Source organism: Candoia aspera, chromosome 7 (genome assembly GCF_035149785.1).
Source record: "Candoia aspera isolate rCanAsp1 chromosome 7, rCanAsp1.hap2, whole genome shotgun sequence".
NCBI classification, from domain to species: domain Eukaryota; kingdom Metazoa; phylum Chordata; class Lepidosauria; order Squamata; family Boidae; genus Candoia; species Candoia aspera.
The window spans coordinates 77,382,588-77,670,945 of NC_086159.1; the positions used below are offsets into that span (position 1 = coordinate 77,382,588).

The following is a 288,358-nucleotide window of genomic DNA, read 5'->3' on the forward strand; positions in this document are numbered from 1 at the left end:
TAAAGTTTTAAAGTATAGTTTAATGGTGTTTTAAAGGTAGTGTCAAGTCAAGCTCAACTCTTGGTGTCATTGAATACACATCAATGTAGTTTTTGTGGTGGTCTTCCATGGAAGTACTAGCCACGCCCACTTAAGTGAGTAATTAAAACTCAGAGCAACAGAATAGAAAGGTGAATAGAAATAGATGAAATAAAAATAAATACATCCTTCTATTTGAAAGGCTGATAGAGAATGGCTCATATGAAGACCACCTATCAAGTTTGAGATTTAAGTCTCTTATGAATTGGAGTCTTCCTGTACACAATTGAACCACTATAAGTTCAGGTTATCACCAACAGTTTTTGCAAAAGTTGAAAACATATGGTAATCTTAGTTGGCATGCATGTCATATGTTCCAAATTTCACAGCGACTCAATTCATGGCTGATTCAGTGTGAATTTTATAAGACAGACAGACATTATATGTGGCTTCTAAATGACTATTCAATCTAAATTCTAATTCCTTTTTTAAGGAATTAAATGCTGGGAAGTGTTTTCACACAGTTGTAGAGAACTGGAGCCTGTTGAATTATAATCCCAGGGGAGGAAATCCCTACAAATTTGAGTAAATGTTCTCCATGTAAAAATAATCATTTTGAGCAGCTAAGTACCATTCATTAAATATTCAGAAGAATGTACAGCCAGGTATTTTCTAGTAACAGATGAAAGGGGGATAAGAGCTAATATATCATAAGCAATTCCACATTTCATATTTAATCTTTGTCATTATATAAAGGCAGCACATTTGGCAGTGTTAATGGAGATCTTAATAAAATAACTACTTTAGATTGACAACTAATATTTCTTTGCTGAAATCTTATGGTCTGCAATGAATTAAAGACTGGGATTTCAGCATTTCTCTTCAAAAATAGATAATCTCAGTTTCAAGATGAATTGGAGGTACCCCTTATAGAGGATTACAAAGATATCATTCCTGTACTATTCCTGTGATCAAAATCCATTCAGGTTGAAATACTGTATTATTTGCAGTTCTGGGGGAAGGAACCCAACTTTTTTATGCAGTCCTCTTACAACTTGAGTGTAGCATGAATGTGAACATACTGGATTTATTTGAACAGCCAACACTTACAGCCAGCAAGGGCCCATCTGCTGAGTTGCTCCTGTCTCTTGCCTTGATTTTCAAACTTGGTTTCTTGACTATGACTTGGATTAAGGCCCAGTAAATCTCAATTTTCTAATCTGCCACTCTATTTAATTAATGCCAACCGCAGAGCTGTGGCAGTAGCACACCCATCCCCTACATATTTTTTTTAAAATGTTTCCATGTAATATCTGAGAGAAAAGCAAGAACAGTCGGGCTGTTTGTTAGCTAGCCTTCCCTAACTTTGATCCAAGAATTTCTGATTGCCAGCTCCCTCTACTAGCATTTGCCAGTCCTCCTCCAGCAGCACACTCTTTAGAAACATGCAGCATTGTGTAGAAGGGGGGAAATGCCAGCTTGGCAAAGGTCAGCTTTTAATCATTATTTCAGTGCACATAATCTTCTAAAAACATTTCCATCATTTGCATTTTGGAAATCAGGATTCTGATCTGAAAGAAAGCAGCTGGTGCATTGAAAAGTTCTACCCTGGAAAGAGACCTTTATTAACCTGGCATCAAACAGAACACAAATGTAATAGGCATAGGTTGAGGGATAGATTAACTTCACTCAAGAGACAATCCTGTTTCCATCTCTGTTTCCACCCCTTGCCCTCCCACTCCCGGCCACTGCAAGCTCTCCCAGTGTGTTCCCCATCCTGAAAATTGTGGGATGGAGAACTGCAAAGGGAGAGAAGAATTCAGCAAAATCATATATGCAAAGTTAGTATACAAAGATGGTTTAGAGATGGAGCCATTCTAGTTATGAGAAGGGAATGCCTTGGGAAAGGGTTCTAGCAATCTTGGCCTTGGCAATTGCAATAAGTTAACTCTTGGGCTGTAATTTTCCTCCATTATTCCCATAAATTTATCTAGCTCCATGAGGCCCTGATGCTTCTGTTATCAGAAAAGTGTGCCAGAAAGGACGAAAGGCATGTGCGCAGGATCAGTAAAGCTTCTGTACACTATTTCTCAAACATGTCCACTGAACAGGGAAATGGCACATGGCTCATACTTAATTTTTTTTTTTAAAACTGTCATGGTCTGTTAGATCATTATTCACTTCTGAGTCAAAAATACATTTTTCTTATCTGATAGAGCTCAGTAGTTCTTCTTATATGACTGTAATTACCATACACCAGAAGATGAATTTGACTCCTGTTTGGTCATGAACAAAACCGTAATTCTGTACCTCCCGAGGCTAAAAGAGAGTTGGTTTGAAATGGAATCTCAGAATGTTGTGTTTACTGGTAAATACAGGAGATAAGAAAACACTTGGGAAGGAGAATGAGAAATGTGAAGTTTCGTTTCCTTTTTCCGGAAGGCAACTTAGCTTAACCAGCTGCAAAGGCAACAACAAACAGAAAATAGGATATTTGCAGGGCATTCCTGCAAGTTGAATTAATTACGGCTTCCTCACATGGTACTAGGGCTGTATCCTTAAACCAGGACTACTCTGTGATTTTATAAAGCAGAGAACTATAAGAGCTACTGTGTTGGGCTTTTAATGGAATATCATGGAATAAAACGTTACTGCAGTCCTGTGAACAGAAATCTCATGGACAAGAACAGTATGCTGAGTTTATTCAGAGTAGCATGTTGCTTTATAAGTTGTAATATTCTAAATTTAAGGATGCAAATCTTTCTAAGGTGACTTAGAAGAGAAATAAAAATATATCAGTAACTGTGTATATTTTAAAAGGAATCAATACATAAACACCCTTTTCCAGGAATCCCTAATAAAGAAATTGAGAGGGAAAGTACTGTACATCTCAGGTAGAGTAACATTCACACTTGTTTTCATTTGCCTCTGCTCTTCATTCTTAAAAGCAGCAGGTGGTAGCATTCCTATATGAGCACTCCTATATTTTCTGGGGCCATAGGAAGTCCCCTTTCCACTAGGGACAGGATTCCTGCAACTCCTTGGCTATAATGGTCTGTGGGAATGACCCTGGGAGACAGGAGAAAGAACCACTGACTTGACAACCAGCATGTAAAAGGTATCTCAGCCCACAGAAGGAAAAGGGGCATGGGAAGTGTTTCAGAAGGGACTCTCCCTAGTTTTCCAGAAAGTAAAAAGGAGGGGAGAGATACTTTCAGTCTTGCAAAATTCTGTTAATGTAACCTTACCATAAGGATAGAGATAGTGCTCATAGCTGTGCTTCTTGTCTGGATTTACCTTGAAGGGCTGATGTTAACTGCAGTTCTAAATGGCAGCATCTACATGATCTTATCTGGGCTGAGAAGCTAAGCAGAGTCAGGTGTGGTTAATGTTTGTATGGGAGAGGTCTGGGAAACACCAGAGCTGTAGGTTCTTGAAGATCCAGGAGATGACCATGGCTCACCACTTCTGGGGCTTTGCTTAAAAAAAAAAAAAAAACCTCTATGAGCATGTCTAGAAGTCACCAGCAGTCAAGCCTGACTCAATGGACTTTATGCAAAAACTATGGTGAGTGATAAGAATTATTATTTATTATTTATTTAAACAATTTCCACGGCTGCCTATTGTGCAGCGTACAAGAGGTTAAAGCCAAAGAGCGATAAAGCTGAACGACCAGTAAAGAGATATGAATCAATGAGCTGCTAAGAGAGTCAAAAACTGTGCTACAAAAGAGGAAAGAAGGTAGGTCCTGGGGAGTCCAGATTATCTGCTTCTTCCTTCTTCTCACATGTAAAACAAGCTTTACATGGCATTTTGAGGGCCACACTACACTTGAAGTTGCACAAGGCCGGAATATATTGTGGGAGGCCCTGAGAGTTGTGAAGGGTAAAACAGGCGGCCCACAGCTCTACAAACCTGAAGGCATTTTTAAGTTATCCTGTTTTCTAACTCCCCAACTCGCCCAAAAGGAGGGGGCAGTGAAATTAATTGCCCTCATTTCAGCCATATGGAAATAAGGAGCATATCTTTCAGCTTTGCTTGGTTCAAAACATGTTAAAATTAGTCGCTGATCACAATAAAGGGGTTTTCTTAACATACACTGAATCTTAGAACTGGAAAGGCCATTGTAAGAATCCAGACTTAAAAAGCATCCCTGACAGATAGATGTCAAGATTCTGCCTGAACATATCCAGCAAAGGGGAGACCACCACCCCCAGGGCATTGGAAACACTGTTGAACCGTTCTTCCTATCAAGAAGTTTTCTCTAACATTGAGATGATATCCGGGTTCCTGTAACGTAAACCGATTATTCTGTGCCCTGCACTCTGCCATGATAAAAGTGTGCAATTCTTCACTGTTACAGTCATTCAGGTATTTGAGGAATGCTGTCATATACCCACCCACCCAGTCTTTTAATAGCTAAACATTTCCGTCTCTTTCAACCTGTGTTGATAAGAAGTTGATTCTAATTCCTGGACATTCTCATTTCCCTTCTTTTAACTTGTTACTAGTTGGTCTAAATTCTTCCTAAAGCATGGTGCCCATGACAGGATATATTAGTTGAGGTGGGACCTGGCCAACACACAATAAAATGCAACTATTGCTTCCTGTGATTTGGAAACTACATTTCTTTTAACTCAGACAAAACTTGCCTTGACCTTTTTTGCAGTCACATCTCACTGCTAATTCATAATCAATTTGCAACCAACTGTAGTTTGTACTTTCAGCACAATCAGCTCATAAGTCTATCTCGTGACTTCTTGGAAATGAGAAAACATATAATTCAATGTCATATTTAGAACACTGAAATCGCTACTCTGGATTAAACCAAGGTTTCTCTAGACCTGAATTTCATTTCCAGAAGAGGTAAAAAAAAAAAAGTTTTTGGCAGCTCACAAACTTTGATATCAGTATACAAAGTCATGGCCCCTCTAGATATGGTAGTTCTGTTCAACAATCATGGATAATTCCCATTTTCCTCTCCTCTCCTCCACCAATCTTCCTACTCTTTTACAAAACCAGTATTAGTGGTTCTCACAGCAGCAGCAGCAGCAGCATTTTATGGAATTTACAAGTTACATCTATTTTTAACTGAAGGCATGGAATTAATTTGGAATGCCTATACTTACCAAGCCAAGAAATTGTCTTGCTTTCATTGTGCAGACGCTTAATGAATTTCTAGAGTTCTCAACCCTGATCTTAACGAACAAGGCAGGGAATTAGTTGGCCAAGTAAGGAACTGGATCAGGGTCACCTAAAGGCTAAAATGATCTGAGAATCAATGAAGTTTTGGAGATGCTGGTTTTCAGGATCATGTTGTTTATTCGTTTAGTCGCTTCCAACTCTTCATGACTTCATGGATCAGCCCACACCAGAGCTTCCTGTTGGTCGTCAACACCCCCAGCTCCCCCAGGGATGAGTCCGTCACCTCTAGAATATCATCCATCCATCTTGCCCTTGGTCGGCCCCTCTTCCTTTTGCCTTCCACTCTCCCTAGCATCAGCATCTTCTCCAGGGTGTCCTGTCTTCTCATTATGTGGCCAAAGTATTTCAGTTTTGCCTTTAATATCATTCCCTCAAGTGAGCAGTCTGGCTTTATTTCCTGGAGGATGGACTGGTTGGATCTTCTTGCAGTCCAAGGCACTCTCAGAATTTTCCTCCAACACCACAGTTCAAAAGCATCGATCTTCCTTCTCTCAGCCTTCCTTATGGTCCAGCTCTCGCAGCCATATGTTACTATGGGGAACACCATTGCTTTAACTATGCGGACCTTTGTTGTCAGTGTGATGTCTCTGCTCTTAACTATTTTATTGAGATTTGTCATTGCTCTTCTCCCAAGGATTAAGCGTCTTCTGATTTCCTGACTGCAGTCAGCATCAGCAGTAATCTTCGCACCTAGAAATACAAAGTCTTTCACTGCTTCTACATTTTCTCCCTCTATTTGCCAGTTATAAATCAAGCTGGTTGCCATAATCTTGGTTTTTTTGAGGTTTAGCTGCAAGCCAGCTTTTGCACTTTCTTCTTTCACCTTCATCATAAGGCTCCTCAGTTCCTCTTCGCTTTCAGCCATCAAAGTGGTATCATCTGCATATCTGAGATTGTTAATGTTTCTTCCAGCGATTTTAACTCCAGCCTTGGATTCCTCAAGCCCAGCATGTCGCATGATGTGTTCTGCGTACAAGTTGAATAGGTAGGGTGAGAGTATACAGCCCTGCCATACTCCTTTCCCAATCTTAAACCTGCCCGTTGTTCCGTGGTCTGTTCTTATTGTTGCTACTTGGTCGTTATAGAGATTCTTCAGGAGGCATACAAGATGACTTGGTATCCCCATACCACTAAGAACTTGCCACTATTTGTTATGGTCCACACAGTCAAAGGCTTTAGAATAGTCAATAAAACAGAAATAGATGTTTTTCTGAAACTCCCTGGCTCTTTCCATTATCCAGCGGATATTGGCAATTTGGTCCCTAGTTCCTCTGCCTTTTCTAAACCCAGCTTGTGCATCTGGCAATTCTCACTCCATGAATTGCTGAAGTCTACCTTGCAGGACCTTGAGCCAGTGGCATGTGAAATGAGTGCCACTGTTTGATAGTTTGAACATTCTTTAGTGTTTCCCTTTTTTGGTATGGGGATATAAGTTGATTTTTTCCAACCTGATGGCCATTCTTGTGTTTTCCAAATTTGCTGGCATATAGCATGCATTACCATGACATCATCATTATCTTGACAGCATTCAGGATCATGGATGATGTTTTTTGAAATCTGTCTCTCAGTATAAATGCAAAATAATCCACATGCCAGCTCCCCAACACTAATTCAACTCATTCTGAGTCAACTGGAATAAATAAATACATACATACATAAAATGTGCTTTGCCAAGTTTATTAGTAGTCAGCAGATTGGAAATTTATTCATTTTATATCGCACAGCAACAGGTGCACTTAAGCGCGGCGTGCACACACACAGGTCCATGCAGAACAAAAATACAAGGCTGTTATTACCCTCCTCTGAGACTATAAATTTGGAGCTGAGTACATTCTTTGTATGTTGAAAGTCCAATATTTTATGTAGCAGATATTCTACCTCCCCTTATAACATGAAATATGGCTAAGTAAAAATAACAATTCTTTCAGTGCTGGTATTAGCATTTAAAGTTGCATGTGGTTTGGGAGTCTGATATCTGAAGGAATGCCTTTCTGTATCATCTTACCTGATCCCTGAAGTTCTTATCAGGGATTTTTCTGCCCTTTTGCTGCTACATGGCTAAAGTAGGAGGGTGTGTTGCATTTGACTGAGCCCCTAAGGCAGAGAAAGACAGCTCAGAATTTATTTTTATTTCTCTAGAAACGATCCATTTGGGTGTGAACCAAGCCCACCAAGCCCACTCCAGTTCGGAGCCTCCACAAAGCTCAAGGTCTGATTTATTTTCTGGAGCTTGGGTGTTAGTTACAAGGGTAACAATGCAACACCAATGGGAGAAAATGGAAAGCTGGTGGGAAGGAAAGGGAGGAGGAATATGAGATTCAATAATCAACAGGTCTGCCCTGAAACTAGAGTGAACTTTGCTATCAAACCAGAGTTGGCTTTTTGATTCCACTGGGTTATACATGATCTCATCTTCAGAATTTACATGTTGGCTTTTTTGTTTGTTTGTTTGTTTGTTTAGCTTTATTAGTGAGCTTGTCAAGTAATTCATTTATTTTTTCAAAAAAGACCACCCCATCCCTTATACTTCTGCCACAACCCCAGGCACAACCCCTGCTGCACCACAATCAGGAAGGGTCCATGTTAATATTTCTGAAAACCTTTTGCTCATGCATAGAGACACCTTGACTTCTATGTCTGAAATTCTGCAGAACTCTTATTGAAGTATGGAACATCACACTACTGTTTCAAATCGAATCTACAGGTACAAAAATAGGTCTTAATTGAGTGTGATTGTACCATCTGTTTATCATGTTACATTTGCTGGAATCCATCTCCTCGTCAATATCTAGCCTATCACAAATTTCATTCCTTTCTCTCTTTTTCTTGCTTAATTATTGGGGAATATATTGGATGTTGAGTCTGACTGGACTACCTCAGGAACAACCCATTGGATTGGATAATTTCTGGAATTATAGATTGGGTATTCTCTGTACAGGTAAAGACAGGTTCAAATACGTCCACAGTTTCAATGCTTCTATGTAATTTCCTTGGCAAACATGCAGATGCGTTTTGTCAGTGCTTTCTTCTGTGAAGTTCCTTTTTCAAATTCCCAATCTATTTTATAGCCCTGAAATTTCCTGGTGGTCTCCCATTCAAACAACAATCATATCCAATCCTGCTCAGCCTCTTCAAAATTAGCCAAGCTTGAAAGAGTTTTACTTCTGCTGTTTTCAATCTCTATTGCTTTTACTGACTGTTACAGTGGACCGATATTTGTTTTGTTTTTAACTATGATTTTACCTGGTACTAAAGCAGTATCAGAAGATGGAAAGAACAGTCTTCACCTCTGAACCCTTCATTATCCAAAACACTTTGCAAAGCAGACCCATGAAAGTGTCTGATTCATTTTTGCAAAAGGGAGGTTTTCCAGTGTAGGGGTTCCATCAGTAGGAGAATCCAACTTCATCTCAGAATACTTACAGTAGCCTGGGGTACCTTGAAGGGAGGAATTCTAGCCAATAGAAGCCACCCTGCCTTGAAGCTCCAGAGAAAGCAAAACTGTCATTGCAGCCTGTTCTCTAGAATGAAAGCTGAGCTGATAAAATTCCAGTTAGTTGGCTCATCTTTCATTTAGGTCTTGGAGTCACATGGCATTGTAAGCAAACTCAGGAGTGAGACTGATCACTTGTCTGTGGAAAGGCCCAATGTGCACATATCCTGTCACATTCCCTGATTGCCCAACCTCAGGAATCCCCATGGTTCTTTTGGAGATGGAGCTTCAATCTCTTCCAGGCATTTGGCAGCCACTCAAAATTAAGAATGGAAGAAAATCTCTTTTCAGTCTGCATCACTTTCATCACATATACATATATTCTGTCTGCTTTCCAGATTACTTTGTGGGATGGATGGATGGATGGATGGACAGACAGACAGACAGATTTCAACATTTTGTATGCTGCACTTCAAAATGCATTTTGATGTTTTTTTAAAGCCAAGAATCACCTTGCAAAATTCAAGAGCTGTGTGAAATCCCGCAAAAAGCTACGTTCCAATCAGCACTTTAGTCCACATGATCAGCACCATTTTCATTCAGAATTCATAAAGATCAAACCCCTGAAGGATCCCTACATGAAGATGTTCAGAGGAGTGACCCAGCCTTGGGATTCTTTCAGAACTTTTGTACAGCCAACAAGCCACCCAATACATTTCTATCAAACACACCCAACTGTTTTTGCCTTGCTTCGATATGCCACTGATATTTCATCTAAGCAGGACCTAGCAAATGTGGTTTAGTTTTCATGTGCTGCGTTGCTAGAAACCATGAGTGTTCCTTGGGGAACTTTTGCTAATATTATTGACATGCTTCAAAATTCTTTGAAATTGCCACCAACCCGCGCCGAGCTCTCCACATTCCTTTCAACTGTTGCTTTAGGCAAGCAGGCAATGACTGTTGTGAGGATATTTGCCTGGTATGATTGGCAAGTGCCCCAAACGTGTGTAGGTGTGTGCATGCTCACACATGTGATTGCAGCACACAGGAAAGCAAGCTTGCCAAACTGCAGCATTAGGCGGAACCCTCCTCAGAATTTCACCTGCAGTGCCAAGGAATGTGGGTGCCTGAGCTGGGCTGATTGTTGTATGCCAGGTCATCTGAAGAGATGGATTTGCTTGGAAATGGTCCTTTTTTAAAACCTTCCCCTGCCTTAGTCTCACATGGCATTCCCTCCTAGTACCAAGTCCAAAATCCTGTCTTAAAGCCAGACAATGTGCATCAGTGTTAATTCAAATACTCCAAACCAGATTACTTTTGAATTGTTGCTATTGGTATTTTTGCAATAAGAACATCTAATCCAAACTTCAGAATCCTTCAGGGGTAATAATCGTTTGCACTATAAAACAGTTAATGCACACACATACAAAACCTATATGGAGATAGCTTAATAGAAAACAGAGAGGAGGGTTGTGTATAACTCTGCATTTGAATAACTAGATTAAGAAAGGAATATGTTCAGATAGTCATATGGTACTGAAAGCCAATGGTAGTAAGTTTGACTTAGCTCTACTGTCATGGAGGAAAGGATACTGAGGTCCACCAGCTGATGTTCTCAGCTAAACTGTGATTTGCAAGTCCTACAATGGAGGCTGCAAGGTATGGTCAAAAAAGTCAAGATGGTGGCCATGATTGGGCAATGGAAGCTCCACCTGGAACTTCAACCACATGATTGTGGCTGCCAACTTTTTTTTACCATATCCTATAGCCACCACTGAAGTCCTGCAAAGCAGAACTACCTACATTTCTTAAGAGAAAACATAGGTTGTTTTAGAATAATACAAATGCTTTCTCTAACTGTGGACATAAAAAATTACTTGATATTTACCCATAATCAGATGCATAACCATGATGTTGATAGTTAATTTTGGAACTGTATAGATAGTTACACTGTATCTTGATTATTTCCTGAATCTTTCTCTGGGAAGTGTTCCTTTTTGATAACTATTAGATACTTGCTTCTGAAGGAATGCTTGATACTAAACAGGCTTTGTTGGGTGGTGCTGATCAGAATGAAGCTGGATAGTCTGTGCTTGTTCAAGAAAGATTGACAGAGAGGACTGTATTCCCTTGGAATTTACTGCTACCTGGAGAAGAGGTTGGCATTATTACCCAGGATTTCTCTCCCCTCTGAAATATTGGATTCCCCCCTTCATTTTATTAGATATTTAAACCATTGCAATTGATACTGCAAGAATCCCAATCTTTGGCGGGGGGGGGGGAGAGGGGGTAAGTAATTACAGAATTTGGAAAACGTATTTTTGGCACTCTCACCAAATGGCCACTATGGCGGGCAATCACAGATCATTGATTTTCCATGTGAATACATTGCAAACATAGTAGTGGGCTGAAGCCTCCATCATTTTTATTTTCAAAAAATGCCTTTGGTGTATACATGGAGGTCCAGAAGCATTTTGGAAATAAAAACAACTTTTGAGGCAGGTGCATAGTTTTGCTAACTTCGCATCAAGGGGAAATAATAATAATAATAATAATAGTAATAGTAATAATAATAATAATAATAGATGGAATAGGAGCAGAAGGAGACTTAGAATATATTGGCAATCTGTTTTCTACTTGAAAAGAAAAACTCTACCATCACTAATACAGTTGCAAATTTTCTATCTGCAGTGGTTTTCATAATTTTATGGGAATTGTTCCATAGAGTCCTAATCTTGGAGAGATGACAGAATGAAGTTCTTTCGTTTTTCTTTTCCCTTTTCTGTATTTCTATTTTATCTTACGTTTTATACCATTTTATTGTATTTTGTTCAATCTTCCCCCTTTCTCCAGTTTTTTAAGGCTTAATGTTTGAGGTTTCATGTGACTGTTATATTGTCTTTGGCCATTGTTTCTGATTCTTCTTATTCTTATTTGATTTGACTATATGGGCATCCACAGAAGCTGAGCTGCAATACACGGACTACTCCAAAGAATTCTGTATGTGGCTTCCTTGAAGGAGACTCAGAAGCTTCTACTACTACAATGTTTTCTTGGGCCATCTGATGGATGGAGACAGTTTTTCCCCTTTTTTTCAGCTGTTGCATTAGCTACCAGTCACTGATAGGTTCAGTTGAAAATGCTGTTCATAATCTCAGACCTTCAAATTACTGGGATTTCCTTTCACATATGTTCTCATACCTGCCAATTAGTATTCAGTTGATAAGAGACTTCAGCGGGGAACAAGCCTTGTGCTGATTATGTTCATCAGTGTATACTCTGACAACCTTTAGAAAGGGGAAGGAAGGAACCAACCAACCAACCAACCTATTGATTCAGGAGGACCTGAATTGTATGCTGTGTTTAAACCCCACTCCTCTAAGATGCTTTTGGGACATTTTTTTTTAATTTGCCAAAATTAAGCTTCTCCATACATAAATTGAGGAGGTGCCTGAACATTTTTAATCAGCTAAATAAATCAACCAAGTTAGCCAACCAAGTTACTTTTAAAAGTATGCTTTGATACTTTATACAGATGTTATTAAAATTCCACCTTGGGCTTAGGTCTTGACAGTCTGTAGTAGCTTTCTTCATAAACTTTAACTCCAAATTTACACATGAATAAGTCCTACCTTAGTCAGTATGATTTCCTTCCAAGTAAGCAGGCATGAGGCCACAGATATAAGCTGCTGTGTTGTTCTGCAGAAAGACAAGTTAGTTTTTGCAATATGTAACCACCACAGACTCTGGAAGTAAATTGACCAGAAACCAGTTGGATACTTTACAAACCTTTTTTTTTTCCTTTATAGGTTATGGCATTGGCATTAGTTAATTTGTTCTGAAGCTGGACCATAAAAGTTCATCAAGCGAACAGGGACCTTGTAATTTGCAATCAGAACATATAACTAGTTTGACAACTATAAAGATGCTGTTCTCTGGCTTGAAATTAGACAACCACAAGTTCTGATAGTTTGCACCTGCAAAATAAATGTACTGGATTTTTCAAACCTTGAAATGCTGTGTTAGTGCCCAAATGGATGGAAACTTCAAAATTCATTTATTTTTTAAGACTGGTCCAAAACAAGATTGCCAAAAGAAGCAAATGTAACTATGACATTTGGTGGTGACTTTACCAAATAAAGAAAGGAAGAAACAAAACAAACCATAATGTCCAAATAGTAAGGCTCATGTTCCAAAATGTTGCCAAGTGTTGCATACTGGTGAATTCATGGACAAATGCACACCATCTCATAGCTCTTCCAAGGAGACTTCAGCAATCTTTTTGATCCTGTCTTTCCACCTTATTTACTGTCCTCTCATTTTACCTCCCTCAGTTTCATCAAACAGAATAGTTTTTTCTAGTCCATCTTCAGCCCATATTTCCAAGTTTATGAACTTCTGTTTGTTGATAATTACCTCAACTGAGCTGTCAGCCTTCATAGGGTCCATGATTGATTGATTTGTTCTTCTTGCAGTCCATAACTGTTGCTACATCTATAATTCAAAGGGACCTACAGTATTTTATTTTGTCCATGATATGAGAGAACTATGAAGGAAAGGTATGCTGATACTTGATTTCCCTATTTGATTTGCAAAGTCAGCAACCAATGGTCTATCTGTGAGTCCTCTTCTGATCCATTGGTCAGATAACCATCTCAACATATCGCTGACCACACTATTTGGAGGGAGAGATGGAATTAGATTTCATTATCTCCCTGACCACCCACCCATGCCAAGCCATGGGCTGGATGGGTTTTCGCTTTTGACAGTTGGACTATATGGCCACAGGCATGGCTACTTCGCTGAAGCTGAATAATCTTCAGTGCCTTAAGACACAATGGCCTTTGTTTCCTATCCAACGAGTCCTCATTCTCAAGTAATACTATACCTCATGTTTTTCTAAACAGCTAGGCTATAAATCGGCAGTCCTGTCAGCTCTGCTTGGCAAGGAGGAGACATTTTATTGCCTGATGTTTGCCAAAACACAGAGAAATCAATATGTCTTTGCTTAGATAAGTGACATTACACTACATCTAATAAAAGAATCAAAGGGCATCTGACATTCCGTTACAATGAGCAGAGCTATGTGTTCACTTAAAAAATTCACAGTGGTGTGTTCAGATAGCTTTCAGCTGAGACAATATTCTGCAACTGAATTGCCAGAATATATGGTTTTAACAAACTTTAAATTTATCCAGAATAACTTCCCTTAATCAGTTTGGTGGGAGCCCATGTTGGTCATGTGGAAGGAGACATGCGCCAGCTCTTTAATTCTATAGAGGCAGGAATTATTCTTTTTATAAACAGTTGTACAGACCTGAATACTATGTGAAGATAAATGGGAAAGCATACATCCATTGTTTTCACTTTAAATAAACGGAAGGAAAAGAGAAGGATAACACAGTCACTGACCTTTCTGCAAGACACTGCTATAGTTATTTCTACAGCATAAAATCTAACCACAGCTTCCACCACAACAGAAATGAACTCAACTCCTCTACCCCAGGCAATGTCATCTTGAACATAATCAAACACAGGCCTTTAAATTTTGCTGAGAAGCATACCACAACTTAATGTGAAATCTAGCATGGCACCCTGATAGCATCCTCCTTCTCTTGCCTTGGGTGTCCATCCTAGAACTCACAAGGATGACAAATCAAGCTGAATTTTGAGATTTGTCTTTGCAAAAAACAAACTGATGTGGAATTCTGAAGGAAACGTGGGACCTTTTGATAAGACTAATGACATTCTTTTACCTGCATTCTTGATGGGATAAAACAGGCTGCATTTTGATCCTCAGTTGATAAATGGGAAAGTAGTTTAGACCGAGCCCAAGCTTTCACTGAAAACTGCAACAGATCAGACTCAAGGCAATACATGACTGGATATTCTTCCCTAGAAAATTAGCATGTGAAAGGGTGCTCAATTCTTCATCCTTCAAAGTTAGTTCTCCTTCTCTCTGTATGTGCATGTGCCTCTGTCTTCAATCAGTGAAACTGACTGTATGGAAGAAATGGCTTTCATAGCATCATAGAGTTGGAAGGGACCTTACAGGTCATTTAGTCAAATCTCAGTGCAGGATCCACTTGACATTCTAGCCTCTGCTTGACCACCTCTGATTAAGGAGAATTCAGTGCTTCATATGGCTGACCTAGATAATGGGCTTAATGGGCTGCTTATCAAAGTTGCAGATGACACCAATATGGGAGGTCTGGTCAGCACCCAGGTTGAGATAATGAGATTTCAGTCTAATCTGGACAGGTCTTCCTTCAACAAGCAGAAATGTAAAGCATTAAAGTTATAGTGAAAAAAATTAGGACACACATTACAAGATGGGGGAGTTTTGGCTTGGAAAATCTGAGAAGGACCTGGGTGAGGTCACTGACAACAAGCTGAACATGAGCCAGCTGTAGAAGGCAGCTGCTAAAAGGACAAAGAAGAAGCACGGTGTCAGACACGCGAAGTCATTACTCTCTCTACTCAGCATTACTGAGACCACACCTAGAGTACTGCGTTAAGATTCTAGGCGCTACATTTCCAGAAAGATATTGACAGATTAGACTGGGTTGAGTGTAGGACAATGGAGATGATACAGGGAGCTGAGGGAATGCCCTCTGAGGCTGGAGGAACTTGGGACATCCAGTTAGGACAAAAGAAGACTGAGGACAAACATCATACCAGTATTATTTATTTATTTATTTATTTTTCAAATTTCTATCACCACCCATCTCCCCCCAAAAGGGGGACTCTGGGCAGTTTACAATAAAATCAGTAATTAATACCATAAAAAAATATAAATTACAATATAAACAACCTGTCCTAACAGTCAGGGAACCACGCTGAGACAAGGAATAGGTCTCTAGTGTTTTATTACTGCTACATTAGACAGAAAATCCTAACAAACTGAAGAAGCGTGGGAAAAACCCAGGCGGATAAACCCCAAAAGTCAAGGCGGGTCTGATCTGTGTCTCTTTGAATGGCTGCTTAACTCCTCAGTACTACGCATGCATTTTCCCCCCTGGATAGGGGCCCCCTCCTGCTCACCATCAGTGCTCATGACACAACCAATAAATAAGAATAAAATAGATATAAAATCCAAGAAGCGAAGATCTAATTCATTGGGGAGGGATCTATGGTGCCAGCCACCCCCAGGAAAAACTATTGCCCCTCCCACCCCAGGCGAGGCGGCAGAACCAGGTCTTCAAATTCTTCTGGAATTTGAAAGGGGCCTGCCTGACCTCCGGTGGCAGGATGTTCCAGAGGGCAGGTGCCACTGCACAGAAGGCCTGCCTCCTGGACCCTGCCAAGTGGAATTCCCTTACCAGTGGGGTCCGTAGCATGCCCTCTCTGCATGACTGGGTGGGACGGGTCAATGTTATGGGGGTGAGATGGTCCCTCAGATAGCCTGGCCCCATGCCATGTAGGGCTTTAAAGGTGATAACCAACACCTTGAATTGTACCCAGAAGCAAACTGGAACCCAGTGCAGCTCACGCAGCAGTGGTGTCAGATGTGCCAATCGTGGGGCACCCATAACTGCCCGAGTGGCTGCATTCTGGACCAGCTGAAGCTTCCGGATACTCTTCAAGGATAGGCCCATGTACCGCGCATTGCAGTAGTCTATATGAGTGACTGTCCGGGTCTGAATGGGGCAAGGAAAGCCCATCCAGAACTAAAGATGATAACTTCCTGGATACAGAGGAGCCATTAACCCACAGCCGCTCCATCTTACCAAGGTTCAGCTGAAGCCTGTTGTTCCACATCCAGACCCACAGAGCCCCTGGGCATCAAGAGAAGGCTGTTGGCAGATTCTGGGAAAGCCTTTAGCCCAGGAGAGGTCAAAAAAGTCACACACCAAGCATTTCTATAAAAATAATTTATTTACAGAAAGCAAAAACAAAAGCAAAACATATTTTAAAGGACTTAGCTCCCTTTGGAGCAAGCCTTGCTTGGCTACATTGCCGGCAGAGAAAAAAAAAAGTAAGTAAGAACAAGTCCGGGCAGGTTTCCTCCCCCCAGGCTATTTTGCATGTAGCACGTGAGAGGAGACAATCTAATACAACCTTTTAACCCGGCCAAAATGACTAGGCACAATAGCAGTCTTAATCGTTAGTAGGAAAACCTCAACACTCCCCTTTTTATACTATAGATTAAGATGCAAACTAATCTTCTCTGACAACTCTTTGTGTCTTGGTACAGGAAGAGATTTGGTTAAAATATCAGCAATCATGTCTTTTGATTCACAATATTTTAACATTATTTCTCCTTTGCTTATCATATCTTTGATATATTGATATCTAATATCGATATGTTTTGTTCTATTTCTGCAGGCTTCAGATTTTGCCATAGCAATGCAAGCTTGATTATCCTCATAAACAGTTATAGGCTGGTTCACTTCCATGCCTATGTCTTTTAACAAATGTTTAAACCATGTAACTTCATTACAGGTTTGTGTTAGAGAATAAAACTCTGCTTCTGCAGTGGAAAGAGCAACAAGTGTTTGTTTTCTAGAATGCCAGCCTAAGCTAGATCCAGCAAATTGAATTAAAATCCCAGAAGTGGATTTTCTGTCACTGACATCTGCTCCCCAGTCAGAATCGGCAAAAGCCTGCAATTTCTCAGTTCCAGAGGCATTTAGCTTCAGGCAATAATTCTTTGTTCCTTGCAAATACCTCATTAACCTCTTCAATGCTGCTTTTCCAGTAGATGTAGGCTTCTCTACCTGTCTACTTAAAATGGCCACAGAATTTGAGATATCTGGGCGAGAATGATTTGCAATGTACAGTAAACTTCCAATTGCAGATCTATAGTTCTCTGCCTCAGTTAATTGAGTTTCTCCTATATCTTTCTGAAAATCTATTATCATCGGAGTAGAGACTGGTTTACAGTCTTGCATATTAAAATCGTCTAGGAGCTTTTGAATTTTACTACGTTGGTTTAACAGAAAGCTACCATCCTTGTCTCTGTGTACTTCCAAACCTAGGTAATTGGTCACAACTCCAAGGCTTTTTAATATGAAATGGCTTTTCATGCAGGCTTCAAAATCAAGCCTTTGTTTTTCTGTTGATGTGAACAGCAGCAAATCATCAACATAAATGCACAGATACATACAGCCTTGTTTGTCCTTCTTCATATATACACAGGGATCTGCTTTTCCTTTTTCAAAACCAAAATTCTGCAGTTTTTCATCTACGTTTTGGTTCCAGGATCTAGCAGCCTGTTTTAACCCATAGATTGACTTCTGCAGTTCACAGACTAGATTCTCCCCTTTTTCATAGCCAGGGGGTTGCTGCATGTATAATCTGTGGTCTAAATCACCATAGAGAAATGCAGTTTGAATGTCATAGTGGTTAACTGACATTCCCTTGAGTGCAGCAACTTTTAACAGTAATCTAATTGATTCACCTTTAGTAACTGGTGCAAAAGTCTTGTCAAAGTCTAAATCTTTCCTTTGAGTGAACCCTTTTGCAACCAACCTTGCTTTATATTTTTGGATTTTGCCATCAGCATCCCTTTTCAGTTTGAAAACCCACCTACAACCCAGACAGCGTTCATTGGGAGGTAGATTTACCAGTTTCCATGTTTTATTTTCTTTCAAGGATGCTAATTCCTGTTCCATGGCAGAATGCCAATTTTGTGCAATCTCAGGTGGTAAAGCATTCACTTGTTCTAAAGACTCAGGTTCTGTGAATATGTGAAAAGCCTTCACTGTTTCAGCCTGAAAACGCGATGGAGGAATGCCTTTATTACTCCTCTGAGATCTGCGAGGTAATAGAGGGCTTAAATTTTGACTATCACTTTCCTGAGAAGCATCTGTCTCATCAGACAGATCTTCAGTTTGCTTTTCTGGTTTAATGTCCTCATCAGGCAAAAGATCACCATCAGCAAGTCCTTGCTGTTCTCTTGTGGTGGTCAGATCAACTGGAGAGCTAGAATTTAATCTCCCCCAGTTTTGTTCAGCAAAATAAGCGCTTTTGCTAATTATTAATTTCTCTCCCACTATGAACCTGTAGCTCCTCTGGCTTTGTTCATAGCCAACAAAGATGGCTTTCTTTGTTGTGGGGCCTCCTTTCCTTCTCTGCTGTTTTGGAATGTGAACCCATGCAGTGCTACCAAACACTCTAAGATGGCTTACCTTTGGTTTCACACCATAAAACAAATGGAATGGAGTGTCCTGAATCACAGAGTTATACAACCTGTTCTGTACATAAGTGGCAGTAGATATGGCCTCTCCCCAGTACTTAAAACATAATCGTGAATCTTTTAACATGCATTCCATCGCATTTTGCAAGGTTCTGCCCTTTCTTTCAGCAACACCATTTTGCTGAGGGGTGTAAGGGTTAGAAAGAATTTGTTCTATCCCCTTTTCCACTAGGAACCTTCTGAATTTGTGAGAAAGGTATTCTCCTCCTCTATCACATTGGAGTGCAGATACAGGCCTAGGGAATTTTCCATTTGCCCATGTCACAAAACTTTTAAATTTCTCAAATGCCTCATCTTTATGTTTTAAGATGTAGATAAATGTGTATCTTGAGAAATCATCAATGATTGTCATTGCATACCTTGCTTGTCCAAGACTTGGAGCAAAAGGACCAATAATGTCAGAGTGTACAATTTCCAAAGGTCTAGTTGTAACTCTGTCACTGTGCTTACTCACAGGAGCTTTTAGTGTTTTGCATTCTTTGCAAACTACACAGTCTAAGTATTTATCACAGGGTTTTATCTTTAGGTCAGCACACAGCTGTGGCATTTGTGCTATATACTTGAAATTAGCATGACCAAATCTCCTGTGCATCAGGTGTACACATTGGTCATGATATGGTGTGTTGCCAACTGCAGCCTTGCAGCTTGGCTTCCTTGCATTTTGCACAATGTACAAGGAGTCTTTTAACATACCAGTAGCACACAATTTCCCATTTTTACGTATCTCACAACCATTTTTCTTAAATGTTATGATATACCCTGTTGCAGTCAATTGTGCCACAGATAAAAGGTTTGATTGTAAATTTGGCACATACAACACACCTTTTACAGTTTCTCCTAAGCAGGATAAATACAAGTCACCTTGTCCCATAATTTTGGTTACAGACCCATCAGCCAAAGATACACTTTGTCTTTCAGTTTTAGACAGTGACACAAAAGAGCTTTTACAATTACATAAATGACAACTGGCCCCAGAATCTAACACCCATACGTCAGAATTACCCTTCTCAGCAACCTGTGCAATTTGGGTTGTCTGAAGAGCCTTCTTCTGTGTTGCCCTTGTGTTCTTCTGCTCTGTCTTTCTACTCTTGGGTCTCATGGCACAGTCTCTTTGCAAATGTCCAGCTGAACCACAAGTGAAGCATCGCTGGCTGGCTAGTGCTGTGGCCTCAGCTTCCTTTCCCTTCTTTTCCCTCATTTTCTGGTCTTGCAGCTTTCCAGAAGAGATGGGGGGGGGATCTTTCCTTTCTCTTCTCCCATTCAGCGAATAAGCGCTGTGTAACATACGATGGGGTGAGGTCTGCTTCAGGGATAGCCTCCAGGATACAGATCAGCGTGTCCCACGTTGCATTTAGTGAGGACAGGAGGATATATGATGTTGTGAGAGGTGTAAATTCCATTCCTCTCTCCTGCAACTCAACAAACAGCTGCTGAATATAATGCAGGTGCTCAGGAAGGCTATCTCCTTCTGCAAGGTAGGCTCTGTACAGCTTTTTCATCAGAGTAACTTTACTCCCTGCTGTTGCCTTTATATATAAGTCTCTCAAAGCGTCCCAAAGTTGCTTTGCAGACTGCATGCCTCACATGTGGACTAGCTGATTGTCCTCAACTCCCAAGATAATGGTAGCTCTAGCCCGCTCATCCTGTCTCAGCCATTCAGCACTGGGATTTGGGGGGTTTTGCTCACCAATTGGCAGCCAAAGATTCTCTCTGCGAAGATACATTTCCATCTTCAGGGCCCAATTCAAATAGTTGGTCTCTGATAGGCGCTCCAGAGGCATCGCTGAGGGCTGGGAGGTAGCCATGGCTTCTTCCTTCTTTTGCAAGTCACCTCAGCTAGCTTCTTTGTCCTGTAGACCGGCAGTTGCTGGAAAATCTCCAGGTGGCTCCAAAGAAAATCTTCACAGGTCTTTGCTACCTGCCTTTAAATTGTGCATGAGGTGTGGAACTGATCTCTCTTTTCTCTCTGGGTTTTACTGGGCACATAACCTGTTGGCAGATGCTGGGAAAGCCTTTAGCCCAGGAGAGGTCAAAAAAGTCACACACCAAGCATTTCTATAAAAATAATTTATTTACAGAAAGCAAAAACAAAAGGAAAACATATTTTAAAGGACTTAGCTCCCTTTGGAGCAAGCCTTGCTTGGCTACATTGCCGGCAGAGAAAAAAAAAAGTAAGTAAGAACAAGTCCGGGCAGGTTTCCTCCCCCCAGGCTATTTTGCATGAAGCACGTGAGAGGAGACAATCTAATACAACCTTTTAACCTGGCCAAAATGACTAGGCACAATAGCAGTCTTAATCGTTAGTAGGAAAACCTCAACAAGGGCAGTCACAGCATCACTTACCTCACCTGGGATGGAGATGTACAATTGAGTATCATCAGCATACTGATGATACCTCATCCTGTGGTGACGGATGACCTCATCCAGTGGTTTTGTGTACAAATAGGAGAGGGGAGAGAATGAAACCCTGTGGCACCCCACACAGGAGGGTTTGAGGGTTGGATCTCTCATCTCCTCTCACCACTGACTGGAACAGGCCCTGGAGGAAAGAGCTGAACCAGCGCAAATCCACACCACCCATCCCCAACTCTCTGAGCCGTCCCAAAAGGATGCCATGGTCGATGCTATCGAAAGCCACTGAGAGGTTAAGAAGAGCCAGGATGGATGCACTGCCTCCATCCCGCTCCTGCCAGAGATCATCCATAAGTGCGACCAATGTAGTCTCCATCCCATATCTTGGCCTGAAACCTGACTGGAAGGGGTCTAGATAATCCGTTTCCTCCAGAATCCTCTGGAGTTGTAATGCCACCACTTTCTCAACCACCTTCCCCCAAAAAGGGAGGTGGAAGACTAGGTGAAAGTTGCCCAGCACAGTAGGGTCCAGTGATGGTTTCTTGAGGACGGGGTATATTAGCACCTCCTTGAAGGCGCTAATACATCCTTGAGAGAGACCCCCTCTCTCAAGGATGTATTAACCATCTCCTGGACCCAACCACATGTAACCTCCTGGGCTGTCTTCACCAGCCAGGAAGGGCATGGGTCTAGATGACATGTGGTGGCATTTATAGTCTGGAGGATCCTGTCCACTTCCTTAGGTCCAACAGGTTCAAAGTTATCTGTTCCCAGATAACTGGGTAAGTACGTTCCCTTGATTAAGGTACAAAAAAGGGTGCCGTAGGGAATTATTTTCCATTGCCACAGAAACTAGGACCAGAAATAATGGGCATATGTTGCAACTACCAAGATACTGTTTAAATATAATTTAAGATTTGTACAGTAGTGGAACAATCTACCTCTGGAGGTTGTGGCTTCTCCATCACTGGAGGTTTATAAGAAGAGGCTGGACAGCCACCACTCAAGGATGGTTTTCCTGAAATTTGCAGAGGGTTGGGCTAGATGATCCTCAACTTCCAACTCCACAGTTCTATGATACTAAGCTTTAAAAAAAAATTAAGATTTTTTTTGCTGAGAAAAATCTTATTTTTATGGATGAAATCTTCTTGCAACTGGTTCTCTCTGTCTTCAGAACCAAGTTTATTTGGTTTATAATGGAATGTGACTGGCAGGAAGACCTGACTACTATACAAATCAGGTCTGGGGTTGGCTTATAGAAAGAAGTCCTGGGTGTCCTAAAAGAGAATTAATTTCTTCTCTAATTTTGAAACACACAGCCTTACCAGGAAAAATAAAACTCAATACTTAAAGACAATAATCCAATAGTCCAAAGAGACCTTGACAATGAATAGGCCAAGTTCTATCCACAGGGCCTCTCCAGGATGTTCTGCAACACACAGGTTTTCCAATAATGTGTTCTCATGAAAATAAAACACAGCTTGCTCATCTAGTACCATTACACAGAATGAGTAGCTAAAGGAGCATATTGGTTTGGAATCAATATCAAAAACTTCAGCTTGCCATAGATGTACAATGTCAATGGATAGGAATAACAGGAATGCATATGGTTTCTATGAGGCTGAACCCAATAAATTGTGCATTTTTAAACTATATTGCGAAAGACTGAAAGGCAGCCAAACATTAGCTAGATTCTGGACATGCTGCTGAAGTAAAACTCTATTAAAGTGAGCATACAACCTTTTGTGCTGCAAAAAGCAATTAAAAAAGAAAGCATTACAAGGCTCCTCTGTGTAATTGGCGTCTGGAAGGTTTGTTTTCAGATGACTGATTAATCTTAGAGGGTGAGACCAACTCAGTAGGTAAAGGACTGTGTAGTGCTGTGTACAATGAGGACTTTCTGTGGGTAAATTACCTAGCAGGTCTGTTTACAAGTTATGATCCTTCTCCTTCAAATGCCTAGGTGAAAGATAAAGAGTTGACATTCCAATCTAGTAAAACTTAGCAGCAAGTGTATTTGGCAATCGTCCATCTACTCCTGGAAAGAAGGCCCACTGAAATCAATGCCACTTACTTCTGTGAATATGCATTCCCCATAAATATGGTAGACATTGTAAATGTGACTTTTTAATTGTGGTTGCCAAAAGGCAATTGCTTCTGTAAAAGTGAATTAAAACCACCTGAATTAAAACCACATGAACTGCAGGGGAGTCAAAGGGGAAATTAATGACATTAATTAAAGCCAAGGTAATGTTGGCTGGATGTTGAAAGGCAAGACATATCAAGGATCAGCAGGCTTTGTTAGGAAGATTTTCAGCAGTGTAGAAAAGATGGGCCATATGACTCACCAATCTCACTTCTGGTCCCAGACTAGACAGGATCAATTTTTTTCTTTGCATTTTGGGGAGTGGGCTACTTTCTTTAGTTATGAAGTGGGTGTGGAGTGTGTATGGGACCTGTCTTTCCTTGTGCATTCAGTTCTCCAGCCCTCTGCTCTCTGGATTTCTCATCATTTACTAAAACCCATATCGTAAGTGAACTCTTCTCATAGGACTACAAAGATGATAGAGCAGTGTTTCTCAACCTTGGGGACTTGAACATGTGTGGACCTCAAGTCCCCAAGGTTGAGAAACACTGTGAAAGAGAGGTGCATAATGAAACAAAGCCATATAGTCTGTTTCACCTCTCAGCAGTGGTAGGTTCAAAGCCACCAGGCAAATTCAAATTGTGAGCACCTTATGAGCACCTCTCTCCTTTCTACAAAATGCCCTCAGGGTGTTTGTTCTGCACTGTAGGGGTTACCAGCACTGCAAATGTCTTTATATTCTATCCTCATACTGCAACATTATAGGCACATTTTCTCATCTAGAACATTCTTGCAAATTTCATCTCATTATGGAGAAAGACACAAGTTATGGCTGATTGTGCGTTTCCTATATTAGATGATAGGACAATAGATCCTTCCTTCCTTCCTTCCTTCCTTCCTTCCTTCCTTCCTTCCTTCCTTCCCCAAGATCTGGGCCATGAATAACCTTGGAGTGATCCATAACCCTGGATAAAGCTCCTGAAAACTGAATTAGATATTCCTAATAGACTCGTAATCCTATGTATAGCAAGGATGATCGGCATCCCCTATATACTAGACAATCTTTTGTGTGGCTCTTTTTCACCATCTTGTAAGACAGATTATTTAAACTAGAGGGATTAATCTATTTTTTAAAACATTTAATGATTCAGGGCACTTAAAAAAATCACCAGCAGATATAAACTGACTCTCCTATTTTAGGAAAGTTTGTTAATCTCAACCTCATCCTTAGACCAATAAACCATCCCTGCCACTTTCTATTTTTAAACCAACTTTTTAGAATGCCCCGAGTGCTCCCCCATAACTTAATAAGAAATGTTTCACTTAGTAAACTTGTGGAGTGTAGGCAGACAGATCAGTTGGTATACAAACCAATATAAATTAATATAAATAAATCTGTGGCACAATGACATATTTAACTAACTTTTTTTTTAATTTACTTAATCAACATTGACTCAAAGGGACCAAAAATTGCTAAATTAATAAATTCTACAATACACTTTAAGAAACAAACTCACAGCTATTTTTTCATTCTTTAATAACTAGATATACAACATTGTGGTCTAACATGAAAGACAGACAGACAGACAGAGTCATTACTATTATTGCACAAAAAATAGCTGTGAAATGTTTTGGAGCATCCCAAGGAGACTGAGATTTGAGTGCAGATTCTTTTGCTAAGGCTACAATCTACCAAATGCAGTGGTTTAAATGGTTATGGTTACCACATGTGTTTTCATTTATCAGATACTGAACAGTGACCAAGTAATATGTCACTGGTATATCCATATGCTGTGAATCAAGATGGGAGGTTCACACATTTAAAGAAATAAATAAAGGAATTACTGAAAAATTAGTAATTATAATTGTGATTATTAGTAATCATAAATAGGGTAGCAAACTGTGTTTGGAAGCCACAAAGAGTGTTTCACTCTGTTTCCTCCAGTTACTTAGGTGTTTATTTGACTTAGCAATGGCTACATATTTTTATTATGAAACAACAGAAAGGAGATTTTGTTTAAAAAAACGTTCTGCTTTAGGACTGAAGGAAAACAATTTGTGTCTTTCTACGGCTTTTAATGCGGCCAATGTTTATAATAATTACTTTTCAACACTCTGCGGGAATTGCACGGTATTTATGTTGTCTTGAAGATCAACATTTGGATTGTATCAAAGTTTTCTCTCTTTTAATTGCCAGCTTTGAAGAGCTGCAGGAGACAAAATGTTTCACAATTTTCTCCTGTATTGTTTTCTAGATCAAAATTTCTATCCTTCTATTGGGCTTTTCTTCCACAATGCAAACAGAAGCAGATGTGAGGCAGGTTTGATGGAGAGAATTACAGGGGGTATAAATGTAAAGATTATCACTCCCTCTGTCATGCTGTTCCAATCAAATTAACCATGCCCTCTCATACAGCATTACATTAAATGAAAAACACTGGCCTAGATCTCCATAAACCATGTGTATTAACCCTAAATCAAATGTGCTGATGACTCATTATCTGAGCATCACTGAGAAGACATATCTAGCTTTGTTGGTATGCATGCCTGTATACAAAGCCAGAATTATATGCCTTCAAATTCTTCTCAATCTTAAATTAAAATGCAGTGCAAGGAAGAAATTAAGGTTCTTCCTTGAACCTTTGTTTCCAGTCATCTCTTTCACTTACCCATAGTTCTGTCCATTCCTTGACTTCAAGCCTTGCCCATCTCCTTCTTTCCCAAACCCCCAATGATGACTACATTAGAAAAATCAAAGCCAACCAATTAAGTATGGTGCAGTGCTTAATGTCAGGCTTACTTCCAGGCACAGTGAGATATTTTGACTGTCCAGAAACTTAACTCCTATTTCAGGAACTGACTTGGCAGAAGGCTGACAGATACAGCTTGGCTAGATTAGATATTTTATTGCATAAATAATAAATATATTGTGTACTGCAACATACAGAAGTCAAGGCCTATGTATGTTCCAGACTTTAACATCATCTTCTTTCTCCTACCTTTCTGAGACAATGGATATTCACTGCTGTGTTCAAGAACTAAGGAGGGGTGGGAGGTAGCTGCACCTGAGATTTGCTGGTGTAATAGTTCTTTTGACACTTAGAAATGATGGTTCTGTATTACCAGCTTCACTCCTAACAGTTAAGATGTTGAGTAAGCTTGAGAGATCAAATCTGTTCCCAACCATGCAAATCCACTGGGTATCTTGAAACTATTTATTCTTTCTCAGCCCAACCTCTCTCACCACAATGTTCTTCTAAAATGTGGGGAGATTCCACTGTAAGCCTTGTTGAATACCTAGAGTCCTTTCATCAACCACAGAACCATAATAAGAGCAGAAGGGTTGAGATAATCTTCCACCCTCCTCCTGTGGAGCAGAAACAGCAATTGCAAAGGGAGAGGATGGGTCTGATGTGGAAGAAAACCCTAAGAAGTGATATTCTCTGAGGTGCAGCAAGAGTGGAGAAAGTTCATAAACTTCTGACCGACTGAATTTTTTGTCAGAGTTGTTTAGGGGAAGGCATAAAGTTTGGTTTTATGCCTGTGCATGTGGGAAGGCAGCCGTTTTGACTGGGGGCAAGAGAAAAGCAGCCAGATGCCTCCTGTGTGGACACCTGCAAATGCTGGTGACAATGATCACGGGTAACGTACAGCCAGTAAGAGGGGAAGAACAACACTGAGGCAGAAGTGGATGGAATGGCTTGATTGTATGTTTGATGTGTTTGAATGATTTTTTTTTCTTTTCTTTTCTTTTCTTGCCGAACCCATTCGAATTCTTGTGGAAACCAGGATTCTGCAGAATTCAGTTTGAAAACTTCACACCAGATGGTTGTCAAACTATAAAGTCAGAATCAAAGGCAATTAGGGAAGTTCTGGGGTATGTGACTTTTGCATGATGGGCTTCAGAAATAAGGTTTGGATTTAGATCATGCTCTCTCCATGTGCTCTAATATGAAGCTACCTGAAAATGACCTGTTTTACAAGAGACTTAGTCACCGTATTTTTTATGGAAGAGATCTGCTCACTGTGCATCCACGTGAACAGAAAACGTTCTATTAAGAATCCTTAAACACAGCACCAGCATCCATTTGTGATGAGAGAATCCAAGGCTGAAACAGGTAAGGTCAGCAGACATGGAAACAGGTTCTAAATACAGTTATCTCTAGGTAACCCCCTGTGATGGGATGTGAGACCTGCCTTGACCACACAAGTGATAAAGAGGGAGGGCGGGAGATTTGGACTTTCAGACTTGCAAGATTGTTGTCAGTCCTTCCAGGTAAACCAGACGGGAAACATAATGAGATGAACTAATTCTACTTTATTGTAAGGCTACATTAACAGAATCTTGCAAGTCTGAAAGTCCAAATCTCCCACCCTCCCTCTTTATTGCTTGAGTGGTCAAGGCAGGTCTTTCCTAAGTTTCTTCTTTAGACCATACCATCTCTCAGACTCCCTTTCCTTTTATCTCAGCGTTCCCTAGGCAACATCTCTTCCCTCTGTTCTCCGAGGTTCCCCTCCATTCCATCACAGCCCCTAACTTGCCCAAATGAAGAGTCGCCTTCCCTTCAGAATGAAGGAGAAGAGCATTTACTTCTATACATATCATTTTTCTAGAATGTAAGCATTGTGAGTGGAGACACAGTGATAATGGCATCTTCAGGGACCAGTCCACCATGCAAAGCAGGTCCTTACAGCTCCACAGTAAACCATGCTATATGTATATGTATATGTATTTAGAATTGCAATTTCTAAGCCCACCCACTTGCCAGAAATTCTGGGCAGCTTACAGAAGGTAAAAACAAATAACAGAAATCAATTAGAGTAATTTTTTTTTAAAAAAGTGGGATAGATTAACATTTAAAGAAAGACATATGCAGTTTGGGAGGGAGATTCCCTACCTGCCAAGTGGATAACCAATCATAGCTTTAAAATATCAGAATGAAAAGGTGACCAGTGCAAGGCCATCTCATAATGATTGCCTCCATAGGGGTGGGGTAGTAGGCAACATGACATGGCCTTATTTTTTGCATGCCCTTCTCATGCCCTCATTCCTTGAGGTTATAGATAGCCCCAGTGTTTTGGTGATGATGCTCCCAACATCAGAGGAAATACAACATTCATTATTTCAAAGGTGAATTTGCAAGTCCTTATCTACTGCTGTTCTCCACAGCTTAGTAGTTTTAGAAACCTACATTTCCAACACTCATACACTGTTAAGGCATGGACAGAGATGAAACATGAGTGTTTCCCTCATGTAAAAATAGACAGAAAGATGTATAATGCAGAGGCAAAAGTCAGTGAAATAAACAGAAATTAAGAATCATTATGAGAACAGACTGTAACTTTAATAACATTGCAGCCTGTAGTTCAACCCATTTGCCATATCTTGTGTCTTCATTCCTGACAACAAGAACAAGATCTGGATATAATCTGTCCAAATCAGAAGTCACACCCTATTTGCTTACTTCTGATTACATTTCCTCCCAGTAGGAGGAACTAAGGGTTGCAATCCATTGTAGTCAAGCCAAGGGGAATTGTAGTGAAATGTCGTGATCAACAGTGATTTAAAACACCATATTAAACATGGCAGAACATTTTGTCCAGCTTGGACATAAAGGCATTCATGTGAACAGGCAATGGATATGCCTTTTTATCTTGATTCCAATGCCTAGCCTGCTGTAACCTTTTGGTGGTTATACAGCCATTTCTAATTTATGGATTAAATGGTGGATTTTTTACTTTTTACCTAGAATTTTATAAGCCATTCTGCACTTTTATGGCTCACCCAAATAACCTAACAGCCATCCAGCAGAGGGCATCTTTTTTCTTGGATTCATACTTCATAGAATTACCTGGATTAATTTTAGCATCACCAGGTTGCACTGTCTTTAAAACTCGAAGCTTTGCTTTGGGTTTTATTCTATTTTAATTAGTTATATTTTAAGGAAGGCAAAACTGGGTGTGAAAGTTGAGAAATTCTTCTTCCAGAACATGTCAGATTCTGGCAGTGTGATGTGGATTTGGGGGATGTTATATTGCTTGCTATCTGAGTAGCCACTTTAGACAGAAATTGTTCTGCAGATGTGCATGCACTCAGAGGGAATTGTTCCTTCAAAGTTTCAGAAATTATTATCCAGAGCTTAAAAGGGATGGAAACTGAGAGATGAAGATGATTAGAGGAGCTGTGTTTCATAGTTCCCTTCTTAAAATGGACATGCCCATTTCCTTAAAACAAGCAAAAAACTCCCAGGCCCATACTGATACAAATTCAGATTCAGAATCTCCATTTGATTCACATGATCAATTCTTTGCTTGAAACAGGAGTGGACAACTTTTTAAAGTTTGAGGGCTACATTTAGTCTTTAAGTGATGCACTTAAAGAGGAGTCCTCCTGCATTCCATCTGATACCAATTTAATTGTATGGAGTTAGTATCACTCACAGTTTTTTTTAACTTCAGTAACAACAGCATTTAGTAAGAATGTGTAATGGGAAGAAGGAATGGCCTTGAGGAACAGGAGAAAGATCTTCAACCAAAACAGTCAAATACAAGGAACTGCAATTTGAGAAAACGCATCAGACAGGACCCTCCCTAGTTCTCACAAACATAAAGGGCGGTAGGGGAGTGCATGCAGATGTGCAAGATTCTGTTACAGTAACCTTATAATAAAAGTAGCATTAGCATTCATAACTTTTGTTTCCTAGTCTGGTTTACCTTTAATTTTAGAGGAATTCTAAGGGCTGCACACAAAGCCTTTGGGATCCTTGTGGACTTCCATAAGTGTGATGCAAAGAAGGGAGGTACTGTATTGTTTTCTCATAAAATCAGAATATAGACTACTTCATACAGCACATAGTTAAAATATAGAACTTACTACCACAAAATTTAGTGGTGACCACCAGCTTGGATAGATTTAAAAGGTGTTTGACAAATTCAAGGCTTTCATTAAGGCTATCAACAGCTATGGTCAAACTGGACTATAGAGTTTTTTCCAGTTTCAGAAACAATGTGCTTTTCAAAATCATTTGCTAGACAATATGAGCAGAAGAGAATCATTATAGCCAACTGGCTCTTTCCATAAGCATCTGCCTGACCACTGAGGACCAAAAAGCTGGATTAGGTAATCTTTGGCCTGATTCAACAGGTATGTTATGTTGTTATGGGTATTTGCCTACTGTCCTAGTCATGGTGCTGTTTTTAGGGATGTGTAAGGCTGAATCATATATGAGCATCCCAGTGAATTTTTTGAAGAGGATTGAAAATTTTTGCTCAGACCTCAGTTCAGTTCAGTGTTATGCCTTTGAGTCACAAGTGCACTTTTGATTTAATATTTACAGAAATGATAAGGCTATGCAAAGCTATAAAGTGCTTATTCACCACGATGGAGGTTTTAAAGCTATAAAGCTACTTGGCCAAGCAACGTGCAATGTTGTGTTCTCTCCTGCCTGCTGGGCCCTTCCTCTGGCAGATTTATCAGGGCCTAGCCAGACATGGCACCTTCTTCAGAGGAGGACAGAGCTCAGGTATATGGCAACCCAGAAATAATAGAACTATTTTCAAATACTAGTAAGGACAAACCATCTGAGGGCCCTACTGCTCAGCGGCATCCATAGGGTGGAAGGTGAGATCAAAATAAGCAACACAGTGGATGCAGTATTATAATCTGGATTCAGAGAATCTAGAAATGAAGACCCTACAGCTCTTGGGAACAGCAATGACAACCACTGAAAAACCAGAAGGGAGTCGAGTGGAGGGGCCACTGGTGCCCTAGCACAACTAGCATTTCAGATCCCTGCAAATCAAAGATGCTTAGCTTCAGTTGCACCTGGGTAGACACCTGGGTATGAAATACTTGGGTATTTAAGGCTGTCTCCGAAAGAAGATTCCTGGTTGGAATAACTTTGGTGACAGCCTTACACTGAAGACATGGGTTCCTCAACTGCCAATTTGCCTTAGTAAATTGCTTGCTGGAACCTTCATCCTCATCTACTTGAGTACAACCGCTGCTTGGCCCTTTGCAACTCTTGTGGAAGGCCAAGGACTGATGTATGGCTGTACAACCCAGCATAGTAGTAAGAGCATTAGATTTATGGCCTTACGTTTCTTTCCTGCCAGAACCTTGTTGGTAGCTGGAAAAAGCTTTTGCAGCTGCCCAACACATGCACAGAACCCCCTTCCAGTTGCTGGGCTCTGTGGGACTTGGAGTGATACGAACATCATCAGTGAGAAGAATTTCAGGGTCTCTGGGGCGTGAAGTGTTCCACTGAGGCAAAGGATTTATCACTAATGCTCGACTGGGAAGAAACAATTTGGAGGGAAATATTCCTGGGCCATATTCATATGCTTCCTTCCCCCAACATCTGCTCTTCTGAAATCCTCATTGTCTTCAGCGTTGCCTCTTCTCCAGAGAGAAAAAGTCACTGTGCAGCATGTTAATTAATTGCTGCTGCTAATACTTGCGTCCTCATTCATAATATAATTAGCTGCTCTCGCCAAGCAGCACTGACATGCAAGAAATCGGCCAGGCTACCAACAGTTCTTTAATACGAAATAAAGTGTGTTTGTATGTGGGAGAAAGTGTAATTCAGCCTTCTCCATGGATACAGAACACACAGAGACAGTGAAATGTACAACCAAGAAAAAAAATCCCCGCTTTTCCTCCATTGTTCTAGCACCAAGATTTATCTTTTAAAAGAGAGAGCTCCTGTGAGTTTCTTTTGGAGAGGGTGAGTGAGCAACAGAAAGGAATACCACTTCCTTAATTTGAGCTCTGTAAGGCTAACCAATGTGCTGCTCTGTATTTTGGCCCCCGAGCCGTATAGCCATTCCTGACTGGCACCTTCACGCAAAGAGCATTCACTGCCTTGCTGCGTAATTTAAATGAAAACTTTATTCAATTCCCAATGTATATAGTTAAAATACAATGTAAAAAATATAGGAGAGCAAGAAAGTAGATCTATAGAACAAAGAAGAAACTATAAGAGTGAAGAAAAGACAGATGGTTTCCGGTTTCTCCAATTCAGATATAAATACGGCTGGAGATAGGATTTCTTGCTTCTAGACTGCCTTGCTGCGTAACTGAGAATCTGATAAGCGAGTACAACTCCCCATCACCAGCATGTCCTTGGATCAGTAAAAAGGGTCTGGGTGTTTTCTCCCCTCTGTGGGCACAGAGAAGGAACTGCTTGTGGATGGATCAGAGAGTGTGATCTGACTGTGCATCAGCCACTCACTCACCCTTTTGCCTTTGGCAAGAACGCAAGGAAGTTAGCAGTGTCAAAGAAGTTCTCGTTTGCTTGCTTTGGAAGACCGATCTTAGTGACCCACCATAACTGCCTTGACAACAAGGAAAGGGTTCTCACTCTCTCGCCCTCCCACTCCTGCTTGCCTACCCGCCTCCCTCGCTGCTTTTATGACCCCTTCCATCCTCAGTCTGAAGATCGCATGGGGCTTGCGTGAATTGGTGATATCTTCTCTTAGCATGTGCTCCAGAAGAAAGACTGCAAAGACGCGATGGGACTGCGGGGGAGGAAGATTTCCTACTGGCTTCATCCCATCTCTTGGGATTCCCCCTTATGCCGGGTGGCAAGAGGCCCCCGTGCCTTGTCACCTTGCCCTCCCATTCTGTGCAAGCAATCCGAAGGGGGTGGGTTATACTGTACATGCTCACACCCCCCACCCCCACTCATAAACAGTCAGGGTAGCTGGTGGAAGGGCTGATTCACCTTCACCCCATGAACTGGCACTGGCCGCCCTCCAGCTACTCAGGAAATAGGAAAAGCAGAGGATCCCAATCACTTCTCCCAGTTCTCATCCTCTCTGCAGCTGATATACTGCCACGGCACGAAAAGGCGTTTCTCCACTATTTCCCTGAATTACTCCATAAATCAGCATTCTGCTGGTGGCCCTTAATTCAAAATCTCCCCCGCTGAGCCTTTTCAGTGATGAAATGCAAAATATGATGCTGCTTGTAGCGACTGCTGTGGTATGTTTCTCTTTATGTCTGCAGAGATTCCTGCAGCAGTCCCAAAGTGTGGGATGTCCAAACTCCATGGAATACTTTGGATGCCTGCAGAGTTTCCAAATCATTTTTGCATGGGCAGGCTTATGCTCGTCTGCCTGTAATCTAATTTTCTCTCTGCTTCCTTCTGCAACAGTCTCTGAATTCCTGATGCTGTTGGAAAGTTCAGGGATAATTCAGTCATCTCTTCCTGCCTGACATGAAGATAGCAAAAAACAGCTACAAACCAGGCAATCCTTCTTTTTGCCATGAATTCGGAGCGCACATGAAAATGACAAGGACCCATGATTAAAGTTGGAAGCTTTTACATGACATTGGTTTACTTATTTACAATTGCCAGAATGTTCTAAAGTGGATAAAAAGAATTTCATGTTTGTGAATGAAACAACTCAATTTGAAATGGAACTTCGTATAAATGATGAACATGTTGTTAAAAAGATGTATACAATGTTGTTACAGATGAATTTAGAAGATGAACAAGGTAAAGAATATGTGATCAAATGGGCTAAGAATTTTGGATATAATATTATGGGAGCAATGGGAGGACATGTGGAACACAGGTTTGAAATTTACTTTGAATTATAACTTAAAAGAGATTTTTTATGAAACAATGTATCGTTGGTATTTAACTCCTGATAAGTTGTCAAAAATGTATAATGGGATAACAAATGTTTGTTGGAAACGTTCTCTTGGTGAAGGAACTTTTTATCATCTTTGGTGGACTTGTGAAAAGGCCAAAAATGTTTGGGACCAAATAAGTGCAAATATTCAGAAGTTCCTTAAAGTGGACTTACAAAAAAACCCAAAACTGTTTCTCTTGGGCCTGATGGAGAAGCAGCTTGAGAAACAACATGGGACTTTGCTTTTATAGATGATTACAGCAGCAAGACTTTTATACGCACAGAGATGGAAAGATCCACAAGAACCTACAGCGGGAGACTGGATTGTCAAACCGTTGGAGCTGGCCCACATGGCCAAGTTAACAGCGCTGATAAGAGAAAATACTGTTTCTGGATTTGTCTCTACTTGGCAACCACTTTTAGAGTACTTGCTTGTGTCAGAGAAAAATGAAGTTTTGATTTTCAGTTTTAATGATTAAATGGTTTGATTTGATAGAAGTAATGTTACTAAGTTTTAACTAATAGTAAGAGATTATATTTGTCAATGTATTCATATCTGTCTTCAGCAAAGGATCGTTACCTTGTTGTGGTGCTGGAGCTTGAGCACCTCAATGACGCCATGAGCTAAACCGTGAAGGGCCACCCAAGACGGGAAGGTCATGACAGAGAGGTCAGACTAAATGCAATCCCTGGGGAAGGTAATGGCAACCCACCCCAGTATTCTTGCCATGAAAACTAGATGGATCAGTACAATCAGAGATATGTCAGTATACCATCGGAAGATGAGACCCCCAGGTCGGAAGGTGGTCAAAACGCTACTGGGGAGGAACAAAGGATGAGTTCAACTAGCCCCAGACGTGATGACGCAGCTAGCTCAAAGCCGAAAGGACGGCTAGCGGCCGACGGTGCTGGTGGTGAACGGCGAATCCGATGTTCTAAGGATCAACACACCATTGGAACCTGGAATGTAAGATCTATGAGCCAGGGCAAATTGGATGTGGTTATTGGTGAGATGTCAAGATTAAAGATAGACATTTTGGGCATCAGTGAACTGAAATGGACTGGAATGGGCCACTTCACATCAAATGACCACCAGATCTACTACTGTGGACAAGAGGACCACAGAAGAAATGGAGTAGCCTTCATAATTAATAGTAAAGTGGCAAAAGCAGTGCTTGGATACAATCCAAAAAACGACAGAATGATCTCATTTCGAATTCAGGGCAAGCCATCTAACATCACAGTGATCCAAATATACGCCCCAACCACAAATGCTGAAGAAACTGAAGTAGAGCAGTTCTATGAGGATCTGCAGCACCTACTGGACGACACGCCTAAAAGAGATGTTATTTTCATCACAGGAGACTGGAATGCTAAGGTGGGCAGTCAAATGACACCTGGAATTACAGGTAAGTATGGCCTGGGATAACAAAACAAAGCAGGACATAGGCTGATAGAATTTTGCCAAGACAATTCACTCTACATAACAAACACTCTCTTCCAACAACCTAAGAGTCGGCTTTATACATGGACTTCACCAGATGGACAACACCGAAATCAGATTGACTACATCCTTTGCAGCCAAAGGTGGCGGACATCTGTACAGTCGGTAAAAACAAGACCTGGAGCTGACTGTAGTTCAGATCACAAACTTCTTCTTGCACAATTTAGGATCAGACTAAAGAGCTTAGGGAAGACCCACAGATCAGCTAGATATGAGCTCACTAATATTCCTAAGGAATATGCAGTGGAGGTGAAGAATAGATTTAAGGGACTGGACTTAGTAGATAGGGTCCTGGAAGAACTCTGGACAGAAGTTCGCAGCATTGTTCAGGAGGCGGCAACAAAATACATCCCAAAGAAAGAGACAACCAAGAAGGCAAAATGGCTGTCTGCTGAGACACTAGAAGTAGCCCAAGAAAGAAGGAAAGCAAAAGGCAACAGTGATAGGGGGAGATATGCCCAATTAAATGCAAAATTCCAGAGGTTAGCCAGAAGAGATAAGGAATTATTTTTAAACAAGCAATGCACGGAAGTGGAAGAAGACAATAGAATAGCAAGAACAAGAGACCTCTTCCAGAAAATTAGAAACATCGGAGGTAAATTCCAGGCAAAAATGGGTATGATCAAAAACAAAGATGGCAAGGACCTAACAGAAGAAGAAGAGGTCAAGAAAAGGTGGCAAGAATATACATAAGACCTGTATAGGAAGGATAACAATATCGGGAATAGCTTTGACGGTGTGGTCAGTGAGCTAGAGCCAGACATCCTGAAGAGTGAGGTTGAATGGCCCTTAAGAAGCATTGCTAATAACAAGGCAGCAGGAGACGACGGCATCCCAGCTGAACTGTTCAAAATCTTGCAAGATGATGCTGTCAAGGTAATGCATGCTATATGCCAGCAAATTTGGAAGACACAAGAATGGCCATCAGATTGGAAAAAATCAACTTATATCCCCATACCAAAAAAGGGAAACACTAAAGAATGTTCAAACTATCGAACAGTGGCACTCATTTCACATGCCAGTAAGGTAATGCTCAAGATCCTGCAAGGTAGACTTCAGCAGTTCATGGAGCGAGAATTGCCAGATGTACAAGCTGAGTTTAGAAAAGGCAGAGGAACTAGAGACCAAATTGCCAATATCCGCTGGATAATGGAAAAAGCCAGGGAGTTTCAGAAAAACATCCATTTCTGTTTTATTGACTATTCTAAAGCCTTTGACTGTGTGGACCATAACAAATTGTGGCAAGTTCTTAGTGGTATGGGGATACCAAGTCATCTTATATGCCTCCTGAAGAATCTGTATAACGACCAAGTAGCAGCAGTAAGAACCGACCACGGAACAACAGACTGGTTTAAGATTGGGAAAGGAGTACGGCAGGGCTGTATACTCTCACCCTACCTATTCAACTTGTACTCAGAACACATCATGCGACATGCTGGGCTTGAGGAATCCAAGGCTGGAGTTAAAATCTCTGGAAGAAACATTAACAATCTCAGATATGCAGATGATACCACTTTGATGGCTGAAAGTGAAGAGGAACTGAGGAGCCTTATGATGGTGAAAGAAGAAAGTGCAAAAGCTGGCTTGCAGCTCAACCTCAAAAAAACCAAGATTATGGCAACCAGCTTAATTGATAACTGGCAAATAGAGGGAGAAAATGTAGAGGCAGTGAAAGACTTTGTATTTCTAGGTGCAAAGATTACTGCAGATGCTGACTGCAGTCAGGAAATCAGAAGACGCTTAATCCTTGGGAGAAGAGCAATGACAAATCTTGATAAAATAGTTAAGAGCAGAGACATCACACTGACAACAAAGGCCCGCATAGTTAAAGCAATGGTGTTCCCCGTAGTAACATATGGCTGCGAGAGCTGGACCATAAGGAAGGCTGAGAGAAGGAAGATAGATGCTTTTGAACGGTGGTGTTGGAGGACAATTCTGAGAGTGCCTTGGACTGCAAGAAGATCAAACCAGTCCATCCTCCAGGAAATTAAGCCAGACTGCTCACTTGAGGGAATGATATTAAAGGCAAAACTGAAATACTTTGGCCACATAATGAGAAGACAGGACAGCCTGGAGAAGATGTTGATGCTAGGAAGAGTGGAAGGCAAAAGGAAGAGGGGCCGACCAAGGGCAAGATGGATGGATGATATTCTAGAGGTGACGGACTCGTCCCTGGGGGAGCTGGGGGTGTTGACGACCGACAGGAAGCTCTGGCGTGGGCTGGTCCATGAAGTCACGAAGAGTCGGAAGTGACTAAACGAATAAACAACAACAATTCATATCTGTATTGGAGATGGTCAAAGTCACTTTCTGTTCTCTGTTCTGCACTTTTAGAGTTTTTATTTGTTCTTTAGTTCTGTACTTTCTATATTCTATATTTTGTATTTTAACTATATTCTGAAAATTAATAAAGTTCTTTATATAAAAAAAATGAAATTGACAGGGACCTCTAGGGCAATTGTCAGTTTCATCTTGCAAGACTTCCCTTCAGGAACTGGAAAAAAGAAGTTTTGTCAATTTTACTATACAGAATTCTGCATTTTCCAACAGGCTGCTAAGCTGGCAACGCTCACTCATAGTCATAGCATTTTGCTGACTTTAGATACAGTTCTCTAAGCTAGCTTGTGTAGAATTTGCATATCCAAACCCATCTCGTGTGTTTCTTTGAACAAATATGCATGAGATGTTGTACTGCCAGCTGCCAATTCATCTCTTTCCTCTTCTAAGATAACAGTCACTGTCACTTGATTATTTTACTTGCTGCTGAAAATAGTATCATTACAACTAGCTGAAAAAAAAATCATGTACTTGATGCATATGACAAAGAAGAAAAACTAAAGCAGCAAATGTCAAAACTTTTCTCCTTTTATAACTGAACTGAGATGAACAGCTGGAGAGAGAGATGTCCCAGGGGTGCATGCCAACTACCATTCAGATGTTCCAAAATCATTCTTGGTCCCTTGAGAAAATGGGGTGAAATTAGATGAGTTTTTAAAATTGGAATTATGGAAAACTGAATTGTCATAGCTCTTGCTTTCCAAAATGTCAGGGTTGTATTTAATTCACCATGGTACACTTTGTGTTTTTCTGTCTCTTGTCTAAATATGGATGGAAGGTTGGATACCTATTTGAGCTACAGATATTATGCAGATATTATATTTCACTGGGAGTTCCCAAGGTGAACCTCAGGTATTACATTGCTTAGATGACACATACTTTTATATCATTTTTCTTTAACCTTGGCTTATAAACTTCTTTGTATTTGTTTTATCTCTGTGGATTACAGTATTTTTATGATATATGATGTAATGCTTTGTAGTGACTTTGTAAGCCACTGTATGAATGTCTGTGTAGAGTGGGAAAAAGATTATTTGCTTAGCAATCTAATTTCCCCTTTCAGATCAGAACACAACTAAACACTGAGTTAACTTCAGAAACACACACTTCTATTTTGCATCTGCTCAGGAAAGCAGTAAACATAATATGTATATTTTAGAAAATATGAACAATCATCTGCAGCACAAAAATTTTGGCATGAACTTTCTACAAAGATTAAACTGTGTAGAAATGAAATATCAAAAGCACAGGCTAAGTCTCTATGAATAAATAACTTTTCTGAACTTTGGTGTCTAGCTTTAAAATGGATGCAGAGGTGAGATATCTATTGCTTTGAAAACATAATTGACTTTGGTTTCTGAAGCTCCATTGTTCAAGAGATTCACACTGGGCTGAATTTTGCACTTTCTTCTTCTTTTGAAAACTAGCGTAGGGATTCAGTTGCAGTTTTAACCTGAAATGAAAAATGCAGTGTTTTTCTCTGAATGTGTACAATCTTTTTTTCCTCTTTTCTGTTCTTATTGGGTTTACAGTTGGAAAAGTGATGGGTACGATTATAAATCTTACTAGTGGTTTAAACTGGATCCAGGCACATGGCTTTCTATTCCCACTTCAAAGTGCCAGTTAACACACACCTAGGATTCAGGATATTTTAGAAATATATTTAACATAGTTGTGGCAGCGTATGTGGAAATTCTTCAGCAAAGGATCGTTACCTTGTCGTGGTGCTGGAGCTTGAGCACCTCAATGATGCCATGAGCTAAACCGTGAAGGGCCACCCAAGACGGAAAGCTCGTGACAGAGAGGTAAGACTAAATGCGATCCCTGGGGAAGGTAATGGCAACCCACCCCAGTATTCTTGCCATGAAAACTAAATGGATCAGTACAACCAGAGATATGCTGGTATACCATCGGAAGATGAGACCCCCAGGTCGGAAGATGGTCAAAATGCTACTGGGGAGGAACAGAGGATGAGTTCAACTAGCCCCAGACGTGATGACGCAGCTAGCTCAAAGCCGAAAGGACGGCTAGCGGCCGACGGTGCTGGTGGTGAATGGCGAATCCGATGTTCTAAGGATCAACACACCATTGGAACCTGGAATGTAAGATCTATGAGCCAGGGCAAATTGGATGTGGTTATTGGTGAGATGTCAAGGTTAAAGATAGACATTTTGGGCGTCAGTGAACTGAAATGGACTGGAATGGGCCACTTCATATCAGATGACCACCAGATCCACTACTGTGGACAAGAGGACCACAGAACAAATGGAGTAGCCTTCATAATTAATAGTAAAGTGGCTAAAGCAGTGCTTGGAAACAATCCAAAAAACGACAGAATGATTTCAGTTTGAATTCAGGTCAAGCCATCTAACATCACAGTGATCCAAATATACGCCCCAACCACAGATGCTGAAGAAGCTGAAGTAGAGCAGTTCTATGAGGATCTGCAGCACCTGCTGGACAACATGCCTAAAATAGATGCTATTTTCATCACAGGAAACTGGAATGCTAAGGTGGGCAGTCAAACGACACCTGGAATTACAGGTAAGCATGGCATGTGAGAAGAAAACGAAGCAGGACATAGGCTGATAGAATTTTGCCAAGACAACTCACTCTGCATAACAAATACTCTCTTCCAACAACCTAAGAGACGGCTTTATACATGGACTTCACCAGATGGACAACACCGAAATCAGATTGACTACATCCCTTGCAGCCAAAGGTGGAGGACATCTATACAGTCAGTAAAAACAAGACCTGGAGCTGACTGTAGTTCAGATCACGAACTTCTTATTGAGCAATTTCGGATCAGACTAAAGAGATTAGGGAAGACCCACAGATCAGATAGATATGAGCTCATTAATATTCCTAAGGAATATGCAGTGGAGGTGAAGAATAGATTTAAGGGACTAGATTTAGTAGATAGGGTCCCGGAAGAACTATGGACAGAAGTTTGCAACATTGTCCAGGAGGCAGCAACAAAATACATCCCAAAGAAAGAGAAAACCAAGAAGGCAACATGGCTGTCTGCTGAGACACTAGAAGTAGCCCAAGAAAGAAGGAAAGCAAAAGGCAACAGTGATAGGGGGAGATATGCCCAATTAAATGCAAAATTCCAGAGGTTAGCCAGAAGAGATAAGGAATTATTTTTAAACAAGCAATCCGCAGAAGTGGAAGAAGACAATAGAATAGGAAGGACAAGAGACCTCTTCCAGAAAATTAGAAACATCGGAGGTAAATTCCAGGCCAAAATGGGTATGATCAAAAACAAAGATGGCAAGGACCTAACAGAAGATGAAGAGATCAAGAAAAGGTGGCAAGAATATACAGAAGAACTGTATAGGAAGTATAACAATATCGGGGATAGCTTTGACGGTGTGGTCAGTGAGCTAGAACCAGACATCCTGAAGAGTGAGGTTGAATGGGCCTTACGAAGCATTGCTAATAACAAGGCAGCAGGAGACGATGGCATCCCAGCTGAACTGTTCAAAATCTTGCAAGATGATGCTGTCAAGGTAATGCATGCTATATGCCAGCAAATTTGGAAGACACAAGAATGGCCATCAGATTGGAAAAAATCAACTTATATCCCCATCCCAAAAAAGGGAAACACTAAAGAATGTTCAAACTATCGAACAGTGGCACTCATTTCACATGCCAGTAAGGTAGTGCTCAAGATCCTGCAAGGTAGACTTCAGCAATTCATGGAGCGAGAATTGCCAGATGTACAAGCTGGGTTTAGAAAAGGCAGAGGAACTAGGGACCAAATTGCCAATATCTGCTGGATAATGGAAAAAGCCAGGGAGTTTCAGAAAAACATGCATTTCTGTTTTATTGACTATTCTAAAGCCTTTGACTGTGTGGACCATAACAAATTGTGGCAAGTTCTTAGTGGTATGGGGATACCAAGTCATCTTGTCTGCCTCCTGAAGAATCTGTGTAACAACCAAGTAGCGACGGTAAGTACAGACCACGGAACAACGGCCTGGTTTAAGATTGGGAAAGGAGTATGGCAGGGCTGTATACTCTCACCCTACCTATTCAACTTGTACGCAGAACACAACATGTGACAAGCTGGGCTTGAGGAACCCAAGGCTGGAGTTAAAATCACTGGAAGAAACATTAACAGTCTCAGATATGCAGTTGATGCCACTTTGATGGCTGAAAGCAAAGAGGAACTGAGGAATGAAGGTGAAAGAAGAAAGTGCAAAAGCTGGCTTGCAGCTCAACCTCAAAAAAACCAAGATTATGGCAACCAGCTTGATTGATAACTGGCAAATAGAGGGAGAAAATGTAGAAGCAGTGAAAGACTTTGTATTTCTAGGTGCAAAGATTACTGCAGATGCTGACTGCAGTCAGGAAATCAGAAGACGCTTAATCCTTGGGAGAAGAGCAATGACAAATCTCGATAAAATAGTTAAGAGCAGAGACATCACACCGACAACAAAGGCCCGCATAGTTAAAGCAATGGTGTTCCCCGTAGTAACATATGGCTGCGAGAGCTGGACCATAAGGAAGGCTGAGAGAAGGAAGATAGATGCTTTTGAACTGTGGTGTTGGAGGTAAATTCTGAGGGTCCCTTGGACTGCCAGAAGATCAAACCAGTCCATCCTCCAGGAAATCAAGCTGGACTGCTCACTTGAGGGAATGATATTAAAGGCAAAACTGAAATACTTTGGCCACATAATGAGAAGACAGGACACCCTGGAGAAGATGCTGATGCTAGGGAGAGTGGAAGGCAAAAGGAAGAGGAGGGGCCGACCAAGGGCAAGGTGGATGGATGATATTCTAGAGGTGACGGACTCGTCCCTGGGGGAGCTGGGGGTGTTGACGACCGCCAGGAAGCTCTGGCGTGGGCTGGTCCATGAAGTCACGAAGAGTCGGAAGCAACTAAACGAATAAACAACATGTGGAAATTATTGTTCTTTTATTTTTAAAGGAGAGTAAGAATGTCCAAACAAAGCCTGATGTGGTTAATCAGAAGGACATTTCAGTGATAAATTAGACATACTACATGTTGAGCCAAAGAACTAGTTGGATATTCCTCTCTGACCAACAGATAGCACTCCTGTCGGAACATGTTCTTGCTGTTTTAGAATCAGTGAAACAAGAGGTAATGCACAATTGTTCTCTTCACTGAAAAGACTTTAAAGTGTTATTTCAGAGTATTACCAAGGAATTTATAATGAAGGTTCTTATTGCTCTGCAGAGAGTCATTTAAACATCAATAGGTGCTCACCAACTGTCATCCTGTAACGGAAAACTTGATAGTTGCCTTTTTTTTTCCTGGCTAAAAAGTTATGAAGATCACAGAAGCCTTCATTAGATCATAATCTGGCAAGTCATAAAATGTAATCCTCTCCCACCCCCCGAGTATATTCTGAATTATGCTGTGCTTGGTCTTAAGCTGAGCAGTGCTGGGCCCCATTTACTGTGTCTGTATTATTCATAGAATCATAGGGTTAGAAGGGACATTGGTGATCTTCTAGGTCAGCCCCTGCACAAATCCTCAGACCATTTCAGACAAATGTCTGTCCAACCTTTGCTGGAAAACCTCCAGTGATGGGAGCACCCACGACTTCAGGAGGCAGGCTCTTCCACTGCTAATAGTTCTCATGGTCAGGAAATATAAGGTTGAATCTCCTTCCGTAAAGCTTCCATCTACTTGTTCTTGTCCTGTCCTTGAGAACTGTGAAGAATAAATCCACCTCATCTTCTCTATAGCAGCTCTTATAATGTTATCATGTCTTCCCTCAGCCTTTGTGTCTTTAGACAAAACACCAGTTCCTTTATCCACTGTTCATAGGATTTGGTTTTCAAAGCCCTCAGTATCTTTGTCCCTCTGGTTCTGAGTCTTTCTTGTCTTTCTATTGTAGTGACCAGACAGGACTCAGCTTTCCAGTTGTGGTCTGACCAGTGCAACCTAGAGTGGAACTATAACCCCCCGTGTTCTTGACATTGATACCCATTAATTCAGCCCAAGATGCAGCAGAATCACTTTTCTGGGAGTATCAGAATAAGGCTGCAGATGAAAATCTGCATATTAGAAAACTCCAGTGTAAAAAGTTTTTTTCCCCGTGTAGAATTAATTGCCTCTCAGAGAAAAAATGTGGCTGAATCCTTCTCCTTTGTATGCCAATTTCTTACTTCCATTTTTCTTCCAAGTAAAAATTGGCAACTTGATTTTTCTAAAAACTTGATTTTTCTGCCTGAACTTTTAGTTCTTAGCTCTCTTTTTCCAGAGAGCATTGTTTTGACTTAGATTTGGTTGTGTTAAAAAAAAAAACCCTCAAAACAAATATGGGACAGGATCTGTGCTAGGAACAAAATGAATTTGGTTTGCGAGATCTATCATAATCACACAAAGGTTCTTGCAGGAAGACCATGTTACCAATTTGACATAGTCAGTACGTCTTGCATCCTTTTCACTGCTTTCAATTATCCCTTCCAGCCACATGTTGATGTACCAGCCAACAGAGGATGATCTATTCTGCCTTTGAACTCGACTGTAGCATACTTGTTCTTTGATCTCCCCCCATCCCATAAAGATTAGAAAGAAGAGAAAAACGTGTGCTTATAAAATGTGCACCAAAGGACATGCTTGTTCTCCACTCCATTTCCTTATCCAGACTGTGATGCATCCAGGATCAGAGGCAGGCAGCAGGCCTCCTACTTTCAGCTGCTGGCCTTCTCCATATGTTCTTCTGTAAGCTTCCCAGTGGCATCAAGTTGTCACTGAGTGGAAACAGCATGTTGGATTAAATTGGCTTGTAGTCTAATCCATTACCATTCTTCTGTTCTTATTCCTTTGGGTGTGGGTGTGCACCTTCGAATCAGTCTTGATTCCTGGCAACTATAGGAACAAGTCCCTGCAGTTTTCTTGGCAAGATTTTCGGAAGTGGTTTGCCCTTACCTCCTTCCCAGGTCAGAGAGAGGGACTGGGCCAAGGTCACCCAGCTGGCTTTGTGCCCAAGGCGGGACTAGAACTCATGATTTCCTGGTTTCTATCCAGCACTTTTAATCACTACCCCAACCTGGTTCTCTCTTATCCATCCAATAATGGACAGAGGCAGCTTCCATCTTATTATTTCATTATATCAAACTAAGGGATAGAGAATGGGCACACAGTGAGGGAGAATCTCTCTCTCTCTCTCTCTCTTTTTCTCCATTTCCATCACTTGTAAGTCTTCTTCCTTACCTTGCAAGGTAGACAAAAAAGTGTAATATGAATGGTGCCAAGCAAGATGAATCAGCAACCCACTGGTGCAAATCAAGAAAAGATTTCTTCTTCCAGGGCTTATAATAATTTGCTTTGCCCCTTTCATGCATGAAGAGTCCACAGCTTTTGATGTTAAGATAAATTACAAATACAGGGAATATAACCTAAGCAAATCTCTGCCTCTTTCATAAGAGTGACCGATTTAATGTTAGTAATCCTGTGCCATCCCAGACTGTGTGAGTTAATATTCCAACTACTGAATTTACTTATTTACTTAACTGTATCTGTAACCCACCCCAGGCCCAAAGGACTCTGGGTGGTGCACAACAGAATCAGAAGCTGGAAAGTTAACAACAAAAGCAATAAAAGAGTTCATATAATCAAAAATACTAATAATAGTCCTGCTCACACTCAAGTCAAGGCTCACTGAGGTAAAAAAGACTTTTCTGACTTGTAAAATTTTAGAATAGGGGAGTGTTCTAGACTGTGAAGGCTACCGGGGTCTGATCTACCCCACTCCCCTGTGCTTCTCATGAATGGGGATTATCTACATGTCCTTAACAACTACTGCTTTCTTAGCCCTTCCTTAAAAGGACGGGGAGAGGAAACTGGCCTTGGGTTTGAAATGAAGCCAAAGTATTTCCTGAACTTGATCACCTTCTTAACTTCTTCAGAAAAGGCTTTTTCTATGTTTCCCTAATTATTTTCATCTTATATGGTACAATGTGGGATAGATGGTCCCACTACCTGATGGTTTTGCAGTTGGTTGAACAACCATACTTTAAAGCATGGAAGGAGGTAACCATGGTTGGGTATCTCAGGATGCTTCCCTGGGCCCAGTGCTCTTTAACATTTTCATAAATGATGTAGTTGAGGGTCCCAATGAGAAGGCATTCTCGTTGAATTTGCAAAGAGGAGGATTGTTAACACTTTAGAAGACAGGCTCAGGGTTCAAAAGGATCTTCATAGGTTTGAATATTGGGCCCTATCCAACAAAAAGCAGTTGGATGGCAAGAAATGTAAGGTTCTGCACTTAGACAGAAAAAACCAAGTGCACAGGTACAAGACAGGTGGTACCTGGCTTGGCAGTAGTACTTGTGAGAAGGATCTGGGAGTCCTGGTAGACCACAGATTAAGCATGAGGCAGCAGTGTGCTGCAGCTGCCAAGAGTCAATGCAATCTTGGTTGCATCAGCAGAGGCACAGCATCAAGATCACTGGTCAGACCACACCTTAACTATTGTGTCCAGATTTGGTCACCACAGTATAAGAAGGATGCTGAAGAACCAGAAAGAGTGCAGAGAAGAATCACAAAGATGGTGAAGGGCTTGGAAGTTAAATCCTATGAAGACCAGTTAAGAGCTGGGCAAGTTTAACCTAAAGAACAGAAGGCTAAAAGAGGTAAGACAACAATCTTCCAGTACCTGAAGGGATGTCATAGGGTAGAGGATATGGTTTTATTCTCCATAGTGGCCGAGTGTAGGTATCAGCCCTTCGAGGTAGGACTAGGAGAGACTAGGAGAGAAAAGTTATGAATGCTAATATTACTTTTACTGAAGGTAAGCCAGTTTGGTCGAGTGGTCAAGGCAACAGGCTAGAAGCCAGGAGGCTGCGAGTTTGTGTCCTGCCTTAGGCACGAAAGCCAGCTGGGTGACCTTGGGCCAGTCCCTCTCTCTCAGCCCAAGAGCCAATCAGGCGTGGTATGAAAGTTCTAGTCCCGCCTTAGGCATGAAAGCCGGCTGGGTGACCTTGGGCCAGTCTCTCTTTCTCAGCCCACTCACCTCACAGGGTTGTTGTGGAGAAAATAGGAGGAGGAAGGAGTATGAGGTATGTTATTTATAAAAATAATAATGGCGGGATAAAAATAAAAAAAATAAAATAACAATAATTGAATCTTTCAAGTCTGAACACACTTCCCCCCTCCCCCCTCTATCTTCATGAGAACTAGGGAGGGTCTTGCCTGAGACTCTTACTCAGATTACAGTTCTGCCCCAAACTCAGATTTCTTTCAACCAACTGTTGTCTTGGCAGTGGCTCTTCCTCCTGTCCCTCAGGCTAATTCTTTCTTCCCATTACTGTAGGACCACTACGAAGTAGAAGCCTTACACAGAGAGATAAGACTTGGAACAAGGAGGGATGTCTTGATCCTGAGAACACTTCAGCTGTGGATCTGCCAGCCATCTGCAATCATAGGTGCTCCTGAGCCAGAGGTTGTCAAGAAAGGGCTAGCAGCCATTTGCCTGGGCTGGTGTGAAGGTTCCTGCCCAGGGCAGGGAGTTGAATAGAAGACGTCCAAAGTCCATGACGTCCTCTTTCATCTTAGACCTAAGAAACACAGGAAGAATGGAGGTCATTTGGGATGTTTTGCAGGAGACCCTTTTTGGGGAACAAAAGGTCAGTTCCATTTGTTCAGGCCAATTTATCATCTGTAATTTTTATGTATGTATGTATGTATTTATTTGATTTCTATAGCTGCCCATCTCACCAAATGACTCTGAGCGGCTTACAACAATAAAAACTATAAAACAGTTAAAACAATTTCAATTAAAACAATTAAAACACAGAATAAATATACATGGCCAGGTGGTAAGCTAGGCATGGATGTTAATATAAGCAAGAAACGGGACCATTCACACATTCGGGGCCCCAGACCCAGGCACACAGCTGGGTCTTCACGGCCTTACAAAAGGCCAGCAGGGTCGGGGACATCCTAATCTTTGGAAGGAGGATGTTCCAGAGGGCAGGCACTACGGCTGAGAAGACACACCTTCTAGTCCCCACCAACCAACATTCCTTGGCCGATGGGACCCACAGCATATCCAACCTAGTAGATCGAATTGGACGGGCAGAAACAACTGGGAGAAGGCGGTCCCTTAGGTAACCCGGCGCCAAGCCATGAAGGGCTTCAAAGGTGACAACCAGCACCTTGAATTGCACCCGGAAGCACGCCGGGAACTAATGCAGCTCACGTAGCAGTGGTGTTACGTGCATCAGCGAAAGCTTCCAAATGCTCTTCAAGGGCAGCCCCACGTATAGCGCATTGCAGTAGTCCAGACGGGAATTCACGAGGGCATGAGTGACTGTGAACAAGGCCTCTTGGTCCAGGAAAGGGTGTAACTGGTGCACAACATGAAGTTGCACAAAGGCCCTCCTGGCCACAACTGTCCCCTGCTCTTCCAGCAGGAGCTGTGAGTCTACAAGGACCCCCAGGTTATAGTCCAACCTATTAGGAAGACTCCAAGTTGAGGGACAGTGGCTTATGCCACACAAGTTGTAGTTGGCTTTTAAGCCAGGCCTTTTGAAAGATCTTTTCCTCAGCCCCACCCCTCCTCCTTCAGGGACAGAAAGCAATACTGGCTTAATTTTTTGCCCACTTCCTGATCCTTCTCCTGATGCCAGTCTCCTTAATTTCCTCCAAGGTGGCAACATCTGATTTTGCACATGTGAGGCTGGGGTCGGGGGTGGGGAATGGCGAAAATGCAAGCCGGTTGCCACGGCATCTCTGTGCCTTGGGTGGGCACAAGAGGAGAAGGGGCCTTGGCCGGCTGAGAGGAAGCGCAGAAATCAAATCTCAGTGTCTGCTAGGAAGGAATCCCCATTGATCCCTCGAGGAGCAGCAGCAGCAGCAGCAGCAGCAGCAGCAGCAGCAGCAGCAGAGATCCACTTTGACGGAGCTGAGATTTCCCGGGAAAAACAGCAGCAAAAGACCCTCCCTTCCCTCCGGCTCCACCTTTGCAACGGGGAGATTTAGGGAAGGCGGAGGGAGGGGGGCTCGCACTCTCCCTCCCGTTTCTTCGGAGACGATTCAAACTAATTCAGCCTGCTGGGAAGACCCCGAGGCCGCGTCCCTCTCACCCTCGGGAAGGTAAAGGCCGGCGCGCGCTCCGCGGCTTTCGCAACCTGGCGGGCGTCGGGCTGCACGGCTGCCAACTTCGCGCCGCGCTTGCGAAGGCGGCTTCGGAGCGCCGGCGGCGCCGGGGCCGGAGGGGAGAGCCAGCGGCCGGAAAGGGAGCGAGGAAGCCCAGCCGGGACGCTCGCCTTCAGCCCAGCGGCCGGGGAGCCGCCCAGGACGGCCCCTTGGGCAGGGCGTGCCTGGAGCCGGCCGCCGCCGCCGCCGCGGCACACGTGGCTGCCCGGTGCCGTCGGGGGTGGGCGCCGGCAAGTGGCGGGGCGCGCGCGCGCCGGGCGCCGTGGAGAGCCGACCCTGTGCAGGAGCGCGGCTGGCAGCCCTGAGGCGGAGCGCCGCCGGGAGGAGGCGAGGCGCTACCCGTCGCGCTTCGGCGAGGGCGGGCGAACGGCGGGCGAACAAGTGGATTCTTCGGTCGGAAGTTTTCCCAACTCGCGGAACCGGCCCGGCTTGCCAGACTCAGCGGCGGGACGCGCCCTCTCCGCCCCGGCGGTCGCCGGCTTCCATTCCGCCGCCCCGCAGATGCCAGGAGCGGCTGCTCTCGTCGGGAGGCGCGGCGGCGCGGCGCAGCGCAGGGCGCGCCCGTCGCTCCCCGGCCTCGCCCCGCCGGCCCGGGAGGTACAGTGCGCTCGCTTTCCGAGGACCCAAGGTGCACGGGGGAGGGGGGCGCTTGCTACATCTTCGCTCTCCCCCCCCGGCCTTTCCCCGCGCACGGTGCCCCACAAAGGGCAGCGCTCGGTGAACTCGACTCGTGGAAGAGTTGCGTGGGGATGCGCGGACGCGTGTGGGTGCCCCCGCGGGGAAACCTTTTCAGAACTCAGCGGGCTTCTGCCCGAGCAGCCCTCCGTGGGATTGCACTTGCTTGCGGGTGACCTCGGAATAAACCTAGGGAAGCGTTGTGGTTCTCTCATTTGGGCTGGAACGCTGCGGTCTTGCGGGAATGAAAAAGGAGTTATATATAACCCGCGGGAATGGCCATCGCGTAGGTAAACTGGGGCAGCCCACCCCCCGCAGTAGCTGTGGGATTAATGGGGGAGCGAAAATAGTTTGTGACTAAATGGGGCATATTAACCAAGGAGAGATTGTTTTCTGCTTCTCATGCCTTTAACCCGTCTGGTTTGGCTCCTGCGACTTTGTTTTGGGGTGACTCTAACTCTGAATAATATGTTCTCAATAATAATTATAATCACCTTGCGTTGATGCTCATCAAAATGAGGGGAGAATAATTTGTCCCTTAATTTAAGGACTCCACCCAGGAAACCTGTGAATGCAACCTTGAGCCTAAATTCTGGCCTCTGAACTCTGCTTCTGTGGCTTGTCCCACCCTTTCAGCAGGTTCATTTCCAGCTGGGTTGGTCCCTTGACCCATTTATTTAAGATCAAGCTCCTCTGAATGCCCTGAGTTTTACTTTTGGGCTTGAGATCACTGCCAAGCATGTATGCCTGCCTGTGCCAGAGTTCCCACATTTAGAGTGGATTGCGAGTGATTCTCATTGTGGGTGGAATGTGGGTGTGGGTGACCTATTTTATTCTTGGACACCTGAGCCCCTAGGCGGCTCCTACAGTGAGATCACAGCGTAGGAAGAAGTATCCTAAGTAGGAAGATGTGGTGTGATGTAGAGAGGAAGAAAGGAAACGTGTGGCTTCTTCCCTACGGGCCCGTCACCATAGCACAGCTATGCCCTGGCAGATCCACAGGACACTGCCTTCATATCAGGCTTCACTTGTCCATAGCTATATCAATGTTTGTGTAGTTTCTCCTCTTATTCTGGGACTGTCCACAGAGGCCTCAAGTGCTGACCCAGAGTCAGCTGGGGAGAACTTCAACCCAGCAGTGGGGAAAGGCCCTGATTCTCCTCAACAGTGTTGCTCCCAGTTTTGAGGGCCAGGACTAAGTGTCTATTGCAGTGTTTCTCAACCTTAGCAACTTTTAGATGTATGGACTCCAACCCCCAGAATTCCCCAGCCAGGGAGTTGGAGTCCACACATCTTAAAGTTGCAAAGGTTGAGAAATACTAGTCTATCCGGTGGCTGAAGTCAGCTCAGGTGGAATTATTGCACAGTATATTCTGTAAATCTCACACCTAGCTAGGTGGCAGCACCTCCCCAACTCTGCTTGATCTCTAAAAGTGAGGAAGGATGAAACGGGGTTAATACTTGGGTGGGAAAATCCCAGAGTTAGGAAGAAAGAGAAACATCTTTGAAGAAGGTGGTGACCAACCAGTTCCATGCTGTTCCTGGAAAACTACATCAGCAAATCCCAGAAGATACTAGGAAATGTAAGAGACTTTTTTTTTTAATGTTCTGTAAACTCATGGGAATAAGCACCTTTGACCACAGTAGTATTTATTTCTGAGTAAAGAAAAATTGCATCTGTCTAGGAAGCTGGACTATTAAGTCCACTTAAATTTGGGTAGAACAGAAATACAGACTGAGTGCTAAGGTTTTTAAAAGGTGTTTTCTTAATATTATTTTCAAATGATACCCACTTTTCCCCAACCTGACCTCTCCAAATAGTTGTCATTTTTAGGCATTTGTTAGTTGTATAGATGACTTTTCTTCCAGGAGCTCAAGTTTTCCCATCATTTTATCCTCCCAACAAGTTTGTAAGGTAGGAGAGAGAATGATTGGACCAAAGTCACCCAGACAAATTCCATGGCTCAAAGAGTCCTGGATCTGGTCTCCCCCATCCTGGTCTAGCTCTTTCACCACTATGCCATGCTGCCTCTCAATGGAGAGCTTAATGGGAATTGTGTCCATTATATCTGGAGGGAGCCCACCCTGGGAAGACTAGGCTATTGCAACTAATGTTTCATATTTCTAGTATTATTTTTCTTCTTTATGCTATCATACATCACTCTTTCTCTTGAATCAACCTGGAGTAGCATAACACAAAAGAAAAGTCCAGCTTCATTATATGCAGTTCTAAAACAACATTCAGTAGGTAAGAAAACAGAAAGAAAAATATGGGTCATAGAGTCAAGATGGTGGCTGAAACAGTGTGGTCAAAGCTCCGTCTCGTTTTTATGTGCCTCATGAACCTAAAAACCAGGTAGAGCTTTGACTGCACCATTGCCATCTTGAGTTTTTTGACCGTACTCTGAGGGCCCCCTGCACTGCTGGAGCATGGGAGGCAAGGTTCGGAGTGCAAAGGCTGTAGGTATAGCGATACATGCATGCTCAAATGAGGTGCACAAAGAATGCCACATCCCTGCCTGAGCTGTGCTGTTATTGGCTCTACTTGGTGACATTTGTGAGGTTCTTCCATTGCAAAAGCCATTCTCAGCCACTGGCCTCTGAACAGTGAGTTTCCTTAAGGTCGCATCTCTTGCGGACTGATTCATTAAGGCAATAAATAAAGATTGCGTCAGGGCTAGGAGCCTCCACAAGTAGGAAACTTTGCGAAGTTCTCTTCCTCTGGCTGCATTTACACCACTTGCTGCACCTAGAAACTGCAGTCTGAGAATAAGCCAAGCTTTACTAGCACTAGCCTAACTTTTGCTGTCCCCCACCCCATTTTTTTTTTTTTTAATGTGTGTGGCTCAGTATGTTGATCAAACCCTGCCTGCCTGCCTGTCTGGTTGGTTGGTTTATGGGTCAGCGCATTATGTGTAACAAAAATATCCTGAAAATCAGCAGGGGCAAAATCACTTCCAAAACATGGTTGTGGGCAGAGTAGAGCTTCACATTGTGTGTGTAAATCCAGAAAACGGGTTAATTTACGCTGAGGATCAGTTTCTAGGACATCCCAGGGGCTGCATCCTGTCACTTCAAGATGTGGACAGGCAGCTTGCTGGTTTAATCAGCAAACATACTCTCCAGCCTGTTTTTTTTTACTAGGTGGCTAGGAAGATATCTGGCAGGGTTTCATTAAAAGCAGCCTGTCATCAGCAACCCAATAATAATAATAATAATAATAATAATAATAATAATAATAATAATAAGCAAACTGGGTTCTGGCTTCCTACAGGGATGCAAGAGAAATCTGTCCTGGATTTCTATGGGGAGAAATTGCTACAATCCACCAAGGCATCACATATGGCAGCAAAGCCCCTTTTACTAGTGGTTGCTATTCTCTGATTAAAAAAATCTGAATGTACAGCTGGACATATTATGCATAGCAGAGATACAATGTGGGGTACACTTTGGGGGAATTTATGTCTGAAAGAATGTGTGCCAGGAAAATGTAGGCTAACCAAGTGTATGCATCACAAACATTTTTTCCCCCTTAACATAAAATTCAAATGACAAAGAAATGCAGAATTTCCTGTGAGGTTGATCTGGTCTGTGTTTGCGTTTCAGCTTTTCAGGTATTAATCCAGCATTTGAAAGTGATCTTAAACTTGCAAACCTCAAACCAACCTACTTTTATTCTGATTTGCAAGTATGTGCTTTGCACTGCAACTTTCATCTTCCTTCCACCTGCATCTTAATTAATCAATTAATTGCTTTTCAAGAAAGGCTAACTCATTGCTAGCTATTTATAACTTTTCCATGTTGCATTTACTTCCGATGCCTGTCTGTGTGTCTATCATATTTGCCAGTTTTGTTCATTCGTTTTATTATGTACCTCTGTTAAAATTATACCACTCCAAAAAGCCCTGTGTGTGGATCCCATCATACAGATGACAGAGTTAGTGGTCCAGATAAAAACAGAGCTTTGCTGTATTTCCCTTGGAAAAAGGGTGAATACAAGTCCTTGTGAAAGGGAGCCAGACCAAGGCTGGAAATGTGTTTCCCATTTACCACCTTCCTTGCATGGAACTGTCTGGGTTATGGATAAGCCACACAGAAACAAGTTTTGGAATACAGGTCCCCACCAAAGTGGATACAGAGGTTTCTTTTAATTCATGCTGAGTAGCCTATAACTCCTCATCTGAACTATTTATAACTTCCCCCACCCCCAAAAAAACCTGATATCTTTGTCTGGATTTTATATACTGTAAACTTAACAATGATAATTCTTAAAATAGCCTAGGAATAACCCACTTCGTTTTCTCTTGGCTCTTCTTCATTCGTTTTCCCCCTCTCTTTTTAACCAAATCAGTGACTTTGTTGAAAGCATTCAGTCTGGGTGACTCTTGTTCACAAATTGGTGAGGCTGGTGGCAGCAGCTTTCACCAATTGGGCACTCTCTAGGTGTGTTGGACTACAACGCCCATCATTCCCACCAACTGTGTTGATGTAGTTATGAGGATGGAAATTATATCCCATGGCATCTGGATGATGGGAAGTGATGGGAACAATGATTGGATTAAGTGGGAATCATAGAAATTTAATCTAACACATCTGGAAGGCACCAGGTTGGTCATATAGGCTGTGGATAATGGGCACAGTGGTTCATCTGGAGGGCAACAAGTGAGAGACACATAAGTTATGTGGATTAAACTCTTTGTGCACACAAAACCTTTCTTTCCCCTAGTTTTAGCAAAAATCTTGGACCACCTTCTGTTCTTCAGAGACTTTTGTTTTGTTTGGAGATGATTGAAGAATTTAATCTTTATAAATGACCTGACTTGCATCTCTTTGGACTCATATTCAGATTTGAACATAACCATCCTCTGACATCTCTGCTTTTCTGGATGTCACAGTCCAGTTATTTATAATTTAAATGTTTCTGAGTGCATGTTTAAACCTCATTTTTTTTAGATAGAATACCCATTTATTTGAAATATGGAATGTAAAACTATAAACTGGCATAGGAAAAACATGTAAAAATTACATGGACAAAAGATTTATGCATTCCTAGTTTCTACCAATAAAATAATGTTCAGGTTCAATTGAAATTTAATTTTGATAATACATTTGGGATTAGGAAGGAATCCCTTAACACAAGATTTTTTTCCTTTTTTATCAAAGCTCTCTTGGCTTCTTTTAACAGTCTGATATCTTATTTTGGGGAGGGGATGAACTTTTTATATTCACTCTGAATTTCTATGTAGGTAACACTTGGTAGCACTTCTTATCAGTGTTGTTTGGGGTAAGCAGGGTGACAGAGATTGTGCTATGAAACCAAGATTCTCATCTGAGTTTGCGGCTGTTTACAGGAAAGTATGGAAGTCCCTGTTCACGGAGGGTGGTTTAGTATGACAGTGTCCAGGTTTCATTCCAGTCTGACTGGTTGGCTGGATCCAGTGGATTTAGGGGACTTAGTCATGAAATCAAGACAGGTGTGGCTTTTCTTTTACCTTACCTACTGGCAGACCAATTGCATTGTGAATTAACTAAGCCAATGTCCCTTGAAATGGAAGAGCTCAAGGATGCCCATTTTTGCATCATCTGACAAGAGGTTGAATGGTACAATCATAAGGTTGGAAGGGACCTTGGCGGCCTTCTGATTCATTCCCCTTGCCCAGGACAAGAATCCTCAGAACATCCCAGACAAAATGCTGTCCCACCTTTGCTGGAAACCCCCTGCAGATGGAGCACCCATGACTTCAGGAGGTTGGCTCTTCCACTGCTTAATGGCTCAGGGTGAGGAAATTCGTCTTCATTTCAAGTCTGGATCTCCCTCAGTAAAAGCTTCCACCCGTTGCTCCTTGTCTTACGCTGGACCATTATGGAGAATGAATCCACACCCTCCTCCCTGTGACAGCTCTTCAGTACCTGAAGACTGCTCTCATGTCTCTCCTCTGCCTCCTCTTCTTCAGGCAGAGCATACCCAGTTCCTTTAACTGCTCTTCATAGGATTTAGCCTCCAAGCTCCTTGACATCCGTGTCACTTTAAAGATAGGTCTTTTCCCAACAGCAGCCACTGTGCAATCTTCATGCATCTTCTGGTTCAGAAAATGCATCCATCTTGTTTCAAATCCCAAGCTTTCCTCAACCTCCACCAACATTCTGGGTGTTATTTTGAAAGCCAAAAGCCCTTACATTTGATAGATTGGTTTTCTGGATCCAAAGATGTACAGCAACTGAGCCACATGATTCTGCTTTTTAATGCCACTGCTCTAAAACCTTTCCCTTGGTGGTTTTGACACGTTCCACCTTCAAGGAACCCTTTTTCGCATTAACTGGTGTGCTGAGCAAAGCACATCTGCTACTCTGGGAAATGTTCAATGTCTTATTTGTCAGACTGCATCTCTTCAAGTGAACTAAGGGTGCATCCTAAAATATTCTTAAAAGCTCCCTTTCAATAATCCATGCTATGGATGCTTGGCTGGTAAATTCCCCGTCAAGAAATCTTAACTTGATTTTCCTGGGCTTCAAATGCTGAATTCCATGCCTCTAGCCTTTTCTGTAAAGAAGCACCGTTTCTGTCCAAATGCAGGCATGTATAGCTAGGCTTTAAAATAACAAGCAGTAAAATGGTTTCCAAGTCACTTGGTAAATACATGAGTATGACTTCAGGAAGCAGATGTTTTGCCAGAACTGACCAGGACTTTACAAGTTTTATTTGTCATTTGCTAAGGGTGGAGGAGAATAGAGAGGTTATGATTTATACCAAAGAGGGGAAATTGTTGGATTTCCAAGGATATTTTAAGTTCACTGTTTTGTTTTTGTTTCAGACTCTGCAAACTATATTGATTGCTTCAAGTAAAAAAAGAAAAGGCTGTAGCTAAAAGGACATAAGCAATATGGTTTTACTCTGTCCCTGAATAACATTCCTGAGTCATTACCACAAACTTGTGCTGATAAATATATATAAATGCATGGAGAAGAGGCCACTCTCTGGAATGGAAACATTGCACGTTTTCTATTATTTTACACTCCTACGTATCTCACTTTAGTTTACTTCCTTCGATGACTGATAGCAAGATGGGTAAAAAAAGTAAAATAGAATTTGGCTCGTGGTGATTTCATGGAGTCTGCTATGACTACACAGTTACATAGCTACACAGAAATGGTTTGCCACCGCCTCCTTCTGATTTATTTATTTATTTATTTATTTATTTATCCCCAGTCTGTAGCCCTGACATTTCCTGGTGGTCTACCATCTGACCACTGACCAAGCTCTGATCCTGCTTAGCTTTTTCAAGATCAACCAGGGTCCTCTATAGGCTGCCACCTGCTGGTGGTGGTATTAGTAACTAAGCCCTAAGCAACTCTGGACAGTTACTGTAAAGAAAAAGTAACTCTTCCCCTGAAGTCGAGCTCAACTTCTGATGAATTCAGGGGTTGTGGATTTCTTTGGGGATTCCCTCACCACCACTTCCCAGTATAACCCTACAGCATTGGGATTTCCTCATGGTCTCCCATCTAAGTCTTAACCAGTCAGACCCTGTTTAGCTTTCTGAGATCAGCCAAGGTCTGCTGGGGCCGTCACCTGCTATGGTGTAGCAATGTGCTCATTTTAAAGGTGCAGGTGGGAAGCTGAGGTTTCATCCAGAACTACACTTGAAAGCACAAGCCGTGTTTGTGATGGCACATTCACATATGGGAGCCATGGCTGATCCTGCCAAGAGGAGAACATTCTTTTTCTTCCTCTCTGCTGCATGCTCTCACGCATTCATGACCCAGCTCTAAAGTAGGATATGTCCAAATTCAGGTTGCAATAAAATCGCATCTGATGGAATAACACATTAGGTTGCCAACGATGTACCCTTGCTTGTTTTAGTTTAGGGCCAGTTTTTTTTTTTTTAAACAACCTGATAAAGTTTTAATTTTAGTTTTCCTGGCTTGTCTATGCCGACTTGAGGCAATTATTGGGCATCCCTTTCCCAAGATGCAAAGAATTTGAATTCAGGACATTTTATTTGCTAAGCAGATGAGGTAGAACTGAGTTCTAGGTTAGGAAGATAGAACCATTGGGGGGAATGATGATGGTAATGATGGAAATGATGGTGGTGGTGATGATGTCGTAATCGGCAAGGGTGTCCTTCTGATCTGGGCAATGTACCTGTCTTAGTGCAGAGCCTTGTTGGATTCGTTTTGATTCAATTTAATTTCTCTCAGAAAACACCCAAAGAAAATCAGAGTAATTTCTGTCTCAGTGAGCAGACTTTCATCTCCTGGTTAATAATGCATGGGAGAAAAGGAATGAAGAAACAGCAAGAAGGAAAAAAAAAGGAAAGCTGACAGAGTAATCAGCTGAAAAGCCTGTGGCTTTTAGAAGGAAGAACGCATGGTCTGGGGGAGTTTTTGGCATGCGAGCAATGAACAATGGAAATTGCTTTGTTAACACTCTTTTTAGGATTAACATGCCTGTTTTATGTTATCCTCCCTCCATTCTGCCAGAAAAAGTCCACCAAAACCTGGCGATCATTTGCTGAAATCTGTTATCAACTGTGGCCTCCTGATTCTTAGAGGCTGTCATCATTGCTGCTGTTGTGACAATTGTAGTAAAGTGAAATAAAGAATAAGAAAGGTTCCCCTGGAAACAAAGAAGGTTGCTCAAAAGTTAGTTTCAAACATAACAGCATTGCTGTATGCTCAGATCGGTAAAATTTGAATAACCACCCTAAACTGACCTCCTACAAATAGGGCTGCACATTGGTGTGTATATGTTGTCTCACTTTGGAACAATTTTCATGCACATTTCCTGTACTTGGTCACAGAATAATCTACTCATTAAAGGAGGACTCATAATACAGGATCTTGTGTTCAGTTTATGATGAACTGAATTTTCAGGAATTTTAAGGCATATTAGTATGACATCCTCACCAGGACTCATAGCTATGCATGTAACATGTACCTTCAAATGGACTCCAGTGGGTTGCTTTGATTTTAGTTGGTGTGAAAAAGGTAAACCTGGTCTGAAGTTGAGTTTTTTTTTTACTGATTTTATCCAGTTTATGTGGCTCCCATCTTCTTATAGGCGACTCTGGATGGTGAATACAGTTCAAAACATCAGTATAATATGAAATTAAAAAAAACAGGAGTTTGATTCCTGATGGTTGCATCCATGCAGTTTTCCTTGTAATACTATGAAAATAGTTTGCTATTGTTATCTGGTGGGATTTTTTGGGGTTTCCATGCCTAGCTAGCAGCCTTAAAATTCCCAGGTGGTTACCTAATGAAATACTAACCAGGGCTGGCCGTGCTTAATTTCTAAGGTGTGCAGAATTGTTCAAGGACTTACTATTCTGATCCCGCCAAATCCGATTTCAGTTTCACCAGAACTTTTCTCTAATGGTATGTGAGAAAGACCTTGAGAGATGAGCGAAGAGATGCTGCCTAGGGAAGGGTCAGATAAGAGAGGGCACAGCCCACAGCTGCAAAATGGGTGGAGCAAGAGGCTGAGAAGGGACCCTCCTTAAGTTCTCAGGCTGTAAAGAAAAGGGTTTTATGTTCGTTCTGAAGAGCAGAAAAGCTGGGTGGAAGGGGTTCCATCTTCCTGCCAGTTTTGTATGTGGTTCAGAAACCTGTGTGGGAACAGGATGAATAACCGTAAAAAATAAAAAGGAGGGGAGGGAAGGGTGCTTTCTACATGGATGTAAATTCAGTTCAAAATGGATTGCATCTACCATGGTGTACACTTTGGGGTGGCATTTCCTTGTAGTTTGTGCAATGATTAACAGGGTTTAATCTCCTATTAAATCTACCCTGAGGGGAGATTTCTGAATCTCTGTCTAGCATGTCCCTGATGATATGGGCCATAATTTTTGTTAACATTTTCATAGTAGATAGGGATAAATATTCCAAATTAGGTTTTGGCAAGCATTCCACATGTCGGTATAGAGCACCGTACTTTCCTTACATGGAATATTAGTGAAACATTCATTAGCTAGCATAGTATTGTGGATTTTTTTGTTGGCAATCCATGGATAAATGTCTCTCTTTGGCAGCACACTAACATTTGGTAAAAAAAATTATGGAATTGTGCAAAAATGCTACAGACTGTTGATTTTTCTTCCTTTTCCAACATCTATGGGTGTGTTTTACAAAGTTATTAAAGGCATATCAAAGGCTCATAATAATATAATGAAAACCTTTTATTGCTCCTATAGATCTTTATCTACAGTATGTTTTACTTCTCATAGGTTTTCTTATAAATGACTTTATGGAATACGGCATAAATGAGGGCATGGAAAAATTGCTTTATCTTTGATCTAAAAGGAGATAATTGGCTATACCTCAGCAATTCCAAGGAAATGTTCTGGTTATATGTTTGATGGGTGCGTTTTTCTCAGATCCTAAACAATCCTAAACAAAAAACTGGAGTTCATCCACTTTTCATGTGTGCCTGGGGTTGGGGAAAAGGGGAGCGGGGGGACACATGTCCTATGTCCTTCTTAACTGCAGGAGTGGCATTAAGATAAACCAAACCAAGAAATTCTCATTCCAAGGTCTGGCTATGATTGTTGTTGTTTATTCGTTTAGTCGCTTCCGACTCTTTGTGACTTCATGGACCAGCCCACCCAAGAGCTTCCTGTCAGTTGTCAACACCCCCAGCTCCCCCAGGGAAGAGTCCGTCACCTCTAGAATATCATCCATCCACCTTGCCCTTTCTTCCAGAAAATTAGAAACATTGGAGGTAAATTCCAGGCCAAAATGGGTATGATCAAAAACAAAGATGGCAAGGACCTAACAGAAGAAGAAGAGATCAAGAAAAAGTGGCAAGAATATACAGAAGACCTCTATAGGAAGGATAACAATATCGGGGATAGCTTTGACGGTGTGGTCAGTGAGCTAGAGCCAGACATCCTGAAGAGTGAGGTTGAGTGGGCCTTAAGAAGCATTGCTAATAACAAGGCAGCAGGAGACAACGGCATCCCAGCTGAACTGTTCAAAATCTTGCAAGATGATGCTGTCAAGGTAATGCATGCTATATGCCAGCAAATTTGGAAAACACAAGAATGGCCATCAGATTGGAAAAAATCAACTTATATCCCCATCCCAAAAAAGGGAAACACTAAAGAATGTTCAAACTATCGAACATTGGCACTCATTTCACATGCCAGTAAGGTAATGCTCAAGATCCTGCAAGGTAGACTTCAGCAGTTCATGGAGCAAGAATTGCCAGATGTACAAGCTGGGTTTAGAAAAGGCAGAGGAACTAGGGACCAAATTGCCAATATCCGCTGGATAATGGAAAGAGCCAGGGAGTTTCAGAAAAACATCTATTTCTGTTTTATTGACTATTCTAAAGCCTTTGACTGTGTGGACCATAACAAATTGTGGCAAGTTCTTAGTGGTATGGGGATACCAAGTCATCTTGTCTGCCTCCTGAAGAATCTGTATAACGACCAAGTAGCAACAGTAAGAACAGACCACGGAACAACGGACTGGTTTAAGATTGGGAAAGGAGTATGGCAGGGCTGTATACTCTCACCCTACCTATTCAACTTGTACGCAGAACACAACATGCGACAAGCTGGGCTTGAGGAATCCAAGGCTGGAGTTAAAATCCCTGGAAGAAACATTAACAATCTCAGATATGCAGATGATACCACTTTGATGGCTGAAAGTGAAGAGGAACTGAGGAGCCTTGTGATGAAGGTGAAAGAAGAAAGTGCAAAAGCTGGTTTGTAGCTCAACCTCAAAAAAACCAAGATTATGGCAACCAGCTTGATTGATAACTGGCAAATAGAGGGAGAAAATGTAGAAGCAGTGAAAGACTTTGTATTCCTAGGTGCAAAGATTACTGCAGATGCTGACTGCAGTCAGGAAATCAGAAGATGCTTAATCCTTGGGAGAAGAGCAATGACAAATCTCAGTAAAATAGTTAAGAGCAGAGACATCACACTGACAACAAAGGCCCGCATAGTTAAAGCAATGGTGTTCCCTGTAGTAACATATGGCTGCGAGAGCTGGACCATAAGGAAGGCTGAGAGAAGGAAGATCGATGCTTTTGAACGGTGGTGTTGGAGGAAAATTCTGAGAGTACCTTGGACTGCAAGAAGATCCAACCAGTCCATCCTCCAGGAAATAAAGCCAGACTGCTCACTTGAGTGAATGATATTAAAGGCAAAACTGAAATACTTTGGCCACATAATGAGAAGACAGGACACCCTGGAGAAGATGCTGATGCTAGGGAGAGTGGAAGGCAAAAGGAAGAGGGGCCGACCAAGGGCAAGATGGATGGATGATATTCTAGAGGTGACGGACTCGTCCCTGGGGGAGCTGGGGGTGTTGACGACCGCCAGGAAGCTCTGGCGTGGGCTGGTCCATGAAGTCACGAAGAGTCGGAAGCGACTAAACGAATAAAGAACAACAAACCTTGCCCTTGGTCGGCCCCTCTTTCTTTTGCCCTGACCACACCGTCAAAGCTATCCCCAATATTGTTATCCTTCCTATACAGGTCTTCTGTATATTCTTGCCACCTTTTCTTGATCTCTTCATCTTCTGTTAGGTCCTTGCCATCTTTGTTTTTGATCATACCCATTTTGGCCTGGAATTCACCTCTGATGTTTCTAATTTTCTGGAAGAGGTCTCTTGTCCTTCCTATTCTATTGTCTTCTTCCACTTCCATGCATTGTTTGTTTAAAAATAATTCCTTATCTCTTCTGGCTAACCTCTGGAATTTTGCATTTAATTGGGCATATCTCCCCCTATCACTGTTGCCTTTTGCTTTCCTTCTTTCTTGGGCTACTTCTAGTGTCTCAGCAGACAGCCACTTTGCCTTCTTGGTTTTCTCTTTCTTTGGGATGTATTTTGTTGCCGCCTCCTGAACAATGTTGCGAACTTCTGTCCATAGTTCTTCCAGGACCCTATCTACTAAGTCCAGTCCCTTAAATCGATTCTTCATCTCCACTGCATATTCCTTAGGAATATTAGTGAGCTCATATCTAGCTGATCTGTGGGTCTTCCCTAATCTCTTTAGTCTGATCCTAAATTGCTCAATAAGAATTCGTGATCTGAACTACAGTCAGCTCCAGGTCTTGTTTTTACTGACTGTATAGATGTCCACCACCTTTGGCTGCAAAGGATGTAGTCAGTCTGATTTCGGTGTTGTCCATCTGGGGAAGTCCATGTATAAAGCCGTCTCTTAGGTTGTTGGAAAAGAGTGTTTGTTATGCAGAGTGAGTTTTTTTGGCAAAATTCTATCAGCCTATGTCCTGCTTCATTTTGTTCTCCCAGGCCATGCTTACCTGTAATTCCAGGTGTCATTTGACTGCCCACCTTAGCATTCCAGTCTCCCGTGATGAAAATAACATCTCTTTTATGCGTGTTGTCCAGTAGGTGCTGCAGATCCTCATAGAACTGCTCTACTTCAGCTTCTTCAGCATCTGTGGTTGGGGCGTATATTTGGATCACTGTGATGTTAGATGGCTTGCCCTGAATTCAAATTGAGATCATTCTATTGTTTTTTGGATTGTATCCAAGCACTGCATTAGCCACTTTACTATTAATTATGAAGGCTACTCCATTTCTTCTGTGGTCCTCTTGTCCACAGTAGTAGATCTGGTGGTCCTTTGATGTGAAGTGGTCCATTCCAGTCCATTTCAGTTCACTGACACCCAAAATGTCTATCTTTAATCTTGACATCTCACCAATAACCACATCCAATTTGCCCTGGCTCATAGATCTTACATTCCAGGTTCCAATGGTGTGTTGATCCTTAGAACATCGGATTCGCCGTTCACCACCAGCACCGTCGGCTGCTAGCCGTCCTTTCGGCTTTGAGCTAGCTGCGTCATCATGTCTGGGGCTAGTTGAACTCATCCTCTGGTCCTCCCCAGTAGCATTTTGACCATCTTCCAACCTGGGGGTCTCATCTTCCGATGGTATACCGACATATCTCGGGTTATACTGATCCATCTAGTTTTCACGGCAAGAATACTGGGGTGGGTTGCCATTACCTTCCCCAGGGATCGCATTTAGTCTGACCTCTCTGTCATGACCTTCCCGTCTTGGGTGGCCCTTCACGGTTTAGCTCATGGTGTCATTGAGGTGCTCAAGCTCCAGCACCACGACAAGGTAACGATCATTTGCTGAAGCTGGGTATGATAGCAAGCCTAAATAAATTGGCCCACCCTCTTTTAAATAGGAAATCTCTTTCTTTAGGGCTTCACCCTCATGATTTTTTCCATCCGTACTCTAAACACATGCCTACCAAGACACACATGATACATGCAGCCAGATATTTGCTGAATGATGGCATTTCACATGTTAATGCCAACCATCTCAGGTCTTTCTGTGAAGGCTGGCTGATATTTGAGCTTTCACCAATATAATCCCTTAATTTACTGTAAATTCCAGAAAAAGCTATTAGAGTGATTCATTGTAATAGAAGGGAATTCCTTAAAATATCTTATAGTGATGGATGGTCAAACCCTGAATTCCTGTTTGAGGACCTGAATAATTTCACTGAATGACCTACATAAGTTTTGGGAAAAAAATAGTAGGCTTTTAGCCATACTATCATATGGGAGATATGGCATGCCTTCTTCCAAGGTATATTTTAAAAACTGAAGGACTGTAAAAACAAAACATATTCGTTTGGGATTGGGTGAGATGCTGGACGTCCTTGAGTGCAGCTTAAATTAGTTTTAAATGGGAGGTTTTCCCTCCCCGCATTATATGATTGGCTGTATTGATTTGTTTCACTGAACTTTTTCTTTCTTTAACTTGCACCTCTGGCATGGTATTTCATAGTTCCTTCTTTTTTGGAACTACAGTACACTGAAAATTGCAAATAAAATCTAGAATAGTGTTCTGCATGTGGCTGGTAGGCAGTTTTGTAATTAGTAACAGTTCCCTATAATTGAGAAAAATTCCACTGGACCTTTGTGCAATCCTTTTCTCCCAGAAATATGTTTTCTATCATCATTTCTGTTACATAATGTGTATCCCTCAAGGCAGTTGCAAGACAAAAGCTGTACACCAAAGAGATATGAAGTTGGATCCCATTGATTATAATCTAGATAGGATTATCCTATCAAGAAATATGAGCTCTTTGGTCAGCGCAGGAGGTGAACATGTCTCAAGGACATGAGGTGGTTCTTGGTTTTCCTTTCACAACTTAAAGATTGTGTTCAATATCAAAAATCTAGAGAGGAGATATATGAGAAAGGACCAGAGAAGCTCAACATATGAAAAACATTTCCTTTCTGTATTTGTCTTTTATTGTGTTAAGTGTTTCATGCAAGATGTCCATATTCTACTCCTGGTTTGCTCCTAGGTGGTTTGAAAGATCTGGCCCATCAGTTGGTTCACGGGGTTACTACCTTGTAAATAAAAATAAAATCCGTTGTATGTTGAAGATTTGTGCTTCTGGACACCTTGGCTTTAGAATAAAGATGAAGGAAGCTTTAAGTACACATTCTTCAGTGTCATCAGGCTAATTTGCAATGAATCTTCCCATGAACTTAATATTATTTTTGGGTCATGGTTTTTTTTTTAATGTAGTCAATGTTGGAGGTTTGTTGGCTTTGGTGATAATTTTTAAATTCAATGGCGCTTAGGATAGGTTGTTTTCCAGGTGGCTTTATTAATATGGTTAGAATAAATGGGAAATTTCATCATTTGTAGAAGGAAGGAAGGAAGGAAGGAAGGAAGGAAGGAAGGAAGGAAGGAAGGAAGGAAGGAAGGAAGGAAGGAGTACTTAATAGCTAAAATTATAAATACTATAAAAGGATGAGTATTTAACATGATAAATCATCATGCAGGTTAGGATGAATAGGCAACTTAGATTTGGAAAAAGTACAGAGAAAAAGGAAAGATGAATAACTCATTTCACAATATGTTCAAACTTGGAACTCAATTTTTGCTACTGGATAACACAGCAATTCTTGATCAGTGCAGAAGATATCATATGTTGATCATTGGGCTGTTCCTTTCTAAATTTCATCATTTTAGGATGTCAGGATAAGGAGGCTTTAGGGATCAGATCTTTAAAACTTGATCCATGCTTCCTGGGCTTTGGGAACTTTTTCTCCCCCCTAGGGCAGGGGTGTTCATTTGTGTGTTTTTGCATTTTTCTAAATATTTTGATCAAGCTCTTGGCTCAAAAACAACTTTTAATGAAAAAATATGTTTTAAAATAATATTCTGACTGTGATGGATTTAAATACAATGCTCCCTCTCTCCTCCCTTTTCTCTATATTTAAGAATGTAGATTATGAAGAACTGGGTGGAATTGTGGGTGAACACATGTGAAAGCAATATAGAAATAGACAGATTCTATATGACTAGGATATCAAGGGCCAAGAGGGATTAGGAAATGCAAGTTGGCTGGCCCTCAATCTGTTATCCTGTATGCATTTGAAAGATTTAAATCTTTTCCACGCTTCTGTTATGCTTTAGTCTGTTTAGCACTACTGTTTCTGTGCTACATAAAATTCTGTTTGCTATTTTATTTGTCTGTATTTTGCAGCCCAGACACAGTAGTCTTACTCATTTCACTTTCCATCTGTAGGTGATGTCAGATTACAAATTGTCTGCATTCAGAAGGATCGGTATAACTTACTAACTTCAATATGTCACCTGATTGGGAAGAGCTGTGGCCCCTCTAACAGCAAGGAGATGCATTTGCTGGTTCTTTGTGGTGCAAATTGTTGAATGATCTGGATATCCCTTGCAGAGTCTTGGAAGAAAGGGAAACGGCCAAAGCAGATGATTTGTACAAAGACAGTTTTTACCAACCACTATGATGCACCCTTTGGATTCATAAATTCTTTAAATACTTAGTCTGTTTCTTACAACATATGAGGTATGCCACTGTGTGAAGTTTGGGCATTACTATAAACCTTTGGAGTACGTACTTGCTGCTGGGTTCATCACTGGGCAATTATAGATGTTCTGAAGGAGCAGAAATAGAAGCAGGAACTTGGGTTGAAACAAGTTTTCTTAATGAGGGAATGTTCTACGAAACTTATTTTCTGAAATGATTCTTCTGTCAAAGTGTGGGAGAGCAGTTCCTCTCTCAGATGTCTCTGTCTTTGCAACTTTTCTTTTGTATTTGACCTTGAATCTTTCATGTGCTTAGTTTTCTTTCATTACCAATGTTAGCAAGACAGTGATGCTCAGCGCTGACTTAGAATGATTAATTCCATGAAGGACATCACTTTTTTTTATGGTGCTGTTGACAAAAGAAAAAAAAGATTGAAATTTATGTGAATTGCCAGGTCTTCTCAGTATCTGGGAGGTCCATGTGCATAACAGCTGTAGGGACTGGACTCTTTTAAAAGAATGAGTAGTGAAGAAGACTTCATAATAACAATGCAGAGGACCATGGATGACCTGGTAGAAATTTCCCTCTTTAAGTTCTCCATAGGAGTCATTTAATTCTTCAGAAATAATAGAACCTAATTGGTCCAACCTGCTAACAATGTGTGATGCCGTTACTTGCTTTTTCATATAAATTATTGGACAATGGAAATAATGTTCTTTAGTTATTTTTAGTTTTTCTGCCCTGCAAACTATTTTTATGGGTAACACGTTGTCTTGGTTGCAGTGGTAATCCCCAGACCCTACTTCTGAAACCTCTAATTTTCCCAAGATGGTTTTATATTCCCTTGTCTCCTTATCAAAATCTATTCTGGAGTTGCTATATGTATAGACAAAGTCCCTCCCTCCCTCCCTCCCTCCCTCCCTCCCTCCCTCCTTCCTTCCTTCCTTCCTTCCTTCCTTCCTTCCTTCCTTCCTTCCTTCCTTCCTACCTACCTACCTACCTACCTACCTACCTACCTACCTACCTACAGATGTATAGTAACTACTTACAGCATTCTTCTTACCAGCAATCAATATTTTTATGGCAAGTAAGTTTAGGGAGGACATAAGTGAATCATCATCGTTATAGCATGAAGATGTTTAGGCTAGTTAGAGGGCAGATGATTGGCATTGTGTCTCATGGGATACTTGGATACTTAGAAGAAATGTTTATTTGTTTGTCATACCTCAAACGTTCTAGAGCTCTATAGAATTATTATTTTTTAATCCTGATACAGAGAATAAAAATATCTAAATGTAACCATGGTTTTTTAACCTGTTAATTTATGGTTATAATTCCAAAGAATGATGGTAAGATCTAAGATTTGGAAACCATTATGAATAAACTTCTTGTTGTTGTTTATTCGTTTAGTCGCTTCCGACTCTTCGTGACTTCATGGACCAGCCCACGCCAGAGCTTCCTGTCGTTCGTCAACACCCCCAGCTCCCCCAGGGACGAGTCCGTCACCTCTAGAATATCATCCATCCATCTTGCCCTTGGTCGGCCCCTCTTCCTTTTGCCTTCCACTCTCCCTAGCATCAGCATCTTCTCCAGGCTGTCCTGTCTTCTCATTATGTGGCCAAAGTATTTCAGTTTTGCCTTTAATATCATTCCCTCAAGTGAGCAGTCTGGCTTTATTTCCTGGAGGATGGACTGGTTGGATCTTCTTGCAGTCCAAGGCACTCTCAGAATTTTCCTCCAACACCACAGTTCAAAAGCATCGATCTTCCTTCGCTCAGCCTTCCTTATGGTCCAGCTCTCGCAGCCGTATGTTACTACAGGGAACACCATTGTTTTAACTATGCGGGCCTTTGTTGTCAGTGTGATGTCTCTGCTCTTAACTATTTTATCGAGATTTGTCATTGCTCTTCTCCCAAGGATTAAGCGTCTTCTGATTTCCTGACTGCAGTCAGCATCTGCAGTAATCTTTGCACCTAGGAATACAAAGTCTTTCACTGCTTCTACATTTTCTCCCTCTATTTGCCAGTTATCAATCAAGCTGGTTGCCATAATCTTGGTTTTTTTGAGGTTTAGCTGCAAACCAGCTTTTGCACTTTCTTCTTTCACCTTCATCATAAGACTCCTCAGTTCCTCTTCACTTTCAGCCATCAAAGTGGTATCATCTGCATATCTGAGATTGTTAATGTTTCTTCCAGAGATTTTAACTCCAGCCTTGGATTCCTCAAGCCCAGCTTGTCGCATGATGTGTTCTGCATACAAGTTGAATAGGTAGGGTGAGAGTATACAGCCCTGCCGTACTCCTTTCCCAATCTTAAACCAGTCCGTTGTTCCGTGGTCTGTTCTTACTGTTGCTACTTGGTCGTTATACAGATTCTTCAGGAGGCATACAAGGTGACTTGGTATCCCCATACCACTAAGAACTTGCCACAATTTGTTATGGTCCACACAGTCAAAGGCTTTAGAATAGTCAATAAAACAGAAATAGATGTTTTTCTGAAACTCCCTGGCTTTTTCCATTATCCAGCGGATATTGGCAATTTGGTCTCTAGTTCCTCTGCCTTTTCTAAACCCAGCTTGTACATCTGGCAATTCTCGCTCCATGAACTGCTAAAGTCTACCTTGCAGGATCTTGAGCATTACCTTACTGGCATGTGAAATGAGTGCCACTGTTCGATAGTTTGAACATTCTTTAGTGTTTCCGTTTTTGGTATGGGGATATAAGTTGATTTTTTCCAATCTGATGGCCATTCTTGTGTTTTCCAAATTTGCTGGCATATAGCATGCATTACCTTGACAGCATCATCTTGCAAGATTTTGAACAGTTCAGCTGGGATGCCGTCATCTCCTGCTGCCTTGTTATTAGCAATGCTTCTTAAGGCCCACTCAACCTCACTCTTCAGGATGTCTGGCTCTAGCTCACTGACCACACCGTCAAAGCTATCCCCGATATTGTTATCCTTCCTATACAGGTCTTCTGTATATTCTTGCCACCTTTTCTTGATCTCTTCTGCTTCTGTTAGGTCCTTGCCATCTTTGTTTTTGATCATACCCATTTTGGCCTGGAATTTACCTCCAATGTTTCTAATTTTCTGGAAGAGGTCTCTTGTCCTTCCTATTCTATTGTCTTCTTCCACTTCCGTGCATTGCTTGTTTAAAAATAATTCCTTGTCTCTTCTGGCTAACCTCTGGAATTTTGCATTTAATTGGGCATATCTCCCCCTGTCACTGTTGCCTTTTGCTTGCCTTCTTTCTTGGGCTACTTCTAGTGTCTCAGCAGACAGCCATTTTGCCTTCTTGGTTTTCTCTTTCTTTGGGATGTATTTTGTTGCCGCCTCCTGAACAATGCTGCCAACTTCTGTCCAGAGTTCTTCCGGGACCCTATCTACTAAGTCCAGTCCCTTAAATCTATTCTTCACCTCCACTGCATATTCCTTCTAGATGTGTTGATATTTATGTTTGAGATTTCTCACTTCTATGAGTATATATCCCATTTGATTAGTTGATCAAATTTTATCATCGATCAAAGGATTAGGCCAAAGTTTCATCTTGTGCAACAATAAGTCATCTAAGGGCAGCTTTGCTAAAGGAACACCATTAATGCTATTTTTTCTGGAGCTTCAGAGCTGGCTTCTTCTACTTGCCACTGAGCTGGTAGACAAACTAATATTCATGGTCTGTGCTCCAGTTCTTTGAATAGCTTCTCCTGACTCTTGCTGTGGGTGCCAGTTTGTCTTGTCTGTGTAAGTTGGGATGTATATTTTAAAAGAGATGGGTTGATTCTATTCCACTGCTCACTATACAGGTAATCCTCACTTAATGACCACAGTTGTGACTGGACTTTCAGTCGCTAAGCAATGTGGCCATTAAGCAAATCCGACCCGATTTTACAACCATTTTTGTGGCAGTTGTTAAGCGAATCACACAGTTCCCCACTTATTTTGTTTGCCGGAAGCCAGCTGGGAAGGTCAAAAATGGCAATCACATGATCGTGAGATGCTACGATGGTTGTAAATGTGAACTGGTTGCCATGTGCCCAACTCACGATCTCGTGACTGCGGGGATGCTGTGATGATCATAAATGTGACGACTGGCCATAAGTCAGTTTTTTCCGTGCCATCGTAAGTCCAGACTGTTGTAAGTCTGAACTGTTGTTAGCCGAGAACTACCTGTATGTTGCAAATAAGGGATGTAGGGTCAGCAGCTAGGATAATTAACAAAAGCTTCTTTGTAGCTGCCTACTTCTGTCTCTTTATGAACCAACCCTTTGGTAGGCAGAGCATACTTCTTGACCTATGGATTATTGTGCATGTATTTTGGATGGAGTTATGTAGTCCTGCTTGGGTATGGGTTTTTTGCTACTTTCAGGTAAGCTAAGTCTGCATGGAATTGTCATAGATGACTTTCATAGCCTGCAAAAAGCAATGCAAAGTTCATTAAAATACTTTCAACTGAGCTTAAATTATACATAATTTATCTTTGACTATCTTTGATGGAGAAATCTGCATTGGACAGAGAAGAAATATTCCTCCAATTTGTTTTTTTTTAGTTCACTGCTTCCCTTCTTTAATTCTAATGTGTTCCTCTTTAGTTGTGAGACCCTATAACAGTGGTGCTGATGTATTGTCATAAGGTTGAGGTTATCACCACCTTGTTTAAAAAGTGTGCTTAAGAGTTAAGTCAGACTAACAGCAAACCATTTAAAACACATTATTGGGAATGTCTCAGAACAGTGTGAATAGGTTGCTTCTGTACCATATTTGAAGGATTGGGCCATTCCTTGTAATATAATACCACTTATGAAAAGGCATCACAAGCAGTGTTTGGCATTATGCATTTCTAAGTGAGGAACTTTCTAGCTTCAGTTATGCACCTACCTCAGCTGGAGCTGGTTTTGTAGTTTCATGATCCAAGAATCATATTATTGTCAGCCATTTTTACCTGACAGAGCTGGATGCTGTCTGCTAAGATATAACAAAAAAAGCTGAACAGTCTTTCTAAACTTATAAAAGGTTCAGTTAATAATAAAGATTGAAGTTCAAGGCAAGTTCAGATAAGAAATACTTTCTAAAGAGCACTGCTGGCTCTTGAAAAGTAAGACTGAGAGGAAATCACAGGTTTTTGACTTCACTGCCTAAGACTGACAGATACTTTATGAGCACCGTTTCATCAATTCAGTAACCACATCTTCTTCCTCTCTCTTTCATCCACTGTATGTAATTTATAACTTGTTTCATACAGTAATTTATTCCAGTGGTTCTGAATCTTTTTGCAGCAATGCTCTATTTCAGTGAAACTGCACTCTTTGGGGGGAAAAAAATCGTTGAGCATGAATTGTGACAGAACCCATCACATGGGTAAATCATGCCTTAGCACACAGGGTAAAAAAGAGAAACCAAATTCCAAGTATTCATTTGAATGCTGCTGGCACTTCATTTTCACTCTCAGTGTGATTTATATATTATCTGGGGAAAAACTTGCATCAGATCATGTATAATATATGCATGGGTGGCTGGATGTAGCAAAGTTGTTTTAAAGTTTATTTTACTTCTTAAACATAAATTTCTAACCATTCTAAGTTTAAACTATACAGTAATTGTAAATAATTTAACTTAGATACAAAAAGAAAATGGAGGAATAAATGTATTATCAAATCTTCTCACCTTCTGGTTAAAGCAATTATTACAAGGACTCAGCACTTAAGTGGTATCTTTCCAATATCTTGTAAGTTTTACAATCTCTACTATCATAATCAAGTTTCCAATTTATAAATGAAGTATGAATAAAGTGACTGGAATCTTTAGGAAAGGGTACTTGTGGAACCTGAACATCAAAGGTGATCCGGTACTGTTCAGCCTCCCGCTGCTTTTATTATTTATATATTTTATTTATTACCTTTCTTAACTTCAAAATCCCCCTCCCTGGGCATGGTGCTGCAACAAAAGCAATGAGATAATAAAATTGGTTAGGCATGACACTTTTTATTTCTTCTTCTTCTTCCCTGAAAAACAGTTTCCACAAAATGCAAAACAAAACAAAATCCAATACGCTTTTGGATGGTTTCTTTATGCCTTGGATATATTTCACTCAATTTAGGAGACATAAATAATTTGCAAATAATTTGGAGGCTAGACTGGGAAGTCAAAAAAGCATTCCATAAAAAGGCAATGACAAAGCACTTAAGTTACTGTTATTGCCAAGAAAACTGTTTGAACGTGTCCGTGTAATAAGTTCTTCTTTGCATTTAAGGGCCAACATCCACGTTGCTCAACTTGGCATCTTTAACTTTGAACTCAGAATGTATCTGCAGTGGATACCCTTGATGCAGAAACACTTCTGAATCACTTGTTAGGAACGATGGTAAAGTCCGTCCCGACAGCAAAGGGATCCTTCTTTCCAGATGCTAGATTACAAGTGGAATCTGACAATAATGTAATATCTGATAACAGTGAACTGGTCACCCTTGGGCACCAAGAATGTAAAATGCAGGGTGGATCAAGAAAAGTAGAAGTGCTTATGTAGGTTGATAGCACTGCTTTGATACAGTGGGATGTTCTAAGAAGTAACTATTTTTTTCCAGAAGACTCGGGATGTTTTTATTTTTTAAGAGTTTGTAATAGTCTGTAAACTATTCAAAGTATACCAATATTTTTTTCCCCCTGTCACACATTTCTTTTTCTTTTCTAAACAAATATTTGTACTATTTTGAAAACTACATGTGAGATATATGTTCCTTTTTGTCCACTAAGAGTTTTTTTTGTGGTCTTGAAAAGCAATGACGTGCCATAAGTAATACTTTTTTTTTTTAAATGCCTTTGAGTCAGTCTTGACTCCTGGCAACTGCCTGGACTAGTCCCTGCAGTTTTCTTTGCAAGACTTTCAGAAGTGGTTTCATCTTGCCTTCTTCTTAGGACTAAGAGAGAGGAACTGGCCCAAGGTCACCCAGCTGGCTTCATGCCTAAAATGGGACTAGAACTCACGGTCTCCCGGTTTCTAGCCTGATGCCTTAACCGCTACACCAGACTGGCTCTCAAATAATACATCAGTGCAATATTATTTTCAACATGATGTTCATTTTATTTTTGTCCAAGATCAGTGCAATAAAGTATTGATTCCATGGACCATTCATTAATCAGTTGTTTGGAGATTTATTATTGATTGGTTATGTGCCATCGAATTGTTTTTGACTTCTAGTGACCACATAGATAGATTTTCTCCAATATAATCTACGTCTGACTTGTTCTCTCTTGTCTCCCAACGGTGCCCTCATCGCCACTGTAACTGAGTCCATCCACCTTGCTGCTGGTCATCCTCTTCTTCTCTGTCCTTCCACCTTTCCCAGCATTACAGCCTTCTACAAAGAGTTGAGTCTTCATATAATATGTCCAAAGTAGGCTAATTTAAGCCTGGTCATTTGTGCCTTGATTTGTTTGATGATCTATTGATCTGTTTCCTTGGCTGTCCACAGTATTCTCAAGAGTCTTCTCCACCACCAAAGTTCAAAGGCATCAATAGTCTTCCTATCCTGCTTCTTTAAAGTCCAACCTTTGCTTTCATACAATGTTATAGGGAATCCCATGGCTTGCACAATTCTGATCTTTGTACGTATTGACACATTGTGGCATTGGTATATCTTTTCCAAGACCTTCATGGTTGCTCTACCAAGTGCTAGCCTGTTTGGAAATACCACACATGTGCACAGATAGGATTTGGTAGAAGAGAATATCCGTAGTGCAGGGTTGAACTGTGGAGTCCTTGGTGCTCTCTGAGCTTGGTTGTTGGCTTGCAGACATTTCACGCAACTAATTTTGTTACCTAGTTGGGTAATGAAATGTCTGCAAGCCAATAACCAAGCTCAGAGAGCACCAAGGACTCCACAGATAGGATTGATATAGCAGCAACTCACTGGTTCCTAAGGAATAGTGAAATCCCATGGTATATGTCATTCACTCACTAATGTATTCTGTGACTATTCTAGCCACACTGTAATGTTTTTGTTGGTTGGTTGGTTGTTTTGCTCCATTTTTGTAAGAATTATTTTTGTAAGGATTAAGAGTGTCTTATTTTGTCACTCTTCTTCCTATAGACATGGTTTGTGCTAGGATGGATTCTTGGGGGGGAGGACTTTACTTTCTCTCTTTTCTGTTCGTCATCTACACTGTATAAAATTTTGAGCATTTGTATTAAGCATATAAATTTCATTTTGTGGGGACTATCTAGAGTTGAGGATTCTGTTTTCCCCATTCCCCCAAAATCTTTGCCGCATTATTAACATTTGTGGAAATATTTTGAGGTACTTCCTTGATAGTGTCTCACCCTTCAGCTAGAAAACTTCCTTCTAAACCAATTTCAGTGGACATCATTCCTCTTTCCCATCCACACTCGCTTTAGGGTTGATTAGTTCAGTGGTTTGCAAGGAAATGCTTGTGGTATGCACTGAGCAGATTTAGGAAACTACTTTACAATCATTTGGAAACAAAATCTAAACAGGTAGTAGAATTTTGAGGTTATTCTGTCCCTCAGCATATCAGTGCTAGTTTGAGAGGCTTATGTTTGAATACCTTTAGACATCTCTCCTAAGTCTGGACTTGCATCCCCTGTTGGAATGTTGCAGTTCTACAGTAGACAGGGAGCTGGATTTGATGGCCTGAGCAATGATGCTTTCGAACTCGATGAGAGCCATTCATCAAAGTGTTGAGTAGGAAGTTTTCAGTGCCTCTTCATTGGCTTAGCTACTTTAGACTTGTTCATAACTGATACGGGCCACCGAGAGGTAAGTAAGTAAAAGGTAAAGGCACTGGAAAAGGTAACTTTATTTATTTATTTATTTTTCTATCCTGCCTTTATTATTTTTATAAATAACTCAAGGTGGTGAACATACCAAATAGTCCTTCCTCCTCCTATTTTCCCCACAACAACCCTGTGAGGTGGGTTGGGCTGAGAGAGAGGGACTGGCCCAAGGTCACCCAGCCGGCTTTCAGGCCTAAGGTGGGACTAGAACTCACAGACTCCTGGTTTCTAGCCCAGCACCTTAACCACTAGCACAAACTGGCTAAAAGTAAGTCAACTTTATAAATAAGTCAACTTTCCACTGATTACCACCTATCTCATGCATTTGAAGGAAGGTAACTGCTCTCAGATCAGGGAATTGGGCTGAAACAATCAGGGGACCTCCAGGTAGGTTTCCATCTGAAAATGTCCAAGGTCAAGAACATAGTGTAGCATTTTAACAAAATGACATTTCGTTTCTTTGTTTATAGAATTTTAAAACTTTTTTGTTTGTTTGTTTTTGTTGCTTGTTTAAATAATCCCAAAGTGGGAACATTGTTTTCATTGTACTTTTGGTTACGAACTGTTACAATAAAAACTGTTTTAAAATAAGGCATATTTCTCAACAAATCAATAACAAAAACAAGCACAGTAGCACAAAACTAACCAGAGACCATGTTGTGTCTTTAGCTAACTCCAAAAATTTGTAAGGGAACCCAATTTAGCAGGGAACAAATTTCACAGTGGGGATATTTTTACTGAGTGTTTTTGAGATGGGTGGCAGAAAAATATAACAAACAAACCACTAAAATGCCCTCTTTTGGGTCACAAAGAAGGAATCTTTAGCAAATGCACACTCTCACAATGATGCCCTCATTTATTAGATCTTTATCCCTGGCTTATAAGTGATGGAGAACATGTTGTTTCAGACACTTAAATCCTAGGTTTGTAGGCATTTTATGCCATGGCAATCAACTTGAACTTAACTTGGTAGCAAACTGGAGGAGAACATGGGTAATATGTTTCTAATAGCTTGCCTCTGTTAGCAAATAAAAATTAGTGTCCTATTTACAAGGCCTTAAAGACTTGGCTATTTCCCCAGGCATTTGGGCCAGGAGGTTAATACAGCTCTGTCAGATGATGTTGTTTATTATAAACTGGAATTGCTGTTTGCAATCTTGGACATTTAATTGGGTTGTTTGGATTGTTTTAATTGTTTAAAAGTTGTAGACTATCCAGAATCCCTGTTGTGAACTGGCCGGCAATATATACCCATTTATATGCACATAACAGTAATATAGGTTGGAGCCTACCAGTGACTGAATTACTGTGGCTGGGCTAGCCCTGTTCGGGATTGACCTTAGCTCATGAACCAGCCAGAGCACAAACAACACAGTGCTTGCCATGGAAACTGTTTGTGTCTCCACTGATGTTGATAGGCTTAGGCAGACCTCCAAGTTGTGCACCTTCTCATTCAAAGGAAGTGCATCCCTTTGCAGCCCAGATCAGCTTCTTGATCCTCATCCAGCCTCCAGCTACATCCAGATGCTGATTCACAGCTTGCAAAACTTCCCCTGACACAGGTGATTAAAAAAAAACCAAGTTGGGAGTCTCAGTATATGTAGACAAATGAAAGATATGGATTGGTGACCTGGTTGATTGGATGCTTCATTTGAAGATTGTATTATTCATGGCCATAGAATGGAATGAGAAACTTCCTGAAGTTAAGCAGTATTTAGATATATTACAATACCTTCCTGAAAATCTCTTTTACAAGATTTGTTTGGTGTTTCCATTTTGATGTGTATGTTTTATGTCTGGGTGAATGTGGGACAAAGTTTCTTTCCTCCCCTCCCCAAAATTTGTTATCCATAGGGTTGGTGAATTAGACAGGTTATGTTAGAATTGTTTTCTATTACACATTAAAACTTCTATATTCATGGAAGGAAGCCTTTTAACCTTTTTTTTTTAAGAGGGAGATACTACTTGATTGTAATTTCTTCAATCTGAACAACGAATGTTATCATACAATAAACATATTTTTCTGGATATACAAATTAGTATTTATTTGAATTATCAACTTTTAGCTATTATGGATACATCTTGTCCATATTAATCTCGTATAAAAGGATTACCCTCTTGGATTTTACAGAATCAGTGGAAAATCAGTGAAAATCTCCTGCCTGTTAAGCCAAAGTCAGCAATACAATGTTGACAGTTTTTTCAGCTGTTTTGGGATCTTGCTGGGTTCTTTTACTCATACCTGAGTCCAGTTCAGTATGTTCAAAATGTGCATCGAGCAAAAATACTTGTTTGGTTGATTTGCCACAGCCAGGCTCAAAGCCAGCTCTGTATTTTCTTGCATTATTATGAGGTGCCAAGATTGGGTAGACTTAGCTGTGTTAGGGCACACTTATAAACAACTTTGCCATTTGTCTAATGCCTTGCTAATCCATTTAAGCCATGCTCTCAACATTCCAGGTTTGAGGACTTCTTAAAAAAAAAAAAAGTTTTGAAGTGGCTGTTTACACAGCAATAAACACAAATTTGCCATTAAGTATGTGTTTGATAGGAAGGTATAGTTAAACCTGCTTTTCTGGTGAATGCATACATACAAAACCCATTTATTACAATTGCTCTCTATGTGTTCTAGGTTCCAAACACTCCTATATATGCATTTGTAGGCTATTCTTTTTACTTATTATGTTTAAACCTATTGACAAAAGAAAAAATACACATCATGGAACATTAAATATAATAGTTTCAAGTTTAATTAAAAGGGAACAAAAGAAATAAAAAGAGGAATGGGGTCTGGAGAATTACAGTGTAAACAAAACAGTTGCACGATTTCATTGTATGCATGTAACTGTTATATGGGAAGAGGCCCTCTGTCTTTTCAAAGCATCCAGTGAAAATCATTCTGCACATATGCTAAACATACCATCTGTTGCATGAATCAAGTGTTCCAGTTTATACAGATGGGATCTTACATTCTTACTGCAGAAATCTCACTTGTGGAGCAAAATAACATCCTTACTGGTAAGGTAAAGTCTGTGGATGTGGAGGATACACATGGTTTGTTAACGCCGTTTTCATACAGTGCCATCTAATTGCAAGGAACTGTTCTTACCAGCTGTTAAAGATAAACTGTGCGCTAAGACATTCTAGACTGCATTGGAGTTCAAATGTGCGGAAGCGATTTTAAAATGTGACAGTTGGCAAAAGGGCTATCAAGATAAGCATCAAGTTCTTATGGCCAAAGAATTCTTGATGAAAAGGTTTAAGAAAATCTTTCTAGAGTTGGAGCTACCATGTAGCAGTGCTCACCCACTGAAAAGCTTGCCAACTCACGCACTGAATGATGAGACAGCTTTTATTTCCCTCAAACCCATCCCTGTGGCCCAGTCAGCCCAATTTTGTGTTTTATACCTTATGGTTGAGCCACGTCTCTTGAGCTTGCTCATTTCTTTAAAGACAAAGATCTGACAAATACTGAAGATAGCCCAAATGTTTTGAAAATGACACTCAGCTGTCCCTGGTCAATTTGATTGGCTGGCTCTCGAGATGATTGGCTGACTGAAGCACAAATGGGATTTTCACCCGCCCCATAAATCCCACTGTAAAAGGTCCTGTCACTACCTTTGTTATCTGTGTGGAACTTCCTGAAGCAGATCGTGTCTAGCTCCTGGGGCACATGGACTCTCCCAATGACTCTTTTCAGGCAGATGGATCTATCTGTCTTTACACCTTCAATCTGATATAACAGAGAGGATGCTGAAGGGATAAATGATTTTATTGGCAAATACTCATGCCATTTAATGTATTACAAGGGAAGATTTATTTTAAATTAAGGATATCAGCCAAATTGCATGCATTTTTACTGTGAAGTCAGCCTAATGGATGTTGGCCTGGGGAAATGTTAATTCCCCTTTGCATTATCCAGATGTAAGAGCATTACCTAGATAGATTCCTTGGGAGTACCCAGGCCAAGTTAGTAAATTTTGAACTAGTTGGGAGTGGGATGGAAATCACTTTCTGAGAAGTGTGCTTAAATAGATGCACATTTTTGACCGAAATAGAAAGAAGATGTAAAGAGCAGTTGCTCTGAGACCCAGTATATTAATGGATCTTAAACCAAATGTTTGTATGGGAATAATTAAAATACTGAGAGTATATACTGAATAGTTGAACAAAGATACTTCCTGTTGAGCAAGAAGTATCTTTTTATTGAAGTCTACTTGGATTACTTGCAAAGCAGTTATATTCTGATATCCTCAGAGATAAATGCTATTAAGTTCAATCTGACTTATTCTCAGGTAAATGTGCATAGAATTGCAGGTGTATACAAGAAGAAGAACGCATGCTCAACACTTGAAAAAATATTCTAATAATATATTTGGTGAAATATAAAACAGTGAAGAATTATTCTGTTACAGTCAGGACCAGAAATATTGGAACAAGGATAACTGTTTTGGCATTTGGCCTCTCTACACCACCACATTGAAGTTGACAGGAAACACACCTAGGTGGGAGTGAAGTCAGGACTTTCAGCTGTAATTCAAGGGGTTTGACAAAAGTGGGACACTTGTCATGAGTACTGATGGTGAGCAGGAGGGGGCCCCTATCCAGGGGGGAAAACGCATGCGTAGTACTGAGGAGTTAAGCAGCCATTCAAAGAAACACAGATCAGACCCGCCTTAACTTTTGGGGTTTATCTGTCTGAGTTTTCCCATGCTTCTTCAGTTTGTTAGGATTTTCTGTCTTATGTAGCAGTAATAAACACTAGAGACCTACTCCTCATCTCAGCGTGGTTCCTGACTGTTAGGACAGCACTAATCATTCAGGAAGTACAGCCAGTGGCATATACACACCCCAATCGTTGGTGGTTCATAAGTGATGGAACAAATGGCTGACAAGCAGCTGCATGTCCAGGTGTGGCCTGTTTCCTGGGTACCCAATCAAGCAGATAAAAGGCCTAGAGGTGGTTCTGAGTGTTACATTTGCATTTGGTAGCTGTTCAGTGGAACTCTCAACATGAGGTCCAGAGAGGTGTCCATGCAAGTGAAGGAGGCCATCATTAGGCTGAGAAAACAAAATAAACCCATCAGAGAGAGAGCAAAAAGATTGGGAGTGGCCAATACAGCAGTTTGGAACATCCTGAAAAAGAAGGAATTAACTGGCAAGCTCAGCAACAGCAAAAGGCCTGGAAGACCATGGAAGACAACTAAAGTGGATGACCGACCACAGAATTCTGCTCATGGTGAAGAGGAACCCTTTCACAACATCTAGCCAGGTCAAGAACACTCTTGAGGAGGTAGGCATGTCACTGTCAACATCTGCAGTCAACAGTGAGCTTTATGAATGTACATACAGAGGCTTCACAACAAGGTGCAAACCACTGGTAACGCTCAAGAACAGAAAGGCCAGATTAGACTTTGCCAGCAAACACCTAAAAAAGCCTGCCCAGTTCTGGAATAAGATTCTTTGGACTGATGAAACCAAGATTAACTTGCACCAGAATGATGGGAAGAGAAAAGTATGGCAAAGGAAAGGAACAGCTCATGATCCAAAGCATACCACATCATCTGTCAAACATGGTGGAGGCAGTGTTCTGGCATGGGCATGTATGGCTGCCAATGGAACCGGGTCACTGGTGTTTATTGATGACCTGACTGCTGATAAAAGCAGCAGGATGAATTCTGAAGGGTATAGGGCTATACTTTCTGCTCAAATTCAGCCACATGCTGCCATGCTGATAGGACGTTGCTTCATCTTGCAGATGGATAATGACCCAAAACATACAGCAAAAGCTACCCAAGAGTTTCTCAAGGCAAAGAAGTGGGATGTTCTTCAATGGCCAAGTCAGTCACCTGATCTTAACCCAATAGAGCATGCTTTTCACAGACAAGACTGAAGGCAGAAAGACCCACAAACAAGCAGCAGCTGAAGGCAGCTTCAGTAAAGGCCTGGCAAAGCATCCCGAGGGAGGAAACTTAGCATTTGGTCATGTCCATGGGTTCCTGACTTCAGGCAGTCATTGGCTGCAAAGGATTTTCATCCAGGTATTAAAGGCGATCCTTATGTTTGTAATGATGTTGGTTTGTTCCATGACTTATGAGCCGCCAACGATGGGGGTGTGTGTATGCCACTGACTGTACTTCCTGAATGGTTAGTGCCCCACTTTTGTCAAACCCCTTGAATTACAGCTGAAAGTCCTGAGTTCGCTCCCACTTGCATGTGTTTCCTTTCAACTTCAGTGTGGTGGTGTACAGAGGCCAAATGCCAAAACAGTTATCCTTGTTTCAATATTTCTGGTCCTGACTGTATATGAGGATGGGTATTTAGAAAAAGGCAAAAAAGGCATCATGGTGTTGTTAAGTAATGTTGATAATATTGGTTTTCATTTTGATTTTAATTGCAATTTTATTGTTATGTTTTCTACTTCGCATTTTTAAAAATTACTGTAAGCCTCCTTGAGTGTTTATACAAACAGAAGGTCAATGTATAATAACAGCAACAAGGATGATGATGATTGATGATGCTAGTCAACCAGAATACAGTATGTACTGTTATTAAGTCACCTCTGATCCTTAAACTTGTGCCTTCTGGATATGCTGGATTGCAGATCTCATGATTCCCAGATGCTGGTTAGGAATTATGGGATTTGCAGTCCAACACCTCTGGAGGACACCAAGTAAAGAACAGTTGTGTCAGTCCTTACTAGTCAATTTGGGGGAGGTGAGCTAGATAATAATAAAGAAAATCTTCAGTGAAGACTTCTTATTTATTAAATTTTTTCCAATAAATAATATATTGTCAGAGTTCCTTTATTTATAAACTGCCTTTTCCAAAGTGCATGCATGACAATAATAAAGAGCATAATTTAACTCAGATTGATTCCCCACTTAAAATAGGAAACCAAAAAATATTGACCATCTGCTTCTGTGTTTGTTAAAAGAGAAAGCTCAGCCTGTTTGAAAGGGACGTGGCATTTCTTGTCTTTGACTATCAGTACTGGAATACCAAAAAATGATTGGAAAAGGCAGGCTGTTCTTTTAGACTGTGTGCTTTCAGCCTGAGACAGATGGAAGAGGACAGCTTGAAAATATGCTCTGATTTTTAGCAACACTCCTATCTCTTGTTTGATATTTGTGTTCTCACCAGTCCAGGCATTCTTGAAACTAGAAAGTTGGAGCTGATATCATTCTTAGCATATTTTGGACAAAGAGTGAGTAGGCAGGGAAAGGAATCCGCGTACATGGAAGGAGGAAGTATTCTAGAGATGATTTATAATCTGAGACAGAATGCTTCTGTTTTGATGGGATGACTAGAGTTTTATCAAAGTTTGTTTTGGAAGTTGTCCAGGATTGATGCTTAAGAACAGCAAAGTGTTTTCCCATACGTCCAAATCTGAGGTAGCTATTTTTATGCTCCTCTTTTTGTTTTTTTACAGATTATCCAGGCAGGTGGAATCTGAGAAAGTAATTTAAGCTGCAATCCTGTATTCAGGTCTCTGGAAGTAAGTCCCACTGAATCAGTGGGACTCATTTCTAAGCAGGCATGCCAAGGATTGTGCTGTTTGGTTGTTGACTATGCATTTGGATATGACTGTTATTTTCATCTGTACTGTAATACATAGCATTAGTGATTGTTTATACTGGTAATAATAGTATTCTGTACTCTCTTTTTAGCTTGTGTTTTATATCCAGACTTCTTTTTTTTTTCTTTTAAAGAGTTTGTTAATTGTTTTGCTCTATATGGGTCTTTGACCGAAATAAACATTGAACTGGACTGAACAGCACTAATGACCAATATTTTTCAATGTAACTTTTCACTTACTCCATGGTGTAAGTGAATTGTGGGGTTGGCAGATTCCTTTTTCCAATGTGAATAATATAGTTGGACTGGTTTGGACAATTAACTCAGACTTTATTTATGCTTAACTGTATCTTATTTTACTTTCTGTGGAAGAAAAGCTATCATTATTGCGACTTTCTGGTGGGAAGTCTGTTGGTGGTAGTGGTCCGTTTATTTCCTTTACCTTTTTCATATTTGGTGGTTTTCATAGTGCTGATAAATTTTCCATTCCATTTTGTTGGACGTATTTCCTGGCACTAAATATTAAGGATCATAGGTAATAGAGATTCAAGGTCTGCAACTCCCAAAGGATTTCCAGTATTCCTCGAACTTGCAATTTAATACTCTCTTCTTGCCTAATTGTGACAAGACAGTTGTACAGGCGTACCGAATATTCTAAAATATATCTTTTACTTGCTTGTATGAGGAAGCTGGCCTGAATTTTGTTGAAAATGCTTGTCAACAAATACAAGTGTCTTTCTTTAACTGGTTATGTATTCATAATTGAGCATTACAGGAACTCCATCCAAATAAGTAATATTATCATGCATGTCATCTGTTTATTTTATCTTTTTTGCCAATATGGGGGGGGAGGGATTAACCATGATTAGGTCAGTTATTTGGATTACTGGCAAAATGATTTGCATCTACAAACATGCTGAATGATGAGGCTGGTGTGACTTTGTCTTAACCATCATAGTTAATGCATGATACATAAATGGTTAATGAACAATGATTTCATTTTTATATTTCAGAACTTGGGCAATTACTTCTGAAGTTTAGGCCATATATATATATATTTTATTCATTTATTTTGCCAGAATTCATTGGGTTTGGCACACTTGAACAATTCTAATGAATTATGAGCAACATTCCTTTTTTAATCAACTTGTTTTACAAAATAGGCAACAACAATCAGTGATTGACCAATGGTTGATGGACATTTTAAAAAGTAATACCTGTGTTGGTTAGGCAGATAACTGGAAGCTGAGTATCAGAACAACAAAATGTGATTCCAACAAGAGATTACAATAGTCTCCCCTGGCTCCTTTGTAAAAACCACAATAGTAAGAAATGTATTCTATGAACATATGTATGTTATGATAAACACTCCATCTTTTTTATCTGCCAGGATTTGAGCAAGTTATTTGAAACAAAAGGGGATTTGCATAGTGGCATCATTCTGCTACCCTGGAATACTAGATATCAGCTATTCAGAAATCAAGGTGGTTACTTTCCCAAAAGGTTGTTCTAGTTTGCCTAACCCATGGAAAATTAATAACAACTCGATTGAGCAGGTGAAAACCTAAAAATATTTTGTTCCGTATCTTCAATCTAACACTTCTGGAAACCACGGTCTTTAAGTTTCTTGCTACAGGTGCGAAAGTCTCCCAATATAATAACCAACAAAGGAAAACAACCGTCTGCCTGCTGCAGTTCTTTAAGGCCAAAGTCTTAAGCCCTCTCCTGTTCTGTTACATAAGGAAATCCCTGTAGGTGTAAAGACATCACTAGAGCCAATACAAACTGGTTAAAATACCGACTCAAGCAAATTTATGGAGGAAAACCTCTGGCCCGACTCATACTCCTAGTGTTCTTCATAGAAGAACCAAATCTCATCTGATCAGGCTTATTGTGGATCTCCTTACGAAGGAATATGCATGTTGGGCATGGAAAGAGCTTGTGGTGAAGCTGAACAAAGAATTCAAGATCTTGACATACAAAGGTACCATTTCCTACCACTTCTATTTCAGTCTCATCCATCCACCTTTTTACTGACCCGAAATATATATTCCAAACTCCTGGCATGCCAAAAGGCATTCACTTCACAGTGGTGTTAACAGAGAGATATAACAACCTTCTCTTCCAAGATCAACTGTGTCCCTGGAAAGAAGAGTTAATTGCTGCTCCAATAACAAAATATTCAAGTTGGCAGTCATAAGTGAATGAAGTTTTCTGGCAAGTGGCTACATTTTGTGCTATAGCTATTTTTTGTCAGAAGCCACTAGACTCCATTGGAATTTGCATACTGTAAAATTAGTAATTTATTGTCTTCAGTTATTGCACTCCCATCTTTTTTTTCCTTTTGAACTTACATCAATGAGTGTTTTTTATTTTGTACTATATTATTATTAGGACACTTTGTCCCTATAGATCATTTTCAGTTGCTGGCCTTTGGCTGTGAAAAAGCCAGTCTATCTAAAACAAAATGGGTGGACAGAGAAACCTTGAGAATAAAATCTGATTTTAGCATTGTGTAGAAATAAAGAGTCCCCTAAGTCAATGTTTACTTCTAATGCCCTCACAAACATGTCTCTGTAATTCTTCATACAAATAATGTGGGAGGAGATTATTGTCTTCTTTTGGGACACAGACACAAACAGATGTATGCATCTATAGATCTATATTATTTCCCAGTCTACTTTGAGTGAAAGGGAACCATTTCGTAGCACTGAGTATGCTCACGTGTTTTTGGTGGATAGTGTATGTTAAAGAAATCTGATTAGATACATCAAGGGTGGGCAAACTGGGGATCTCAAAATGTTGCTGCATCACAACTTCCCACTGCTGTGCTGATGGATGCTTGGGATTATGTGACCAGTCTATTTTCCCAAGGGTGGGCATAAAAAGGTAACAAGGTCATCTTGGAAACCATACTTATTTGGGTGGGAGAAAAAGAAAAAAATTAAACATAAGTCATTACCTGTTCAGCTGAGTGTGTGGCCAAAGGATTCAGTTATATTCCCCAGTCATGTTGCCTCCCCAGAACATAAACTACTTAAAAGTCACAAAAAATATATAGATGGTTTATAGATTGTATTGAATTTGATAGGATATGCAGGGTTAATGTAGGTGATAAAGAATGTGAGAAGAGTATAAGAACAGTCCTGGCACAGAATAAAGCCAGTCTGAAGTGAATTTGTATGCAGAGTTATCCATGAAAAAGGCTTTAATTGAGATTAAAAAATGTTTTTTAAATCAAAGGAAACTTTGGAGATGCACCTCAAGACTGAATATTTTCTACATTGATTGTTACTCAGTGGGTGATCATCCCAAAATTTTCTAGTTAGAATTAATACACTTTTTAACAGTATGAAGTTTCTAGTACAGGGAAGTCTATAAATATGAATATTTTGAAGTATTATAGGAAAGGAAAGAAGAAAGAAAAAACATGTGTTTCTGACCTTCCGTGCAGAGGGATTTCCTGAACAGGCAATGGGAAATGAAGATGAAGATTTTTCCAGAATACTAGAGACCAAGAGAAATACTTCAGTTGTAATGCCTTCATAAATAAAAGCTGGACAGTAACAGTGCTTCCCTGCACCAGCCTAAATTCCTTGAGGCCCTTTATTTTAAACTTTTAAAGTTTAAGGGAATGATAAATGGGAACCTTTTAGTGAAAGGTTAAAAAAATAATAAGTTTATCACATCTCAAGCCAGATATATATCAACCTGAGCCCTGATCTATTGCCACTGAAGTCAGCACAAGTTTCCTTCCTGATTTGCTGGACCTAACACAGCCCGTGATCAAGTAGCCGTCTTTGTCCAAATAACTCCTAATGATGGGCTCCATCTTGAACTCGACAGATCCGTTGTTGCCTTGGCTGATGTAGACACACACAGAGATTAAAGGTGTTCAATGGCATTCGTTTGCAGTGTGCCACCTGTCAGTTGAACTGTGTTTAAAAATCTGTCACCACATCCTGAGGTTGCAAGATCTCATTATGTGGAAGGGCAGTGATAGTCCACTACAGGGTTTTAGCCTTGGTGTGACCTTTCTACAAAATGAAACAGGACTGGAGACTCGGGGGGCTCTATCAATGCTTTCTGAAGTGGTGCGTGAGATTATGTATGATATTTTTCCACTTTTTCCCTAATTAGTTTGGCTTCAATTTTATATGGTTCTGCTAATATTACAATTATCGTTATTTCTCCCCTTTTTTGACACCTAGTCCAGTTTGGCTGATCATAAAAAGCTAAGCAGGTTGGACCAGGCAAGTACCTGGATGGGAGACTGTAGGGAAGATTGAGAAGTACACAAACAAACAAACAACAAAAAAAGGCATTGGCACACCATTTCTCTGTTGTGGCTAAAAAATATGGGGGTGTCCTCAGAAGGTAAGGTCATGGTCACTAGCTTAATTGCCCTTAAAAGACAGCTAAAATCTTGAAAGTTGGTCTACCAGCGGTACTCGTTATTCTGGCTACCTCATTTTGGGATCAGAAACAGCATACCACCCATTACAGTTTCTTGGGAACAACAGAGAGAATAGATTTAATGTTGGTTATTTGGAGACATCCTACCTTGGTGCTCTGGGGTAGATTATATAGGTCTTTGGCTTGACATGACAGGGCAGTTTTCATTGAATTTCAGTGATATATAAGCTACTGCTACAAACTGCTTCCCAATTCTATTAAGCTTTATCTATGCCATGCTTCCTTGCATATGTAAGCCAAGCTTTAATTTACATAACATAGAAAAGTGGTACTCCTCTATATTGGGGTGATCTATGGTAGACAGATAAAGCAATATGGGATGTCTTACACTTCACACCTCTTCTGTCTCTCTTTTTCCTGTTCTCAGCTCAGAGAGAGGTTTTCTTAAGCTTCTGTGAGGCTGCAGGGAAGAGGTGAGGGGTATAAAAGAAGCCAATGAAAAGGGCAAGAATCAAAATCCTCCTTTTCTGCCCAAATGTCCTCTCCCCCCCCCCCCTTTGTGAAATGTAATGTAGGACTACCAGATCTGGGTTGCAAAACCCAGAATGACCACAAGATGGCAACAAAGAGAGTTTTCTGCATCTGTAACAAACCATATAATCCTTCATCAGAGCATCTTTCATCCCATTGGTCTTTCAAGGACTACATCTTGTTGTGATCATGAATACTTGCCTCACCATGTTCTCTTATCTCTCCGTGTACCTTCTGCCATTATAATGGAAACGTCATATTATTAATAGACAGGAAGGGAGGTGGAAATTGTGCATTCAGTTTACATATATAATATATAAAATTCAATGGTTGGTGATGATGTTTCTTGTTTTGACTGATAGTGTTTGCAACATTATCACAACACCTTCTGGAAGTTACAACAGAAATAATCTTGGGCCAGAGCTGCTGTTATACAGAGTTGGGCCAGAGCCTTAGACAGTTGATTTCGGTGCCATGGAAGAAGAATAAATTGCTGTAGGATTATTATTTCACATACTCAAGTTGATCCCCTGGTTTAATGGGGAACCAAGATTAATGAAACGAAGGGGGAGCAGCTTGAGCAAAAGTGGGTATTAGAATAAATCAGATCAAGTGTTGACTAAATTGTATTTAGAGCCATATTTCATGGTGGCAGAGGCGGTGCATCTGCCCAGAGCAGCATTTCATGTCATTTGTTGCTTTGGAGTGGGAGGCCATCACTGGCTGAGGACATCCAGTGCTGCTGCTACTTCTTACCATTGCTACATTCTTCCTCTAATCCTTTTTAGTTTGAATTGGATAATAGTAGGTTTTAATACTTTTAATCTACTATTAATAGTCAGTCAGATTTTAACTGCTTCACATTTTATTTTTGTGCTCTGTATAATTAGCTGCTTTAATCTCCTTAGATCAAGCTGCTTTGATTTCTTGGGTGACCTCCAAGGTGCTTTCCAACTCTATGATTCTCTGATCCCTCTGGTTGGAAAGGCAAAATAAGTTAATGATTTTCTGCTCCAAATAACTTAGGATAACCCTAAAGAAATGGAAAAAAATATTGGTTCTGTTGGATTCTTGATTATCTCTGAGCTTGATTGTTTGGTTCTACCAAGGAGGAAGCCACAGCCCCACCAAGACTCACAGGCAAGCTGTTATATATAAACAGCCAGCAAGCCCCACTCTCTCCTCACTGATGATGTAATGAAATGTCTGAAGGAAAGCAACCAAACAAAGAGAGCACCAAGAACTCAATAGTTCAACCCTGAGCTACAGATACTCTCTTCTGTTGGAACAGATTCTGTTAATTTACATTGCAGATGAAGGATTGCATTTCTGAATATTCCGTCTATAAAAAGCATACACAAAAAGGAAACAAGACTATCCTAGATGATAGAAAGCCAACTTTATTTTCTGATTTACTTGTTATTTTACTTGGGAGTATTTGATTTTGTCTCCTATCTAACAATTTACTGTAATCACTCCAGCTGTATGTAACTATTTCAGGATTCGATTGTCTCACTTGGTGAGATGTAATCCAGAGTGTGAATGTGTGACAAAGAAAGTGGGAGAGTGCTGTTGAAATCAATTTAAATATACTTTTATCAGTATAGCTTTTTGATCTGAGTTATGAAAAGTGGGAAATGAAATGCCAGACGTCTATTCTTGGAAGCAGATCCTACTGAGTTCTTTGAGTCTTGTGCTTGGGAATGGTTGAATCATCAATGTTGGCCTGTCGATAATTTGTTTCCCCACGAAATATAATTGTACTCAGTATTGTGTTCATACAAGAGCTTCTGATTTAAACACACACACACACACACACTCCACACACATAATTTACTTTACTGTCAACATTTTTAACAATCCCTTTGTCCTGCGCCATACTTTGCAATGCAGACGACTCTGAAAACTGAAGGATAAAATCATTTGAGTTCAAGTGTTAGTTGGGAAAGTATGAATCAAGTTGCTTTGCAGCAAAATGTGAACAAAAAGAGTTTGTCCCATCCAGATTAATTGCCAAGACTATGCATGAGACTGCATATTAAGAAATATTGCAGGGAGGAGATAAAAAGTATTTCAACTCATCCTCTTCATGGCAGGTCTTTTTTTTAGACAAGCCTGTACAAGAAAAAGGCTATTCATTTGGAAACAAGTCTATTAACTGGTCTGGGGTCTGTCTGCTAAATCCTTTCTCCAGTTATAGTGTTCATATGTTTGATTTTGTCTGTGTTTTTTTTTTTCTTGAGCAAAGTTTAAACAGTTCCTGAATCAATAATTTGGACTGGTGATGAATAGGGCTCTGTAATCTGTATCTTGTGGAGGCTCAGATGTGAATGTTGATGAGCCTTTGTTAAACAGGTCAAAACTGCCACAGTTTAGTTTAGAGAGGTACTCTGACCCCATTAAATGATGAACTGTTGATGGAATGACAACAAGGTGCCCAGAATATTTGTTCTGGAGATGAGGAGGAATGGGGAGGAATGCATATTGTTGCTAATCTGAATTGAAAGGTACCATAGATTGCATGCTGAAAAGTTCTACTTAATAAATTTGCTCTACCCAGTCTAAATAATTGTACCCTGAGTGGTACAATTCTGGGCCAACATTAACACTTTCCAAATGTCATTGTGGCAAGTATTCAATAGTGTATTCAATATTCCTCAAAAGATGTTAGGGAGTAAGACTACAGAGGTTAGATTTTCTTCACTATTAATCTGTGTTGATGTTTTCCCCCTGTGCTTCCCAATTTGGGTAGATTCCACAGTTGACATATTAGCTTTTAGAAGGGAAGGGCAATGATGTGCTGATTTGACAAAGACAACACAACAATAGTGAGAACAAATATTACTGATGCAAGTAAGGAACATGTAGACCGCAGGAGATGTTAGCATTTATTTTTCCTACACTGAGTTCTATCTCTTCTATTTCTTTTGTAAGAGTACTGCTTTCTAGTCCTGGAAAAGCTGGATTGCATTTCAGGAAAGGAGGCACTATAGTCAACCACCGTGATTATCACTAAATGTAAACATTAATTTAGGTCAATCAGTGGCCAAGATTGGGTGGAGTTGTGGAAGCTCAACTTTAAATCCCTGGTAGGTCAATAAACCTTGTCCTTCAACCAGTCTTTAATTCTCAATCTAGGTTTGGTCAAGGCCCACTATTTTTACTCACATTTCATTGAGAAAAGGTACCCAAGAGCTGTTCAAAGGGCAGTTGTAAGAATAAGGCCAAACATGCCAACATGAGTCTTCCCTTTTAAAAAAAATACATACATACATATATTTATTTCTATCTTCAGCAATGATCTCTGCTTTAGGAGATTGGAATAGTGCTGAATTGAGAATGCAACTTCCATAAAAATGTAAATCAGAATTAAAAGAATAATCCCATCAGCAGTTTTCAGAATTACTTCAAAGGGAGGATGTTCCTTAGAATGATTTCTGCAGTGACCCATGTTGATCAGTCAAGAAACATTGCCATCTTTTAATCATGGGGATCCACGGGAGGCCAAGAGGGCAGGAGATGTCACATGAATCAGGCCACTTAGAGATGGGCAGTCATATACATTTGCTTAATAAATAAATAAAAATAAATTTCATCATACACAATTGTGACACATGTGATACCATCGTAAGTTCTAACAGATGCCTATGGTTCTAATTAACTTCCTTCTCCTTTAGTGATGTCAGCACATAACTGCATTTGTGCTGTGCTGTGGCACAATCATGTTTGATCACTGACTGGCTAAGAGGATTTGAGGTGGAATAAATCAGAAAAAAATAGGAAAAATAGAGCTAAGGGAGTAAATTGTGGTTAGAGAAGTTACAAATCACCAGATCAAGGGAGGTTGAAAAGGTTTAGGAATGGAGTTTGCTTCAACTCCCCATTTTTATTGCTCAGAAGAGATTCAAGAATGTTGAAGTCTAGCAACTGTTGTTGGAAGTTTTCTAATAATGGGATCAGTAGGTGAAGGTGTATGTAGGGAGGGTAAAGAAAAGTCAACATTGAAGCCCTCCCCTTTTACATGTTTACACTTAAAAGTGGCTTGGCCTTTGAGTGCATGGTTGCAGCCAACATCTGGACTATGCAAATAGGTCCTCCAATCCCTTCCTTGGCCTGATCTATCTTCTGTGTCTTTTTAGCACTGGAAATGCTACCTAAAAGGAAAGAACACAAGTCCCCATTAGAGCTACCAGTCTGGCCTATCATTTAGGTAAAGGTGAAGGTTTCCCTTGACATTAAGTCCAGTCGTGTCCGACTCTAGGGGGCGGTGCTCATCTCCGTTTCAAAGCCGAAGAGCCGGCGTTTGTCCGTAGACACTTCCTCTGTGGTCATGTGGCTGGCATGACTAAACGGAATGCCATTACCTGCCCGCCGAAGCGGTGCCTATTAATCTACTCACATTGGCATGTTTTCGAACTGCTAGGCTGGCAGGAGCTGGGCCTAGCAACGGGAGTGTACCCCGTCACGCGGATTCAAACCGCCGACCTTCCGATCAGCAAGCTCAGCAGCTCAGCGGTTTAACCCGCAGCGCCACCACATCCCTTGGCCTATCATTTACTTCACGTTATAAAACAGAGACGAACTGTCATTTGACTATTCATTACATGATTTGTATCCTCCCGAGTTCAAAATAGCTCTCAGTGGTTTACATATCTTCACACAGTTGTTAGGAGGAGGCTTATGAATAAAGGTCACTTTAGCTATGTTTGGTGGGCACTTCTGCAGATAGGTGGGAGGGGGTTGCTAAGAGGCAGCAGAGGGATGGATCTTTTAAAAAGAAATGATTTTTTTTTCTCCGAGAAGAAAAAAGAGAGTGATGAAGAAGGTTGGCGAGGAGAAGGGGGGGGAAAGAAGTTTGTCTGTTTGTCTGAAATGAAGGCTGCTGATGTGGGAACTGTAACACATTCCTCTGTGTTCTGTTTCTCAGGACAAAATAGAGTTCTTGAAAGGAAGCCCTGCGTTCAGTGAGGCTTATCACAAGCAAAAAGGATTTTTAAAAGCAAACATGCTCCTGTCCTTTTAAAAATTACAGTCATGAACATGTGAACACACCGATGACATTTTCAAGACCTGAAGGCCTGATCACACCCTCCCACATGGCTAGCATTTGTTTCCCTGAAACTTGGCAAAGCAGCTTTATGTGTTCTCTGGAAATTTCCTAGTGCAAAAGACATTCACCATCTTCACAGCATTAACCATGAACAAGTTCCACCCAAATAACATTCCAGATAACAGGAACTTCCACCGAAGAAGAGTTTGAAGATAAGGGGAAATGTTTATGCCTCTGTGATTCTGCTGTGCTCACCACAGAAGCATGGAAGACATTAACCTGTTTCCCTACATTCTTGCCAAGTTAGGAAGAAAACAAGAAAAGTTATCATTTGAGGCATTTGGCCAAGGTTCCTGAAAAACACAGATGGACCTATAAAGTTGTGAGCAATAATTTATTGATGTTTATTTGCTGGGCGTTTATTAATAATCTGAATGAAAACTCAGTAGAAGAAAAATGGTTTAATATTCCACTACCCTACCAGTGTTATTCCTCTTCTCTCCCCACAGTTTCTACACTAGTTGTAATATCCCAGCCAGTATGCATGAAATTTCTGCATGACAAATGAGGTACTACAGTTAGTCCTAGCTGTAGCGACCACAGTTGGGACTAGCAACTCAGTCATTAAGTGAAGCAGTTGCTAAGTGAAACCACGACTGTGCTTATGATCTTACTTCAGCTTTCTTTTGCTTTATGGACCTGAAAAGGTTGTAAATGCAAGGATTGGTTGCAAAGTTACTTTTTCATCACTGTCATAACTGCAAACAGTTGCTAAATGAGTCAGCACTAAATGAGGACTACCTGTACTGTTGTCTTCCAAGCAGAGGTCATCAACCAAGTTGTCTAGCAGATGGACATTTGTCAATCATCTCCTTCACTTTATCAAAATCCTAGGCAGAAGCATGGTTTTCTGGAATTGCTGATAGGTCACTGTATTTGGCTGGGAGAGATTGTACTTGACCTTTATTTGTTACAAGGAAAAATTAAAAAAGAAAAAAAAACAGAAAAATAGGTGGAAGCATGTTACATGCTTTTCATGTAACATGCTAAGGAACAAAGTGACTGGTATGTTCCAGATCTGAACCACTTCCAGACAACCAAACCAAATCACATCCTACTTGATTTATTATATTCTCACTTTACTGCTATGGGAGCCCCCACTGATGGCAAATGATATTCATCTTCAGGGATGAGCGTGAACCTGCAGTGGCCAAACACTTTTTGCACAGATGTTTGCAGTGGAAGATAAATAATCACTTCCTGATTTCTTCATCTTCAGTAATGAAATAACAACTAGATTTTCAGTCAAGCTGTCTTGCAAACAGTTCTTCGATTGCTTGGGCAATTGTCTACACTGAATTAAATTAATGCCCAGGTTCTAAAGCCCCTTCAGTTAGTCTGATTATGGTTCACAGCATCATGAGGTATAAAACAACTGGAAAAATTTCCAGAATCTACCCTCCAGCACCTTCCAAATGCAAGTAATAATTTTTCCATGGCTTAAAAGGATTATCTTTTTATTTCTGACCTGTGGAGATTTGTGTTTGTGTGCATAGCTACAGATAGTACGGCAATCGGCTTTTCTAGAAAGTGGCTGTGAATAGATTTATTTTTGAGATTTTGACACAGCAGTTGTGCTTTGCCATCCAATTGTCTCTGGTGAGAAGGATCACCATTTTGCCACAAGAAATACAGCTCCCTATTATTTGAAGTTAATTGTTCACCAGCTCTCCTTGAGTGTCATTTTTGCCAGCTATATTAGCTTTCCTAACTAATATCTACCAGAATGTTTGTGTTGCTATGTATAGAACAGAAAGGCTGACAGGGAATTCTGGGAGATGAAGTCCCAACTGGAAAGATACCAGTTTAAGGAAGGCTGCATTGATTCTAGTATTCTGGAAGCCAAGAGCAAAAGGATTCTACCATTTTTAAGAGCTCCATATACTTCTGCAATAGGCTCATTTGTCTTTTTTCGCTTGTACTAAAACATCCAGATTATTGAACATATAATCAGAACTTTCCCTTAACCATTCTAATTGCTTTGCTGTCCCATTTCCAGAATTGCAGTATTCTGTCTGGAAGATGGTAGCCAAGCCAAAATTAATAAGGACGAGAACTTAGAAAAACTGCCAGAATAAGATCGGAATTTCCTATCCAGTTTGTGAAATGGTATGTTGCACTGCTATTGAATTAATCACCACAAGTAACCCGACAAAGTCACAAGGGGTTTGAATGTAACTATCAGTTCACCACAGAGTGTAATAAATGGAACATGAGAATCCTGCAGAAAAGAAATACAACATCTTTGAAGATAATTTTGATTAGTGAAAGTGCAAGTATAGTATGAAAACAAGATGTCTTTTTTATATCTAGATCTCTTAAACCCAACTTATGCTTAGAGCAATGAGGCTGGTTTCTTGAAAAATGAAGCTTTATAGAGGCTTCTAATGGAATTTCAACATCATCCCTAACAAAACCCAAGGAAATCTATTCCACTACAATGATAATTCTCCCAATTATGTTAGGAAATGTTCCCCATGAAAAGTTGGGCTATTCTATAGTGCTCTCAATTCATGTAAAAACATGGCTGAACAAACCAATTATGGAAGATTGGAGAATACTTCTCCATCCCTCCACAGTTACACTCCTGAATTTAGGAGCCAGACTGCCAGGAAAAAAGTGGCTAGTTTTTGTAACCAATCAACTTTTGTAAGCTTTGTATATCAAGACACCAAGGAGCAAAATCCACTTCTGGTGTTGTCACTCTTCCATTGTCCTACTTCCCATAGCTTCCAATTCCCTCAAGTGTTTTTGAGGAAGCACAGTACTTAAATGCAGAAGAATTGCCTTGTAGAGCAATGTTGAAGTCCATTTGGCTTGAGCATTAAGGTAGAACAATTTTCCTGTAATTCCTCATAAAATGGAATGGTTCATTATTTCTGTTTGATTATCAGTGACTGAAATCTACTGGATCAGGGCAGTATACAGATATTTTAAATATTTTTTAAAAAAAATGTCAGGCAGGCCTGTAGCATTTTTTCCTCAGGCATTGTGTAGTAGAAGGAGTTTCCTGAAAATGGAAAGTTTGTAAACCACTATATTTTTCAAACTTGTCATGTTTGGATTTTGCAAGTGTGGTAAATGCTGATTTATACAACATGTCACAGTTTGCAAACTTTGAAATAAACAATTTTCCATTTGACATAATGTAACTTATTCGTGAATAAAGTATACCAGCTTCCAATTCCAATTATGTTTGTTTTGTCCACCATTTCATATGAATATTTGAAAATCAAAGTGCATTAAAACTGGCTTGTAGAAGGCACTAACCTATGAATGAAATGTATTCTGTAGGTTTACCCCTTTCTATACATTGTTTGGTTTGGATGACTTTGAAGTTTTTGAAGTATTTAATCTGCTGTCAACTTTATTCAAAAGTTTTGCTTGGACAGGAATTCTGTGGTGATATTTTATGGTGGTTTAGTTGTACATTATTTATACTAACAAAACATTCAGTTCATTTGTTTGGAAGGTAGCTGCATTTTAAAAATGACATTCTTTGAGTTCCGTATATTATTTTGACATGATTCCTTTTGTGCACCTTTTTTCTGGATCAAGATTTAGGAATTTAATTTGAGATTGTATGTTTTATAATAAACTAAAGTGTAGGGGGGAAGAGGAATTAGCATAAGGGTAGAATAACTTTGGATTTATTTCTCATTCAAACATAAAAATATGTCAGTAAAAAAGTTAATAACCTAGATTTATTTATTGTTTTAAGAAAGAGGAGTAAAAAATAATTAAGTGTTGCTTATGGATCAGACCAAAGACTGCCCCAATAGTTGTAAGAAACAAACTGTAGAAAGGTTGTACGTGTTAACACAACTCTGATAGGAATGCAAAGTGGGAATGCACCAGAATCCCACCCCGCACAAATGATGCCTCATTTAGGCATCTGCCTTAAATGGACTGGGGAGCAGACTCCTGGGAAGCTTGCTGGCTGTGCCCAGAGTTATTAAGAGATGGCCAGCATACACATTTAGATGATGATGATGATGATGTTGATGGTGAGTGCCTCTCCCACTTAGGTCCTGTTTGGCTTGTATTCTAACCTAACCATGGTTGTGCATCCTTCACAATGCCCTGGAGTAGGCATCATTGTACAACAATGCTGGTAGAACTGGATGGAATAGTGGAGAACATTTGGAGACTGGGCTGCAAAGCATCCCAGCATAGCCTTTGTGGTAGGTGAGGAAAAGGAAAAGAAAAATCTCTTAAATGGATGTGTTGAGAGGTGCCAGCCTGTTTCATGATCCTCAAATTTGGGTTTCCAATTCTCTTCTCTTTGGCTGAAAAGAATCTGCCTCTTGTTCACTATTTGCTTGGGATGGTCTTAAATGTGTAATCAACTGCTTGTGCTGGAAAACCTGGGCGAGCTGGCAGTATTGAGGATTGGTCTACTCCACTGCAACTTTCTATGCTCTATGAAAGCCTGTTGTTAGGCCTTGGGGGACCTCTGGAATGACCTGGGTGGTGGCCTTGCAGTGGGAAGAAGATAATTTATTTTCTGCAATGGAAAGCTTCTTCTAATCTTGGAAACCTCAGTTGGATGCAGTAACATACCAGGATAAAAGCTGTTCTTATTAAAATGTGCAATGTTCATGGCGCTTCCCATAGTTATCAGTCTTCAAGATTTTTTCATTAGGTTAATATCAAGTTTTTCTTCTACTGTGTCTGTTTCTGTTCATTTGCTTGTTCATTAAATAGTTTCTCCACAGTGCAGAGAGATGTGCCATACATGAAACAAGTTTTCTGGATCAAAATAAATAAATAAGTGATATCAATATCCAGACTTTAAATTATTTTCAGTAGGATGTGTGTCCTAACCACATTCTGATGTACATAAGGACATTTACACATGACAAGAGCTGAATTGAATATTTGCAAGCTGTTGTTTTTATGAGAAAATACAGCTGTACACGGATATATGTACACATTAACAAACGTATAGGGCTGACTCTGATAGTGAAAATTACCTGTTGTTATTGGCATTTTTTTTAAAAGAAAGCCTTTTTATGCATACAAGAGATAGGCTAGGTACATGGTTTATATTTATTTGCTTTTCATCTGTTTCTGTACCTGCCCATACCCCCTCCATGTTTGTCATGAGCACTGATGGTGAGCAGGAGGGGGCCCCTATCCAGGGGGGAAAACGCATGCGTAGTACTGAGGAGTTAAGCAGCCATTCAAAGAGACACAGATCAGACCCGCCTTGACTTTTGGGGTTTATCTGTCTGGGGTTTTTCCACGCTTCTTCAGTTCGTTAGGATTTTCTGTCTAATGTAGCAGTAATAAAACACTAGAGACCTATTCCTCGTCTCAGCATGGTTCCTGGCTGTTAGGACAATGCTGTGCATAAGTAATTTGTTCTAATGGCTGGATATTGCTTCCAAAGATGGATACTGATATATTCTGGATATGCTGTATCCATAGCGATACATGGATAGTGATGGATAGTGATTATTGTTGCGAGAGTGGCCTTTTGTATGTTCTAGAACAGTCTTGGCACTTACACTTTTGACTCGGCCACTTGTTTTTTGTGTGTAATAGGTTTGGCCATTTTCTTTTCTGTTCATCTCATGTATTTTATAGAGCTTTTATAGAACATTTAAGTGACCACATTTCAACAAACTTGCACAGTAATATTAAAAGCTAGCTAACCATTCTGACCTCCAGAGGGTTGGTTGATCATTGAAAGCTCAGCAAAGGACCCTGAGTCTAATAGAACCATCAGATCACGGACCAGTTCCTTCTAGGGGAATGCAGCACCATCCAAGGCGAAAGTTGGATTTGGCCTGATCTCAGATTTCTGTACGAACAACCACTCTGTCCTGCTTGGATTTAATCTGAGCCTGTTTCACCCTACCCAGTCCCTTGTAGCCTCCAGATATCATGTCAGGACTTTCACAGCATCTCCTATTCAGGGTGGAGAAATATAGCTGGGTATCATCTGCCTGCTGATGCTATCTCATTCTGAACTGAGGGATGATCTCTCCCAGCTGTTTCATGTAGATGTTAAATAGGTACGGGGAGAAGGCCAAGACCTGGGTCATCCCACACAGGAAGGGCCAAGGGCTTGACCACTCATCCCCGTGACTACTCACAACTAGACCCATTTGCTCATGATGGAGTGAAAAGGCTGTAATATTTTTTTATTATTATTCAGCTCTTGGTTATCTTAAGCAGTCTTCCTTCCATGCAAATCTAGAGTATGATTTGTTGATCACAAAATCTAGTGATAATCTGAATTCTTAGGCTAGATGAAAGTTAATATAAATGACCAGTGCAAGATTATTCTGGTTGGGTATAAGCATATTGCCTCTGCAGTTCCTATAAATAACATTCAGGCACTCTTGAAAAGAACACATCATGCGACAAGCTGGCCTTGAGGAATCCAAGGCTGGAGTTAAAATCGCTGGAAGAAACATTAACAATCTCAGATATGCAGATGATACCACTTTGATGGCTGAAAGTGAAGAGGAACTGAGGGGCCTTATGATGAAGGTGAAAGAAGAAAGTGCAAAAGCTGGTTTGCAGCTAAACCTCAAAAAAACCAAGATTATGGCAACCAGCTTGATTGATAACTGGCAAATAGAGGGAGAAAATGTAGAAGCAGTGAAAGACTTTGTATTCCTAGGTGCAAAGATTACTGCAGATGCTGACTGCAGTCAGGAAATCAGAAGACGCTTAATCCTTGGAAGAAGAGCAATGACAAATCTCGATAAAATAGTTAAGAGCAGAGACATCACACTGACAACAAAGGCCCGCATAGTTAAAGCAATGGTGTTCCCTGTAGTAACATATGGCTGCGAGAGCTGGACCATAAGGAAGGCTGAGCGAAGGAAGATCGATGCTTTTGAACTGTGGTGTTGGAGGAAAATTCTGAGAGTGCCTTGGACTGCAAGAAGATCCAACCAGTCCATCCTCCAGGAAATAAAGCCAGACTGCTCACTTGAGGGAATGATATTAAAGGCAAAACTGAAATACTTTGGCCACATAATGAGAAGACAGGACACCCTGGAGAAGATGCTGATGCTAGGGAGAGTGGAAGGCAAAAGGAAGAGGGGCCGACCAAGGGCAAGGTGGATGGATGATATTCTAGAGGTGACGGACTCGTCCCTGGGGGAGCTGGTGGTGTTGACGACCGACAGGAAGCTCTGGCGTGGGCTGGTCCATGAAGTCACGAAGAGTCGGAAGCGACTAAACGAATAAACAACAAACTCTTGAAAAAGAATGAATTCCAGTTGGGAATTTGCTTGAGTGCATGCAGAAATTGCTGTACCACAGTGCATTCTTGCTTCATATATCCTTTTACTTCCTAGTCACATTCCTGCTACTCTTGAAGTTCAAGATATCAAGTTAACTTGGGACTGTCTGCATCTATTGCCTATGCCCTAACATTGACCTAGAGTTCTTACCTGACCAAATGAATGCCAGGCAGAAAAAGAAAAGATAATTGCAATTGCTACAGTTTTGTTCATAACTCTGGTAGAGATCAAAGTATATGACCACATTTTGCATATGATGCCTAACACCTTAACATGACTCTTACTGTAATAGGGAGCACTGCTGTCATTCCACAACCTACAGCTTTAGTCTGCAAAAAACCAACATGAGCGTTGTGAGTCACTTTCCAGCATCAATGTTTTGTTCTGAAAGAAATTCTATTCCACTAAAGTGCATTGTACGCAATGTCTGTCTTTAAATTTCCCTGGAATTAAAATTTTAAAGCTTGTCATTTCAGTACTTTAAAACTCTCTGGATCCAATAAATGAAGTTTAATGAATGAGTCTTCCTGCCATACCAAAATTTATGGGTGAGTTGCAGCTCTTCTGCATTTAGGTTCCTGAGAAGATGGGAAAACCACCAAGCTTACCTAAAGCTTCCACTGAGAGATCAGATTTAACCAAGTAAAACCAAACTCTAATGTAGCTATGCAACCCTCTATTTAGTAGAATGGTAGAAATGATGACAGATTGATCGTTATTTCCATGATAGCCTTAAATAAGTAACCACTGGTTAACACTAGGTATGCTTTTCTAAAATAGCATTGAGTAACCATGTCTTTAAAGAAACTGACTTCTTTTATGGATGTAATCCTAAATCTTATTAGAAAGGAAACCATCTTGAATTAAGGTAAACATAAGTTCCAGAAAATGTGCAGTGCCGGGCTACTGTAAAACTGCAATTCAAAACAGACTTATTAAGGAGGAGGCTTTATATCTAAGTAATGCAGTACATCTGGCTACTGTTAAATAAGCATAGGGTTTTCTTTTCAGAAAGTTGTCAAGACAAATGGTTGGTGTTGTTAGATGCTCAAATTCCAGATATTTGCAAATTGGGGAGGGGAGTGGCAGACATTCCAAACTCAGAAAATTTGGATTGCAGAGTTTACCTTAATGAGAATTCCAGGAGTACATCAAATACTTGAAGTTGAGGTGTCAGGTTAAAAGGGACCAAGTGTTCTGAGCAGATGCTCAGGAGCCACGCCTGGAAAATCATAAATTCCTTCTGAATGAGACAGCAGACCTCAGTGAAAGGGCAGCATGGTGCTTGTTTATTCAGAACCCTGACTGAACTCTGAAGTAGGTCTGACTGTGCCCCTGGTTTATTCACAGTGCTCTCCTGTATGGGAACCAGGTACATCAGCTGGGCCAGTTAAAACAGTTGTCAGAAGAACAGCCTTACTGGGACAACCCAGGCTCCATCTTAGACTAGCCTCTGTGTGTATCTATTGATTTATGCTTTGATATGATTCTTTATGTGCCACCAAGGTAATATATATATGTATGTACATACACATATACAGTACATACATATATATATACATGCATACTGTATATACACACACACACACACACACATACGCATATGCACATACACACACAAAGACTGAAAAAAGGACAGAAAACATAAAAAACAGAAGAAGGTGGAAAAAATAAATTACATATGCACAGAAAAGAATGGCTTTAATATAGGGTCTTGACAGACTCGTCCTCCATGGATTTATCCAGTCCCCTTTTTAAAACCATTGAAGTTCACGGCTACTATCATATCTTGTGGCAATGAATTTGACAGGTTGGTTGTGCTTCCGCCTGATTATGTTTCCTCCACTTTCAAAATTCAGGCTAGAAACCAGGAGGCCGTGAGTTCTAGTTCCGCCTTAGGCACGAAGCCGGCTGGGTGACCCTGGGCCAGTCCCTCTCTCAGCCCTAGGAAGAAGAAGGCCAGGGCAAACCACTTCTGAAATCTTGCCAAGCAAACTGCGGGGTCAACACTGACTTGAAGGCACCAAAACAAACAAATTTAAAAATAGCCTACAAGTGACTTTGGACAGATTCTGGGCAAACAAATCGTTTCAAACTTCTGATTTAGAGGAACTGATTACAGGTTGACGAACCTCTTCGTGTACTTTGTCTCTTTCCCCCATTTTTTGTTCTATGGACTATCTTAATGAGTTCCCGAGACAGTTATACTATGATAGCTTATATTTTATTTACTTGATAGTAAGTAAACAAAGAGGCCATTTTGGTGTGGTTGTTAAGGCACCAGGCTAGAAACCGGAAGAGCGTGAGTTCTAGTCCCGCCTTAAGCCTGAATACAGCTGGGCGACCTTGGGCCAGTCACTCTCCCTCAGCCCTAGGAAGAAGAAGGCAAGGGAAAACCACTTCTGAAAATCTTGCCAGACAATTGCACGGACTAGTCCAGGCAGTCACTAGGATTCCACACTGATTTCTGGTGGAAGGAAGGAAGGAAGGACGGACGGACGGACAATCTGGAATGTAGTACCAGGCACAGGGAAGGTATTGGCTACACTGGAGCTCCTTGTGGAGGAAGGGTGATTAGAGTTCTCCTTTCCTGCACATGGTGGTTCTCCAGAATGAGGCACTATAGGCTTGCAATTGAGATGATACAATCAAGAAGATAACAAAATTTGCCTATTGTCTTATTTGTCCCTTAATAGAACTGAAAGAGTTAAAAGTAAAGCAGAACCTTTTTCAAAGTGAGCTGGCCTATGAGAGAATCAGATATTTTTCCCCAGCCAAGTGCCCCCCAGATGTGTTGCTTCAATTTCCATTGTTCCCAGACAGTGTGGGATTTCATTCAACATCAGTTTTTTCATGGCTTCTTCATGTTTTGGGCCCTTTAATTTCTAATCTGTAGGACATTCTCTTTATGAACCGGAGCTTTTTGGTTATATGGGTGTTCCAAATACCTCCTGTTTACAACTCCCGTTTTTCAGTTTCAACCCCAATGCCAGGCTTTGCTGTAGAGAAGATAGCCCTTCTTTTAAGCCCCTGCCAGTCCTTTCAGCAATTCACTGAGATGGAATGCATGGTGGCCTGAACTTAACTCTGGTGTTGATGCACCTGGGAGGGAGGGATGGCGAAGTAGAGAAGGGATGAAGATTGTGGGAAGGGAACAAATGCTGAATAGGTAGGAATAGAGCAAGAAATGACGCTGCCAAATAGACAGTGAGCAAAGTTTGGGCCGAGGGTGAAAAAACCACACGTATCCTGCCCGGTAACCTATTTGTGGCCTGCCTCCTCCTCCTCCTCTCTCTCTCTGTCTCTCTCTCTCACTCTCTCTCACACACACACTCTAGATTGGACCCAAAACATCAGCCCTTTATATATTTGATGGTTTGGTGGTTTTAAGGAGCAAACTGAGTTGCTCCTTAAAACCTTGCAGATGCTTCCGTCACCAACTGCAACTCTTAAAACTCCTAAAGCTGCTCCTAAAACAGGCCGTGGCCACACCCGCTCTTTGAATTTGGCTTTTGACATATCCCACAAAGCCGGAGGCAGACCTCAAATTGGAAATTGGAAACGATGCCTGATCTGGTTTAAGTGAAAGGAGAAAAGCCAGTGAATGGGTAGATGAAAAAGAGTGAAAGGTAGATGGTTGAAGGTAGTTTTGTGACTGATAGCTCTAATTGTGAATCACGGTTTCATCAGAGCTTTCCAATCACAATACTTAGCAGGGAGAGTTTACAGTAATATAAATTACTATAAGCTAGTTTGGTGTAGTGGTTAAGGCACTAGGCTAGAAACCAGGAGACCATGAGTTCTAGTCCTGCCTTTGGTATGAAGCCAGCTGGGTGACCTTGGGCCAGCCTCTTTTGCTCAGCCCTAGGAAGGAGACAATGGCAAACCACTTCTGAAATCTTGCCAAGAAAACTGCAGGGACTCATCCAGGCAGTGTCCAGGAGTCAACACTGACTTGAAGGAACCTCCCCCACCAAAAAAAGTCCTCTTCAGCTCTTAGAGTGTGGGAGTATTTGAAAGTGGGTAGAAGATGGCGTGAAGTGCTGATCCTGGCCCTACTGTCTGCAGCCTCCATAGGCTCATTGAGGAGGTCTGAAACGGTATTTAAATTTGTCTGAAAGTGAATGCACTTCTTCTCAAGATCTAAGATCCTATTTTATGAGAATCCCAGGTTGTATGTAAAACTGTCCTCCTTTTACTAGGAAGTATAGATGCCAACATATGGAAGTCAGAGAGAGTAGGGAAGTTTCTGGGTGCACAGCCCCATCTTCTTTCCACTTTCAAGTCCCTTTGGGTTCATCAAAATGACTAAAAATATCTGCAGAGAAGGACTGTTCCAGGGTTCAAAGCTCTGTACTAGTTTTCTTTCCAAGAAGCATGAATCTTAAAGAGAATTTTTGATGAAGACTGCAGGATGTCACATTAGGAGCTTGCTTGGAAAATACCAGATGTTCGAGTCCTTCAACCTCTGCATGCTTTATATCCATCATCAGTCCCTATCATATCTCACTTTCTCTGACTTTCATGCTAATTGAGCAGAAAATAATCAAACCCTCTTAAGCTGTTTTCCATTTATCACAATTCCCTAGCCTGTGTATCTATTCTTCTGAAATGTGACACATTTCTTGCTCAGATACACCTCAACAGACATGGCTTTTTCATAGAAACTACCTAACACGAACGAAATGACTGCAGCAATGTAAAAGGGAAGGGAAGCAAAGAACTTTTCACAAAATTTGAAGTTCTGATTCTTAATCTAAAACTTGCCAAATTTAATATTGTCTGAAGAAGCTATTTTTATAAATTCCATCAAACTCTGACAAAAAAACCCATCCATGTTTCTATTGTCTCTCTCTCTCTCTGTGTGTGTGTGTATTTAAAAGCATTTAACACAATCCCGCCACCACCTCCTTTGTGTGAAATTAGCAGAGTTTTATGCTTCATAAGAAGCTGTAGCATCTACAAATTGTGTTTAAGTTTTGGTGAACAAAATATATTTGTTGATTACCAGCAACAGCTAATTGTAGGCATAAGACCTAGATTTCTTCTGTATAGTTAAACTGTGTGGCTCCAGATCAGTCAAATGGAAACTAGGATGTTTTATGAATTTTCCAATTTGGATCTGAACTGAATATTTGGGGTTAGTGCATGCCCAACCAATTAAACTATTTTTTTCTGTCTTCTATTTTTATATACAGTATAAAATCAACTAATGGTAACCATAATAAGCATGCTCCAGGAGTGTGCTGCAGGGACTAAATTTCACAAGCCTGTTTTTGCGGCCATAAGAACATAAGCTGTGCCCTGCTGAATTGGACCCCTGGCCCATCTAGTCCAGCAGTCTGTCCTCCCAGTGGCCAACCAACTGCCCAAGGAAGCCCACTAGTTTCCCAGCAGATGGCCTTCAGAGGCAGTCCCACTGCCATCAGGCTAATAGCCATCGATCCCCATGACTTCCAGCACCACATCTCCTGGCAGTGAACTCCAAAATTTAATCATGTGCTGTGTAAAAAAAAAAAAAAAAAGCCTTTTGTCTGTCCTGATTATTCCAGGATTTGGTTTCATTGGGTGACCTCTGGTTTTAGTATTTTGGGAAGGGGGAAATAGCTTCTTTGTCCATCTTATCCAGAACATGCATAATTTTGTACACCTCAGTCTTGTTGCTTCTCATTCAGTTCCTTTCTAGACTAAAAAGCCCCAAATGTCACAACTTTTCCTCCTTGGGAAGCTGCTCCTGCCCCTGGACCTTCTTAGCTGCCCTCCTGTGCACCTTCTCCAGCTCCACGATATCCTTTTGGAGGTGTGGTGACCAGAGCTGCACACAAATATGCGGGTGGGGTCACACCATTGATTTATGTAAAGGCCTTTTGATATTGGCATCTCTATTTTCAGTATGGTTTCTTCTTACCCCAGACATGCTGTGTGCCTTTTTTACAGCAGATGCACACTTCATTGAACTGTTTACCATTACTCCAAGATCTCTTTCCCTATCAGTCACTGTTTATATGAGTAGTTATGATTTTTGGCACCAATAGGCATCATTGCTCCTGTTGAATGAATCTGCCATTTTGACACCAACTCCCATAAAGTGCAGAGATCCCTTTGGAGCTCTTCAGGGTCTCTTACTTTTTTTATCACTCTGAACAATTTAGAGTCATCAGCAAACTTGGCTACTTCACTAGTCATGCCTGATTCCAGATCACTTATAAATGTGTCAAAGATAAGCACCTTTAGCACAGAACCACTGGATACATGCCTTCATTGTGAGAAATGTCCCATTTCCTCTTAATCTTTGTTTTCTATTCTTTAGCCAGTGCTTATCCACAAGAAGACCTGCCATTTTATCCCACTCATTTCTTGTGGGACAATACTCACAAAGAACATCTCTGCAGTCCTGATTTGGTTTTGTTTTTAAAGCCACAAAATGCCAAGCTTTCTTTTCACATTCCCAGAATTGGCAGTGCCATATCTTCTCTTCTTTGTAACATTTGATTTCTTTAATATGATAACATATTTTAAGATTGCAGTATTTTTTAAATAATCTTTTAAAGTACAGGGATCTGAGCAAGGATTATATACTATTCCTGCTACAACATCTCCCAGGAAGATATATTACACTAATCTTCTTCTTTCAGACTCCAGCCATGCTACCACCAACACAGCAGCCAAATTTTTGTGGCTGCAGTGAAAACATGGCAACAACTGGCACAAATAAGACAAATTTGTCAGTCTGGACTCACCACTATTTTTATTAATTTATCCTTTTGGCCGGGGGGTGTTATATGCTGATCTTTGATCATCATAAGAAATTTGATCTTTCAAAATATAATGCATAGCCACTGAACATTTACATTTCAGCCAAAATGTTTTCAAAACTCTGTTTGCTAAAGATGACCTGTTATTTCTCTTTACAGATCTCTGTTGGATTAACTAAGCAAAGAGAAGTTTTGTGCAATATGAATAGAAGACAAAATTCTGGAGGCATAAACAGGACGAGAGTGTCCAAGCCAAAAGTTATATGTTTTCTTTTATTTTGGGGAATGCTGCTTTTATCAGTTGAGGGGACATCAAAGCACAATGTTCCAAGACTTAAACTATCTTACAAAGGTAAGCATTTTACGGTCTCTGTTTACTCTTCCTATGCTTTTCAATGTAATGTATAGTTACTTTAATCTGATTAGGTAGTATTTTAGGGTTAAGCTTAGAGGTAGGTAAAGGTAAAGGTTTCCCTTGACATTAAGTCCAGTCGTGTCCAACTCTAGGGGGCGGTGCTCATCTCCGTTTCAAAGCCGAAGAGCCAGTGTTTGTCCGTAGACACTTCCGTGGTCATGTGGCCAGCATGACTAAACGGAACGCCGTTACCTGCCCGCCGAAGCGGTACCTATTAATCTACTCACATTTACATGTTTTCAAACTGCTAGGTTGGCAGGAGCTGGGACTAGCAACGGGAGCTCACCCTGTCATGCGGATTCGAACTGCCGACCTTCCGATCGGCAAGCTCAGCGGTTTATCCCGCAGCGCCACCGCGTCCCCTTTAAGCTTAGACGTAGGGTTAGTTTATTTTAAATTAGGTTAGTTCAATCAATACTAAAAAGTTCAATCAATTTTATACTAAAAAGATTTTAGATTTATAGCTCTATAAATATAGAATTCTATAGTTTTTAGATTCATTGCTATGTTACAGTAGAAATTAGAAATAATTAGAGAGCCAGTTTGGTTTAGTGATTAAGGCATCAGGCTAGAAACCTGTGAGTTTCTATGAGTTTCTGTGACTGGGAGTTCTAGTCCTGCCTTAGGCATGAAGCCAGCTGGGTGACCCTGGGCCAGTCACTCTGTCTCAGCCCTGGGAAGCAGGCAATGGCAAACCACTTCTGAAAAACCTTGCCAAGAAAACTGCAGGGACAGGAGTCAAAAACTGACTCAAAGACCCCCCCACAAAAAAGATAATAGATACAGTTAGATGAATAGACATTCACTTGATCTTAAAATTATTAAGATTAGTAAATATTATTCACTTGATCTTAAAATCATCAATTATTAAATATTAAGGAGATATTTTATGTATCTCCTTTGAATAGAAATGTCTGGCAATAGAAATGAAGATTTTTGAAACTGGTTTTATGAGCCCTTAGATGATAATGTCATAGTAAAATTTCATTAAAAATCAATGCTGCTTTAGCCAATAACTTGGAAAGTTGCATAAAAATGGCTTAATATAAAAGTCACAATATACAAAAGGATATGAAATGCTTCCTTGTGGATGATATGAAAGGATCTCAATTTCTTTAAACCCCTTTATAGTTTTGGCACTGAATAAAGAGACTTTAAAATATTGGCTTTCTCTTGAGGATTGCCTGTAGCCCTGATGCATTTCTGAAGCTATCCAGTGAGTTCCGTGGCTGAATTAATAAAGCCCTTTCGGTTTTCAGCCAACGTTATTACCCATTGCTGTTATCCTCACTGGACTTCATTGTGGGGTAAGTATGCAGTTCTTCCTAGTCAAGACAGCATTGGTATTTCCTCTCAGTTGAGACATCTGAACTATTCTGAAGGAAGCCAAAGGGTTTTGATGAAAGAAGTCTCCACAAATACAGCTTCCCAGAAGCTGGGAGTCAAGGACCCAGCTGTGAGCAAGGCAAAACTGATGGGAGAGGGACATAGTGTGATGCTTTTTGTGATGCTTTCCCTCCCAATTTTAGATGCTATATATGGAGGCCATGATGCTGGTGACTTCTGCATTTCCTTTCAGTTAATTATCCCTTCCACTGTGTCCTGCAGACCAGCCTTCAGTCAGTGACATCAGTAGTTTATGTAGCGGCTGAACTAAGAATAACCTTTGAGAACTGACCCCTGTCAGCTTGTAACAGTGTAAACAGTTATGAACTTACCCGGTTTTTGCCTAAAGTGCAAAAGGGTCTCAGCTGGAAGTGGGAGGGGAGGGGAAACAAATATTTCTCCATAAGATACGGTACAGTAATTCTTGAGTTTACTTGGCTGGGTCCCAGGAGATGAGATAGGACATGGCTTGGCCTGGAATGGACACAGGGAGGGAGAAAGGAAGGTGGCAGAGACAGTGGAACAGCTGTGGCTAGGCCTGAACCTATGAGGTTTGTTTCTCTCCAAGGACCTCCAGGGGTCTTTGGCTACAGTTGACCCACTTCTTTCCTGTACATCTTGGCAAGGATGACCAGGAAACAACATGCATGATATGATATTATGCATAGAATTTCCTGTCCTATTGAAAGGGAGAACAGAGAAATACTGAACACAATGGTAAGGTGGCAAGATGGACTCTGGCCAGGGGCAACTTGCAAACCACTGGAGAGTCCAGTTAGTAAAATATATTCTGGCCTGGGCTAGTAGCTAGCTATTGGTCCAGTACTTTATATTTCAGGGATGCTCTTGTTTGCCTGAGAAGAATTGGCTATTTCTAAATGCCACCTTGAGGTGCCATTGGGGGAACAGATTTAATATAGCCAGTAGGGCTATAGGGTGCCTCATATTGAAAGGCAAAATAATGCCTCGGAGCCCAGGGGCAGTGCCATAATACCTGCCTGCCCACTATATTTTCCTGGGGTAGTGCTGTAGCTGGGAACAGCACAGCCACTTTCAGGGGCTGCAGACAAACGACTGTAAATAAATAAATTAAAATGTGAGCCCTCCTCTGTGCTCTGAAGCATCTTTTTGCTTTCAGTCTGGAAGGCTGCACAGCGCTGATCTGATGAGAACATTGTTTGGTCTCTAACTTCTTCCTCAGCTCTCATTTGATCCCGTGTCACTTGGCTTCTGTATCCTGCTTGACTTTTCTTGCCATGAATTTAGAATAGGTGTGCACACCTTAACCCCCCTCCCACCCCTGGGTATCAACTCCATAGCATCTTACAAATTGCAACCAAATTTAATTTAAATGTAAATTTATAGAGAGTATAGAGCAGGGTTCTCTAAAGTGGTCAATATTGACCCCCAAGGGTCGATGCGACTATACATTGTTGTTGTTGTTGTTATTATTGATAGTACTATTAGTAAAAGTGGTATTTATTAAACTATTTTCATATAATAAATGTTTGGGGGTCAATGAACAATCTGAAACCTTCTTGAAAGGATCAATGAACTGAAGGGTTTGGGAACCCCTGGTATAGAGAATGACCTTGATGGAGAGAGGGAAGAACTGTTTCCAAAGCAACAAACAGATAAATATGGCTTGAGCCCATACAAAGAGGTAAATGTATGAAAACATCTCAGACAGACACCCCCCCCCTAATTCTCAAGAAGTTAAAAGGGGGAGGAAGGGAGGCACATTCAGAGTTGCAAGATTCTGTTAATATACTGTAGCTGTTTTAGTAAAAGTAGCTTTAGGACTACATGGCATTAGTTTCTTGACCTGGTCTACCTTCTTGGGCTGACAAAATGAAACTAAATCAAACATAATTTTTAATTTGTTTCTGGAATTTGGCTCTTGGCATGCCATCAAGATTCAAGTGCACCCTTCAAATGTGCACTCACATTTAAATGCTAGCTTATCTCTTACCATGGTCTATTTCTACTATTTCTCTCCTGATTAGCTCCTGATTAGCATGATGGATTCTTCTTCCTTTCTGTTCCATTAGCAAAGCGTGCTTTGGACTGATCCGTAGCATTAGTTAAGAGCCCAGCTTTGAATTAAGTTATCCAGACACACAGTATCTTTTAAGCATCTCTGCCATTCTTTCTCTTTCTGGCAGCTGATGAATTGTAGGGTCATCAGTTCTCAGGTAAATTTGAAATCCAGGCTTATTTTTTTTTTTTAAAAAAACTGTGTGAGTGAAAGAGAAAGAGAGAATTATGCAGGCATATGGGGCAAATCTCTACTAATTTCTAAGTTTGACTCTTTGCACTGTAAGAAACTCAAAAGACCTCCAGGGTATTCCCGACAGCATTAAATGTAATTTGCCAGGGGGAAAAAGGGATTTTATTTCTTCTTCTAGTAGAATCACACAGCTTCCATTCAAAATAACTTTTGCATATTTCTCCCATGGGCTCAACGTGCTGATTGCTTTAGCACTGAAGCTATAAAGCTAACAAAGTTGTTAAAGATGGGGAATATAGATTTAAATAACCGTTATGAATTAAAACCTCTTTGTCTCATTTCCAGTTAAGAGAGATAACAAAAACTCACTTATCACTGAATGTCTTCCCCTCTGCTTCTCTGTCCCCATTTAAGGCAAGGGGCAGGATTTGACAGACTTTACCAAACATAGTGGTATTTAAATGTTTTCTGCTTTATTTGTTCTTTTGCACAGTTTGAAGTCGTGGTGGGAGTGACATTTGGCTCTTGGGAATGTTCATTCTCTTCTGTCCTTTGGACACTGAGAGTGTATGAAGAGAAACAACTGGCATGCTCCAAGTGACCTTTCTGACATGGCAGTCTTTGTTTTTGGCACATAACTCCAAAAATTGCTGTTGCGTTTCGGAATGAACTCGGGGATGTCTTTCAATAAAGCCTTCTTTCCTCTCTGGAAGTTACATAATAGACCAACACAAAGCAAAGCTTTCTTCCAAGCATCGAGGGCCACACAGTCAGCCTTGGCACTGGGAGCCAAGTGTCAGAAGTGATGTGCTGCACCCAGCTGGGGCTAAACTGCCTTGCCTGGCTGCTTTGCACAGGTACCTGGCTTCCGGCATGTGCTGCAGAGAGGCAGAGGACTACTCTGAGGGGCCAGAGAAGCAATCAGAGCAAAGCCACCTGGATGCTCTGTGCTGGGAAGAAAGAGCTTTGCTTCACCCAACAAAACTTCTCCATCCACTCACTGGTGAAAGTTTTGCTAAACAACAGAATGAGAGTGCAGTCTTATAAACGCTTGTGCATTTTATTTATTTATTAAATTTATATCATCGCCCATCTCCTCCAGTGGGGGACTCTGGGCAGTTTACAATAAATAGCATTAAAACATAGCCAGATAAAAATTACATTAAAATATACATAAAAACAAACGTAAAATCCAAGTGGAGATGGATCACTAAGTGGTGCTATGGCGCCAGCCATCCCCAGGTGGAGCTGTCACTCTCCCCCTCCCAAGCAAGGCGGCAGAACCAGGTCTTAAGTTTCTTCCGGAAGTCCAAGAGTGAGGAAATCTGTCTCAACTCCAGGGGCAAGATGTTCCAAGATGTTTCTTTTCTTTGTTCAATGTCTATCCTGCCTTTCTTTCAGAAGCTCCAGGCAACTTGGATAGAATCTCCCTTCATTTTACCCCAACAACTACTCTGTGAAATAGGTTGATCTGAGAAACTGGGGCTGGCTCAAAGTCCCCCAGTGAGCTTCTGTGGTTGAGAGTGGAGTTGAACTTGGTCCTAATCATTTGCTTTATCCATTATGCCATGCCAGCTCTCTGTAGCTGCAATCTTGCTTCCTTTTCTCCTACCCCCAATATCCTCAAACCTACTTCCTAGTTAGTGCTGCAAATACTATATAAAAAACAGGCTGTACTTTTTAAAATATTCTTAATGTAATAGTCTCCTTTCCAACCCATTAAAGTAGGGTTCACTTTCCTCCAAATTTCCATTGTGAATCCTACTTTATTGGAAGGGCTTCCTCTTCATTAAGCCTGAGGTGCATAAGGCAATGTTGCACATGCAAGAATCATATTCTGTACTCTTTAGGGACAGTTCTGCAGAATCTGGCTCTATAGAACATGCCAGTCCTGCAACTTCATGTTGCAACAAGGATAAATTCTCAGCAAAAGGGGTTTGCTGGGACAATCCTCATCTCCCCGTTTCTGCTACTATGAGTTTGCAGCTAGAAGGAAATAGAAGAGAGATGGCTGAGAGGAGCAATCAATGAAGCCATTGTTGCTGTGGAATAAATACTCTGTTGCTCTCTCCCCTGAGCTGGCCACAACACCACATGGAAGTGGAGTTGGTCTGAATTTAGTTACTGGGAGAGTGGGCTCATGGAAAGCAAGCCAGACTCCTCAGTCCATATTGTTTCAGCACATGCAGCACTTAGCCCAGCACTAGAATCTGTTGTGATAAAACATGTCACAGCCACAGCGACACCATTTAAAAAAAAAGGTTATACTAGTTAACCCACCTCTGTCAATCATGATCAGTGTTTCTCAACCTCAGCAGTTTTAAGATGTATGGATTTCAACTCCCAGAATTGAAATCCACACATCTTAGAGTTGCTGAGCTGAGAAACACTGATCTAGATAATAACTACCCTGGTGCCATTTTGGTAGATTATGCCTGACACATCAGTTGGGTTAATACATTACCTAAGCTAGTGTTTGTTTAAGCATGGCTTGCTATGCAAATGCATTTGGTTAGGTATACCCAACTCATGTATCCAAACACAAACCTGGATTCTGACTTAACACTTCCTGCAAATCCAGTTAAACTTCACAGAGTTGTCTTCCTGCAATGCTTGATGTTGATGACATTAATAAGTTGGTGTAATTAGAGAAGTACCAAAAGTTAATTTCATTCTTCACTTTTATTTTAAGATTAGGTATGTGAAACATGGGGTCTTTTTCATGCATCTGATCAGGAGCTAAACATGTAAACAATTTCCATTTTTTAAAAAAAACTCTACATTTGTAGCTGCCTGAGTAACAAGCTGACTTTGCTTTACTTGGCAGTAGCAGCAAGTAAGATAAGCCGCTTTATAACAAGGGAACCTGTGCAAACGCACAGCCCAAGGTCTTCTTTGTAATGACAACTATTTCAGATGGGATACGTTTTCATTTACAGTGTTCATAAGCTACGTAATTATTTGAACTGGCTTCACTCTGTGAACTGGGCCTATTGCTCTGACACCAATAATATGAAGGCACAAAACAGCATTTCATCATCTCACTAATAACAATTATAATAACATCAATACTTTTAACGGAGCTATTTATGCAGCTGTGCCTTCAGTCAAACTTTATTTGAGAATATTATGTACAATTATGTGTTCAAAGTTCTAATGGAGCTGTTTTGTACTTGAATAACCCATGCTGCCTTTCATGATTATGACATTTGTGGCAGAGTCGGTCCTATAACAGAGAATGAGGTATTTCAAGGAACTGTATTTATTTATTCAATATATATGGCTTCCCACTTGCCAGGCAACTCCTCGTACAGTATAATGCATAATTTTCTCTTTTGGAGAAGTCTAAAGCCATTAGAATCAGTTCTGTTTGGCTTCAGTCAAAGGATTCATTATTGAATTCATAGCAAAAACAAGGAGGACAGATGAGTGTGGCAAAACCACTGTTCTCTGCCTTGAGAGGGGCTGTTAGAGCTGGGCAGGGCGTCAGATGAGATTCTGAAAAGTTGCTTTGGACAAAATGGAGATGCAAATTTAGCTCTTACCATAAAGCAGTGGTGTCTTTTTCTGGGATCACATGGAACCTGTGAATGATGCTTTGAAGCACCTTTCTGGAATCAAGTATGAAGCTCTGTACAAGCTTAAATACAGGATCTCTAAAGCACTTTGGCCAAATGGTTACCCAGCCTATTTGAGGACCTCAGTGAAGGGGAGCGTACCATTTTTCAAGGCAACCTCTTCTACTAGTTGATAGCTCTTACTAGCAGGAAATTCTTCCTAACATCTAATATCTGATTCTATTTCCCTGTAGTTTCAACCCATTGTTTCTGGTCCTGCCTGCTGGGCTAACAGAACAGGTCCACTCCTTCTCCTTTTGATATCGAAAGACTACTATACTGTCACCCCATGTTCTCTTCTGCAGGCTCAGCATACCCAGCTCCTTCCTGCCATTTCTTGTAAGATTTGTTTTTCAGATCTTCTGAACTTCTTCCAGTTTATCAATGTCCATTTTAGACTGCAGTGTCCAGAATTGGGCATAGTAATACTAATGGGGCAGAGTAGAGTGGGACAATTTGTTTCAGTTATCTAGATCTTATGCTTCTATTGATATATTGAAAAATAGGTTTTGCCCTTTTAACAGCTTCATCATACAGTTGGCTGATGTTCATCTTTTCAAATCCTTTTCATATGTCAAGCTCCCATCTCATACTTGGACCTTTCATTTTTTTTCCTTTTTCCAGATGCAAGACATTACATTTCTATCTGTTAAATTTCATCCTGTTCATTTTGGTCCACTGTTGAAGTATGTCTAGATCCTTCCAAATCTTCTCTTTCTCTTTTAAAGTTAGCTAGTCCTCCTAATTTTGTGTTCTCTGCAACTCTAATAATCATCCCCTCAACCCCTTCATCCAGGTAATTAATAAATATGTTGAACAGCATAGGGGCCAGGATGTATGTGTGAGAGAGACGACTTTATTTTATTTATTTATCAATTTTTTTTATTACCACCCATCTCCTCCCAAAAGGAGGGACTCTGGGCGGTTTACAAAAATTAAGTACGGTATCAGTATAAATACAGGATCAATATAAATATCATAATAAATATACAATAAGAGTAACATATAATAAAATATAGTAAAATCCCAATGGCTAAAAGTTGTATTTCAGTTTGAGAGTAAAAGTCATCCTTATGTTTGAAGAGTTCTTGGACAACCTAACTTTTCGTCGGTTTTGTGTTATACTCTTGGTTTTCTACTTAACACTCCAGAGTTAAGTGGGATATACTGGTTTAATTTCCTACAGTCTTTTGTGACAAATTAAAAAAGAGGCTGGAGTAACACTTGGCACTGTCAGGACTTACAAATTGCTATAAGATGATGCCATTGTGTCTTTCTCGCTGTGTGTCTCCTCTCCTAATTCTCATTTTGATTTTCATGCCTAGGATGGCTACTGAGGTTAGAGTGATATAAGCAAATGCATGTGTCACTGTATTTATTTAATTCTCCCTTATTTTAATAGAAGTAATGACTAAAAAACTGCTGAGACTGCAAAGTTATGGAGAGGAATAAAAACAGTAAGGCAGTGGTTTTTTTTTTTTTTTAAATGAAGAATGTCAATAGGACAGGGCAGAATAAAATGTGGTGTGGAATTCTGGACTTTGCAGGTCAAGGGCTAAGAGATCTAGAAGACATTGAGTTGGTGATGTAATAGTACTTCTGTCTTCCTCCCTCCCTGGATTTTTCTATTTTGCCTATATTTATCTGGTGACTTGCCAAAAAATTGTGTTGTTTTATCTATGCCATTCAAATGTTACTCTCATTTAATAATGCTATTGCCCATAGAATTAGAAGGGACGAAGTTGCTATCTGTAAGGTCACCTCTAGCTTTGCCAGATTTTCATTTGTCACCAAATGACAAATTAGGTTAGTGATTTTGGATAGTGGTGCTCAAATATTTCTTCTTTGAATAACATCATGGTTTTTTCATGATGGAGATTAGAATATGAAGGGAAAAAATAGGCGGGGGAGAGAATTGGAATGGAGCATTTACTGAATAGGAAAAAAAAAACATACCCACTGCAGTATAATATATGTTATTTTTATCACAATTGTGTGACATTACTGTATCATCCCAGATCATTTTGCAGCATCAGGCCTGGTTAGTGTTTTGAATAGGAAAGCATCAGACTAGACTGAAAGATTGAAAAACTATCCTGAAAGAAGACAGGGACACATTGCACCCATATTTTTGCCAAGAAAATGGAATGGATATGTCCAGGAAGTCTGCTCAGAATCCCTCCTTGTGGGGAGATGGGCGGTAGTACAAATTCGAGATATAAATAAATAAATAAATAAATAAGTAAGTAAGTAAGTCATCAGGAGACACTATCTTTTGCAGTTTTCTATTTAAATACATTATTGTGTTGTCTATATCAGCGATTTCTAATCTTTTCTTTCATGGTGCCTAATCACCACTGCATAGCTGTGGGATCAGTGATGTGGCCCCTAAGTAAACAAAAACCCAACATTAAATAAAGATTAATTCTTTTGAAATCTGGAGATCACCAAATCTTATGTTTGCTATTTCCACTTGAAACCTTGTAAAATTGGGGTGAAAACCATTCAAAGATTATGAATAAGAACCTGTAAAATTTGGCCAACTTCCAGAATTTTTGTTCTACCAGAGATCACCTGCAATATTCCCCTGATCACATTGTGCCTTTGCCACAGAATGGGAATCGGTATGAACAGAAGTTCCTGACATCAAGGTAGAGTTTCCCCAGGGCTTTTAGGCCCACTTGGGACTGGGCAGACTCTGGAGAGTTAAGATGCCAAGAAAGACCACAACGTCTTTCTACAACTTGACCCTATTTTCTAAAATTAAGGAACAAGGTTTCCTGTCTTTGCTTGGGAAGGAAGAAAAGAGAACCTAGAAAGAGTGTATGATTGATGACTGGGAAGGGGTGAGGGTGGGTGATAGAAAAGAAAGAGAACAAATTCATTTGAGGGTGCCAAAGAAGGTACAAGAAGTTGAGGATGCCCACTATGAAGCAAGGCTGAAGGAGCATTTAATCCTTTAGGACAAAACAAAAACAAAACAAAACCCTGAGGAAAGACAGGATACCAGTGTTCAGGTACATAAAAGGGTATCATAGGGAGGATGGTCTAGAACTATTTTCCTTGGCCATATAAACTAGGACCAGAAATAATGGTTATATTGTTGCAACTACCTAGATTTCATTTAAATATAAGCAAAAGTTTCCTGACAGTAGGATCTGTACAAGAGTGAAACAGCATACCTACAGAGTAGGTGGAGATTTTCAAGAAGAACATGGTTCTTCTTGAAAAGATTCACTGGAGATTTTCAAGAAGAACCTGGACAGCCACCTCTCAAGGATGGTTTTATTAGTTTTCCTGCACTTTGCAGGGGGTTGGCCTTGTTGATTCTTGTGGGCCCTTCCAATTCCACAGTTCTGTACTTCTTGGTTCAAAGCAGAGGCAGTTCTATCACAACTGGGAATTATGGGAATTCCATCTAGCAGGGTCCAGGAGGCAGGCCTTCTCTGCAGTGGCACCCGCCCTTTGAAATAGTCTGACCCCGGAGGTGAGGCAGGCACCTTTGCTCCCGGCCTTCCGGAAGAATTTGAAAACCTGGTTCTGCCGCCTCGCCTGGGATGGGAAGGGCAACAGCTCTTCCTGGGGGTGGTTGGTACTGTAGTGCCCTCCCCATTGAATGAGAGCTTTTTGCCACAATGGATCTTATATCTATCTATTTGTAATGATAGTTTGCATTGTAAATTAGGTATTATGGTTTTAAATTGTTTATTTTGTTGTAAACTGCCCAGAGTCCTCCTTTGGGGGGAGATGGGTGGTGACAGAAATTTGAATTATTTATAACTAATTAACTAACTAACTAACTAACTAGCTAACCAACCCTTGCTTCAGACAGCCAAAGTCTGTGCAGTAGCCTAGAGTTGGGTATCTTATACCAGACTTGTGAATATTTATTTTCTGCAAGCTAGAAAGTTCTAAATGCTTAGGGAGATCTCAGTTTTGATAAATGTGAACTTATGAAAAAAATCTACTGTGCTAACCTTCCTCTGCCCCTGTTCTGTAGAAAGAGGTCTTTGCTAACTCCACTAAGTTATCTTAACCAACAAAGGTCCTGCTGGGAGCATATATTTATAGAAGACACCAATGAGCCGTGTTTGTAGATTCTCTGTTACAAGGATTTTCTTCATTCTCTCACAGACTTGCTGCTTTCTAACAGCTGCATCCCGTTCCTGGGCTCCATGGAGGGACTGGATTTTCGGACCCTGCTGCTTGATGAAGAAAGGGGTCAGCTCCTACTTGGTGCTAAGGACCACATATTTCTGCTCAGCTTAGTTGACCTAAACAAAAATGGAAAAAAGGTCAGTTTATAATGTGTATATACATATTTTCACAATCAATACGTCTGTCTCTTAATGCATCTGTTTCCCCTCATTGGCTGTGTGAAAAGCTCTCGTCATTTGTCCTGCATCATCAGATGGGTTTAATAATCTAACCTCCCATGGTTACATAGCTTGCTTTTAATAAACTGAGTTGGTCAGCCTGCAGACCCCTTGGAGTAGGAAAGCAATATAATATGATAAATATCAGCTGGACTTTTGCCCTCAATCTAGCTAGAATGTGAACAGTTGGTAACATCTTTCTCTATTTTTCCCCATGTATTATGACAGCTACATGCAAACACGGTCAATCTTCATTTAGACACAATCATATTTCACTTCACTTCTATCTATTGATACAAGAGAAGGGCTGTGAAAAGCGCCATAGGTTTCTTATTGTTAGAAGTCATCAAAAAGACACCTGGACTTTATAGTGAATAGGGGTCAATGCACCACATTTGAATTAGCTTAATTTCTACTTTTTTCCCCCAGAATTAATTCTAGTTCCATTCTGTTCCTTGTTTGAAAGTTCTTTAAAAGAAAAAAGGATTAGCACAAAAGTGTATATACACAGTGGTGCTTAATGCACACAGACATGCATTTTCCCTTAATATATGCATTTTAGTTACTTAATGTATGTCTTTCTGTCCAAGTAACTTTTTAAATACATTTGCCTCACAATATCTTTTTCTGAATATACTATGTCCTTTTTTAAGTTACGAACTGTACTGTGAGCAAGTGTTCATGATTCATATTTTAGTGAAAATGCCAGGCAGCTGCAGTGAATTATTATCAGATACATATCAATCAATCTGTGATAGCTGGCTAAATCTCACGCTTTTGCTTCTTTAACATGATATATCAGCTCCTGTCAGTCTGGTAGTTGAATGCAAGATTGTATTGTATATATTATACTTATTCCCTAACATTGTTTTTCCTTGTGTTGGTCAAAGTCCATGATAAAGATTTATTCAGAAAAGTGAGCATGTATAGTTTAGGAAGTATGAACTGGAAAGGTCATCAGTAAAATGGGCCCAAATAATAGTTTCCACTTCCTTACTTTCACTGAATAATTGTCTCCAAGATTAGGAAGTGATAACTTAAGTGAATGGTCTATATCTGAGGCTAAGTTTCTAAATTAGAATTCATTGTTCCTCTTCCAAATTGATTCCCCCCAACACACACCTAAAGCAAAGTTATTAGCAGAAGTAGGGTTCGTCAGTAACTAAAATATTCACACAAAACTTTCCCATTAACCTTCCACTTAATGGCATTTGTCACAACAGTAATTTCAAATTTTCTTGAGAAGACATTAAATCTTAAGGTTGTGTCCCCCAGTCTTGAAATAACTTTTATATAAAAAAATACACACATAAACGCACAGACCAAACCCTGTAGGAGACTAAATTTCCTAAATTATGCATAACAGAAAGTTGTCTCTATAGACTTTATTTGTTCTGGTGAAAATGGCTTTGGGTTTGTTGTCAAGAGTTCAAAACATGTTGTATGGGAAGCAGTTGGGATGCATGATAATCTCTCCAAATAAAAATTTAATATACATTTGGTATAATTAAAAGTGGCTTTAATATAATCAAATAATTGTTCAACATTTCATAGATTTAATGGAAGAATACATATCAATACATCTGAGAAAAACAAAACTTTTTGCTGGCTATTCTAAGAAGTATGTTTCAAAGAGGGAAGAGAACACATGCACTTAAATCACACACAGACTAGAATTTCAGAGAAATTCATTTATAATGAATCATCCTTTTCAGAGCACAATCACTTCTTTACTGGTGTGCTTTTGATTACTTCTTATGATTTATGAGTGTGCAGTTCTCATCCAGCATGTTCTTTGTCATATTTTGCAACAACTTTATTAGATGAATAGCGGTAGCTCAACATCCCCCTACTGTAGTATAGCAAACCCAGAGAGTGACCAGTGATCCCACAAGGCAAAATCCTACAGACATTAGACTGTAATGAAGTGAGGTAGATCCACTTCAGGGAAGCAGTTCAGGCCATGGAGACAAGATGGCCCTTTGTGGAAGCACAGAAGCTATGCTTTTCACCTCAGCAAAGCAGTTTGGGTGGACTGGATTGCTTTGGGCACATGCTGCAAGAGAAATCTCCTGTCAGCCTTCTTCTCCTAGAAACATGATGGAGAGCTTTCAGGCTGGATGGCTTTGAGGTGGACCATATTCATGCTGGAGCTGCCCAGCCTGGAAGACTTGTAAGGTCCATAGCAGTCACCCAGAATTCTGATCATGGAGAATGTGCTGCTCATCTCTGTCCCTGACAAAATATCCTGGGGGGCGGGGGGGCGCTACAGATTGGATATCTTCAGGGCATGCTGTGGGATGATCCTTGGATGATCTCTGGTACCTGATAAGGAGACCTGAGCTTCCAGGAAGCAATTTATTACCTCCTTCACAAAGGAGATCTTCACAAATGAGCTTCCAGGAAGTAATTTATTAGATGCTTCATTGAAGTGGAGCAAATCTCCAGCACTTTGCATAGCCCTAATAATGTGCCTATTGCCCAAACTAGCTCTCTTCATACATTACCCAAAATAATGCTCATAAAGAGCACTGAGCAACTTATCTTAAGCATTAATTGAATGTATTTGAACTACCTGGATTGTTTTAAATTCCATCATGAATTTATCTAAACAGTACTTTGCAAATTGCTGTTTAGGTCAAAGCTTTGCTGTTGTTTGACTTCAGACTACTCCAAATACTGCAATACAGTGGTTGACATTGGAAGGATTGTGGAAATTCAGAGTGCAATGAAACAATGGTGGGCATTATCCATCACAGACCTTACTGCAGAGAAAAATATGCAATACTGACATTTTCAACAGTGGTCTGCTAGTGAGATATGAACAGAAGCAATTTAACCTGCCTTCTCCAACCTGGGGGCTGTCAAGATGTGATGGAAATGCAACTCTCTGTAGTCCTTGATGGCTAGGAACTCATAGAGCTGCAGTCCCCAATACATCTGAAGAATGGCTGGTTGGAGAAATTGGGTTTATCCTTTGTAAAATCTATACTCCAGTTGAAATACTGAGGGGTTAAAATTGGTTATTTGCTTCACAGTTCAACCCTTCCTACAAATACAAGTTGAGGAACACACACATTTCATTCCTGTGGATTCTCAGACTGCAAAAAGGCTTGCAACATTTTCAGGCAAATTGAACTTCTGCAGGTCTTGCATTCCCTTCGATGTGGTTAGTCAGGGAGAAATGTGGCTTCTGTTTACAGTTTTGCAGCTGGGTCTGTCTGTTTCTGATAAGTTTCTCCCTGAGCTTTATCATGAGCCATTAGTACAAAGCAGCATATTTTAAGGTGAGCTGCTGTTCAAAATTATTTTGCCCAAATAGTGGTCCCAGAGGGATCTGTAGGTGCTCGAGTCTTTTGGCATCCAGCCTACCTCCATGTAGATTTATATTTCCAGCTTTCAGGACATTGTTTCTGAAAATTTTTCTCCCTGTACACTGTATATATCTCTTTCTATTTCGTCCCTCTAATCACAATACCCACACCATTTTTATGTCTGTCAGACTCACGTGAAAGACACCATGCTTGAAAGATACTTCCTGGTAGCAAAGCAGTGTCAAAATATAGAGTTTGTGTTGTACTGTGTTCACACAGACTGGTTTATGTTGGCTAGATGCCACCTGGTTGCGCCAGACCTTCCTGTATGTGAGGAAACCACATCCTTTGGGAGAAGCAGGTCCTTCACATACCTTGAAATTCTTTCATCTGACAAAATCCACTCCATTATGGGTACCCACTGGGGAGAGATGCCATAAATTAGAACCCAGTATTAAATACTTTCCTGCAGAGATAGTACAATAAATGAATCCAAAGAATGAGCACAGGAAAATCCTGGCCGTTGACATACATGGGAAAAGGAGTGCTCTAACGAGAGATTTGGGGCTGTTGAATAAATACAGTCATTTTTTATTGGTTAGGATGACTTCACATACATACACAGATAAATAAATAATGTTGAACCTTATAAATCTCCAGAAAATAGGTTCTGACTCAAAAAGAACTAGTCAACTTGAGTGATTCCCTGGGGAAGCACTGAGCTGCTCACTAGCTAAATGATGCAATACTGATATTTTGAGCTTTTTTTGTATATTCTGAACATATGGACATACATTTGGTCACAACAGTGTGCCCATGGTATGTTCTTCATAGTTCCCAGTTTGTCCACAAAATGACTCTCCAACTCAATTATTTTTCCACAATGATAGAGTACAGTTTGGTAAGAGTTCTCCCTAAATACAGTGTGGAAAATGTATTTAAAATATTTATTTATCCTGACATATTACTTGTTGCAAGTTTTTTAAAGATGTTTTGTTACTCAGGAGCGTAAATAGGGATTCAGCACAAACAAGTGATATTGAAATCCACCCATGTCTGCTGTAATGTGTGTGCTATCAAGGAACAACAAAATGTTGACAAGCTGCCAACACTTCTTTATATCACTTTGATTAACTGTGTTGACCAATCATGGAAAGTCAGCTGGCATTATTATCTTCAGCAGGGGCTCGGGGAGGGGGGTGTCAAAAAATCAAGATGACAATGCTAGATGTAGTTGAACTACATCTGGACAAAGAGATAAATAGATGGGGTTCCCAGGAACCTTATTTTGAACAAACTGGTTTGGTCCCCCATTCTATACATAGTGATATTCTTGTTTGGGGACAGGAAATTTTGTCCTTTTTTTTAAGAAAAAAGAATGTTGTGTAAATTATTATTGTGCTTATATTGCTGATAAGGGACTGTTTCATAAGAAAAGAACTGGTCCCAACACCAAAATACATATTTTCTTGAGATCATGCTTAGCTGCAGAAGGCAACAACAGTATGTGATCCCAGGAAAAGAGATATTAAGAGATAGTTTAAGAAGGTGCCCAAAGGTGGTACATAAGCACTTCTGCAGTCTCCAAAACTCCAAAACACTTTTCCCCTTAGAATCCAGATTGCTTCACAGCCCTATTGTATAATCTGTGTAACTCTGCAATCCCCTATCTATCTAATCGGTACCCTTATTTCAAGTTAGTTGTGCATTGGACTGCATTCATGGACAGCTACAGGAGCTTGTTTTTGTCAAAATGACAAAAAGTGTTGTGTTGCAAACTCCACCGCTTTTGCACATGCATGCAATGTCACAATGCATGTGTGAAAAGAATGAGGCTTGCATCATAACACTGAGTTTCTGCTTTTGTTATTTGGTCCCCCCTGCACCCTCCACAGAAGTGGCTGACTACAGATTGAAAGGGTGAAACTAGAGCAGAGGGACTTCTAAATAACAAGCAGGTTTTCCAGTTCCCGGGTGTTTGAGGTTTTGAAAGACAGGTGAAGCTTTGGTCAGAAGTTGGTTTGTACAGCCATGCTCATCAATTGATAATATCAATGTATTTCTTGCATTTGTGAGGCATCACAGATTAAACATGACAGTTGTTAGATCATCTTACATCATATTGACTGCAATATTTTCCATTGGAGTCATCCATGGATAGCCATGGAGACTATCCAGAAGTCAGAAAACATCTGGTAGCACCTTTTCTAACTAGCAATTTGATTAAAAAGCATAAACTTGTGAGCTGCAGTCCATGAACCCTTATGCCTCTTAATAAAATTTATCGGTCAGAAAAGGTACTAACCTTCCGATTTCTGGCTATCATAGACTAACATGGCTTTTCTTCTACAAGAATATGCAAGAGTTTGACAAATGAGTGCACGCCAAGAACAAATATATTTCAGGGTATTCAGTTCCATTGCTAGAATCCTTCTTCACCATGTGTTTTCTTGGGAAAAAAAATCCCATACATTCTGCAATAAGTCCAGGAAAATTCATGTCACTTTGGTTTATATTTTTCCCCAATCTTTAATAATGTTTTGCCACTACCAGTAATGAAAGGAACTGCTTTTTGTGCCTATTCCCGGGTTGGCTGTGTGATTTTCCATAATAAGGTCTCAGACAATGCATTGTTCTGATATCATTAGCCATTCTCTTCATTCTTCCTGAATACATTTGGTAGCATTCTGAGAAAATAAAATGATGGCTGCCAGGAACATCTGAAGGAATGTCCCACTCTTCTGTTAGTACAAATGGGAAAAAAAGATCCTTGGGAGCCTTTATCCTATTTATGCTTCAGCATAAATTTGAACTGAGGCCCTTTGGGTGGTTTCCATTTGTCCCCAAACAATGCAAACATCTTTTTGGCAAATATCACAGGATGGAACAGTGTGCAGTTCAACCCTGGATCTGACTGCAGGTGTATTTACTACCCCTCACCCCCCAAGGTTTGTTGCACTTTTGTTCCAAACAGGTAACTACAGGTGTGTAGTGCTTTGGAGTTGAAGGCAAAAAGGGGCACACAAGGTGCTTCACATAGTACCTGCCTGCAGCTCTTTAAACCATCATGTCTTTTTCTGCGATCATCCAGCAGCAGTACGGTTGGAGAGAAGCGCCCAGTGGGCACATGCTTGTAGCACCCCTTTGCCTTTGCATGAAAGGCACTGCATGCACAGCCCTACAATATGCATAACATTAAGAGAGAGCAAAGTCACCAGGCATGAAATATAAAAACAACAGATCTCCTGCCAAAACAGGAGTAAATTAAGATAGTCAAGAGACATTCAATCTCAAGAAGTCAAAGCATGAGGGCAGTTCCTTTAAATGTTTTGACCCTTGGCACTTGCTCTACATCCAACTCAGAGAGCCAGATCAGCATGATAGCTAAATGCCAGCTTTTCATCCTGACTTCCTCTTTGCCCAGATAATTACAGTATCAAGTTGGGAATGGAAAGATGGAGATCTCTCATCCCATATCTCAATGGGCTGCTTCATCTCCTGGAAAGGTGGTTACCCCAGGGAGTCCCTGTGTGTGCCTGCTTTTTTCTGTGGGAATCCTATCACTGCTTAAAATTGGCATGGAAAAAAATGGAGCCATTCTGCCTGGAAATTCCTTGCCAATAGAGTGAACAACACAAGTGACACAGTAACTTAATTTTTCAAGCGCATTTCAGACCCAAAATATAGCTGGAGAATCTCAGCACTAAGGGAAGAAAGTCAAGCTTGATCTCTGGCTTGCTCTTTAAAACAAAACAAAAAAGCCACATCTGATTTCCATTCCCCTCTTACTGAGCCATCTGACATTTTCATCCCACCTTCTACTTCAATCCCATGTGGATGGTGTTAAATCTATCACTATTTAGACAAGCTACCAGTTTTCTGTTGGGGGGGGAAGTTGGGAAAATACATTGTGCATTGCAATCTCACTTTTTAATTAATATTTTAAATTATTGAAATAGTAGTAACTTTTTTTTAACACAACAGGAGCATTATGAACCATCCTTCACATTCTCTGCTTTCCTTTTGAAAAGTAGTCGTAAATCAATACAATGAAAATATTCAGCTCTCTGATCACATGTTGCTCATTAGCTTTAGATTTATTGAATGCCTGGTGTTTTTCCTTCCATCTGGAGGATTCTGTTCATCCGGGATCTGAATCCCATAGAGAAAAGGCTTATCAATGGCCATTGATCATGAGGGCTTATTTTATTTATCTATCAAATTTTGTCACTGCCTATCTCCCCCAAAGGAGAGGGAGGGAGATTTATTTATTTTTCTTCGTTTCTGTAATTTTTTAGGCTATCACTCATTTCATTCTATGAAACCATGATTTATCAATTGTTTTAATATAAGTAAGGTCTTTAGATTTAATTGTCCTTTTGAGTAGTTAAGTATAGGACTGCACTGTGATGAACTGATTAATGTAGTAAGTCTCACTGGAAGAGAATTGAGTTTTACAGTTACATTCTGGGGTACATTTACTTGGCACCCTGGGATAAGTCCTGTTAAATTCAGTTAGACTTATTTTTAGTGCCTTTCATACTGAATTTTTACCCTGCCTTTCTGTTAATACCAGCTTTCGAGGTAGTTTACAACAATCTAAAAAAAAAAAACAGAACACACAGAACACACATCATAACAATAAAATAGATGCAGTTAAATCAAAGCCAAAATGTAAAATTCATGTCATTGAAATAATAGACAATTAAAAATTTGGCAAGGTATGATTTTTCACTACTTTTCTATTGACAGCAAAATGTACCTCCTTAGGGAGCAGGTTCCATTCTTACTTCTGAGTAGGCCGATGTAGGGATTACGCTATACAGCTGTATATGAGTATTGCTCTAAGTGAATGTCATTAATAACAGATCTCAGAGTTTATTCCAAGTGTTTATTATCTTTATCTTTACAATGGTTAATTCTCAAGGCATGCTTTTGTGCAGATAAATTTTATGTATGAACTGTCTGTATGTTTAGATCTAGCCCTCCTCAAAAATAAAACCTTAAACAACAAAGAAAATAAAACCCAAAATAAAGATGAAGAAGGAAAAAAAATAATAATCCAAGGCAGTTGGGTCTGAGTGGAGAATGGGAAGGGGACATTGAACTAAACTAGGAAGACAACATGTAATTTATTTTTTTTTAGGTATTCAGGTATTTTATTTTATTTACCCCCAATTATCTATTTTGAGATAGAGATATAGATAGAACTTCTCCATCGGGCAAATACATTTTTAATGCTTTCAGGGCTTTTAATATATCAGAATTTTAATTTTAAATGTAGCTGCTGATTTTATATTTTATTTTATTGAACATGCTTAACACTTACGTTAAGTAATCTCCCTTCTTTAACATTGGATTTTAGCATATTGAAAGCCAGGAAAATCTTGGTATTTGAAAGGTGACGATCAGCATTTAAAAACAAATGCATCATTCATACAGTTCTTGTCCAGGTCTGCAATTATTGCAAAATTACTATTTATTTATGGGATTCAGAACCTGCTGTGGGGGCAAATGACACCTTTCAATTGAGGAGGGAAAACAGGAATCCTGTCAAGTTTGATGCCAGCTCCGTCCTCAATGTAGATCTGTGTCTACACAGAGGGTGGTAGAAGTTCAATGATGTATCATGCTTGCATTGAGGCCCTGGGATGCTGATGTAATAGAGAAGTGAATATATAAATATAATTTAAGTCAAGAATAACAAAATCATCTGATCCTAAGACCTGTTTCTAAATGAATTGCAGATATTTTGGCCCGCAGCAAAGGAAAAAGTGGATTTATGTAAACTAGCCGGGAAAGATGCCCATGTAAGTATAATTCTTTTTTTCAGTTTTACGATTAAAATCTGTACATTGCTGGAATCAGGTGACTTTAAATGAGTTTGAGTTGTTACTTCTATTTTATTTTATCTAGCAAAGTATCTGCTGTTGAACTCATGGTGGTGTTTGCATAAGATCGTCTCTAGGGGTTCACTGACTCATAGTTTACTCAGCCCAGTTTGCACCACACCAAATCATGAAACAGAAGTGCTTGCTGGCTGTACTTAATATCAGGGCTGTGTATCCTTTGCCACAAAAGGGAGAAACATTAATTGGTACTGCAGCAATAAATAAAATGATTAGTCAAAAGTGTTGCCATTGTCAAAGTAAGAGCCGTTTTTTGTTTGGATTCCAAAGATTTATTCTGCATTTTTCAACCTTTTCTAATCTCTTTGCTCCTGACACCAACAGGGCCTATAAAAAGATTCAGGTGTTGTTCATCTGGAGGTCTGGCCAAGAGTGGTTAGCCCACTCCGCCATCTCATGGCAGATCAGTCACTGCAAAGGAAAATCAGATAAAAAAGCATTATTGTCATTTGCCACAGGAAACCCACCAACCTATGTTCTTTGATCCCACAAAGATTTATTATTTCATGGAATCAAAGTGGAGGACTTAAAAGGAATCTTGGAGATCATCTAGTCCAATCCCCAGGCAGATAAAAAAATAATCATCCAGCCTCTCTTTTAATGCCTTCAACAAGAAGCCATCATCTCCTGAAGAAATCTGTCTTACTGTTGAACAGGTTTTACCATAGGATTTTTTTCTTGATTTCCAACCAGAATCAAATAGTTTAAACCCATGTTGCTGTTGCTGTTGCTGTTGTAGTTGTTCTGTCTTCTGGAAAAATTCTGAATACTTCTGTCCTACCTTCTACGTGCCAGACCTCCAGACATTTGAAGAAAGTGATCAGGGCTCCCTGCAGCCTCCTCTTTGTCATAGCCTGAATATACCCAACAATTCCATTCCTTTCATCATGAGACCTCTAACAAGCTCCAGGTCATCAGTGTCCTTCCTAAAATCGTGTCCTTCCCAAAATTGGACACAATGTTTTGGGTGCAGTCTGACCAATGCATAGGAAAGCGAAATCAAAACTTTTTTTTTAACTTCATTTCTTTGATTTCATTCTCTCTTTTATGTCTCCTTCTGGTTTTCTGAAAATTTGTTTCTTTTTGCTAAAAAATCTTGTTTCATTGTTAATCTCCTGATGACATTACAGTATAGTGGAATGTTGTAAAGGGAATGTTATGATGTGACTTGCTGCAAAAGGCCACTTCAGGATGACCAAGAGGGGAGAGAGAGAGAGAGAGAGAGAGAGAGAGAGAGAGATGAAAATGCTGCAACCTGCTTGTTCTCATACCTCACCTGCACGTGGGTTTTTTCCAGTGTATGATGTCCCTGTTCAAAGGCAATTGCAAAACAACTTCAGTAGCATCAACCACCAGTTATCTACCCAGACTCCTGCACCATAAATGACTTAAAATGGTTTTCCAGCAGAATGTCCTGCCTTTATGGGCATTCTAGCTGTCAAGAGTACATTGTAGAGAAATCTTCATTATGATGTATTTGTTCGATATAGTTTCCAGAATGCCGCTCTCTTCCTGTTCTGTCTGAAGTACGCCCACCTCTTCTCTTGTTTTTTCTCTCTCCATCACTTCCCAATAGCGTGGCAGATGGTTGAGATGAACCTTCCCTGACATCTGCAGGTGCCATTTTATTCTTGACTGCCGGAAACTTCAGATCATCTCAAGATCCAGGAACAGCTGTGGAGCAAGCCTCCTCTTTCCCCTTTCCTGTTGGGACATTGTTTTAGTTCACCCTTGCAGACCCAGCCAGATAACTGCTGCAGCAATCTTTCCTTGTTGTGCTTCAGCATCCCTTCTAGACCACATCCTTTGGGACAAGCAGGCTGCCAGCCAAATAGCACCGTGCATTTCACAGAGACTCCCTAAGCTGTGAAGCTGTGCTGATATGGCCCATCCTGCTAGGCTGATCATGGGATTTTTGTCTTGCTGATAAAACACTATCCAAACAATTCCAACCACACCACTCACACCCCTTACAAGGACACATCTTCCTGGACTTTCTTCCAAGGCTCCATGTGCCCAGCTTTTACGTGACTCCTTTGCAGGTTTGGCTCACTATTTTTAAAGCCACACTTTTGAAATACATTGATTTCTATTGAGACCAGTGACACTTAAAACGCTGTTCAGAGCCATTTCCTTTTGCATGCAACTCTAAAAGGAATGTGGATAAAATGTGCTGGAAAATGAATTCAGGCTGGCTGGCTGGTACTTTTACTCTGGCTTGTACCTATGGCTCTACTATTTTTGACCCACTTCGCCATACTGAAGAAAGGAAAAGGAAAAGGGACTGGGGATGGTCAACAACAATAAAGAAGAAGAGCTTTGCTGTTTCAAAAAATCCTGGTATCTGGATTTTATATAGTTCTTACAGAACATGGGAGTTGTTGCACAACAGTCTGGGAAATACATGCAAAATTCAAATGAAAGTTATTAAAAGCAAAACTATGAGATGGTACGATAGAGTTGGCTGCTCTGCCTGGAAATGTTCATAATGTGATTATTATACAGGAGTCAAGCCTCTGATAAGGCAGGCTTCCCTTTTATTCTTCTTCTAACAAATATTTTTAATAAGTGCTCTGACCCAGCAGACATTGGAGAGGCTACATGATGAATCCTGAGGACAATAATTGTGCAGAAATGCTCAGATGCTGGAGTGTGACAAACATTTTTGTAGGGGGAAAAGAGCAGCCTTTACTACAGAGTGCAGCAGGCAGATTTCCAGTTTTCACCACCAGTCCTTTGAAGTCAACAGGAGTTGGAACTAACACAGACAAACTCTTCCTCAACCCTTTTGATTTCTGTTGGAATTGAGCAAGTCTTGAGCACAGTACATTAACTTCCGAATTAATGTGATAGCAAAGAGCCAATGTTTGCAGGCTGACTAAAACAGAGTGGCTGTGAAGATGACTTGAAGACAGTGTTGAGTTCTCACAGGGCAATCAAAAACCTTCTACTCCTGACATCTTTTAATTTGAGAGGGCAGGAAATAAAAAAATGGTCTCCTAAACTGATGAGCTATATTTTTGTAACACTTCTTAGATAAAGCTGCTTAATATTCTTTTTTTCTCCACCTCTGGCATTGTCTGTCCCTATCACACCACTGCTACATATGGCCATCTTACGCACACAATGGCCCCCTGAAGGCATTGTGCCAGTCCAGTTTGACCTTGTTATAATTCACAAACGAGTCCATTGTTTAAGCTTTCATGTGTACAATAAGCAAGTAGTTGTTCAGAGAGGTTCATCGACTTTTATCATCCTCTCCATCACCTTCTAGGCCTCCTTTTTGCAGAATGTTTTGGAAAACAGCAGTGCTTTATTGATTCAGGCAACACAAAAACTCAAAGAACAGTGTGAAAGCAATGAGTATTTTTAAATAATGAACTCTGTTCACAGGCTGGCCATCTGAAAGGACAAATGCTATTCCTCAGATTCTTTGTATCTTCCCTTGGTATTGTGTAGCATATTGAACTACCCACTGAATGTTAATAATAATTGATATTGTCTGTCCTTCTTTTGACAATAGACAGAATGTGCCAACTTCATCAGAGTCCTTCAGCCTTACAACAAGACTCATGTTTACATCTGCGGTACAGGAGCTTTCCACCCAATCTGTGGTTACATAGAACTAGGAGCTCACAAAGAGGTAATTTAATCCTTTCCCAAATGGGGCATGACTTTCCCTAGCATCCATCATTCCCATGGAAAAGAAAGAGAGAGAGAGTCTACAGCCTTATAAAAATGATCTGACAGCCCTTTCTACAAACAACTGGACAGTGTGAAGTTTTTACCAAATTATGTAAGAACTCATGTTCTCACATTTTTGGATGTGTGCATATTGGTATGTTGGCAAACCTCTGGGCTCAGAGGTGATTAATGTGGTTCAGTACAGGCTTGCTTTTATCAGATGATTAATGGTGTCAAAAGCACATTTTAGCCTAGATGCCTTACAGGACCTTTCACCAGCAGGGGTGGTAGTAAGTAAAAGGAACCAAACTAATCCTTTTGAATAGGCAATGGGTAGAGTCTTAGATCTGAAACTTGATCATTCTACTTCAGATGCCTGCTGAGCAAAGATTCTCCTTGAAGCACATGCTGTGTATTTTGTCCATCTCTCAGCATTATGGATGAGAGGTGAAATCAGAATTACAAAGTACATATACAATAGTTATAGAAGAGGAGGAGGAGGAGGAGGAGACGACTAAGCATCTGCCCTGAAACTGTAGCATATAGTCATCATCTTACTAAAACAAAATGGAGAGCAAAGTAGAAATACTTCATTGTGTTAAACTTGATTTTTCCCCCTCTGCATAAATAGAGAACAGTATAACAGTAGCATCACTTTTTTTTTTTTTTGCGTCTAGACTCTAATCTCAATATGTTCTTCCATCCATATCTGCTGGTCAACCTTGGAGCTACCTGCAGATAACATTCTGTAGAAAAAATAAATGTCTGGCTGGGCAGCAGATTCCTTTCAACCTGATTTTAAGCTTTGTAAATCCTTTTCCAAGAAGTTCACATAGTTCTGCCCAATGAGATTACAAGTCTAGGCCAGCTGCCACTAAAGTTCATGCCAAATTTAATGTAAATTCCATAGAAGTCTGTTGGCCATACCTATAATAAACACAGAGATGTAAGTGCAGAAGGATTGGAAGCTGTCACCATCCTATTCAGTTTAAGTTTCCCAGAGAGATCTTGGTAGCTGATAGTCCTCTAAGAGGGCATAATTCTATGAGATGTAGTAATCCAAGTATGAAGGTTCTCCCCTGTTATTTGTTCTTAACAGCATTAAAGAGATGCTGTCTTAGAACATGCAGATTCCAGATGTTCACAGGTTCCAGATGTTAGCCATTGATTCTTTTCCCTCCAAATTCCGTTTTATGCTCTGGCTTTGTAAGGATACCATTTAAAATTATTAATTAGGACCAAATACATCATAAATGGGTTGGGCTAATTGGAAATTCTGTGAAGCTTTTGAAAGCCTGTTTTCTTTTGCAGTATTTCATTTACTCCATCACTGCTGGACAGGTAGGTTATATTCAAGACAGTCTGTCTGTGTATAGCCAGGAAATAGGTAGGGGACATGCTAGCTAGCCAACCTTTGGTCTAAAATACATATAATTATGTATATGGTTAAAATTATATCAGTGTAGTCAGTTGGTGTGTGTGCTAACCAAATTAGTCATGTCCCCACTTGCACCCAATTGGCAACTTCTTCTTTTTTTGGCCATATTTCTAGAATATTGCATTCATCTCTTTCCTGGCACATCCTCAGCAGTACCAGCATTAAAACAGAATATTATTTTTTTCTGACAGTTTCCAAGGGCAGCCTCAAGATATACAAAATCACCCTTGGAGGTAAGGCTGGTGACTGCAGTGAGTTTCAGGATAGAGAGGCCAGAGAGGTGGAGAGGAATCAGCAGTGGGGCAGCAAATGTCCTATCTGTAGAGCTTTCTGCCAAATCAAGGAAGGATGAAGAGCATTTTAATAAGGGCTCTTAGGAGTTGAGCTTCCACAAATACAGCCCTGCGTGTAAACTATACATTAGCTATAGAACTCATAACTACTCTATCTCTGCTTCACTTCTTTATCCTGCCTTTCGTCCAAGAGGAAGTACATAACAACAAATACATATAACTCTTCTCCCAACAAAAAAGAAGACAGGGCCTGAATCAGCTCAAGAACCTCCATGGCGGAGGCTCTCCTCAGTCCTGGTCTCCTCAGTCTCTGGGTCTTCTCAGTCCTAGTCCAACAATTTAACAATTACACTATCATGACTCCTTTTGAATCCAGACAACCTCCTACCTGCAGCATTGGACTAATGGATATATATCCTTTATGTGCAGGAAGTTATGTTCAGATTTAATGCTCAGAACTTGGAGTCTGGCAGACTGAAATGTCCTTTTGACCCTCAGCAGCCTTTTGCATCTGTCATGGCAGGTAAGAACTCATGTTCCAGGGATGATTTTTCACTCATCTTTGCTTAATATTATTTAATTGCTGGTACAGCATGCTGGTTGGGAGGCCTGAACTATGAAGACTCACTATGCTCCAGATCTCTCTTCTGTTATCATCTTGACGGTATTCAATATACCACTACCTTCTATTCAACTTGGGGGTTAGTGACCTTGGGGGTCCGTGTCCCAAAAGGCAAGGTGGTAGTTGTGAGTGCACTGTCGAAGCCCCACCTCCTTTTATGTGTGAACATAAGACGCATGTAAATAAAAGGGTGGACCTTTGATTGCTCGGCCATGGCTGTCATCTTGATTTTTTTGACACCCCTCTCCCCAAGCCCCTGCTGAAGATAATAATGCCAGCTGATTTTCCATGATTGGTCATCACAATTAATCAAAGTGATATAAAGAAGCATAGCAACATGAGTGCAACATGAATATCTCAAAAAATCAATAGTTTAGGCCACCCAAATAATGTAATTTAAAGGAATATGGCATAGTTTGACTACTATGTGCTGTCTTGGTTAACCAGGAACTTAGTTAGTCTGTTCTCTGTTCAGAGGTGTTCAGTTAATGCTCACAACAGCTTGGGCTCACTGTGAATAATCAGTGCCAAGAAAAAGTTCAGATGGTGCTTGCAAAGTGCCACCAATGTTATCTCACTCATGTCCAGAACTTTGCCTTGGACCAAAGGTCAGCCAGCAACGGGAATGAGCATTCTCCTGAAAACTGGACTGGAGCTGGTAGGAAAAGGCAGTTAAAGGAATTCTCTAACTGGACTATTGAACTAAATGTTTCTTCTGTGGTTTGATTTCGTGACAGATCCAGATTCTCTCCCCTTCTTGTAGACGAAGGATATGCCCAGGCCAAGGTGTTTCTGAATCTACATCCCAGGCTGATGTTCTTATGACCTAGAGTTCTGCTAAATAGGAACTATAGGATTCACCTTGAAAGCCACCTGATCAGATCATCTAAACACTGATTGATCAGTCTGAGTATCCCTCCTTGGAAGCTATTCTCATTCTCCTGCTTGGAGTAATGAGCAGATTCTGCTGTGGGTCACCCTGTAATATATTAACAGATTGAGATCGTGACAGCTTTGGCTAAATCTGATACAGTTTAGTTAGTCTAGTTTTTCTTTTCTTTTAAAATGTGATGATTTCTGACTCTCTTCTGCTGGATTTGTTAATAAATACACTGAACTGGTCACCGTTGGTCTTTGCTAGACTGCTCAGCATACAAGTTTCTTAGGGAGAAGAAAGCAAGCAAGTTCTGGAACACAGGTCTGTTGTTCTCTAGAACCTCATCCCTTAGATCAGGATCCTTACCTGTTTGGACTGAGGATTATTAATCATTGTAAATTATGTGAGTGGTAGCAGGTTATCTTCCCTGGAAATATATTGGAGGGGCAGATGGGGGGAGGTTCTGGAAGCATGTCCTACCTTGCAGGGCTGGAATCCTGAAAGCCTTTCCCCTTGGTTGAAACATTGAAATCATTTCATTACAGTAAAATCATACTGTTTAGTTATGATTAAGTGAAAACTTTGATAAGGCAAATAAGTCCAATTTGGAGTAAGGGCAGTGTTTCTTGGTACATCCTCACAGATGTGTTTAGTAATTCATATCCCTGAGAAACTTCATGAGTGAGCAATATACTCCTTTCATTGTTTGTAAAAATAATCAGAAGAGCAGATGCTTCTCATAGCTAGAAAATATTTGCAAGCTCAGTTAATTTTCTAGTTTCCAGGGCAGCTTGCAAAAACACCTGCTTGGCAGATCTCTTGGACTCAATAAAATAGATTTGCTATGCTCTGCCTACCCATTTCTATCACTGAAGCCATCTTGAGCCCCTGAAAAAAACAGGGTATAAGCCTAACCAATAAACAAATAAATAATCCTGCATGGCATAGAAAGTAGGAAGCAGTGTGTGCTTATCTGTAAGGACTTGCGGGGAGAGAGAGAGAGAGAGAGTCTTAGCTCCTGTTGAAAATGTTGAGATTTTAAAAATTATTGGCACCTGACAATCTAGGCTGTATATAAGCAAGTATTAATTGTTTTAAAATAAACTCTGTTTTTAAGGAGATTATTACAAATGGTTGATTAAGATTCTACATATGCATATACTTTCTATATGTGTATGAAAAGTGCACCATTCAAATTCAGGAATTAATGCAATTGAAGTAGATGAAAATCATTTATTTAAGTATAGCGGTGGAAGTGCAAATGATGTTTCATGATCTGCAAGAACGTATTGTTAAGAATTGGATTGTGAGGGCGTAGCTACTAAAACTGACCTTCATTCTAGCCTTAAAATCACATTCTGAAGAACAGCATCTAAGACTATTGATCAATGATGGAGCAAAACTTTTTCAAACCCAATATTGTAGATTAGCTCCTGAGCAACTCCAGTCAGTGGGATCTCAGGCTACAACACAACACTAGGAAAGAACCAAAATTCAGAGATCTGCTTGTGAATTCATTGTGCTTAAATGATACAAGATGAATTAACCCAGCCCTTCAGTTAGGGATAGCTGGATCTTTCCACTTCACATGATTCATTAGCTTTGCCTCATTTTTTGTGTCTGTTTAATTTTTTAAAAGCCTGTGTCTGTGACTCAGGTTTCAACACCAATTTGTCTATATTTATACATCTGTACAATTTTGTCTGTGCTGTTCCCCATGTATGAATATTGATGTGCTTGTTTTTTAATCAGAGAACTACACGGCAAAATTCAGAGAAGTGCAGATAGCCAAAGGGCGATCTACATTTTGGGTTGGGAAACGCAAATCAGGAAGGTTTGCAGAAAAATGCAAGTCTTTGACCGAATCCTAGCTTTGATGTGTGCTGTATTTGTACATGACTTCTCAAGAAGTGACCTCTGATGTCTCTGTACTAAGTGCATTCATGTGGAACAAAATCCGGTGCATTACGCCCTTATTGTATTGTTAAAATCCTAGCCTAAAGCACTGTGTCAAAGTACAATATCACTCTGCCTTCTTCTTGCCCTTGAATCATATTGGTGGAGTCAGCTATCTGCCATCCTGGAATGCTAGACTAATCTCTTCACTTCAGTGCTGCTAAGAATTACCTTTGACATTGTTCTTCTTTTCTGTTTTTTGCCCAGTTTCATTTAACTTGTCCATCAAGTTATAATGTCTTGTTGTAAGATAAGAAGAATGTACCTGACATTTTTTCCCCGTTTAATTTATGGCAGAAGATATGTTATATTCTGTTTCTTTGAAGGATTGGTCACAGTTCAAAAAAAGAATGTGATAAATATTCAGCCTTTATTCTCAGATAATGAGGTGGATAATTCCTAATCCTGACCCTGCTAAGGTCTAAGCCATCCATTATTATTTTTTTTTAAAAAAAGAACCAAAGGTAGTAGGGACTGTCTTTTCAAAGTGGTGGTCAAAGGTTTTTTAAATGATCATTGGAAGAATCCCTAGTCGTCTTTTCTTGAAGACAGAGATTCCAGTATATAGTAAATTTCTCAAGTTATCTTGTCACCCTTAGAACTGTCACAGGGCGGGTGACATTTTAATAGCTGAATTAGTGGAAGCTTAAGATAACTAAAGCAGAATCTGCTCTATCACTCTGATTCACTTACATCCTCAAGTATGGTTCTAATACTAGAGATTCTGAAAATTGAACTGAAAATCCCATTATCTGAGAATGAGTCTTCGCCAATTAAAGGTAATCACTTCTGTCTGTTCTTAAAACTCTTAGAAATCTACTAATCAAGCTGGATGTGCATACGGCAGTATATCTTGTCACAACAGAACAGATTATAGCAGCATCTGGTAAACAGAATTACATAAAAAGCTCGTCAGAAGCAACCAGTTATATATTGCAAATTAACTTGTACTGTGGAGGACTAGCTATATACAATTAATCCAAAGCCAGCCAGCCAGATAGTTAGATAGCTGTTTAAGCAAAAATAGATTGCATGAGCAGTCTTAAGGTTGATTTTGCAGTTAGGACACCATGTTTCTTAGAGATACATGAATTGCCCATTGAGTCACTAACCATTGGGCTCTAGCTTCTTGTTGACACTGGCCACAATGCTGATGATTTGCAAATCATCAAGGGTGAGCATGAAATCAGGATTTATTGATATGATTTGCAAATCATATCAATAAATCCTGATTTCCCGCTCACCCTCTGCAAGGACCCCAATTTCCTTTTCAGAATGGGCTACAGATGTAACTTTAGTCCCTTTTTCCATATTTGGGAGACAGTTGGCGCCTTTGGATTGTCTGGCCAGAGCAAGGAATCTGAATTTGTGGTACAGTGTTAGATCAGGTTTACAAAGAGATTTATGTCTTCAGAATGCTCTGTTTCTCCAATTCAGGGCTGAATTCTAACTCCAGTTGAAATCTCTGGTTTTGATTCAAGAAGCAGTGGAGAGCTGGATTGGAAAGTACTATATTCTATATTTTCTATATTTTAATTTAGATGTAGGTTGCTTATGACTTTAGCCTGACCCTGACACCCACTTATTCAGGGCCAACTCAAATTAAAGGCCTCAACATGCCGTCATATAATAAGCTGTTTTAAGATGGTACAGTGGCTCCTATTATGGTTTTGCACAGCTTTCTGTACATCACCACAAACATCTGGATTGGGAAGCTCTCATGCTTTCCATGAAAGCTGTAGAACAACTTTCCACCACAGTCAGAGCCAGTACAGCTTAAAGTAGATTCCATGCAGCAGTGGTAAAATATAAACCAAGCCCTTAATCTTCAGCTTTTTATATGTGGACAGACAGACCACAGAAGTGTCAGGAAAAAACCAAGCGCACTAGTGAATATATGACTTAGAGGCACTGTCTAGAATGAATAATCTTCAAAGGGGCTTGTTTTAAAGCATGCAGCATGCCTATTCTTTTATGCCAGCTCTTCTTAAAACAGGTATGTGCATGGACAAATGCCATTGTAAACCAGGTTAAATATAGATATAGCCAGCATTGTTATTGCAAGATGCAAATGGGCAGAGAATTGGGCTCTAATTAACCAGGAGATGCAAAGGGGGAGAGAGTTGAAAGATGGGGAGATTGGACTGGAGGAAACCTGGAAGATAGCCAGGAACGGACTATGGGAAATAAGGAAAATCAGGGGACAATGATGTGTCTTTCATTGCTCCCTCTGTGCCTGCTCCCCAGAAGTCCAGTGGAGTTGCTAGGAACTGTAGGAAACTTCCTAAAAGATATGCCTATCTTCATTAAATATGGATCTTTACATTCCAATTGCATAGTTTGTCAGGATATTAGAATGCCATGGGAAGCTGAAAAACTAAATAAAATAAAATAAAACAAAGCAAAATAAAATAAAATAAAATAAAATAAAATAAAATACTATCCCAGCAGCTGAGCCAAATTTAGTCTGTCACTGCTCAAAGAGATTCACCCCCAAATCTTTTTGATTGGTACTGAAGATACCTGGGACTGTTCTGAAGCTGTAGTTTGTGTATGTATGTGTGTTTAACATTTCCAGGGATCGAGGAATTCATTGGGGATTAGGAGTTTCTAGAGAGAGGAATTCACTGCCCAACAGAGATGCTTTCTGAAAAAAAGGGAACGAGAACACTCACTTTCATGCCCTCTATGAACAAAAACCTTTCCCAAATAAATCTGGAAACACTCTCTCACACTAACTCTGCATAACTAGAAATTTTCTCAAACATATGAGTGTGCTGCAGAGGTATAGAACTCATAGAGATCAACCAGGATCCTGATCCACCCTTCCGCAGTATACTTCTGCAAGATTGCCCATGCTGTAAAAGAGTTTCTTTCGTTGCTCATTCAGTTCAGTCTTTGGAAGAGATTCTGAAATAAGCAGATCAATTAGGATTAAATTTAAACATTTTAACACAGGGGTCTGTGTTAGGAGTCTAAATGGAAGTTCAACTCATTCTTCATTTATGAAACTAAATGTAATCAATCCTCACTACATGTCATTGGCCAAAATCCCATTTTCGATATTTATTCTAGAACAACCTTTTCTACCTTTATTATTCCTGCAGTGGACAAAATATCAAGATTCCAGCTTATACCAAACATACCAAATTATTTCTTCTGTCCCTGCTCAATATGTGCCATAGAAATTCCTATTTCAAAAGCTTTCCACTTTTCTGGAGAACTTTCCCAATTTGCTCATTGTACTTGTTCGGAATTTTACTGCGAGAACTAGTCATGGAAAACGAAGAACAATAATTGAATGATGCCAAATTAAACCATATCCTATGAATACTTACTTGAACTAATTCTCTTTTTTAAGAGCCTACTCTTACATGTCAGGCACACCACTTTTAATGGTGATGCTTTTTCCCTATTTGAAGTTTACTTTTTAATAACAAGCTTTTCCCAAGTGCTTCACACAAAATAACAGATGTGCAGGAGAACAAAGAACAAGGCTAGTGTTGAAAGGACCTTGTCATCAAAAGTTAAAGCAGGGTTGGGTTGCTTCTTTTAGCCCTGCTGATTTATCCATCGTTTAGTGTGTCTGTCAATAGGCAAACTTTCATTATACCATTCATTCTTCATTATGGATTTTTACCTGCCAGAATGTGTTTTGATTGCTACATAAAAGAATACTGGGAGAAAGAAAGAGAGAGAGAGAGAGAGAGGGAGGGAGGGAGGGAGGGAGGGAGGGAGGGAGGGAGAAGCCTGTTTGAGCACTATGGACAGGAAGAAAACCATTCTTGTGTGTCTGTGGGATATATATATTTACTGAAACCACTAGATTTGACAACAGCTCCCTGTTGTCAAACCTAGTTTTAATCTGTATGAGGACCCTGAGAAAAATTAATATTCATATAGCAACGGGCCCAGATAATATCCCAGGTTGGGTACTGAAGGACTGTGCTGAATAGCTGGCCAGTGTCCTCACAGACATATTTAATATTTCTTTGCATCAGGCTGTGGTCCCAGTATGCTTTAAGACTGCAACCATTATACCTGTGCCTAAAAAATCTACAATCAGGTGTCTCAACGATTGTCCTCAGATAGCACTCACTCCCATTGTGATGAAATGTTTTGAGAGGCTGATAAAGGACTATATTGTTTCCAGACTCCCTCCATTGTTTGATCCACTTCAGTTTGCTTATCGGCAGAATCGCTCTGCAGGGATGCAGTCTCCTTTGGTCTTCATTCGAGCTTGGTACATCTGGAGGAGAAGAGCAGCTGTGTGTGATTGCTGTTTGTTGATTTCAGCTCAGCATTCAATACGATTGTTCCCCAGCATTTGGTAGACAAGCTGGGTTCTCTGGGCTTCAGTACTCCTTTGTGTAATTGGCTACTTGACTTCCTTCTTGAGAGGTCTCAGTCAGTACAAGTTGAAAATAATAACTCTAGCGCTATAGCTCTATATCTTTGAGCATGACTGTTGTGCCAGGTTGACCACCAATTCCGTTGTGAAATATGCAGATGACACAACGGTGGTGGGTCTTATCAAGGATGACAATGATTGGGCTTACAGGGAGAAGGTGAAAGGTTTGGTGGATCGGTGTAATAGAAACAGCCTGGTTCTAAACGTGGAAAAAACTAAGGAGATGATTATTGGCTTTAGGAGGAACCGGCTTAGCCACACCCCACTCTTTATTAATGGCACAGCTGTGGAGTCAGTTAGTAGCATTAGATTCCTGGGAGTGCAGATAACGAATAGTCTGACTTGGTCTCTTAACACTCCATTTTTGGTAAAACGAGCACAGCAGTGTCTGCAGTTTTTGCACTGGATGAGGAAAGCACATCTTCCACCTCCCATCCTCCTTACTTTCTATAGAGGAACTACAGAGAGTGTATTGACCAATTGTATTTCCATCTGGTTTGGAGGCTGTAGTGCCTCGGATAGGAAGTCTGTGCAGAGGGTGGTGAGGGCAGCAGAGAGGATAATTGGGATCTCACTGCCTCCCATCCAGGATATAGCATATGGACGCTGTCGGTCCAGATCTTGAAATATCGTCAGTGACTGCTCCCATCCTCATCATGGCCTGTTTTCTTTGTTGCCCTCTGGGAAAAGGTTCCTCTGCATCCAATGTAGAACAGCCAGATTGGGTAATAGCTTTGTCCCCCAGGCTATTAGACTCCTGAATACTTAATAAGTTTTTTAAGTGGAATGTGGAATGTGCAAAGAGTATATATTTTATAGTTATTATGGTATTTTTATTTTAGTGTCTGATTGTGTTTGTGAGCCAACTGCAAGGAAATTTCATTTTATTATGCATTTGGTGTATAGTGCATAGTGGAATGACAATAAAGTTATTCTATTTCTGTTCTTTTCTATTATCTTGCTGTTACTTATTTCTTCTGGATCCTGATGTCCTACCTTCCTTCTTCCTTCCTATCTTCCTTCCTATCATCCACAGCCACTGATAGGGAAAGATACAGCATGATATTAAAATCTGGGAAACTAAAACTCATTCTTGATGCTTCAAATATAAATTGCATGTATGCCTCTGAACAGCTTGACCTGATGCCCTCCAGGTATTTTGGTTGGTAATATCCTTCATCTCCACACTGTCATCCAAAAATCCAGGGGACATCAAGTTGGAGAAGGCTGATATAAAAGCATCAACAATGCCCATGGATAGATACATACCCATAGTATTGTTTCCCTTAGCGAAGTAAGTGATAATATGCAAAGCAGAGAAAAAAGAGCAGGAAGTAATACGTAGAAAATGTGTGTAAAAACAGCAGAGAAAATTTTGATGCTTAAGTGGATAATTTTCTTCATAAAACTCTTAAAATGTATGAAATTTCAATAGGTATAGAATTGATAGTGGCTTTCTGAGTCCCTTTCTCACAATGACTCTGTCTGGACATGAAGATCAGAAAGAAATCCCTTTTAATGATGCTGCCAGACATCCAAAGTCTTCTTTTGCAGTACTAGAGAGATATAATACATTTCTCCATCCTGGCCTCTTGCTGATTTTAGTGTGTGTGTGTGTGTGTGTGTGCGCGCACGCATGTGCGTGCGCCTTGAAGTCATTGCTGACTCCTTACAACTGCCTGGACATGTCTCTGCAAGATTTCAGAAGCGATTTCGCTATTGCATCCTTCCTAGGGCTGAGAGAGAGTGACTGGTCCAAAGTCATCCAGCTGGTTTTGTGCCTAAGGCAGGACTAGAACTCTCAGTCTCCTAGTTTCTACCCTGATGTTCTACCCTGAAATACAGTGTTTCCAAGCCTTGACAACTTGAATAGGTGTGGACTTCAACTCCCAGAATTCCCCAGCCAGCTTTGGGGGTTGAGAAACACTGCCTTAATCACCACACCAAACTGGCTCTCTATACATCTTAGTATTTTTATCTTACTATTTGATGCTAGTGTGAGAGCTGTTAACTGCCTTGACTGTGCTAATTAGTTGGGAAGGTTGGATAGGTATATAATAACTTCCCAAAACTTGACATAAAAATTTGGAGTTATTTTCAAGTGTTCTTCATAAACACCTAGATATATGTGCCATGCGTTCCCATCAGAATAAACAATGTTCTGCAAAGTATGAAAGAAGTGGAAGATTAATCATCCATGTATCAATTCATACATTTCATTTTACTCTTTAAACTTCTCAGGTATTACTGTTTTTAATCTTTTTGATCTTCTGAAAGTTGGCCTCTTCGTTTAGTTCTGATTTTCAGCAACAGCTGATTTAGAGAAAAATATTGCCACGGCTAATTACGTTGTAGCAAAAAAAAACAACCACCTTATAATGATATAAAATTTATCATATTGCATTATGGTGTAAGTAAGTACCTATGGACTAAGGATCTCTTCCTTGCTCGTTTTTGATTTTACAACTTTTATTTTTATTTGTTTGTTTGTTTGTTTTTATTTAAATTTATTAGCTGCCCAGCTCCAGTGGAGTCTGCTAAACTTCAGCTAAATGAGGCACCACCAGAGGTTTCTGCCCAGTGTTTGTGGGTTTTTTTTAAAAAGCAGAACCGAACCCAAGATGGTGGCCACAACCTACAATCTGGGTGGGGGCACAGCTGTGTGGTCATGGGCACCATCCTGACCTTATTTTACCCATACCTGCAGATGCCTCTGTTCTTCATGTTGACTGAAAATAGCAGATACAAATTCCAAATACGGAGCTGTTCTGCTTCTGAATCCTTAAGTTGCAAGCTGTGAACTTTCCAGAAACAGTTGGCTACCCTGCATTTTCTGAATCCCAAATGCTGAAACAGTTTTTCCAGTGTTCATGAATTAAGAAATTTATGTATATTTGAGCTGTATTATCATTATTCATGAACAAAGAATGTTAGGTTACTATGTATAGCAATATAAAAAGACAAATGCCGTATTATCCCAATGATAAAGTTATGAGCAGCACAGAGACTATTTATTCAGCAAAATACTCAGTTACAGTAGATGATTAATTGCTTAGGCAAAACCACACAATTTGATTTTGCCCTGAAAAGAAAGCAAAGTCATATCTCCCCTGGGAAATAATGAGAAGGCCATCTGTTTTGGAAATGCACAAAGCACTTCTCCCATTGATGATTACAAATAAGGAGCAAGATGTCCTACTTTGGGAATCAGTTTTCAAGGTCGGTATCTATGCTCCATGGTCTTAAGTAATGTTTTTCTATTTGCTGCCTGTTTGCAGATGAATATCTTTATTCTGGAACAGCCTCTGATTTCCTTGGCAAAGATACTGCATTAACACGTTCTCTAGGCTCATCACAAGACCAACATTGCATCAGGACTGATATTTCTGAACACTACTGGTTAAATGGTAAGAAGCTAAACATGCTACTGTAGAATGTATTATTTCAGAACTTGTTTTACTTAATGTTGTCATGAATAGATCTGCAGACAGAGGAATCTTTATGAAATATCCTAAGTGAATTCTGTAGATATCTTGACAGATCCCAACATTTCCCATTCAGTTCCATGTTAAGAGCATATATGGGTTTTAGATGTTAGGTCTCTTATTTCTGCTATGGATGCAGTTATTATTATGAGCAGCAAGATTAGATTCTGCTTTATTGGATTAGTGTGCTGTTAAATCAGTAGCATTTAAAAATGCAAGAAATTGCTTTGGCCAAGAACTTAATACAAAGAAGCTCAGACAATTGGTACAACAAATGGGAATCAAATTTGTTCACTGCTTATTAACTATATTCACTAATGTATGTTTATTTATTACCAGCATTTCTATTCTGCTCCTGACCTTGAATGGTCATACAGTATAAACAAAAAATTAAGAACAACCAAGAGAAACTATAGTGATAACATCCTCCAGGTTAAGGCCAACCTCAAATACCCTGATGGAAAAACTCATCTGGGAGGTGGCAATCTATGTATCCAAGAGGATGCCATTCCACAGAAGGGGAGCTGCCACTCAGAAGACCTCAGTGTGTGTTCCTCCAGGTTGAATTCCCTTGGGATAGGACCTTCAACAGGCCTTATTTCCCTGATCCATTGGACAGGCAGATAAATTCTGGGGCAAGCAATCTTGAAGATATCCAGGTTCTGTGCCATTAACAATTTTTTACTTAGTCCTCCATTCATGGTGCATTCCTGCAGTTTCTTTGGCAATCTTATGAAGAAGTGGCTTCCCATGGTCTCCTTCCAAGAAAATTTTTAAGCTTTCCAGTTAAGCTGACTATTCTGGAATTCCCAAATGCTTTTCCATGTGACTCTGCGTAGTTGGCCAAACCTGGTTGGCCTTGTCTGGGCTTAGAAACTGAGCAGGATTGGGCTTGGCTAGTGCTTGGACAGGAGAGATGTTCCAAATCCATGCAAGAAATTAATGGCAAGAAGTCTCTTGCCCACATAAGAGCAGGAGAAAGAGAAATACGATCTAGAGCCTGAGTCTAATATTAATATGGCTTAATTCCTAGATCCTGCAGTAGCTGATCTGCTTGTCAGGTTTTTTTTATTAAAGTTGTTTCCTTGGCATCTGTAATAAAAAACAACTGTCCAAGCATTGAGCTTGACTCTTCTGCCACAACTTTCTAGAGTGATTTATTGCCATGCCATGGGTGAAGCTTTAACAGCAAGGGCAAATCACTTTTGCATTGCTGTCAAGAAAACTAGACTGATCTGTCCATGAAAGGAGCATTTACTTTTACTTACTGTAAAGATTGTCTGTGTCTGTGCAAATCTTGTGTTGGACAGAAATATTGAATATAGATGTTTAAAACTGTTGTATTTCTCTCCAAACTTACAGTTATGTTCAACTATAAATAATTCTGAAAAAATATGTAATCACTAGGAAATAATAATTTAGGATTGGAAATTTCTTAGTTGTTGCTGATCTAAAAGTTGATTTCAGTGTTGAGATATGACTACCCAACCAATTCTACATTTATTGATATTTTTAGATAGAAATTCATATTTATGTTTATTGAAATATATGTTTTATTTCTATTTTAAGCAAAATAGACTCTATGGTATGTTTCATGATAATATGGGATATTATATTACTTAATATAATATCAGCAATGGGCCTGTGTATTTGGTTAACATTGGCTGGTTTTGAGAGCTGAATCATGTTTTTTCCCAGAATCTGCTGTGGTCTGCTTGAAACCAGAGCCAAGCAGGAGTTTTCTTTGCAGTGTTATCATTCTGCAGAAGTTGTGAGCAATATTTTTCATGTTGTTGGGAACTTGGAATTTACCACACCTCCTGGCTCTTAGATGGTGTTTCCTATGCCAATATTCTGTCAATTCACCTTTGGAGGCAACGTGGCTTGGATTATTACAATTTACCTTTGTGGCAGCAGGGGATAGTCGTATAACGTGGATGGGGGAAGATTTACGAATTAATTCTGTTTCCTTTCTGGGTGGGTGGGGTATGAGGATCTTTATTGCTTCAAGACCTTCAGTGGCTCAGGATGGGCATCAGTTGACACACAGTTTTCACTCTTTATTGGTTAGCTGGAACAGTTTGATATTCTCAGCATTTCTCAGTGTTTTGAGGCTGGCAGATGTGAATGCAATGGCTGACTGTCTTCAAAATGATTTAGAGAAATAATAGTGGGAAAGTGTGTGGAAACACCAGTAGAATCACAGATCTCGAAAGGGCCATTTAGGTGAAGCAGAGGGGAATAAGCAAAGCTATAATGACGTGTTGGAGGGCAAATAATTATGCTCTGGGTCCCATGCTGTATCTTCTACCATCCTGATAGGCTGCAGGGGTGCCGAGCATCCTGCCTGGTTTTCAGTATAAAAGTAAGGTTCAGGTGCTGGCACGGTCAGTTGCCGTCCCTGTGTGCTATTTTAACGTTTAAGACATTATTAATATGCTCTTTCTTGCGAACATTGCAAATACGGATGAGTAAATGAGTTTTCTGTTTAATCCTATTAAATATTACTTGCCTTTCCATTGCTTTCATTGTATTAGCATCTTCAATACGAGTATAGTACTGAATTCGAGAGAAAAAATCAGTTAGGAGAAAGAGGAGGTGGAGAAATATATCAATTTAAATCTCTTTTGCCAATGCCTCGCTGTGTTTAAAGGTCATCTGGTCTGAGAAAATACAATTAAGTGGCATGACACTTGTTCCTATTGTTTTTTATGTCTTTTAGGGGCAAAGTTTATTGGAATCTTTCCTGTCCCAGACACGTATAATCCAGACGATGACAAAATCTATTTCTTTTTCCGAGAAGTTTCTCAAGAGAGTAGCACCTCCGACAGAGCCATTCTTTCCCGTGTAGGCCGCGTCTGCAAGGTGAGCAATATGGATTTTGTAAAATGAACTCCATCGCATTGTTTCCTCAGTAAATACGAATCGCCCCAGGGAGGAAATAATTTCCCCTAAAGTACTGTCTAGTCTACACATAATAATATGGATTAATAATGAAGTCTAGAATTCACTCGGCTTGTCTTGCACTCTTAGTTTGATAAGCCAGTTGTATTTGGGCACTGGGATATTTTCATAGTTGATAATGAAGTTAAGTAGTAGCCAGTTTAATTACCAGCCACTGAACAGAGAGCGTCCTTTCTACATTCACAAACGAATTAACCGAAGCAATCCAATTTTCCTGCAGTTCAGTTCCCCAGATTTTTTTTTTCACTATTGCTTTTTCATAGCAATTGGGCTATACTCTTCATCCATTTAACTTCGTCTATATTTCATTTCCCAGAATTTTAAGGACTGCAGGCTACTTTGCTTTGCCAGCCAGCAACTTGCCATGTGGGATTTTTGCAATGCTTCCCCACTTTTCATTACATTCACAATATTTATTATGACTAAGATCCCAAGAATTACATAATTAGTTCTACATTCCCCTGAGTGTCTGCAGCTAATGCAGTTGCTATCCCTCAGACAGCAGGCAGCCCATGAATGTGACAAATTGTTTTTTAAAATTGAGGGGAATTCCAAAGCATTATGTGATACAACATGATGTCCAACTACTAAATTAATCCACTGGATGTGCCCAAGTTCTTGGATGTGCATAAAGGAGTGCTTTGGATCCCACCCATTACTGGTACACTGCATACTCTACTTGAAGTCAGAATGAAATCAAATTTCTTGTTTTTTTTGTTTTTTTTTAGAAGTTTCATTTACTCAGTTTCCTAGAATAAGAGATTGTTTTTGTAAAATTTTCTGTGATATTCTGACATTTTGTTTGTCATGCCCTGCATTTCTCCACAATGCCTCAGAATAACAGTGCGCTCAGGGCTTTATAGAAAAGGCTAATTGGAGACTTGGCTGCCAGCTTCAGTGTGTTAATCATATAGCACCTTAGAAAAGAAGGTAGGGAAAAAAGATTTATACTAGTTTCACCCATTGCTTAAGACTCATGCCCAAGAAAATACTGGAGAAATATTGTCAGTGTAATTTTTCAGCAAATAGGATGGAAAACACTGAATGAGAAGCAATATAGACTACTGCAATGCGCTCTACATGAGGCTACCCTTGAAGAGTATCCAGAAGCTTCAGCTGGTCCAGAATGCAGCCGCGTGGGTTATTTTTGGTGCCCCTAGATCGGCACCTATATCACCTTTACTGCGCAAGCTGCACTGGGTGCTAGTTCGCTTCCGGGTGTTGGTTATGACCTTTAAAGCCCTACATGGCGTGGGGCCAGGCTACCTGAGGGACCGTCTCATCCACATCACATCAGCCCACCCCACCTGATCATCCAGAGAGGGCATGTTACGGACCCTGTCTGTAAGAGAATTCCATATGGTGGTGTCCAGGAAGCAGGCCTTCTCTGCAGTAGCCCCCACCCTTTGGAATATCTTGCCCCTGGAGGTGAGGCAGGCCCCTTCACTTCTGACCTTCAGGAGGGCCCTGAAAACTTGGTTCTGCCGTCTCGCATGGGGTGGGAAGGTGGGCAGCCATTCATGGGGTTGGCTCGCGCCTTAGAGCCCCTCCCACCTGATTAGAATTTTCTAGCCTCTTGGATTTTACACTTGTATTCTATATTTGCAAATTGTTTTATTTTTATAGGATTTTAATTGTTTATTATTATAGTTTTAATTTTATTGTAAACCGCCCAGAGTCCCTCTTTTGGGGGAGATGGGTGGTAGCAAAATTTGAATAATAAATAAAATAAATAAATAAATTCTATATATAGTTCTTGAAAGGACCCAAATCAAGGTTGAAGCTTAAAAAGAACACACACACAAACACACACACACATGTGTGTGTGTGCACACACGCACCTTCAAGTTATTGTTGACTCCTGGTGACTGCCAGGACAAGTCACTGCATTTTTCTTGGCAAGTTTTTTGGAAGAAGCCTTTGCCTGCTTCTTCCTAGGGCTGAGAGAGAGGGACTAGGCTGAGATCACCCAGCTGGCTTTATGCCTAAGGGGACTAGAACTCACAGTCTCCTGGTTTCTAGCTTGGTGCCCTAACCACTACACCAATCTGACTCTCTATACAAACATACTATCCTTTTAAAATAATGAAGTGATAAAATGCAAACCTAACAAACATAGTAAAAAATAGTAGTTAGTGATAATGTCACTGCAATATCCATTAACGCTCAGAGATAGGTTGATATTTTGATGGGAGACCATCAGGAGAAATTCCAAGGCTGTAAGTTAAACTGGGAAGTCAAAAGAGGCATTTCAGGCAATAACAAACTATTTCTAAATTGTTTCCAAGAAAACAAACAAACAATGTAGACATATCTATGTAATCACTCACAGCTGAGCTCACCTCAGAGGAGACTTCACTGTACATGAACAAGAAGATTGTTGAATTGAGTAACACAGATTCAATATTAGACACGGCAAGTTAAATTTAACATTATTTGAGAGAAGTATAACTCTACATATCACATGAAAAAATAACTAATAGCTTCTTTCTCGCTGAGTATTGCTTCATCCACTGAATGTATGTATGTATTATGTTTTAAAATTTGCTATATATTTTAGATGTAAGAATCCTGTCCCCTCCACCACCATCCATCACAAAGAGAGAATGAATAGCTTAGTCAGAATGAAAGGATGAAACAATATTTATTTACCTATTAACTGTGCATGTCATACCTTCATCCCTATGATTTTAAGCCACTGATATGATTGTAGAGAATCTAATGCGCAAGGTGTAATTTAGTTAAAAACACTTATTTCAATAGAAGATCATAACCAGTGATAAGCCATTGTTTAAGTACAGACTTGGAGAATGAATATTTTGCATATATATTCTGTCTGCTTCAGTCTTTGGCATCCCTAGCTAAAGAAATTCTAGTTTCTGAGAATACCTGACATCAGAAACTCTCATTTTCATTTTAAATAACTGCAGTGTAGTGTATTGTCCAGTTCCTAAATAGTTATTAAACTTAATTATTATTAATCAGGCCATCTTTATAAATTACAGTTTGAGATAAGCTTGTCTTAAATAATCAGAGCTAACAGGCATGACAGTTGGTCCCTATTCTGATGATACATTGAGCTGTGGTTGATCAAAGATGGAAGCAAATTTATGCTGCCAGGTAAATATTAGTCTGATTTTTGCAAGCCTCACCAATGGTAAACATAATGTCAAAATTGCCCAGTATTAGACAGTTTAATTGCAATATTCTTTGTTAGTTGTTTCCTCCCTGTGGCCTGTTAGGGCTGTTCAGATTTTCAAGACAAGCTTCTGCTTTCTTGAGGCTTTGATCAAAAGATCTGTTTGAAGCAAAACCACAAAGCAGTACCCTACTGCTGTCCTCCAAAGTGGAGCAACCGCTAAAGGGTGTGAATGATCCACATGCTCCTTCTGGCTCTACCCTCTTTTTCTCCAACCATTTTTGGTCTCATCAAACCCAGCACATATGCATGGATGACTCGGTGGGACAAGTGTTGATATTATCACCCAAGTAATATGAATTAATGTATTTTGCATCAATCACATCATTCACATGATTTGTGCAATGACAGCATGACATGCATGGCATCATTGCCACTTATGTGAAATGCTGGTGTACCACCAGTATAACGGCCATATTTTTGGCTATGACGTCTCCCTCCTCAGCCTCAGAGAGATGCCTCCTGCAACCAACAGGCTGGGTAATGACTTGCAGTTGTGTGGGCGGGAGGCGGTTTATTCATCTGAGAAGAAGCAGAGCCCAAACTTTGAAAGTTCAGGAGAAACAGTTAAACAGTTTAACCAATTTACCGTCAGGGCTCAAGGGATTCTGCTTTTTCAGATAAAACCTTTGCCTATATGTTCATCCTCCCCAACCAGTCTCAGGTTGCAAATTTCTGGTTCTGCTTTCTTGCATTTTCTTCATTTGACGTTTCTAAGTTTAATATTTTTTTCATTACTGTATTAATGCATATTCCATCCCCCACCCACCCCACACCCATGCACAAGCCCTAATTTGGCTTTACGTCATTTTTCATTGCGTATCACCAAGGGGATAGAGTTATAAATTGAGAGGAAGTGCTTTCAGTGTTCACAATCAGGCCGAAATGCATAATATGTCATGACAAATGGCATTTTTGATATTTTGCTTTTAAAAAAAAAAAAGTAGTAGTAATCAGCAGCTTATCTGCAGTAGCTGACATTTCTTATTTTGCTTGGGAAAAACTAGAATGTTCCCACTAATATCAAGTGAAATGCAGTTCAAACCTTTGTTTTTGCATTTTATTTAAAAATACCTTAGAGGAATAGGCATACAGAATAGAAAACTAAAGGAGTTTTCTACGCAAAGGGCTCAGTCTTAAAGGGCAAATATGCATGCGTGGTAACATAAAGTATCACTGAGTTGTGAATGTCTAAAATCATTAAATATTACATTTCTAGTTCATGACACATTTCCATTTCATTATTCTGAACTCCATTAGGCCCAATGTCTATATAAATTGGTGTGTTTTTTTTAAAGTAACAATTCTGCTTAAATATTCTCATTTTAAATTCTACTTCAAACATGTATTTTTTTCTAAATACTCATTTCTAGAATACTACTTCAAAAATGTGTATGTGTGCATGTATGTGTGTGTGTATACATACAGATACATACACATACACACACATAAACACACACATATATATATGCCTCTGTGTGTATGTGTATGTATGCTTAGGAAGTAAGTGTCTTCTAACATCAGGAAACAAAACTTAGTGGACTATTAATTACTTTCCATTTGTTGCATTAATCCAGGGGTTCCACATCAAATTAGATCAGACCAAATTTCCATATTTTAATTAGTTTCCAGAGAATCAAGCACCTTCCTTCCTGCCTGCCTTATGCCTGCTATTGCACACAGAAATTTCCGTATGCAGAAAAAAAGGTGGAGCTTTGGGCATGTGACCACCATCTTGACTCTTTTGACTCCCCCCCTGCTGATGTACCTGGATCCCGAAATCCCCTTTTCATGGCCTTTAGAATCTTAAAACCCTCCAACCTTTATTCCTGGAAACCAGCAGTACTGATTCTGAGTTGGAGAACAGATGAGAACTGCCGTGCATTAGCACAGGCATAACTTAGTTAAACAAAACCAAGAAATGCTAAGTTTGGTCTTTTGGCTGTCCATCCCTGGTTTAGCTGCTTGCTCCCATGTCCAAGGCAAAGCCCAAGAAAAGCAGAGGAAAGTTTCTGCCAAAAGATCTGCTGCGCTTCTCAGTGAGCGTAGAAATAAACACATTATTTCTCTTCCGGCTTTGCGTGCCTTCGAATGTGGTGAGTCCTGTTTAATATTGCTGAGCAAGGCTTGCTAAATGCCAAAAGAGCTGTTGCTTTGGTCATGTTCTTTGCAGAAGGGGCTGTCTTATCAAATGAGTCTGACATGAAGCACAGCACTCAATACCAGAGTTGGATCTTGGTCCCGTGAAAGATAACTCGATATCCTTGTGTGTCATTGTGCATTTACAAAGACATCTCAAGTTCTTCCAGCCTTGTAATGCTAAATCCTAATATATTGAAAAAATGCTATTTCCAAACAGCAGGATTTATTCCATTTAATGTATCCAAGGAAATGCAGGATCTTCAGTATTTTTGATTCAGTGGTTCTTTTCTTCTCTTAAAAAGAAAGGTGACCTTAATGGGAGCCGAGATTCTCTTTTCCTTTTAATCTAACCCTGAGATGTCCTCTTCACTGCCCCTATAATGATAATGGCCTTGATAATAAAATCACAAACAACGTGAAAATACTTTGTTTTGTCTCTCATATTGCACTGATAAGTTCTTACTTAGCTTGTAGTTTCTCGACTGAGATTTAGACCCACCTTCTTCAATTTGGTGTCCTCCAGAAGTGCCGAGGTTATTTCTGCCCAAATTCCCAGCAAGAATGCTCTCTGTACTTCGGAGTGGAAATATCCAGTGCCTGGGTTGTGAGGCCTCTTCTGATATCATCAGATTACATAGGGGCTTTGTGTTATATTTCAGAGACAACACTGATTTTTGAGGGGACAATAATCATAGGAATAAATATTCCTTACCAGGGGTATGACTACCAAGATGGTGGGGAAGGTCAGTTGAACTGGGTATATTTAGCCTGCAGGGGAGAAAATAGAGGGCAGAAAAAATGGCAATTTTCAGACATTTAAAGAGTTGCCATTTAGAGGAGGGAATGGACTTCTCTGACATCCCAGAGGGCAGGACCAGAATCAAGGCTTGATATTAAAGGGAAGTAGATTCAGGTTAGATATTAGAAGGAACATCCAGATGGTAGGCGCTATGAACACAATGTAGCAGGTTGTCTCATGAAGTGGTGTGTCACCCTTCACTGAGGGTCTTCAAACAGAGGGCCGGATAGCCATCTGCTCAAAGTATGATAGCAGTTCCTTTAACTGAACATGGGGTTGGACTAGGTGTCCTTTGAGGTATATCCCAACGGTATGATTCTATGGTGATATGAATGATACATATATATGCATGCATGCATGCATGCACACACACACACACACACACACACCTACAGTATAATTGAAATTATTCAACCCACATTGAAAATCAGGTTGATTGTCAGAATGTACAGACTTTCAGCTGTTTGCAATGAACAAATCAAACAAAAGCAATTGAAATAGCTCAACACAATGAATGCTTCAAGTGGTGTCCCCAAATTCAACTGAAAATGCAACTTATGACTTCTCCAGTCTCAAAATTATTCAACCCCTTCATGGCAAGCATTTTCAGTACTTAGTAGAGCACCCTTTTGCTGTTGTGACCTGCTGCAAACAAGATGCATAGCCAGACACCAGCTTCTGGCAGTGTTCCTGAGGAATCGTAGCCCATTCCTCATGAGCAATGGCCTCCAGTTCAGTCATATTCTTGGGTTTGCGTGCTGCAACCGCCTTCTTCAAATCCCACCAGAGATTTTCTATGGGGTTCAAGTCAGGTGACTGTGATGGCCACTGTAGAATCTTCCAGGACTTCTTCTGCATCCAAGCCTTAGTGGAATTTGAGGTATGCTTGGGATCATTGTCCTGTTGGAAGGTCCAACGACACCCAAGCTTCAGCTTCCATACAGATGGCATGATGTTTTCTCCTAGGATTTCCTGATACTTCAATGAATCCAACTTGTCCACACACTGCAGGTTTCCAGTGCCAGAGGATGCAAAGCAGCCCCAGAGCATCACTGAGCCACCACCATGCTTAACTGTAGGTAGAGTGTTCTTTTCAGCATACTAAACACAGAAGGTTTCCATACTCCAAGACGTACACCACTACTGACCCAAAAGCACAAGAAAAGTTGGCTCCAGTATGCTCAAAATCATATAAATAAGCCACAAGTTTTGGGATTCTGTTCTGTGGAGCAATGAAACAAAACTGGAACTTTTCGGCCTGATGGATCAGTGGTATGTCTGGAGGAAGAAGGATGAAGCATATGCTGAAAAGAACACTCTGCCTACAGTTAAGCATGGTGGTGGCTCGGTGACACTTTTGTAATGTGTAATTGAAGAAAATATTATAAAATTATTAGCAATATTCCACTTTGGGGAAATGATTCACAGGAATCACGGTGGGAGAGTAAAGGATGTAGAGAAAAGGAAAATGTCTTATTCTTTTCATCCCGTGCTCTGCATGAGGGCTGTCCAGTGTTTCAGAATCACAGAGGTGCTTCAGAGCAAATTGACACGGTGCTACACATGAGAGATGTGGGTGATTTAAGGAATTGGAAGCCTACGCTACTTCAATGCTCCTACATTCCCTGAAACATCTTTTGCTCTTCAGATCAAAAGGACTACACACTGCCCTTGTTCTGCACCACCCCAGGTCTCATCAGCCTTCAAATAATGCATTTGAGTCAAAAATTGAAAGCCTTAGAGAGCCAGAGGGATAATAATTAGGGATAATACTAGACAATAAGAATTGTTGACTGAAATCAGCTTTGTTTCCCTTCATCCAAGTACTTTCCAGTCTGGCCTATAATGGGAAAGAAGAATATTCTGAGAATTTTTACCCTGTTATACTTTCTTCTGCTTTCAAGCCATTTCCACTTTTTGGTGATCTGGCCCTGCCAGTATCATACTCTTTAAATTCTTTTTAAATTCTTAAATTCCTGCTTGTTGATAGGAAACCAATCCTTTGAAGACTACACTACTAGATAATATTTGTATCCGGTTGCCAAACAAGCACATTTTCCAGTCTCTGTTCCCACAGGCTTTTAGAAAGAGCACCTTGTGGACTTTCAGACTTGTTGATTAATGTTTTATATCAATTAAGTCAATTGAGAGTTGGCATTAAAAAGAAAAGCAGATGGTTGTTCCATGTCTGTGGTTCCATGAACAGCTAAAGTAGGACACTTCCTGTTCAGATTTAAAGACATTAGCACTTGACTTAGAAAGCTTGTTTTTTTCCCATCGTGGATGCCATCAGGAAGAGTCCAGTCCCAGGGTGTGGACTTAGCAAGATTTGGTGTATCTTGCAATATGCTTGTTTCAAGCTTGCGTGGGTTGAGAATGGCTTTAGATCCCTGTGGACATGATCCCACCTTTATGAAAAGCTTTGTGTCCCATTGATTTGAATAGGAGAGGGTGAAATACATCCTAAAATTTGGGGGTCATATAAGTGCATTGCTCAAAAGGGGAGTCCTGCAAGGCCCTTTCCATTCCCCACCCAAGAATAGGAAAAAGAGGTATTATTAGGGGATGAAAAAGAAAAAAAGGTATATACTGTATAACAAAGTATTTCTACTTGAAACATGGGAGGATCACTGTCTGTCAACATAGTCCAGCTTCTACAACCTGGGTGCCTTCCATATGTGGGGACTTCAGTTTCTAGAATTCTCACCAGTAGTCATGTTAGCTGTGGAATTCTGGGAGTTGAAGTCTACACACCTAGAAGGCATGCCAGTTGGGAAAAGTAGTCTAATACTGGACTAAAAGGATGGCTAATTTGATTCAGTACTGTAATGGTATGTGGGAATTACCTTGGGAGACAGGAGGGAGAGCCTCAGACTGGACAGTCAGTGTGTAAAAGGTATCTCAACCCACAGAGGGAGGGAGGGTGTGGGAAATGTTTCACACACCCTCTAGTTTTCCAGAAAGTAAAAGGAAAGGAGGGGAGAAATGCTTTCAGTCTTGCAAGATTCTGCTAATGTCACCTTACAATAAAGATAGAGCTAGTACTCCTGGTTGTGCTTTTTGTCTGGTCTACCTCACAGGGCTAACAAGTACAAGCTGATTTCCTCCTGTGTTTGTCCCAGCAGCCATCAACTTGAAGATTTTTTTTTCCTACTTCATACCAAGCAGAGGTTTTGAAGAGTTTTTTCTCCCTCCTACAATATCCCCCAATCTTAACTATTTAAAATTTTGCAGCACACTTTTTCCCTAGCCCCAATTTCCCTCTCATGGATGCATAAAGTGTTGGAAACTTAAACTGATTATTTTGTTCTCTCTGTGTGTGTGCTTTCACTTTTCCTCCCCCATGCCCAACAAAGTTTTAGTATTTTCATACTTTTGGAAGGTCATGAATATTTAAGATTTCCATAAATAAAATGAATACAAACTCATAGCTTTCTGTCCATCTGGCTCTTATGCTGTTTATCAAAATGATAGATACTTGCCTGATGGGGTTCATTTGGCACAGGAATGATGTAAGATTAACTACAATGACTCATGAAAGAGCTATGCAATTTAAGTTGCAGCCCTGACTCATCTCGAGGGCACTAGATTGGGGAAGGCTGGTCTTTTGCATAGAAATTGTGTGGATGAATTATATCCAGTAATATTTAGCTGTCATACTTTTGCTCCATATATATATTCTTACTTTTATGATCTAAGATGTTATTTATATAGATAAAAGGCATGGTTCATTTCACAGCAGCAATAATCTCTATTTTCATTTATATCTGTCTGCCTTCAGTGCTCACCCATCAAGTCATGCATCCATCACATTTGGTCTCGCAAAGCCTCTTTTAAGCCAAGCTCAAGTCCTAAGGATTCCATAGACATGTCCATGCAGTGTTCTTGGCAATAGTAAAGGGATGTGTTTTGACTTCCCAGGATAGCATTCAACTCTAGATTTAGAGCTGAGCTTCTGAATTCAGGTGATATCGTCTTGGTGCTGTTATCTGCTAAGGTCTCACAAATGTCTAGTTATTCTTGAAGGAAGGAGGAAGAAGGAGAAAATGGGTGTGAATGATCTTACGGGAAGTTTGGCGGACCTAAGAAAAACAGATAGTTTCATATTTGAACACGTTTGTAGGCTTAAAAGACACACAGACATTTGATTTTCCTGAGAATGCTTCATCAGAGTGAACATTTCCAACTTTTCCTTGATATTTGTTGTAGACAGATTTTAACAAGAACTGAGCAAGTTTCTAAAAAATATCAATGCCCAGATAGAATTCTCCAACACATGAAAAAAATGGAGAAGGATCATTTTGTTGAACTGAAGCTGATATCCACATGGAACTTGGCCTTTTAGGTGGACTATTTAGTACATTGGACTGTTTTATTACCGGAAGCCTCAGTGACATGGTGTCTCTTGGTTTTCAGCTGCAAGATGAAAAGCTCCCTGTGCTATTAACTTTGGTTGAGCTACACAGATTCGGATTGATTTATAACTTTAGATGAATTTAATAGGTACCTATTGTAAGTTGAATAAGTTTTACTATGGAACAACATGCCACTGGACCTGAAACTAGGTCTCTTCTTGTTCCTGAATAACTTATAACATACCTTTTCACCCTGGGGTTTAGTTAATGAGACAACTATGTGTAATGATTGCCTTATCCCAACGAAGTCAGTCTCACCAGCGTTTAGTGAATAAAACTAATTTATTGAAAGGATAGTATGCAAATACGAAGAAAGCTGAGAATAAGCAAAAGCGCGCCAAATACAAACTAAAAACCCTCGCCTCCCGGCCGATCCCGCCCCCCACCCCAACATCGCAACCACCCCCTCCCAGCATCGGCAAGCGTCACACATCTGCCTGGGAAAGTAACCTTGAATACATGTCATAACCCAAACACACATTCCTTCAGGGCAACAGAAAGATAACAGCCTGGCAGAGCTGAAATTCCCCACCCCGCAGGTGATAGACACGGATCAGAAACCTGACATGCGAAACGTTACGATGTATGCAAACCATTGGAACGATGAACATGACACTATGAAAGGTCTAGATGTGTCGTTCAGGCAAAATTGTTGCCTTTATCCATGTTTCCCTTAAGCTCTTGTTGGCATTATGTTGTTCACTGTTGTACTCAAAGGGTCAGTTCCAGTTCCTGGTGATGGAGATCTTTCTGAAACTTCAGTGGAACATAAATTTCTATATACATAGTTACCAGTTGTTATTATGATTGACATTGTGCAAAATAGTGTAATACTGCTCATCAACATTTTCTATTTATTCTGTTTTTGTCAGTAGATTTGAAACACAAGAGCTTCTCTGCTCTGATTGCTTTGTCATACTATCATTTTAAACTAGGGGTTCTCAAAATTTGCTGTACCATGGAGCCCCTAAAATAATAACATGAACCTGTACCAACATGAACCAATAAATAAAACTAATTATTTTGGTCCGGTTAAGCTTAGGCAAGAAACAAATGTACCATTCACTTTTAATAGTTAAATTTTAACCTATATAACAAATGAATCAATGATAGAACTGTACAGCTTTATGAAGTAAAGCTTCATTGCAAATAAGCAAAAAAAGAACAAAATTCAAAACCATGTTTTCAACAGGAAAGATGAACTTGCTTCCTTTTACATAATTTCTGAAGTCTGGGCAAGACAGTTGCCCAGACTCTGTTGCAAGACAGATCTAATTCATCAAAATCAGGGGGGGGGGGAAAGAAAAGAAAAGCCTTCTCTTAAATCAGGTCAAAACTTATTCACAGATCAGGAAGCCACAGTCCAGGTAGAACATGACAAAACAGACTGGCTCCAGGTTCGCCAAAGAATGAGACAAGGCTGTGTATTTTATCCTTATATATTCCACATAAATACCAAATATGTATTGAGGAAGGCCCAATTAGAAGAAGATAAGTATGGTTTTAAAATTGGTGGAAGAAACATCAATAACCTGGGCTATGCTGGTGACATTTTTCTAATACCTGAAATGCAAATGATCTGGTAGCTCTAGTAATGAAAATCAAGGAGCACAGTAAAAAATGGGCTAAGATTAAATATAAAATGACAAAACTAATGACAACAGGTACAGCAAACAGCCTTAGAATTGGCAATAACGATACTGAATGGGTAGTTTCTGCCTTTTAGGATCTACCAGCAGCAGTAAAGGAACCAGCAGTAAGGAAATACACCACAAACTAGCACTTGATGAAGGATCAGTGAAGTCCTTGGAAGAGATATTCAGATGCTGTGATGTATCTAGACCTGCAATTATCAAAGCTGCACAGGCAGTGATATTTTCAGAAGCAAGAGTATTGATGCTTTTGAACACAGGTGTTGGAGAAGACTCTTGCGAATACCATGGATACCCAAGGAAACAAACAAATAGATGAGGCTACAGTTCCAAAGTTCTTACCCGAGACTAAAATGATTGGGCTCGTATGATCATATTTTCGACACATTATGTAAAGAACTAGCTCTCTTGAAAAGTTTATAATGCTGGGAAAGGTGGAAGGAAAGAGAAGAGGAAGACTAGCAACAAGGTGGTTGGACTCAATTACAGCAATGATGGGTGCATTGTTGGAAGACCCAAAGGGCCTGGTTGGGGATAGATCGCTTTGCAGAAGTTCTATGTGGTTGCTAGAGTCGACACTAACTTGATGGCACAGCGCCATAATAAGTTATAACAGTAGCCATGATAAAAGTGTATCCTCTTAACAAAACTCAGTCCACCTCAGAATTTCTTTGGGATAGGAACTTTGAGTTTTGCTTGGAAGTGGTATAAGCAATGATTAATTCATCAAAGCCAAATACTGTTACTGAGGATCCACAAAGGTAATGGTGCATTTAAAGTCAAAAGTTTTATGGGGCTGATAAAATTAAAGCCTCTTTTTATACTTCTTAACAGTGGACTTGTTAAGTCTGGTTAGTAGCCTATATGGTAGCCTATCTTTGTTTTCTTGTTTTTAGTGGTACCACAGGCTAAGTTAGATGTGCAGAGAAACATTGAGGGATATTTATGTCACTATTTCTTCTCTTCTTTTGATTTCCACTTATTTCCTGCTGCTTCTGCCAGGAATGCACTGTGATCAGTGCTTCTCGCATGCCTTGCCACAGGCACTAATTAATAAGCAACTTACTCAAACGCCACTTGTAATCTGAGTAGACTTACACAGCTGCTCAGCATAAATACTACTTTTAAAGTGTAATATATTTGCATTTGCCAGTGTCCTCCAGTTTAATTGATGTCCAAAAGTCCTGGTTCGGGCTGCTTTTTTTTCTTAACATGTGTCATCTTTATTTATAGCAAGATTTAGGACTGGCAAGTTGCAGATGTTCTCTTAATTTTTTTTTTCTGACATCTGTTCTTTTTTTTTTCTTTTTTATGATTTGAAAAGTGCACGTTTTATATTCTGCACATTACTCTTTTTGTTAAATCTAGTTGGTGTGACTGTTTTGTTGGTGGTGGTTTGTTTTGTTTTTTGCCACACTGCAAAAGTAGCAAGTATAGAAGCTGTCACACCTTTCTCCTCCTGGTTGTGTGCAAATGGGGAAGATGCATTTCTCCCTTGTAGGGGATGTGTGGTTTGAACCTACTATACTATGAAGATCATTTACATCCATCTTGTGAACTGAAAGCAGCAATGAAATGAAGCCTTACTTGGCCTCTTGCCACACTGGAAAAAGCACACCCCCTACAGAGGTTGGGAGGAACCATCAGTGCCCTCCCGCTTGAAAGCTTGCCAGGAATGTCATTTCTGGGGGCTGCAGAAGCTACCTCTGTCTTGAAGCTTTCTACAGCTCTCCTCCCCAAAGGTCGTTCTGGGACGGGTCATATAAAACATTGATGGGTCTTGTGAGAAATATCAATACAGTCTTTTGGAAGGGATCCCCTTGATTTGCTCTACTTTGCTTTAGGGACCCTCCAGGCAGAAGGCACTTACCTCCCCCAGAAGCCCGGTTCTTGGCACATCTGATGGAATGGTCTGGGCTGATTTTGAGAGGCAATATAAATCGTTTCTCTCTTTTATTACAGAATGTTTGAAGTGTAGCCACTGACCTCTAAGTGCAAACCTGTAGCTTGAGATTAAACCTGGAAATATTCATCTTGTTTGTCAACTGCTGGGTCCTTTCATCACAAGGTGCTTTGAACGCTGAAAATCATCTTTTGCTTTTAGTGATCTCTACCGAGAGGGCATCACTGAACTGTCCTAATACTGAATTAAGTACTGTATGTAATCACACATCCTTTACAAAAGAATGCCTTGGAAAAGCATAGAATAAGTTTCATTGTGGTCTCAAACCAGCCTGTGTGTATGTATGTATGTATATGTCTCTCTGTGTGTGTGTGTGTGTGTGTGTGTGTATAATAGCTTAAAATATACCTAAAATCTCTTATAGTTCATCAAAATAACAATGAAGGAAAAAAGGAAAAGAAAAAAATGTGGTTAAAGTTAACATTAAAGATATAAGACGAGTGCAGTTGTGTTAGGCAATATTTGCTGCCTTGTTCTTATGGCAGCCAGACAGAATTTGGCCATTTTTTAAAACAGTGCCCTTATACTCTGCCAGGAGAAAGAAGTTATATCAGTCATCCTATCTATGTTCTTCCATGAGGGGCCTAATGTATATGTCACATTAGTCTTTGTAAAAATTGCAATACAGTCAAACATGTGGCAGATTCCCCTATGACATGGGAGCCACATGGGCAGAGGTGTTCATGAAGAGGAATTTTTTGATAATTGCCATCAAGAGCTGCTGAGGGCAATAAATCTAGCTAGGGCAAATGCTCCACAATGTCTTTGATTTGTTAAGGTTTGACAGTAATCAGTTGACTTGTGGTAAAGTGAGCCTCTAAGATTTATGATGCCTTGGTGTCATGCTAACGCCTTGCTACCATCCTGTGTCAAGAATCCTCTACTTTGGAAAAGCTTCTCCTCTCTTTGAAGGAATCCTATCTTGAGAGGGTAGTCCAGTTCGGAAAGATGGGAAGGGAAAACAAGGACTTTAAAGGTGCTGATCTAGGAACTATGTAACCAACAGAGCAAGTCATCTGGTTGCAACCTTGTGCACTGTGTTGATATATTCTGTCTATTTAAATTATGGTAATTGCATAATTGAAAATATAATTCTTTTTTTTTCCTCCTTTGGAGAAAGGCAGCATGTAAATGGCCACTCTGTAAATACCTGCTTGTACTTATTCATCCACCATTTCTTGTTTCAAGATCTTTTCAGACCACCTGCCCAGTAATGCAAATGATTATCATTCAAAAATGGAGGAAATGTTTTGGTCTCCATCTGCAACTCTTAATGATGCTGACAATCCAGGATGCAAAATTCTGTTAAACATTTGTTTGTAGTCTTACACAGACCTTTTCTCCAGAGAAACACTTTCTCTTATCTAGAGTGCAGATTAATTGATAATATGCTAAATACACTTATTGTTTCTAATTCATCAATCTGTGGATAGTAAATCAGACCTAATAGTTTTTATACTGTTTGCTTTCTTTCTTTCTGGGATTACTACATAAAAACAAGTTTTCAGTCATCTTATCTTTGAATATGTCCTTTCTTTGTGCACAAGGAAGTTTGTTATTCAAACTTTCCCAAAGAGGAAAGTAGCTGTTTGCAAAAACATTGCAATGCAATACAATACAATGCTGTTTGTTTAGTATAGCATAGCAAATGTAAAGAAATGTTGGATTCCAGACCTGTTTCTAGATGTCAGTGAGGTTGTTGATGGATAGAAAACATGTGAAACATTAAATAAAACTGTAGAATACACACACACACTGTGTGTGTGTGTGTGTGTGTATCCTTGAAATGACATGTTTTCCATAGGAAGCTATAAGAAATTACTGCAGCTATTTTTTTTGACAACTTACAGTATAATATGATCAAAGAGATGATGTACTTATATGTGCTGGTCTGAAAGATAATTAAATGTCTTTCTAGAGTAATATTATTAAGAGGCCTCCTACTGAAACAGTTTTCAGAATGGTACCCATTTTACTTGTTGCAGCAAAACGTTGTATCTGGTTCATCAAACTTGGCTTAATCTTAAAAGTTCCATAGAAGCCTTTATTATTTATTACTAGGAGAACGTGCTCAGAGATATAATTACCCTGATTGGTTCTTCCTCTCTTTTTTGTTTAAGAGAAGGCTTCAGTTTTCTCTGTGATTATCCGTTGACTGTAAACAATCTCTCAAGGTAAATGATCTACCTCCCATTTGACAATTTTTATGTAGGTTTCGAAGATCCAAATGCAAAGATAAACAGCAGAGATTTTATAGCTGTTTCCCTGTACTGCAGAGTAAGGCACTTCAAGGCAAAGTGTTCTGTTACAGTGTAGGAGTTTAATAAGTGTAGGTGCTAATAAAATTGTTTGTGGCGAAAAGAAAGCTCTAGAAATCTAGCAAGGCATATGGTAAGACTTTGACACATAAAAGCCTAACAAATCCATTGTAGTCATAATGGATCCAGCTGTAGAAGAAAACTGAACTGAGAGCCAAAACCCACGGTCACCTGTTTCAGCTAAAGGAGCAACTTCCTGCACTTTATGAAAGGTGCACAAAGGAAGTTTATCACTTCATCAGCCAAATGATATCCCTGCATTCCAAGAGGGATCAGTCAGGGCCTTTTGATTTCCTTAAACTCCCCTGGGCATGAATACAGTTTTAAAGAGGAAGAAGTAGCTGACATTAAAAAAGTGAACATGGGAACATAATAGCCCAGTTGGCTCTTGAGTACTAATGTGCTGTTGTTTAGAATATGTGAAAAGATGGAGTTGCTGGGTTGCCAAGAATAGCCTTCCCCAGATTTGTATGGAATATACCATCACAGTGGATAGCTTTCCAGATGTTTCCAAATCCCACCTTGATGTCAACATAACCAATTGTTCCTGAGAGTAGTAGTCCAGTAACATCCAAAAGTTCATACTCCCCGAACCAGACCATTTTGAGGACAAAACTCCAAGAAATAAAGGCAGGATTTCTTGTTTGTTTTCTGGGACTGGAAAAGTTGCTAAACTTGTATGACACCACCACATGTAGAAGATGGCACAGAATTGTTTAGAATAGTTGAGAAGGCAGGACAAGAATGATGAGTTTAAATTCCAAGGAAGATGTTGGCTGGACATCAGGACATCAGCCATGGAACAGACTGCCTTTAGGGGCTGGTGACTGTCCTTCACTGGAAGTTTTTAGATGGACTGGATAACCATTTGCTGGGGATGCAGTAGTAGTGGATTCCTGTACTGGGCAGAAGGTTGTGATCTCCAGTAAAAGGTAAAGGTTTCCCTTGACGTAAAGTCCAGTCGAATCCGACTCTAGGGGGCGGTGCTCATCTCCGTTTCTAAGCCTTGGAGCCGGCGTTGTCATAGACACTTCCGGGTCATGTGGCCAGCATGACGACTCGGAACGCCGTTACCTTCCCGCCGAAGCGGTACCAATTAATCTACTCACATTTGCATGTTTTCGAACTGCTAGGTGAGCAGGAGCTGGGACGAGCAGCGGGAGCTCACCCCGCCGCGCGGTTTCGAACCGCCGACCTTCCGATCGACAGCTCAGCGGTTTAACCCGCAGCGCCACCGCGTCCCCGCTTGATCTCCAAGGTCTTATCTATTCCTTACATGATGCTTTTATCATCATCTTGCCATGCAATCTTTCATTAATTTTGCAATTAATAACATGAAATAAACCTATATGTAAACTTGAACAGTGTTATACATTATATAAACTTGAACATAGTTATGCATAAAAGTAAGAATGTAAGCAATACTAACTAAAAGGTGGGAGGAGAGAACAAAGGGTAAACTAAGTAAACTAGGAACAAAAAATGTTGAGATTTCACTGCTTTTCCTCAATATAAAAATCTTAACCTTGTATTTATACCAGTCTAATTAAATTCTAGACACTGAGTTAAACCTAGACCATATGGACTCACATTGTCTGATTTTGCCTCTCTGTAAAATCAAAGTTATATCCTGTACACATCAGTGGATGAATTTCATTTGCCATTTTTTACTCATTTAAGATGTTTCAGAAAGATTTCCGTTAAGGTAGCCATGGTAAGCTTCTTGCAACTCATCAATGAGCATTGTAGTACCTTTTTTACAAAGATACTTATTAAGAAATAAACTCTGATTTTAATGGCAGGATTTTGCATATTTTCTTGGGGTACTGCTTGGTATTCCTCTGCCACTCAATATAGTAATATCAGACTTTTCTCAGCTCTTGAATTGTTACCCCCTTGTCTAAAGCTAATAACTTTCCTTTGATCTTAGACTTTATTACTTGCTAAACATTCATTTTTTCTAAACTATTTTGGACTTATATGGAATTCATTTGCTTCCAAGTCAAACAGAAAATGGGGAACAAAATTCTTCACAGAATCAAAATCAGAGGGTTGCTTTATTAGATTGTACTGTTGCAATTTCTAAAAACTTCATGCTCATTGAAGAAGATTCTTTCTACACAGTACTGAATATAAGACTAGAATCCAAAGATATATATGAGAAATCCATTTCTGCTTTGCTCCCTACTAAAATATATTCTGCTGGAGCAATGCTGGATTGGGACAAGCATGAGCTATTAGTAGTAGTAGTGGTAGTAGATACTAAGTACACTCAGAGTTACATTCCTCCCTGTACCCTGGTTGATTCTTTTTGGCAGATCACATGATTGGACTTGAAAAGAAATCTGTAATTAATTTCTTTTACAAACTGAGTCTCAAATAATGTTGTGATTGTGTTATTCTGAATCTTTCAGAGTAGAAATTGCTATTTTTTTCTCCACAAATAAACTTGTGTTGATTTGGGAAATCTGGATTGTTAGCCCTGCAGACGTTGTGGAAAAAGTCTTAGGCCAGAAAAGTTTGAAAAGATGAAAGTAGGAGAATCAGTGTATTTCTACTTTATAGTGTTTTATCTTCTTACTGAAAATTAGTGAAGTCTTCTCTTTGGGTCAAGTTTCAACTTTTGATGTCTTCATGGACACCTCCATGCTGTTTTGGGGGCCAGTGTTATAAAAGTGGCTTGTCCTTGCATTTTTCTGTGATTTTTTTTTTAATATGTTCTTGCCTGGTGGACCAAGTGCTTACCAGATTTGGCTTTGAAAGCCAGGCAACATTGACCAGATGCTGCCAACTGCTGAGACCAAGTTTTTACTGCAAATTTCCACAGTCTTTCTCAACTTCCCAGTCCAGCTTACAGCCCTGGAATTCACTGATGATTCCAAGTATTGTCCAGATCTGACCCTGCTTAGCTTTCCCAAGATCAGTCAAAGTTGGTTATGTCCTGCAACTTGTCTAATACTTTCTTGAATTAGGTTCCATGGAAGAAAAGGAATACATGACAGTATTCTTAGAAAGGATGTATCTGCATGATAAATGGCATTTTATTTCATGCTGCAATATGATAATAATGGTAGAGAGCTCCTTCATGCAGATCTTCCAAAGCTCCTTCATGCAGATCTTCCTTTAAGGAATGAATATTCCCTTGCAGGCATTCTGGATAGTCCTGTTGAAGTGCCACCAATTGATTTTCTATAGTGGTAAATAAGATTTTATATTAAGGTCATGGCTAGTTTAACTATGATTTGTTGAATTCATCACAATTGATTAACTCAATATATTAAGTGAGGGGATGTGCAGCCGAAGGTCACATAATGCATGCAAGTCCCCTTTTTCATCATTCAGGGCCTTCCCCAACTATGATGGCAAACTGTCATTGATCAGTACAGTTTCCTGCCATGCTAGATTGGGAAAGTATAAAACAGGCTTCATGTTGTTTCTAAAACAGTGAAAACCAGTTCCTTCTAAAATTCTGGCCCTGGCCATTTTATATCATCACTGTGATCCCTGCGGCCTTTTTTCTTCCCAAAATCAATGAAGCATGGCACTAAACCTCCTCACAAGGTTGTCCAATCCACATTTATCCATAAACCAATGGTTTAGCAGCTGCAGTAGCAGTCTTCATTCAATATGCTCAGTCAAAACCAAACAGGCTGCATCTGGTTTTGTAGGTGAGTTGAACCTGACCATAATTGCCAGTATAACTAAAGCCTCAAATGCAATTTTTCACAAAAGTGAATCAGTTGCTTCAGCCAGCAGGTACTAATGAAAGGTTACAGTGACTTACAGTTGGTTCTTTTATGTTGCTGGAGCAGAAGATGGAGGAATCAAATGAATACAGTGAGCAATCCTTTAAGGAAATGGACAGGGACTCACTATCTTCTTGATGTCCTCCAGGGCTAGATGGCTTCTCATAATAGATTTGATCTTCTCTTCAGCTGTTTCACATGACCTAAGTTTTTCTTCTAACCCCCCCCCCAAAAATCATACTTTTCTAATTTTTTAGAATGACATCGGAGGCCAACGCAGTCTGATCAACAAGTGGACAACATTCCTGAAAGCAAGGCTTGTTTGCTCCATCCCAGGTCCAGAGGGAGCTGATACACATTTTGATGAACTACGTAAGTGAATTTCAGTTGTAGCTGATTCTTTTCCTCAGTCATGTACATGACTACAGTCATGTACATGACTACAGTGTACATTTCAGTGAACCCAACAATGTGGATTCAGAAGCACCTGATACTAGATGCCTCAAAAGAGAATTAATATATCTACGTTATTTGGAAAAACAAAGGATGAAAGAGAAAGAGTTCATAGAATAATCTTGTTAAATAGAACTTAATCTGAAAGCCTGTTTCTAGTTCAGTAGCAGGCTGCTTACGTGGGCAAAAAGATGGAATGTACAATTAACATTTCTTATTAATAGGAGAAGTAGCAATAGTTGTTGCCATTTTTGTTACTGTGGTAGCTTCCAAAAGAAAATAGCTCATAAGGAGTACAGATGTTTAAAAAAAATCTGTAAAGAATGCTAATCAAGAACTCTTGAATTACTTTATACGTTCTTGATCCTGACAAATGAAATATATGTTTGTACAGAAAAATAACAATGGAAAATATACTTTAGATAGCTTCTCATGAATGTGTGTTATGTGTTATTCAACTTAAAAGTAGCAAATCACAAAAAAAAAAAGTTGGGCTCAGATCTTTCTCCCTGATGCACAAGATTTCTGTGTGCAAGGCTTTTTGGGGAAGAAAAGAATATGAAGGAAAACGATATATAACTCTTCATCTTTTTTTTTCCCTATGGTAAAGATTAGAAACAGCTATATAGTCTGAGATAGATCTCAGTTAATGAATCCATGTTCATGGGTTAATCAGGTATGGGAAATAGAGAAAAAAATAGGTTGTAATATGCTACATCATTATGTTTACTTGCCAAACTATATCTTTTTCAGTCCTAAGAAGGAAAAAAAAGGATTTCAAGATTAAAGTAATTATGAATCATAAAATTCCATTGTGGAGCACAGCAGTTAAAATGCTAGCAGTTTAAATCATCTTAACTCTTTGAAATTTTATACTTGTGCCTATAGTATCTTCAGACATAAACAAATAGCTTTAAACTATTTTTAAGTTATCTGTTTCAACTTTTAGAGTTTGAGCAGATAAACCTTTTCACTATGTGCAAAAGATTAATAGTTATTCATCTGTGGTGCAGTTACCACTGAAGTCAACCAGTAATTATAAACAGAGAAGTAGTACATTCTGTGAATAAGCAATATAGTATAAACTAAAATATGAGCGTTGTATATGTGTCTGTGGGTGTGCATGTCCTTGCCTGCCTGCTTTTTTTCTGAGGTATTAACATTACACTGCATGATATATTATAAAGTGCATATAATCTGAACTTTAAAATAAGATGTTATTCATTGCAGAAGATATATTCTTACTTTCCACAAGAGATGAAAGGAATCCTCTGGTGTATGGAGTTTTTACAACCACCAGGTATATTTCAGGCCTTAAATCCAAATCCGTAGAAGAAATTTTAAAAAATATATAGAGAGAGTTCCTTGATGGATTATGCTAAAATATTAGGCTGTAGATTGAATTACACTAAATATTATTTTCCCTTTGTACAACAGCTCTCGGAAGAGGAGAGAGGTAGAGAATTGGTGACTTGCTCAGTGCCACCTAGTGAGAGGCAATTGGTCTAGCGATGATCTTGATTTCCTTTAGTTTGGGAAATCAAGATTCCCATCCAATCCCCAGCTATGAAGCTCTTTGTGTGGGCTTGGGCAAGGCATACGCTCTGAGCCGAAGGTTCCTCTCAGGCATTTCTGAGGCTCAAATGCAATTCTGAGCTCCTTGGGAAAAAGGCGTGAAAAAATACAGCATATAATCCGAATGCAGCCCCGGTATTCTGTACAGTATTTTTAATTTTAATTCTCACACTGTATTCTTTTCTGTTCGGTAAGATTTAACAGAAAGTACTTTCAATGAGGGCTGTAGTGATTAAAATCCAACATTTTTAGGCCTTCAGAAAAGTTTATCAGGTGCTGCCTTCCAATATGTACCTAAGACAAATGAAAGTTCTGATGGGAACAGTGCTTAGTAAAGTATTATTCCAAACTTCTGTTCAAAAACTATTTTCGTGGAGGGTCATTTTGAGAAAAGACTCAGTGAGAGAGCAAGGTTCCTTAGGATTCTATCTCCTTTAAGGCAGGGCAGGCCCTGACAAACAGACCTCTCTGAGATTGATAGCTAAAAGTAGGAAAGCTCATTGCATGGATCTGGCACAAGGACTGATAGCTCCAAATCATTATTTTAATTTTTGAATTTTCAATGGATATGAGAATGTGATAAATCAAGTATAGATTTTGCGCTGTAATGATTTAGATCAATGTTGTCATGCTTCTTACCTGCAAAAAGCATGTCCACGTCCATTATTTGCTATGTGGTGAAATGTGCCAGCACTGAGTCACGTCTGACCCTTCGGGGGGACGCCACTTCCGCGACATTTTCTTGGCAGACTATAGCGGGGTGGTTTGCCATTGCCTTCCCAATTGTCACCTTCCCCAGCAAGCTGGGTGCTCATTTTACCAACCTGGAAGGATGGAAGGCTAAGTCGACCTGAGCCAGCCACCCAGATCCAGCTTCCGCCAGGATCGAACTCAGGTCGTGGGGAGAGTTTTGGTTGCAATACCTACCACTCTGAGCCACACGAGGCTCACTGTTATTTGCTATAGACACCCCTATATACCTTGTGTGACAATTCAGTGCCCCTGAATGGAGGGAGACAATGTTGGGTGATTTCTTTAGTAAGAAGATATATCAGGCAATCCAACTTAACTGTTGCTTAATTTGTGCTGAGAGACATTGGTGAAACATTCCCAACAATCCCTTGCAGTTGCAATTTCGGGGGGTGGGGGGGAACCAGTGATGGTTAATAAGCTGCCTTTCAAGGAAACACGTCTGCCATTAATAATCTATTCTTTGAGAAGCTTCTAAAAACGCTACATGCATCATCTGTCACCTGTCTTTGAAATGAGTAGTGCTTTCAGTCCTATGTTGAACATGATTAATGACATGCTGTGCCCTTTCCAGTTCTGTATTCAAGGGCTCAGCGATTTGTGTGTACAGCATGGCTGACATCAGAGCAGTTTTCAGTGGCTATTATGCCCATAAAGAAAGTGTGGACCATCGTTGGGTTCAATACGATGGACGAATTCCATATCCTCGGCCTGGTACCGTAAGTATCTTTCTGCTCTCTCCAAATTGGTAAACCTCTTCCATTATTGTGTTAGCTTGAATGAATGATGTTAATTTTCTTCCAGGACATTTGAAATTAAACTTTTGTTCCTTCCTCAACTTGACAACTTGGTTTTGTACTATTTTTTTAAAGTTCTTCTGGTCTCTGAGATTGCATTCACCAGACTGCCTATTTCCTGATTCCCTCTCTGCTCTTCCGCTTTTTGTCTGCCTTTCCTTGGGAAAACGGGATCACCTCTGAGGCATCAGCAACTCATCAATAGAATAATGCTTTGCTTTATCAAATGTTAAAGTTCAAGTACAAATGTCTTATATCTTGTGATTCCCCTGTGTTTTTAGTATCTCTGTTCACGATAACTTCTTTAAATTAAACCATTAAATGTGACTTCTTACCAGTATAAATTTTTGCAGAGCACAAGTAAAGAGTGGCTGGCATTTTTAAAGATACAGTAATGAACATGAGTTATGGGAATAAAGAAATGTGCTTATTATAAAAAAAGCATTTAGATATCTACCTGGTGAATAGTATTTTTAAGGCAGTAATCACTTGACTGTAGTCCTGTACATTCTTATCTCAGATATATTGAGACTCTCTTTTGGGTGAATATTTTAGAGAGGTGAACTCTTCCAACCATTATAGAATTGATGAGAATGGGTATTCGTCCAACCTTGTGGTATCAATTGCTTTGTGACTACAAAAGCACACAATATATCCTCTTGATAATTTTCATAGTATTGGTATATAATTCAAAAGAACATGGGCATCTGTTGAAAAATAGTGAACTGCACAAAAAACCCAAAGCAAAATAAAACACAAAATATATGAAATAACTTCCATCCAAAAGGGAGCTATCATATAAGGTCTCTTTATATGAACCAATGTTGTGTTTTGGCCTCAGGATCTAGTGCATATGAAATAATACTTTTATTAGGTCAAGTGTAATTTTAAGTCTATTGAAATAGGATACATAGATTCCAAGGCCATATTCTATTAATATTTGTGAACTGAACTTGTGTATAAATTATACAATTTATACACTGCCTTTTGTTAAAAAAAAAAAACTTAAATCCTCTTTAACTAGGGGGGTTCTGATAGAGTTCCAACTAATTTCTAGACATGAATAGTTGTTTAAATTAAATACATGGGAGTTTGGGGAGGCAGGAATGATGCTGGTATTAAACCTTCTAAGATAACCAAAATTCATAATCTGAACCTACTATCTAGGATACATATTCAACATTTTGTACAGGTTTTCCAAAGAAAGATTGCTTTGCTATTTTCTCATTTGGATTTCATCTTAATTTAGCATAGTCATGAGGTTTCAACAGGACCTTTATCTAAACAAGCATTCGGTCGTTGAGAATCATACTGTCATGAGCACTGATGGCGAGCAGGAGGGGGCCCCTATCCAGGGGGGAAAATGCATGCGTAGTACTGAGGAGTTGAGCAGCCATTCAAAGAGACACAGATCAGACCCGCCTTGACTTTTGGGGTTCATCTTTCTGGGTTTTTCCCACGCTTCTTCAGTTTGTTAGGATTTTCGGTCTTATGTAGCAGTAATAAATACTAGAGACCTACTCCTCGTCTCAGCGTGATTCCTGACTGTTAGGACACATACTTGGTGTAAGCATTTGATTTGCATATACCAGATGATTTCCCATGTTTCCTATTAAAATGATTTAAATATGAATAATTTACTTGTATAACGTGACATGTATGAATAGTAGTAGTAGTAGCAGTACTTTTCTGATAGTCAATTGACCATGTCAAAGCATAGGCATCAGTAAGATACAGTAAAATGAAATAAAATAGGCTATGGTGAGATAAGGCAGATAAAATATAGTAAGGTAAGATGAAGTAAGGATAAAAAGTAAGATAAAATAGTGTAAGATAAAATACTGTGCAGAAATGTATAATAAAATGAATATTAAACTCAAAGACAGTATGTGTTTAGGTGAATTCATCACCTTTGCATGCAACCCCAATGTATTCTATAAAATGTGTTCTCTGTTGGACAGCCTTGAATATAAACTTAACAGTTCTAGTGACTACATATAGATTTATTCCCTGAAGGAAATAAGACAATCTTTTGTTGGAGTCCAATATGTGGTTTTGTCAAGTAGTGTCTGCAACTAGTGTCTCTCAAAATAGTAGAATAATCTCTTTATAGTAGTACCAATAGTTTCTACTTCAGAACCCTCATTTTTATGAACTTCTGAAAAACTGAAGATTTGCATGTGTTAAGAGAAGCTTTTCAGCCCTTTCACATTAGATTATTCTTTGGTTTAGTGTGAGAATTTCCAAATATTGTGCCATTTGTTAGAGTACTTTTGAGAAGAAAACATTAACAAATGTTTCATAATATATTTTCCCTTTTTCAGTATTTTGAGAGAGAGGGAGGGAGGGAGGGAGGGAGAGAGAGAAAGAGAGAGAGAGAAAGAGAGAAAACAAAACTCTATTTTTCCATGTTACTTTTCAGGCTCTTTTATCTTTACATCGGATGACATGGTTAAAAGTGACAAATGTTACATTCACTATACTTCCAGCCAGGCTGTCTTCAGAAATTTCCCTAAGGCTACAAGCTCTGTGTTAGAAATACTGAAAAGAAAACAGTACTGGGTATCAGTGTAAAATCATTTTCTGGATATTGCCTTTTCTATTAACCAACATTTTTATTTTCTCTTTTCTTATGTAAAAATTAGCTATTACACAGTCTGTTCAGTGGTCAGAATAAAGGGATGTGGTATACAACATTTTTTTTCTGGCAATCAGAGCCTCCCCTATTGACCTGACTTCAGGATGGTGGCAGTTCAGTAGCTCAGTGGAGGCATTTCTTGAATTATGTGACCAGGTTCACAAGGAAAGATTCATAGGTTTGAATTGTGCCAAAATCTATAGATAACAGTTGATTTCTAATTAATGTTTGTAGAAAAAGCAGGGAAATTAGTGAAATACTTTGAATCCAGGAAAGTAACAAGACAGTAGTTTCTTGCTTTAGATTTCAAAGCATCTGATTATATATTGAGTGCATCAAACAAATGTGCTGTGAACTGTATTCTTTCAAGAACAATTGCAGAAGAAGCACTTAACTTATTTAAGGCATGTTTTAATGTCTTTTGTCCCCAAAAGCATGAGGTGTTATCTTCTGTTTGGCTGGTTTTACTGTCTATGGCAACAGTGCCACTCAGTCTACATGCTGGGGGAGATATTCAGACTTTGAACAAAATATTTCTCATGGCACTTTTGTTTCTGAACGTGGCCTTGATGGATGGAAAAAGATACTATAAGCTCCTCGACTGCCCTCTGCTGTTAACTTCACTGGGTACCATTGATCAAAACTACAATGTAGGGTGAGGGAGGTGAACATTGGTTTCAAAAGAACAATTAAAAGTTGCATTTCTCATTTGATGTATCAGAATATAGGTAGCAAATCTATGAAATTCTATTTTCCAGTTTGGTGAATTAGAGAAACCAAGTACAGCCATGTGTCTGTGTGTTTCCTCTGATGCATGCACTTTATTTGGGCTTTTCCTGCTACATGTATTTACTCAGGAAAGTTTTAAAATGTAGCGTATTTTGTGCCTATATTTTCCTGAATTTACACATGTTACTTAAATCTATGGATTTTAGGGTTTCGGTTTGTCTTGCAAAGAACAGATTTCAGCTCATATTGTTCTGATTATTCTTTAGATTAAGGGATGTGAGTATAAAACACAATCACATTACGATTTCATTTGTCTCTTGAAGTGTGTCTGTGGTGGGAAGATTGATTAGAGCATTTGAGTTGTAAATTTAAGGCTTAGATCCAAATCAGCCTTAATAAAATTAATAAAATTAATTTTTATTCACAAGTTATTTATTTTTAATTAATGGGAACTGTGGCCATAAAGCTTTGTCTTCATCAACATTTAGTTTCTTATTTTCTTCTTATCCCTGTTATCGTTCCCTGTCTAAATAAATGTTAGAATTGTTTCAGTGGGCTGGAACCTTAATAAAATTGGAGTAAGGGATGGATGGATGAGGTCTGATTCAGTCTGAACATTCAGATAGAGTATCTGAATCATTTGGAACAAATTGCCCCACTGGACCCAGCTGGACCTAGAATTTGATTTGGACTGATTCAGACTATTAAAAGGCCTATGCGCCAAAAGGATCCAGATTGAGTCAGATGTGTTTAATTCCATTTGTAGCAGTGAGTATTCACAGTAGCCTACTACGTATTTCTTGCTTGGTTCAGATACCTGCATGAAGAAATGAATGCATGAAGAAAAAGGGGGCTCATCCAAAATCCTGTGCTTGAGATCCTATTTGCATAGTGACCTGTACAATGTGCATTGCCTGATGTGTGTGATCTGTACTATGTCTTAGGGCTGTGTGGTGCTTTGGATTTGAAAGGGGAAAAATGGTTTGGGGCACACAGAGACTCCCACCAAGACCTTGTCTGCAACTTCTTAAGGGCTGCACAGCTGTCCCCCACAGTGATCCTGGGGAAAAGACAGATTTGGTTGAAAGGGTTGCAGACAGGGGTTGCCTGCATGACCCAGGCAGTCTGAAGTACTCCAAAACACTGCACAGCCATACTCTCTATTGTAGGATACAAATTGTGCAGAAAAACCAACATGCATAGGTGCTGGTAGAGAGATATCCCTGAATCTGATTCTCATCCAGACTTGAGGAACATCTGGGCAGCTCTTCTGATTTGCGTATACTCTGTCCAAGCAGAATATTTTAACATGGTCTTCATCTCTACCATGTAGTTCTCTTGGTTCCTTTTAAGCCATCAGGGGGAATAAAAAACAAAAATAAAAAGCACTGACCACTATTCCCCTGTTTCATCCCACACTGGTTTTAAAACTTTAAAGTATAAATATATATTCTCTCTGCGTGTGTGTGTCTATATACACACACATTCAGTATTGCTTTGATGCTTGGATAAGTTGAACTATTGTTTGTGTCTCCAGTTAGACTTTAGGTCATCTCAGTTTTTGTTTAAGTTTGTTGTTTGTTTTTGTTCTCCAAATTTTCTTTTCTTCCTCCACCCTTAATATATTCTGGTTTTTCCCCCAAATGAATCATTGCTGATTTTATAAGAGCTCCCCTCCCTGAACCTTGTAAATCTTGTTGCATTTCATGGTTGCTAGTTATTTAGCAGGCAAAGCCAACTCAAGGTTGTTTTCTTCCCTGCTTTTTTGGGTCTTTGCATTTCTAAAAAAAAAAAAAAACCCAAACCGTCTTTCCAAGTTTTCCCTAGCTTTAACAGCCTAAACGATGTGTTGGAGGGGAATATGATACTAAATGTTTAAGGCAAATCCTAGCATGAGAGTGCAGAGCAAACATTAAACAGAGTTTGAGCTGATTCCAGATGCCACCTGAACTAACAGTTTGATTTGATGCAGAATCAAGCATTAGCAGGAGCGGCCAGCCTTCCTTTACAAAAATATTTTTCTTTGAAAAAAGAAAAGATTAGATTTTTCCTTGACTTGCTTGCTTCCTGACAATTTTCCATGCATTTAAGCTGTTTCATAACTAAACATCAGGTGAATTAGTGCAAGTTCAACTTTCTTACGTTGCTCTAAAACAGTGTTTTTCAACCTTGGCCACTTTCAGACGTGTGGACTTCAACTCCCAGAATTCCCCCGAGGAATTCCCCCCACTCTAAAACATTATTGCATGGAGCCTTGAATCCCATTGATTCAAAAAACAACAACCCACAAATACATTAAAGTAAACTCTATCTTGAGCTGCAGTACTTAATATTGCCTCTTGCTGTCTGCTTGCATTTTAAAAGCTAGTACCTCAACTGCCATCAACTTTTGCCAAAGGAGGTTTTGGTTCTTTTTGGCAAGCATTCATTCAGCCTTGCATATTACTTTCCTGCAGCTCAAGATGATGCAGTTCAGGATACCCATGTGAGGCAGAATATGTGGGATTCAAGGTCAGAACAGATAATAGAAAATATAAAGCAGACCCTTGTGGCGAGGAAAAGGAGAAGGCAACACGTTTGGTATATTCGTTTTCTGTAAAGGGAGTTTTCAGAGAAAATGCTATTGGGGTAAAAGTGAATCATGTGCAATTGCTATGGAACGGACTCTGTCCCTTTTGGGTGTATTCAGGTCAGGGTTTTGAACTGGTTACCAAAGTCCACAAAATAAATAGCGAATTCCCAAAGTGCATCAGGGCTTGCTTGCTACTTTTGAAGTGAGTAAAGTAATGCTGTCTTGTCTAAAGCAGGGTTCCTCAACCTTGGCAACTCTAAGCTGTGTGGACTTCAACTCCCAGAATTCCCCAGCCAGCAAAGCTGGCTGGGGAATTCTGGGAGTTGAAGTCCACACAGCTTAGAGTTGTCAAAGTTGAGGAACCCTGGTCTAAAGGGATGCACCAGCTCAAAGCAACCAGCCCAGCCTCTATAACCATTGAATTGCTTCCCACTTATTGGGCCTGAACAACATACCTCTGCTTCAAAGCTTTGCCTTTACTAAACCATTACTATGATCAGGGGCTGCCCTTGAAGACTGCACAGAAGCTTCAGGGTGGTCCAGAATGCAGCAGTGCAGGCAGTGATGGGCTTGCCTCAACATACCCATGTAACACCTCTGCTTCGCGAGCTGCGTTGTTTGCTTCTGGGTGCGATTCAAGGTGCTGTATAAACTCTACATGGCACAGGGCTTGGTTACTTGAGGGACCACCTGTTGCCCATAGAATCCACCCAACCAGTTCGATCTGGCAGGGTTGGCCTGCTCTGGGTTCCTTCAATTAAACAATGCCATCTCTCAGGACCCTGGAAGCACACCTTTCTTGTAGCAGTGCCTACCCTCTAGAATGAGGTTCCCCCTGAAATTCGAAGGGCTCCCACACTTCTGGGATTTCAAAGGGCCTTAAAGACTTGGCTCTTCACCCAGGCCTTTGGGGAGGGCAACTGATGCCCCTTTCTTCCTTTCTGTTCCCCTCTGCCATCGTAGTCCCTTGTCTCACACTGCTTTTGGGTTTTCTGTGTTGTTCTCTGTTTTTTAAATGTTTTAACAATTGTAAACAGCCCAGAGTCACTGGGAGTCAGGCAGCTTATAAATTGAATATATTATGATTGGTCGCATGGTCAGCCAGATATTTAGACTGGATTTGGCATTTTTGCCCACCTATTGAGTCCTTCCCAAGGACTTGGGTTAGGCAGATGTTGTTTAATAATATTAACGGTATTGTTGCAAGATGTAAGCTGTTCCAAGTAAAGCTGCCTTTTGCAATTGACTGGTGGTGATTTTCTCAGTGCCAATGGTGTTCAAATGGTGCTCCAGATGTTTCAGAATTGCACCCAAGGCACCTATTACTATTGGTACTATCTTCGCTTTCTTTTGTCACAGTCGTTCTACTTCTATTTGCAGGTCTTTGTATTTTGTGATTTTCTCCAGTTCTTTCTCTCCTGTTCTGCTGTCTCCAGGTATTGCAATGTCCACTATCCAGACTTTTTGTCTTTCTTATCCACAGCTGTTAAATGTGGGCTGTTGTATGGCAGATGCTTGTCTGTTTGAGTTCTAATGTCCCAGAGCACTTTAGCTTCTTCATTTTCTATTACTTTGTCTATTTTGTGGCCACACCAGTTCTTGCTTGCAGGCAAGTGGTATTTCTTTCAGATACTCCAATGCACTGCTGTTGCTACTTCGTCATGCCATTGTTTGTAATCAGTCTGTGCAATATTATTATTATTATTTTCAAGGCAATGTCTTGGCTCGAAAAATCAGGTTACTGTACTTCAGTGTGTCACGCCAAAGCACCAAAACTGGCCCACCAGATTTAGCTACTAGTTGTTTCAGCCTGGCGGAAAGGGGCCTGTGTGCAGGTGCAGAAGACCATTCCATTAGACCATTCTCTAGACTAAATAGGATTTCTACTCCAATCTGGTGCTTTAAATGGAACCACCTGTCTTTCAAGGGTCCTTTGAAGTTTTTTGATCCAACGAAGCAAAGTTCTTCATAACTCTTCTAGGGATATACCATGGGGATTGATTCTCAATATTTCCATATTCAGAGCATGAGTTAGAATATGAACCTTTCCCAACCTGGTGTGCTCTAGATAACTCCCATAACTGCTGTCTGTGAACTCCAGTGGAACACATCTGGAAAAGGCTAATCTGTATTATATATCCTGCTTCTTGAAAATGTTACATGTGCTGCCGCCAGTTCAGCCACAATTGACTTTCAGTTAGTAATAGTGACTCTTAATTAGTAGCATTTGAGCTCTAGGGAAGCATTTGGAATAGAACATCTGGGCAGATAACCTTTTGAGATCTCACCCATCTTTTTCTGTGGCAGGAAGCTTCAGAGAGAATTGCCGCTGTCTGTTAGGAAAAAACAGTTGGAAAAAACCCTCTGCTTGTGATTAATCAGTGGGCAAGTTTTAAGTGAAACTAGTTAGGATCTTCAAGGGAAAGGAGATAATTCAGACAACCAGATGTTGTAACTCTGAGAGTTAGAAAGCATTTATTTAAGAAACATCTCTGGTTAAATGCTAGTGTGCAATCAAAGACTGGTTCAGAGCAATTGGTGGTGAAAGCCACAATCCTAATTACTCTCAGAACTAGTAAAAGGATGTATGTGACCTGAAATGCCACAATGGCTAAATTTGCAGGTGGAAAATGACCTTCCTGAGCACCAAGAATGTTTTCTGAGTCTTCATCCAGATCTATCCATCTCCTGCAAATGGCCTGTTAAACCCAACCAGTGAGACAACTTCTCAATCAGAGTAAGCTATGCTGTTGATGTCAGGCAGATTGACATACAATACATATGCACACATCTATCTTTCTTGCATACATGAAGGAATTGTTTTGATTATTCACAGTATGACATCTAGCATTGCATTATGAACAAAGGTGAAAGGAAGTTTTTCATGATGTATTGGCTCATCAGTGCGCAGTCGAGGTGTGCCTGATTTTACAGGCAGTATAGCAGAATTTGGCTGTGTTCAAAGAAACTGATCTGATACGTTAAAAAGACCAGCATTTCCTGTGTGTTTTACCAGCTAAGGAGTTATAAGGCAGGTCCTGGGATCCTTATAGAGGGGACAGTATAACAGGACCTAAGCTGCAGCTTCAGTAGGCCCTTGCCCACAGGGGCACAGTTTTGCTTCATAGGAACATTTTTATATTGGCTAAAGCTAGCGCGCTGCAGAATTTGGAGACGGTTATTTGATGTAGATATAACTGGTTTGAAAAAAGTGGGCTTGATTGCTTAGAAAAACATTCTTGAGTAGAGCAGACTGGTCCTGTTGGGCTTCTAGGTCTTTAATAAGTTGTTTAAATGCACTAAGTACATGCTCATAACCCATCATTAGGAAAGCCTCCCTGGAAAAGCTGAGATGTTGGAGTTTTTGTGAGATTGTCCTGAACCATATTGATTTGTAATTGTCCTCAATAAGGAGAGAACTCAAACCTGTGGAAAAGAGCAGTAACTTTGACCAACATGCTATGCTACAGGTCCAGACACCTGTTTCGACTTTAGATAGCCCTGCCTCTCTCCTTAATATTTCCTAATCCATCTACTCTTGGCCTCAAAACATTCCATGTCGAACCAGGGCTGAGGACAAGCCTTGCCCCGTGTTTTTCTCTCTTCCCTGGTATCTCAGTGAAGAGTATTGGCTGAAATAACTGAATAAGTTGGGAAATGTCTGCAGAAGGGAGTTCCCAGACCATTCTTTTACTATAATAGAATGAAAGAAAGAGATATTCACTTATTGAGTTGCCTCTGATAAGTCCATGGGGGATGTCCAAGGTGAGCCCAGAGGAGATCCCTCTCAAACTGGGCACATGTCCTGTTGCAGTGAAATTCATTGCCAGTAGAGATGTACAAACACAACCCACAATTTAGTTATGGAATTTACTGTGACAAAATGTGAGGATAGGGAGCATCTGTTAGTGGATATTAATGATGATGTATAAATAGAAGTTCCTAATTTAGAAACATAATTCCTCTGAGAAGCAAATAGTAGAGGAAATATATATATCATTACTGGAAAGCAGAAGTATGCACAGCAGATAAGATACAGTTGAGAATCTGCTTTGGAGAGAATCTGAATTGATTCAGATTGTTTTGCAGACTGAAATTGAACCTTGCTTGAGAAAATCCAGTTTCATATTTCTCTGTTGTTTGCCAGAAAGAAATCAGCAAATGGCCATTGGCAAATTGATAGAATTAGATGCAAGTTGTAGGCACGAAGTCTGTAAAAATTCAGACAAATCTGTGCATGGGGTTCTTTGGTGAGAAAATGGCTTTTAAATATTGAAGGCTTTTTTTTAAAAGGAATCCCTATAGTATTTTTACTTCATGGGAAAAATGGATGACATTTGGGGGCATTCTATGCCTTTCCTACAGACATGCAGATTTTAGGTAAAGACACCATTTACTGTTTGGGGTATTAAAATTACTTTTTTATTGTTTATGTGAATGTACCATGCATAGTAAAAATCCTTAGCTAAATTCTTTGCAATATGCCCAAACAATAGGTGTCCTCATAAGCTAGGTTGTGGAAGCTTCTTTTATTTTGTGCTCCAAGTTGGAACCCAGATTACAGGTGGGATACCGTGTGATTGAGCAAATATATAGAAGTGTATTTTCTCTAAAAGACTGAAGAAAAGATTTGGGAAGTTTTTTAGAAAGTATCCCTCTTCCTGTTGTGGCTGCTTCACTAGATCCTTTCTTGTGTGTTTTGCATGACCTTGACATACAACTTACTGGAGTAGTGCTTTGTTCAGATCCATACCTCTTCTTGCTTGTAAAGCCTCCAGCCAGGGGTATATGCAGGAGGTTGGGGGATTGCAACTGCATGATCAAAGCTTTGCATGAATGCAAAAAAAGGATGGGGCTGCCATTTTGACCTTTTTGACCCTCTTCAAGGATGCCCCTCCCCCCTTTAGCCCTTTGTTCTTTCATCAGCGACCTGATTTTTCAGGCAAAGAAGCCATGACTGATATATATGGAACCCTAAACCAGGAGTTTTTATTAACCATGATTTATTGAACAAACCATATTAATCTGTTTCACACCTAATGCCTAAAACAAACAAGCCATATTATGGGTGAGCTCTTCTAATTTAAATTACAGGCTTTTGCACAACTGGGCATTTAAAACAAATCCTGAGTTTAAAACCCTTGTATCACCCTCTGACCATGTCCACACTTGCAACTTGCCCAGTTGCAAACATGCCCAGCTGACATCTTTCTCCCTCTTGGTCCTTATGGCGTTGCCTTCATCTTATCCCCATATTCTGATAAACAAAGCAGGCTTAAGTCATTTGTAGCTGGTATTAACTTAGCCTTTCCCCATTAAGGCAGCCCAAAGTCTGTAAAACTGGTCACTTTGTCACTTCTTACCCTGGCAGAAACTGGACCCAGAGGCAATAGAGGCATCAGCAACAAGGCTACTAAATGTAGCTCAGGAATGGCCTGCCGTCTTATTTTGTGCTTCAGATGTATTCCAGGTCTTCCCAAATGACCCCCTCTACTACAGGATTTGGGATTCGGTGACTGCATATTCTAGCGCAAATGAAATGCTAGAGTAGATGCAGCTTGCTTTAACCATTGGGGCTTTGCTTGTGGTCTTTATACTGCTTTTGAGTATTGGAGTTTGCAAGTTGTGGCAGATCTCAGTCCCGCTATCTTTTTCCAGTGCTCCCCTCAATTGTTAATAGCCGTTGGATGATGCACATCAAAACCCATTAGAGATCAGGCGAGTTCTCATTCATTCCTGGTTTTAACAGGACCTGAATTCAGAATTCATCAGGGTGGACTATTTTCATTGGTTTGCATTGTTGCTACTTAACCTTGCGCTACCCAAGGATGCCACATGGCAATTCAGAGATGTTTGAGCTGGCAGAATTGGTTTGGTCCCTGTGGATGGGGGGAGATTATTGAACAGCTGCTACTTGATGAATAGAAAGCTGAGAGGTTTCTTGGGCAGAGATTAAGAAAGCCCATGTTCCACTGACTTTTCTGAAGGAACCTTTGAAACATTTTGGCAAAAGTGTTATTCACCTCTGCAATTATTTCCTGACCTTGCCTGAAGACGTATTGTGGCTGTGCATTCCAAACCGGGACAGTGCGTATGATCGTGTGATCAGACGTTGAAGGGTAGGCCTACATCTAAGACTTCTCAGAGGCTATTCTCCATGTTCCTTGTAGGTAGTGGAACTGGGAAGGGGATTTTCCAACTACTGCTGATCATTATGAACAGCAGGAATGTAGGCCTTTTTCTTCTTCTTTTTAAAGCTTTGAATCTCCTCCTCCTCCTCCAAGCAGATTAGGAGAAAAAAGAAACATCTCAGAAACATTTTCTTGTCTTTAGCACTCATGCATCTCAGCGTATGAATATTAAGATGGCATGCCAATATACTGCTTCCTTTCCAAGCCCTAATTGCCTGCAGCTAATCAATGTTGCTGAAATGTTTATTTTACAGCTATTCTGTAATAAATTCAGCCATCTCCACTGTCGGATTAAACGTTCTGCTCTACAAAGCCCTTAACATTTGTTTTGCTTTGTTAAGGAAACTAAATTGCTTTCAGCAATACATAATGACAGGGAATGGTGCTCAGGCAGTGATCTTTGTTTCAAGGATAGTTAAGTGTTACAAATACACAAATTTCTCCTTATTTTCTTCTGAATTGCTGTATATTATGATTTGTGGGTATTGTTATTTCCAAACAGAGCACACTTTTCATTCTCGGAGAGTGGAAGGAAGATGTAAGGGCCTGTTTGCAGAAGTTTCAAATTTAAAACAATAGCAGTGGACACTGTCACACTTTGCTGTGTTTTTATGGTACAGGACCTCTTCTGAAGTTCTAGCAAAATCAAAACGGGAAGGATAACTGAAAATTCTCCGGGGCCTTCCATGCTGGCATATTGGAGCCACATTGTGAGATGACTGACTGATCATGCTGAAGAAGTGTGAAGGAGAGGTTGTTCCCTTACACATAGTGTTCAGAATGCATGAGACATTCTACCTACATGGTCATGAGGAGAGACCATTTGGATTAACCCTACAAGGAGATGAATAGGACCATGTTCATTTAGTATGAGGCTAGTTCAGTCTGCTTTCAGTAGTAAGTCTGTGAACTGAGGATCTGGAGAAGATAATGGCCTCTTTGCACAGAAATACGTTAATCTCTCACAGTAAATGGGAAAGGGCAGACTGGTTGTTTCCCATTGCTTTTTAAGGTTGGGTGTATGTACGGCCAAACTGATAGATAGTTGTTGCAGCTGTAGGAACTTAATCTGATTTTCCAATTCCTATCAGAAAAAGATTCCTCACTTCCTGAAGCGTACTTAAGTAAGTGGCACTCTGCCATACAATTACCTAAGTACCGTTAGGCAACATTTGGGGGTATTAAAAAATGGACACAAACAACTCAGAAGATTCAGTCCAGTTTTTGGAACAGTATTCAGCATGCATCATGTTCTCTAAGCAATGCCAAATGTTAAGTGCTCAAGTATGTCCCAAAGCCCTCAGACTCTATCTAAGGTTAAGCATAATAGGTCTGCCAAATGGCACATTTGGTACTGGAGGAATGTGCACAAGATGACTGCCTCTTGTTCTTGCTTAAAAGATCTATGTCAAACCAGCAAATCCACAAACTCCAGAGAAGCACCTTCAACTTGTTATAAATTGTCCATCTGCTACATGTGAGAGGCTTCTTATATGTAATAGCTCCCCCTGGGAGGAAACATGGGAATTCTCATTTAATATGAGAAGATAAAGGCTAGCACTTTGGAGCTATTAATATCCATTGGGATCAAAGATAAGTGGTTCCAGTACCTGATACTCCACTCTACTCTAATGATTCCTTAAAGGGATGCCCCACATCGACTCAGTGGAATGGAGTTTCTGGTTGGAGTATTGTAATGGGATTCTGAAAACCAGAGCAATTTTAACTGAAAATTTTCGTCTTCAAAAATTTTCATCTACCTATCCAAACTGCACAACATAGTTACTTGATTAAAGTCATGTCATAAATTGGCTTCTAATTTTCTGGTATCATATTGTACTCACAATCAATACCACCCAGTGTACAGAGACCTTGATCCAGAATAGCACTCAGTCGGGGGGCCTTTTGAGACCAATCTTCCAGATTTATTTGTATATCTGCAAAGTTGACATATGTTTTACATAATTAATTCAGTCATGCCATCTCTCTTTTTCTCTTGCCTCTTGTTGCCTCTTACCTTACAGGTCTATTCTATGTAAGCTTTTTTGCCAGAATGGTAATTCCCAAGCCTAATGATCTTAGAACAAAGTTAATTTCTCACTTTGCAACACTGTTGCTCTGAGGATAAATGGCAGTCTTCTAATCATTCAAGACCTCACCTAGCTGTATTGTTAGGGTTTGCAAACTGCCCAACCTACCCTCAAGTTTGAAAGGAAAGGAAAGAAGTCCCTTTGAACTCCCAGAGAAAAAATGGGAAACAAATCTAAGAAGTAATTAAATAAATAAAGAGAAAAGAATAGAAGCAGAAATAATCAAGGGAGTCATTTAAAGGTTGAATAGTTTAGTATACATGATCACAGAAGACCCAATGACTTGGAAAGCATGCAAATCAGTGACATTTCTCTGCATATTTATAGGAACATTTACATAATCAGCCTGAGTTAAAAAGTGCTGTTTGTCCTCCTAACAGGGTCTGTAAAAAAAGAAAAGGGAGCTTTGAATAAAGATTAAAAAGAATAAAGTGCAATAAATAATAAAAAATGCAATAAATTAAAACAATGTCCAAAAAAACATTCTTTAAAAAGGTGGAAGGTAACAATAAGAGAACCAACCATCAATGCCACAGTTGTACAGAAGAGGCCCAGGCTGAAGGAAACAGGTCTTTGGTAAGCCCTTAAAATAGTGTTTCTCAGTCCTGACAACAGCCAGCAGGCTGGCTGGGGAATTCTGGGAGTTGAAGTCCACACATCTTAAAGTTGCCAAGGCAAACACTGCCTTAAAAGATAGAACATCAGAGGCCTCAAGAGATTTCTGAGAGAAAGAAAGAACATTTAGAGGACAGGTTCCACCTTTATCCATAAAATGACTCTTTTGCCAATTTCAGGCCGCACTAGATCACCTTCTTTGGTGATCTTGGTGGTTGACCAGTTCTGTAACAGTGAAAGTGGCCTTTCAGGCATCTTGTCCCCAAGTGCTTTAAGACATTCTATGTCAGAAGCAAACCTTGAACCTGGCTTGGTGTTTAATTGGCAGCCAGTGCCAGTGCTTCACCTGTGGGGGAATGTGGGCATATCCACATGACTCATGCAGCGACCTGCGCATTCTCCTCCACTTAGAGCCTTGGCAGCCACTGCAAAATTAACCCCATATAGAGGCACAGTACAATACTCTTAATATGAGGTTTTTGTTGTTGTTTATTCATTTAGTCGCTTCCAACTCTTCGTGACTTCATGGACCAGCCCACGCCAGAGCTTCCTGTCGGTTGTCAACACCCCCAGCTCCCCCAGGGATGAGTTCATCACCTGGGGGAGCTGTGGGTGTTGACGACCGACAGGAAGGTTACCACTGTCCAATATGAGGTTACCACTGACCAATTATCAACTAGCCTGACCATGTTCAAGAAAAGGCATAACTGATGTACCAAACAAAGATGGTAATAGGTTCTTCTGGCCAAAGAGGTCACTTGAACCTCAAGTGACAATGATAATTCTAGGAGCACCAGGAATTACCTACCTCTTCCTTCTGAGTATGACAAGGCCTGTCAGTAGTAAGAAAATATTGACATCAGAGCTAATTTATTTCAACCAGTCTCATAAAGAAACCGCCCCTCATTTTGAAGGTCCTGTGTGGAGTATCTGCATATGGTCATCTTCTGATACATATCTGAATGCTCCTTTATAGTTGTTCATATTTAAAACTTGAATGTCAAGGGGCAGGTACATTGTCTTACTGGACAATTTTAGGGAAAAGGCAGTAATGCTTTGTGTCCGTCATAACATACAATGAGACTGAGATTTGATTGTGAATTCTTACCTGCTTTCTGCATCCCTTCACATCAGTTGGAACTCTGGTATTTGTGAGTGGCAAAATATCTGCAACCATACACACAGTTGTCTGCAAATTGTCACAAGGTGCCCTTTGAAAGGTAACTCCATGCACCTAAAGTTTTGAAATATTACCTAGGATAGGTTTGATTATCAGAAAGTATGCCACTCTTTAATTCAATTAGCCCACCCCACATTTGAGACAACTGAGATCTTAGTCCATTTTGAAAGATAGTCATTGCTTATTTCTGGAGCATGGATAATCTATTTTACAATAATCTGTTTGGTCACACCATCTCTACAAGATATCGCTCTAGGCAAATGTTATGTCAGTAGTCTAAATATCAAGATTTAAGGCAACATGTCTATAGATGTTTTAATATCTTCCAAGACAGTAGCCACATTGGAGGTTGTAAAAAAGTGATTGTAAGCCTTTTAGACATTGGGAAACTTAATAGACTTATCATGCATTTAAATCTTTTTGAATACAGTGCATCAGAATGCAACTGCTTTTCCCACAGCAACCAGAAGAGGGAGATATCTATTAACTGTTGAAAAATAATTAATGAAGACATTGGGCTTTCGTTTTGACTAAATTCAGGTTGACTGGACAATTGGCTTATATTTTAACTACATGAAATTAGATGCTTGCTATTGGCCATGCCAGAGTAACTCTTTGAAAGTCCATGGTTTAAGCAATGCATTCTTTGAAATCAGAGTCTGAATGGATCAGCAGATTATTTATCCCTCTGATGCTGACTGAAAGAATAGGAACATAGATGTTAATGCAAGGCTTTTAATGCAAGGCTTTTAGCCTCAGAACCCTCTCCTGTTGCTTTCTAACACTCCCTTTTTTCCCTGATACATCAGGTAGTAAAATATGACATCCCTTTGAAAGTTGAAGTCAAGACTATGTATGCTCCTGGTATCACTGTTAAGAGCTATGCATTTTCAGATATAATGAGAGGCCATATTAATATTTTGTGTAATAATATCAGCTAAAGCGATTTAACTTTCCAGTTGTATATGCGAAATATTTCTCATACTAGGATAGATTCCCAAACGATGGCAGTTAAAATGCAGAAATATTTCTGTTATGCATGGGTTCTTGAGAAGATTGGTAAATGCAAGATGTCCAGTGAGTTGAAATGTAAAACCCTTTTCAGGCAACATTCAACTCCTAGAGATTTAGTCAGTGTTTATGAGTATGTAATTAAATCATGCCTCAGAAATCATATCAGTTCAGTGACCTTCTAAAGACTGGCATCCCTAAAACTTCTCGCTTGTCAGATGACACAAGTTTCAAGGGCTCTATTCACACAGCATAATTAAGCTGGTGACTGAATTTCTGGATTGGTGCAGCAATAGTGAGCAGCTCGTGCAATATAGTGAATCATAAGCTAGGCAAAGTCCTTGGGTTCAAATAGAATTCAAGACACACAGACACACACATACGCATTTATCAAAGAGTAAACAAGTTCAGTGAGTTGTGTGAATACACTGACCTGACCTGTTTAAATATGTTGTCTGAACACACCTGATATGCTCATAAATAACCGCCCAGAGTCCCCCGATGGGAGGAGATGGGCAGGGATGGATGGATGGATAGATTGATAAGGCAAATAAAACCTGAAGTTGCTGGGGAATAGGACAGAATACACTTAGCAACGAATATGTGTGAAATTTGGCGTAGACTGAAGATGTGCTACCATGGTCTTTTACCACTTTTAGCATGTTTTACTCTATATGTTCCCTACTTCTTTCCTTGCTTTTCTCATCCATTCATCTCTCTTCCCCCTCCTCCACTGAAGCTGGAGGAAGAGATGGTCATGAGAATGTTGGCAGCTTCACAAGTGCAGGCTTCCTGGACTGAGATATCAGCCTGTCGTAATAGTCCTGGAACAAAATAACATTGATGGCCAAAAGGGTGACAATATTCAAAAATATATTTTTACTCAGTATGGCCAACCAGGCCCAAACACCTTCCACAATTATAGAAACCCTTATATGCCTCTTCTCTCATGTCTTTATCAGTGTCCAAGCAAAACCTATGACCCCTTGGTCAAGTCTACCAGAGATTTTCCTGATGATGTCATAAGCTTCATCAAACGCCATCCACTGATGCATAAGTCAGTCTACCCAGTGAGTAGGGCTCCAGTATTTACTCAAATCAATGTGGACTACCGACTGACTCAGATTGTGGTGGATCGGGTCACAGCTGAAGATGGCCAGTATGATGTCATGTTTCTAGGAACAGGTAAGCATAGGATAAAGTGTTGCGTGTGATTTCCATCTTATTAAAAGACAACCTTTGTAACAATTCCCAAGAGCATTGCTTGGAATTGACTGGACCCTGAAACAAAGAGATATATCACTTAATAATAAGTGATACGATAATTAGAGCAGAGCCAGTCCAAATTGCACATGAAAGATTGTGCAGCATCCATTATCTAAAAGTAAAATCAAGTTCTGCTCCTGGTGACTACATAGATATATTCATGGAGTTTTCTTAGCAACTATATGGAAGCAGATTGCCATTATTGTCTATTTTTTTTTACTTCCTAGCTTCAAAAAGTTTAGCTTCTGAGCACACTGCAAAACATTGCATTTCTATATTGCACAGAGTTAAGTTTCCTCCAGCTTTTCAGCTTGCAAAGTAACAAGCCAGTCTTGCTATTTTCCCCCAACATATGGGAAGACTCACATAAAAATCCTTATTGATCATAGTTTACCAAAGTTGTATTTTCTATAGCAATATCCCACTGGAATGCAAGTGTCCTTACAGGATTTCTTCTCAAAGAATGATTTGTGTATTAGAAAACACAGATCAACACTGGATAAATTAAAACTTCTTTCGAAGCTGTATAGATCATGCAAACTTGCATACCATTTTTAATAGGGACTTTTAGAATCATACATTCATCAGAAATAGAAAAGAACCCACTTTGGGTGTGGAGGAAAAAATGTGGAAAGCTAAAATTAATATTCCTAGTTCCTCTAGCTGAAGAGCATTGCCAAATGAGCAAAGCCAAGACTTTGTCATATCATCTGAATCAGGTTAAGGCAAACTATTGTTAAAGATATTTATGGCTAAGCATTATTTTTGCACCATACCTATTTGAATTGGCTCTAATTGTTCAGTCTTGCTCTTCATTATAATAGACGTCTGTAGGTTAAAAAGAGTCAGTAGGTGGCAGTCCAGAATTTCCGCAGAGATTAACTGTAGCGTCTAGACTGTTGGAAAAATAAGTTTCTTTGGAGTAGCTTGACATGTTAAGAAACTAAAAACTTGCTCCATGCTAAACCAACTTAATGGCTGGTTTCTCAACAACGAAAAATAATAATATGAAAGTGTGAGCAACATGTTTTTGTGGTTAGTTTTGACTGAAAGCTGAAATAATCGCTCAATTAATAAGCTCGCAAAGTGAACACACACACATACACACACACCATTCTCAGCCTATTCTCACCCACAGGATCACTATGAAAAGTTGGCTCTGAATTCTTCATTAGAGGAATGGAAACCTCCAGCTGTTAGAAATTAATAGGCAAACAAAAATGTTGGAAATAAATGCAGAAGGTAGAGGATGCCTCTTTCAGCTATCTGTAATAAAGGAAAATACAGTTACAATGCAGAGCTGTTGTAAATTGCATAGTAATTGAAATTGTGCAGCGTTTAGAAAGGCCACTAGGATTAAAAGCTTTTTTCCCCTAGAGCTATCAGAATCTTAAACAGTCATTTGGTAGATACTTATTTTCATCTATTCCAAGATTCTCAATAGGCATAAAGCAACATTTTTTCCCCCAAGATGTAGTAGATGCCCATTAATGTTTGTCCCCAAATTGAAAATAACAGGTGAGTTGCTAGGAATATCTGTTCCAATCTGGGAACATTTTGTAAATATTGTCAGACAATCAGGGCTGAGCTATTGGAAGCTTAGGAAATAGAAGGCAGGAGCTGGTGGTGAGAGCTGAGAGAGTCATACAGTGCTAAAGCTGGAGAAGGCCACTGACACCGTCAGGTCCACCCTCCTGCACTGGGCAGGAATCCACGTTAAAGCATCTCTGACAGAGGGCTGTGTAGCCTCCACTGAATGCCCTGGCTGATTGTTCCACCATCGAACTGTGCTTACGTTTAGGAGGTTTTTGCTAGCATTCATCAATTGAAGGGGAGCTCCTCACATTCATTTGTTGCTTAGTGAAAAGAAAGCCTTCCTAATGGGACAAAAAAGAAAATTGGTATTTAGCCTGGGTGGCCAGAGTCATTTGAGTACTTGGAAAATCCAGGTAGATACTCTAATTTGTGAACAGGATTGTTCAGTGAGGCAGCTGTGCACAAATCAGGAATGCTGAGGATTTTTTCAGCTCTAGCTTTTTACAAAAACTGATCACATTCACTGTAATGGCAGCACCCAGGGAATCATGCTTGATTTCAGAGAAAGCTATCCAGGTCAGACCTGGTTAGCACTTGGGCCACTTTTCCTTCAGGAAATCCCAGGAAGTCAAAAAGACACCTTAGAAGAAGGCAGTGGCAGAGCTCTTCCATATTGTTGCCCAGAAATCAAAATGGAGGTGTCCGTGTAGCATCTGGAACTGAGCTTAATTCAAATGTGTTTTTATACTTCTGTATTTCCCAGGCTACTATGTATGTTAAAATACAATTTTCTTTCAAACACAGAAACATGAAACGATGTACTTCTAAAGGTTGGGTGCTATATATAACTGTCCATAAAGGGATAAGGATATCCATATGAGTTTGTGTAGGAAAAGACACACAACAAAGAGGTCCTCCTACCCATTGTGTCCCTCAGACTCATTCACTGACTCATATTAATTGCCCTCCTGCAGATACTTTCCCATTTCAGCTGTATGGGGAGGAAAAATGCATAATATTGTCCTTTGGAAGGTGGAGAAGCAATAGATCCCCCCCACCCCTTCAAGATCTGGTGAGATTCAGGTCAAATTAATTCAATCTAGCACACTAAATATATATATACATATACATACATACATACATACATACATATATATATAAAAGGGATACATCTATTGTGGTGGCTTAGAATTTTTCTACAGAAAAATGATCTGCATGGAAACTGCCTGTCATTCTTTCTAGAGTTTGCATTAAATAGCTAATCTTTCCACATTTCCCCTCGTATGCCATGTTTTAATAGCTCGTATTCAGTCTTACTCAGACTGCATGTAACCATACACTCACTTCATCTAGAAAATGTGGTGAACAGATCGGACTCAGCTTATTTTTTTGACATTCAGAGTTTATTCATACAGAGTAGTGTTCCCTTCAGATTAAGTGATATGAAATTTTAGCACATTGGTAGGAATTTGACCAAAGTAGGAAATTGAATGTGGTCAGTTTACTGGAAACTATTTATCTCTCAATCCATTCTTCTCTTAACAAGCATTAATACCAACTGTATGATTACCTTTCTTGTATTGGTCATGAGGTTTAAATTTAGTAAAATTAGCATATGGGGCAGTCAGTTTAATCAAAGGAGAAGATTTTTCAGTATTTGAAGCAACGTCTGCTATACTGTTAGGTTCAAAGATGGCTCTTTCCTCCAACTTTGTTCTTCAGTTACTTAATTTCAGGGCCCTTTGTATGTTCAATCACTGCCATATGAAAAGTTCCATGCATAATCTTGGAGTGCACACAGTGAGGGAGGGGGAAAATATAGGAAATGATTCACAACTGATTGCAGGGACATTGGCATTGTTGCTTGTTGCTCATTTGCATAATCCATTGACAATGTACATGGAATGCTTTTGGGGGTGCATGGGAAGCAAACTAAAATTTTTTGAACAATCAGGAAAGGTTACTAGAACTTAGTCTGAGCTCAAAGGCATTGTGCATGCTGAAAACATGCATGAGCTCTGGAGACAGCACATGAAAAGTTTGCTTACTTATCTTTGTACACAACTTTGTAACATTTTGGGGATTAAATATGTTTTTATTAGCTTTTTTCACTTGTAGAAGAATAAGAAGTTGCCACGGGCTAATTCAATTGATCACTAATTTGGGATCACATGAATTCATGACAACATTCTTCCTGGCTAGGTGCAACATCTACCTGATCTCAAAATGCTAGACCATCAATATATATATAAAACCTGAAGAAATGAGCAACAAACAACTTTTGTCCATGAAGTCACCAGGAGACAGGCTTGGAGGTGTTACTTGTTTCCCTTGATAGTTCAGCCATGGCTAAAATCATTTATACTTAATTTATTTAAAGAACTTTTATGGCCACCTCTCTCACATAGTCATCCTAGGCAAGCTCACAACAGCAAATAAAAACAATAATCCTTCCCACCAGGCGCCAGACCAACCAGTGATCAGTCCCTCACTTGAATAAAGATCCTCCTCTCTTCCACTGACGAGGTACATAACTACAGGCTGTGACCATATGTAAGCAGCAAATTAGATTTAACCATCAGCCTCTCTCCTTAGTATTAAACAGCAGCAACCAATGATCAGAGAGGGAAAAAAACCAAAGGATATTTATATGATGTGATGGCAACATACCTGAATTTAGCTAAAAAGCAGTGAGAGAAGAATGAAAAATATGCTTCTGTTTACAGTTGTAGTCCATGTTATGCGTTGTACTCAACAAGAAAATGTTAACAAAAGAGCACTTTCCAGCGTGGGGGAACATAGTGACTGTTGTTTCAGCAGAATCCCTACATTTCAGATATAGGAACAGTACTGAAAGTTTTGAGTATCACCAAAGAGAAATGGGACATGGAAGAGGTGGTCCTGGAAGAACTACAGATATTCAAGGTAAGCCTCCAAAAGCAAACTATCTTTCAGACGAGGGGGGAAAAATCGTGTTTTTTCAAGCGAGAAAAAATTACTGATATTGTTTACTGTATGTTGCTGGAGGAAAGACTTCAGTTACAGCAACATAAAGAATATCAGTATTTTTTTTAGAAAAATATATATTAAGGGGAAAAAAGTAAAATTTGAGATAACTCCTGATGGAGTAAACATCTGCAGTCATTTCAAGGATACTAAAACCATTTGGATCGTATTACCAGACATATTTGCATATTTGGTGTGCCCATATTCCAAACAGCGACATTTTCTCCAGGCTGCTAATGAAGCTGCTCTCCTGCCAATAACTATGATGTAATGAGATGTTCTTGATATACTTGCACGTATTAGTGACGCGACCCCTAAAAATTAAGTCTCCTTCAAGGCATGCTCGACCCCTCTTGGTGTTCAGAGATGATGAACTGTTATTGCAATAACCATTCCAGGGGGGAAAGAAACTTTTTTTAAAAAGATAAATCTCTCTGTATGCTTTTGATATTATATGGATGCAACGATTCTTGTTTTAAACCTTCCAATGTCATATTTTGGCTGCCACAGACACCAGTTATAACTATCACATTGCAAATATCAGGAATGGCCAATCAGCTGCCAAGTAATCTGGAATTATTAAGCATGTACCAATTTGCTGCATATTTGTGGTATCATGCCAAAGGGAAAGGCACCATATCAGATTTAATACCAGAAAGGACAGATGCTCCTCTACTTCATACACTTTGTTTCTTTTTTTCTTACAGACAAAAATATAGAAAGGAAAAAATTACTGTAGGTTCTGTATATTTTTATTAACCCATCTGAGAATTATTTAATTTGATGTAGATATTTGCAAGAGCATGTGATCAATAGAGGAGGAGCATTTCCTTACCCAAGGAATATTGTGGTCCACACTGTTTGCTTAAAGAAAAGGGTTACATTGACCACCAAAAGATTATCATGAACAGTGTTCAATTCCAGTGGAAGCAATTAATATGTTCTGCCTGAAACCCCTCAGGAAGAATTCTTGGTCATGGGAAACTCAAATCTATGAAGCAACTTCAAAAACTCAAAACTGTGCTGTGTTTTTTCATCAAATAACCTTCATGGGATTAGTGTAAGCCTGAAAATCCATTCTGGTTTCTTTGAAGGAGACAAAGATCCTGATTATATCAGAGCACAGAAAGTGAGAAAACAATGTGCCTTTATGTAAGAATCATCCCAAACAGCAGAGTCTGCTCAGTCATTTTCAACTTGCCTGTACCTCTTACTAAATAAGAAGAAGTAATGGAAGGTGACTTCTATAAAATAAATGACATTGGAGCATGAGATGTATCGCATTAGATCACCAGTTCATTGGCAAAGGTTATTGTATTCTAATCAACTAAACTGGTTCAATTCCTGCTCTAAAGGGTAATATAAGCACCATCCTAAGAAGGTCCATATCAGGCCTAAATAAACAACTTTTAAAGAACACATTTCTGATCTTCCTTTAAAACTTCCAATTCTAGTCTGATTAGGATTATTTTGGGAAACAAGCTTCCTATCAGCATTCAGTCTGTGTAGCTGATAAAGGCAGAATTGACAAGTTATGAACAGTGCTGATTGCACATTGAATGTAAAATTGCTCCTTATTTAGTTGAACCCACTTTGGTCTACCATCCTTTTTTCTGCCTATAAAAAATGTTAGTCCTTTGTTTCCAAGTCACAAAGGATTCAACAAAATATACTGGATGATGCAGTATATTTTGCAGTATATTTTGCATCATGTGTTAATAAAATAGCTTTTCTTTGAAAATAGGGAGTGTGTATATATCCCTTGATAGACCTGTCATTCATGGATGCAACAAATGACACAGTTGGTAAATATTTTTGGCACTATATCACAATAGGGAATTTCTGTGCTGAATCTGGAGAGAAATCATCATAAGGTATTAAATGTCATATACTGTAGAGAATCAAAGACAAAATGTAACTTTTGGTATTGTTTCTAGAAAGCTTGGATATTTCCAGAATTGATCCATTAGAGCCAGGAGGTGGGCCTGTGTACATTATTTGATGAGCATGTGAAGTCTTCAAAGCTATGAAGCAGTCAGAGCTGCTCAAAGACATTCTGAGGGCTTCTAAGCATGATTCTAGTGGATGCATTAACCTTGGGAGGTCCTCAAAATAGCCACATACTCCTTCAAGTAGCTACTTCAGAGCTTTGATCCAGAGAGACACTTAACTTGTGAGCAAAACGTTTTGTGAAATCTTTTACACAGGCCTGTCAATGTACCAACTTAAAAGGAATAACTGAACTGTCCTGGTGACTCCATGGAATTTACTTGGCAATAGTACAGAAGTGGGTTGACCTTGTCTTCTGGGATTCCTTCCTTCCTTCCCCCAGTCAAGCTTACATTTCTGGTATTTCCTGGAGGTCTCTCATCCAAGTACTAACTAGAACCAACTGTGTTTAGCTTTGCAGTTCAGATAGGATCAGCTAGGTGTTGCCATCAGTTCAAACAAGACAAGGAAACCAGGTTCCAATTCTTCACTGAATCAAAGTCTAGTGGGAGCATCAAGGCAATCACAATCTTGTAGCCTAATCTGTTCTAAGAATGTAAGGGGGGGCATGCATACCTCTGTAACCACCATTGATGACAGGTGGATTAAAGATTGAAATTTTGAAGGTGGTCTTAGCACACATGAGATTGCATTATTGAACTAAAACAAACCAACAGCAAAATGAACTCTCATGGTTTCTTTTTCTTAGAAGACATCTTAGCTTACATTCAGGCTGAATGAAAGTTATTCTAAGTTAGACCTGAAGATGTCGAATTCTCAAAAAGGCTTAGATGCATTTTCAAATTGCTGTTCTTGAGTGATGTGACAAACGTCACTCCTTGATAACAGTGTTTTCCTCCAGAGAAATACAAGCGATATTGACCCTGTCTTTGCTGTTGTTTGTCCATTTGCTTTGCAGCGTCCATCACCTATCTTGACTATGGAGATGTCTCCAAAGCAGGTAATCCTTAAGTAGTAATTTTAGCACTTAATAAGAGGCTTTTTTAAAGCCAGTGTCTAATATTTTATGGTTTAATATTTGCTCATCTTTTCCTAATCTCACCCCTTCCAGTCCTCCTGTCAAAAATACTTCTTTTGCTTTAAAATCCATTTCCACATTCCACATGAACATTCTATATTCATTGCATATTAAGAGAAAAACAGTAAAAGTGGAAAGAAGTAAGACGATGAGGATATACTCGTTTGAGACTTCCTTGCCGGTGGCTTTTATCCAGAACCTATTTGTCACACTGATATGCCATTATCAGTGTTATGCAAATCCATCCATCTGCATTCAGAAGTTAAGTTTGAGTGACTTCAGCGGGATTTATGCTTCATGAGCAAAGTTAGGGTTACAGCTTCAATTGGAACAACTGTTTTTATCCCTCTTTATTGGTCATTTGCCAAGGTTACAGGGAACCTGCCTCTCTCAGCATTTAGAGGATAGAGAACACCGACTCTTGCAGATGTCTCAGGCACAGAACTGTTTCCAGTGCCGAGCACTCCCTTACTGGACCTGTAGCCACGTATCCCACAATTAGTGTGAAAGGATCAATAGCTATGAAACTAATTGTAATGAGGAAAGCCTGAATCTGGGCACCTTATTAGTGTAGGAAGGTTTTGGTGACTGGTGACTGTCTTACTATTTTGCGGGACTACAGAGCGTAGAGTGGATGGCAACTGGGTGGCAACCTTTTTCCCCCACTCCAGCGGGTGAGCTGTTTTTAAACTGTGTGAAGCTTGTTTTAGGATTGACCCTTCTATTTTCTTGGGTTTCCCTCCTCAGAATGGCAGGAAACCAAACCACTCCTTTTCTGCAGCTGCCTTGCTGAGATTGAACAGCATAGCCAAAAAAAGAGGTTAGAGGATCATAAAAAGGAAGCTGGCATTATCCAGATCCCGACTGGGACTCATATTGATTAGTTAGAATTTAAACTGTTCTGCAGTTTGCTATTTTAATTCTTTTTCGTGTGTGTGTGTGTGTGTGTGTAAGTCCTTTAGATTTTTTGTTAGTTGGGTTTGTTTGTTTGTTTGTTTGTTTATATAATTTTACCATCTTATATCCCTGGATTTTCAAAGCAGGCTTGAGCCCAACTCTAAATAATCAGAAGAGATGCCATGCTGTTAAGCAGGCGAGCTGTAGCAAGAAATGACTTGAAACCTCTGGAAAGAGTTTCAGGCTTTGCTGTTTATGGTTGCAGAAAATATTGGGCATTGTTGAACCAGTTTGAAAGCCAGTTGGTTTAACTGTATGGAAAGAGACAGTTTTATGGATTCTGTTCACTGCTGTATAAATAGCAGTACTGGTGGACATATAGACATTTCTGTAAGAACAGATTTTTTTAAAAGTAATGCTATTAAGGAACGTGAAGTTGTTTCTCATTTATTTGCCTTGTCTGATTTGTAGCAACAATTGTACATTGGCTCCAGAGATGGATTGGCTCAGCTTTCCTTGCACCGATGTCATACATATGGGAAGGCATGTGCAGATTGCTGCCTTGCCAGAGACCCATACTGTGCTTGGGATGGAAATTCCTGTTCCAGATACACACCAACATCAAAAAGGTGAGGAAGAGCATATCTAAGCTGTCATACCTAAGGGCAGGTCTTCCATGAACCTCACAGTCATGAATAGGCACATAGTCCTGAAGAGCATATTAGGACCCTAAGGGGGAGCCCTTTGCTCCCTTCTCCATTGACGTCTACTGTCATTTTCCCTACTAAGTTCTATACGTGGCTTGTAATTTCCCATGTACACTATAGAGTAAAAAATCTTGGGAAATGGAAAGATTTGACATTACACACTATGGAGAAACGGTTGGTAAACTTGACAGATCTTGCTAAGATGGGTAAACTAACTTTTCTGATTAGAGAAAAGACACCAATAAACCTATATTTATTGGTGACTGGAAACCTCTTATGGACTTTTTGTGTAAAAATGAAAAAAATGAACGTGATTTATGTCTGTGATGATTAGACAGGATAGATTATAGGAAGAACAGAAATATGAAGCAACTTTAGAGAGCAAGGCTAAAATAGAATTGTACTTATAACTGCTGTGAAGAATATCAGAAGCCACTGCTTTGTATTTTTTTTCTTTCTTTTCTATTTTTCTTCAACTTTTTTTCTTTTCTTGCACTTTTTGCTTTCTCCTTGCTTGCTTGCTTTTTCTTTTTTCTTCCTTGCTTTCTTGTAGTTTGTATTAGTTTTTATCTTCTTTTTTAAAATGTTCAATAAAAATCATATTAAAAAAATTCAAAAATCTCAGTAACCTTAGCAAATATATAGAAAGGATAGTTTTTGATTACTTATTTGATGTATTCTCAGGTTTCATGGCAAGATTTCTTGGTAACTCCTTCTTTGCTTAAAACTACCCCTGAGGCTGAAGAGACAGGAAAGTTGGAACAGGGATAACACTAGTTGAAACATCTTCTTAAAATGCTAAGTGCTTTATAATCTTCAGTGTCATAACTCATATCTTATTCCCATCTCCACCCTGCACAGCCAATGAATCTCCCTAGTTTGGTCTGGCCCATGGATTGTCTTCCTGAAATAAAATGCGTATACCTGCCTTGGCAGCCAGGAGCATAAGAATTCTATCTTAAATATCATTTTGGCAATGGTTTATTCATAGGCAAATGCCGCTTCAAAAGTCATTTCAACTGGTTTGTTCTTTCTCTAGGCGTGCAAGGAGGCAAGATGTGAAATACGGAGACCCAATTACCCAGTGCTGGGATGTTGAAGACAGTAAGTATTGAATTTGTGTTCTTGTTTCCAACATCTCTCATAAGACCCCTTTTTTTTTGCAGTTGAGAAGCTGGCAGCTTTAATCCAACCAGAAGTGATGCCTAGTTTTTTGTTGTTTTGTTTTGTTTTAATTTCTTTTATTTTTAAAAACTAAAAATTAAAAAATATTTATGGTGCTCATTTCTCTCTGGAAGGCATGCCTTAGTCTGTTCTAGATGCTGAGAATTGTACTCTTGTCTATTGTTATTCTGTAATGAGCTAAGGAGGCCATCCAATCCATAGAACCAAATTGACGCCAATATTCTACGACTAAGGCTGGCTGGTGTATCATCATTCCTTCTGAATAGTGGAACTTACTATTTAGCTATCAGCAGCAGCCTTCAAGAGACAAAAAAGGCATCATTCTGGAACCCTAATGGAAAAATATTGTGTCTATAAGAATGTGAGAAGGCCTGTGCCAAGGGAGCCAAGTAAGGAGAGTTCTCTGAGTCAAGAACAGAAAATACACTTCTTACATTCTCTTGACTTATTACTGCATGGCAACTCTTGGACAAAAATCTAAACTCTTAGTTCCGGTTAGCAAGCAATCCAGGATGTCTTCTAATTCTTCCCTGCTAATTAAGCAATCTCCTTTTCAACAACAGCTTACTGTCTCCTACAAATATAGCTGTTCATTCTCTTGCCAGACTGGCTCGCTCCCCTGGCAACAGGTCTTACAATATGTATTATCTATATTCAGCCTTGTGGTTAAGCTGAAATTTCTGTAACAACATAACATAAAATTTAAAATGTTCAGCTCAGAATATTTATTTTTCTTTCTTAAAGGAGCGTGGGGGGAAAACCACTAAAGCAAAACAATATTTTTTTCTAAAAAAAATGAGTATCTAATTCAGGGTTTCAGTTAGTGTGCAGTTGTTTTCATATAAATCCTGTTGTATATGCAAATCAAAGCAATATAAAGGACCTGAGTACAGTCAGCATTAATGAAAACTAGAGTTTCTGTCCTTTTACTTTGTGAGGGGAAGAGCTGTCCCATGGAAGAAGTCAAGATGAAATTTTTGGAAGGAACAGATTTTATTTGTCTTATAACAATGCAATGATGTAGACTGGTGGGGATGACACAAAATAAATCTTGGAAAGAATTTAATTTCTAGCTTGTGAGCCTGGCTGCTAGATGTCTTTTGTCAACTTTACCTTGATCCAGTAGATGGTTAGAGAAAGGTTGAGGGGGCTGCTATGCTCCAGATGTTGATCCCACAAGCTCCAGTCTCTGACGGATGTTCTCCACTTGTTGTCTAAAGGCACATGTTGAAACTTTGATAAGGCAACTTACAGGAAGGCGGGCCTATTGGAAGAGACATAAATACTATTATGTTTGCCCCCAGTAACAAATTACTTACCTGGATTTTGTTTCCTTTGGAAGGAATGTCATGACTCTTTGCATTCTTTATTACATGGAGAAACAATTTAAATACTAACAGACTGCCAGTCCAGTCCCAACTTCAGATTTCAAGAAAGAGGCTTTTCCATAGCTCAGAATTAGCTCTTAATCTGCTTTGTTCCCCTAAATCTTAAACTGCAGTATGGCTCCCAAAACTATTCTGTTGATTTGCATTCACATAAAGATCGTATCATCTTTTTGAATGGAACAGGAAGCAAAATGAATTGAAGAAAGAATGTGTACTCTTAATTCATTATGTAAAGGGAAGGGGGACGATGCTTTGCAGTACATAAATAATGTAGTTTTAAGTTTGTGTTTCTGAAGCCTATGTGTGAATCAAAAGACAATTACATGCTGGTAATTTTCCTAAGTTTATGAAGCAATCCTCCAAATAAACACTGCATATAACAATAGATACAGTAGGAAAATTATGCACAGAATGATAAAAATGAAATGTTTTATGGATAAAAATAACAGGAGAATGTAATGCATTAGGAAAGTTGTTACAAACTAGGCATTTGATGATGACAACAACAACAATTTATTTATGGCCAAAAGTCAAAATAGATTCAGAAACAGAATGGAACAAATTGAAGGTTGTGGGTTTTTTTTTTATTTTCTTTTGTTCAATAAAATTAGCAGTTTGGTTCTTCACTGATCACATAAGTCTCTGATATCTTGGGAGAAGTGCAGGATGACAGGTTTTTTAAAATAAGTTCCCTGTTGCACCTAATTCAGCTCCCCCCCCATTCCCAAAGTGTCAATTTATTGTGTTCATTGCTTCTATCCTGTCCTTGAAGGTGTTCAGATTGAAGGTATTCAAATTGCACCCAAAGCAATATGAATATCTTCACAGAAGAATCATTCCAGTTACTTTTGAATGTTCTGAATATTCAAGTGGTTCAGAGAATTTTCAAGAGTAATATACAAGCCAAAATGTCTTTCCATGCACACTTTTTCTCCCAGATGTGAACCCTTTCCCCAGAACATTTAGTTTTCTCATATTTTCCATTAATATATGCATTGTTGTAGTGGGGGTCTCCATTCCATGATTTGAAAGCACAATAATGAAATAATAATTGGGTTCCAATTCATAGGTTAGTTCAGGAAGTGTGAATTAAAGAGTCAGGTAGGTCACTGCAACTCCCTTGTCTTAAGCCCCATTGAAAGCAATTTCTGTACAAAATAATGTAGATCAAATTCTTCTTCTGCAGTGATGGAAATGACAGGAAGTGACCAAGTCAGGGATAAATAACATTGTTATAAATGGCTTACATTAGTTTGAATGTTTGTGTGCCTTGCTAAACCATTTGTTTTCTTTAACAGCTTATGTGCTACTCTGCCATCTGCTCCACATCAGTCATGTTTCCCCATTCTTAAAGAAATCAGGGCAGGGTTAATCCTCTCTCCTATGTTTGCTTTCCAGGCATTAGTCATGAAACCAGTGATGAAAAGGTGATTTTTGGCATTGAATTTAACTCAACATTTCTGGAATGTGTTCCAAAGTCACAGCAAGCTTCCATTAGGTGGTTTATTCAGCGCTCTGGAGAAGAGCACCGGGAAGAGGTAAGGCTGGCTTTGTCTCAAGAGAGAGCTATAAATTCCATGGTCAAAAATTGGGGCTGATAGAATTTGTCAATATTAGATTCAACGTAATGGATTTCACCATCCTTTGGAGTAAGAAAACTGTAATACGTTCCATAACAATATGTCCACCATCCATAGGACCTAAGAAAAGAGTCTGCAGGGTTCTGAGTTTTGCAGGTTTAATCAGGCTAGCTATTTATTAAAAAAAAAAAAAAGGCAGGAGGATGATGTGGAAAGTTCAGTATGAAGCCAAGGACTGTCTCTGTGAAATCTGCTGTGATGCAATGTAATTACTTAGCATACTTAACAAAGAGAGAATTCTTGTATTCACCTTGGAAAATAGTATACATCTATGCAACTAAGCCCCAAATTAAGTAAAAGCAGTTGGAGGAATTTGGAGCAGAGATGCAGCAATGCATGGAGCTTTCTACCTTCATCCTCCCAACTATTTCTGCACACCAAATTGCTTCACCCAAGACTGCATGATTCAATTTTCATTTGAACATAATAGAATTAGTCCCTTGACTCCAAATCTCATCCGCTGACTATGCTACCAATCAGGCAAATAGCTTTGTCCTAGCTGATTCCACCTAGTTGTGGTTGGAAGTTTGGGGTTATAAAATGGGAAAATATTCACTTGGTTGGATTATTGGTTGCAGTATGCTTTCTATGTGGGGAAGTTCTGGAGACAGCCCAGAAGTTACAGTTGTTCCAGAACATGGAGCTAGACAGCTGGCAAGTCAACCACACGATTACAGGATAGCAGCACTTTTGAAATTGCTGCATTGGTTATTTGTAGGCTTCTGGGCCCAATTTACTGGACATCACCTACAAAGCCATATATAGTGTACCGTTGGGATACATCAGCTTGTCTGGTCGGAACATCTTGTGAAGGTTTGCTGAGAGCACGAACAGTTGTAGAATCCATGTTTTGGATATCTCCAGAAGTTTGTGTAGGTCTCTACTTCTTAGCATTTTGTAATTACCTTGTAGCAAGTCTGTTACACTGTTTTGTGGCATTTATCTTGTTTTCTCTTAATGTTTCATGGGCTTATGCTGTTGTATGTTACCCAGAATCTCTGGATTGGGGCAGTCTACAAAAACAATTAATAATAACATATTTTGCTTGAGGAAGGGTGGTGAATCGGGGAGAAAAATAATGGAGTCATTTTTGTACATTCTAAGGAAAATACATGTGGTGGAATTTGGCTCTGCCGCTGATTACCAGGAAGGAGGGCGCGCATTCCAAGCTGATAAGAGGGCTTGCAGTCTAGAGAGTCTTGGCAGGGGATCAAAGTGAGGCAGGGTAGCCCTGCCCTAGACTCTCCCAGGTTATTTTCCTTGCAGGTTAGTTAGGATAGCTTTAGTCTGGCAAGATTCTGTCTGTACAGTGAGAACAATAAAGAACCAGAGTGCAGAATATGCTGACTCAGCATCATTCTTGGTCCTGTCCCAACAATACACAACTTTATTTCAACATAGCTAATGAAAAATATACTGTATGTATATGGGTGGTTTTATGAGTATACTGTATTATAGAAATACACTGATATTGAAGGATCTCTTTCACCCTGTATCTTACTTGGTCAGAAATAAGTCAGTCACAGCCAAAATTCTTAACTTTTCTTTTCTCGGTGTCTCTTCTCAGCTTTTTGCTTTCCTCCAAAAGAGTGGGGTGTGTAGCTTCTCTGTTTGCATCTTACTACCAGTTCTGATCCCAGCATCTTTGGGTAATTTTGAGTGAATCACATTTAGCAACGGCATGTTGTTCCCAGAATTCAAGAGCGGTAACATTTTACTAGGCCTTCAGTGCCTCCCTCCAGAAACAGAGGGCGAGGAGTTGCTTATCAGGGCATGAAATCTGGTTTCCCAAGAGGAAGGAGAGGGCAACGTCCAGATTCGCTTAACAGGCATTTGGCTCAGCAGACTGTTTCCTCCCCTTCACCCAAAAGGTCATGCTTTGGAGTCCATTTCCAGGCAGAGCTGGGCGTGGAAATAAACAGGATCTCCGGTGGCGGTACAGGAACTTTCACCATGTCATTCTGTCACCAGAGTTCACCTCACTGCAGTCAAAAGGGCTCCCCCTCCTCTGGTTCATTTTTATTTCAGTGATGCTCAAACATTTCAGCATGTTTGTTCCTTTGTTTTGAGGGTTATTCACATACTTGTGACTAGAATCATGGAGGAGAGGAGGGAAAAAGGAATTAACATATCGTCTTTACATCGTTTGTTCATGAACCCTAGACTCATCTGTTTATTTGTTCACCATGAAATTCCCATGTGCAGTGAAATACATAGGTACAAAAGTATCAGAACTGGGAAAGGCTGAGAGAGTTCCACTCAGTGCTTAGCAAAGCCACTTGCCACTTTTAATAAATATTTAATTTAGATTAGCTCTGAGCCCAAGTTCCCCCAAGATTACAGCTTTACCAAACTGCCATCTACAGTTTTGGAAGAACCTAATAAGCCATATACCTAAAATGACAGCTTGTGCATTCTTGTTTTTCCTTACTCTTCTCCCATGACTTTTTTTTTCAGTTGTTGCACCAATAATCAGTTCATTTTTCTTGCACCCCACTGTCCAATTGCTAACTGGTTTTCCGAGAGTGGGACGGTATACTGATTGTGTACAATTTAATACACAATTGTTGTTCTGTTGTACTTCAAACATTTTCAGAGGCGATGAAAAAAAATTACTAAAAACAGAGAAATTAAACAAAAGAAACACACAAGAATACAAATGAATAAATGCCACAGGAAAATTGTATTCTTGGTAAAATGTCCTATCCCAGGACTACAGTATCATTTAGGATCCCTGATGCTTGAGGGTCACTGAGTATTTTAGACTTTGGAGAGCATGTAATCAGCACTCCCATAAAACGGTTCCCTGCCATAGTGGATGTGGTCACCCATTTCTGTGGATGCAACCACAAAGTAACCATGCATGCACAAGAGGTAACTTTGTGGATCACCGCTTCCACAGCACTAATAAATTCCATCAGTGGAATGACCTCGGTGGTGCAAGTCGTAGTGACAGCTGGTCAACAGATGCCTTTGGAGTGTTAGTGAAGGACTCCTTCTGCGGGCTTTATGCAAAAGATCCCAAGTAGCTCTGAGATATCAAACCAATATGAACATCAGCACATATTCAATGCAGCTAAAGTCACAGCTACATGTTGGCCTGTGGTTTTGCAGGGCTAGAAATTAGATTGTACATAATGAACAGAAAAAGAATCCATTAAATGGCAAACATAAATATTTTCCTCCCTTTCCTTCTTTGTTTTGATGAATGTTCAAACTGTGTAAAAGATACCCTGACTTAAAAACCTGGACACCACATTTGAATCTTGGTTAGCTATACTGTCTTATGAGCTAATGGTGGTAAGAAGAATTAATGTGAATAGTAAAGAATGTCTGTGTAGAACCTCAGGCTATGAATTAAGAAGTTTCTTGTTCAGATGTCATCTCTGCCCTTAACTCACCAGGCAGCCTTTGGCAACTCCCCATCTCGAAGTCCTTCTATATTTCATTTAAAATGTGGAAATAATAATATTAAACCACATTTCAGGATTCTTCTATTACTTACTGAGGTTTTGTTTTCTCTCTTCCTCCAAGGAACTCAAAGTGGCATATGTATTATTTCTGTATTTTTCTCCCCATAAGGTAAATCAGGCTCAGGTTGCCCAATGAGATCTGAGGCTGGGCATGGAAATTTTGCTCTCTTTAGTCCTAAGCCAACAATTTTTTAGTTACGTTAGTCGCTGTACAAATGTTACATATTTATATTATCATTAGGGAAGGACAGATTTATCTATTGTCTAGGTTACTTTGAGCTATGATACATATTTATACAAAATTTCATTCTGGCCCATTTCTTCATCAGTTTATGAAATTCATAAAATAAAAGGGAAATGTGTACATCCTGTTTTGACATTTCCATACAATACAACGTTTTTAGCATTTTACCCCCAAATAGACATGAGAATGGAGTTACACTAAAACCACACTTTAGGTACATTCTGATTGCTTTCAGTACACAGTTCGGCAGTGCTTCAGAGAAAAATGCAAAAGATAAGTCATAACTATTATGTTCTAATTCTCATATTTGTCCAGAAAATGAAAAGAATGGTTAGACAATAAACAAAATCCTGACGTTTTTCCATAAATTATTATGTGTATGAATGTAGATGGGCTAAAAAATGAAAGGAATAACATTTTCCCCAAAAGACTTTCCTTCTTTCCCGGAAAAAATTGATTCACTTTTTATTTCCAACTTCATATACGCACCTGTTACCCTTTCCATCATCACTGACTCAAGCAGGAAACCTCCCCTCCTCACAAACAGATTCCACGTTCTAGGAGTGGAAAGGTAGAAGTTCTTTCTAAATAAACCATTCACAAAGGCAAGTTATATTGATCTAGCCAACCCTTAGTGAAATGTTAATCTGTTGCTTTCTTTCTTTTTTTAACACTTACTTAACACTTTCTCCCTGAAATGCAATGCCCTAGCACAGCTCTTTTATTTGTACTGAAAGAAGGAATGGATCTAAATGGATATCCTAGTCCTTTGTCATTAACATGAGTCACAGCTCCATATCTCATTGCTACCAAAATGAAGATGGTTGATTGACATCAGTGGAATTTGAAATCAAGAGATGATCAGCTTGTGCCAATGCTACTGTGGACCACTAGCCATTTCTCAGGAGCAAGAACATACAAAGTCATCCTCTATCAATCAAGGGCCAGGGTAAATGCCACCTAGATGGAACATCAGAACATCTCTGTGGCCAAAGTAGAGGATGGGGGTGACATCGGGAAAGGGATTTCTTAAGTTGGGTTTTTTCCCAGATGATTTACCAATGGGACTTCAATAGCAGTATGGAAAACCCCAAAGTCATGGCTCGCTATTCCCAATAGCGAGTGGGACTAAATTTTAGCTAGACGTGGATTCAATCCTGTGTTATTAGAGTGTGAGAGAAATCTGCAACTGGTTTCAGATACAGTTTGCCATAGTTAAGTCTTACTAAAAATGTATGGCGTTTTTCAGTTTGAGTTAAGATTATTTCAGTACGAATTGTGGAAGTTATTCAATGCATTATCTTGTCTCCATGGAATATTTCCTGAGGATTCTATTTTAGAGATAGCTTGTAGGAAGCTGATACACCACTGTTATAATTGACACTTCTCAGAAGTGATTCTTGTGAAGGTAGTGGTGACCTCCACCAAGAATGCTATATATTTCTAGAGCTCCTGTTTTATAAAAGATATTTCCCCTGCAGCTACATGGAGAGGTTTCTGATTTTTAAAAAGTGCTAATCACTCCTTTATCACAATAATTTCTCAAGACCATCCTCAACCATAATTCAAGTATCTAATACCTTAAGGAGTCCAGGCCAAACTCCCCTGTTTCTACAGCTAAGAGTGGCCCTGAACCTAGGTCTGCCCCATCCCCATCCAACACCACACTGGCTCATGTTTAAAACTGAACCCATGCCTAAGCATATTTTAAAATTTCACTTTTTAGAGCCAAGTTCAACAAAAGTACTGCATTCATTAGTCAAAGATCATGCAGATTTCAAAATAGTCCACAACTGTATGAGGTAAAGATACTCTAAGTGGTTGTTCTTCTACAGCTCTGTTTTGTAATAATTCGCCAGGGCAAGGTGGTTTGGCTTTGTTTTGGAAGAGGCAGTGCAGTTTGACTCAAGGTTGCATTGCCTCAAAGCCTTCCCCAGTAGTTCCTGCAGCTGGAAGAGGCTTTGCACACCTGCTTCTTTGGGTGGAACAGAAGACTGGAAGAGATTCTTGGCATTGGCAGGACCTCTTGCAGTTATTAGAACCATGGGAGGTGTTGGTAATGCCTGTTTACTTCACTAACAGTGACGTTTTAGGTAAGGGGTAGCAATATTTGGTAAGGATGCATGTCTTCAAAGTTTTGCACAGCCCTAGTTAATACAGAATCTGATCTACTAGCCATCATGCTTATTCAACTTACATCTTTGTACAGTTGCTTTTTGTTCCCTGCTTTTTCCCTATATTGGAATTTTATCAAACTTTTTTTAGTATATCTAGTTCCCCAAAACCTGGTATAAATTAAGCATCTGAATGAAAGATTGAAGTTCCGGTAGCAAGGAATGAAATGCCAGCTATTTATGAAACTCCAGAGGCCTGAGGAAGGGGAAGTAGGGAAGGAAGGTAGAAGGAATTCTGAACTTATGGGCAAACAAAAATTCCAAAGGAAATAAGGAAGACAGAAATATCGATGCACTGTTCAAGGTGTGTTACAGCTCATTTTTTTCCATCTGATTGGAGGACGATAGATAGATGATGGATAGACAGACAGATAGACAAACACTAAATCAGGGTCCCCTTACAGTATATTCTCTATGTGTATTTCTAAAAACCTCAAATTTGAATACAACTCACAGTCTCCTTATACGGATTTTCCTCTGTAATCTGTATCAATACAGTATTCCCTTTAACAATTAGAAATACTTCAGTCAAGTTATCAGCACAGTGACTTGGGGAAAATAAGCTTGGGAGTGAAAGAAATCACTACACTGATATGCAGATCATGGCATCTTGCTCTCTCAGGGTGAATCTCAATTCTCATAATTCCCAGCTAATATGGAAGAAGGAAATTAATTATAAGAAATTCAGTCCATCTGGAAAGCATTAGGTTGGGAACAAGATAGAAAGAATCAGAAGTCAAAGCTCAAGTTCTTACAATGAGAAAGCAGTTTTTTATTACCTACTCTAGCCTGGTCTTTTCAAGCTTGGAACATGCATTATGGTGTACAAGGATTAGGTTTGGAGATGCAGTTCAAAGGTGTTTGATGAAATGTCTGAATTAACTTTCCAGTTCACATGGTTATTTGCACAGAATCACTGAAATGGATTCTTATAGATCTACCTTTTAGACTGAGTCTAAAAGTAGCTTTTATACAGATTCAAGGAGGATCCAGTCTGTTCATCATAATAGTAAAAAGGACCTCCATGTTTAATGGCAGAATATCAGCAATTAAGAGTACCAGACATTTAGAATATTAGCCATTCAGAATAAGCAGAATTCCTGTAGGGATCAACTAATTAATGCTGAAGAATGAATACAAGATTTAATGGATCATAGTCTCATACGGCTATGTTCTTATTGTTTCTCAGTTATTATTCCACAGATCCCTTATCACCTCCAGTTTCTTCTTTAGATCCTTCCCTTCCACACCATATATCTGAATCTTTTTTCTTAACTAAGTACTTGTAAATATTCGCTGAGATAACAGTGTAGTTCTACTTAATCTTGACATTCATGATTTTTTCTTTGCAGTTGTCAGTCAAATAAGTTTTGGTCAGATAATTGTAGGACTGTTAATCAATGAAAACAGAGCATGTTTTCATTTGAATGGAATGATTGCACTGAAAAGGAAAAACATTTTCTGTAAGATAATGCATGCCTGTGTCACAATGTCAAAAAAAAATCCTTCCTGGGGGAGGAAAAAGAAATAACTTCTCTAATAAGATATCTGCAATAGATGTAACTTCTTAAATTAAAACAAACCACAGTTTTAAATGAGCCAATTATTTTAAAGTGGTTTATCTAACTGAGAATAGAGAGGCTTATTCTAGAATAACTTTTTATTATGGCCCAAGACCAGCTGTCGTTCATCTTTTCACAGAAGCAACAGATATAAAATGCAACAGAAATATCATAAAATATAATATCCCATTTATTTTTTTATTTATTGATGCATTCATATGGCTGCCCAACTCACACACTGTGTGACTCTGAGCGGCATACAAAAAGTCAAAAAAGAAAACCATAATTAATTAATACACAATAACATAGCTCATTGAAACATCCTTAGCAATAAAATGGCAATCTGAAAACGGTCTGCAACTCACTCATTGGGGGCTTTGCTCAAGCCTGAGGGAAGAGCCAGGTCTTAAGCACCTTCTTAGAGAAGATGTAAATATCCCATTTACAACAAAAACTTCTGCTGCCCTTGACTTAAACGGTCATATGCTTCTTCAAAGGAAACAGGACACATTATGCTGGAAACAACCATTGCAGATATTTCTACACCTCCAATTTCAACTTCACCACCAACTGTCACCACCAAAAGGGGACCTTCATTTCTGAGTTGCATATGTGAGTTTGCTAGCTGTCTGGATGATATTGATAGCCTTTTGCTAGTGGTTTCAGGGAACTGGACCTCACTGTCCAAAGATATATTACAAATGAGAAGCAGGAGAAATCAAAATCCTGAAGTCTTCCCTGCTTGTTATGTCTATCTTGCTATTTGGCCACAATCCCATCGGTATTAAAATCTGTGATGCGGTCAGTGGTTCCATTCAATAACCCAAAGGCAGCTGTATGCATCTGTCTTACAATTCAGTTTCAGAGTATGTGTGAGAGAGAATGAATGATGAGGGAAAGAGGGAATTGTCCACATATTTTTCACATAAAGGAACAGTATATGATCTACCCACTGTGAATACATTTAATTTAGTCATCCTCCTGCTTCCTAAATCTGTTCCTTCTGAAGTTTGCTAGAAAGGCACACATATCATTTAGGCAGTGTTCCAGTTTCATTTCTGCTTTGCTCATCTCTCCCCTCATCTCATCCTGCTAAAGACAGCACCATAAATTTTTTTAAAAACTAACATTTTAACTCTGACCCCACATATTGAATAATTTGTTTTTATCCTCAGCATAATGCTGAGATTTTCCAGTATTCATGCTACATGCTGCTTGGTCAAGCTGAATCTTCCACCGTTACTGCTCTTCATTATATAGGCCTCAGTGTGGCAGTAGAAGAACATAATGTGACTTTGTCATGTCAGGGAATTTTTTAAAACTATCTGCACTTCAGTGAAAACATCATTTAAAAAGCCCACATGTGATATAATGGATAAATGCATGATCTGTGAGCCAGGAAGTCCCAAGTAAAAATCCTAAGGATCAGTAGGTTATGTCTGACAATATATACCTCAGCCTCAGCTTTTCATCTGCAACATCCAGTGGCAATAATGATTTAAGTAATATGATTCTTCTGAGAATGATTTCATTTAGGAACCTGTTAGAACATTTAAGGAAAACACAAGCATATCCTAAGGATGAGATTACCAGATATTAAAATATCTTCTGAATACTGTTCTACTGATGGGAAATTCTGGAGCAGACATTTTGAATTTCATTGTAGCTGTTTTTGGCTGACCACCACATTTCTACTGGTCTAGTTCCAACATTTCTTTCAGAAATGTGAAAGCTCTTGGATGGAGCTTCTTCCATCTGTTGCTCTGGAATCACAGAAGCTCCAGGTCATGTGGAAAGAGTCCACAAGATATTCCTGACCACATTAGCAACGTCTCAGCTCCTGGGATGTAGGCGCTGCGCAAGAATGACACACCCTTGTCATCCACCCTCATCATTCCCTGGTGGTGATGAGGAAGACGAGTTGTTTCCCAGGTATGTGAGGGGAAGCCATTTGTCAGCTATCTTGCTAAACATAGCACCATAAATTTACACTTATAATAAGGAAAACGGCTTAACCAACTTCTAAGTTAAAGTGAGGCAGTTGTCTAAACTTCTGAATGAAATAAAAAGGCACATGTTTGACCCATGGGAATAGTTGCCAGTTACAATGATTATCTATTTTAAATCCTGTATCTTTCTTTTAGTTTTCTAGGTCCAACGGGTACATCTGAAAAAGAAGTTGTTCTTTGCCCAAGGCATGCTTTGCTAAGGAATTATTTGTGGAAGTAATTGTAATCGTGGCACGCATCCTTAACTAACGTAGTTCTCAGTGTACTGAATGAAATCTTCTGTGCAAAGAGGAAAACTTTTGGGGTAATCTTATTCAATCCAGAATAGGCAAAGGGAAAAGGTGTTTTCCTGGGAGCTGTGCAAGGAGTGAAAATGGCACAGAGCCATGAGCCTGGTACAGTTGCAGAAAATTGGGCACAGTACAGAGAAAAAAAATTAGGAAAATCATTTTCTTCCTCACTTACAAAACTAGAATTGGAGTCACCCAGAGAAACTGAAAGATTAAGAGGTTCGGGATAAACAGAAGTGAATAAGTAAACTATGCAATTTACCCTTATACAATGTAGTGATGGCCAATGATTAAATGTCCTTACCTTAAAAGGAACAAGATTTCTTCTGGGCCTGTATTTGGCCACTGTGGAATAAAATGCTAGGGAGAATTGATACCATCCATTATGTTTTCAGGTATCTGGATCAGAGACACAGACTGGAATTGGGTTGTGCAAATTAACCAGTCTGAGAATGTTCGACTGCATGATTTCATTGTTCTTTTCATCAGCAATGAATACCTCTAAGAAACTAATGCAAACAGTTGTTATTTGCAATAGATCCTATAATTATTAATTGCATGAAAAATGCCTGAAAACCAATACTGGCTTCAACATCAGGAAATGTTTATTGTACTACATTGATTACAAGATCCATAAAAGATGGCTGTGGTTTACCCTTTAATACTTTGTAGTCTATGTTACTAACAGATTTGGGAATGCAACGTAGCTCATATATATGAGCTCTGTAGCTCAGAAAACCCTATTTGTTTTTCTTTGGGGGAAAAAAAAGAAAAATTGCAATTTGACATGTACAATATTTGAATAGAAGCCCAGAACATACTTTTTTAAAATATTTCATTTAACAACAAGATCAATAAAAAATCTAGAATGCTACTCTGGAAGTTTGAAGTAAATTTCTCCATTTATAAATTGTCCCTTCTTCATCACTGTCTCAGCTGCATTGCAACAACTTGGTCTTACTTGAAAGCCAGTTATCAGGCCTGTGGGTCCTTGGGAAATGTACCCTTGGCATGGACTAGAATGTTCATCCTTATGCCCTAATCAAATAGATGCTGTTTCTGTTAGGATGCAACTAGTGGCAGAGATCTCAGGGGCGGAATGCAGAAAATATAAACACGTAACAGACACAGTCAGGTGAGCATGAGAGACAGAAGGCAAGCACTCTGGATGCTAGATTTGGCCTATGAGAAGATAATACATTCTGAATTGGCCTCATGCCATTCGGTGAACTTAAACTATCTGTAATGGCTACCATTCTTGAATTACAATAGAGTTCCTAGCCATGTTGTTTAAGCATTTGAGAAGTTTCTGTCTCATTTGTATTTTCCTTTGGAAGGCTGATGGTGCATGCTGTATGGGGTTTTTTTGCTATGGGTTCCTTACCATCACTGCATGAGATAATCAAGATGGTTTAAACATTACAAATGTAGGATAAAGCTTATCATATTGTCTCAGCAGTTTGGCTATATTGCTCTGTGACAATTAGCTTGGAGCTGGACTGCTCAGCTGAACAGGGAGTGTAACCTGGGAGTAAATGGGAGCCATCCTAAAGAGGCTTAAGGAAAACCAATCATGATGATCATCTTTGCAACTCATGTACCTGCCACACATATACATGGTGAGGATAGATGAGCCTGTATTATCTGCTGCCCTATTTAGCTTTCCATCCTATATTCTTCCCACAGTTGATCTAGGAATTCTACCACAGCAGATGCCTGCCAGGCTTCCTAGATCAATACCATATTAAATCTGTTTTGAAACTACTTCAAAAAGCAATGGCCTGAATTGCTTGATATTTGTGACTAATTTCATCCATCCCTTCTTAGTTCTAGGCATGGTAAACATCTTGTCATGTTCCTGTTCTTAGGAAACTTAAGAGTGTAAAAACTGTGACCCTCCAGATGTTGTTTACCTACAACCCCCAGCAGCCCCAATCCACATGGCCAGTGAAGAGGGATGGTGGGAATTGTTCAGACACATCTGGACTGCCTCAGTTACCATTGGCATTCATGAATGAAATGAGATACCTAGAAATAAAGAATTCTAAAAAATTAGTATTAATGACATGCATAGAACATATGCATGCCAAGGTATCAAGAAGATTGATTCTCCACTTTATCTGTCCATTCTGGTTTATGGGTATCCAGAAATTGTGTTTCCTTTTTCCTTTTGACACCTGAGAATGCAGCTTCTTTACCTCCTTATCATGTGAATAAAGGCAGACTTTGTATCAAAGGAATCGTACTGGAACATCCAGATGCATTTTTTAGGATCATGTCACATTTACATCTATCTTACTTGAACCTGAAACTGGATAGGTAAGGAAAAGCTGATGAGGACTGCAGAAGCATAATAATCACAAACAATTTCTGTGAAATAATCACAAGCAACATGTGAAAGCTGTAACCTCAGACAACATGAACAAATTTTGAGCAGGAAAGAGCTTCACAAGGTGGTGTTGCATTACATTTCTTTCAAAAATCTATTCCTTCTCCAGGTTCAACATTGATATAACATATACTTCTTTTTGTGTAAGATTTATAGTGTTTTTTTTTTCTACCCAACAGCTGAAACCAGATGAAAGAGTCTTCAAGACAGAATATGGACTGTTAATCCGTAGCTTGCAAAAGAAGGACACTGGGACGTATTACTGTAAAGCACAGGAACACACATTTGTCCAGACCATTGTGAAGTTAAATCTGAATGTCATAGAGAATGGACAGATGGAGAACAGTCATAGAACAGAAGACGAACAAGGCCGTACACGAGATCTACAAGCTGAGTCCCGGCTGAGATACAAAGATTATCTCCAGTTGCTTAGCAGTCCCAGTTTCAGTCTGGATGAGTACTGTGAGCAGATGTGGCACCGAGAAAAGAAACGGCAACGCAACAAAGGTGGGCCAAAATGGAAGCATGCTCAAGAGATTAAGAAGAAACGGAACCGGAGGCATCACCAACCTGCCAGCCCACACACCTGGCCCTCATCTACATAGCTTCTAGATCTTATTTAAAGAAAAGACACTTGTTCAAGGGAAAGTACTTTATTTGTTCTGGGCTCTTCTATCGCAATGTTGCTTCTCAAAGAGACCTTGTGATGCATAATCATTAATGTACATGAGACCCTTTGGACAAATACATGAGTAATGGGGAAAAGTCTTCAGGATTTGTATGTTGTTCAGTTCTGAACTGAGATAAAATAACGCTCTGAAAAGTTCATTTATGAAGGATATCTTGTGGCTGTCCCCTTGCTTCCCTAAAGTTTAACAAAAGGCCTTTGGGATGATTGAACTGTTAGGCTCAAGAATGTGTGGCTATCAGGCTGTGAGACCTTTCTTCTAGTCACCATAGATTCTTAACCAGACACACCCTTGGTTCACTCAGCTGCACACTCAAATGTCCTGGACAGGGTGGGAAATGCCTTGTATTAGGAAAGAACCATGATGCATTCACATATAAAACCAGTGTAATCTTAGCTCCATAGAAAGAATGTGGAGATGAGGGTGTGAGGGGCAGCCAGTCTGCTGAGATGATACACTGACATGAACTGGAACTGCCAACAAAGAAGACACTTTCCAAGATGCAAGTGGGAGGCAAGCACAGAGATTCTTTTCGTAAGGGACCGGATTTCTGGCAACACCCATTTTCTTTGGAAGGTTATTTTTTTGTCCCTCTTATCCATGTCTCTCTCACCCTACTGCTTTAACCCTTTTGCTGCTTTGCAGATGTTTCTTTGAAGCAAAATCTAACCCGATTAAGTCCACCCAGCAAAAGGAGGGAAGCAGCATTATTAATAAGATGTGGGGGAAACAGCCTTGTCATCAGTCCCTGTAATTCTTTGTTCCAAGTGCTTGCGTATGTTAGAAGCAGTAGCACGCTGGTGGAATTTGTGTTTTATATTTTTACTAAAATAAAATGAAAACAATGTCCATGTGTAAATAATGTGCACAAAAGAGATGGGCAGCTTCACAATTTTGTAAAATATTCTCTCTTTTTTTAACTTTTAATTTTTTGCTGCTTAATTGATTTGTATGTTTTTCCATAAATACTTCCTGTTAAGTTCAGTGGGCTTTACTCTCAGGCAGACAAATGGAATATGTCAGCCAGATTTACAATCCAGGGGCACTGAAGCTTGTTTATAGCATCAGAAATGAGACCAATGAGGGCCTGATTTTATTTTTTCCAGGCTGCCTTTGCACAGTATTGTCTTCTTGAAATCAGTTCTCCCATCCATTGTCCTTACCTCACATATACAGAAGCACACCATTTTACTTTTCATGCCTTTTGTCAGTGTGAAATGACAAATTAGCCATTTTCCTTACATGGGGGAAGGTTTTGATAGATACCAAAACAACAGATTTTTCTCGTTTCGCATGCATTCTGCTTCATCTTGGGAGCAAATTTTGTGGGAAACCCATGTAATTGGCATGGCACTCATTAAAACAAAGCCTGCTTTTGACTCCCAGCTCTGGAAAAATAGTTGTTTCTTTATGTTCTTGCTGTATTTGTGTGTTTTCCATTTTTTTTTTCCTGATTAATAATTGTATGGCCATTGTCTGCTCTATTCTGTTTTTTTAGTTGGATAAAGGGCTACATCTTGGGGGGGGGGGGGAAATGCACATGCTCATGCATTGTATTGCCTTACATTTATTCATGCATATAATAATTAAGCCATGCAGGGGCCAAAATCCAAATTGATGAAAAGTTGTTACTGAAAGAAAATACTGCTAAGCTTCCCCCTCACCCATTCTTCACCAAGAGGGTCAATTGTCCAACCCAATGCCATTCAGGACACTCGGTGTTTTTTATAAAACAGGAGATGTCATTTAAAAACATTGAGGTCAGATAAGATTTTAATTCAAACTATGTGGGGGTAGGTGGGATGAAACCAGCGCATTCAAGTTGCTTAATGACATGGCACAGTGAAACTCTCACAAGTCAAGGTTAACTATTTCAGTGGTGGTGTTTATATTTCTGTTGTGGTAGAGGTTACTGGAAAAAATGTCAGTGAATAAAATGTAACTGAAAGTAACTGGGGACCATTACAGATTCCCTTTATTGCTTTAGCTCAGTAAAATAAATAAACAAAAGTCCTAGTATAATTTTATCTCAATGGAATGAACTGGTTTTTTTTATAGTATATATCGCTGGGATTTCTTTGATCCAAATTGTGCATGTCATTTCACAAAGAATGGACTTTTAAAAACAGTGAACATGTGCATGAATTGATATATCACAGAGATGGCTTAATTTCTCTATTTTCTAGTCTAAATCACTCTATTCTTCCTAAAAACTCTTGGACTGGATGTTCTGAATATGGGACAGACTTTTTTTGGGGGGGTAATATCAAAAGTGGATAAATAAATACAGAAACAAACTTAGGAGAGAATGGATTAGAGGAAAAGGGAAAGATAAGTGACAGTAGAACAACTGCAAGAAAAGAAAATATGAGTCCTGTATATAAATTAATCTTTCAACAGAATAACTGGAAAGTGAACATTAAGTAAAAGGGATGTTTTGAAACAAAGTGAAAAGAAGTTACACTACTGGGAAAAATGAAAAGGGATGATTTCTGGAATGATGAACTGAAAGTCTGTGGATGAAGAAAAACGCACATAAGAATGAATGCTGCAAAACATTAACATGAAAAATAGCTGCATTATGGTTGAAAAGAGCAAGAAACAGATGAAAAGAAAGAAAATGCAGTGTAATTTGTAGGAAATTTTAAGAATTGTTTTGGAAGTTGATGAAAAGGATTAAGCAAGGCACTAAGGGCCAACACAAACACCCCTAAGGACCTGTTGCTTTATTGGAGCAAGGGTGCATAAGCAATGCACTACAACAAGCCTGTGTGAAGTTGTGCATATTTTGAAATTGATTCAGAAGAAGGGCTTTGGGGCTTTTGCAAATCCATGAGCAACAACTTTCTATTTTTTAAATCAACCCCTTTTCAGTCAAAAGCCTTACCCAATGAATGATGGACCTGGCATGGGGCATCAGCAGAAGGAGGTCAAAAGAGTCAGGATGGTGTCTTCAATTATGTGATCACTTTTTTTTTTTGAGCTATCCCTGCAGATGCCCCTGAATCTGATCATTTTAGTTTGCTGTTCCCCTTCTCTGAAAATAATAATTTCTTTCATCCCATTTTTAAGATGGATTGCTAATGTATACTTGTTTGTAGCAGCCCAGTTTAATAAGTTTAATATTCTGGAATAGGTGGAATTTATGCACATTTTTTTCTTTGAGGCAGCAAATGAGGATGGATGGATGGATGGATATATAGATATAGATATATATGCACCAAATATCAGCATTTCAGGATTTTTAAGTCATTTTATCATTATATTTAAATTTTTTCATGTCTAGAGTTTTTAAAAAATTGCCTGAGTAATGTAAGAAGCAGAAATACTTGCCCTAGTGCCTTTTATTACAGTTGTGGGTTAGTAGTTAATAATATCATCTTATGAAAGCCAAAAAAATCATAGACATAATATTGGAAACAGGTCCAGACAAATCTCTCATTTGGTGGTGGTTCATATTCATGCTTTTTGGCCATTGCAGGAGCTCAGCATTTCAGCTCTTGCCACTTCTGATTTGCTGGAATAGAAACAATTTGAATTTTAATAAATAAATTTAGGTCTGCTCATCGATAGGATAACAGCAACAACAGAAATGGCAGGATTCAGTGCCATTTGGAACCCTTATGGGACAAGGGGAAATGAATATTACAAGTTAAATTTCTAGGACTGCAACTTAAAGAAATTCTACACTTAATTAATGCACTTCCTACCAAAACCTTTAAAATCGTACCTTCAGATGGAGTTTAAGTTTATTTATTTATTCATTATTTAAAACATTTATATAGCTTATAGAATTCCTTTTACTGTGTCTCAGCTGTGTTTTTATGAACTTCTGAAGTTTTCCCACCTAGAAGCTTTCAAGGGAGGAAAGTTTTGATGAAAATGGCAATATCATCATCATACCTTGATAGGAAACAATGTAGGAATGGGTGGGGGAGGGGCGAGGGAGGGAGGGAGGAGTCAATTCACTAGCCAACCACCATCAACTGTACCATGACTTCCATCCACTATCAAAGCAACCTCTCTGTCAAACTGAAACACATTGCCTTGTCTAACACATAAGGCTCCTTCATCCTGCACTCCTTCATTTTGTTTTCTTGACAACAGTACAGAAGTGGTTTGTCATTGCCTTCTTCTGTAACACGTTCATCTTCTCAATTTATCCTCCAGCCCTGGAAGATAAGTCTCACCTTGCTTAATTTATTCTTAAGGTTTTTTTAACAGCAGCCAGTTGGCTAGACATAGTTAATAATTGTATTTAAGAAGTAGCTAGAAGGAAAATACTACTTTTGCTTAAACAAAGTCTGGTTAGTCTATTTAAATCTGCGTTCATCTATTAGACCAATGGAGGAAAAGCCAAGAGGAAAAACTCCAGACATTTTTTCTACAACTTTTCATTCAGTTTGCTGTAAGAAAAATTGCTTTCAATGTTTCTTTCAAAGGGGAAAAGAATTGAGGTGAAATTCTCATTGGTGAAATGTGAGTTTCTTGTCCTTATTTAGTTACAAGTAACCAAGTGGTATATAGGAAAACCTGGTCTTAAATTGTACAATCAGCGTTTAAAGGTTTGCAGCCTCCCCAGTTCACACAGTTCTATCCCAGGAGAAGTCCCCATGAGGGGACTCCCACTGAAGGTTTTCTGATGGGGAAGTATAAGCAGCCAAGGAGGCTTCAGAAGGATGGAAAGGTGTGGAACAGAAAATAGTCACATGAACAGTAGGTAGAAGCTGAGAAGATATTGAGAAAAGAGAAGTTTCTTTTTCAGGAGAGCACTTTTGAGAATTTGGAAGACAGATTTTGACACACTGTTAAATCTAAATTAGATATTCCATGGAGATGACAGTCTTTTAAAAAAGCGCAGACTTTCTGAAGTATCATCAGCCCAGTTTGGGACTCTGAAAGCGAACCAGAGTGTAGCTAAATCTGTAGGTAACAGGACAGTTTTTTACAGAAAGCAGAGCAGGATGTCCCAGAACAAATATTACATTCTGGAAGTGCAAAGTTCCAGAAAAAAAGAAAATGTAGGCAGATAGCAACAGGTGATAGGAAAATCAAGTGGGGATGGAGATGCTAGAGGAGGGAAGTCGTACTGACAAGGAGAATGTTGAACTTGGTAGGACAAAGCAAAGCAAACAAATCAGGAAGGAATAAAGAAAATGAAACTGGAAAAGCAACAGAGGAAGCAAACTCAGGACAGAGGCTAACACGTACATTTATTGACTGCAATTAACCTGGAATGGATGAAGGAAGAATCTACCCTGAACCAAATAAACTTTCTTAATCCTTGAGTCAGAGGACTGTTATGACCACATTAGTGGAAAGTTCTGATATGGTCATTTGACTAATCAATAAAGTTATTCATTCATTCATTAGTGGAAAGTGAGTTTTCCTTCTCATCTTTCTGGATTCTCTTCAGCCAAACAAAAAGCTAAGCAGCTGCAAAATGTGAAGAATCCACAGTAACCTTTCAAAAGGGGAGGCAATAACATTTCATATGGTTTCATTTCCGGAATGGTTCTTGCCTATTCCCCTCGAGGTCCCTGATTCTCTACTCTTAGGGACTGACTGTGCCACTTGTGACTAGGCAGCTCTCACATGGCTGCCATTCTGTGAATGCACCTGACACATACTGTCGATGTGTCAAATGTGTCCCTGACCCAGATAATTCCATACACAAATCTTCCAACCACTGAATGATTAATGGAGTGCCTTGTGACTCTGTCTGCAAGCATGAAATTATTTTAGCCCTGGAATGCAGCAGTGAATGTGTTGGGCTAGAACCAAGAAGACCCATTTTCTAGTCCTTCCCAGCCATGGATTTTGGAGATGGCAGAGCTTTAATCCTCGGACCTAATTAATTTTCAAATATTCACAATAGAGGGTTTAGATTCAAAGCAGTTTGGAGGTGAAGCTCTCAGCTGTGATGCTTCAGGACCCATAGCATTAAAAATGCATTCTAACGAAGATGTAATAGGAGTAAAAATAATAAGGATTTAATATCTTTATACATATTTGACACAGTAGCCAGATTTTATTCTATAGGATTAAAACCCTCTACCAGGATTAAAACCCTCTACTACGGTGCTTCACACTTTAGATGATTATGCATCTAAATGTATTAGCTTTCAAAGCTATCCAGGTCTTGATGTTCAATAGGAGCTCAATAGAATGATATATACAATCCACCTTCCTTTAAGCTCACAGAAAAAGAGACAGAGAGAGAGATACAGATGTTATTATGTCATGTCCCCATGTATGGAGTTTTTCATGACTTGAAAAACTTGAGGGGGGGTGGAATTCTCTATTTTTACACAGTGTAAAATGTGTTATTTTTCCTGTTACATTCCTGACTGGTATTTTTCAGTTATAGTGACCACCAGGGGCATCACATAACCAGTTTCATGCCCATTGGTGGTCCTCAGATGCAGGTGGCCAGATGTTCTTCTATGGGCTTCTACCAGAATTGAACTAGGCAAAGATTGTGCAAGGATTGTGATGATCCATCTAATCCTTCTTCTTTTCCCCTGCAAATATAGTGTTTTTTCAATTCATACCTAAATAATTTTTTCAGATAAATTGAGAAAGGAGTACAAGGTACCATCTTTTCTTCTTTACTAAGCATGTCAGAGTTTTAAAAAAAACAGTAAGAATATCAGAGTGTGGATCTCCTGTTGGCTTTGAAAGCAGATCTATGAATGTATCTCATGCAAGGGCAGCATTTAGTATCCAGGACTGCACTACTGATTGTTGTTTGTGAAGTGGTAACTATAAGCATAGACTTCACTGTGGTATTGTTGACCATGCTATTGTTGACCCGTCCTTGCTAATTGCACATAGTTAAACCATTCACAGATCTGAGCCAAGGTTTTCCAGATTCAAACGCAAGCCTTCTCAGAAGAATGAAAAAGCCACAGCCAGCTGCTTCTGATCCTTTGTGGATGGACAAGAGGGATAGTTGGCCCATTTGTGCCAAAGCATATCCTTTACCAAGTTGTAACATTCTTGAGGGGTATGGGTATAAAGAAGAGTGAAGAGTAATACAAATTTTGTTGAGAAACTGAACAATAACAAGTCAATCAGTTCTGTGTTTTGTAGGAAAGAGTTAAAGATTCAGTCTTGAAGCTGCAGGTGGATGATGCTGCAGATAGGCCAAAACTGGTTGAATTCAAGGAAGAATAATTTTGGAATGAATCAAGGAATCAATTAATGAATTAATTAATTAAAAGAAGCCACAATCCTGCCTTTGTGTCTTAGTAGCAACTAATTCTGCAAAAGTTCAACAGGAAAAAAAAAATTCCCCACTGCTTTACATCTGGGGCAAGAAAAGTTTCACCAGCTGGATGTCTTTGCTGAAGGGATGAGGTTCTGAAAAGTGAGAAACAGTGAGAGAAAGAAAAAAAAAATCTAAGAGAAATAAACAGAGAGAGCAAAGAGTTTTCAAATTGCTTTCTGTCATTAGTTTTGCAGTATGTTTCACAAACATACACAGAGGGAGAAGCCAATTAAGCTGAAATATTTCATTCTGTCAGAAAAGGTTTAGAGGGGTCAAATGTTATAGACAATTAGTGAAATATCTGATGCTCTGTGTGGTTTCTAATTATCAACCTTTCTAAAGAACTAAATGAATTCTTCTATATTAGAAAATCCTATAAAGTTGACTGTACCCTTGGAATGGATTTTGGAACACTACAAAATGAGTGAAAAGAATGCGTGCACGGCTAAGAAAAGTGTTTTCCCAGCAAAAGGCGAGACAAGAGAAGCCACTGCATTCAGCCTTCCCTCAGAAGAAAATTTCATCTCCTGAACTCACAGCTCTATCCTTGAAATGGTCAGCCGGTAATGAATCCACCACCAGCTTTTATTAGACTGACATGTGGTGCAAATACCTTCACAGCCAGTGTTTCCCTAGATGGTGTACCACGTTCTGATATGTAATGAGCCTTATTTTGTCTTCCTCTATCGTTCTGACTACTATGTGTTTATAGGAGAAGCACATACTCTCCCCCAAAGTCACTTACAAAGTGTAATCATTACCACAGTTAAAACTGTTGGAGGTGTACAGTATATTTTGTGTGGGTATCCCAGAATTCCTGAATGCAGGAATCTGACCTGAGCAATGATTAGTGAAGCAGGTTTTACAACTACAACAGAAATGAGGTTTATTTATTCAAAATACATTATAGGGATGGGCAAAGCCTAACACCTAGCTAACTACATCCAACCAAAAGAGTTCAAGAGCATGTAATCTGTGCCTAGATAGAAAAGCAGAAGGAAGTGACCTCAGATTCACCATCTCTTAGATGAAGAGCAGGCAGTGTGATAGACAAAGAGGGGACACAGAGGAAATACTTAACTCTCTAGCTACACCCCACTGCCTCCTCCTTGTCAGTGCCAGTGAAGTCACACTTCCCACAAAACCCAGCATTAGGATTAAATCAGCAGCAAGGGAAATAACCATATTATAATGGATGGCATCTGCTTAAGACTAAGTTAAAATGCATCTGTGATCACAACCTACCAGTGGGAGATCAAGGCTGAAAAGGAAGCAGCACAGCAAGAAACCCATCCTCCTGATTTGAACTTGGCAACTTTGCTTTGCTATAATTATCAGCCTTTATCCAAGAATACAGTTCAAAAGCAATACAGCGGAATGTAATGCTATTTCAGGGTTTAACTTGGCATGAAAAATAAATATAGCTTTTTTTTCCTTCCTTAAAAAGTTGAATTATGGGCAAGGATAAGCAATGAGGGAAATACTAAAGAAGAAGGGCAATCTCGCTCTGGATTAGGCAAGAGATAGGGTGATTGTTACTAAGGCCAGATGCTTTAGTTACTGAAGATATATGTCAATATGACATCATAAAAATAGCCTTGTCATGAAAGCAGACCATTTTGCAGTGGTTATTCTTCTGTCTAGTTGCAGTTTTTAAGTGCACAACATGGAAGGCCTAAGTGTTTATCTTGGAACTGGTAAAAAACACAGGTTCAACCAAAATTTTAGTTTAAATATAAGTCCAGATCAGCACAACTATATGCAGAAGGGAAAGCAATGCTTTCTACCCAACTGCTGCCATTTATTTTTTTTTAAGAAAAACTTTTACACTACCCCAAGTTTTTACAGACAGATCAGTTGACCAGAACTGGTGCAAATGGAGTTTTAAAAGCAACATTGAACTACAGTATATGGGTGTGACTGATGTTTTATTTGAAAAGGAGAGGGTGGGGAAATGATTAGTCTGATCCTCACTGGGCTACGAGGCTGTTGCGATTAAATAAAACCTGGAAGAGGTGCTTATGGAGAAATACAGTGAAACCAAAAGATTAACTTTCAGGAGTAGTAATAAAAATCACAGAAATAAAGTGGAAAGGAGAAAGCACTTCCCTCCCCTACAAAACACACACCCAAATCTTTAAAATATAGTTAAGGTGTTTCCATGATGCCCCCAGTTCAGAATCTGAGAGAACTTAATATCTGCCTTGTCAGAATATGAAACAAAACTCCCATGAATGGTATATTTGCCTACAGGCTACCGATGGTAGAGTCTTGCTTTCTTTTTCTGTGGGCAGTGGAGAGAATAATGTCTTTTCCATAAAAGTATGTTTTGGATCACCAGGTTTGGCATTTCAAAGATGTTTCTCAAATATAAAGTCTATTGATATTAAGTTACACAGAGAGTCTTTTCTGTTGTGCAGATGCTCTTACACACACACACACATTCAGAGAGAGAGAGAGAGAGAGAGAGAGAGAGAGAGAGAGAGAGAGGGAAATCCTATATATGGTTTGCTGGCAAATTACATCAATATCTGGATCCCTGTTGTTTGTAGGATTATTTTCAACTGGTGTATAGTAACCAGCTGCCAAAAAGGGGGATCTTTTTCTTTTGATTCCTTGTAATGGAAATGTTTACGTGCAGTCAAAATACTTGGCATAGAGGGTTCACATAAAAGCAAGGTATTGTACAAAGAGAAATCAGGTATTTGGCCACAGAATTAAGGTTCTGAAATTTGAATAGATGATGCAAATTGAAATGTTTGATTTATGACATTTATAATGCCAGATAAAATGATGTATCCATGCAGTTTTATGAAAGGAGCTCTGTTAGTAATCAGACTTCCCTTTACAAATTGTGATTTCAGAAGTCAAAAAAGGACAAGGGAAGGCAAGATGTAGGTGGCTTTGGGGCTTTCTGCAGATTCTGGTCACCCATTATCAAGATGTCCTCAATGAGAAATATTGAAGCATCTTTCAAATGATATCTGAGGTCTTACAAACTGAATATCAATTATCAGATTCAATCCATGCATAAATAGCTATCCTTAAAGTATCAGTTGGATCAATTGATCTTGTGCATGTGGATTACTGCTGGTAGAATTGTACAAACTGTCTCCAATCTGATTCAAACTAAAATGTTTGGCAATTCAATTTGTTTATTCAAATTGACTCAAAAAAACAACAACAACAAATTGAATGAGACTGAATGAGACTGATTTCAGGATTAATTAAAAATGGATGATAGGACTACAGAATATTTTATTTCTGTATCTCTAGTGATTTAGGTTGGACTTTTGCAGCCTAGATCTGGTAACCCTATCAGAACACTAGTTTTTAAAGTCTTATTTTGGGTTTCCCACATTTCTTTCAGAGTTCAAGCACCAGCAGGTCTAGCAGGCAAAGTCCATCTCCCAGATTTATCCACATCAGACAACTGTGACTGGTGTCTTTTCTCTGGCTTGTGGCATGGAATGGCCAAATCCTTCAGTCTGCCAATCAAAGATACATTAAGCCTTGAAATATTTTCCCCATGTGTTTCTATTTTAAATCCCACATTTTAGACCAAGTCATTCTAAGTTTCTTCTGTTTTTAACATTAAAAAAAGCAATTAGATACTGATGGAAATTGTTTTTTTTTTTTTTTAAAGGCTGACAAGTTGGACCAATTCCATACCAGATTCTATGCATTCAGCATGTCTACAGATCCAGGTTAATAATGGGTGATATTCCAAAATGTTGCTATTAACAGATTTGTTAATAACAGAAGATCATAAGAATGGAAAGAAAGGTTTGAAGATTTTTTTCGCTCAGCAATCTCTCTCCCCTCCACAAAACCCAATCCCAGCTCCAAGATTCCAGTGAAGTTCAGACGTCTTGTAGAAACAGATGGTTTGTGGTCACAGAAGAGCCTCCTGGCCTACAGAATACTCCTTCTTTATTAGATATCATTGCTGGTCTTTTTTGCCAACTGTTCTGTATTATCATAATTTGTGTGCATATCTTCAACAGCGGCTCCTTAGGAAAACAGAAGTGAGATCTTGAAAGGCCATATGTGCTTCTGTGTTAAATCACATCAAAACTCAGATCACAAGAGGCCCCATTCTTTGCTTCTTTAACATTCTTTTTGCCACCCTCTTCTGATCCTCCAGCAGCATCTGAGTTAAGCCTTCTCATGCGGGTTTCATTCATACATTTAACCTTTGCAAAGGTAAAACTAATAAAGATTATATTCAACTGTCACTGTGTTAGATCACAACCTCCAACTGAACATATGGGATACCAGGACATGAGTTATATCCTTCAAAGCTTGGATCTGTGGCTAAGTTTTTCCACATGGAATTGTGGGGTAGAAGTGGAAAGAAAGTGCTGACACCAACATGATTCTGTGTCAAGGGTGGTTGGAATTATAACTACCCATAAATATTATATTTTAAAATATTAGAATTAATATTCCAAATCCAGTCCAAATCTCCATCACAATAACATTTGTTTTATTTTCTGCATAGGAATAGTAGAACAGGTCCTTTTAGCATAGCACATTTGGTTATGATTTCTCTAAAAGTTATTTCTAGATAAATAACTTTTAGAAAATAACTTTCTAGATAAATGGGAGTGGAATTAGATCATTAGGAAATGAACTGTTTTCACATATATAAAATAAAAGGCACAGTTAAGCCCCATAAATAAACCAGAATTTCTAGAATCATAGCTTTTTAGTACAGGAATACCAGTTAAAACATCCTTGATTCACAGCTTCCTAATCTGCACTTGAACCCATCTGCTAAAGGACAGCCCACCACCTCTTTAGGAAATAGGTTTCACATCAAACCAATCTTATGGTTGAGAAGTAAGATTTTTGTAACATTTAATTAGAGTCTGCCTTCCTGTAACTTCCATAATTTCATGTTCTTGCACTCGGGAATGAGAAGAAATTGTCACACTTCTTTTGTGTGACAGCCTTTCAAGAATTTGACAAATACTATTGTATTCCCCACACCACCCTCAGTCTTCTTTTCTCAAATGTATTCTATTCCTTCAATCTGTCTTTATAGGGATTAATATCTATGTTTTCCTATTTACAGTTATCAGAAAGATTAAAAGTCGACAAAATAATTTATAGGAAACAGAATTGTGTCCAAATGATGAACTTGTGATTGCTAAAATGTATAAACTTTTCTTGAAATTTGAAACAGAAGAAGAACAAGTGAAAGAATGTATGTTAAAGTGGACTAAAAACTTTGGTTATGAAATACAGATGGGACAGTGGGAAAATATGTGGCTGAAAGGATTGACATTTACACTATGTTATAATCTTAAAGAGAACTTTTATAAAATGATACATCATTGGTATATGACACCAGAAATATTATCTAGGATGTATAAAGGTACTTCAAAACTATGCTGGAAATATGTAGAACAAGAAGGGTCATTTTATCAGGCTTGGTGGACATTGAAAAAAGCTAGAAGATTTTGGGTTCAAATGCATACACTGATTCAGAGGATTTTAAAGATTAATATACAAGTGAAACCAGAATTTTTCCTCTTGGGACTGATGGATAAACAGTTGGAAAAAGTCATGGAACTTTGTTTTTATATATGATAGCTGCAGAGAGAGTATCATTTGCACAAAGAAGGAAAGATTTGGCAATACCTAAGATAGAGAAATGGTTGGTGAAGATTATAGAACTTGCCAAGGTGGCCAAATTGACCTGTTTGATTAGAGAAAAAATATCTACGTTTATTGCTGACTGGAAACTGGTTATGGATTTTTTGCATAAAACAGGAAAAAATGAACTTATTTATTTATGATCTGTGGTTTTGACAATTAGATAGGATAGATTATAGAAAGAAGAAAAAGAAGAGAGTCAAGATGTAACTTCAGAGAAAGAGGTAAATTTACATTTGTACTTACAACTGCTTTAAAGAAGATTGGAAGCCACTTCTTTATATCTTTTTTTCTTTCTTTTCTATTTTTCTTCTACTCTTTTCTTTTCTTATTTTCTTTTTGCACTTTAGCTTTCTGTTTTATTTATTCCTTTTACATTTTTCCTTCTTATTCTAGTTTATATTAATTTTTACTCTTGTTTTTAAAACTTTCAATAAAATAGCCCTGTCACCTCCCTAATACTATATTTGAAATGCAAGGGCTACCTGGAATATAGTCCTTAGGAATTTAGATTGGACCCTTTCAAGAAGAGGAAAGGAAGTGTAAGGTCCTAGCTGGGCATTTAAAAGTAGTTCGGTATGATCCTTAGCTGAATATATCTTCAATGCTGCTGAAACACCTGGGAAATTCTGATCTTTTTTATGTATAGCTGTTGTTATCAGATCAGTATGATTCAGTCTCTTTGAACTTAGCTAAATTTTGTTATACTGTATAACAAATTTTGTTTTGTTGTAAAATTAGGCAGACTTTTATTATCCACTGATGAACGAACCACCAATTGTAATATTTTATCTTGTTCTGTTTTTAGTTTATTTTTATTTTTAATCTGTTTGTTTGCAATTCTGGTCAGTGACTGTAATAAAAATATTATATAAAAACATTCAATCATTCATTCATTCATTCATTCTCAGTAGGCTATTATTCCCTAATCCTTTTCATTCATTATTTTTATTGTTTGGTTTATTTGATTTATATCATCATTTCTATACTGCCCTACTTACAAAGACTCATGATGGTTTGCAATAAAACTAAAAGAAAAGAACATAAAATGATTAATAAAATGACTACTGCTAGAATAGTTTCATCATCATCCACAACAAAGCCTTTCCTGAATGACAGGGTCTTTACTGCTTTGTGAAAGGCAAGCAAGATGGTAGCTCCCCATGTCTCAGGAGAAAAGTGCTCCATGGTGAGAACCTCCTCAGTCCTTTCCCCTCACTTGGGGTAGGGGCTCTCAGCACCTCTGCTTGAGATGAATCAGGATCAGCTGATTCTGATTGAGAGACACAGTCTTGAATGTGCACAGATGTTAAATATTTAGATGCAAGGAAAATCCATGAAACACTTCTTTTATATCCCCATGTTGTAAGTAATGAAGATCCTAATTTGAGGGATCACAGATACCTTGCAACTTATCGAACTTAGCCATCAGACCTGGGGACTCAGATTTAGATCTTGATCTATCATGAAACTGTCAAAATGTTCTCAGTGTTTGGGAGGGAAAAAAGGAAAGAAGAAAGAATGTAGACCAAGTCTGCATATATCAGAAGGGTCCACAGGGAGGGGTGCAGCACATCAAATGCTTTGATTACATGGCTGGGGCCACCATCTTGATTTTTTTGACCCTTTCCTGCAGATGCCCATGGTAGTAAAGGTAAAGGTTTCCTTTGACATTAAGTCCAGTCGTGTCCGACTCTAGGGGGTGGTGCTCATCTCCGTTTCAAAGCCGAAGAGCCAGCATTTGTCCATGGACACTTCTTCATGACTAAGCGGAACGCCATTACCTGCCCGCCGAAGCGGTACCTCTTCATCTACTCACATTTGCATGTTTTCGAACTGCTAGGTTGGCAGGAGCTGGGACTAGCAACGGGAGCTCACCCCGTCACGTGGATTTGAACCGCCGACCTTCCGATTGGCAAGCTCAGCAGCTCAGTGGTTTAACCACCGCGTCCCTTTCCTGCAGATGCCCATGGTACGTATCATCAAATATCACATGGAACATCATCTAGATGTCAGATGGAGGCATTATCACAAGGGTCATAACAAAATGTAATTTTCTCTTTGCATACTGGAGAAAAAACACAAGATGAAAATAATTTCAATGCTACAAGTAATCTGTAGGCAAGTTTCATCCAGCCAGAGCAAAGCAAAGCAAAGCAAAGCAAAATAATTTCATGCTGTTTTATTTCAGCAGCTCTTGCTTAGCATGCCCCTTATTTGTTTTCCTCCAGTCCCCTAAATGCAAGACATTATCCTGCTTTATTAGGCACCTGTTTAAATGATTTGAAGAATCCAACTGTGACAGCACTAACCCCAACCTTTTGCCCTTTCCTGGTGAATACCAAGTGATTATTTCTGCTGATTCACAGCCTGACAACAGGGAACAATGAGTTAATCCTCAGATCCTCCAAATTTGTTATCTGTTCTGCTGCTCCATGCCTGTCATTTTCTCTGCTTCTCTTATTTAAGACTGAATGAACTCGTTGACATTTAGGAAGGACAGACTTATAGTACGAACTGAAATTAACTCTTTTCATTGGGAAATTTATGTGTGTTCTGGGAGTGCAACCACAACCCTAAAGCCATTTATCACTCTTTTGATAGATGTTGTACAGTTCTAGAAGTTCAACTCTCCTGTCATATTGGATGAAGAAACAGAAGGTGAGTACCAAATTTGGGCCAAGTGATGTAGCAAAGATGCCATTATCAGTGTAACAGAAGAAATTGGTAGTGAATCAGCCCTCACCTGTTTTCTGAAGCTAAATTACAAACTGAAGTTGTGTCACTGCCAGCCACAAAAGCTGTCTAGCAACTTTGGGCCAGTCATTCTGTCTCAGAATTAACCTACCTCACAGGGTTTGTGCTGTGGGATAAAATGGGAAGAGGGGGTGCTGTGTACATTTCCCTGAGCTCCTGACTGAAAGGTAGGGTATAAAACTAACAGATAAAGGAAGAGAATGATGATTTAGGGATGGGCTTCAAAATGTATGTGAAAGGGAGACGAAGGGGAAGAAATCAAGGTCCTGTTGCAATTATAAAAGGAGCCAAGTGAACAACTGAATGTCAAGAACACGTCTGGCTAGAAGGAAGCTACAGTACGCCAGTCTCTCATTCATGAAATCTAAGTGGGGAACATGGGGAATAGGCACAAACAGATCTAATTTTTCTCTTTGTTCATACTTTTGTTCACTTTTTAGTACATTGTGCTAGCCACAATATATTTCCCAAATGGGGAATGCGTTAAATAAATAAATCAGAAACTATCAGTTGACAGGATCTCCTGAATTTTTGCCAAATCATACACCGAAGTGCCATTTCACCTCCTTTGCCACTGCAACACAAGACACTTTTAACAAAGAAATTAACTCCCCTACGTTGCTCATTGTGGCGTGAAATTAGGCTAAAAGGGGAAGCTGCTCTTTTAACCTTAGTTAACTCAGGTTTTCCTTATAAAAAAATCCTCTGAACCCATCAAAATTAAATGAAATTCATAGAGGTTTCAATCACACAAATCAACCTACAATTAAGGATGAACAAACCAAACTTTATTACTTGGACTCCATCATAAGTCTATTCTGCCCAATTCCTGAATCAATCTGTAACTTTAAATATCCCTGAATTTTATATGCCCTTTCCTTTAATATATGCGTTCTTGAATGCAACATGCCCCAATATTTCCCTGGATGTCACGCTCTAGGTTTCTTCCCAGGGGTTTCAAGGACAGGTAGTTACTACAGCTCAAAAGAGCCATAGGGAGGACTAAGGAGGAGGAGGAAAGCCTAATCTTGGTTCTCTTATATACAAGACATTACACAACTAAGCCGATTAAGACATATGGAATATGGTTTCTAGGACTTAAACAGAAATTAAGAACAATAATTGACATTTAATGTAAACTACCAGCATTTAAACTGTGGTTAGTGGTTGGGGACACAAATAGAACAGATGAGACCATGTGTTCCTAGAAAGTTTCTCACTATATATTTTTTAAAAATCTATATTTAGCAGTTATTCTTTTGTTACATCTTATTTTTTATTACTTTATTTTGTATTACATTACATTAATAAAAATATACAAAAGGGGGAAAAGAAAGAAAAAAGAGAAAAGCATTATGGAGGAGCTGGGAGTTGGTGCAGGTTGCAGAGAAGGAAGTCTTATGAGACGAAGAAAGAAAAAGATTTATGCATTTTGCAAGATTTCCACATGAGATATTGGAGCCTTGGAGAAGCAAACAGGAAAAGCATGCTGGGAAAATCCTTTGTTGCTAAAGAATAAAGCATTTTGTAATCAGGTTCTTGATTTGTTTTAAGATACATGCTTTAATCTGCTTGATCAGCTCTGATACTTGGAATGTGTCTCTGCTAATTGTCTCTGATGTTTTGGATCTGGACTTTATTGCATTTAATGCATACTCAGTTCTTATGCTTTTGTTCCATCTCAGCCTTTTTGAGCCACCCACCCCAGCCACCATGGATTGCTGTTCAGTATCCCAAAAGTGGTTTATTGCAGATTGATTTTTAAGATGCTGTTTATGATTTTATCAGCACTGTATTCTTTATTTCAGCCACCAGTAATTGGTTTAGCATCTGCATGCCTACACTGAAAAGGACAATTTATATGTAACTTTGATTTGGAAATTATATATTGTGCTTTTGATCTAATTCCTCTGAAAGGAGGGGAGGGCTTTTTTTTTTCCACCCTGTGGCTATGTGCCTCACAGTTACAAGGACCAGGAGAGAGCACTAGAGAGTACTATCTGTTGTTCACACTGGTGTTAATAGAGAAGGACATCAGGTTGAGACATTTCCCATAGAAGACTGGTGGTGGCAGAGGAATTTTGAAGAGCAGGACTTCCCTACAGTCCTGGACAGGCCTCCTGTACAGTTCTCCCCACCTACAACATGGCTGTAGTGTTAGGATCAGCCTGTCAGCCATTACAGCCCTGGAAACCAGTGGCCAAGGACTGAGGCAATGTGCCAGATGGCCCAAAACAGCAGGACAGGCACTGGCCAATCAGCGTACTTTGAAAAATAATTGCCTCAGAGTGAACACTCAGCACAGCTTATACAGGCCAAAGTTGAAAAATGTCACTTTTGAAATAAAATAAGGAAAGAGACTGATCTTGGGAAAGGTTAAGGATGATGTTGTACATTCACAAACGGTTAGTGGGTCATCTTCATGCCGGGCCAAGCAGGATGTGTAGATAAACCCTTAGATTGCTAATTCCAGATAATATTTTCTATATTATTCATTTCATCTAAATATAACCTGTCAGGATTAAGTCCTTTCTTTGAAGTTGCTGAAGTCACAGAACAATAGGCAACAACCCCCCCCACCCGGTAATCACACCTGTCTTTATAAAAACATGTGCACCATGTCTTTTTACAGAAATGCATACATCGTAAAACATTCTTTATGTACTACAAAAATGTATGAAATGGGACAGATGATATAGAAACCCCATTCCAGGAAAATGCCTGAAAACATCTGGATAACTGCATTGAAAATGAGTTTATTTTGAGAAATGTGCATGAGATGCATATAGACTACAATAATCCCACATTAGACTAAAGTTTAAATTAAAATAATAAGAAATTGAGTTTGGGCTGATTTTTTCATGTTTGTGCTTGTGTGTGAATGAAACATAAATATATATTGAACATCACCAGAAGCCCTTGGTGAACTATTTTAAGGGTCTTAGATCACCCTTTTAAAAAAACTGAGAGTCACACTCCCTCCCCCCCAAAAAATTATCTTTCCATCAGGATGAAAGTTAATATATCAGTCAACCAAATTGCATACCAAGAAATCCTTGTTGCTGCTTGTCAGAAGAAGAAGAAGAAGAGGAAGAAGAGGAGGAGGAGGAGGAGGAGGAAGAAGAGGAGGAGGAGGAGGAGGAGGAGGAAGAAGAAGAAGAAGAAGAAGAAGAAGAAGAAGAAGAAGAAGAAGAAGAAGAAGAAGAAGAAGAAGTCATCACAAGGTCTGTGTTTGGTTTGTGCTGCATGCATTCAGTGAAGTTTGATCTCAGTTCTCTGCAGTTTTTCCAAAGCATTTGGGTTTGAGAGCTCATCCATCACATTCTCTGGAGAAGACACTATTGGTGACATATAGTTGAGATGAGAGTATTGCTTTGGCCCTGGCACGTTGCTAATCACTGCAATAACTTGAAAACAATCCAAGAAATATGCTTTGTACTTGGTGTTATGTCTTCTAGGAGAAGGCTTTGGTACCTCTTCTGGATCAGAAGTTTCAGAGAGATTGGCAACCTTGCCAGCTGTCAGGAAAGTACTTGTGCATGGTATCTACAGAACTAAGATTTATTTATTTATTTTATTTATTTATTACTCAAATTTAGCCACCGCCCATCTCCCCCAGAAGAGGGACTCTGGGCGGTTTACAATAAAATCCCACACGAAACATAAATATTAAAATCACATAAAACAATTATGATAAAACACAATAAATGAATAAAATCCAAGAGAGATGTAAAATCCAGGCTGGTGGGAGGGACTCTAGGGTGTGAGCCATCCCCAGGAATAGTTATTCACTTTCCCACCACAGGCGAGATGGCAGAACCAGGTCTTCAGGGCCTTCCGGAAGGTCAGGAGTGAAGGGGCCTGCCTCATCTCCGGGGGCAAGATATTCCAGAGAGTGGGGGCCACCACAGAGAAGGCCCGCTTCCTGGACCCCGCCAGATGAAATTCTCTTATGGACGGGGTCCGTAACATGCCCTGTCTGGATGATTGGGTGGGGCGGGCCGATGTAATGGGGATGAGATGGTCCCTCAGGTAACCTGGCCCCATGCCATGTAGGGCTTTAAAGGTAATAACCAACACCTTGAATTGGACCTGGAAGCAAACTGGCACCCAGTGCAGCTCACGCAGCAATGGTGTTATATGTGCCCACCTAGGGGCACCAAAAATAACCCGCACGGCTGCATTTCGGACCAGCTGAACCTTCTGGATACTCTTCAAGGGTAGCCCCATGTAGAGCTCATTGCAGTAGTCTATATGGGAGATAACCAGGGCGTGAGTGACTGTTTGGAGGGCTTCACGATCCAGGAACGGGTGTAACTGCAGCACAACCTGAAGTTGCGCAAAGGCCCTCCTGGCCACGACTTCCACCTGCTCTTTGAGCAGGAGTTGGTTGATTAAGGTTGATTCATCAAAAATGTATTTAAGGTGTATTGGACTCACCAAAAAATGTATCTGAAAGGATGGACATCAGATTTTTTTATGCTGGAGGTGTAAAAAATTTGAGCGCTCCCTGACCCATATGATATGGTCATGTGATTTTTAGTACCTTTTTGGGATAGTGTATCAATGTACATTAATAAATTTATGGGAAAATCTTTATATCTTAAAGATGTTGATATTGACTTACCAAAATTAATTACCAAAATTACCAAAGCTTTGGAATTTGACTATTTATCAGGAATTGTGGTTGTATTGAGCATGTGGGGGGGGGGGGTGTAAAAAGAATTATATTAAGAAATTGGAAAAGTGATGTTATTCCAGATGTCAAGGAATGGTTATCAGAAATGTGTGATCTCTCTGTTTTGGAAAAGGCAATATTTTCTACAATCAAAGATGCAGCAATATGTGTTACTATGGCAGAGATTCTGTGATATCTTGCAATAACATCTTGTATTGTTCATATTATAGTAGTGAATTCATTGGTAAACCAGTATATAAAATATAAGATAGATTTTTTTCTTTTGTTTTCTTTTCCTTCTTACCGAAGGAAAGATGAAAGAAAGAAGAAAGAAAGAAAGAGAGAGAGAGAGAGAGAGAGAGAGAGGAGGTGGACGTGGAGGGAGGGAGGAAGGAAGGGACCTGTGCAAAACCTTAACTGAAAGATAACAAGGGTAGAGAGAAACAATCAATCTCTACCACCAGAGTCTCAGAAAGTGGAGCAAAGTCTGGGTGAGGTCCTAGGAAATCAGGATTACTCCAGCAAAATAATTAGGCAGCTCTTGATGGAGATGCCTGCTTCAGTAGATTTAAGCTTCCTCTCTGATTTCTCCTGGTGTTTCCCTCAACTGCAATCCTTTCTAGTGCATCTTGTGCATCTACTACTGCCTCTTAATCTGTGTGTCAGCCCTCTCCAACTGACCAGAAACTATCACTTCTAGACCACTCTTTGAACATGACTGCTGCCCCCAAGCTAGAACAGGAGCTGGCTGCAAACCACAGACTACACATTCAGTAAAGCAGTTATCTCTCTCTGAACTCTGCTTTGCCTTCCAAGTCTCTCCTTCAGCACTAAATGAGCATTAGATTCACTTATTAGTGAATTATAGCCATGGTAGCTATAAATCAGGGCTCAGGAATTCACCTGTATGATCCAAAACGCACAGGAAAAGAAGTTTATTACATGAGCCTTCTTTAGTTCTTTACACCTCCTCTGTGCTAGTAGTCCAGCCTGGCTGCCCTCCTGATTCTGAATATAAACTCCCAGAATTCCCCAGGCATCATGGCCATAGCTGAGAATTCAGGGAACTGAACTGCACATACCCAAAATACATCCATGTTGGAGAAGGCTGAGACAGTTCATTCACTGTGGATGGATTATCTTTTTCCCAAGAACCTCATAATTATATTTTTTTAGCTATTTGGACTAGCAGGTTTGATATGGTGATGACACTAAAGTGGGCAGAGTGGGAATTTCCAAAGGATTGTTTTAGGTTTTAGATTTCCAACTGGGGTGGGGGCAGTGTTAAGCTTCTACACTGTCTTATGTAGTTGTTTTCACTTGCTTTCTCCTGCAGGAAATCCATTTCTAGGCTGGGCAGCTCTGGGAGGCTTAACATAGAAAAACAGCAAAAAGGCAAACAAAACCCCCCAAAGACAGTGTCACCTGGAGGGAAGAACAGCCAATTCTCTCCACCATCCACAGAAAAAAAAAACAGACAAAAGGCTCTCCAATCACCAATCATAATCTGTAGAAAGGGCCATGTTTTTAATGCTCTTTTAAATGCTGGAAGAGTGGGGGCTGTTCAAATCTTGGGGGTGGGATGATGTTCCAGGGTGCAGAGTAGAATTAAGTTACCAACAGTCAGATTTGTACCAGACTGATTCCACTGTGTAATTATAAAGATCTTCCCCTCAATTTTAAGTATAAGCACCTTTTTGGATTTATAGTTGTGGAAGTACCCCTTCCTTTTTGGGTGGAAGATGGGTGTTTACTTTAGCCTGAAGACATTAACTTAAGGCATATGTACTCAAGAAAGAAACACCTGTGGTGCCTTCATTAAAAGGTTACAATTATAGTCTTTGGTACAGTAAAACTGATTTATTAAGAAGAGAGTAAGTTTCTCACACAATTATTAGAAGGGATGAAAACATACCTTTTCAATTTTTTCTGTCTATTGTTATTCTGATGCAGCTTTCTCACCTTGCTGGAAATTGTCATTTGCTTGTTATATTTATTTGGTACTATGAATTTGCATGTTTTTATCTCTTGCCTTCAAAAAAAGCCCATTGATCCACAAGGGAACTGCATTATATCTGGATGAATGCTGAGTTCAGGGTTTGAGGGAATCCAAGGCAAAGATCTGTCTGCATCAAAGTGGGCCTTCTCCAAAGTAGTCCAGATCAGAACCTTGAAATAGCAACATTGCTGATTTTATGACTGAGACAGACAAAGAGACCCAGACAGCATGTCTGCAAAAATATTGATGTAGTATTTCTCCAGCACTGATGAAGAGGGGAATGTCAATTCAAGCTTTCAACATTTGCTTAAAATTCGGAGAGGCTACAAGAGTGAAGGAGGAGAACCAGCATGGGGCACCTGAAAATGCTAGACTTGCATTGGGAGAGCCAAGTTCAAATCCCCTCTTGATCACAGAACTTACTGGGTAACTCTGGGCCTGACCTGTGTTATATATAAGATTGTTGTGGGGACAAAAGGAGAGGTTTCCACACACATCGTCTTGAATTGCTAGGAATAAAATCATTACAGAAAAGCAACAAACAAACAAGCAATTAATGATGCATCTCAATGTCCCATCATAGCCATGACAGCAGGAACAATTTGTGACTGCACCAGCACTGCAATCTGAAAGCCTATTAGCTGGGAAAGCACTTGATGGATTTCAACCAAAGGGGTAGGCATGAGACCTCCCACTTCGAAAAGTTCAGCTGTATCTTCCCATTAATGGATGTTGCTTTCAGATGGTGCCAATTTCAACTGGGAAAGAAATGTATTTGGATTAAAAGTTTAACTTGATCCTGCTTTGATGGCTCTGAGATAGTTATTTCTCACAAACGGACTTATAATTTACAAGCCCACTTCTGCTTTCATCACTGTTGCAGATTCAGCTCAAATGCTGTTTCTCTTTCTCATCTTGTCAAATAGAGGTTCGAGTGTAAGAGTTATAGGCAAGAACAAAAAGAAATTTTTAAAAAGCAAGCAAGAACAGCCTTTCCCGATATGGCTGAGAACTGATCTGAAAGTTGTTCAGTTACACCTTCTCAGGAGAAAAAAAAAATCTTTCTTTCTAAATCAAACAGAGAAAAAAAGGGTTGCCTTTAAAGGAAAACCCACACACATCGTCTATTTAGCATGCCAAGTTTTATAGGGACAATCAAAAGGCTGTGGGAATCGAAGTCCATGAAATCTGGTTTCGACTGCTTTTATATTTGAAGTCTGAGGGATATCCTTCCAAAAAAAAGAAGAGGCGTTCCTTTGGCACAGAGCGTGTATTTTGTGAGTCTTCCGTGGAAAAGAGGAAGACAATTGCCCTCGAGTTCACGTTGGCAGATGGGTTTATTGGTCATAGTTTTCTCTTTCTCAATGCCTCATGCTGGCATCTAGGAACAACAGAAAGAAGTTCCAGAGAGAAAGCCAAAAAAGCAAAACCGTTTGCTTATAAAAAGCTTGTCTGTAGCATACTTTATTATTTACAGCAAGGCTTGCATTACGTTCCCATAACATATCTGTTGGTTGCCAATGAAAAGATGTGGCACGTTGCTTGTAATTCTTTCTGAGAGCAGAGGAAAGAGAGGGGTGGAAAGCTCGTTCAGCCTGTTTAAACTGCACCCAACCCTAAATGTAGATGGAAAGATGGAAGACATTCATTTCCAGGGCTTAATAGTAATTTCATAATTTCATTGATACCTTCTGACCTGCCAGCTGGCACTCTCAGGGCTTTAGAAAAAGAATCACATATTCAGCAGTACCAGAGCTTATGAAAATAAGAGCCATATAAAAGGTTTACAGTATAATTAATGTGAAAGTGTTTAAATATAACTCTGAACATGTGGAATTCTATCTTTGTAGATAGTACAAAAAGATGAGTTATGCTTCAAGAAAGGACAATCACTTTAAACAATGTTAGCCTTCAGAAATGTAACATTTTAAAAATAAAAGAATAATGGGGGGTTGGGGGGTGTAAGCCCTTCAAGGTAGGCCAGGACAGGAAATAGACACCCCATGAACTACTGAAAATCTACTTTATTGTTATAGGGTATAATAAGAGGATCTTGAAAGCCCGATGGGTTTTCTGAAGCAATAGCAAATGTACCTGAGCTTTAATAGCTTGCTTCACTTTCTAATATTCATCCAGATGACAGAGATAGTATATTGAGGTTGGATACACACTATTTTGATTAATAGGAGAAAATTCAGAACCTCCCCCTGATTCAACATGGGGCCAAATCAAAATCCCCATTCAGAAATCAGAACCTCTGAATCTTCCGTTGACTATCAAATTCCACAAATGCCTAAAACTTTATTCCATTTGGTAGATCAGATGAAATGTTTGAGAGTATCACTTGCTCTCCTCATAACAGAGGAGAGCAAATGTTCCAAGTTCAGAGAAAGAGCTGGATGCAAGTTAAGTTAATCATCCTATCATCGTATTGAGAATCAAGCATGACAGCTTAATGGTGATTAACTTTTTCAAAGGAAATGAAAGGAAATAAAGTGTGTCAAGCTTAGTCTGGATCCAAGTCCAATAACAACTAGTTATACATGGTATGTCAAGAGTGGTTATACCTTAAAAATGAAGAAAGCTGACAAAAAGATTTAACTTTGTTATCTATATTGCCTGGTTTATTTTGGAGGAAGAATAGCTGTTATACACAATCCATCAATTATCCTTGTAATTCACTCCTCACCCACCCACATTGCATGAACTGAACAAAATAGCTTAAAGATAACTTTAAAGTAAGTCCCAGATGGGTGCTCCTTTTGATGATTCCTATAATCAGTCCTCTCTTCTGCTGGTATCAATTACACATGTCTTCCAACAGAAGTGTTCAAACAGAGGCTTAACAATGTGCTTTACAATCATTTATCTTTTGAAAGTGTCTGTACCTGTAATCTAGGATTGCTGAAGCCTATTTGTGTAACTAAGACTATCAGGAGTCTCTCATACTCTGAACTTTCAAGAGCTGCCCAATTGAGTAGACTCAAAACCTCTCTCATAACAATACATGAATCATCTGGTCTATCTTAGATACCTACTTCAAGTTTATTTGGACTTGCTTAAAAAGACATCACTCACACACCCATACAGAAAGATAGATAAGCTTTCCCCCCTCATTCCAACTTGGTATAATCCTATCTTGCAATAAGAGACTATGTGGCTCAGTTTTTATCTGGTCCATGCCAGTACATGGAATGACATGATACTTAATGGGAGTTAAATTGTTAGCCCATTCAATCCAAGCTTCAATCATTCTAAAATTTAGGAAAAAATGCAACAGTGCCTACATTTTTTAAATTACTGTACTTAATTCTCCCTAATATATTTTGGTAAACAATGCTTTAAATATGTTCACTTTTTCCAAACATTAAATATTGCATCCTTAGGCTGTTTAGTCAAAATTGTGCATATTTCAGTAATTTAGCACATGCAATGAATTTGACATTTGTTTCCTAAGGTACATAACTTTTTCTAATACATGCATCTGGGTAAGCAGTGCTCCCAAAGCAACTATGTATGCTTTCCCCAAATATTGAATCATTAGGTCACTCAATCCAAGTTTCACATCATTCTGAAATGTACAGAATTGCAAGAGATTCTGCATATGTTTTCATATATACCTGTTCCTTACATACTGCACACTACATTTTTCTAATGTAGACATTTTGGTAAGTAATGTTACAAATAAACACACTTTTTTCAAGTAAGTACATGTGTCAAGCATCCAAGCAGTGATCAGGTGCCTGGACAATTGGTTCTTTTAGATCCAGAGACAATAAGCACGCCAGTGGATAAAGAAATGTTAAGCTGTATTATAAACGTACGCAAACAGATTTAAACAGAAACATAGTTTAGGCAGATTAAACAGAAGCATACGCAGCATAACATAAAGAAAAAGGAATCATATCATACCAAGAAAGTTGAAACCGTGTCTCCCATGGGCTGTCAGGAACTCCTTAATAAGGACAGTGGAGATATCCCAGGGCAGCTCCATTTTCACAGCACCCAGGGCTCAGGTCTGTGCAGAAGCTCCCAAACTCAAAAGTCAGTCCTAAGGTTTTTATCAAAGCCTGGCCCTAAAGCCTCATGACCCTGTTTCCATGGTTGTGGGATCTGACCTTGACGGGATAGTCCCCAGGGTCCAGAGCACCTATTACCAAGAGCCTGGGAAGCTATACAGATAAGCTAGTGCTTAACAAAAACAATCTTGGGCTTTTCTCTTATCTCCCCCCTGCCCCATTCCAGACAGAAATAAAAAAACAAGCCATCTAAACATTGGTATAACTCAAAATAAACTCTAAGCTTCTTTGTGTGAGGGAGAAAATCAAATAAAATCCTTGAAATAACAATGGTCTTCCACGTTGCCACTACAACATGTTGTAAGCATTTCCCAAAAGGGAAGGTTCTCTGGTTTAAAAAAAAAATAAGGACATACATTGAATAAATAATAACAAAAATAAAATAGGTATTTCAGTATGCAATCTTCCAAAAGTACACAGATTTGTATGCAATTTTTAAGCAAGGAAACTGTTCAAGACTCTGTGAACTGCATGCCATTTTCACAGTAATTAGCTTGAAGGAAAAGCCCTCACTTCTCGAACTGGAAATTATCTTTTGGGAAATCTTCACTTCTATAGTTCTTCATGCCAATGAAACTTAGGTTTCCCCAAAATATAATTTTTGATTGCTCACAAAGGAGCTTGAATGCAGGAAATCCAGATTCACTCAGCTGCAGGATTCCCCAGATGGCCTTGAGCAAGTCTCCAAATGTCATGTGATCTGGATAGCCTGCTGGGCCTGTAAACAGAACCCTTGCGGTGAGTAAGAACAAAGTCAAAACCAGATGAACTCGCACCTTCTCGCTATGTCTATTGTTGACATGTAGATGGCTCATGGTCTTGCTTGAAAGGAACTGATTAGCAAATTATCTCTAATGTAGACTGCACATTCTTGCTGATGGATGGAGTCTTAAAATACAGGCTTAAAGAAAAGCCGGAAAGCAGAATGTTTGAGATCAGAATTAAATCCTTTCTCAGAAAGTCCAACTGTCTGCCAAACCCTTGGTCTCTTAGTGTTATTCTTTTTGCAGCCACTAGGAAAGACGACCAAACTGCCAAAATCAAATAAAGAACATACCTTCTGGGCGCTGGGCCAAATGAAGTAAAATGAGCAACACTTAAACACAAAAGGACAGTTATGATTATAAAAGGATTAGTTATTTTAGTACATGTGAACAAGAGATTTACGCTGCAGAGGTCCTAAGTATATTTCCCAATTATTTCACTTCAACAGCCAAACCTACTTGGGGAGGCACTTAGGTGCCAGATGCTGCAGAGACCAAGCCAAGAGTCTTACTGCTCAGACACCATTTCACTTGCTTTTTTGTTTTGTTTTGTTTTGTTTTGTTCGTCATTGCCTCTGTTTACAAGAGGATGTGCTGGCTAGTTAATCAACCAAGCCCCTTGACGAAAGAGAACTCTCTTCTTGAATTTCAGAACAGCAGAAGAGACAAATTTGGGTTGGGAAAGGGGCTCACTTAATTCTTTTGGAAGGGCTGATGGTCCAAATGGGGGAGATGGACCAAGTTTGGGATGATGAGGTGCCTACTCAGAATTCCCATTATAGTTTTCGTTGTTTCCTATTCAGAAGGGTGCCTTTAGTTTTCACAGTCATAGTCTGGAAAGGCTCTGAAGGCCACCCAGTGGGATTTGGAGAGCCACATGAGGTAGCAGGAGCTCACTGGCTTTCTGGCATCATGATTTGCGAAACTCTCATTCTGAACTTCTAATTATTTTAGGCAGGGCCTTCTGCCCGTAAAGGTGTTTGTTAGAGGTAGGTTGAGGGAGCACCTGGCTGACACCGGCAGGGCTCAGCAGCTAAGCTGAGCCTGGCTGTTGCTTGAATGGGAGACCACCAGGGGATCTCAGGTGGTATAACCTAGACTAGGAAGTTGAGAAATATCCTGGAAGAAGGCCATGGCACTTCTGTGTTGTTGCCATGAAACTGCCCAGGAGAACAAGTCTACTCCATCCTCTGTTTGATAATCCTTTAGATATACTGAGATATGAAGCTTTGAAAGGGAGTGTGCTTGAAGCTTCATCAAATCAGACTACTATACAGCCCTAGTATCTGCCTTTCTTCTAAGGAGCTCAAGGTAGAATTGAATCACTTTGATTTTTACCTCCACAAGAAGACCATTGTGAGGAGATTGACCTGAAGAATAATGACTAAGAAGTAGTGAGCTCCATGCCGCTATTAAGATTTGAACGTCGATATCCACAATCTAAATCCAACACATTAACCACTGTATCATTCCAACTCTCAAACATGATTCTGTAAGTAATAAAGGTTATTTAATACCTTTGTAACCTGGTAAAATAATGAAGAATTCATGCCCTCATGGACAGAATTATGGATGCATGAATTCTTTGTTATTGATTTCTTATTAGTTGATCAGTATAGCAAAGACCCTGATGCTGGGAAAGACTGAAGGCAAAAGGAGAAGAGGACGGCAGAGGTTAGATAGTTAGATAGCATCACCCATGCAATGAACATGAATTTGAGTAAATTCTGGGAGACAGTGGAGGACAGGAAGGCCTGGCGTGCCATGGTCCGTGGGGTCACGAAGAGTCGGGCATGACTTAACGACTGAACAACAACAAGGCAACTGGAGGTATGAACTGAATCCTATTAAGAAAAATGGCATGACCTGAATATCCTGTGTGGTCATAACCCTGTGATGGTGTGATGAGCAGGCATGTACATTCTAAGCCATAGAGATGTTTAAATCAGTTGGAATGGGTGAATCAGTTTGAAGGACTGAATCCATTTGAAAGGTTTATTCATGTTGATCTCTTGAATGGATTAGAAGTGCATGAGCGGGTTGCAAAGGTCCCTTAAATCACAAATCAGATCAAAGATTTGATTCCACACATTGAATTGATCTGGTAGTTCAGTTTGAAGGTGCAATTTGATAGCATTACCTTTGTGTTGAAGTTTTGGGGCATTACGCAGTTCTATTAGACTGTGAGTTAAGATTGCTACACTCCTCACATCAACTGGGAAATTTTTGAATATATGATCAGGGGCTTATCATAGGGTTGGAAGGCACCTTGGAAGTCTTCTAGTTAAACCTCCTACTGAAGGTATGAATCCTCAGATCATCCCAGACAAATGGCTGTCCAACCTTTCTGTGAAAACCTCCACTGATGGAGCCTCCATGAATCCAAGAGACAGGCTGTTAATGCTTAATGCTTAACTTATTTGATCAAGGTTTAAATGTACAATCTCAGCCACTGCTGTGATGTAAGATTACCCACTAATGTCTTCTAAAAATCCCAACCAAAAATGAGAGAAAATAGTGATTTAAAAGTAGAAAAAGAAAAATAAGAGATCTTACCTTTATAACTGAAATGATATCAGAACTGATTTTGCAGCATATAAAGCAAACCATATGAATAACATCAGTCTGCATCCTCTCCTAGAGAGTCAGTTTGGTGTAGTGGTTAAGGCACCAGGCTAGAAACCAGGAGACTGTGAGTTCTAGTCCCACCTCATGCACAAAGCCAGCTGGGTGACCTTGGGCCAGTCCCTCTCTCCCAACCCTGGGAAGCAGGCAATGGCAAACCACTTCTGAAAAACCTTGCGAAGAAAAATGCAGGGACTTGTCCAGGTAGTTACCAGGAGTCCTCACTGACTCAAAGGCACAAACACACATGCATCCTCTCCTGTGATTCCTAAAATAAGACTTGGACCACTGTATTGAGGTATTATTCTGAATATGTTACTGATGACTTCACGTCAAGGGTACAGTTTCCAAAATCTGGCAAACAGAATTATTTTTGTGATCTTACACCTGATTAAAAAAGGAAGCTTCCCAATTTCATCCCTGACCTGGCCCCCAGAAATAGGAAAATATTTTTTAATGTCTTTCATTCACACTTGCAAAAAAAAAAAAAAAAACATATGTTGCTGCCTGGGAAACATATTCTGATAGCAATAAGAACCCTAACTATGTCTCTTTGTCTTGGGAAAATCACCATGCAAAAATACATCTTGGCACATTTATTAGACGGGTATACAGTATGTGAAATACTGCATCTTTCCCCCAGTGAAAAAAAGAGTCTTGAGACTTGTTTTTGTTTTGCAGATCCATGGCTGCCTTAAAATCACCATTGTTCTACCTGAGACTCAGACATTGTTCATGTGCAGGTAAAATTTCCCTTTATCATCTGCTAACTTAGGCACATACCAGGCACTTAATTTTGGTAATTGTTCCATAATTATTTTAGCTCCTGCTGTGAGTAACTGGAGGACCTGCTGGAATGGGAGAGGTATGGAACAGAGGACTGCCATCTGTGGTGGAAATTAGATGCTCCCATCTACAGAAACAGAAGCATGCAGCCCTAGCAAAAGTCACCAAAAGTTGGGTAACTAAAGGGCTCCTTTGAGTTGAGCTCAGCAGCTGGTGGCTTTATGGACACAATAGATAGTTTTCTGGGCAACAGTGTAGAACTGGTTTGCTGTATCCTTATTCCAGGATATATTTTCAACCTCCAGATTAGTCAATCATTCTGGGATTTCCTGGGGCTGTTTCATCTAAGTACTAATCATGTCTGCTCTGCTTAACTCCAAGCCCAGACAAACACACCAGGTGCTGCCCATTCCCGGGGCTTCAAATTTGTATCAAGAACAAGAAGGATGGCTTGCAACGTGCTAACGCTCACCATGTAAACAATTAAATTTTATAATAAAGACCATCCTTAAAAAGCCTCCTCCTGGGGTGGTTGTGATTGCAGTCAAAGCCCTATTTTTAAATATCTTGCATGTACAATATATGTTAAAAAGAAGTAGAGCTTTAATCACATGGTCATAACCACCAACTAGACTTTTTTGACACTCCCTGCAGACACCCCTTGCCTATTCTAAAACAGTAAATAAAAGACTTGGTTGTACTTCCTGATATTTCAATGGTTATTGGTTATTGTTTTTTCAAAGTTTGTTAAAACCTTATTCCCATTTATAAAGTAGTTTGTTAAGTCATCTTAGAAAACAATGTAATTCATTAAAATAATAAACTATATATTTAATGTTACAACAGCATTACAGATTCTCAGCAGCTCTAACCCATTCATAAGCATTTAATGACTGGACACACAGTTAAAGATGGCAATAAAAATAATAAAATAAATTGAACTGAATACTAATGCGACAAGAAAAAGAAAAAGAAAAAGGCACCCCCAAAACATTGATTCATGATGGAGAAGTAAAGTATGCTATTAGATATAAGATTAGCACTGGTTGATATGCTCCTGTTCCTGAAAAGTTTATATTATCTTTTTTTTTCTTTTTTTTTTTGTGGTTGCAAACTACCCAGAGTCCTTTCAGATTGGGCAGATTACAAACCAAGGAACAAATACATAGCCTGCAGAATGCAAAAATGAATGAAGTAGCCTAGCATTTAGTATTAATATGGTCTTACCGGAGATTATACTACTCCTTACATTACTTAGCTCAGTATTATCTATGTCAGGCTGCAGCACCATTTTTGAAGAAGTCTTTCTCAGTTCATGCAGAGGTTAGAGACTGAAAGTAGTATCTTCTACATGGACCTTAGATGATATAGATCAGTGTTTCTCAACCTCAGCAACTTTAAGATATGTGGACATGCTGGCTGGGGAATTCTGTGAGTTGAAGTCCACACTTCTTAAAGTTGCTGAGCTTGAGAAACACTGATATAGATTCTAGTATCATCATAGCCTCCATCATATCCTTATCCACACATGTCTTCTTGTCATCCTGTATTGATCTGGCATTCCTACATCCCAACCATTTCCTTGGTGGTAGAGGAATATTCTTTTTTTTTAAGTTACTTTGTCCAAGTTTCTACAATACTGTATATAGTTCATCCTCAGGGTGGCAAAATTAAAGCCTGTAATTCATAATTCCAACACTCCTATCTCACCCCTGGCAATTGTCCAGACAGAGATTGAAGAAAGGGTGAGTGATAAAAAATGACAGAGAGTCCTATACATGTGGCACTAAGTTATTATTTTTTTCTCAAATATTCTAGTGATAAAACATTGTCCATATAAAGTCTGAGTTAGGGATATCTTCATGAAAGAGTATTTTATATAAAACATATGTTTGATTTAAATTTCTTCTTCTCTCCCCCCCCCCCCCCCCGCTCTCTCTCTCAGGCTTATGTTTTCAGAACTAGAAGGGACTATCATTTATCAGAAACACTTAATTCATCACCTGGTTTTTGTTAATAAAAATAAGAGATATCTATCTTGTTTGGACAGCCACTGTATGGTGGATTTGAGAGATTATGGTTCACTCTAGGCAAGTGTTATTGTGAGATGTGATATGGGTAGCATAACGTCATTCCTGGCAATCCACTGTCCATGAGAAAAGGATAGTGAACTACCTATATTGCCTTAAAAGTTGACAAGCTTAAAATAATAGTAAAAAAGACTGTGTAGGAGTTTTGTGAAGTCAGTATTCAACCCTACGGTGCCTTGGCCTCCAGTAAAACTAGTTTGCAGGCATTGAATCAAGAATGGATTTTTGCTGTCTGGAACCTACATTTATATTTTTTCCAGTTTCTGAGAGTTGCAGGTGATGTTCCAGTTTCAGCCTTTGGGTGGTGGGGAGAGAGAGGAAGGGATTTAGTGAAGCAAAATGGGTAACATGGGAGATTCCAGACACCAGCCTTGGGGGTCTCCAAATATTTGTGTAGGGAGTGGCAGAAGATGGGAGCAACAGCAAACAGACTTGATATCTTACACACATGGGGATGGCCCAAGGAGAATGGCCATCTTTCTTCAGTATTTAATACCCTTTTCTTGGGGCTATGTGGCTGGGAGTAACATATTGTAGTTATAGATAGTTTGTCATACACACACACATACACACACAGATACATATAGTATATTTACTTTTAAAAATATTATTCTATTCCCCATATGAAGTTACCACATTGCAAAGGAATATGCTTATATGGCCAGGAAAGGCCATCAGGAGCATAATGCACTCCAATGCCTGACTTCCTTGTTTTACTGCGCAGTGTAAAATGGGCTATCTGAGGTTTATTTGTCAGGGACTTGGAGGGTGTCTTCTCCTATGACATTCAAATGCTATGGAATGTCCTTCCTCAGGAAGCCCTCTTTCTACTTTCCTCTTCAATTAGGCCATGGGTTCTAAAGGGTTCTATCCAAGTCTCCATGGATAAATTTCAGGGGGTGCATGAAACAGCTCCATGAACTTGGATAGGAAAAAAATGCAACTTTATTTTCACTAATCTCTAACTGAAATTTAGCTTTCATTCAATGCATGTAGGCAACAAAGTAATTTATGGCCTCTAGACTCCAAAAGTGTTAACTTCAGTAAATCTCACAATCTAAATCTTTTTTTCACTATAATATGTATGTATTGGATGGATGGATGGATGGATATGGATATGGATATGGATATGGATATGGATATGGTACTATAGAGAGCCAGTATGGTCTAGTGAGAGCCAGTTTGGTCTAGTGGTTAAGGTGCTGGGCTAGAAACCAGGAGACTGAGGGTTCTAGTCCCGCCTTAGGCATGAATGCCAGCTGGGTGACCTTGAGCTAGTCACTCTCTCTCAGCCCAACCCACCTCACAGGGTTGTTGTTCTGGGGAAAATAGGAGGAGGAAGGAGTATTAGGTATGTTCGCCACCTTGAATTATTTATACAAATAATAAAGACAGGGTAGTAAATAAATAAATAAATAAATATTTTGGGTATGGTGGTTAAAGACACCAAGCTAGAACCTGGGAGACTGTGAATTCTAGTCCTGTCTTAGGCACAAAGTGGGTGGTTTGGGGGCCAGTCACTCTCTCTCAGCTCTACAAAGAAGGCAACAGCAAACTACTTCTGAAAATGCTGTCTAGAAAACTGTAGAAACTTGTCCATGTAGTCACTAGGAGTCAAGACTGACATGAAAGTGCTAATTAACTACTGTAATTTAAAAAGGGTATTATCTTCTTATAGACTTAATTGGTTAATAAAGAAGCTCAAAAATCACTCTATTACCTATTTCTTTATTTTTACCATGTTTTTATAATTGTATCTGAGCATAATTTGCTTCTTTGTAATACTATCTATATCTGTACATTTTATTTTATGCAGTTAAATATGTTTTTTCCGAGAAGGGGTCCACAGGTTTCACCAGATTCCCATGGCACAGGATGATTAAGAACCTTGCTTTAGGCCTTTTGAACTAGAGAGCTAGTTTAACAGAAATTTTAACTTTCTAAATGAAATTTGAAGTGCTTATATTTTATTTTAATCTCCTCATGAGCCCCGTTCCCTGAAAGGAAGGACATAAATTTGTTGTTTTAAACAGCAGATCTGAAGCACAGCTTAGCAAGAACAAAAGAACTGAGTCATGAACAAGCTTAAGGATGGTTATCAGGTAGTTGGGCATATGGGATCTTCTTCCCAAGAACACACATGAAGTGAATTCATTATGCAGTTTGTTCAAAATTGCTAATGCAGAATGCAGGAGACATTTTGGCTTCTTCATTAAACTTCTTTGGGGATTTTGAAGCTAAAGATGTGAAGTTAGTACTTGCCCCCCAAGTAAATTATAATTTATTATATAAATTATGTTTTACCCTGGAAAGTGTGAGAAAACAGGTTCTCTTTATACTTTTCCCACTGTTTTTGACATAGACATACAGAACACACCATGTCCTATCAGGTTGGTGTCTCCTTTTTATGGAACAAGCAGCCTATTAAAGTTCTCTAGATCTGGGATCTTAACCATGTTAAATATTTATTTATCCAAGAAATGTATACATCACCTCAATCCAATTGAACTGTAGGCAGTTTACAGTATATATAATAAAACACAATACTATATTAATAATACAGTGTGAAAGACAAAGCAAGATGTCCATAAAATACAACTACTGTATATAGGCTTTGAGGACTGTTTTTAACGTGTCTAATTCTGAAGTTATTTGTTAATGTATTTGGCTTAGTTTATATAAAAGTTAATGTATTTGGCATAGTTTATTTATTGCCTCTTTATATAGTTGATACTTTAACTTCATTTTAGTTTTCTTATTTGTTTAATACTGTTTAATACTGTACACTGGGAATACATTGAAAGGCGAGGCAGGAGAGAAACCAGTATTAATAGAATTGGCATCTGGGTCCCTGAAGTCATGGTCAGGTCTGGGCTCCTTTCTTTAACCTGCCTCTAGATGGGGGCAAAGGGGAGGAAGCACCCTCCCCCCTTTTTCATTACAATGGTCTTATAGCTGACATGCACCTTTACCAGGAAGGTGAACTCACTGGTGAGATGCACCATTGTGGCTTTTGCTGGTATGGTTTTTGAGCTCATATCTCATTTTCTTTCCCAAGTTATCTGTTAAACAAAACAAAACAAAACTTCTGACTGTACATGATAAATCAGCGGGAAATATCCCATGCATACATTAAAATTTATGAGGTGATCTTGATAGGTTTGCCCAGTGTTCAGTAAATATGGAACATTTGGGGGACCTTGATGAAATTAGTAATAAATTAGGGCAGTTCCCTCAGTGTCCATTTGATATTGCAAATCTTATTTCAGAATGAGTTTGGATTTTAAAATGTGATGATGATTAATTTTAAAGAAAATGTAAAAGGTAGAAGAAAAGTTTCAGAGAAATGCAAAAAGGAAGTTGGCATGGTAGAGAATGAAGCATCATCCTTATTTTCCCCCCCAAAATGTAGAGAACCTACAGTTAATAGGTTCTGTGGAGAAGCCGTTAGTCAAACCTCTATTGCAAAGATGGTATGTTGCTGTAGAATGAGACATTTACGTTTTAACATAATTAAATTCCCCCCCTGGTTACATGTTTAACAGCACTGAAAATCTTGATAAAGAGTATCTGTTTACAACTGTTGGAATTATCAGGGGTTGCTCTAGTAAACGGATCTCTATTGTGCTTGCGGGATGTCACATGGGTCACCTGATCACCACTTCCTCCTTCTTCTTGGGCTTGGGGATTAACAATCTCCATTACCCTTCTGGCAGACCTGCAAGCAGGAGGTGCTGCAGGAATGCAGCCCTCCCCTTACCATCTCGCTTGTACCCAGACTTTCTATTCCACATAGAAAGTGTCTACAAAGAACCAGTAATAATTAAGTGCTTTCTACTATGAATCTACCTGTATCCAGATCTACTGAATAAAAGTAAGCTATCTCTATTTTTCTTCAACTAACTACAGTGTGAAGACTGAATTTATTTCTGAATATAATTAAGCTTATTGTGCAAGTTCCTTTTTTTGGTTCACGCTTCTACTCTGCAAGACTGCTGTTAGCTGCTTGGAGTTTTTTTTATTAACCTTTAAAAACTCCATCAAAAACAAACTACTGGTTAATCCAGAATAATAGTCCAATCAAAGATGGATCAAATTTGAGTTCAAATATATAGATACAGATGTCGATGAAGGTTCTCAGTCATCCAGGTGGAATTGTCTTAGGTTGAGTCATAGCAACTGGATTTCTTTCTTTTTGGCTGAAACATTTTGCTGCTTGTCCAAGCAGCTTCTTCAGTCTGGGCAAAGGTTGGTAAGGGGACCCCATATATTGGGAATGAGCGAGGGATTTAGGAGTAAGACATCCCAAAGACAATCCACACCTCCATGGCACAATTAACAAGCCATTCAGGTGCAGGGACAATGCAGCCACCCTGGAAGACATATATGGGGTCCCCTTACCAACCTTTGCCCAGACTGAAGAAGCTGCTTGGACAAGCAGTAAAATGTTTCAGCCAAAAATAAAGAAATCCAGTTGCCATGACTCAACCTATAGATACAGCTATTTCTGAATTATACAGGGAATTGGGAAATAGGCAAATGGTTGGAGTATATTAGTATAACTTAACTGAGATCTAACTATGTAGTCATTATCAATGTTTCTGTTCTTCTTATCTTTCCATTGATGCTCCTAGTAGATCTCCTCCTGTTAAAGTTAATAACTATTATTTCATAATTTATCAATAGACCACAGCAACATTGCTGGTTGATAAGACATCACAGAGGTCATACTCACTACAACACAAGGTACACTTAAAATGTAAACATGCATTTAATGCTAGGCAATCCTACAATCCTAAGCACTTTTCAGTGTTTTAGGATAAATGAGGACTTGAAAAAAGAATATTGGAACAATTGAGTGCAGATATATACTAATTATAAAAAAATGTTCTACAAAACATCCTCATTTCAAGGACAATTTGAAGGCATGGGGGAATGTTGCCTAAGCTAAGCAACTTCCAGATGTGTGGTCTTCAATTCCCAGAATTCCTTAGTCAGCCATGAGAATCCTCAGAGAATTCTGGGAGCTGTAAGTCCACACATCTGGAAGTTGCCTAAGTTAAGAAGCACTGGTGCACAGGGAAATAATAGAATCATTTATTATACTAATACTAATTGTAATTATTATTAATTTGGCTGAATATTCTGATGGTGGTTTTTGTATGATACCATTCCTTTTGTGTTAAAAGAATGTACACTTAAGGGTAAATATCCCAAATATATCCATAGGTTTTCAAAGTAGTGGTGTACTGATCTTGCAGGAATGGTCAAGGACTATAACACAGTAGTTTGTTATGCCCAGAAATAGCAAAATGATCATCACTTTTCTTGGAAAATTAAATAAAAAGCAAACAAGATAACTGCACAAAATGGTAAGAAAGTATCAATAACTTCCAAAGTCTAAAGTGAACTATGGCTAGTTAAACTAGATTTATATATTTCAATGAGAGGCTCTGAAACAACATCTGTGTTGCCAGGAACAGAAAAACTCCAAAGGTTTGCAAAGAAGAATGGAACTATCTATGAGTAGAAGAAGGATTTAAATATCAAGAGTAACATTAACATAGGGACACAATTTGGGATTAAGCCATTACAGATTTATAACAATTTGACAATCTGACTTCTGATTTATTTGGTTTGGCTTCTGAATTGAGTAAATGGTACGTGCTGGGATGTGACTAGGAATTACTGAACCTCCCTTTGGGAGTATTTCTTTCTTTCATATATTCCAAATACATTTTTATAAATAGCATGCATTGGTCATGCTTCATTCCACTGCACTTCTGTTGAAGAAAATAATAAGGTTGAGCGGAATCATTAGAAAGTTATGGTATTTTTGAATTCTCCAATTGTTCTACTTCCTGGTGAGGTCTGTCCATAAATTATATAACATTTCTGTTGTTATATAATTCTGTTATAATAGAATAACTAATTGCAAGTCCACCATTCAAATATTTACCACATGGTGACTTAGCTAGCACCCCTGCTATTCAATTTCCAACTTGATTCGTACCCTGGGCTCCCCATAAGTTTCGACACAACCAGCTTCATGTCTCATTGAAGTGATTATGCGGACTGTACTGCCATGCTACTATACATGTAGTAGAAGTCCCAATTCAAACCAGAACCTCAACTTACATAATACCATGTGCATAAACAATAAATACCATATGGAACTATCCAACTTCATCTCAATTCTACATGTGGGAAAATTCAGGACCAAAAGAAGCAATTACTTTTTTACTAATGAAAACTTGAATTCTCTGCCAGCATTTCAAGTAAGGCAGCCGACTAGATGTTTGTAAAAGGTGACTGGGCAGGTTCATGAGGATCAGGTTCTTAGTGGCTAGTACGATGGCTGTTGACTATTTTCTGAACCACAAGAAGCTGCCATAAATACTGGTTGATGGGAATGATAGTCAAAGGTGAGGGTAGTCAAAGATTATAGACAAAATGGGAGGGAGGGAGGGAAGGTCAAGTTTTCAACTGCATTGCAGCTGAGCTGGAAATATATCAGCAATGCTCTTGAATAGTACAGATAGAGTGAGAATACAGAATCTTTGAACTGTTTTCAAATTTATAGAAACCTCAAGTGGGAATGCTAAGTGACAAGTGAAACATGCAGGTTTTATATCAGAAATTTGATTTATTCATCACTAAAAAGCTAAAGATTACTAGAGCACCCCAGGCAACTCCTTTCAGGTAGCAATATATCAAGGTCAGCTTGATCTTAAGATCCTGCCTATACATTACCTAACCTGATACCCTCTGGATGTGTTAGATTCCAGCATCCAAAATCTGGAGCCACGTTGGCTCGGAATACTAGACAGGTAGTCCACCACTGTCTTGCCTTCTGTTTCTTTATGGTTCCATGAGCTGGCTCTGTCTTGTGCTGTTATACCTGCCTACCTTCATAACATGAAGGAATTCCCATTTTGCTTCCTCTTTAAAGAATATACATACACAATTAACAACATGGCCCAAATGCCACTTTTTAATGGTTTCATCAATGCAGCTGGGGACAGGTTGGCTTTTGTGCTGTAGCATGATGAGGGAAGGACATGAGCCAGGAGACTTAGAGACTTAGTGCCAGTGGCAATGTGCATATATACTGTGGCATTGTGCATATATATCCATACTATATATATATATATATGGATAGTTGCAGAAAACAACAGAGCAGGCTTGAAGACCAGGAGTTCAGGAGGAAGCAATAAGCAGTGGGCGTTTGCTCTCACACTTCTATCTGGGGTCATCACAGTGGACACTCTGGAATTTCCACAACTAAACCATGAAATTTTGCCAGCCTCTATCAAATGCACTTTTAGTCACTATCATCCATTTTGATAAGCCAAGCTGGATTTCTAATATCCATTTGACAAGTTTATTGTTTAAAAAATAAAACTGCACATACAGTATACCTCTCTAGCCACGTGATCGCCAAATATTACAAGCACTTAAGGAGTAGTACAGTGAAAGGAGCAGACTTAAACCCAATCCAGATTAAGTCAGATAATAGCTATTTTATTCTAGTTGCAAAAAGCAATTTAAAAATGTCATTTGTCTGTATGTCTCATGCTCCTTTTATCAGTTCTTCAGCTCCAGTAATTGTGGCCCTCCCTGTCTGAGATGAACTAAAGCTGTTTTTGAAATTCCTTTAAATTCCAAACTTGCAATTTAAAGGAATAAGTAAAAGTGGAGGGAATGAATCCAAAAAAACTTCCTTCTCACTAGGTGTTAACTCCCCCCTGCTTTAGATGTAAAGCTGATGTCTTTGTTCCTGAATGATCTCGTCTTAAGTGCACCTCCTGAACAGTGTTCACTACCTCCCCTTTTTGTCATTTCCTTTAATATATTGTGTAATTGAAGGGAAAGCATCCAGCTTTACAGCTGCTGTCTGTCCTCCCCTTTGTTTTCACAAAAGACAGCTCAATTCAACAATGCAGGTGTGAGAGTTTCATTTGCCTTTTTTTTGGGTTTTCATAGCTGGAAGAACAAATGGAATTACAGTAGGACCTTGCAGATACAAATCTGAAATGGTTGGTGAGAAAGCTTTTTGGAACGATAAGCAATCCTTGTGCTCCCCAAACCATCATAACATATTCAGGTTTTGCTTTGGACAGTTATGACTACAACAGTCAAACTCCTTCCAGCATCAACACAGTTTTCCAGAACTGGTGAAAGGATTTTAGGAGTGGCAGCCAATGAGATGCATTTCTCTCAGTTTCCAAAGTTACAACCTGTCTAGATTTGATTAGTGGATTTCAGGTCCCGAAAACAAACATGATTACCCAATCATGATCATGGTATCTCCCCTACCAGGTAAGAGAGAGATCGGTATCTTGGATTACAATTAGACAAACAGCCTATTGAGATCCATATATTAAAGCAACATATTTCATGTACAATCATAACCCAAATATTACATATAACATGGCCTTTTATCAGAAAAAAAACAGTACAATTGAGAACCGCACATGTGGATCTGATTAGGGTAAATTGTATACAGTAGATGATAAAGAAATATGGTTTATATTTCCTTTTAGTTCTTTTACTCTATTTTGTTATATATGGTCTTATTATTGTTCTGTTTTTTGTATTCTGATATGGCCTTATGGTTAATCAATAAAGTATTATTATCATACCCAATCTTAAGAATCTCAATATTGGTTATTTTACATAAATATCAGTATTCATTGATTTCTCATTCAAGCAGTTTTGCTTATTTGATGAGATCACCAATCAGCTAGCTGAGAATATCATTTGGCTGTTAACAACTGCAAAATTGATTCATATGAAATACTCATGTGCTTTCCTGGCCTTGGAAATGGTAGTCTGTGAGTTACTGTTCTGATGTTTCCAGATTTCTCTCATGGTCACAAAATCAGTTTATGCCGACACACATACGTAACATCATCAGGAAGGCAGTGTCAGAAGAAATAGACAAGGGGGATTGAGAAGAGAGGTCAAGTCAAATTCAGGAATGTTTTTGCAGAAATTAGTTCTAAGAATAGAAAGTCATGAAGATCAGATTTTCTTCCAATGACTTGATGAATGCAGGTTGCTTCCTAAATACTTGTGGCATCTAACCTCTAACCAAGAATTCCTTTCTTCTGTGTCCTCCCATGCTCCCTATGCTTGCAATTTTGTAATCTAAAAACAGTGGTGCAATAATAATAAAGAGTCCCCCGTGAGGGGGAGATGGGCGGTGAATAAATTTATAAATAAACAAATAAATAAAATAAATTTCCTGTTCTGTGTTAGAGTCTGCTGGGAGGACTGAGATAGCTTGTTGGAACCAGGAAGCACAGGATCTAATTCTTCTACAGTAGAGCAGGCTTCCTGAGACAGAATCTTGATATGCACTAGAGTAGTTGGTTCCTATTTGGACAGACAGCATTTCAAATATTCATTTTATTCTGGAAGACTCATTGGTTTTATAGATATTTAATTTTTTTCAATATCAATAGGTTGGAACCTAACTGGGGGAAATTGGAATTGAATAATATGAACTTTTATGAAAAAGTTTTAAAAAACCCTATAATACTACAAGGTTGGGGTCAGATGTTCTCCATACATACAGTTAATCCATACAATGACCTATTAAGATTGCTTTTCTTTTTATATTGCAAAGAGTCTCCCCTGGAAGACTCTTTAGAACTGTGGTCTACACATTATGGCTTGTATGTCTGATTTCCCATTACTTTTCTTATTGTTATGTGATTGACTTTAGTTGTATAGGATGACATGAATATTCATGTTAGACTAGTTTTGATTAGTACATGAAAAACATAACCTTGATGACATGGCCTAATATATTTTACATATCCACATACATAAAAGTAGGTCAAAATATCTTTTCCCTTTATTCTTTTTCTTTTTGAGTACAAACTATTTTTTCTTTAAAAAAGAGTAGTTGATTGAAAATATTAAACTGAATGTAGGAGAAAGTGAAACTGATAATTCTTCCATCTTTACATGTTTATCTCTTGAAAGCCTGGGTTTGAATTCTTGTGTATTCATTTGTTCTTTTGTTCATCATTAAAATCTGCATAGCAGACAAAAACAAAAAGACTTTACTTTCATAAAAGTGCATACTATTCAATTCCAAATGATCCTTGACTGGAAACCTCTTATAGACTTTTTGCATAAAAATGAAAAAAAAATGAACTTGTGATTTATGGTTTTGATGATTAGATAGGATAGATTATAGAAAGAAGAGAGTCATGATGTAACCTTAGAGAGGGAGGTTAAAATAGAATTGTACTTATAACTGCTGTGAAGAATATCAGAAGCCACGTCTTTATACCTTTATATATTTCATTTTGTCTTTCTCTTTTTTTTCTTTTCCACTTTCTTCTATTTTCTTTTCCTATCGAATTTTTAGCTTTTTCTGTTATTTGTATTTTCTTTTTGTTTTCTTTGTTCTAATTTGTATTAGTTGTTGTTGTTGTTGTTATTATTATTGCTTTTAAAACTTAATAAAAATTATATAAAAAATAGTATGATCCTACGGGGTGATAGACATTGAAACATCTATATCAGATTTATAGCAGGTAGCTGGATCAGAATTTCATTTAGTTAGGTTTTTTCTTCAGCTTCCCAGAAGTTGAAAAATTATTCTGAAATAGGAAAGGAAAGAAGATTTTCTTGTGGGGAAAAGTGGAACTGACAGATTGGTCCCTCCTGAATTATCGCCAAAAGTAAAGAATGTTCCTACTGCATGAAATTAATCTGCATAAGAATACAGCTGAGTTAAATTTTCTTAGAAGTCAGTATGTTCTGGGAAAAAATTCTAAGATATCTGTTTAATCTCAGTTTTTACAGAGGGTTTATTTTCTGAATGATAATTATTATCATCTATGGCAGCCATTTTCCCAGACCATTGAGGATGATATAAACCAATGGAAAGACAGATAACACAGTTGCCACATGCAAGAAAACAAAAGGAAACAACAATTTAAGTAAAAAAGAGCCATTCTACTGTCAATAATTTGTTGAATGGCTTCCTCTTCCTAGAGAAATGCCGTTGTTTTTCCAGTTCCTCTGCCTGCAGATAGTGTAGAGAATTTCAAAAGGCTGTTTACACTTACTTCTTCTGACACAGAAGTAGGACTTGTGGACTTGGAGTGGCTCCTGGGTAGTTTATGATTTGGTGCCCAGTCCAAGCTGGCCAATAAATAACATGAAGAATGTCAAGAGCAATGTGTACAGAGGTTTTCAAATGTCTCTAGCCTCTAGCTTTAGCTGTTAGTACTCAGCTACAGAAGTGGTGGCCTCCAAGCTGGCTCCATATTCCCCTACGTAAATTTCTGGCCCTGCAAACTACACTTAAGAGTAATTCCCAGTATTCCGAGGACTTTATGTTTGGTCTCTTACTGGTATGCTCAAGGCCAGGCTGATAATATTTCCACAGAGACAGGAAGGAGGAAGCAAATGTCAAACTGATCCCCATTTCAGTAAAGGCAGTCATCCCACTCTCTGGCCTGGCTGTGTGCTCTTTTTGTTATGTTTTCAAGCATGTTTTATTTCCATTATTTTATCAAGGACATTCTGAGAAGTGTGAGAGACCAGACCAGATCCAAGCAGGCTCTACCAGTAGCCCAAGTACTACATCCAAATAGGATCTACCTGTAGCCCTTACCTGGATTTGCTAGCTTGCCCCATGAGTTCCCTTGCTCAAAATGTGGGGCCTCCATGTTTTCTCCCGATGCATTGCTTGCTTTGGTGGCAACCAGACATTCCATACTGTGATGATGCCTAGTCTCAGCATTTAAGATGCAGATCCAAAAGTGTAAGTATGAACCTTGAAGGTAAGGCTGCGCCCAGACTGCTTCCCACGGTTCTCAGTAACCCTGCCCCAGCACAATTGATTTATCTAATGGCATTGCCTAATGGGCTACTAACACGTACAGACAACATTACACACAAACACAGCCAAACACAGCACATCAGAACAGGATGGAAAAGGGATAACAATTTCTTTCTCCAACAAAAGAAAGGAAGAATATAGAGATATAATTGCAGTGATAGGAGATGCATATCAACCTTTCTCCTCCACCATGACTGAGATGAAAAACAGTAAGGGATTTTTTCATTGAAGGATGAACCTATAATTCTCCGAGCATAATTCTTTCCTTCCCCAACAAAGCATTAATAAATATGTCCCCGTTTTGGCAGACAGTGCCCTGCCCTTTCAGAGTTGGAGTTCCACGGTAGACTTTAAATTACAGACATTGTGAAGTAATACTTCTGTTACTGTGTTAACTAAGTTAAACAGCATCTCAGACTGATCCACTCTGCATTAAGCTCAGGGTTGATGGTGCATCAAAGTAAGTATAAGGAAGTGGCATCATGGTCAAAAGGCTTCACATTAAATTATGTACATTTAGCTTACTGCTTTAACTCATAAACTAAATTCAAGCATTGAAAGTCCAAAAATAAGAAGGATTATTTCCTTGTTCACAGAAAGTTGCAGAGCTACTTGGAAAATACAAAGCATTCTGATAAAATTACAGATGATTCCAAATACAAGGCCATAAATTGAGATCACCCATACAAACAAAATAAAATAATGGCAGCTGTAGATTTGAAAAAAATGTTTCCTGGCTTCAATAATGCTGCAAAAAGCCATTTATTGCTTCTATCTCTGGGGTACTCTAGAAATGTATGATATGGTCTTAGAGTTTACTGATCATGTCAAGGATTTATATGACAGGTTTATCATTTGCTGTGTTGGAGGGAAGGAAAATTAGATCAGAAAGCCAATTCTTGATTAATTCGAAAGTATGGTACTCATCAAAATAGAGACAAGCCTTCATACAGATCACAGTAACAGCATTTGAACATCAATTTGTTTCATTGTGATTGAGGACATTTAATAAGGAGGGCAATCCTCATTTGATCCTGTTCTGTGCCTATCATATCTCCCTCCCACAAAGTACTCTAAAACCCTCTTGGCCTTAGTCTTTCATTTCCTCAGTATTGCAAGATTGCCCAGAATTAGTGTAATTATCCATACGGCTAATGATGATGAGTTGAAGAAATATATAGCTTTTCACAGATGAGATGATGAAATCTCAAGTCTTTTCAAATGAAATGGTTCATTGAACAGCATTTTTGCTTCACATGACAGAAAGATGCATGGTTCAAATTAAACCAGGTGGAGTTGAAGAAGTGATATCAAACTAGAGAGGGAACTAAGCCCAAGGCATCCAGCACTTTTTAGCATTGATGGAATAAATCTTCCTAAAGAAAATAAGAAAAGTCTGGGTAGAGAAACCAAAAGATTATCTACTTCACCAGTTTTTTTTCCCAGAGTGGCCAACTGGAAGCCCAGTCCTCAATGCTGTTGAGAAACACAGTCTCTGACCCCAAAGATACTATAGAGCCAGTATATCTAACCAGGCTCACTTGTGCTTAATCCCTTCCCCAAGTCTTCTAAATGGGAGATCACCATCATATCGTGCTGAAGCAATTTCCCACCATGTAGTTTTAATTTATTTATTGCTTACTTACTTCCTTATAAATTCATGGCAGTATACAGTAAAAAAGCTGAAGTGATTGTAACAGAAAAAAAGAATAATATAGAAATAATAATCCTTAAAGCTGTCAACACTTTTCAAAAGTATTGTAATCAGATGTACAGTGAGAAACCTTAAACAAATGCCCTTTTGAGCATTTATTTTTAAGTTTTTAAGGCTTTTTCTAAAAGTGAGGAGCAATGGAGTCATCCATGTTCCTGACTTCCTACATCTAATATGAGAGATAAAGAAAAATTCTACAACTTTACATATAACTTTCCTCTACAAGGCAATGGTGGGCAAGCTATGACCCAAGACTTTTGGCAGGACTCTGATTTTTTCTTTTTTTTTTTTCCCCAGCAGTATTTTTGTAAATGAAAAATTATTATCAATAAATACAATCACTGTCATAGTATCTACAATAGTTCATGCTAAAATACTAAAAATTGGAGATGGCATATACAATAAAATTAAACAAACAAGCAAACACATTAATAAAATTGAGAGCCAGTTTGGTCTACTGGTTAAGGCAATGGGCTAGAAACCAAGAGTCTCACCTTAGGCCTGAAAGCCAGCTGGGTGACCTTGGGCCAATCTCTCTCTCTCAGCCCAAGAGCCAATCAGGCGTAGTAGGAGAGTTCTAGTCCCACCTTAGGCCTGAAAGCCAGCTGGGTGACCTTGGGCCAGTCTCTCTTTCTCAGCCCAAGAGCCAATCGGGTGTGGTATGAGAGTTCTAGTCCCGCCTTAGGCCTGAAAGCCGGCTGGGTGACCTTGGGCCAGTCCCTCTCTCTCAGCCCAAGAGCCAATCAGGTGTAGTATGAGAGTTCTAGTCCCGCCTTAGGCACGAAAGCCGGCTGGGTGACCTTGGGCCAGTCCCTCTCTCTCAGCCCAAGAGCCAATCAGGTGTGGTATGAGAGTTCTAATCCTGCCTTAGGCATGAAAGCCAGCTGGGTGACCTTGGGTCAGTCACTTTCTCTCAGCCCAACTCACCTCACAGGGTTGTTGTTGTGGGGAAAATAGGAGGAGGAAGGAGTATTAGGTACGTTTGCTGCCTTGAGTTATTTATAGAAATAATAAAGGTGAGACAGGAAATAAATAAATAAATAAAATAGCATGTTAATAATTATAACAGAAGAGGAAATCAGCAAGAAGATTAATTAAAAATCCAAATTTTAAAAGGTAGGTGAGAAGTCAGATAAACTCATTGGCTTGGGATCACTGCTTTCAACAGAGACCATGCGTGCTGAAAAACATCTTTTGCAACTGAGCCTTTAATAATCTCAGGTTGACATGTAATTTTCTCTGCAAGGTCTGTATCTACACCTTGGCATACCGAAGAGTCTTAGACAAACTTGAAGGATCTTTCCAACGTATGGCCTCAGTCTGTCACCCAGCAAGCAACAAAAAGGAGAGCAACTTTTTGTGCTTTATATTTCTATTGCAATCCTTATACATGTCCAGCAAACATTATTCAGGTGAAAATATAAGTGGTCCTACAATTATAATAGCAATATCATTTTGGATTTCCTGCCAAAACCTAGCAATGAAAGGACGTTTCCACCACATACGCATACTGTATACAGTATATGTTAGCCCTGCAAGGTAGTCCAGACAAGAAGCACACCCAGGAGTACTAGCTCTATCTTTATTGCAAGGTTACATTAATAGAATCATGCAAGACTGAAAGTATTTCTCCCCTCCTTTCCTATTGCTCTGGAAAACTGAGAAAGGTCCCTTCTGAAACATTTCCCACACCCTCTCTTTCTGTGAATTGAGATATCTTTTATATGCTGGTTGTCCAGTCTGCGACTCTCCCTCCTGTCTCAGAGATGGTATCTTCTAAATAATATGGGCAATTGCAAGGGAGCTCTATACCATCTATGCTGCAATTTTAGGGAGCCTTAGCAAGATCTAGTTTGGTGTGGTGGTTAAGGGCCCAGACTAGAAACTGGGAGACCATGAGTTCTAGTCCTGTCTTAGTCACAAAGCTAGCTGGGTGACTAGAACTCACAACCTCCTGGTTTCTACTGTAGCCTGGTGTCTTAACCACTACACCAAACTGGCTCATACATGGTGATATTTTTAAAAAATACCCATATATCCTATATATACTCATGTATGAGCCTATCCATGGATAAGATGCTCCTCAAATTTTTAACCAAAATAACTTGAAAATGGATTACCCACAGATAAGCCAATTGTGAAATTAAAACATACACTTTGAGGTCATCTTATACATGGATGGACTTATATAGATACAGCATTTTTCCCTGTCAACGCCCCAGTAGCAAGAGTGACTCAAAATTGATCTTTGGTCTAGTTGCAGCAGTCTTAATGGCTGGTGTTGTAAAAAGTTGTTAAGAGCATAGATGATTAGCCATTCATTTGAACAGTAGTCCATACGTGTGGTCATTTGATCCATATTGGACCATTTGTCCTTATCATAAAAGTTCTTCAATCTTTAAATCAAACCAGCTTTGCTTATGACAAGACTTGGAGAAAGTCTCTGAGAATATCAATAGGAGTCAATGAGGATATTGTTGCCATTAATTAAGATTGGTATTTGGACCATGGGGTCAGAGTTCCTTTTAAAAAGGGGTTCTTATAGTGTTGTGTTCATTCAGCTGTTGGAATTGGCTGATATAGAAAAGAAGAGCTGTTAAATGTCTCCAGCAGTTCTGATGCAACTCATCATCTTTGCTATACAACATTACATTACATAAAATGAGATGAACAAAGGAGATGACAATGAGGCTGAGCCTCTTGGGTAAAATAGCAGAAAATAATTTAAGGTGCTGATTTAATAAACAAATAATAAACAAGAATGAAGTCATCTAAAAAGAACATTCCCATATTATATTTCAATTTATGAAGTTTAGTAATAGTATGTTTAAAAAATGTCAAGGACATAAATTAGCACTGTTGGAACACTGGAAATTACAGGAAATCTATTTGTACCGAGTATTACTCAAAAAGTTTCCAGTCTGATTTTCTTCATATATTCTTTTCATTATTATTTTTAACGCAGGAAATTTTATTTCCACATTTCACGTGCTGTACTTTTCCTCTCTTAGACTCTCCATTTCCACTCCATTTTAATCTTTTTTATGGTACCTTCAGCAGCCCTCCAGAGACATCTACTCAATTCTCCAAATTCTTTCTGAAATTGTTGGCCTCTCCTAATCATTCATCTGCACGTGAATAGCTGGTAAGGTGGCCTGCTTCCAAGTTTTACTGACAAATGTCCACCACATAGTTTGAAGAAAATCTATTTAAAATGTTGATGAAGCTCTCCCCTCTGCCCTATTCAAATACAATCTCTCAAAAAGATAAATTATCATGTACAAATCTTGCTACTTGCCAGCCTTCTCAACAAGCACATCTTGATTACAGCAACAATGATTTCAGGTACCCATCGTGTCAAAAGATGGTGAGTTCAAGTTTTCGATAGCTATGGATGCAGTCAGGAAACACAGCAGACTTAAGCTTGACTCTTACTTGTGCTGGCAATAATGATGATGGCTATAATAATAATAATAACGGCAATACTGCAAGTTATCATAATAATGGTGAAAATTAGAGTGCTGCAAATAATGATTATTACAGCAATGATAACAAAAATAATGATGAAGGGAATAATGAGGGTTAATAAGAATAATGGTAAAAATAATGGTAATGGTAACGAAAGAAGTCTTCAAACTGAGCTTGACGCCTGGTGCCTTTGTGGAAATGTACACGTAGTTTTCTTGGCAACAACAAGGAAATTGTAGTTTTGGCTTCCTAAATGAGCCTACAGACCTGCTATTCCCTGAGAGTTTCTTGTCTGCATCCTAAGCAAGCCCAGAAATATGATGAAAACAATAGGATAGAATTATAGAAATTATAGAATTATAATTATTATAGATATTATAATTGTTATAGAATTATAACAACGGAATTATAGAAATTATAGAATGATAGAAATATATATAGTTAGTACCCATTGGGACCAAACAGAGCTCCAAACTTGGTTGGAGAAAGAAAAACCCAAATCATCTTCTCTGATTTTAGCTATACCTGTTTTCCAGTCTGGCCACATCCATTTCAGGAAGGGAGACTGCAGAATTCTTGATATGAAAAGCAATTCCTGATTAGTGTCGTACATGCGATTGTATGACAGCTTATTCCCAAGCTCTGCTGATGTGATGGAATATCTCCCTGAGGAGTGGGGTGATGTGATGGATCTCGGAGCTGAGGGGCAGAGAGTGCCTTCCAGGAAGATAAGCATTCGCACAGCATGGAAAGCATTGGGAAGCCAGCAAAGAAAGCTAAGCTGGCCCCGCCTTAGAGTCCCAGGAGTATTTTTCCACTTAGAACAGTTAGAGTACCTTTAGTCTGGCACGATTCTGTATAGGGTAGGAATAATAAAGAAACTAGAGTGCAACTGCGACTCAGCGTGGTTCTTGCCTGTTTTCCTGACAGCTAACTAAAATATTAGAAATTTTTCACCACCCTTTTTAGCAGTGCAAAATTTCTAATATATGGACTTGACTGATTGTTTGCAAGAGGTAGTGAGAACAGCTGTCAGAGATGACTTTCAGGAAGAACAGTAATAGCAGGTAAAAGCCATTACAGTGTGGTCCCTTAAGAGATTTCCCACTCGAGTTTTAAGTGTGCCCAAATGTTCTGAAATGTGTTTATCCCATTTCCATTAAAGCTGTCTTCATAGGTCATTAAAGCAGCATTTTATCTTGCTTGAGCAGCTATTGTTTACACCTGAAGCTATTGTAAAAGCATCAGGAGTTTTCCAAGCTGGATTTTTTCCTCTTTATTGTTTTTTTCTTTTCTTTTTCTTTTCTTTTTGACAAACAAGACTCTTATAAATTAACTTAGCTGATGCACATTAGATCCCAATGTTTGAGCATAATGCCCAGGTCAAGCATTAGTATGTGTGCATGAAAAAAAAAAATCAATTCTCCCAAGCCTTAAATGTTTGGAATATGCATGCATTTCATTCACTGTCAACAAGATATAGATAGATGATAGATACATGGATGGATGGAGACTCAAATAATTTTCTTTGCTTTTTCAGGTAAACAAAAAGTGTTATGATAAGTTTAATGCAGTTAAAGTCAATTACTCCTCTCTTCTCACCTTGCTGTTTCTTGTATTGTATTATATTATTCTTCTGTTTCTAGCATTCTTGTTAAACTTTATGGGTGGAAGGAGAGGAAGAAACCATACCTGGTTTGAGTGACAAAGATTTATGTAGGAATTTATTTTTGCTGATGGTTAAAACTGTTAAGTCTATTTACAAACCATTTGTAATTCTGCACTCAATGTTCTACATAGGCAATATTCCACATTTTCAGTATATCGTCACATTCTATAACATGAATTCAGTCCTAAATCTATGTAAGATTCTCTCCCAACCTGGGATGGGCATAGGATCTAGAGGTAGCCATCTCAAACATCATGGATCTGCTGTTATTACTTCAGCACTTTCTTTGATACCATTAGGTTATTTTGGGTTATACGCACCAACAGAAATATCTTTATGCATGCATACAGAGACCCTGTTACAGAGTATTAATCTTCTCATTCATCTCAGCAAATGTGAGCTTGGTAAGTTTCAATTTGATTTGATCTTCTCTTATCCTTCTTTATTATATTAATTACCCAGAAATAATATTTGTCATGTAATAGAGTATACCTTCCTATTGAGCCATTTTTTTAGTTCTATGTTTTTTAAAAAAACAAATGATAAACTAACACACTTTAAGCATAACCTGTATTTCCAAAGGTGTCATTTGTGGAGACCTCTCGGATTCACAGCTACTGCTTACTGAACAGGGAGCAGCTATGTCAGAAGGCCTTTGTACAGGTCCATTTTGTGTGCCAGTTGTGCCCTTTCCTCACCTGGGAGACCATCCAGACAGTCCCTCATGCCCTGTCACCTCTGAACTGGACTGTTGCAGTGTACTATTTCTGGGGCTGCCCTTGAAGACCATCTGGGAGCCACAGCTGGTCCTAAATACAGAGGTGCAGGCAGTAATGGGTGTTTGCCATTGTGCCCACGTGTCATCTCTGCGTTGGGAGCTGCACTGATTACTCTGGCAATTCAAGGTGCTGGTCATCACCTGTAAAGTGCTTTGTGGCATGGGGTCTTGTTATTTGAGGGACCACCTGTCTCCAATTGTTTCTGCCTGTTCAGTACAATTTGGCTGAGTGGGTCTCTGGGTCTCTTCAGTTAAATGTCGTCACACTGCGGGGCCAAGGAAGTGTACTTTTTCTGTTGTTACCCCTTGCCTTCTGGAACAGCATCCCTCTGGAGATACATAAGGTGCCCACTCTATTAGGGGTCCAGAAGGCTCTTAAGATCTAGTTCTGTTCTTAAGCTTGGGGTTAGGGTGTTTGTTGCTGTTGTTCTTGGTTTTCTTTTCCTCTGGATGTCCTTTATATGGTTTTGTCTGAGCAATCCTGTTTCTCTAAATTGTAATTTAAAGAATTGTAAAGTAAAGGTAAAGGTAAAGGTTTCCCTTGACGTAAAGTCCAGTCGAGTCCGACTCTAGGGGGCGGTGCTCATCTCCGTTTCTAAGCCTTGGAGCCGGCGTTGTCCATAGGACACTTCCGGGTCATGTGGCCAGCATGACTCACGGAACGCCGTTACCTTCCCGCCGAAGCGGTACCAATTAATCTACTCACATTTGCATGTTTTCGAACTGCTTGGTGTGCAGGAGCTGGGATTAACAACGGGAGCTCACCCCGCCGCGCGGTTTCGAACCGCCGACCTTCCGATCGACAGCTCAGCGGTTTAACCCGCAGCGCCACCGCGTCCCTAAAGAATTGTAAGCTGCCCTGAAATACTTCCTCTTCTTCCCCCTCTTCTTCTTCTTCTTCCTCTTCCTCCTCCTTTCTTTTATGTCAGTATTTTCTGAATGGCCTCATTCAACACTTACCTGGGCAACCATCTTCAGAAAGTACCCTTAACATGTTCTCAAATTTCCAAAACCACTTCTTGGTTCAGAAAAGCTGGGACACTAAGACAGATATGCATAGGCTGAGACTGTTGGGCAACAGGCAGCTCCAGAATCTGTTCCAAACTTGCTGTCAGTCTGTAATTTTCAATGCAACAGTACAGAAAAAACATAAAATACTCATACTCACTGTATATTTTATTTTATTATTTTATTTTATTTTATTATCATTTTCCCCTTGTTTGGGGTTAACAAAAAGCATCACAAAAGACCAGATTGCAGCAGGTACCTCCCTGGCCACAGTTCTTTTGGGTTTAATCAGTTCTAAGCAATTATATAGGAAACCATGATGTAAAATAAGAATATACTTTTCACACACACACAAAGAAAAGTACGAGCAGGATTAATGATCAGATATAATTTAAATCAGTTTTTTAAATTATTTGTTTAATTATTCAAGGTATTACATTATACGAGAAGACATTCCACAATCTGGAATGGATTAGATATTTTAAAACAGTGATTGACTAAATTCAAACAAAGATTTTGCCATTTCAGTATCCCAAATATTCCTTGCCAGCACATGCAAAAATCTAAATATCTGGGGAAACAAAGGCATAGGTCTCATCCAACCCTACAGTAGAGTAAACTGACAGGTAGAGGAAGAGACTAATAGCTAAGTTTTCAGCCTGGGGATATGGTGAACAAATTTCCAATTACCCGCTTTGCCGGCAATCTTCTTGTATGACCTTTAGCAAAAGCACTTATGACTCGGCTTGTTGGAAAATGGAGATAATGACACGTCTATACCTCACAAGGGGGAGCTGTCAAGTAAGAACTGTTAAGTGATGTGGGCCTTGGACATTATGATAATAGCAACCACCGTGAGTCATCCAGAGCTATTTGATCTATAACTACTTTTCCAAAGTTTGTGACACACTGCAGTCTGAGTTGTCTAGATTGATCCATGGGGGAGAATGTTAGATGGGTAAATAAGGCCCTCAACAGATTTTATAGTCAAAGGCTTATGGTGAAGCCATCTGAGGGAAAAGTTTGACCTTTTTTTTAAAAATGAGAACAGTTCAGTTCAGACATTTGCAAGATCCCGAAAGCACAAAAGGGACTGCAATCTATAGCGCATGGCCCCATTTCAAAGATCATGGCTTCACAAGTAGCTGGTTTGAAGGATATAGAAGACTATGATCTAAAGGACTGGGAATGAAAAGTTCCTATATAGTGAAAACCAAGGACAGGTCTTTACAATTCAACCACAGGTTGTCATTCAGTTCTTAACTTGAATGGAATAGTTTATAGGCATCTTTAATGTACTGCTCTACTCATTATATGATTACTCCCAGTGAAATACCTCCTAGGGGTAATCCATTAATCATGATTAAAATTGTTTGTTTAGTAATATTTGTCCTAACAGCCAGGAACCACGCTGAGACAAGGAACAGGTCTCTAGTGTTTTATTGCTGCTACATAACAGGAAAATCCTAACAAACTGAAGAAGCGTGGGAAAAACCCAGACATATCAACCCCAAAGGTTAAGGCGGTCCCGATCTGTGTCTCTTGGAATGGCTACCTAATTCCTCAGTGCTACGCATGCGCTTTACAGCCTGGATGAAAGCCCCCTGTTCGCCATCCTTAAAGGTAAAGGTAAAGGTTTCCCTTGACGTAAAGTCCAGTCGTGTCCGACTCTAGGGGGCGGTGCTCATCTCCGTTTCAAAGCCTTGGAGCCGGCGTTGTCCATAGGACACTTCCGGGTCATGTGGCCAGTATGACTCACGGAACGCCGTTACCTTCCCGCCGAAGCTCATGACAATATTAATATTCTGGTAAAAAATTGGCACAGCATAATAAGCAACTGAAGAATTCCTACTATTATTTTAAGGGCAGATTTTGTAACTCATCTAGGAGATCTACAAAATAATACAATTATAATAAAATGCTTATTTTGTATAATATGGGTGTCAAGAAAGTCAATATGGTGGTCATCACTGTATCATCAAACCCTGCCCTTTTTTTACATGTGTTGCATCTTCCCCCTCCCATGCGCACCCAACAACAACAACAACAATAATGATATTTGTTATAGTTCCCAGCTAGGAATCAAGTGAGAAATAAATAAATAAGTATACACATACATACATACATACATACATACATACATACACACACATACACACATACATACACACACAGAGACAAAAGGATATTGTGACATACTTACAACCTATCAAATTTATTGTGTTCTGATGTCATCATAAACCATTCAACCTTGTTTAAATTGAAATGGATTCAGAAAACAAGACCTGGACATTGTGCCATATGCAGGATGGAACTGGAGGCTTAGTATAAGGCATCAACTGGTACATGGATCAAGATGCTTGGCTATCAGGTCAGTGACATAACATGCAAGCATTTCTACATCAGCCACAAGCAGATTGTGGTTCATTGCTGGTACTGCACATTGGACTGTAATCAATGGCATTTAATTTTATGTAAGAGTTTTGTTTTTTTTTACTGTACTTTTTATTTTAGAAGATCAGTCATGTTATTCCAGGAGGCTAATGTTATAATAGCTGGCAACAGAAGTGCTATTATTATCACCTTCTTAAGCTTGCCATTTGTCAGCTGTAACAGACTAAACTATCTTCACACAATGGAAACTGTGGGAGGGAGCTGGTTCGCATCCACTGTCCCTGTTCCAAACTTGCACTGGAGTGCAGTGATAGGATAGGATAGGAATCCAGAGCAAGGAGGTTCTACAATTTGGAGTTCAAAGAGAAGCAGTCATACTGTTACAATATTTATTTTATTTGCATAAATAAATGCAAATTGGGAAGCATTTGCCTGTTCTGAGTAGGCAACATGTCTGCAACCACTTCATCAGAGTCTTAAGGAAAGTCCTTGAACCCTGCACTTCTTCGTTTTTCTCTATATGGACCTGTTCCCACAAAGCTTCCAAAAGTGTATTCTTCACAGATTTGTTGTTGCGTTGTCAAATGGGACAGGGATGCCAGGGCCACTAAGAAATCATAATGGTCTTTTGGAGGATATTTTCAGTCACAGGAAGAAAGTTAACGAAACTCCCAAGCGTCAAGGATATGTTTTAAAAAACATCTTGGAATGCCATGAACTCTCTGTCTGAAGGTGAACTAGGCTTTGTTCTAGCTGTCTCACAATATGTCCACAATATACTAAGAATAATAACTAATGAGTTTCTTTATTTTTAAATGATTATGTATGGTTCTGTAGATGTTATTTTTACATTTATTTATAGCAAACTTCAGTGACAAAAGTGGGGGGGGGATATATACATGTTTTAAATCTTTTTAAGACCAGATCATAAAATGAAAAGGGTTGCTTTATCATTGCACATAGCAAATAAATTGCTTAATTAAATATTTTAGCATCAAATAGTTTTTTTTCCAACTTTCAGAACATACTATTTGATGGAATTCTTTCCAAAAGTTTGGGGGGGGCAGTTGCATTCTGTAGGTGAAAAATAGGCTTCCATCCTTCCTTTATTTTTGGTTTAAATTAAAAGGTCATGTAGTCTGAATTGTTTGTTTTTCTTCTCTACAACCTGGACTACTGACTGCTGCTTCCTATTTGTCATTCAATTTTTAAATAACTTTTTAGAGTGATTTGGTCCCTAGAGAAATAATGATGGTTATTCAATGGCAGCTACTCCTTGTCCTCCTCTGGGTGCTCCACCTATCGACAGCCGGCTGAACGTTCCTCCTCAAAGAGGCAGTCACTGGTGAAATTCTTTTGCTGGCTTTTCACCTACTAATTGCAAGCAGGGAGCAAGATCTCCTTTTTCAAACAAGTTTACTTAAAAAAAAAACCTCTTGTGTTTAACTCTGCTTATAGAACCTTCGAGCACATAAATTGTGAGCACGATAATGTGAAGCTTTCATCTTAGCTTGAAATAGCATCTGTCCTCTATAATATCTTTTAACAACTTGATTGATAAAGGATCTAGGCCTGCTTTTAATTACTGTATAATGTACTTGGCAAAGGTTAACATTTTGCATCAGGAAAGACATCAGAATATAATTTCTCCAGCTAAGCAAGAGAAGGGTGTAGAAGGCAGGTTTTTGGTTGACTGCACCTTTCAACATTACGGAGAACATAGATATTTAGAACAAGAAAGATTGCTTGCTTGCATGAGATGCAGAAGGATCTATTGCCTTCTCTTCCAAACCTTGGTTGTACAATAAATAACTTTCTTGAATCAAAGGCATTCAGTGTTTTGTACATCAAAATAAATAAGTAAAGCTAAACTTAACTTTGCTTGTTTTATAAACATTTGTGTGGTTGCCAGCATATTGTTCTTATTTCTATCAAATTAAATGTATATGTAAATGAGCAACTGTCTGGGATAGCAATGTAGTTAGGAAAACTTAGTTCTGGAATTAATGATCTTTAGATCATAATATGTATAGAAATGTAGTAATCCATCCTCATGCTGAATTTGGAGCCCTCATTATCATTCTCCTGAGTTCCCAAAGCCCCATTTTACAGCCATCACTGGCCCAACATTGTCACACTTGAATTCATAATTGGGCAACTCTTATTTAGAACTAAGAAAATGGATAATAGAAAGTTGAAAAGGAAACTCAAGAAAATCAAATCTCTTAAAATACCTGAGGCTCAAAACACTCAAAATTATAACAATGGAAGCTCAGATAGAGCATAACCATAGATTAATCCAGGTTGTACCAAGTTCCAGATTATGGAAGCAAGTTTATGTGAGCAGAGTTTGAGGAAGATTTTTTTATACAGTATATTTATTTTAAATATTTATAGATTGTTCTTCTATTTGCAAATATCAGATTCTATCTGGTGAGTATGATAGAAATAAGCCATACTAGAAATACAGTCCAGGAAATTGTTCAATTCTAGTGATTGGATAGTATTCAGCAACTAATTAGCTCTCAGTCACCCTGCCTCAGTATCAATTCTCATGAAGATTGCTAAGATTATTTATTGCAAACAAGCTTATTTAGGAAGCAAGTTTAGTGCTTGATGGAAATCAGAGATTTTGTTGCCTAAAGAAGTGAAGAACGGGTCCTATGAAGATTCAGGAGGTCAATGAAAATTCCAGATTGGATTTGCCATTCCTGACTGAATTCTATTTATGTGGACAAATACCTAATGTGTGAAATTGTTCAGGGTTGAATCATCTCCACTCAGAATCCAATGAACAACCGGCAATGAAGCATTCCACTGAAATCTACCAGTGCAGGCTGAGAAGTCATTTTTCAGTCTTTCACAGGCAGCATAAAGCACTTAGAAAAAAAGTTTTCCTAGGCACCACAATATTAACTGGAACATGTTGCCGATGACAAGGATTTTAATACATATGACCATGTAGGAAATCATTTTACACTTAAAATACCTCCTGTAAGGTTATTTTAAAAAATGCTCTGAGAAGGACTGCTGTTTGGTTCTGGAGCTTGAAGAAATGTATCTGCACTTTCCCCTGTACTGAATTTGTAATGTTTTTAACCAAAATATATCATCAATTTTTGACTTAGATGTTTGCTTTCTCCAAATACCGGAATGCATATGATCTGCATGTGGTCTTTTTTAAAATCCTCATAATACAGCCAGTATTTATTAAATTGTTTATATTGCAGTATATGGGACCACTCTCTAATCGTGCTTCATATAAACAGCGGCATTGTTTTAGTCCAGAAGCAAGTCCCAGTGTTTATGGACTTTGGCATGGGTTTCACATTCTACAACGTGAAAAGATTTTTACAGGGTTGAACACTCCTACGTTTCTCCAGCACTACCAGCTACATCACTAAAACATATGTAGCCACAATAAGATTCTGTGATCCCCTTTTATGGCATTGGAGTGGAATAAGGACTCCTGGATTGTACCAGAATGGGGAAGGTTGTTCAGAACTATCCTTCCATGCTTTGAAAGGTCTTGGAAGAGCCAATCCCTTCATTGTAGTATCAGCTGCTACTTGGAGACCAAAGAAGAATATAAGTAGTATCAAGAAACTGCAGAAATTGTATCAGAAAGGCTAATCCTCAGAATTAGCTGAACCCTGTGAGAGATACCAAAAACAACAAGAAAAGTGGTCTTTAGATACTTCCGAAATAAAAGGAAAGCCAAAGAAGTTGTAGATCTGCTGAGAGGAGAAAGTAAATTGCAAATGGGTGATGGTGAGAAGGCAGAATTTCTTAATTCTTACTTTGCATCGGTCTTCTCTGAGAAGAGAATGGAACCTTAGATAGTCATTATTATGTAACTGAGAGAAAGAGGGAATTACAGTTTAGAACAGACAAGGAAAAGAAAAAGAGAAGTTAATTAATTTAGATGAATCCATTTCAAGGGCTGAATGAATTATGTCCTAGGAAACTGAAGGAACTGGTGGATGTGATTACAAAATCTGGGCAAACTTCAGGAACTCCTAGAGGACCATTGAGGTCCCAAAAGACTGGAGGAAAACAACTGATGTCTCTGTTTTCAAGAAGGAAAACTAGAGACTGCCAGGTGAATTAAAATACCAGGCAAGGTCCTTGGGCAGATTATTAAACCACACGATTGTGAGCGCTACTACATATGTTACAAATAACAAGAACCCGTACGAATTTGTCAGATTGTGCCTGATTAATCTTACCTCCTTTAACACAGTTACTAGCTTAGCAGATCAGGGGAATGCCATTGATATAGTGTACCTGAACTTCAGCATGGATGCTTTAATTTGGATTCCTTCCATGATAGAAGCCTGGACTTGATAGCCTGAATTGTAGGATTTCAGATCCTTTTGAGGTGGATTTTGGTAATCAGGTTGATGATATTACCTTTCTAAATACTTGCTTGAGTTATATATTTTATTAGCTTCATCAATGTATCTTTCTCTCTCTTTCAAAGACAAAAGGTCTTGTCTTATAGGACAGTTGAAAGGAGTTTTATGAACTTAGGCTGGTTCACACATAATTCAAAACTTCACATGGTATGTTTATTTGTTGCTTAGCAAGATGGGTTAATATTTATGTCTGCATAGGTATGTGAAAGAATTTCACTGTGAATCTTTCAGAGATTGCATCTGGCAGGTGTATGGCAGATGAATGAGGCCTAGCTACAGTTTTAATCTCCTAAAGAGGGAAAGAAATTGAAGCGCTTTAGAAGATGTAGGATGAGGCTGAACTGTTGTTCTCTGGAAGTGACCAGGCAACCCCACTGGGCCATTTTCATTCTGTGAAAAGAAAGAAAAAGTTGAGCCTGCTGGTGACTCCTTACATTTTTCAGAAGTAACTAATTCCTCCCCACATTTCTAGATGGATCAGAAAATATTTTGTTAAAAATCTGGACATAACATCTTCCATAATAGAAATATGCCATGAAACATGGACAATATGTTAGACTTTTACTCTGCTTCTCATATCCCTAGTGTAAAGAATCCAGCACACACACACACACCCAGCAAAGCAGGCTTTTAAAAAACCCTCTGGTGTAATGGGATGTTAAGCTCAACCAAAGTTTGAATGGTATAATGTGCTCTTTAAATTCTCATGGTTGTCTCAACTGCTAATTTAATGAAAAAATTTATTTCAAGTCAGTGATATTGGAAAACTAAGTTGACTATCAATTGCCCCCCTTTTTTAGAATAACAATTTGTGTAGCATTTGAATACATATTTTTTTCTAAAGAACAAACACAGAGACATACCCACATGAATGTACAATTAGTAGAATTTTCTTTTCCAAAAAGTTCCAGTGGTGTGAAAGAAAAAAAAATGACACCTATATCAGCATTAATGCACTTGGGTCATCCAGAAAGTCAGTTCTGACTTTCCCTTTGCAGATTTATTTTTAATTCGTGTTCAGAAGATCAGCAGCCCACCAACATTTTGACACAGTGCATGCTAAAAAAAAATTTATAAGGTACCAGCTAACAAAGACAGCACCAAATATCCATGGTAGGAAAATATTTGAAGTTGCTATTAAAACCTACTTGAAGAACTTATTTTAAAAAAATGGAATTGTCACAAATATGAATAAATTAATCATATTAATGAATTAATATATTAATCAGTACTGAGACAAAAATGCAAAATATAAATTATGCTATAAAATATCTAGAAAGAATCAGTGTAAAGACATGAGGGAGAAAACATGTCAAAACCTGGTTGTGTACAAGCAGCTACTGTCTTCATCTATAGCTAGAAGACTATTAAAAATGATGCAAGAGTGACAGAACTATAGGTAGACTCTTGAAAATTCAAGGATCATAGTCCATATCATCTCTCTTTCATGCTGACAAGCTGTCCTGGGCACAGAAAATATATATATATCCCCAAAGGCCAGAGTTGTTCTTAATGCTTAAGAAAACAGCACTTATATTCATTCCATACTATAACACACATTCTTTGCAGGCATAAGAGAAGTTGTTCTTTCAAGCATGTATAACTTCTTCAGTTCAGCTGCTCAGTGATTCCTTTCTTTTTGAATGAAATGTGAGACACAGATGGTTTAATGGATGTGAAAGGGAAGACAGAGAGAGGCCTATTGAAAACATAATTCAGAAACTCACAACAAACTGGGCAGGGTAATCATGTTGCGGTTTGAATTGGCACTGTTCTGTTGGGATTTGTCCCCACACTCCATTGTGGAATGCAGTTAAATTATTTGTAGGCAGGAGTTCCATTCTTACAATGCATGCCTCTTTGTGTGCGCTGTTAAAATTGCATAGGATGTTTTCTAAGGTACATAAATTAATAGCATCCTCTGTCTGAAGTAAGAACCACAGTACTCAATAGGGCTTAATTCCTGGGATTGCAGTATACTGGTCCTGAGATCCAAACACTTTGGAAATGGCAAACATTAATCTGTGCCCACATGCAGGTGGTGGTGGTGGTGGTGGTGGTGGTGGTGATGATGATGATGATTCAGAAAGGACTTTTTGGCTTCATATCAGTTGTGACCACTTGTTTTTGAGATGTTACTACCACTATTGTCAGTCTGAAACATGATACCATGCACAAGCATTCTCTCCATATCCATAAGACCAAAATGGGTGTATCCAGCAGGATCTTTTCCAGGTGGACTTGTACTCCACCTGAAGGAACAGGTCCATAATTTGTTGACACCTCTCAGGACCTTCACAGTTCAAGAACACTTATTCTCAGTGTTGACTGACTGATCCATCACTTACTCTGTCCTTAGACAAAGACAATTGGCCCAGTACAAGTCATGTCAACAGTGGATTACTTAGTGCACTTTATAAGAAGTAGCTTTTGGTATTAGTTTGCAAGCTGCAACTAGTGGAGAGGGAAATGGTGAATTGACTGACTGGAGTACTGTACTTCATGCAGACTCAAAGGCACCCATTTACTTTGGGTCTCAGGGGAAGTTCTTTGTGCTAGGCTGGTGGAATGCCATTTGGCAGCGTGTAGAGTTGGCCCTCCTCCATAGTGATACCTATCTTACAGAATGATCTAGTAATTGTAGTACAGTATAGCAGAAGCCAATTTAGGTGTCATCTAAAGCTTGGACAAATCTTAGTTACAGTATATAATCCACATCCTAGGGTCTAGAAGTACTGCAACCAACCTACCTTCTGTCAGTCTGAGATACAGCAGTCCACTTAACTCATTCCAGTTCAGGAGCGTGGACTGGGAAAACTGGAGTCCTACCATTATAATTATTTTGCTTTGTTTTGTTTTTGAGATGGTGGTTGGTATCCAGTCACTCTTAAGTGACCCCATCCCTGGCAGCCAACTGTCCAACATTTATCTAAAGGAACTCTGAACATACTGAGGTTTAAACTATATGACCTTGGATGTCTTTAAATTCCCAGAGAGAAATGGGATTGGCTGCTCATTTATAGAAGGTGGAATGGAACAAGGACGAATATTTTTCTCCCTGAACAAGTCTTTATGATGACTTTCTCAACCAGCAACCCCCACTGGCGTTGGTCTTTTTAACACATGCCATAGCAGGTAGCAGCACCTAACTGACCTTGGCTGATCTCAGAAAGCTAAACAGGGTTGGACATAGTTAATACTTGAATATCAGGTCTGGCAGTGACAAACAATCTCCAAATTGCCCAAATTGAGAAGGAAGCAGCAAATTATTTCCATACTGTTGCCAAAAATCTTCCATAGATATGTCCATGTGATCACCAGAGTCAAGTTCCACTTGGGTGAGACTTTATCTCTTTTTTTAATAGATTGTTTTCAAGTTATTTTATGCTTTTATTGTAAAAGGGCTTTGGGATTTAATAACTGAGAAGATTGATTGATTGATTGATTGATTGATTTCCCTTGCCTTTCCCCTACTGCACCATTCCTGTTAGAAACTGTAAGGGGCATGCCAATATGTGTCATTTGGATTTTATAAAAAATGCATGGCTGCAAGACGGAAAGAACAGGAATCTTCTGCTCCATGGTATATTCAGTTAATCAAGTTTATTGCAGCTGTGAATAGGCTTTCTGAATCAATGTAACATGGTGGAATGATCCTGAAGATACTAAGCATGCAGTAAATTAGTTCCATTCTGTGCACTACAGATAACAAGTTTTGCAAAGCAAGAACCAGCTTGTCAGGCAAATGCTAATTTGATCATTAAGAACTCGCTTGCTGTGTGGTCCATCAGTACCAAAACAAAGCTGAGTCGATTTTGCCATTTCATTGAAAGCATTCCCTTTGAATACTCTGGTTTCAGCATTTGTAATCAAGATGTTCAACAGACCAGTCAAAAAACATATCAAGAGTTGAATTACTTTATAAAACATTAGAAACATTTATATGAGCAAAATTGCATTATTCTTTGTAATTATACAGTGCAACATACTAATGTGAACAATAGGCAATCTTTTTCCTGCTCTTTAAAAATTAATTGCATACTTCTCATTTGGCAGTATTATTCCTTGGAACAGAACTGTTTCCATGTTGAAATCCCACCTTTATGTTATCTCTTCATGCTCCAGTTTAGAGAAGTATCGATGGAATTCTGGGAAAGCTGGATTTTTCTGTTTTTTTTTTTCACCTAGGTTAGTAAATGGGTGCTTTTGTTTGTGATACTGAAAAAAAGCCAGTAGTTTTATGTGAAAGCACAAGGGGTATGTGTGTGTCATAATGTTCAGATTAAATGAGGATTTAACAGATGATTCTGTACTTTCCTTTCTTTCTGTTTTATTTCATTTTCAGTTTTTATATTCTATTTTGGTTTTTCAATTTTGTGAGCTACTTTGGTTTCTCTAGAGCAGAAAGGTGGGGCATATATCAAATCAAGTAGATAATGAAATCTGGACAACCAATCCAGAATTTAGTCAGTATATTTAAGATTCCTTGGGTTAGACAAAGATGAGTTAGCATTTCTCTGATTTCTGCACCTGGCATCCATGAAAATGTTCTACAAGAACCAAGGGGATACTAATATTTAGCATTATTCTTATTCCCAGCATCATTCACAGATTTAACAAGCAGCCCACCAATCCCATTATCCAGGTCATTAATTTAAAATAATAATAATAATAATAATAATAATAATAATAATAATAATGGCTTCAAAGCCAATTCCTCCAGGCCCCCATTGACAAGATTAATCTCTTTTACCAAGCTTTTAATTATTAAATGGTCATAGTATTGATTACAGCGTTTATTTTAATGTAGGTTAAAATCTTATGTTTTTATATTCTGCTTTTGTTTTTAATTTTCTTAGCTGCCTTGAGTTCTCACCAGAAAGATAGGAGTATAGAACAGTTAAAAATGAGTAAAGAAATAAAGTATGCATGGTAATTTTGGGACAAATCCACCCATTGCTTCTATGATGCTTTGTCTCTTTTGTTGAGAGCCAGCTGAACAACTTTCCTTATTCCTGCAACTGTTCCTCCATTTTTTTCATCCATTCAATCATGCCTGATTCTTGGAGATTACCTGGACTGGTCCCTGCAGTTTTCCTGGCAAGTTTTTCAGAAGTGGTTTGCCATTGCCTGCTTCCTAGGGCTGAGAGAAAGTGACTGGCCAAAGGTCCCCCAGCTGGCTTTCGGCCTAAGGCAGGACTAGGACTCACGGTCATCCAGTTTCTAGCCTGGTGCCTTAACCACTATGCCAAACTGGCTTTCATGTTCCTCCATTACTCAACTCTTATTTAGCCCCTATTCTAAGTCTCTACCAAGAGGCATCTGCAGGGTGTGTGTGTGGGGATGGAGGTGGGGGGTCAAAAAGTCAAGATGGCAGTCACAACCATGCAATTGAAGATATAAAAAGGGACAGGACTTGATTCCATGCTTGTATCTTGATTTTTTTCACCACCACTCCTTGTTGTTGTCCCTGTCTCTAATTCTTAGCTCCTGTTATTTCTAGCATCCGTAGAGTCTGCTGGGAAGAACTCTCTTGCAGGAGTGTCTGTCAAGAGCTACACGGCAATTGTTGCCACATTTAAACAGAAAATAATTTTATAATCATATAAAAAGCTAATACAACATTCAGCCTTCTGAGCGTTAAAAAGTTACAGCAGCAACAAAAGCCTATTCAGGTTTCTGCAGACAGGCTTTAAGAATAAATCTGCCTCTGGATAACAGTATTAGAGAGTCCTATTTTTCTAGACTTCAGGAGTAAGAGCTTCTGTAATATTTAAGTAAACAGAGTTGATAGTGACATACAATATAGCTGTAGATCAACTGATCATTATTCCTGAAGGATTTATTATTATTTTTTACTTTCTTCTGTTTCAGACTTGGACTGAGGACAAATGACTTGGTGGTCTGTCTTTGAGAAATATTTATCATAATGCTAATGTTGTCTGGATTGTGGACCTAGTGTATTCTTCCATTGCTTTCCCAGTGGGTATCGACTTAACCATATCCTGCCCCCCAACGTATGCAACATAGTATGTGTGTTTGTCCTCTTACCCAGTTCCCCCTCCTTGCAGAAAAAAATCCCTAAGTAAGGAGTTTCAGACTTTACAGTCCCACAACCCACTAACTGCTGAATGACTTTCCATGAACCCCCCATAAATAGAACTCATGATCTCATTAGGGATACGACTGGGTCAGAAACAAATATGTTTAGTTTTAACAATTCAGTTTCAATCAATACATCACAGCAGTCTGTGTACCCCCAAGTTGCTTCCGACTATCACAGTGTGAGAATGCCTGCAGTAACGGGAAAGTCCTATGAGCATCTTTCCCTAGATAAACTCATCAACGCAGTTGATCCTTCACACTGGTTAAAAGTTTGGGGTGGAGGAAGAAACACAAGAATGGATTTTAGAGGAGGTAGCAAGCTGATGGGACAGTTGGGATGAAGGAAACTGTTTCCCTTTGTTCTGGGAGTAAAGCCCAATACAGGGGTGTCTGCCGCAGGGGTGAGGACCAAAAGAAATCAAGATGGCAGCTATGCCTGCATGATCAAGGCCCTGCCCCCTTTTTGTGTGTTGCAATGCCCATAGAAAGGGGCAAGGGTTTGATCATGTGGTCACGACCCCCATTTTGACTTTTTCATCCCCCCGCAGATTCCCCCTTCTTTGACAGTCCTTGTTTTCTATAACCCTCTTCCTTCTCCTTTTTCTACTTGTGTCCATTTTCTTTCTTGCCTTCTCTCATTTTCTCCTCCTGTTTTCCTTCTCCGCTCCTTCTTCTCATCCTCCCTTTTCCTCCATCCGCCTACTTCTCAACCTTTCCTATTCCTCCTCTTAACTCTACTGCTAGAGTTAAGACCAATAGCAGGGCTTCCATTTCTCTTTCCCTCTTCCTAGCACCGTTGAAAGTGTTCATGAAACCAGCAACTCCTGGTGTGGTTGTCCAGATCATCACCATGTTTCCCTTAGCCCTGCATCCCAATGTAAGCAAAAATATCTTCCTCCAGGATGAGAAGACTATGTTTGAAGGCAGGGGGTGGAAGACTGCTAGTTCATGGTGAATTAGTCTATCAGTCACATTCCCATTTTTAGATGCCTCCAGGAAAGTGTCAATTCACAAAAGAAGAGAGGGGACACAAACAAATAATTGAGTTTAGAAAAGGTGGGAAGAAAGCTCATCTTCCTCCAGTTAATGGCCTGGAAGTCAGTTGTTTGAGCTGCTTTTCAAGTGAGATTAAGCCTTAGCATCTGTAGTTGATCAGGACAAAAGCTCTCCTTCCATCTCCTTTCCCCTGGCATAGAAAATGTCTCAGATGTTAAATGCTGCAGCTCAAAAGGGCTATAAAGACAGATAATACTTTGTGTATCCTACAGAGTTCATTTAGTGTCATTCTTCCATTCTCAAAAATTATTAACATTTATTTCAGCTGGCAATATGGCCTTTAAAATGGTCCTTAATCTATAACAGTCCTCTTCTGAAATGTTAAGGGAATAAGAGAGATATTAGATTTAAGGAGAAAAATCTGGGGTCTGTGTGGAGAAAGTCTGAAGTGTTTGATGTTTCATAGCTTCAGACAGTTTCTAACTGGTGACTGTGGATGGCACCTCCACAGGGAATAGACCAATTTACTTACAGTAGAAGGGGGTTTTCTGAGAGTGTGTGTTTGTCTTTGATCCGAGCTACAGAAAGTGATATTATTACAGGGAATGCTTGCTAGATACAATTACCAGGATATTTACGGTATAATTACACACAAGCACATATATTACAAGTTTCAGGCACTGCAAAAATATGTAAGCTCTACTTGCAAGAAAGGAAGGACAAATGCACCACACACTCATTTTCCACCATTTGAAGAGAACAAACATCTGCAATGGACAGAAAGGAGAATCTCCTTTTGTTCTACTTTTAACCCCAGGATACAATGACAGCTACACTAAAATTGCACTCTAAAATTGTCTGATATTAAATATTAAATGATATTAAAGGCAAAACTGAAATACTTTGGCCACATAATGAGAAGACAGGACACCCTGGAGAAGATGCTGATGCTAGGGAGAGTGGAGGGCAAAAGGAAGAGGGGCCGACCAAGGGCAAGATGGATGGATGATATTCTAGAGGTGACGGACTCGTCCCTGGGGGAGCTGGGGGTGTTGACGACCGACAGGAAACTCTGGCGTGGGCTGGTCCATGAAGTCACGAAGAGTCGGAAGCGACTAAACGAATAAACAACAAAAAAAATTGTCTGCTTGCAGAGAACTCAATGGAGGGCTCCAATTATCTTGTTACTCTGCAAGCTAAGCTTGCAGAGGTAGGCTGTTCCATCTGATGTTTTTAATGTAGGGACACTGTGCCTTAGTAAAAGCAACATGGTTCTGATAAAATAGATATAGCAAAGAACGCCAGCTCTAAATTTGGGGGAGTTGGTACTCCTTCCACAAGAGATGATCATCATTGATCTATGATCTCCAAAAGAAGGATGCAAGCTGGCTGCCATTTTGAATCCCCTCAAATATCCCAAGGTCCAGGCAACTGAAGAAAATATAAATTGGTGATAGGTACAGTAATATAACAGACAGGCAGGCTTAATTTGTAGCAGGCCTAGCATTCTTGGTCTATAGACTCAAGGGTGATGACCAGCAGTGGAATTGATTCACTGGTTTACAGAGTGACAATATCACCCTATTTGAGATGGTCACTGAAGCAACTTTCATGGTCCAATCCAGGGTTTGGATATTATGGTCCCCACGATGTAGCAACATTGTTGTAATGTGAGGTTTACTTCTTTTCTTTTCTTAATTTCTTTTTTCCCATTTTGTGGCAGTGTTGGGGAGCCTTAAAGTCCTGTTTTTCTCTCTCCTGATGCCCAGAAGTAAAGCATTGAAAGATTGTAGCAAGTTTCCTTACCCTGTTTTTCCTCCCTGTTTCAATCTTCTTTTCAAAGATATAACAACAACAACAAAAAAGACACAAGATAAATAAAGTGAGTGAGAGAGAGGGGAAGGCGACAGTGTCAGTGTCATGCTGATTTTTAAAGCACTGTATACCCTTTGGTTATGCACAAGATTTATATTATCCAAAATGAAACCAGATTATGCCTCACATCCCTTGCAGGGTTCCAAATGTGTATGGAACTTGCTCTTCCTTCCACAGAGGCAGATGTGAGCAATTGCCTGCTGTCATATTAGCTGAAATTAATGGTGCAAAAGACCCCCTTGCACCCTTAATTCTCATGGGGAAGTCTACTTCCTCTTGGAAGGAACCCATAGATTATGCCAAAGCATCTTGACCAAGAGATTGAAGGCTACCATCAAGATTGAAGGCTATCACCCCCTACCGTCAAGGTGGCAAGGTGTCTTTCCCCTGCCCTCTCGTTGTTTTGTGCTTTTTCCTGAACCTTTAGTGCAACTTTATCTGCTGTAAGTAAAAGATGTTGGGACAATCTGGGTGAGTCTATGCAATGGCTGCATTTGTGAGAAAGTAACAAAGACGTGGGCCCTAAACAAAGACACATACGCACAATGCTCATATCAGTGTTGAAATAGCAAGTCTATAGAGACCAAAAAGGGGATCAACTGACTTTTCATTTTTTTATTCTGAATTCACCGATCATTGCCATGGCAAAAAAGGCTGATGAGAGGCAGAAGACCAAGAAAATTAAAAACAGCCAACTCCCCAGGAGTGTGCTTGGCTTGAAGGAAACTTTTCTTCTGTAATTCCTAAGGCAACTGCCCATGGAGCTGTTTTCACCCTCTCCCCCCACCCGCAATGAAATCCACAAGAGGTACAATAGGGTGTGTGTGTGCTATGTTTATGACATGATTTATGTTTCCAATAATGCCATTTCCATGAATAGAATGTTTCTTATAAACTGGAGAATAAACTATAGATGGGGACTGGTGCAAGTCAAAAGAAAAAAAAATGTTGCATTTTTAATAAACTGTGACTCCAGGAACAGGAATTAGGATACCATTTGTATATTTCGTTCATTGTTAGAAAGGGGGGGGGGAAGCAAAGTTACACTGCATACCATCCTTGTAAGCACAACCTTTGCTGCTGTCATTCTTGGATGGGGAAATTAGAATGGACCTGTTATTTGGAGAAAGATACCCCTTTGGAGTAAAATCATGAAAGCAAAGATTTTTGGAAACTTTTTCAATGAGCGATGGCACACAAAGTTATAAGAATGACTATTATTAGAAGTTTTAAGTTACTGCCTAGTCTGGAAGCATAGTGAAATAGAGTATATGATCAGAATATTTATGAACTTTGGAGAAAAAGTTAAAAAATGTATGTAAAACCATTATCACTAAAGCAGATGGTGGTAAAGAGAACCAGATTTTTCTCCTGTTCATTTTTCTGTTCATAATGTTGAACATTATTTGCTGCAAGCCTGTGAATATATATGGAGATTTATATCTATTTTAATGACTACATAACTTGTGTATATACTTAATGCAATTCATATATAGTTAATTATATATTACTGCAATTTGCTAACTGAGTTCTAGGCTGCATCCTGATGATTATTTGTTAATGTGGTGGTTGTCATTACTATTAGTGACATATTAAATGTTGAAACCAGAAAGTCATGAGCTCTACAATATTTGAACATCTTATTTGAAACTGAGGTTTATCTGAGGTTTCCAACAGCATGTAGAAAATATAAAGATCTGCCTCGATCAGAAGGAAAGGTAGGTGAAGCTCAGGAGAAAACAATAAAACTCTAACCATCTAGGGATTTAAACTTCAATAACTTTGAATGAACAGCTGCTGGATAGCATAGTGGTTAGAATGCTGCCTTTGGAGCAAGAGACTGAGGTTCAAATCCCAGCTGTACCTACCTTACCAGTAGGGGTCCTTGGGCAAAGACCCACCAATGCTTCACCTGCCTACCTCAAATATGAGAGTGACACAAACTAAGAGAGTCATGCTGGCTCAGACGTTGCCCAGATTAACAAGGTCTGCATCAGATGTTGGAGAACCAGGACATCTGACAATAAGTGGGCTACTGGAACAAACCATAGATGGACGAGACAAGAGAACCTGGAATTGATGGAATGCTACTACAACATTAGACTTAATGAGAGGGTATATATGAAACGTATGAGCGAACTATGGATGGACAGAAGACCTCCATCCAGACTGAGAAACAGCTAGTTACCCAACTCTTCAACATAGTGAAGAGGAAGCTGCTCTCACAACTTGAGATAGACCAACTGCACATTATATCCCAGACTCAAGAAGACCCAGAAGAACAACTGGAGGTGCAGCCAACACCTGAAGCTGGAACATCACTGCCACCCCTTCCATTACAGAGCACAGCAGCTGAAATGATGCAAAAGATCATGGATAAACTAGCTACAGTCAACTCTTGAGACCAATTACCAAGGCTCAGTGGAGAAGTACCATCAGATAGTATGCTAGAAGATGTCAACAGAGCCCTCACAACAATCCCTACTACCACCATAACTCAAACCAATGAACACTACAGCTGCTGTAATCCTGGAGATGCTTGGCTACATGATCAAGAAGAACAGCAGTACATACCCCCACCCCCCGAAAATGAGGTTGAAGGCTAAGATCAAGGCAACTCGGAGACAAGTTAGTCAGCTGGTAGAACTACAGAAGGGTGTAGAGATTAAGGATAAGACTCAGCTACTGAAAAAATACAAGGGCCTGACTCCATCTGAAGCCCTAGAGTCTGCTAAACAAAGGCTCACAGCACTGGCTACCAGGCTAAGGAGATACACTAGAGAAGCAGAGGCCAAGAAGATAAATGCCCTGTTCACCAAAGAACCATCCAAGGTGTACTCCCAACTGCAGTGCAACAACACAGTAACAGCAGAGCCACCAACAGTACTGGAAGAACATATGGGAGAAAGAGAAGACACATAACACCAGTGCAAAGTGGCTGCAGGACCTGAGAGCAGACCACAGAAATCTCCCAGAACAGGAAACAGTCACCATCACAGTAGCAGACATCCAACAGCGGGTCAAGAACGTGAAGAGCTGGACAGCACCTGGCCCAGACATGATCCACACCAGACTAACAGCAGTGCATGAATGCCTAGCAGCACTGATCAACCAGCTGCTAGCAGCAGGCTCCCACCCAGACTGGCTAACACAAGGTAGGACAGTGCTGATCACGAAAGACCCCAATAAGGGAACAACAACACCCAA

General features: G+C 39.5%; 1 protein-coding gene across 2 annotated transcripts; it reads left to right on the forward strand.

Annotated features, from left to right (window-relative positions):
* Nucleotides 1-49,316: 49,316 nt before the first annotated feature.
* On the forward strand, nucleotides 49,317-218,091 carry SEMA3D (semaphorin 3D). 2 transcript variants are annotated; one of them, XM_063308241.1, is made up of 18 exons: nucleotides 49,317-49,520; nucleotides 107,004-107,196; nucleotides 118,627-118,787; nucleotides 127,930-127,992; nucleotides 131,615-131,734; nucleotides 133,936-134,029; nucleotides 144,651-144,779; nucleotides 147,580-147,722; nucleotides 168,313-168,427; nucleotides 169,739-169,808; nucleotides 171,408-171,552; nucleotides 189,619-189,841; nucleotides 194,295-194,383; nucleotides 197,373-197,414; nucleotides 198,861-199,018; nucleotides 200,136-200,200; nucleotides 203,068-203,207; nucleotides 215,630-218,091. In XM_063308241.1, the coding sequence occupies exons 1-18, from the start codon at nucleotides 49,425-49,427 to the stop codon at nucleotides 216,053-216,055; spliced, it is 2,472 nt and encodes an 823-aa protein (XP_063164311.1). In that variant the 5' UTR covers nucleotides 49,317-49,424; the 3' UTR covers nucleotides 216,056-218,091. The 2 variants fall into 2 exon arrangements, with proteins under 2 accessions (XP_063164311.1, XP_063164312.1); XM_063308242.1 differs by lacking the exon at nucleotides 49,317-49,520 and adding an exon at nucleotides 84,436-84,748.
* Nucleotides 218,092-288,358: the final 70,267 nt, after the last annotated feature.

Excerpts from the sequence above, each read along its gene's own strand:
- SEMA3D (XM_063308241.1), top strand. The coding sequence starts at position 49,425 with ATGCCAGGAGCGGCTGCTCTCGTCGGGAGGCGCGGCGGCGCGGCGCAG. Across the intron at positions 147,723-168,312 it reads GTGTAGGCCGCGTCTGCAAG|AATGACATCGGAGGCCAACG; the intron begins GTGAGCAATATG and ends CTAATTTTTTAG. Across the intron at positions 169,809-171,407 it reads GGAGTTTTTACAACCACCAG|TTCTGTATTCAAGGGCTCAG; the intron begins GTATATTTCAGG and ends TGCCCTTTCCAG.